This window comes from Podarcis bocagei (assembly GCF_964188305.1).
Source record: "Podarcis bocagei genome assembly, chromosome: 1".
NCBI classification, from domain to species: domain Eukaryota; kingdom Metazoa; phylum Chordata; class Lepidosauria; order Squamata; family Lacertidae; genus Podarcis; species Podarcis bocagei.
In genome coordinates, this window is record NC_138125.1 from 11408551 (window position 1) to 11695060 (window position 286510).

A 286510-nucleotide genomic window follows, 5' to 3' on the forward strand; every position below is an offset into this window, starting at 1 on the left:
CATTCAAGACTTAAGTAACACCCCACCCCCAAAAATTACCCGAAGCACAGCAAAGGGAAGTCTGAGGGGTTAAAGTCTAACTCTAGCTCATAATACAAAGTTTTAATATTTAACTATCGCTTAAGTAACTACAGGGCGATTGCGTTGATGAAAAATCCACCTGCAGTCGGGGAAAGTCTCAAATGAGCAGACTTGTTGGGGGGGAGGCTCTTCCTGGTGAGATTTTTATTGCACATTTACCCTGCCTCATTCGCTGGATTTTTCAGAGGCTCCTTAAATTAGGGGACGCGTGTGGCGCTGTGGATTAAACCACAGAGCCTAGGACCTGCCGATCAGAAGGTCGGCGGTTCAAATCCCCGTGATGGGGTGAGCTCCCATTGCTCAGTCCCTGCTCCTGCCAACCTAGCAGTTCGAAAGCACATCAAAGTGCAAGTAGATAAATAGGTACCGCTCCGGTGGGAAGGTAAACGGCGTTTCCGTGCGCTGCTCTGGTTCACCAAAAGCGGCTTAGTCATGCTCGCCACATGACCCGGAAGCTGTACGCCGGCTCCCTTGGCCAATAAAGCGAGTTGAGCACTGCAACCCCAGAGTTGGCCATGACTGGACCTAAAGGTCAGGAGTCCCTTTACCTTTTTATTCTTAAATTGCTTGTGTTCTGAAAGCAAGCTGCCATTCTTTAACCAGAAGCTGTCTGCTAAGTCACAAACTGAAAAGGCAGTTTCCCCGAAAAGTCCAGGTAAGATATAAAGCACAGCTCAGGGTGTGATGGGGGAGGGGCATCCCTTTGCCCCACCCTGACTAGAAAGCCAGCCCCGAATTTACTTTACCTCTGCTACCTACGGTTGGCCACTCATTATTCCTGTTTCGTTCTAAGACCATCTTCCTCACAGGCCCCGTTTCCTCTGAAAACTTCTGATTACTCAAATATTGTGACTCCCCTTCAGATGAAGGAGGCTGGACGCCAGCTCCTTGCCCAATCGTGGTTAATTAGCTGGCAAAATGCTGCAGAAGCATCGAGACAGCTCTGCAAGTACCCTAAGCATTATTGCTATGGCTGCGGTGTGAAATGTCAATTTGTAAACTCATTTGTTCCTTCTGAATCATTCCTCGCCCTGGAGAGGAGTCAAGATAACCTCAAACGAGGGGCGTATTGAGGCCATCTCTGGGATTGTTCCGAATCTTCTCCAGCTAAAATGCTTTCGATATTAATAGATCTCTTTCTTCTCTCAACCCCAGGTTCTCATCAGTAAAATAATTACACTTAACAGCCACATGCGGTTGTTGTCGAGATAATTTAAGGCAAAAGGGTGTGGGCAGCAAGGAAGAGATGGGCAGGAAAGGAGTTGCGGTAAAGTACTTCATTGGCATCAATTGCTAATAACGCCACTTAGTATTTATACAGAACTTTTCCAAAGCTCTCAAACACTTTGTTATCTTGACAACCTTCACAACATCCCCATGAGGTAGGCCAGCTATTATCGTCGTGCAAACGGCTATTCTGAATAATGCTTTTTGTAGGGTAGGATAGGGAACCACTGGGTTACAGTGCCAGATTAGGAGACTCCGCCAAATCCCCAATTTAGCCACAAAGCTGACTAGGTGACTGTTAAGTTGTGGGTGAACATATCAGACGACACAGCGATTCTTCAAACAGCTCTTGTTTATTCACAGACCCAGAACAGAACTGAAGAGTTCAGCCAGCCTGCTTATATAGAGCTCCACTACAATGCAACAGTAACAACTTTCTGTAACTATCCAATCACTAAACGTCACTTTCAGTTCCTTATTTGCCTATGGGGACCTGAGTGAAAACTATCTACAGTATCCCCCTGCTGGCTCAGGGTGAGAACTTCAGTACATAACAGTGACTCTGGCCCAGTAACTGCCTCTTAGGCTAACCTCCCTCACAGGGTTGTGGTGGGAGTTAAAACAGGGAGAGGGAGAACCACATACGCCACGTTGAGCTCCTTGAAGAAGGAATAACACATGCAATAATAAATGAAATATTGGAATACATGTCCCCCCAGATACTGATCTTTGACATCTCCTATATATATTTATAGCAGGCATCACCCAGGCAAAATTAAGCAGATTTATCTGAAGGCAGCCCTGTATTGGCATTTCTTTATTTTTTTTAATCCTGACTGTGTATAAACCGTTGCAAATTATTTTTTTTAAGAATGGAACCAGTTGTTTTATGCCTCTCTGGTGCTGCTATTTTAATGATGCAATTCATGTCTTTGTCTTTAACCTCACTATCTTTACTGTATTTTTGTGTCCTGAATCTGGAGGGAGCTGAAAGGCAAGTGTATTGATATTATTTTATTTTATACGCTTCCTTTCAAAAATATATTATCTTCCCATCACGGTTTACAACATATAAAAACAATTTAAAACCGCATAAAGCACCAAGCAGTACACTAATAATGACAGCAGCAGTGATAAAACACCTTATTACTTCCAATTCATTTTCATCGGCTGGCCCAATAAAAATGGAAAATAGAAGCCCCTGGCTTTCGCAAACCTTCAATAAATGCAACTGCGAATAAGAATGTGTTTTAGAGTCTGCTGAAATGGTAGCAAGGAGACAGCTGGTCATAGGAGCAAATGAAGCTGAAAGCTGCTCTTCAGCGCTTCAGGCCCTCCTATTGAGCCATTGCAGTGACACAGAATGTTCACAAACATTCCAATTTCTGAAAGAGGATTGGTAAAACACTGGACTGAAGGTGAGATAATATGAGAGAAACGGAAAGGACAGGCTAATCCTAAGGTTGAGTTTCTGTGACAAAGCCGGATTTCAAAAGATTCAAACTTTCTCAGTTTTTGCATTTATCTAGTGGCAAAAAGTTTCTCTTTTTTTAATAAATTTTTTATTGGTTTTTCACAGTTTTTATAAACACAAACATTGCACACTACAAAACAAACAAACAAACAAACAAACACATAAACAAACATGTATGTCAGAGCTGCCCTAGGTCCCAGCTCACAAAGGACCAACGCCAGTTCGTTGTTATGTACAAAAGTCTTTATTGAAGTTCAGTTCCACTTTCACAGCCGCAGCGTGCAGCTCTACGTCTGAAACTCTAGACCGCTGAAGCTCCGTCTGAATCTCCTCCCCCCAGACACCAGTTTAAGACTCTAGCCTTGCTCCACCTCTTCCTTTGCTCTTTCCTCCTCTGGGTCCTCCTGTCAGCTGGGGTCTCGCCCTTCCTAGACTCTTCTGACGCTGAGTCCCCTGAGTCTTCCCCGTGCCTCCGGCGGGCTTTAGGACCTGGTTCCCAATCCGGGTTTTCTGCTGTCCCACGCGCCTGTACATTCGAACTTGGCGCGCGCGCCCAGCCGGCAACCTTCCTCCTGACCGTTACACTGCTCCTGTCACTGCTTTCCCCTTCGGGGAGGCTAGCTGGACCTGACCTCCCCTCCGTTCCCCCACTCTCCGATAGAGGCGTGGTCAGCCCTGACTCATCTTCTCTCCCTGCTGGCGAAGACGCTGGCCCTGACACATGGGACTCTTCCCCCCCACTACGCTCTGGTGGGGAAGCTGGTCCTGATTTCCAGCTGCTGCTTTGGGAGTCCCCGCTGGCCCCTTGTTTCTGGTGTGTCCCCCCTGGGACCCCCCTTGCCCTGACCATCGGCGCCTCCTTCTGGGAATCTTCTGATTCGCTGGAGAAGCTCATGGAATCTCTCGGGTCACTGCCATACTCCCCTACGCTGCCCTCTGATTCTTCCCCTTCGCTCTCCATTTCCTCTCTCCCCTGTGCCTCTGTTCCTGAGCCCCTGACAATGTATAATTTCAAATCCTTATTTCTTAAACCTTACTTCAGCGACTTCCCCATACCTCCCCTTTCTGTATCCCAATTCCCAAATTTATTTCAACAAATCCTACCCCCTAGTTTTATCGAATTTTCCCTTAGTCTTTTCTTTTACTTAACCTTTTACAGCTGTAATCCCCTTATGTCTAAAACTTCAACATTTTAGCATTCATTAATTTTACAATGTTTCTTAAGATAACTTTTAAATTTCTTCCAATCTTCATCCGCCGTCTCTTTCCCCTGGTCACGGATTCTGCCGGTCATTTCAGCCAGTCCCATGTAGTCTATCACCTTCATCTGCCATTCTTCCAGAGTGGGTAGATCTTGTGTCTTCCAATACTTTGCAATGAGTATTCTTGCTGCTGTTGTAGCGTACATAAAAAAAGTTCTGTCTTTCTTTGGCACCAATTGGCCGACAATGCCCAAGAGAAAGGCCTCTGGTTTCTTAGGGAAAGTACATTTAAGTACCTTTTTCATTTCATTATATATCATTTCCCAGAAAGCCTTAATCTTCGGGCACGTCCACCAAAGGTGGTAGAAAGTACCTTCAGTTTCTTTACATTTCCAGCACTTATTATCAGGCAAATGATAGATTTTTGCTAGCTTGACTGGGGTCATGTACCACTTATAGATCATTTTCATAATATTTTCCTTTAGGGCATTACACGCCGTAAATTTCAAACCAGTGGTCCACAACTGTTCCCCGTCAGCAAACATGATGTTATGACCAGTGTCCTGTGCCCACTTAATCATAGCTGATTTTACTGTTTCATCTTGTGTATTCCATTTCAACAGCAAATTATACATTCTTGACAAATTCTTAGCATTGGGTTCTAACAGTTCTGTTTCTAGTTTTGATTTCTCCAACTGGAAGCCAATTTTCCTGTCCTGTTTATACACTTCCATTATTTGATAGTAATGGAGCCAGTCTCACACTTTCTCTTTCAATTTCTCAAAACTCTGTAGTTTCAGTTTATCTCCTTCCTGTTCCAAAATTTCCCAATATTTTGGCCATTTGGCCTCCATATTGAGCTTTTTCACGGCTTTTGCCTCCATTGGCGACAACCACCTTGGGGTTTTGTTTTCCAACAAATCCTTATATCTAATCCAAACATTATATAATGCTTTCCTGACAATATGATTTTTAAAAGCTTTGTGTGCTTTAACCTTATCATACCATAGATATGCATGCCATCCAAATACATTATTAAAACCTTACAAGTCCAAGATATCTGTGTTCTCGAGGAGCAGCCACTCTTTCATCCAGCAAAAAGCTGCTGATTCATAGTACAATTTTAAGTCCGGCAGGGCAAATCCCCCTCTTTCCTTTGCATCCGTTAAAATCTTAAATTTTATTCTGGGTTTTTTGCCCTGCCAGACAAATTTCGATATGTCCTTCTGCCACCTCTTGAAACAGTCCATCTTGTCAAGAATTTGCAATGCTTGAAACAAGTTTCACTCCTTATGTTTCTCCCTGCCAGCTAACTCTTCAAACAGGAGACCTGCCTGAAATTTAAAAAGAGAGGTTGCAGCCACAGTTAGAGGGCTGACTTTCTGATTTGTACCTGGCCAAGGTTTTAAAGAAAGATTGATGGCCAAACTACAGTTACGTTAAACACACTGTTTGTTTGCTTGTAAATTTTATTTATGATTTTCAGGTTTTATACATTTCGATAATTTTACAGTTCAAAACTTGACTTCCTTCCCCCTTTCTGCAGTTCCTTAAATTTATTTCCAATATATTCTGCATAGCCAAATTAACTTAATTTGTTCATTTATTCATCTACTTTAAATATAGATTCTTATGAAACTGCAGGTTATTACAATAATCCTGCCAATGTTCTTATCGGTTTACAATTTATCTGTAAATATTCAACAAACCATTTCCATTATTTTATAAAAAGTTGTTAGCTTGATTTCTTATTTTTCCGGTAAGTTTTGCCATTTCTACATATTCCGTAAGTTTTTGTATCCATTCTTCCTTTGCTGGTACTTCTGCTTCTTTCCATTTTGGGACAAGTAACACTCTTGCCGCTGTAGTAGCATACATGAATAAGTTTCTGTACAGTTTAGGTAGTTCTGTCCCTATAATTCCCAAAAGAAAAGCTTCTGGGTTTTTTTGTGTTTTTTTTGTTTTTACAAAAAGGTACAGTCATACCTCAGGTTACAGAGGCTTCAGGGTGCGCGTTTTCAGGTTGCGCACTGCACTGAACCCAGAAACACTAAATCACGCTTTGGACATGCGCAGAAGCGCCAAATGGTGTCACATGCGTGCAGACATGGCGCTGTGGGTTGCGAACATGCCTCCCGCACGGATCACGTTCGCGACCTGATTGTCCACTGTAATGTGCTTACTCCAAGTGCAGTTTGCCCCACAGATGCCAGGGCAACTAATTCTTTTCTGGGGCCACCGTTGCACCCCACAGGTCTTATCATCTGGGCAGCCCAGGAGCTCCAGACACACTGCCCTGGTTTGTGTCCTGGAGAGGTCACTTCCATGCACTTTTACTTCACCCCTGGAGGCACACTCCATTGTCTCTAGGACGGATGCCAACATACTATTTGAAGAGACACAGTTTTCCCACAGCTAAACTAGCTTGTGGATTGTGGGGTGGGGGAGATGGGAGCCTAAATAAAAATGCCTTAATTGTCCCAGTGCTCAGACGACAGCCTGAGTTTTGAAGGGGAGCCCCTGGAACGTCCCCATAGGAACAAAGCAGGATTTACTCCCCAGCACAGTAAACGCGCACAGAATCGGGGCTGGGTGAGCCTTCAGCACTGATGGGGCCCGACACATAGCTGTCAACCGTCCCTTATTTGGCGGGAAACTCCCTTATCCCAGTGCCGTGTCCCGCTGTTGTCCCTTATTGATGATGTCCCTTAAATTTCCCGGGTTTCATGCTCGCCCGGCTCAGGAGGGAAGCAGCGGCTCGGGGTCCTCCGCCGCGAGAGAGCGCGTGCGCACGAGCTGCCGTGTCTCCGTCTCTCCCTTTTCCCCCTCAGGGGCGGGTCATGAGGAGACGGGTGGCAGCGGCTGAGGAGGCGGCCTGAGGGAGGAGGAAGAGGAGGGGATGGGGAGGGGCGCAGAAGCTTGGCGCTTCAGCGGCCACCGCGGCACCGCAACCGCCTCATGCTGGGTTCGTGGGCGGCGTGGGCGAGAGTCTCTCTCCCACCCTCCCTCCCTCTCTCTCGGGTGGGGGAGGGCCGATGGAACTCCTTGCACCAGGACAACAGCAGCCCCGACGAGCTGCTTAGCATAATAATAATAATAATAATAATTTATTATTTATACCCCGCCCATCTGGCTGGGCCTCCCCAGCCACTCTGGGCGGCTTCCATAAAAACCAAAAATACAATAAAATATCACACGTTAAAAACTTCCCTGAACAGGGCTGCCTTAAGATGTCTCCTGAATGTCAGGTAGTTGTTTATCGCTTTGACATCTGCTGGAAGGGCGTTCCACAGGGCGGGCGCCACTACCGAGAAGGCCCTCTGCCTGGTTCCCTGTAGCTTTGCTTCTCGCAATGAGGGAACCGCCAGAAGGCCCTCGGCGCTGGACCTCAGCGTCCGGGCAGAATGATGGGGGTGGAGACGCTCCTTCAGGTATACTGGACCGAGGCCGTTTAGGGCTTTAAAGGTCAGCACCAACACTTTGAATTGTGCTCGGAAACGTACTGGGAGCCAATGCAGGTCTTTCAAGACCGGTGTTATATGGTCTCGGCGGCCGCTCCCAGTCACCAGTCTAGCTGCCGCATTCTGGATTAGTTGTAGTTTCCGAGTCACCTTCAAAGGTAGCCCCACGTAGAGTGCATTGCAGTAGTCCAAGCGGGAGATAACCAGAGCATGCACCACTCTGGCGAGACAGTCCGCACGCAGATAGGGTCTCAGCCTACGTACCAGATGGAGCTGGTAAACAGCTGCCCTGGACACAGATTTGACCTGTGCCTCCATGGACACCTGTGAGTCCAAAATGACTCCCAGGCTGCGCACCTGGTCCTTCAGGGGCACAGTTACCCCATTCAGGACCAGGGAATCCTCCACACCTGCCCGCCTCCTGTCCCCCAAAAACAGTACTTCTGTCTTGTCAGGATTCAACCTCAATCTGTTAGCCGCCATCCATCCTCCAACCGCGTCCAGACACTCACACAGGACCTTCACCGCCTTCACTGGTTCTGATTTAAAAGAGAGGTAGAGCATACCCTCCAACTAGAGCAGCATCTTAATGGAATGATTTCCCCCTCTGCATCCCTTTCATAACTCTATTTTTATAAATTATTTGTCCATCCATAGTTCAAATTTTTACTACAGTGGTACCTCGGGTTAAGTACTTAATTCGTTCTGGAGGTCCGTACTTAACCTGAAACTGTTCTTAACCTGAAGCACCACTTTAGTTAATGGGGCCTCCTGCTGCCACTGCACTGCCGGAGCACGATTTCTGCTCTCATCCTGAAGCAAAGTTCTTAACTTGAAGCACTACTTCTGGGTTAGCAGAGTCTGTAACCTGAAGCATATGTAACCTGAAGCGTATGTAACCCGAGGTACCACTGTACAAGTTTTCTGTCAATCCTACCAATGTATGTAACTCTTGACAATAGCTTTCCCCATTCTTTTTTAAAGAGGTCCTCTTCCTGGTTTCTAATTCTGCCTGTAAGCTTTGCCATCTCCACGTCGTTCATCAGTTTTGTCTGCCACTCTTCTTTGGTCGGAGTTGTAGACCCTTAGGATCATCTAGTCCAACCCCCTGCAAAACACAGTCAGTCGCAGCCAAAGCAACATGGCTCCATCAGTGGCGGATTTCTGCATAAGCTAAGCCAAAAGCCCTTACTTTGGCTGCTGATCCCTTATTTTCGAATCTGTAAATTGACAACTATGGTCCGACACAACCACCCTTCTTTCCACCCCGTGACCTCTCTTCCACCAGATCGAGAGGCAGCGAGGGATCCCCACCGGCCCCAGCTACTCAGGAGGAGGCGCAGGGAGGCGGTTGCCCTCGCTCGGGGGAACCGACGCACCTTGGATCGCGCACAAAGGGGCGGATCGGGGGCCTCGAGGGGGCGGGCGCGCCGGAGGAAGAGGCGGCCAGTCGTGTTGGAGATCCGCTGGCTCCCTCCTCCTGCTGCCTCCGCCCCTGGCGAGGAGGGGAGGGCGCGGGCGGGGATCGGCCGGGGTCGACCGGCCTGGGCTTGCGGGGGAAAGAGGAAAAAGTTTCGCGGCCACGTGCGTGTCCCGTGCGGAGGGGCGGGGCCGGCGGGCCGGGCCTCTTTTGACCCCTCGGCAGGCACCATCGGGGCTTCACTGAGCGCAGGAGCTGCATTCGCCCGAGGTGTCGCCATGCCTCCCGCCGAGATCATCAGCGGCAAGGCCGTTTCTGAGTAGGTCGCCGCCGCCGCCCCCTCGGGGCTTTGGGGAGGGCCGGGCTTTGCGCGCGGGGAGGCGGGAAGGAAGGAGACGCGTGTATGCATCGCTCTCGGGGCCTGCAAGGGCGCACCTGGACTCGGGTCCCGGCCGCCGGGGCTGTAAGTGGGGGGAGGTGTTTTGCGCCCCACTTCTCCAAGAGGGCCAGACACCCCCCCCCCTAGGATGAAGGATACCGGGTTTGCTGCGCGCCCCAGCGCGCGTCCGGACAGGAGTCGCCCGCCTGGAGTTCTGCGGGACTTGCGCGCCACTTGGCGTAGATTTCACCAGGTTGGTAGAGTGGGAAGGGACCTCGGGGATCAGCTGCGCTTTTTCCCAGCGGGGGACTCGAACCCACGACCGTGAGGTTAAGAGTCTCGTGCTTGGAGGGAGGGAGCCCTCCCACGCAGACTCCCCCAAAGCCACGTGCCGTTTCCCTTCGCTTCCATCCAACTTATTCGTTGTTGCATGAAGTTGCCGTTCGTTTTAACTTTAAATAAAAATCGCCCGCCTTCCTCCCATCGCCTGGAGGCCAAATGTGTGTCCTGTGCCCGGTTTCCAGGTGGTCTCCCATCCAGGCACGGGCCAGACTCGGCGCTGCTGAGCCTCTGCAAGCTGGTGGCGTCATGGGACTGTAAATCGAACATGAGACCGGCCTTTTCCTCCAGGGCAGGGCTAGCCTCCCGTGGCTCTCTCCAGCTGCTGTTGGGCTGGCAACTCAGATCAGCTCCAGCCAGCATGGCGAGTCATCAGGGATAGATCAGTCGCTAAAGCATAGAACCAAAGAATTGTCGAGTTGGAAGGGACCCTGAGGGTCATCCAGTCCAACCCCCTGCAACGCAGGAATATGCAGCTGCCCCATGCAGGAATCGAACCTGCAACCTTGGCATTATCAGCACCATGCTCTAACCAACTGAGCTATGAGGCTCTTTTATTTCAGGGTCATTGGTTCAAGCAAGAAATTTCTGCATTGCAGGGGGTTAGACTAGATGACCGTCATCCCTTCCAACCCTACAATTCTATGATTTTTACCCCTGCACCCTGAGGGTTGCATTCCATTCTGGGCAACGTTTTATTTTTTACTATTATCATTATATATTTATTTACTTGCAAGGAAAGTGGCTTCCGGACAAAAATAAGAACCGCTAAAAACTTATGGGCAGGGACAACAATCAGAATTTAAACTATATGCATAGATAAAATACCTTAAAAGCATACGGGTAACTGCACGGCACCAACCCTTTCTTTAAAAGCAGTCTGTTCCCAGCAGCCCGTTGGAACGTGAAGGTGGGAGGGCAGCAAGGGGGGAGCGAGTCAGGCTTCTTGGGGGAGGGAGTCTGGGAGCTGCCACCACCGAGAAGGCCCTGTCCTGCGTCCCCCACCAAAAATGCCTGTGAGGGTGGTGGAACCGAGAGAATATATCAAAGCCATGGATGCCTAGATATAGATTGGTACCCGGTGGAGCTGTCGTAGAAAGGGAGCCATTATGCTCCCTGGAGCCTTTGGGGAGCTATGCCTCAGTGCTGTGCAAGGAGGAAGGCAAAAGTGGCCAGAGCAGCGAATGCGAATGCTGCCTTTCTACAGCAGGAGAGCTTCTCAGCATGTGTTCCTTCACCCTGTCTCTGTTCTCCATCTACACAAAAAAGAAGTACAGCGGACGCTTGGGTTGCGAACGTGATCCATGCGGGAGGCACGTTCGCAACCCGCAGTGCCACGTCTGTGGGTTGCGATTCGGTGTTTCTGCGCATGCACAAAACACGATTTAGCATGCGCGAGCGCTCAAACTCAGAAGTAACCCATTCCGGTACTTCCGGGTTTGGCACGGTACACAACCCAAAAACGCGCAACCTGTGTCTGTAACCCGAGGTATGACTGTATTATCAGACTTGGAGAGGACACATTGCAGCCTGGCAGAAATACTGGGACAGGACCAGGGCGGAGGGCTGTGGCCTGCAGAGATTTCCAAGGGACTTGTCTACTGTCTCCCTTTATTGCTCTGCTGGCTTAATATTAACCCAGCAGCTGGTCCGTGACTAATTAACATTTGATTCCTTGATCCTGAAATCATACGTGTCTTAAACTATGTCCTCTTTTGAAACCTTTGCTTTTAAAGCTCACTTTTTTCCAGGGGCCTGGCTGAAGAAGCTGCTTTTAGTTTTATTCCTCTGTCATTGTACCTGCATGCTGCACAAAACAAAACAAAAAACCTCACCTGTTAGATTTCTGCCTGCGCCCAGGAGGCTTGTTAGACCTCTTTGCAGCATGAGGAGCAGAAGCTGCCTCCCTTGTTCCGTCCGTGTGAGGTTTTCTGCTTCTGCAAAAGACTGCTCCCTTCCTCTCCTCTCCCCAAGCTGCCCCAGAGGGTTGGGGAAAGTCTTGAAATCTTTGTGCTGTTGAAATGATGGGGTCAGTGTTATATTGGATTCCACCATGAGTGTTGCCATAGTCCTGCAGCCTCTTTTCTGAAGCTCATCACTACCCTTGCGTGCTGCAGTGCATTGGAGCTGAAAATTATGCAAACCATGGGATGCTGTCTTCTGTCCAAGCCAGCAGGACCAATGGTCAGGGGTGATGGGAACTGTATTCCAGCAACATCTGCAAGGCCGCAGGTTCCCAGTCCCCTATATATATATATATATATATATATATATATATATATATATATTGGTTTCGTAGATTTTCACGGGTACAGGAATGCAGGTTTTGGTGTCTTCGGGTATCTTCCCGTGTAAGAGTTGGGGTGTCTAGGCGACGTTTCGACGAGGTCTCACTCGTCATCTTCAGGCTGGTGCTTTCGGCTTCTTGTTACTAGAACAGAGCAGGATCTCAGTGTTTGAGTTCCTATAAATACTGTTGAGGGGGTGTGGTGTATAGCCTCCAACGTTCTGGGCAGAGAGGAAGTTCCCAGGTTATTGTGCCTTTTCTTCTAGTGTGCCGCGGAACAGTGGTTAGGAAACACTGGGTTAAAAGAACGTTTTTGCCTGGTGCCTAAAGGTGTATAATGAAGGTGCCAGGTGAATGTCCTTTGGGAGAGTCCAACACTGTCATCCAGGAATCTCAACTAGATCATCCATGGCAGATGGCCACCCAACCTCTGCTTAGAAACCCCCAAGGAAGGAGAGCACAACCTCCCAAGGGAGGTTTTGCAGGCAAAGGACAAAGTATGATCTTAAGAGACAACTCCAGATCTGAACAAGCCCTGGGGAAAGTCTCTGCTGATGAAGAAGGGCTGTAGCTCTTTTGTGGAACATCTACCTTGCATGCAGGGACACGGGTGGCGCTGTGGGTTAAACCACAGAGCCTAGGACTTGCCCATCAGAAGGTCAGCGGTTCGAATCCCCGCGACGGGGTGAGCTCCCATTGCTCGGTCCCAGCTCCTGCCAACCTAGTAGTTCAAAAGCACGTCAAAGTGCAAGTAGATAAATAGGTACTGCTCTGGCGGGAAGGTAGATGGCGTTTCCGTGCGCTGCTCTGGTTTGCCAGAAGCGGCTTAGTCATGCTGGCCACATGACCCAGAAGCTGTACGCTGGCTTCCTCGGCCAATAGAGTGAGATGAGCGCCGCAACCCCAGAGTCGGTCACGACTGGACTTAATTGTCAGGGGTACCTTTACCTTTACCTTGCATGCAGAAGTGCTCAGTTTCAATCCCTGGTATCTCCAGGTTTAGCTGGGAGAGAACCCTGTCTGAAATCCCAAGGAGACTACTGCGCTAGCTGGACCAATGGTCTCACTTGGTATAATGATAATCAGTGGCGTAGCCCCCTAACCCCCAGATGTTGCGCCCGGTACGGCCGGCCCCCCTGCAACCCCCACGCTACGCCACTGATGATAATATAATAAATTTTTATTTATACCCCGCCCTCTCCGGCCAGAGCCAGGCTCAGGGCTGCTAACACCAGTAAAATTACAATAAAAACATAAGGTGGGGGGACACCAATTTTAGAATACAGGTTAAAATACAATTTAAAATGCAGCCTCATTTTAATAGTAGCCCATAGATCAAAACCATAAGGGGAGGGAAATATAAGGGTCAGACTGAGTCCAAACCAAAGGCCAGGCAGAACAGCTCCGTCTTGCAGGTCCCACAGAAAGATGTCAAGTCCCCCAGGGCCCTAGTCTCTTGTGACAGAACGTTCCACCAAGTCGGGGCCAGTACTGAAAAGGCCCTGGCCCTAGTTAAGAGAGCATCCTTTGTCAGTGGTCCCTGGTGGTGGCAATCTTTTAGGTGGTGCTGGCAGCTGGCTCTAGCCACCCTTTTAATTTCCCACAATGCCCCAGATCGGGGTTATTATGGGATACTGCCATTGTTGGGATACTGCCAGGGAGACAAAGTCCATCATGGCCCCAAGCCGGCTGCCAGACGATCCATCGATCTCCCGTAGATACAGTATCAGCAATTAGCGACATGAGTTTCTAGAAAATATCTTGCCACATTCCAGAGCTCATGCACACTCTATCAGCAGATAATGCACAGCCAAAGTCGCACTCAGGAGAGCATTATTTACAAGTTTTATTCAGCGTTGATCAGAACAAAGAAAAACATGACTGCCTGCATCAGTGTCTCCAGACACAGAGAGAAAACGAAAGCAATAGAAAACATAAACATCCTGTGAACAGGAAATGCGCAGACTCTGACTCACAAAGCCTGCTCCCTTTTAAGGTGGAACGGAAATATCCTAACAATTTAAAGGGTGGCAAGATCCACCCATCTGGTGCTTTTTAGAGTGCTGGACTAGCAAAGAAATTAAGGGTGGGGATTGGGTGTGAATCTGCGGTGGTTCTCCTAATCTGCCCAGCGATGCCAAATGTTGGTGCCAGGTCTGCGTAGCACACTGGTTTCCTCCAGGCAGAAGTAATAATTTGCTTAGGTGTGAGTATTAACTTCTTTGCAGCCCGAACCAGATTTTTATCCAAAAGAAGAAGAAGAAAGCAAGTATCAAACACATGCCTAGAATCTAGGCCTCCCCCCCACATCCCTGGAAATTGCTGGTGGACTTATGATCCATTCTCATAATTCTGGGTTCTGCGGATTTTCCCTTGTGCATTTTTACAAGTGCATTGTCAAAACCTACATAATGAATAAACGGGTTATGTCAGCCTTTGCCAACCTTCTGCTCTCCAGATGTCAAAACTAGTTCCCAACATCTGGAGGGTGCCAGGATGGGCAAAGTAAGAAGCAGAAAGCTATAAAATCAAAGCAAAACACTTTTAAACAGAGGTCAGTAGTTGAAGATCTGCATACTTTGTCAAATATTACGAATATCAACAGGCTGAAAATGGGACTTAAGCTCTTTAATTAAAACCTTTTTTTATTTACAAAACCAGTTTCTCTTACCTGCAGCTGCACCCTGTGCTCAGTAGATGGCATTGCAATGCGAGTATTATTATTTCTGCAAACCGGCGTGGTGCAGTGCGCCTCAAGAGTGACTGTAATAGCAACCGGCGGATCCTTTTGATTTTGTTTTCACTGGGGTTGTTATTTTTAAATCTTATTATTTTTCAATGCACAATGAATGTGCCTGACTTAATCTTTTTAGCTTGTGTCTGAACAGCTAGCTGTTGGAGACCAGCTATATCATGAACAAGAAACAGCTACTTATCCATGAGATCCTACGTATAGCACAGATGAGAATGAATTGTGGTTTCTTTGTGTTGGCGTAGCTCATTGTGTTTGCTTTTCTGTTCCTAAATCGGGTGGCGTGAGAGCCAGCATGGTGTATTTTGAGAGCCAGCGTGGTATTTCGGTTAGGGTGTCTGACTAGGAACCTGGGAGAGACCAGGGTTCGAGTCCCCCACTTGGCCATGAACATAGCTGTCAACTTACAGATTTGAAAATAAGGGACCAGCAGCCAAAATAAGGGACCTGCAGCCTCACCTGTTCCAGGCACTCCTGTCTTCCACTGCCTCTTGCAGTCTGGTCAAACTCATGCTGGTAGCTTCGAGAACACTGTCCAACCAACTTTGTAACCAGAGGTTCAACTGCATAGAATCTGAATCACATGCACCACAAGGCCTATGCAGCCTCAACTTAAGATGGCTCCCCAGCCTGGCCTTGCACTGCAAAGTTTGCAGCAGCACGTGCAACAAAATGGCGTCCAGCATTCAAAAACCTCCTCAGCTTGCATTAACTAGCCACACACAAGGCATGCAAGCTCCACCCCCCCCCCAGTTGTTCTTAGACTTCTTATTGGGTGAGCAACACAGCCAAGCAACACAGTTGGAGCCTCCCTCCTCCCTGGCCGGCAGGGAGGGAGGGAGAGGAGCTGCTTCCTTTGAAATTTAAGGGACATTTAAGGGACATCCATCAATAAGGGACAGCGGTGGGACATGGCGCTGGAATAAGGGACTGTCCCTTCAAATAAGGGACACTTGACAGCTATGGCCATGGTCTGGTGCGTCTTATAGAGCGAAAAATATGATAATAATAATAATAATAAATTTATTTATTTATACCCTGTCCATCTGGCTGAGTTTCCCCAGCCACTCTGGGCGGCTTCCAATCAAGTGTTAAAAACAATACAGCATTAAATATTAAAAACTTCCCTAAACAGGGCTGCCTTCAGACATCTTTTAAAAAGAAGATAGCTGCTTATTTGCTTCACATCTGAAGGGAGGGCGTTCCACAGGGCGGGTGCCACTACCGAGAAGGCCCCCTGCCTGGTTCCCTGTAACCTGACTTCTCGCAATGAGGGAACCGCCAGAAGGCTCTCAGCGCTGGACCTCAGTGTCTCGGCAGAGCGATGGGGGTGGAGACGCTCCTTCAGGTATACAGGACCGAGGCCATTTAGGGCTTTAAAGGTCAGCACCAACACTTTGAATTGTGCTCGGAAATGTACTGGGAGCCAATGCAGAGTAACAAATGGCGTGTTTACACAGATGTTTCCTGTGAAAATGCATGGATTTCCTTGCTGCCTCTTGAAAACTGCTTTACAGTGGTACCTCGGGTTAAGAACTTACGTAATTGGTTCTGGAGGTCCGTTCTTAACCTGAAACTGTTCTTAACCTGAGGTACCACTTTAGCTAATGGGGCCTCCTGCTGCCGCCATGCCGCCAGAGCACGATTTCTATTCTCATCCTGAAGCAAAGTTCTTAACCCGAGGTACTATTTCTGGGTTAGCGGAGTCTGTAACCTGAAGTGCCTGTAACCCGAGGTACCACTGACTCTGTGATTGGACCTTGGCGTCTTGGAATCCATAGCTCAGTGACAGAGTGTCTGCTTTGCACGCAGAAGGTTGCGGGTTCTAGTCCCCAGCATCTCTCCAGAGAGCTGCTGCCAGTCAGTGTGGACAGTACAGTGGTACCTCGGGTTACAGACGCTTCAGGTTACAGACTCCGCTAACCCAGAAACATTACCTCAGGTTAAGAACTTGCTTCAGGTTGAGAACAGAAATCGGGCAGCGGCAGCAGGAGGCCCCATTAGCTAAAGTGGTGCTTCAGGTTAAGAACAGTTTCAGGTTAAGAACAGACCTCCAGAACGAATTAAGTTCTTAACCCGAGGTACCACTGTACTGAGCTAGGTGGACCAAAGGTCTGATTCGGTATAAGGCAGCTCCCTGGGTTCTTACAGTTTTGCTTTGTCACAATTTCTCTCCCCACCTTCATACATTATGGCAGCCTTCCCCAACCTGGTGCCTCCCAGGACTACACTTCCCATCATCCTGACCATTGGCCAGGCTGGCTGGGGCTGATGGGAGTTGTAGTCCAAGTAGGGGAAGTTTCCTCTCTGGGCAGAGGTAGCAAAGTAGTAGTCAGGGGTTCCCCATTTCCCACTTCCGCGATGAATAACGTGGGAACATAGGTTCCAAGATTAAGTCTTCCAGAAAGTTCCAAGTTGGTTTGAACCCTGGCACATCTGTTTGGAACTCTCCTCCTCCTAGTTTTTCCTGCTGCTGGATTTGTGACTTTCTTTTCTCACTCCGATCTCTTCCTTTCCTAGGCAAGTGAGGCAGAGGCTCAAGAGCCAAGTGGCAGAAATGAAGGAGAGAGTCCCAGGCTTCAGACCAGGCCTTGCAATTCTACAGGTTAGTGGCTATATCTACAATTTTGAGATTTGTTTTCATCTAAAGCAGATGCTCACGGGGTCAGACGTTACAGCATCCTTCACCCACTTGGATGTCCTCCAGATATTTTGGACAGAATTTCACGCAAAAACAGTTTTTCTGCACAGTGGTCCCGCGGGTTACAGACGCTTCAGGTTACAGACTCGGCTAACCCAGAAATAGTACCTCGGGTTAAGAACTTTGCTTCAGGATGAGAACAGAAATTGCACGGCTGTGGCAGCGGGAGGCCCCATTAGCTAAAGTGGTACCTCAGGTTAAGAACAGTTTCAGGATAAGAGCGGATCTCCAGAATGAATTAAGTTCTTAACCCGAGGTACCACTGTATTATATATGTATCAAAATCTGAAACTTTGGCATTGGCCTGTCTGGAACGGTGTGGTCTGTGGCCACTTTGTGTCTTGAATTACCGCTTATTATCTGCGAAGCAGTTTTTGGGAGGAGGAAATTAAAATTTATAGGGGATGAGGAAAGGCTTAACCCTTTCCCCCATTTGCTACTGCCCATTCCCCCAGTTGGAATTTCAGTGACCGAAGCGGAACGTAAGGAAGCAGACGGTTCTTGCGTAATATGGGATTTGGTATGGAGGCCTAATGTTGGAGGGCAGGGTTGCTAATTTTGTGTGAGGTTCCCACCTCCGTACCATTACATGCCTTAAAGGAGGGTCCTATTATCCTCTGGGCGAGCTTGGGGGGCAAGGAGACACCCTGTCGGTGGTTGCACAAGTGGGGGGGACGAGAAACTTTTCTTTCATTGACTTCCTTGAGCTAAGTTATCTTAGGAACCGAACCAAAAATAAGTGAAACCAATAAATTGCCTTCTGTTTGTGATTTTTTTTCTCTCTTCCTCCTTCTAAAGGTTGGTGATCGGGATGATTCAAATCTCTACATTAGCATGAAACTCAAGGCTGCTGCTGAGGTAATATTACCCACACACCCAAATAGCGTAGGGTTCTCTGGAGTGTTTCATTCCCCCTTTTCACTTTAGTGTTGTTGATAATAATAATAATTTATTATTTATACCCCGCCCATCTGGCTGAGTTTCCCCAGCCACTCTGGGCGGCTCCCAATCAAGTGTTAAAACAGTACAGCGTTAAATAATAAAAACTTCCCTGAACAGGGCTGCCTTCAGATGTCTTTTAAAGATAGGATAGCTGTTTATTTCCTTCACATTTGAGAAAGGCTTTGAGGCACAGTGGGTATAGCCTGGCAGACCACGTCAGAGCCCAGGAAACAGTGACTCGGGGAGAGCACCTGGGTGTTGCTTCAGCGCCATGCGTAGCCGTGGTAGTTCTGCACTCCTCTCGCCATTCCTGGCTGTGGCAGCGGCGCATGGAAAGGATGCAGCGTTCTAGGAGGAACGTTGTGATGGGCAACAGGAGGGCCAGTCTGCAAGGGGGGAGTGAGTTCGAAACATCGGAAGCTGCCATGTGCTGAGCCAGACCATTGCTCCATCCAGTTTAGTATTATCCTCACGGACTGACAGCAACGGCAGACGCTCTTGTCACTGAGCTACATCCCTTCCCAGAACATTATGGTCTGCCACCGATCTGTGGTCGTTGCCCTGGTGCCTAGCTGCTCCAAATAAGCGCCTCCACGGAAAGTCACAGAGAGAAAGAAAGAAAGACAAAATGTTCTGAATATTATTTCTGTTTGTATCCCAAGACCAGGGAGAAGAGGGCAAGGTGGAGACATGCTGTTGCCGCCGCATGCTGCCTTGTTGATGGTGGACAGCTAAACCACCTTCACATCACAGCGTGAGAAGACGGCGCTTGTCTCCTGGTTGCCTTGGCAACGTGTTTTCCTGCCCAGTGGGCAAACACTTTCCCTCTCAGGAAAAGTTGCCCAGAGCAAGGTCCCTTTCTCTACATCTGGTGGGGGAGAAGAAGGGAGCCAAAGGTTTCGGCTCAGTTCTGCCATCTCTTTCCTGAGCCGTCCAGAATGAGAAAATTACTTGGCTGCTGTTCATCTAATCACATCACAATTCATAGAGTCTAATGATTTCTATTTTGTTCTCTCTCTTATTTTCCAGATCGGGATCAATGCCAACCACATCAAGCTGCCAAGCACTGCAACAGAAGCTGAGGTAACCCCGTTCTGCTTTACGAATCTCTCTGTGGTTTCACAGGGAGATCCTGTTGCATTTGCCGGATCATGGTTTCTTCTGAAAGTGCCTCATCGATTCCTAAATCTGCTTCCTGAGATCTTTTTCATTTGGAGGTCCCTGGGATTGAACCTGTGACCTTACTGTCACCTGCTATTGTGCTATGAAACTGCATGTTGGGAGGTTCAGGAGAAAACGATTCTATGAGATACAAAATTAAAGTGTTGGAATGAACCATCTTGTTGTCTAGATAGCTAATCTTGTTGTCTAGATAGCTAATGAGAGCCAGTGTGGTGTAGTGGTTAAGAGCGGTAGTCTCGTAATCTGGGGAACCGGGTTCGCGTCTCCGCTCCTCCACATGCAGCTGCTGGGTGACCTTGGGCTAGTCACACTTCTGTGAAGTCTCTCAGCCCCACTCACCTCACAGAGTGTTTGTTGTGGGGGAGGAAGGGAAAGGAGAATGTTAGCCGCTTTGAGACTCCTGAAGGGGAGTGAAAGGCGGGATATCAAATCCAAACTCTTCTTCTTCTAATTTCCTCCTTTCATACAGAGGAGTTATTTATAAACTTCCTCAGGGATGGAAGTGAGAGCGACCCTCAGACATCAGTGGATAATTCAAATATTTTAACGGACATAAGTGTGTTCATCCTCCTGGGACCCCTCCCAAAGCGCCCCCAACTATACACATGTACCACATGTAGAAAAAAAAACAGAGAGAAGGTTCAAAACAGTGAGGACTAGCATGATGGGTTAGCATGCTCAGTAGGCACAGAATGCTGGCAGATGTGGGGAGCAGTGGAGGATAGAAGGAAGGGAGATAGAATGGCAGACTGGAACCCTGAACAGGAGAATGCTATGCTGCAACATTTTGTTGCAGAACCTCACCTGTTTCTTTCTAATTCTCTCTCTCTCTCTCCTCCCCCCCCCCCCGGTCCTGTTCCTGCTTTTAAACGAACAGGTGTTGAGATGTATTCACAATCTGAACGACGACCCTGCTGTTCATGGGTTTATAGTACAATTGCCTTTGGATACCAACAAGCCCATCAACACGGAGAAAGTCACCAATTCTGTGGCACCTGAAAAGGATGTGGATGGGTAAGTTTGTGGAAGGGTCAAAGGTCTGCGGTAGAGCAGGTTCAATCCCTTGCAATTTCCAAGTAGAGATAGGAATGTCCTCTGTCTGGAATCCCAGAGAGCTGCCTGGAGATGAGACTGAAGTGAGAAGGTTTACTTTCTTCTTTGGCGATCACTCGTAACCGAGTAAGATTGTCCTCCATAAGCACAGATTTAAAAGTGAGTCTGTAAGTGACTGTGGAGGCAAATTCTGGTTCCGCACGTCTTTCCACAGTGGGGACATAGGTTTCCAGGAGGGAATTAATCACAGTGAGGGTTTGCCAAGCGTGCCTTCCTCTTACCACGTTTCTCCCTTTCATCCTGAGTTCGAGCATCTTCAAAGCCCATGACACCTTTGGGAAAGGCAGTTCTCCAATTGGAGCGCCCGCAGGCAAGTGTTTCCCAGTTCTCGGTGTTTATACTGCAGTGGTACCTCGGGTTACAGACGCTTCAGTTTACAGACTCCGCTAACCCAAAAATAGTACCTCAGGTTAAGAACTTTGCTTCAGGGCGAGAACAGAAATTGTGCGGCGGCGGCAGTAGGAGGCCCCATTAGCTAAAGTGGTACCTCAGGTTAAGAACAGTTTCAGATTAAGAACAGACCTCCGGCACAAATTAAGTTCTTAACCCGAGGTACCACTGTCCTTTTTTCCCCTTCAGATTTGCCTTGAGAGAGTCTTTGAACCTCTTTTGTTGACCACCAGCATTACACTTTCCATTTTTATGTTCGGAATAGAGTAGTTGCTTTGGAAGACGTTAAACAGGTATCTGTGCAACATGCCCAGTCCAACAAAGTTGGTGTTGAAGAATCAGTGCTTTGACACTGGTGATCTTTGCTTCTGAAGTGAGATCTTTGCTACTGGTGATGTTTGCTACTGAAGTGAGAAGGTTTCAGCCTTTATCATCACATGCATACCATATATGGCAAAGGGATTTCAGTCCAGAACCAGATGCTTGTACCTTTTGAAACAGATAACATTTGCATCTCGCCCCACCCCCTTTATTTATTTCGAGAGGAGGTTGCGCTTCAGTCTGCCCCAGACTTAGAACGAGGGAATAGAATTCCAGCCAGCTTTTTCCTTCCTCAGAGACCACTGACCACTGCTGCTTTGTTCTTGCCTTTTCAGCTTGAGCAGTATTAATGCAGGGAAGCTCTCGCGTGGCGACCTCGGAGACTGTTTCATCCCCTGCACGCCGAAAGGATGCATGGAGCTCATCAGGCAGACAGGTGAGCAAGGAAAAGCCACGTGGCCTCTTGCCTTGGTAAAGATGCTACTGTGAAAGAGGTCCAGGAAGAATTAAGGTCCTGGTGTGTTTTGCTGTGCTAGGGACAAAATATTAAGAAAAAGGGCTAAAATGTACAAGACAAGAACTAATGAGTGCTGGAAATCATCAGGAGAGGAAAGGTATCTTCTACCACATGTGGTGGACTTGCAAAGGTGTAAAGGCTTTCTGGGAAATGGTATATAATTAGTTAAAGAAAATGTTTAAAAAGACTTTTGTTAAAAAACCAGAAGCCTTTTTACTGGTTATAGTGGGTGAAGAGATTCTGAGGGAAGATGTATGCAACAACTGCGGTAAGAATTATTTTAGCCCCAAAATGGAAATAACAAGAAGTACCAGCGAAAGAAGAGTGGCAGATGAAGATGATGGACTTTGCAGAACCGGCGAAGCTGATAGGAAAAATCCAAAACCAGCGCAATCATGTATTCCAAAGGGATTGGAGTAAATTTATATGATATCTGAAAGATTATTGTAAGCAATTACCGTCACTAGCAGGGCTGTTTGAAGACTTGTAATGAGAGATTTTCCGTCTTTCTATATTTATGTAAATTTTGAGCCATTCTGTAATGAGCGTAATTAGAATTGGAAAACGAATAAATTGCAATGATATAAAGGTTGATTTTGAAAGCCATGAGGCGGGAGTGAAGGAAGTCAATAGGCTGTACAGAGCCAGGGTGGTATTGTGGATAATGATGATGTGAATGTATAATATTAAATGGAAAATAAATAAAAATTATATATAAAAAAAAGATTAGGAGAAAGATGCCACCGTGCCTGTGGGGAAGCAAAGTGGCTCAGCGGTGTAGCTTCTGCTTTTTTCACGCAGTGGAATCCCACAAGCCCTAGAGGCTGAAATACGTCATTACCACGGCTCGGAATTCAGGCAGAACTAAATCGTGAGTTCTGTGTTTCAGGTGTTCAGGTGGCTGGGAAAAGAGCCGTGGTGATTGGTCGCAGCAAGATAGTTGGTGCTCCAATGCACGACCTCCTGCTCTGGAACCACGCGACTGTGACGACATGCCACTCCAAGACTGCGTCCCTGGCTGAGGAGGTAAGGCTGGGAGGCCGGCGGGGTATAAATAAATTATTATTATTATTATTATTATTATTATTATTATTATTATTATTATTATTATTATTATTATTATTAATAATAATATGGTGCTTGGAAGTATAAAGTTGCCTGTGTTGATTGCATTAGTCATTGTATCACCACCCTGTTCATTGTTTCCTTGAAGTCAGCAGAGAGGATGCAAGGGACAAAGACAGGATTAGTTGGCTCTGCCCATCGTTGGCTCTGGCTCCACCTACTGTTGGCCTCCTGCATTACACCCTACTTCTTCCTCTTCCTGTTCTTGTTCTTGTAAATTTATTTATAGCTCACTCTCCCCCCTGATGGGAACAGCTAAAATGGGGGGGGATAGTAAACAGTATTCACACACACACACATGTATGTATACACAAATACACCCCCCCACACACATACATAAAAATATGTAACAACTATACAGATAATTACAATAAAAATAGTGCAGCGCCAGTCTGACTTCTCAAGTGGAGGGGAGTTCCAGGGTCTGGGAGCAGCCACCAAGAAGGCCCTCTCCTACGTCCCCATCAAGCATGGGGTCAAGAGGGGGAAGGGCCTTGCAGTCCTAATGGACTCTAACCACCACTGGGTTCTTCTCCTCTCTTCTCCCTGCCTTTAAATATTTATTTTAAAATAGAGTATTTGCTTTAAAGGGGTGGGGTAGGAGAGAGACTGAGCAAAAGGGAAGGGTAGTGGAGCATGCCTGGTGAACTCTGGGTTGATGCAAGCTCTGTTTGCAGGTCAGCAAAGCGGATATCCTGGTGGTTGCTGCTGGCAAGGCAGAGATGGTGAAAGGAGATTGGATCAAACCTGGCGCGGTCGTGATTGACTGTGGAATCAACCACATACCAGGTAATTTTTTTGAAAAAGCGTTGCACTGTTCGAAATATGAGCAAGCCAGGGCTGAACTAATATTACCCTTGCTGGTACCTTTCCCGGGAAAATCAGAGGCTCACTATGTCAGGTTCCTATTGGAAGACCGGACAAACAGTAGAACATTAGCAGTGGCAAAGTTTTTAATCAGTGATTGTAAGAACCAATGATCCCTATCTTTAAGTCTGAACAAAATGCTTGTTTAACCTGGAGGTAGGCTGTCTGAATTGTGCAATGCTTTGTAACGATTTGTTGGGTCTCTGGACTGTAATAAAGATTGATTGGCAGTATAAAAACCTTCCATATTGATACTCATAAAACTGCGCTACAGGAAAAAAACAAAAAAGCGGCTTCTGGAAAACAAAAACATAAGAAGAGCCTGCAGGATCAGGCCAATGTCCCGTCTAGTCTTACAGTGGCCAGCCAGATGTCTGTGGGAAACCAGCAAGAGCGCTCTCCCCTCCTGTGGTTTCCAGCAACTGGTATCATAGAGCTGGAAGAGACCCTGAGGATCATCCAGTCCAAGCCCCCCGCATTGCAGGAATATGCATCTGTTCCTTACAGGGATCGAACCTGCAACCCTGGCATTATCCGCACCGCACTCTTACCAACTGAGCTATCCGCTACGGCCTCAAACTGTGGAGCCAGCACACAGTAGCTGTTGAGAGCCTTCTCCTCCGTGGAATTTGTCTAATCCTCCTTTAAAGAAATGCAATTTGGTGGTTATCGCTGCCTCTTACAGGAGCAAATTCCATATTTTTAAGTGCTATCATGATAGCCTCTTACTCACCTTTTCTCTTAAAAGTCCCGAATGTTGTGACCTTCCCTCACAGCCCCTTGATCCGAAACAAAATAAAATAAAATCCTTCCAGTAGCACCTTAGAGACCAACTAAGTTTGTTACTGGTATGAGCTTTCGTGTGCATGCACACTTCTTCCGGTACACTGAAACAGAAGTCACCAGACCCTTATATATAATGAGAGGGTGGGGAGGGGTATTACTCAGAAGGGTGGTGGGAATGGGTGATTGGCTGATAGGTGTGGTAAACCTGATGACTTAACAACTGCAATTGGTCTTACAGGAAAAAGCAAGGGGTGAGATGGCTAAAAATAGCTTTATCATGTATAATGAGATAAGAATCTAACGTCTCTATTCAGACCAGGTTTCTCCATGGTTTTAAGTTTGGTAGTAAGTTGCAATTCAGCAACTTCTGTTTCCAGTCTATTTCTGAAATTATTTTGTAATAAGACAGCTACTTTGAGATGTTGTATAGAATGTCCTGGGAGATTGAAGTGTTCTCCTACTGGTTTCTCTGTCTTGCGGTTCCTGATATCAGATTAATGTCGCATTTATCCTTTGGCGTAGGGTTTGGCCTGTTTGTCCAATATAGAGAGCTGAAGGGCACTGAAAGCTCATACCAATAACAAACATCTCTAAGGTGCTACTGGAAGGAATTTTTTTATTTTGTTTCAACCATGGCAGACCAACATGGCTACATACCTGTAACTATCCCCTTGATTGTTTTGGTTGCCCTTTCCTGGACGTTTTTCCAACTCTGCAATACCCTTTCTGAGGTGAGGCAGCCAGAACTGCACATGGTATTCCAAAGGCAGCTGTGTAATGGCATCAGGAGTTTTATTTTCCTTTCCTGGACTTCCGGGTTGGCGCCATCGCCGAATGGCGGACTCCCTCCGAGCTCCGGAGGGAGTCTGCTCGGCAGGGGCTGGGTCCTACCGCGCCGGCGACGCGGGGACCCTCAAAAACCACGGGCACGGAGCCCGTGGACATGGGGTCCCGGCTGGCACCGCTAGCGCCCTCCCGACTCGTGAAAGAGCCTTTTTAAAGGCTTCGGATCGGGTGCCGGGGAGTGGCGTGGTGCTTTGGGTCTATCGCTTCCCCTGCCGAGCGCAGCCGCATGCCATTCGACGGAGAGCGCTGGCTTCTTCCATTTGAAATTCGGACTATCAACAACAACCCGTGAGTAATTGGGAAACCGGGCACAAAAGGAGAAAAAAAGAAATTTTTTTTCGGATTTGGCACGAGTGGGGGCGATCTTAAAAGGAAGTCAATCCCCCCCTGACTGTAAACATTCTAAAACAAGGACTGGGTAACCAAGATCGATTCAGAAGTTTATCGCTGATAAAAATCATTAATTCCACGATGCGAAATTACAAGAATTGTGCTGGAGGAGAAGAGTGGAGGGTGAGAGGGAAAAGGCAACCCCCCCCCCCGGGAACCGGGGCGATTCGCAAAGCCTGGCGAAGAGAGACGGAGACTTTGACAGCTGTCAAAGTAGCTGTCAAAGCTTGAGAATATAAAAAGGACTTTGTTACAAGTATTTTGTTGGCTAACTCTGTTACAAATTGACATGATTTGGACATAAATTGTCGGGAAGAAAAGAAACAACAACTTGACTTTTGGATTAGAGGATACAAAGTTACTGCAATCCCCCTAGAGGGGTTTCGGGACATTACAAGTGGTCGTATGTGGAAAATTACTCTGGGCTGAGCACAGGACTTATTCTCTGGGAAAGCGGCAAAACGGAAACAGTATTTTGTCTACAGAGGTGTTTACACTAAAAGGAGACAATAGAATTTTCTATTGAAGAAAGGAAGGGACTGGACGTAAGTTTTTGTTCCTGAATAACAAACCTCTGTAGAGATACCAGAATTCGGAAAAAGAACGTTTTAGCAGCTGAACAAGATAAGAAACCTGAGAAAGTAAGGAATAAAAAGATCAAAGGACTAATTACGACACGGAAAGAACAATGGGAGGAGCAACAAAGTCTAAGGAAACTAAAGGCCTCTATTTGACTGGATTTTTGAAGTTAAACATCATTAAAATAAACAAATTAAAAGAAAACCGGCAAGGCGAAACGGGGGGAAATCTGGCTATGGACTTGAGATCTCCAGGCTGATAACATATAGACTGATGGACATGGGGAATTCAAACCGGGGAAGGGAGGGGGAGTTTTGGAATCCAAAGGCTATGTAACCAACTTTTTGATTTCTTATATCTTTTGTCTTCTATTTTTTCATATAACTTTGGTATTTTAATTTAACATGTTTTTAAAAAAAGGGGGAGCTCGTGGAAGGAAATTGGGACAGATCTTGGGGGAAAAATCTTTTTATTCTTTCTTTTAAAGATGAGGAGTGATGGTAAGATTGTATAAACTTTGGCTAATGGGTTAAACATATTGGTTTTAAATTGGGAATGAGAGCTTGTGGAACCAACTTAAGGAAAGGGGAATACAGTCGGGAGGGGAAGGAGGGAGTCCCAGAAAGAAGGTTATGAAAGTAAGGATTTAAGCTTCTCTCTCTTTTTCTTTCTTTTTCTATCTTTTCTATTTTTCTTACTCTGTTATTATTGGAAATTTTAATAAATATGATTTTAAAAAAAGGAGTTTTATTTTCCTTTCCTAATGCTCCCTAGCATGGATTTCACCAGTTTTCACAGCTCAGAAAGCTGAGAAGAAGTGACCGCTAAGTCTAGGAAGTCTTCAAGGTCAGCGCAGCTTGGGGGGCAAGAGACTTCCTCTGTTGGGGAGGAAGGGGAAGGGAGCTGGGCAGGATCCTGGCAACCAGAAATTGGGAGATGGCATTCAAAGCCCGAAATCTTGCACCCTCCCCCATCCCTTCCATAACAAAGCAGTTTCCATACTCCATTGGGTTGACAAGCGACTTCAGCAAGCTGTGATTGTCACCATGTTAAATAAAATTATGGAGTCATAGGAGTGCTTTTTTTTTTAAAAAAGAAAAAAACCCACTTTCCATTAGATAATTGCAATAAATCACTTATAAAAACAGGCTTCATGGAAGCACAGTTAAGTGGGAGGATAGCAACAGCCTGACAGGTGTGACTAATCCTCTTATTTAAGAACCTGAGAGTTAGATTCTTAAGCGCAAGGTGCGGGCTGGGGAGAGAAATGCAGCAAAGAAGTGTTTCTAAAGAAGCAATCTATGCCAGCCAGACTCTGGTTCATTAACTGAGTTCTTAGAGCTGTCAACGAAGAGCAGGGCAGAAAAATCTTGGTCTCTGGGTCCAAGCAGGGATAAGTGAGAGGTGTACGTCCTCCGCTTTGCATCACTTCGCAGGCCAGGTATCTAGAGAAAGGGCTGCCCCCTTGCAAACTGGTCAGTGTACCTTCCAAACAAGGTGGGGGGAGATTTTTCCAGCATGGCCACCCCATGAGCAAGCTTCTTGTGCATGTGGGCGAGGGTGGAGGAAAAACTGGGATGGAGCAATGGATATGGCTCTCACTTGGAGCATTCCCTCCGTGCAAAATCCAGGGGTGCACATGCTCCTTTCTCCACACCCCCCCCAAACTACCAAGGCAAACCGTCGCAGTCCAGGGACCTATCCCAGCGACACAAAGGCACTTGAGTGAAAGGTGGGTACAGGGGGCTGTGCTGTGGGGCAGGCGGGGAAGTTCAGAAGCTGCCTTTCCACCAGGCCAGACCACTGGCGCCTCTCGCTCAGTGACTGTGACCCTTCAGGGTCTCATGTAGGGAGATGCTCTGGGGCCCAAGTTTTATGAATTAACAGAGGAACCCGTGTTTCTCAAACTTGGGTCACCAGCTGTTGTTGGACTACAGTTCCCAGCATCCCTGAAAAAGAAGAAGAAGAAGAATTTGGATTTGATATCCCGCTTTATCACTACCCTAAAGGTAAAGGGACCCCTGACCATTAGGTCCAGTGGCGGACGACTCTGGGGTTGCGGCACTCATCTCGCTTTATTGGCCGAGGGAGCCGGTGTACAGCTTCTGGGTCATGTGGCCAGCATGACAAAGCCGCTTCTGGCGAACCAGAGCAGCGCACGGAAATGCCATTTACCTTCCCGCCGGAGCGGTACCTATTTATCTACTTGCACTTCGAACTGCTAGGTTGGCAGGAGCTGGGACTGAGCAATGGGAGCTCACCCCGTCACAGGGATTCAAACCGCTGACCTTCTGATTGGCAAGTCCTAGGCTCTGTGGTTTAACCCACAGCGCCACCCGCGTCCCTCACTACCCTAAGGAGTCTCAAAGAGGCCAACAATCTCCTTTCCCTTACTCCCCCACAAAAAACACAGTTAAAGCCATGGTTTTCCCAGTAGTGATGTATGGAAGTGAGAGCTGGACCATAAAGAAGGCTGATCGCCGAAGATGGATGCTTTTGAATTATGGTGCTGGAGGAGACTCTTGAGAGTCCCATGGATTGCAAGAAGATCAAACCTCTCCATTCTGAAGGAAATCAGCCCTGAGTGCTCACTGGAAGGACAGATCCTGAAGCTGAGGCTCCAATACTTTGGCCATCTCATGAGAAGAGAAGACTCCCTGGAAAAGCCCCTGATGTTGGGAAAGATTGAGGGCACAAGGAGAAGGGGACGACAGAGGACGAGATGGTTGGACAGTGTTCTCATAGCTACAAACATGAGTCTGACCAAACTGCGGGAGGCAGTGGAAGACAGAAATGCCTGGCGTGCTCTGGTCCATGGGGTCACGAAGAGTCGGACACGACTAAACGACAACAACACACACACACAGCGTATATTCAACACAAAAAACAGTGAGAATTTGTTGTTGACAAAGGACAGCTGGACATTTTAAGGGCCCCATTACCTTCAGTAGCTTAGGGCCTCATTAAACCTAAATCCGTCCCTGATTGCATGGGGTTGGACTAGATGACCCTCAGGTCCCTTCTGTATATGATACTGTATAGTCAACCTTTAATACAGGGCTGAGGAACCTCAAACCCTCTAGGCCTGGCCCCTGGGAGTCTCCCCAAGCCATGCCCCTCTTGAATGCAGGGGAAGAGGTTGAGAGGAGGTAAAGTGGACAAGCGCCGACTTCTGCATGTGGGATATAATTCTCAGAGACACTGAGAGCATTTGCAGGCCTGGGAGCTGTCGGATGGAGGCTCCGTCTCTGCCCTGGACATCAGTTTGACGGCGGCTGCTATGGAGACGCAGACAGCTGATCTGAAAGTTCAAAAGGGGAGACAATAATTTAATGATCTTGAGAATAATTGCCTTTGTTCTTCAGGTTAATATTGAGGTAGGGATATAAAACAGCCCAATTTCAGGATCAAAGTCATTTATTTTTTTTAAGGATATATTGAAATAGAATCTTATCGGATGAAATGGGCTACATGGAGCTGGTATCGAATTAGGCATGAAGCTTAAATTCTTTATTTTTGAAATGTGGGTATAATTACATAAAAGGATAATGTGCTCTAAAGATCCCTGCTGCATAAGCTGAAGTCTAGAGCAGCCGTTGCTAACCTGGCGGCTTACAGATGTTTAGGACAAAAAACTCCCATCGCAGCTAGCTGGGGCTGATGGGAATTTTAGGCTGAAACACCTTAGGGATGCCTGGCTGCCAGGGAAGGTTCTGGAAGGTGAGATGGTGTGAAAAGCGCTGACGATTCCACCGATCCCTTTCCCCAAGAAATGACTGCCAACATGGAGTGTGACAGATGTGTTTTGTTTTTTAACCTGATTTTTTTTGAAAGTTTTCAACGTACCATACACTAAAAACCAAACTAATCTAAATAAAAATAGAGAAGAAAACAAAACAAAAAAGACAGAGAGAAAATAGAGAAGGGCGGAAGAGGAAGAGCGAGAATAATAACATACAGAGCCCTCTATCGAGGTAGATCTTAACCCTTTTGCTGTTGTTTAGTCGTGTCCGACTCTTCGTGACCCCATGGACCAGAGCACGCCAGGCACTCCTGTCTTCCACTGCCTCCCTCAGTTTGGTCAAGCTCATGCTGGTAGCTTCGAGAACACTGTCCAACCATCTCATCCTCTGTCGTCCCCTTCTCCTTGTGCCCTCCATCTTTCCCAACATCAGGGTCTTTTCCGGGGGTCTTCTCTTCTCATGAAGTGGCCGTCCTACACAAAAGCAAGTGGACCCTCCCAGCTCTTACCTGGGGAGCTGCCCAGAGTGACTTGGGCAACCCGGTCAGATGGGTGGGGTACAAACATCATCATCATTGTCATCCTCCAGAACGAATTAAATACTTAAACTGAGGTACCACTGTATTCCAGATTCCAAACTTGTTATACGTTTCTCTTTAAAATTTGACTTTCTTGCCTTTCCCTCCATGAGTTCATAAACTCATCCCATTTACTTACTGCGTTTTAATAAACATTTCGCCTAAGACATGTTATTCTATTTCATATATTATCAATCTCCTACCGCTGCCCGTATTTCAAATCCTGCTTGCGATTTCATCTGATTATAACATTTTTTCAGATATCCCCAAAAGGGCTTCTGTGATTACCCTGTGGTGTTGGTTTCTTATTTTTGCTGTTAGTTCCGCCAGCTCTGCATAATTCATTAGCTTTGAAATCCATTCTTCATTGGTTGGTGTTTTCTTTCCAGATTTTCACGTGCAAGATAATGGCATTCATAAACAAGTTAATTTTTTATTCTTTCTGTTGTGTTGCCTCTTAGCTCACCTTGTACATGATCTTGTATCTAAATAGTGCTATAGAAAGCCATAGAATGTGTTATGCATTTATATGCCACTTTTCCTCCAAGGAGCTCGCAGCGGGGTACGTGGATTTCCCCATCTCCATTTTACAACACCCCTGTGAGAGGTTACTTCCGGCCCAAAGTCACCCAGTGAGCTCCATGGCTGAGTGGAGGATTTGAACCCAGGTCTCGCAGACCCTAATCCCAACACTCTTAACTGCTACTCTGCACTGGTTCTCTGAAAGAGTGCAGAGTAGCAGTTAGGATGTTGGACACTTCAATATCATTGAGCTGTGCCCTCTGTACTAGCTGGCCACAAGTGCTTGCAATTTGACTGAATGGGTTTTAAAAAGAAAAGAAAAGAAAGGAAAAGATTTGGCTAAGGCAGCTCTGGCTCCATGGCATTAATGCAAGATTATTCTTCATTCCCACCCCCTCGCCCTGCAAATCCCAAGCTATCTTGCTGCCTTGCAAAGTCTTAAGAAAAGCATCAGCCACTTATAAAAATGGTACACGCAGGAGTTTTTGAGCAAACCTTGCTCTTTGATATAAAAAAAAAATTCCTTTCTCCTGTTTGTATTTTTATATACACGTCCTCCTGAGTGGTTAACAAATTAAAATCTGCAAAACACAAATCTGGTCTGCGCAGAAACGATTGCTGCTGCTGCAGCTGCACTATGGGCAGAGCTGAACGGCGAACTAGCATAAAGACGCAAGGAGCAGCGTGAACACGGATAAAAACAGCACTAAAACCCAGGGAGTGGGGAAATCCTAAAGGGGAGTCTTTCTGGGTGAGCTGTGCAGTTCACCAGCTTAACAGCACAGCAATTATTAGTGAAACCTGAAAGAGGAGGAGAAACAGAGTGGTCTGGTGTGTTGCCTTAGCGCTGCCAAGAGATTATGCTTGTGTGTTTCTGCCATTGCAAAGATGTTCCCAGGCCTTTTTCCTGCTTATTCTTTGTATTGCTCTGATGCTCACCCTCCCCTTATCTCTCTCTCACACGCAAGACAGTACAAGGGCAAGTGGGAAAAGGGTCGTTGGCGATGTGGCCTACAGCGCAGCCAAGGAGAAGGCGGGTTACATCACCCCGGTCCCTGGAGGTGTCGGGCCAATGACGGTTGCCATGCTGATGCAGGTGTGTGCCCTTGGTTCGCGGAGAGAGCGCACTGCTTGTACCTGTGGGAGGCGCATGGGCTGCGTTGCTCTCCCACAACCCCACCCTCAAAACTCTTGCTTTCCCCCAGAACAGCTGCACATTATGTACGGGGGGGGGAATGGTTGTGGGTGCTCTAGGGTGTTCTCTCTGTGTGTGTGTGTGTGTGTGTGTGTGTTTTTGTCCCACCTTTTGGCGTGAGCATAAATTGCAGAGGTGAGGGTGCAGCTGCTACCTATGAATGCATGCTTGTAAATGTTAAATAATGGGATGATGATAATGATAATAATGATAATAATGATAATAATAATAATAATAATAATAATAATAATAATAATAATAATAATAATAATAATAATAATTTATTATTTATACCCCGCCCATCTGGCTGGGCTTCCCCAGCCACTCTGGGCGGCTTCCAAAAAATATTAAAATAATGTAATACATCAAACATTAAAAGCTTCCCTAAACAGGGCTGCCTTCATTCTATTTGACTTTAGGAGACATCAGAAGGCAGCTCTGTATAAGGAAGTTTTTAATGTTTGATGTTTTGTTGTGTTTGTCATATTTTGTTGGGAGCCGGCCAGAGTGGCTGGGGCAACCCAGTCAGATGGGCTGCGTGGTGTTGTTGTTGTTGTTGTTGTTGTTGTTGTTGTTGTTGTTGTTACTATTATTATTATTATTATTATTATTATTATTATTATTATTATTATTATTATTATTATTTGATGGGGCTGCATGTCTCCACTGTATGTCTGTGTTTTTCATCTGCCATTAGCCATGACGGCCCCCATATGTTAGTTGATTCTTAAAAAACTTGTTTGTGTTAGTTTTGTAACGTTGTAAGCTGCTTGTATGTCCATCTCTGTTGCATGAAGAGCTATATAAATTGCCGGAATAAATAGCAACCTCCAGTATTTCTGATTACTGTGCTTCTGAATCAGGGGCAGATTGGAGTCTATCATGTATTATTCTTGACCATTGGACATGCTGGCTACAGACGACAGGAGTCCAATAGCATCTGAAGGGCCACAGGCTCTCAAAATATAAACCACGGTGATGATTTAACCTTTGTATTCTGGCTTTCTGCTGATGTAATCAGAGTGTCTGACAGCAGAGATCAGAAACGATAATCCTAAAATGCAGCAACTAATGCTGTAAACAGTTAGGGTCCTTTGTTTTATATCCTGCTTTTTTTGGGGGGGGGGGGGAATGACCTAAAATTGGCTTCAAGGGCAACAGAAATAATAATCTGCCTTCCCCCAAAACCTACCCAAGCAACCAGGTTGTAATTAAGATGTTAGAATGAGGCAGGGGATGGAGGTGTTGAGGCCAGGCTTCCTAGAGAGTGCATTCCATAACAGCAGTGCTACAACCAAAAAGGCCCTGCAGCTTGTACCCACCTGCGTCCCAATGAGTGATGGAGGTTCTTGGTGCAGGACCTTAGCTCCTGGCTGAAGTCTTCATGAGGGATCTATGGAAAAGGGTAATCCTTCGGGCACCACCCAGGGGACCTAAATTCTGCACCAGAAATGCAGGAAATGCAAATTTGAAATGCAAATTTGCAGAATATGCATGATTTGAATCCCCGAGGAGTGGGATACTGAGAGCTCTGTACTTATCTTTGGACATAAATGCTCTGTGCCCTTCCTCTGGTTTCAGCAAGCATAAGAATAATAAATAAAAATAAATAATAAAATTTTATTTATACCCCACCCTTCCTGGTTCAGAAAACCGGGCTCAGGGCGGCTAACAACAAATTTAAAACACTTAATTAATGCAACAAAAAACAGCATAAAATACAGTATAAAACGTGAATAACAATAAATTCAGAATTCAAAAATCAATTTGGGGGGAAATCCATCCAATAAACATTAGATGATCACCAGGGCTAGCTGGCTAAATTAGTCCTATTTGGGCCAGCAAGGAGACCAGGGGAGAATTAGCTGTGGGATCCCAGAACGGGTAATCTTCGTAAAAGGGGGAGGGAAGGAAGGGGAATAAAAGATCAGGCTAAGTTCAAATTGAAAGCCAGGCAGAATAGCTCTGTCTTACAGGCCCTGCAGAAAGAAGTTAAATCCTGCAGGGCCCTGGTCTCATGGGACAGAGCATTCCACCACGTCGGAGCCATCACTGAGAAGGCCCTGGCCCTGGTGGAGGATAATCTGACTTCCTTAGGGCCCGGGACCTCTAAACTATGATTATGCATGGACCTTAAGAAGAGAGCCTGGCTGCAGAATCAGGCCACTGGTCCAACTGGTCCAGTATCCTGTTATCACAGTAGCCAGCCAGACTCCTATGGAAAGCCTGCAAGCGGGACTTGAGTGCAACTGCACTCTCCCTGACTCCCAGCAGGTAGTATTCAGAGGGAGAACACAGCAGTTGTGGCCAGTAGTCTTTCCAGGTGTCTGCTGGGCTCCTGTTCTGTCTTGCCTATGACATTATTGACTGACCTGCTGGAACGTTTTGTGTGATGGACCTTTCCTTGGTTCGCTTCTTTGTTTTTCAATACGAATTTAGAGCACTGTAGAAAGTGCGCAGCGCTTTCTGGAGAAATATCAGCCTGGCAAGTGGAATATTCAGTATAACCAGCTGATCCCTAGAACGCCTGTTCCAAGGTAAGGAACATCTTATGGCTGGAAGGCCATTGATAGAGATTATTTCATTCTGGTTTTTGCCTGAATTTATATGGGTGTGTGTGTGTTGGGGCATGGGATGGGGGTGTTGTTTTTATTAAGTCTTTGTAGAGGTCCAGCATGTTCTCTCCACTACTCACAGCAAAATGGGGTGATAGAAACTTGGAACTGATGGAATATATTTCTGTGGTCTGCAAATGGGTGATGCAATTGATTTTTGTTGAATTTGCAGGGAACAGCTTTTTTATAATAATAAAAAAATAATCTAGGTGGTTGTTGTTTTAAAACAAGGTCTACCTTCCCCCAATCTGGGGAAGATCATGTGGATCTTAATCTCAGGGTTGTGCATTTGAGCTCCACATTGAGCAGAGTAAAGGTAAAGGGACCCCTGGCCATTAGGTCCAGTCACGACCGACTCTGGGGTTGCGGCGCTCATCTCGCATTATTGGCCGAGGGAGCCGGCGTACAGCTTCTGGGTCATGTGGCCAGCATGACTAAGCCGCTTCTGGCAAAACCAGGGCAGCGCATGGAAATGCCGTTTACCTTCCCACCGGAGCGGTACCTATTTATCTACTTGCACTTTGGCATGCTTTCGAACTGCTAGGATGGCTAGGATGGCAGGGACCAAGCAATGGGAGCTCACCCCGACGCGGGGATTCAAACCACCGACCTTCTGATCGGCAAGTCCTAGGCTCTGTGGTTTAACCCACAGTGCCACCCACGTCCCTACATTGAGCAGGGAGAGCCTTGCAACTGCAGGGATGTGGTGGACCAGATGATCCTTGTATGATGCCTTCCAAGTCTGCAATTCTGTGGTTCTAGGAATATCTCCAGATGTTGTGGCTGGGACTGACAGGTGTTGTAGTTTTAAAACAGCTGGAGGGCACCCAAGATGAGAGCTCGCTCTGGTCCATCCTTCTGCTAATTTTCCAGCTTGCTAGGAGCCTTTATTTTAGGCGAGCACTCAGAAACATGACTCTCCCTCCATACACACACAACTGTAGTGGGGAGAGCCAGGGTGGTGTTGTGATTAAAGTAGTGGGCTACAGCCCGGGAGGCCTGGGTTCGAATCCTCACTCGGCCATGAACTTCACTGGGCCAGCGATCTATAACTCAGCATTAAAGCAGCTTCCTATAGTCCTGCGTATCATCTCTCCGTAGAACAACTCCTCACCGCCCTCTTGTTGACTTTCAGCGACATCGAAGTATCCCGGTCCTGCTTCCCCAAGCCCATCGGCCAGCTGGCCAAGGAGATCGGTCTGCTCTCAGATGAGGTGCAACTCTACGGCCAGAGCAAGGCCAAGATTTCGCTGTCGGCGCTGAAGCGCCTGAAGGACCAGCCCGACGGCAGATACGTTGTCGTAACGGGGTAGGTTTCATGGCTCCGTTTCCTCTACTCTGGTCGGCTCGTAGCCGTTTTCGGTTGGGGACATTGGGGAGCAGGGAGCAGCTTGCCAGGTGGGGTGGAACCAGCCAGTGGCGTAACGTGGGTTCCCAGTGCCCGGGGCTGCTTAGAGCTGGGTGGGTGGGAGAGAGGGATGGAAACAGACAGAGTATGCATGCACATTCAGCTGCCTAATGGTGTCCGCGTCACTCAGGAGTATTGCAACCACAGTGATAAGAAAATAAGAGTCGTTCGCTGGAAGTGCATGTCGGGATCTCCGCTCGGCCAAGCTGATAAAGCTCATCTTCCTTCAAGTCCTTCAGAATCGCCCCCGACGAATAATTAACGACCTGAGCCTTTGATGAGGCCTCAGGCACTTTCCCCCATTCAGCAGAGAATCCAAAACAGCACGCGGAAGTGATGAGATTTATGGCTACATGCTATGCTTTATTACTAAGCTACGCAGAGACCAAAGAAAAATACATCCTCTCTCTGTGAGAGCAGAGAGCAACTGAACAACAAAGAAACAAAGGAACAGGAAACCAGTAACATCACATCCGTCTCCCTTCTCCCGTGAGACTTCCAACAGCCTGGAATGTCTCTGGAATGTAAACAGAGCCTTGTGACTCTAAGCAGCTGCTCAGTGGCAAAACAGAACTAACAGTGCACAGCTGTGTTGAGGCAGCTCTGGGTGCTGAAATTGTGCACCCCAAACAATTTTGTGCCCAGGGCAGCTGCCCCCATGGCCCCTCCCATGCTATGCCACTGGGTGGAGCCGCTGCACTGACTTCCCAGGAGGCAGGTGGTGGTTGTTTGCTGGGAGGGGCAGAGGCGAGGCAGCACGAGATCGGCATCGTGGCCGTCCTGTGATTTGCTGGACCCCAAAGAACTTGTCTTGAGCTTTGAATACCAGCGCTAAGGGTGCATGCGGGAGATCACCTTGTTCATAGCCTGTCGGCTTTGCTCGAAGGAAATGGGTGCATTTTCCCAACGCCTTGGGGTTTGTTTGTTTTTGCATTTCAGTATAACGCCCACACCCCTGGGAGAAGGGAAAAGCACCACAACAGTTGGACTGGTGCAAGCGCTGGGAGCATACCTTGGTCGGAATGCCTTTGCCTGCGTTCGGCAGCCTTCGCAAGGACCCACGTTTGGAATTAAAGGTACGTAAAGGTGGGCCGTGGGCCTGATCCAGCAGCCTCTTCTTATGTCCAGGGTGCACCAGGAGATGTTGGGGGGCGGGGTAAAACCTGGAATCTTCTGCATTCAAGGCAGATGCACTGCTACAAGCTATACCCCTTCCCAGAACATTACAGTGGTACCTCTGGTCAAGTACTTAATTCGTTCCGGAGATCCGTTCTTAACCTGAAACTGTTCTTAACCTGAAGCACCACTTTAGCTAATGGGGCCTCCCGCTGCCACTGCGCCGCCGAAGGCTGATTTCTGTTCTTATCCTGAAGCAAAGTTCTTAACCTGAAGCACTATTTCTGGCTTAGCGGAGTCTGTAACCTGAAGCGTATGTAACCCGAGGTACCAATGTACTGAAAATATTGTTTCCGGTATCAGTAATTTGGACTTAAAAGTTATGAGATAACACAAGACAACTTACAGATAAGCACATGATCTACTTTCATCTCTGGTAATCGTATGCAGGAGGTTTTCGGGCAAGCCTTTTTCTTGACACCCATCACTGCTCAGAGAAGTTTGTCGGTTTTAGAAGCCTGTGCATCCTCTTCATAATCTAAAGATGCTCACACTTTTAAGAAATTTAAAGAATGTCTAGCTAAATATTGTAATATAAGATAAATAGAAAATTATTGGAATTAATAAATAGACTTAGGGATAGAGTAAGAATATGTGGTAGTAAATATTAAGCATTAGAATATTAATAAAAGAGAAGAGGTTAGTAAATGAAAGGAGTTAATATTATTAGAAATATGAATTTGGAGAACTGTTAAACAGGTGATATAATGAAATTCAGAGAGGGGATTTGAGGAAGTCAGTTATCAATGTAATGAAAATTAGGGATTTGAAGTAATAGTTCTTTTTTGTGTTTTTTTCTCTTTGTTGTGTGTTTTGTAATGTTTTCTTTTTCTTTCTGTGATAAATGTGAAAATCAATAAAATAATAAAATAAAGATGCTCATGCTTTTTGCAAGCACGGTCTGATGAATGGCATCCTTCCTTTTATACAGGTGGTGCGGCTGGCGGTGGATATTCTCAGGTTATTCCTATGGAGGAGGTAATTTGATTCCTTAATTTATGACAGCATTTGAGACAAAACGGCTGATGTGGGATTAGCTCAGTCGGTAGAGCACAAGACTCTTAATCTCAGGGCCGTGGGTTTGAGCCCCACATTGGGCGAAAGATTCCTGCAATTCAGGGGGTTGGAACTTTTTCTACGATACCCACTTCCCCGGACCTCTGGAAATTTTGCAGTGTGACATCAAGAGACGGCTCTTGTCTCTTACCTATCTCAAAGCAATTTTCTAACCTCGCCTACAGGAGCATTGCTATTAATATTTCCCTCTTCAGCTCATAGTCCTGTTTTTTGGGACTTGCTGGGCTTTAACAGAGGGTTTGAGGTTGTTGTTGAGGTCTCTCCACCCTGATCCAATTTGTCTCCCCGTTTTTGTCATGGAAATTCTACTCAATATTGATCCAGGGTAGATTCCATTGTATATTTAGCAGAGTAAAAAACTTAAACTTGTTGCAGGATTCCCCAAAAAATAGACCAGAGGCAATTAATATTTCATCCAGCAGAGCTTTACTGCCACTGAAGGCAAATGAGCATAATGGCCACCAATCCAATACAATTAGGATTGGCACTGTCCATAAGAAATCCAGTTGCAGCAGACTTAACTTAAACTTGCAATAACTTATAATAAGTCTAAATCTTTTGTTAATGAATCTTAACACTAAGCATACTATGTACAGTCATACTTCATGTTACATCCGCTTCATGTTATGTTATTTCAGGTTACGTCCTGCGGCAACCTGGAAGCACCGGAAAGGGTTACTTCCAGGTTTCGCCACTCGCGCATGCGCAGGCGTGCAAAATGACGTCATGTGCAGAAGCGGCGAATTGCAACCCGTGCGTGCGCAGACGCGCCGCTGCAGGTTGCGCTCTTTTCATGTTGTGTACGGGCCTCCGGAATGGATCCCGTTCACAACCAGAGGTACCACTGTTCAGAACACCACGCCAGAAGGAAAGAGAGATAGAAAGAGAAAGTGTGAAACCCAGGCTCCTTCTGGCCTATTTTTATAGTCAGCAATGACCTTGACTGAAAGAGATAACAGAACTAGTTTAAACTAGCTGCACTCAGCTTCTCTGAAGGAATAACCCAAACATCGTGAACCTTCTTTCACACAGAGAAGCTTCCAGAACCCTCTTGAATTAATTAGAATAGGAAAGATCTCAACACATCAGATCGGTGCTTTCTGCACTAAGAAATGCAAACTGACATTTTCCGTCCTCTCTAGTTCAATCTCCACCTCACTGGCGACATCCACGCCATTACTGCAGCCAATAACCTGGTCGCTGCCGCTATTGATGCCCGCATCTTCCACGAGGCCACGCAGTCTGATCAGGTAACATGGTGCAATTTATCTTTTCCCCTGTAGTGTGTGTGTGTGTGTGACTTGTTGAGTGCCCTAATTGAGTGCTAATGAAGTGCCTTTGCTCCTTAAGGCTCTCTATTCCCGATTGGTCCCTTCTGTTGACGGCGCCAGGAAGTTCTCCAACGTCCAGATCCAGAGATTGCGGGTGAGTTTGCAAAGCCTGTTCCGGTAACAAATTTCCAAGTTCCTTCCGTGTGGAAGTTTCATGGACTATATACTCAGGGATGTGACCATCTTGCATGTTCGCAAGCATAGAATTTGGTGCAAAGCCCAGAATCCTTTTATTTTATTAAAAAAACTTGTACTGAAAACAGCAAAGCATAAAAAACCCAGGCAAACAGGAAGCAAAAAAATGCAAGATCTGGTATCTGGCAAATGTATGCAAAGAGTAATGTGAGGACTTGCCTTAGACATTCAGAAAACAATTATAAAATCAAAAAGTCACACAAAGGACTAATCAAGAACACTTAATGAAGTCATATGTGCGCATCATTGTTGTCATGTAAGCCATCAGGAGCCAGCAGACAGTTGCAAAACCCAGAATCTTGGCCCTGTAATTTATGAGATTTCCACCCAGGCAAAGTGTGATATACTATGCCAGCCCTCACCAGTGCCCGCCAGCTGTTTTGGTGGATAGTCTGAAAGAGCTGGAGGGCACCAAGGTGGAGAAGGCTGATTTGTACAAGTCTCTCTATTTCTTCAGGAAAATCTGGCTCTACATTATATATCTTCTTTCAGATTAGGCTCCTGTTCAAGTTAGCTAGGCAGGAAACACACTTAGGACCCATATCTATAGCTGGCCCATTGAAGCTGAAATTCTGGCTTAAAAAAAATCTGTCACTTACATCATTCCTGGTTTGCACAGGATGCTAAGCCATGGCTTAGACAAACCATGGTTCAGAGTTATGTGCAAACCATGCTTTTTCACATTTCTTCTTGGCAGGTTTCAAGTTTCAGCCTAGGCTTTTAGACGCTGCTCTCCCTTTATTTATTTATTTTGCTTTAAGAACGATTCCCCCCCCCCCCTCCAAAATGAACTTGCTCATTTCCTGTAACTACCCACCATCTTATTTCTCTCCCCCTCCTTTCGTTCCTCCTCAGAGATTGCATATTGAGAAAACAGACCCAAGGGCTTTGACGGATGATGAAATAAACAAATTTGTGAGATTGGATATTGATCCAGACAGCATAACATGGCAAAGAGGTATTGGCGCAAAAATAACCCACAGTGGGCAAAGTAGAAAGATGTTTAGAAAGGTGGGGGAGTTTGAGCTTTTGTTTTTGTGTGTGTACAAAAAAAATGGTTTAAGGTTTAGACTTAGAAATTCCTGCTTATCTCCCTCCACTTCCTGTCCCCATCCCACAGTCTTCAATGTTAGCCAAAATCTGATTGCACACAGATTATACAGTGGTGCCCCGCAAGACGAATGCCTCGCAAGACGGAAAACTCGCTAGACGAAAGAGTTTTCCGTTTTGGAGGTGCTTCGCAAAACGAATTTCCTATGGGCTTGCTTCGCAAGACGACAATGTCTTGCGAGTTCCTGCTGGTTTTTTTCCCTTCTCCCCCCCCTTTTTCTAAGCCGCTGAGCCGCTTATCAGCTGATCCGATCAGCAGATAAGCCGCTAAAAGCCACTAATAGCGCTAATCCGCTAATCCTTCAATGGGCTTGCTTCGCAAGAGGAAAAAACCGCTAGACGAAGAGAATCACAGAACGGATTCTTTTCGTCTTGCAAGGCACCACTGTAGATAGTTTTGATCCTTCGCTTCCTGTGTGGCAGAACTGTCCATCCTCCAAGGAGACGGCCGTTGCTTCTCTGCATGAGTCATTGCTCTGGGCTTGCCGACTTCCAATCAGGAACACCCCCAGAATTGCTGGGCCTTTACAGAGTTATTGATAGGGCTGGCCCAAGATTTGAGGAGGGCCCTGTGCGACATCCCCTCTGCTGGGCTTATCTGGTAGCAGGAAGTGGCCGGCAGAGATGTTCCGGTCAGCATAGGGTTTCGGAGCTACCATTTAATTTGATTTTCTGTGCAGGCTAGCCGCACGGACGCTGCTGGGAAGCTCTTAAGATGTAGCTGCTCAGTACTGATTGGAACGCTTGGGGAAACTGTTGACCTCTAAAAGTTTTTGGGAGGGAGAGGGCTGTGCCCCTGTGTCTGTGTGTTGCTGCATGTCTTTGAGTGTGTGCACCTATGAGTAGGCATTCACCTTTCAGCAGCTTTTCTGAGCTAATGGGGTAGGCAGCCTAAGGCCCAGGGGCCAGATGTGGCCCAATCGCCTTCTCAATTCGGCCCGCGGGCGGTCCGGGAATCAGTGTGTTTTTACATGAGTAGAATGTGTCCTTTTATTTAAAATGCATCTCTGGGTTATTTGTGGGGCATAGGAATTCGTTCATTCCCCCCCCAAAAAAAAAATATAGTCTGGCCCCCCACATGGTCTGAGGGACGGTAGACCGGCCTACGGCTGAAAAAGGTTGCTGATCCTTGCTAGCCCCCCCAAAAAAAACCTGCCTAAAATGCCCATGTCACAGGGTCCTTTTTAACCTGCTTTCAGCCATCCATCCATTCATTCTCTCCTTCCTTCCCTCCCTCTCCTCGCTTTCCCTTGCTCAGTGATGGACACAAATGACAGGTTTCTGCGGAAGATCACTATTGGGCAGTCTCCAACCGAAAAGGGGTTCTCACGCACAGTAAGTGCCCTTTCTCCTCTCATTCCGAGATGCTTTCCTATTCCGGGGGGGGGGGGGGGCAGGATTGGCTAGTCTTTGAACAATAGCATCTTACCCTCCCTTAGCAACTGGGTTGACCTTCAGCTAAAAGGTGTTGGGGGTTTTTCTTTCCCCACTGAGTGTTTTTCTACAGGTGATGTGCATGAGAACATAAAAGGGGTGGGTGATAATATGTACCTGCTGCTAACTTTCTCTGAAGGGCTGGCTTTTCCACCCAAAGTGTTTTGGAGTACAGTGGTACCTTGGTAATCAAACAGAGTGGCTCCCGAACAAATCAGCTCCTGAACGCTGCAGACCCGGAAGTGAGTACAGTGGTACCTCTGGATGCGAATGGGATCCATTCTGGAGTCCCATTCGCATCCTGAGTAGAATGCAACCCGCACCTACGTGTCGCGATTCGCCCCTTCTGCACTTGTGGGTGACGTCATTTTGAGCATCTGCGCATGCATGAGTGGTGAAACCCAGAAGTAACATGTTACTTCCGGGTCGCCGCGGAGCGTAACCTGAAAATGCTCAACCGGAAGCATACTTAGCCCAAGGTATGACTGTATTCTGGTTTGCAAACATTTTTCAGAAGCTGAACGTCCAACGCAGCTTCCATGGCTTCTGATTGAGTGCAGGCAGCTCCTGCAGCCAATTGAAAGCCGCACCTTGGTTTTTGAACCATTTCAGGAGTCAAACGGACCCTAAAGATGGATTTCTTTCAGGCAAGCAAGAGGCGTTGTGGTAGTTCATGTTGGAAAATGCCCTGGGGTGCTGCTGCAGCCCCCGCACTCCGAGCGTCCTCAACGACGTATACCTGATGGCATATGCACACTAATCTTCTAGCATTGCACAGCAAGAAGTTTGAGACATCGTAGAGCTAATCTACGTATTTATTTACACACTATGTACAGACAAAGAATTATGGCATCCTCTCTCATCAGCTCAGAGAGAGAACAGGACGAAGTAAAAGCAAAAGTACAGTCCCAACAGTACCCACAACGGGAGAGAGAAAAGGCTGTCTTCCATTCCCACGGTCTTCCCAGACAGGCATGTGATTTACACCAATCACATCTGCAGCATTGAATGCATGAAATACCAACAGTTCGAGGATTCATTCCAGAAAGGCAAAAGCAACTCAAGGAAGGTGTAGCTTGCAGGATGTGGGTGACCTGGGAAGCGTCTTGGGGGCCAAGCAAAAAGGCCACATTGGCCCCTGAGTCTAATGCTTCTCTCGCCTGTTAACCACAAAAATCCACCTTGCTGTCCAGGCAAGCAAGAGAAACTCTTGCAGTTCAAGGACACATTCCAGCCAGGCAAAACCACTTGAGGAGGGCAACGAACAGGGTCAAGGAGATGTGGCAGAAGGAAAGTCCTGAGTGGGATGGAGAGGCTTGAGGTGCCACATCCGTCCCCTGGATCTGAAATCCCCTCGTCTTATCTCAACCTCTGCAGTTTGCAGGAGCCCTGCCCATCCACCAGCATGCATCCCCCAACCGCTTCCCTCCAAGGAAACAGGGCCCTTGCGAGGCAAGGAAGATTCCCCCACCCCACATTCCCACTATAGAGTTTGTATCTGGAGATGGTGGTTCTCCTTTAAAACAAAAAAAATGCCTCCTGGGTTGAAGGGAGACTGTTTTTGACCCTGTCCTTCCCTCCGGCAGGCTCAGTTCGACATCACGGTTGCCAGTGAAATCATGGCGGTCTTGGCTCTCACAGATGGCCTGGAGGACATGAGGCGACGCCTAGCCAAAATGGTGGTGGCTTCCAGCAAGAACGGCGTTCCAATTACCACAGAAGATCTGGTACGTAGACCGTAATCTTCCTCAGAAGACAAAACTTTGCCAAAACTGACCTTGATGGTGCAAGTTTCCCAGAAACCTCTGCCGGATTTAATTCTGGTTCAACTGTCTCTTGGATCTGGGTGTTGAGCTCATAAACCTAAGCTGGCCCCAGGATAATTTAGAATGATAGAATTGTGGAGTGGGAAGGGGCCCAAGGATCATCTTTTCCAGGCATAGACAACCTTGGCCTTCCAGATGTTTTGGGACTACAACTCCCATGATCCCTAGCTAACACGACCAGTAGTCAGGGATGATGGGAATTGTAGTCCCAAAACATCTGGAGGGCCGAGTTTGCCTATGCCTGATTCAGTCCAACCCCCTGCAGCGCAGGAACGAAGCAGAACCTGTGGAGCGTCTTCTTCTTTGCGAGCCCCTTGTGATTCAGGTAGTCTGAGGAGGCCCTGCTCCAGAATCCCATTGTGTGCCTAAGGTAAATTGTCCTGGACACCAGCTTTAATTTACATTTTAAAATTAAAAATAGGGAGAAGTAGAGGCCTCGCATGCACCAAGGCTGGTCTCTTCGGCACTCGAGCACTATGCTTAGGATCCCAGAGGTAGATCGTACATGTGTGAAATTGCCCTACCTGTAATTATGGAATGGTGAGCATGGCATCCTCAATTGTGTTCATTTAGCATCCTATTTCTGTCAAGGTAGAATACAGTGGTGCCTTGCAAGATGAAAAGAATCCGTTCTGTGATTCTCTTCATCTAGCGGTTTTTTCGTCTTGCGAAGCAAGCCCATTGACGGATTAGCGGATTAGCGCTATTAGTGGCTTTTAGTGGCTTATCTGCTGATCGGATCAGCTGATAAGCGGCTTAGCGGCTTAGAAAAAGGGGGGGAGGAAAAAAACCCAGCAGGAACTCGCAAGACATTGTTGTCTTGCGAAGCAAGCCCATAGGAAATTCGTTTTGCGAAGCACCTCCAAAACAGAAAACTCTTTCGTCTAGCGAGTTTTCCGTCTTGCGAGGCATTCGTCTTGCGGGGCACCACTGTAGTGGGCTCCCTTGCGGTTCTTGGAGCATCTTAAACCTGAAGAAATTGGTACGAACTGCCACCCAGGTAACGCTAAACACTTCTTTCTTTAGGGAGTTAGTGGTGCCCTGGCAGTTTTGATGAAAGATGCTATTGAGCCTAACCTCATGCAGACTCTGGAGGTAAGTGCATATCCTGTGCGAGCTTTGTGCTGTCAGTTGGAAATTGGAAAGCCTACCTGTCGTCCCCCCCCCCCAAATGTTGTGAGGCAGTGGTTCTCAAGAACATTTTGCACCTGACAACCAATCACCCCTTCACGCTTTGCCTTGTTTGTTTGCCGTGTTTCCAAAGTGGTTTGCGATTAAAAAAACATTAACAGAAACAAATGGGATAGCTCAGTCATGAGACCCTTAATCTATGAAATGGTAGAAAAATAATCTCAGGGTGGAATCAGCTGCCGATGGCACTAGATCCCTGGCCTGGATTTATCCTCTTCTGCCTGCCCCCGGGGGGGGGGGGGAATGGCTGGAGAAGGAGGGACAAAGGCTGCCTCAACAGATCTCCCAGGCCACTGGCGGTCCAGTCAGGAGTTGGTGGCTCTCTGCTGCTTGGCCTAGTCTCCCTAGCTTCTCCCTTACCTCAGAGCACACAGGTTGTAAATAGGGGTTGGTCTTCATGTTGCTTAAAATAGAAATTATATAGACCTGTCAAGGGCAACTGGCCATGACCAATAGAACCTCTCCATGCAGAGGCATGGAATACGAGTTACTGTGAGGAAAACAAGAGGAAGTGTTGTTTAACCGGAGGTGTGGTTGGAATCAGGATGCTAGCCTGGGATTCTTGCAAATTCTGCAGGCTCTTAATCCAGAGGCAAAGCTCTTGCTATTTAAAGTTAAGTACCGAAATATAACGCAGCAAGAATGGATGTGGTTTACAGACTTGTCGCATTCCCAGAAGGTGTGGGGGTGGCCAAGAAAGGACTCTGAGCTATGAGGGAAGCCAGTTCCTAACAGGCAAGATTGCATCTTCTTCCCCTACCTTCAGCTAGCAGAGGTGGAGGGAGGGGTTGCCGTCTGCATTCCTGAAGGAGCCAGAAAGGTTTAAACTTCCTGGATCCTGCCCATTCTGTGCAGGGAAGGATTTGGCTTGAGAAGTGAGAGTTCCCTCCTCTCCTGTAGAACTGTTTGGGTTTGACAGGCACAGAAAGAGAGAGCCCCATTTCATTTTGCTTTCAATTTGTATACCCTCTTTCTATATTACTATACACAAGACTGTTTGCAGCAACAAAATATACACACCTTATAATAATCTGATCCAGTGTAAAAAGGCATAATGAAGCATAACTTTAAAAATGAACGACTTATGTCATATAAAGTGATATTCACTGATGAATATCAGACTATAATAGAACACAACAAAATTAACTCTCAAATAATAATTAAATTCACTCTTAACAATTGCAATAAATATCACTCAACTTGGGGCGACACAGAAGGGACTCTGATGGGCTGATTTTTCCTGCTGATTTTTAGTTCTACCCAGTTTCCACTTTGTAGGGTTGCTTCACCAGAGACACTTGAAGTGCTGCAAGATTTTTAGAGCCCTAACACATGCTTACTCACAAGCAAGTGCCATTGAGATCCATGGAATTTGCTTCTGAGTAAGTGTGCGTAGGGCTTGCCGATCAGAAGGTCGGCGGTTTGAATCCCCGCGACGGGGTGAGCTCCCGTTGCTTGGTCCCTGCTCCTGCCAACCTAGCAGTTCAAAAGCACGTCAAAGTGCAAGTAGATAAATAGGTACCGCTCCAGTGGGAAGGTAAACTGCGTTTCCGTGCGCTGCTCTGGTTCGCCAGAAGCGGCTTAGTCTTGCTGGCCACATGACCCGGAAGCTGTACGCCAGCTCCCTCAATAAATAATGCGAGATGAGCGCCGCAACCCCAGAGTCGGCCACGACTGCACCTAATGGTCAGGGGTCCCGTTACCTTTTAAGTGTGTGTTGGGCTTGCAGCATTCCAGGTGGCAAAGCATCTTTTTCCCCTTTGCATTTCCTTCTTCCAGTTGCATTTCCCACTTCTCTTCTCAGGGCAACCCTGTGTTTGTCCACGCTGGTCCATTTGCCAACATTGCCCATGGCAACTCATCCGTCCTGGCAGACAAGATTGCCCTGAAGCTCGTCGGCAAGGAAGGGTTTGTGGGTGAGTCTCTGTGCGCCATTTACTTACAGAATTCACGGCTGCACGATGCAGTGGGTGGGGGAACCTGTGGCCTTCCATAGGTTTCTGGACTACAATTCCCATGATCCCTGTTGGCCTCTGTAGCTGGGGATGATGGGAGTTGGAGTCCAGCAACATCTGCAGGGCCATGGGTTCCCTATCGTTGCTGTTGCGCCGAAAAACATTTGTGAAATTGACCTAGTAGTTCAAGGAAGAATAGCTTTGTAAAGTTGTGTCCCCTTCCCCAAGTTTGTTTCCCATAATCATTTCAACGATTCCTCGGCTTGTTTACTTGGGTGTAAGTCGTATTGAACACAGTGGGCTTACTTCTGGATGGACATGCATAGAACTGCTATGGGTTTTTGCAAGGCAATTCTTGTTTTTAAAAAATAAAATAAAAAGGCAGAGAGAAATTCAAGCCTAAAACAAAAGTCTTGTGTTGTTCAGAAAGGCTTGCAAGGAACAGCACGCTGTGAGTTCATCTATTTAGCAAGCCTGCTTCAGTCACTGCCCTTTCTCTGGAGGTGTGTTTAACACTGCACCTCACGGATAAAATGAGATGCTTGAGGAACAAGCCGCCCACTCTGTAGAAGGGTGTATTTTTCTGCATATATTCAGCTGCTGTCCACTGAACTGGCAGCCCCCAGGGAATGGCAGTGGCTGTGTTTTCCACCGTATTCTCAAAGAGCACCTCAGAACAAGGCTTCATGGGGGAAACAAAATGGCTGCACCTCTGTTTCAAATCGCGCCAAAATAATTTTACCTCATCCCGGGATTATAGCCAGACAAAACAGCCAGTTTCAAAGTGGGTGAAGTGGCTGAGAAAATGGGCTTTGTCACTTTGGTTCACCCTTCCGGCTGCTATCATTTATTTATTTAGAATATTTACATGCAGGCTTTAAATCAGAAGTAACCGAGGCAGAGTGCAACATAATCTTCTTCTCTGACGATCACTTGTAGCTGAGTAAGATTGTCTTCCATTTGAGGACCTGGACATTCTCAGGGAAACCAAAATAATCTTGATTCCCAAAATGCAACACAATCACTTAAGACAATCCACTAAAACACATGAAACACCATGAAGGTATGAAAATCTGCATCTTCCAAATCTAAGGAACAGGTTTTATTTCTGGGAGGTTTTTTTTTTTTTTTTTACTTTTTTGCCAGTTATTTTTATTGATTTTCCATAATTTTTATCGAATTGTCACCAAATTAGTACAAATTTAAAAGCTGACTTCCAGCTCCACCCCCGACGTTCCTTCTTTTCCCCTCCCTCCATTGCTGCTCCAAATACATTTGCTTCCCCAACTTTCATTTCCATATTCAATAAAATCAAACATATTTATTTTTGCAATAATATGTCCTTTCACATCGGCTGTACAAGTACCAATTTCTGCTTAAGACTTTTGTATATATTATTGTAGCCTATCCATAAAATAATCAGGTAGATAAATCCTCCTTTATCTGTCTATGATAATCATGAATCAATAATGACATATCAGTACTGTCAGGGCCTGCTCTGTATCCAGGGGGAGACCATTCCACAAGGAATGACTTTTGTGGGAGCCCACCTGACTGCTTGGGGTCCCCATACCAGAGGACATTTTGCATAAACTCTTTGACACTGTTCCAGCTGGAGCAATGGCTTTGCATAGCTAGGAAAGAGGGAGGGCAATGAAGTGACTAGAGCAGGCATCCCCAAACTCAGCCCTTCAGCTGTTTGGGGACTACAATTCCCATCATCCCTGACCACTGGTCCTGTTTGCTAGGGATGATGGGAGTTGTAGTCCCAAAACAGCTGGAGGGCCGAGTTTGAGGATGCCTGGGCTAGAGGAATGAGGTCAGTGTGGTGCAATCAAACAGCAGAAGTGCCAGGTCAGGTCTGCTGATATGTTTGCACCATGCTGGCCACGTCGCTGCCTTGCCCCTCTCCCTCCAGGTGTGCTGCAGCAACTCGGGTGATGGGAGGCCAGGTAAGCTGAGCGCTAGGAGTCGAGAGACTCAGGGGCTTGCCGGATCTCTGCTAGGAATGCCTTACCCTTTTCAGTATCGTCACTGCTCTGCCTCTCCTAGTTTGCTGCTGCTGCTGCTTATTAATGCCATGCCTGGGGAGCTTCTGCTGGAGGTGTGTGAATAGAAAGGAAAGAGGAGTTATTAAAACCCTCTGGTTTTCATCCTTGGTGCGCATCTCTAGTTCAGTTGTGCTTCAGGCAGTTCCGTTTCCTCGTTTCGCTCTTGCCGTTTTGGAAAACTCTTGCATGTTTTCCAAAGCGTGAATTCCTCCGAGTTGAACACTAGAGTGGATAGGGACGTGGGTGGTGCTGTGGGTTAAACCACAGAGCCTAGGACTTGCTGATCAGAAGGTTGGCAGTTCAAATCCCCGCGACGGGGTGAGCTCCCGTTGCTCGGTCCCTGCTCCTGCCAACCTAGCAGTTCAAAAACACGTCAAAGTGCAAGTAGATAAATAGGTACCGCTCCGGCGGGAAGGTAAACGGCGTTTCTGTGCGCTGCTCTTGTTTGCCAGAAGCAGCTTAGTCATGCTGGCCACATGACCCGGAAGCTGTACGCCGGCTCCCTTGGCCAGTAAAGCGAGATGCGTGCCGCAACCCCAGAGTAGTCTGTGACTGGACCTAATGGTCAAGGGTCCCTTTACCTTTAAAACAAAAACAAAAAACACTAGAGTGGATGGCTTAAGGACGGAGATTAAAATGAAAATGATGCTAATGCTGCCAAGCAAATAGAAAGGAGATTGTACATAATATAACGCAGTGTTCTCCTTTTGTTCCGCCTGCAGTGACAGAAGCTGGCTTCGGAGCAGATATCGGCATGGAAAAGTTCTTTGACATCAAGTGCCGGTATTCTGGCCTGCAGCCCCATGTGGTCGTCTTGGTGGCTACTGTCCGAGCTCTGAAGATGCATGGTGGAGGACCTACAGTGAGTGGCGGCCTTGGCGATAGGGAAGCCCAGAGAACAATGCTTAGGTCATTTTAGTTTCCCCCATTCTGGTGCCCTCCAGGTATTCTGGACCACGTTGCCCATCAGCTCCAGCCAACACGGCCATTAATACCTGTGGATATTATTCACATGTATGTTTTGATTTCTGAAGAGTTAAAATTCAGGATAAATGAAGATACATACAGGGAGGTGATGGGACAGAAGGGACCTTTGGGAGAGACATACCAGAGTGCCTTTTCTCGGGGTGTGTGACTGACGAAGAGGGAAGCTCTCCCAGGTGAGAGCTGAGAGGTTTCACTTCTCTGTATGAGGGTCAAAAATTAAGATATAATGCTACGCAGAACTGGCTAAACTGACATACAAACTGCGAGATAAGGACAACTGTGACTTTAAAAAAGAATGGGAACTTTTCACACATTACTTAATGTGGGGGAAATAATGAATATGAGATGTTTTGATATTTTGTTATGTTGAAATTGTTAATATATATATATATATATTTTAAAAAAAGATATAATGGAGGGTTGTCTTTTCTCTTTTTTCTCCCTTCATTTTCTGTATTGTTGTTGCTGTCATTTTAATAAGTATTTATTTTATTTTATTTTTTACATAAAATGCAGTAAAAATCAAACTAAATAACAGAAATAATAAGAAACCAAGAAAGGACAAGAAAGGAGGGAAAAAAGGGGGGAGAAAGAAAAAGGAGGAAAAAATAATAACTCTAAGGGCCCTTTATCACATTTATATCATATGATAGAATAAAAACCCAACTAGTCTAAAATAGTAATAGATGGGCCCTTTAGCACTTTTGTTGTTGTTATTTTAGACTCGTTGGGTTTTTATTCTATCACGTGTTGAAAACTCTTAATAAGATTTATATTTTTTTAAAAAACTGGAGGGCACCAGATTGACTTATCCTTCCCCAAAGTGTGCAGTGATGTTGAGGAATCTGGCTCCACTTTCCAGCTGCCCTTATTGGGTAGCCAGTGCTCTCAATTCCTCTCCAATCTCCCTCGGTTTCTTTTTCTGATTCTGATCCTCTCCCTGCCCCTTACCATCCGTCATGAGGTTTATTCTCTTTCTTCATTGGAAAAGCAAAAAAACAAAACACATTTTGCTCTTTCCCCCTCTATACAGTCCTCTGCTTGCTACTTATTTAAAATTTCAAAACGACAGCTTCTGTCAGTATATAAGTGATGGTTAGCGTTATGAAGGCGTCGGGCTTTTAATTTGCATTGCTCCTTTCCCCTCGTGGCCCTTGCTGTTTAGATAAGCAAAGCCTCCTTGCAGAGACTTGTCTCTGATGAATTAGGTTTACATTGGCCGCGTTGGCGGAGCAGCCAGACTGCCATGTTTCAGAAACAAATCTCCATTTTGGGTAGGCAGCAATGCTCTGCTTTTCTGTTTCTTGCAGATTCCTCAGGCTTTGCGGCATAAGCAAGAGGCAGTTTCTCTAGCTGCCCCCCTTTTTTCTTTCTGTAGCCTAATCCCTGATAAGTATTCTGAATATTTTCCATATTTAGCTTCTCCTTACAGAGATGTCAAGCAGAATTACTGGCCTTCTGTGTCAAAGAGCGTTTGCTTTTTTGCCAGTCTTAGAAATACCTTACTTCCTTTTTTATCTTTTGAGTTCAAAGCGATCTTATTTTTTAACAGACTGTGTGTGTGTGTGTGTGTGTGTGTGTGTGTGTAGCTAAAGATGGAGTAAAAAGTGTGAGAGAGATTTGCACACACACAAACACACCGTGCCTCCTGGTGACTGGCAAACAACCTCCTCTTTGCTTAGCTTGGAACAGGAGCTAAGATGAGTTCTTCTCCAGAAAAGTATTAAGAGTCTGCAGGAGGAAGGGGGAAGGTCAAATTCATTCCCTCAGCATTGCCCACTGCTTCTTTGCTAATGAGATCTTTTGTGTGCCGCTGGCTATCGTCTTCACAGTCTGGTGTCTCTCCTCCTTTGGCCTCAGAGCCTTGTGTTGAGAGGTAATGATACGTCCCTGGAGGCAGCCATCTATTCTTGGCGAATTCATCAAAGGGAAACAATTGCTGCTTGGTTCATTATGTTAACGTGCAGGACTCCTAGACGTGAGCCAAAATTCACAACCTTTGCTATGTCCTTGTAGAAGAACTCCCCTTCTCTCTCGAAGTGGGGACCTTTCCTAAAAGTCTAATTTGTGCCCACTCCACCTCTGGTCCACTTCATCCTGCTTGTGAGGAATCTGAAGGAGCGTCTCCACCCCCATCGTTCTACCCGGACACTGAGGTCCAGTGCCGAGGGCCTTCTGGCGGTTCCCTCACTGCAAGAAGTCAAGTTACAGGGAACCAGGCAGAGGGCCTTCTCGGTAGTGGCACCCGCCCTGTGGAACGCCCTCCCATCAGATGTCAAAGAGAAGAACAACTACCAGACTTTTAGAAGACATCTGAAGGCAGCTCTGTTTAGGGAAGCTTTTAATGTTTAATAGGTTATTGTATTTTGGTGTTCTGTTGGAAGCCGCCCAGAGTGGCTGGGGAAACCCAGCCAGATGGACGGGGTATAAATAATAAATTTTTATTATTAACCACCTTCTAAGCACCTTCAGCAGGAAGCCCACTTCACAGTCCATTGTTACTGGTTCACAGCGAGTTGGGAGTTCCTACTCTCTCCCTATACAATTTATGACTGCATGCATTTTTTTCTTCTATTTTTTAAACTTCTCAACAGGGCTAAACAGGCTCTCAGGTTGGGAATGAAATTGGAGTTCATAGGGAATGCCACCTCCAATGCCTGTTTTTGCTCTTTGCAGGTCGCTGCCGGAGTTCCCTTGCCAAAGGAGTACACTGAAGAGGTAACAATAATCTGCCAACTCCATTTACTGTTCCCTGATCTAATAACAACTTTGCAAGACACAAGGCAGCCTCTGCGCCCTCAATACGTGCCCTTAAATGCAGTACATATACTTCCGCTCTGAAAAGTGCTGCTTCCCGTCTCCGCTCTGAGGAATAAAGATTGCTCATTTTGAGCCAAGATTCAGGGACCCAGTTCTTACATCATAATCCCAGGCCAGTAAACCATGGTTTGTTGGTCCCCAAATGATCTGTGTGGCCACACCTCCTTCCCTCATGTACCTGATGCCAGCACTTCTAGCCTAGGTTGTTGGAAACCACAGTTTTCTGTGATGTCCAAACAGAGAAACCATGGCTTTAAGCCCTGTTAAAGACCAGGATAAGGGACGCGGGTGGCGCTGTGGGTTAAACCACAGAGCCTAGGACTTGCCGCTCAGAAGGTCGGCGGTTTGAATCCCCGCGACGGGGTGAGCTCCCGTTGCTTGGTCCCTACTCCTGCCAACCTGGCAGTTTGAAAGCACGTCAAAGTGCAAGTAGATAAATAGGTACCGCTCTGGCGGGAAGGTAAACGGTGTTTCCGTGCGCTGCTCTGGTTCGCCAGAAGCGGCTTAGTCATGCTGGCCACATGACCTGGAAGCTGTACACCGGCTCCCTCAGCCAATAAAGTGAGATGAGCGCCGCAACCCCAGAGTCAGTCACGACTGGACCTAATGATCAGTGGTCCCTTTACCTTTAAAGACCAGGATATGGAATCAGTTTGTAAGCAGATATTAAGCCATACGTTTCTCTAAACCTCGGTTGGTTTGTCTAACTTTGCTTTCTTTGTATCTTGCCACGCGTCAGGAATGACGTGGCCAGGTTCAGACATAGCATCGAGCTATAAATGAAATGAACTGAGTGTCGTAATCCAACAAGAAACCATCAGGATTGTGGTTTGTTGGCAGTAAACAGTAATTCAGCCGCTTGGCAGGGTTCACATACAACACAAAGCTATAGTTTAATAAACCACGGCTTGGCGTTATGTGTGAACCAGGCCAGTGGCAGTCTGATATTGAATGTAAGCAAGAATATATGGTAAAGACTCAAGCTGCTTCAGGTGAGGAAATTAATCCTGAAAAGGGGGTGAGTCAAAGCTTCAGAGGAAATTTAAATTACTGAAGTATTAAGAGATCACTCTGTAGCTTGGCCAGAATCCCCACCCACTGCAGCTCAGGTTAGGAAGTTGAAAAGGAGAGTTTTTCTCTTAGACATTTTGTTTGCTGAGAAGGCAGAATGTAGGGTGCTCTCAGCACACAAAATACCTAAGAGAAAAACTCTCCTTTTCGACTTCCTAACCTGAGCTGCAGTGCTTCATTTTTATAATGACACTTTGGGCTTGCAGTGCTCACTGCTCGTTTAATCCACAGGTCTACTTAAAATTTTCCATGCCAATAGTTTTATCTCTCTATAACGTCTCTGTTGCTGCAGCTGTGCTTTTTTTTTAAAGTAAAGTGCCTGGGAGGTAGCTGAATTCAGGTCAGGAAAATGGTAGACTGGGGCTAAGGGTAGCTTCTGGCTGTTTGGTTGAGGATTATGCGTTTGTATTTTAGATAAGCCCAAGCCACTGGGTGCTTTACAATAAGGCAAGTAGATAAAAATCCACAAAGTCCCCAAGATAACAATCCGTTAAAAACTCCTAACAAATCACAGAAGAGCAATTACTAACAGAAGCAGCGGCAATCAGAGTTTGCTTCCAGACACCCTCCCAAAAATATGCATCTTGGCTAGCCGTCTAAAACAAAGCATTTACCTTTCTCACCAATATAAGCACCTGAGGCAGCTTACAGCAAATGATGTTGCAGTGCACAGTTTACCACGAGAGAAAAAGCAACGTTAGATAGAGCAGTTGATAAAGCAGCTTAAAATCCTTCACAATTGGACGTTAACTTTCTTAACTGGCCAAGAAGATGGACAGATTCATACAGACTCTCTCGGGAGGTTGTGGACTCTCCTTCCATCGAGGTTTTTCAGCGGAGGTTGGGTGGCCATCTCGCCATGGATGCTTTAGTTGAGATTTTTGCATTGCAGCGGGTTAGACTAGATGACCCTGGAGTCCCTTCCAGCTCTGCAATTCTACTGTTCTATTATTTAAGTGATCCTGAGAATATGCTTCCGAAAGAAGAGGCTAAAGATGCCGTAACAGCTGTATTGGGAGCTGGCAAGTTGCAAAAAGCTACCTAGCACTTGTTCATCCCCAAACAAACTCTCTCCTTTTTTCCCTCTTTCCTTTTCGTACAGAACCTGCCACTTTTGGAGAAAGGGTGCAGCAACTTGCGTAAGCAAATCCAAAACGCCAGGACCTTTGGCATCCCAGTCGTCGTAGCTGTCAATGCATTCAAGTAAGTAAGAGAGCTAAAAGTTCCTGCCTATCCATGCAGGAAAATAAAGCGGTAAAGGGGACTCGCACTACTTCAGACTGCTGTTTTGGAACTGCAATGAAATAGTAGCATATGATTGCAGGGTTGTTGTCACTTGGGGCTGCCGCTGGAGATGGTTCGGAAACTTCAGCTAGTGCTCAGCGTGGCAGGCAGGTGCTTAAAGAACGTAGGGAGGTGGGATCTCTTAACACCAGTTCTGTCCCACTGGCTGCCACTTGGTTTCCAAACTGAACTCAAAGTGCTGCTTTTGACGTTTAAAGCCCTGTATGGCTCAGGACGCCCCCATACCTAGAGGGTCCCCTTTTCCCATATGAACTTGTCTGGACAGTGCAATCAACATCTGAAACCCTTCTCAGTGTCTTATCTCTTGAGTATGGAGATTGGTGACTGGAGACAAGGTCTTTTCGATAATGGCCTGCCTCCCCGGCCCCATCTGTAAAATGGGGGGTAATCATGCTGTCTCACTGTACAGGCTTTTTGTAAGGATGACGACAAGATAATGCACATGATGTGCTTTGAATGCTGGAAAGCACCATTTATATGGATATTGTTGTTGTTGTTATTTAGTCGTTTATTCGTGTCCGACTCTTCGTGACCCCATGGATCAGAGCACACCAAGCACTTCTGTCTTCCACTGCCTCCCGCAGTTTAGTCAAACGCATGCTGGTAGCTTCGAGAACACTGTCCAACCATCTTGTCCTCTGTCGTCCCCTTCTCCTTGTGCCCTCCATCTTTCCCAACATCAGGGTCTTTTCCAGGGAGTCTTCTCTTCTCATGAGGTGGCCAAAGTATTGGAGCCTCAGCTTCAGGATCTGTCCTTCCAGTGAGCGCTCAGGGCTGATTTCATTCAGAATGGAGAGGTTTGATCTTCTTGCAGTCCGTGGGACTCTCAAGAGTCTCCTCCAGCACCATAATTCAAAAGCATAAATTCTTCGGTGATCAGCCTTCTTTATGGTCCAGCTCTCACTTCCATACATCACTACTGGGAAAACCATAGCTTTAACTATACGGACCTTTGTTGGCAACGTGCTTATTATTATTGTGATTATTAACACCTCCCCCAGTGCAACCAGAAGGCTGGTGGTTCGAACCCACCCAGGGACAGCGATGCACAGAATTCCTGCATTGCAGGGGGTTGGACTAGATGACCCTTGGGCCCTTTCCAACTCAACAATTCTTCGATATTAATTATTATTATTATTATTATTATTATTATTATTACTACTACTACTATTACTACTATTATTATACCAAGTAACATAGGAAAGCGTGCATTCAGATGAGGTGTTTCCCCTGATAAGGCCTTGGTCCTGATACATCCAAAGGCAGGCATGGCCAAACTTGGCCCTCCAGCTGTTTTGGGACTACAACTCCCATTATCCCTAGGTAACTGGTCCAGTGGTCAGGAATGATGGGAACTGTAGTTCCAAAACAGCTGGAGGGCCATGTTTGGCTGTGCCTGCCTTTAGGAAACCACCACGTATGGGTGGCCGCTTGAAAGGTGGCAAGCTGCCCACACAATATCTTGTTTGTGAGCCCAAATTAAAGCTCTCCTGCTCCTCCCTGGTCCCCGCCCCTCCTTCCATGCCATCCGTGAGTCATCCTGCATGTGTCTTTCTTAAATGTGATGTGCATCCACATGAGACGTTGCTCTGAAGTGCATTTGAGAAATGTTCTGTGGCAGCTCTCTGCTCTCGTCTCGTTTTCAACCTTGAATAAAAGAAAATGCCTTCGCTAATCAGGCAGTGATTTTTCATTCCTGCCAGCTGAATCGTGGGAGGTGGTGGTTGGGATGTCATGAAGATTAAGCACTTAATGGTTTTCAATGAGCATTAATAGTCAAAATTAAATCTCCCTATGCTTCTCCCTCTTTGGTTTACATCATCATTGGCTCAGTATAGTGATAGCATTTCTTAGGTAAAGCTCAAGATGCGGGTGGTGCTGTGGTCTAAACCACTGAGCCTCTTGGGCTTGCCAATTGGAAGGTCGGCGGTTCGAACCCCCACGATGGGGTGAGCTCCCATTGCTCTGTCCCAGCTCCTGCCAACCTAGCAGTTCAAAAGCACACCAGTGCAAGTAGATAAATAGGTACGGCTTCCGTCATGCTGTTCTGTTGTGCCAGAAGTGATTTAGTCATGCTAGCCACATGACCCAGAAAGCTTGTTGTTGTTTAGTCATTTAGTCGTGTCCAACTGTTTGTGACCCCATGGACCAGAGCACGCCAGGCACTCCTGTCTTCCACTGCCTCACGCAGTTTGGTCAAACTCATGTTGGTAGCTTCGAAAACACTGTCCAACCATCTCGTCCTCTGTCGTCCCCTTCCAAATGCCTGCTCCCTTGGCCTGAGATTTTTATCTATCCTGATACCAGATAAAAGTAAAGGGTGTACAGGAAGAGGCGCTGGATTTTCCTGCTGTTTGCTAAGGTGCATTGACCCAAGGAAAACCATCCGCTTGTTCCCCCCAGTGATAACTCTCCATCAATGGATATCTTTGCAGATCTGATACGGAGGCGGAGCTACAACTGGTCATCCGGTTGGCTAAGGAAGTGGGCGCTTTTGATGCTGTGAAATGCACCCACTGGGCTGATGCAGGGAGAGGAGCCGTGGCTCTGGCCGAAGCTGTACAGAGAGCATCGCTGGCCCCCAGCAACTTCAAGTTTTTGTACAATGTGGAGGTAAGGATTCTCACTGAACCCTGTGTGACTCCTCTTCCTCCTTTGCAATCTTCATTGAGTTATAATGCAGAAAAAGTTATTTTGAGGAAAGGAGTCTGCAGCTGGGCTAGCAACGATTCTGGTCCTTGGGTGAGAAACACAGGGATATAAGCAGCAGCTCCATCTCAGTGTCTCCTTCTCTGGCTGACAGCAGCTGTCCAGGGGGGTCTGACAAGGGCCTCTCCTAGCCTGAAGATCCCAGGGACTGAACCATGCACTTTCTTCATATAAATTTTAAACCTTCCACTAAACTCAGGAGCTGCACATATTGAGTTTGCAAAAAGAAGAAAACAACCCATGCAAACATATAGCTTATAAATTGCCACAATGAGAGTTGTTCCAGCGAAAATGAATCTTGTTATTTTTACAGGAGCTTTTCACGTTACAAATCTCGCTCCTCCGATTTCCAGTACAGCCGTACCTTGGTTTTCAATCAGCCTAATTCTCGAACGTTTCGGCTCCCAAACACCGCAAAACTGGAAGTGACTGTTCCGGTTTGCGAACTATTTTTGGAAGCCGAACGTCCGACGGGGCTTCCGCGGCTTCCGATTGGCTGCAGGAGCTTCCTGCAACCAAGCAGAAGCCGCGCTTTGGTTTTCAAACATTTTGAAAGTTGAACGGACTTCTGGAACGGATTCAATTCTGCTTCCAAGGTACGACTGTCTGTATCTGTTTCACATTATTCACTTCTTCAGTTATACATCTGCAAAAATATATGTACACAATAAGCTCCCATCAATTACCAGTTTTCTTCATTCATAAACCCAAAGACCCTAGCCTTTGTTGCTCACCTATTTTAATAGTTCCCCCCCCCTTAGAATTTTTCTTTAACTCTTTGGAGTAGGGAATCTTTGTCGCTTTGGCTGCTGCTGCACTAAAGTTCCCAAATATCTGGGTCATTGGCTGTGCTTGCGGAGCCTGATGGGAGCTTGCATTTCCACAGCATCTAGTTCCCCACACCTGCTCTGGGGGAAGATACCGATAAGCTTGTGGGAGACTTGGGAAAGACTGGCTGATTTGGGAGGGTGAATGGCTTAGGGCCTCAAAATTATCATAAATGCTCTTGCAGGCTCTCTTTCCACGACTAGCCAAGCCAGGTACCCAGCAATCCCCTCTGTCGCTCTCAGGCTAAATCTAATTCCTTGCCCTTGAGTCAGCGGCATAATCAAATTGCTTTCTAATGTCCCTGGGAAGACACAGAATTTTTTGTTCCGAATGCCCAGAATCTGATTGGCATTCTCAAAGCGATGGGGAAATAATGTGGTCGTGTTGTTGTTGGTTTTTTTTTAAAAAAGTGACTTAATGAATGATGGGTGGCTTAAAAGGAGAATGAAGTTTGCTGGGCCAAAGTGTTCTGTGTTCCCTTCCACTGTTTCCTCCCTCCGCCTTGCAATGAATTTTGGTTCCCTCTGTGAATCAAGAGGCTCCCCTCCCCTTCCGCACTCATACCTTGCAACTCTCCTGGTGTTTCAGCTGCACTTATGGGGCTTTTCTGAAGGCTTGACTGGTTAGGGGAGAGTAAAAATAAGAATGCACACACGCACCTATGTATTTTAACGTTCTATATCCTCTCCAGTCTTACGGATACAGGAATCTGGCCTCTACTGAATCAGGACATTTATTTTACTTATTTTTTAGAATTCCTACACCACCCTTGGTCAAAAAAGACCACAAGGCGGTTTACAACATAGATCATAATAAACGTGTGTGTGTGTATCCATCCAATAAAAAAAGAAAGAAACTGTCATATAAATACGATGCATCATAATAAGTAGCACATCGTCATAAGTGATACGCAGTGGTTCATAATATCTGATGAGCAATGCATGCTAAGCAGCAGTAACAGACACTGTCAACCTAGCAAATAAACATTTGGGGAACTTCGGGCATAGCCCCCTAGGCCTCTCCACACATGCACCCCCTCTCCTCAGGCCAATCACTCACACTCTGCTTTCTTGTCTGCCTGAGATGTCCCTTCGACTCTGCCTTCTCGGTAGTGGTGCCCGCCCTGTGGAACGCCCTCCCATCAGATGTCAAGGAAATAAGGAGCTATCCCATTTTTACAAGACATCTGAAGGCAGCCCTGTTTAGGGAAGTAATATTTAATGCTGTATTGTTTTTAACACTCGATTGAGAGCCGCCCAGAGTGGCTGGGGAAACTCAGCCAGATGGGCGAGGTATAAATAATAAATTTAAAATTGTTGTTGTTGTTTAGTCGTTTAGTCGTGTCCGACTCTTCGTGACCCCATGGACCAGAGCACGCCAGGCACTTCTGTCTTCCACTGCCTCCCGCAGTTTAGTCAAACGCATGCTGGTAGCTTTGAGAACACTATCCAACCATCTCGTCCTCCGTTGTCCCCTTCTCCTTGTGCCCTCCATCTTCCCCAACATCAGGGTCTTTTCCAGGGAGTCTTCTCTTCTCATGAGGTGGCCAAAATACTGGAGCCTCAGCTTCAGGATCTGTCCTTCCAGTGAGCACTCAGGGCTGATTTCCTTCAGAATTGAGAGGTTTGATCTTTTTGCAGCTCGTGGGACTCTCAAGAGTCTCCTCCAGCACCATAATTCAAAAGCATCAATTCTTCGGCGATCAGTCTTCTTTATGGTCCAGCTCTCACTTCCATACATCACTACTGGGAAAACCATAGCTTTAACTATACGGACCTTTGTTGGCAAGGTGATGTCTCTGCTTTTTAAGATGCTGTCTAGGTTTGTCATTGCTTTTCTCCCAAGAAGCAGGCGTCTTTTAATTTCGTGACTGCTGTCACCATCTGCAGTGATCATGGAGCCCAAGAAAGTAAAATCTCTCACTGCCTCCATTTAAATTTAAATTTAAAATACATATTATTAATCACGAAAGCCAAAGGTGGGAATATTTTTCGTTGCCTTTTGGGATCACATTCCTGTGGTGGGCAGGGCTAGAAGTGGGTGGAGCAAAGAATGTAAACTATTTACCTTTGCACAGTAAGCTGGTTTCCGCACACCCCTCTCCATCCCGATGGGCAAGAGAAATGAATTATCGAAGTTAAAGGGCACAGTCCAGCCAGGCAGAAGCACCCGAGGAGGGTGCAAGGCAAGACCATTGAGAGGTGTGATCTAAGGAGAGGGGTGTGGCTTGGGGAGAGTACAAAGGGCCAAACAGAGAGGTCTGGGGGGCCACATCTGTGCCTGGACCTGAGGTTCATCACCATCACTCAGGGTAAGCCTTCCATTTTCTGGTGCAGCCCCTCGTCAGTAAGTTTTCTGCTTGGGAAAATGATGCGTTCTTGTTGCTTTCAGATTACCATGATTGGCTACGTTCCTTATTGATTTGGCATCCCATGGCGGTAGGGAAGGAATTGGACTGACTCTCTCTCCCCACTCCCTTTCCTGTCTTTCTAGCTTCCGATTCTAGACAAGATAAGAATTATTGCACAGACGATCTACGGGGCAAAGGACATTGAACTGCTGCCAGAAGCAGAGCAGAAGATTCTTTTGTACACCAAGCAGGTATGCTAGCAAAACATCCTTGCAAGATTGGGCTCTTACGTTTGGATTTTTTTGTGGGCACGTTCTGATTTTTCCTGTGCACGTAGCCTGAGTTGGTCAACAGCTACCAAGACTGCCTTAATTAATTTCTTAGGAAAGAAGCCTAGAAAATGCTTCTTCAGAAAAAACAGGCTTCATTTTGGCATGTTACCTATTCTTGCTTTCTCTCTCTCTCTCTCTCTCTCTCTCTCTCTCTCTCTCTCTCTCTCTGATACGATGCTGATAATTAGGGCTTATTCTTTTTATGAGCTTGTAAACTTAATTTGTATCTTCTCCTATTTCAGTGGGATGTCATTCGGCTTTTCTTGACACCAAATTCAGACTGCCTTAGTTAAGGATGTTAACATTTTGTAGCTTGTATGTGCATTTGTAAATTCTGGGGAAAAAAGGTTTTCCCTGCAAAAGCATTCCTTGTTAAAATTCCATAGGCCAATGATATGCAAAGTTGTTTGCACTTTATCGTGTGCGTGTCCATTTAAAAAACATATTTGGAGTTTTTGCTTACTGCTGCTTACTCACCGCTCCTTAATAAACTAAAGTTACGGCACTCGCAGCTCCAGTTAAGTATCTCAGTTGAAACTTTGCTTCCAAATCACTGGGATGAAATTGTTGTGTTGTTGTTTTAGAAAGCCCAAGGTCCATATTGGCTCCTGGCAAAAGCACTTGCAATTAGCAGATTATCTTCATAGAACTGCAAATGGCAGCATTAGGGGGTCTTTTACTTTCCCTTTGGGGTAGCAGTGCTACTCCGTTGCAGCAGAAATTATACATGAAGGGCTTAGGATTGCAGCCAGATTTAACAGTGCAATCCTATAACACAGGCATAGGCAAACTCGGCCCTCCAGATGTTTTTGGGACTACAATTCCCATCATCCCTGACCACTGGTCCTGTTAGCTAGGGATCATGGGAGTTGTAGTCCCAAAACATCTGGAGGGCTGAGTTTGCCTATGCCTGCTATAACACATCTGCTCAAAAGTAAGTCTCCATTGAGTTAGTGGGGAATACTCCCAGTTCAGTAGGTTTACAGCAGGCATAGGCAAACTCGGCCTTCCAGATGTTTTAAATCAAGGCATGACAGAGTTGAGTGCACTTTAATTGGAGCAATTTCATAATGTTTTACTGGCAGCCTGTTCAAAAGTTGTCTTGCTCTTCCTTGTGGTCTCCTCAATCCATCATCCAGGGTTTTGGGAACCTGCCTATCTGCATGGCGAAAACCCACCTGTCGCTGTCTCACGACCCAGAACAGAAAGGGGTGCCCTCTGGTTTCATCCTGCCCATCAGAGACATCCGAGCCAGCGTGGGTGCAGGATTCTTGTATCCGTTAGTAGGAACGGTAAGTGCTACACGCTGAAAGCTTTGTTGTGTGGATTAAGTCGGAACGGGTAGCAAACATGCAGAGCTGCCTTCGACCTTTTGTCTATGTAGCCCAGCGCAGCCTTGACCAACCCTGGGTTCGCAAAGGCCGTTGGACTACAAATCCCATCATCCCCGGCCAGCATGGCCAGAGATGATGGAGGTTGTGGTCTAGCAGCATCCGGGGACCCAAAGTTGAGGAAAGCTGGACTGGCGAAATGCTGTTTCCAGATGAAAAAGAGGGCTGGAAGGACTGTAAATCTCTGCAGTTTGTATGCATCTCATTCTCTTGATGTTAGGCCATAAAGCGCCCCTTCTCATTTAAAAAGCCCTAAACAGCCTCAGGCCTGTATACCCCAAGGAGTGTCTCCACCCCCATCATTCTCCCCAGACACTGAGGTCTAGCTCCAAAGGCCTTCTGGCAGTTCCCTCACAGCAAGGTGAGGTTACAGGGAACCAGGCAAAAGGGCCTTCTCGGTAGTGGCGCCCACCCTGTGGAAGGCTGTCCCATCAGATGTCAATGAGATAAGTAGCTATCTGACTTTTAGAAGACATCTGAAGGCCACTCTGTATGTTTCATATTTTATTGTTTTTATATGTGTTGGACGCTGGGGTACAAACAAACAAACACCTGTTTTGTGTTGTGCAAGCTTACAAAGCAATTTTACTTTCAATGCTTTGTACATTAAGTCACTTTAGTTTTTTGTTTTTTTAAATCAATAAATCTCCAGCACGCTGCATTAAACCTGCAGCCCAGTTACACACTTTCCTTATCCAGATTGACCTTCAATTATTTTATGGTGAATATTGCTGATTTTGGGTGAATATTTCTGATTTGTGACCAGGAGAGAGTTGAGAGAAGGAGCTCTCTTCTAAGATATGCTTGTTAGCCCAAGAAAAAAAAATGTTCTCTGGTATAAATAGCAAAGCACATGTTGCAGAAATGTTCGGAAGACTAAAACATTTTGTCTTGTTTTGGCATCTCCAAATTTGGACGGCTTGGCTTTTAATTGAAATCCCCCAAGCATCTTACGCAAGTCTGCCTGTAGCACTAGATTCTTGCTGTTGTTTTTCCAGGCTCTCACAAAACCATATGATATTAAAAAAAAAAGACTCTCAGGAGCTGGCAGCTTAAGGTAACGCTGCTTATGTTCAGGTGGAAGAGCCATAACTCATTGGCAGAAAGAGCCAGCCTTGAGGTCCTGGGTTCAGTTCTCAGGTTCCGTAGCAGGGCTTGCACAAATCCCTGTGCCTTTGGAGCCCCATTGTCAGAGTATGCAGGGACACTACAGGTGACTGAACGTTCTTGGCCTAAGGGACACATCATCCCTGCAGTTCCTCTGGGAGGGGCAGGAACGCTGAACACGAGCGCTTGCCGATACCTGTTTTTCAGCATTGTAATATATCACCAGCTAAACATAGCAATATGGGTTAAGAACTTAATTCGTTCTGGAGGTCTGTTCTTAACCTGAAACGAATAACAACAACAGCAACAATAATAATAATTTATTATTTATACCCCGCCCATCTGGCCGGGCCTCCCCAGCTACTCTGGGCGGCTTCCAACACAATATTAAAACACAGTAATGCATCAAACATTAAAAGCTTCCCTAAACAGGGCTGCCTTCAGATGTCTTCTAAAAGTTTGGTAGTTATTTTTCTCTTTAACATCTGGTGGGAGGGCATTCCACAGGGCGGGTGCCACTACCGAGAAGGCCCTCTGCCTGGTTCCCTGTAACCTGGCTTCTCACAGCGAGGGAACCACCAGAAGGCCCTCGGCACTGGACCTCAGTGTCCGGGCAGAACGATGTTCCTTCAGGTATACTGGGCCGAGGCCGTTCTTAACCTGAGGTACCACTTTAGCTAATGGGGCCTTGCACCACCGCTGCGCGATTTCTGTTCTCATCCTGAAGCAAAGTTCTTAACCCAAGGTAGTATTTCTGGGTTAGCGGAGTCTGTAACCTCAAGCATTTGTAACCCGAGGTACCACTGTATACTGATATATCACAATGTCTGAAATAAGGATGGAGCTATGTAGAGGCATTAGCTGGCTTCATGGTTTTTCCTGCATCACGATTTTTGCCAGCGCCTGCACTTGTGATTTGCTGGAGGCACTGGAGAGCTGAGCAGGCAGAGAGAAGCCTTGGCTGGCTTCGCGGTTTTTCCCACATTGTGATTTTTGCAAAGTACACACACACACACACACACACACACACACACACACACACACCATGATTCACAATATATTGCCAGGTCAAAAATTATGAAACTGATATCACAATAAGGACTTCAAACCAGTTTTGGACAATATATCACCCAGCCCTACTGTAGGCGGGATTACCCCTGGCAAGATGTTATGGACTGGCTGGTTGCAGAGGAATGGTGGGAGGAACCAGCCGGGGAACCCCCAAAGAAAAAGGCTCAGAGCCTGGGAATTGGTGGTGGGACAACGATGAGTAGTCAGAGGGAGAAGAGGGAGCAGATTGGGAGGAGGAGGAGGTGTTGGAAGCTGAAGAGGTAACAGGGCTTAGTGAGCAGGAAGAGTCTGGGGCAGAGAGCAGTGCAGACTCTGAGGCTGAAGCAGAGGCTGGAGGGGAGGGGGACCAAAAGGCAGAGTGAAGACAGGCTGCTGAAGAATCCAGGGAGTCCCCACTTCCTGCTGCAACCAGCTCTGCTCTCTCCTGGGTCTCCAAGAACGCACAGAGCAATGAAAAGAGTGGGGCAGAGATGAATTGCGTGCAGCCGCAGTTTGAGACTGTGTGGGGAGACGAGGAGCCTTAGGGGTGGGAAGATGGGGGCATCCAGTCCTTGCAACTGCCTCATCGGGGCAAGACCTCCTGGAAAGCGTTGCTGAAACCACTAGGCCCAAGCTGCAGTTTGTTTCCCTCAGTAACTATTTACTTGAGTGCTTTATTGTTTTTGCTGACAACCTACGCCTGACACAAGCCACTCAAAAACCAAAGACTTATTCTGGCAGTCTTGGGAGCACCGGTTGATGTCGGCCGGAGGGGAGGGGGTGCGCGCAGGGGGTTGAATTGGGTCTTTGACTCCACCGACGTTCTCTTTCAAACTGCATCCCAGAATAAGCACACGTCAGCCAACGAGGCCATTAGCATAATCTTTATGCTTAACATTATTAAAACCCACTCGCTCAGCGCAGTGTCGTTGCTCCCGTTAACATCACTTCAAAACACTAAGATTATAAGGAGCCCTGCGGGTCGGAGCTGGTTTTGTAGCTGGGCTGGTGGAGGAAGCCTTGTATTATGGTCTGTATGGCACAAGCCTGCAGTCCCCTCCCTCCCTGACTGTTTGTAACCTCCCCAGAGAGTGCCAAACACTCGTCTCTTTCTCACTTTTGTGGAAACATTCATAGCCCTGCCAGCTGTGGGAGTGGAAACGAGAGAATGGCTGTATTATGCTCCCATGTACTTCAGATCAGAGGTGCGCAGCGAAGGCAGCGTTTGTTCCTTCTACCTTGTTACAACCGCCCACTCGCCCTGCAAAGCTCAGGAACAGAATAAGCACCAGAGGCCTATCGAGCGCAGGATCCTGCGGCCAGCCCAAAGTCCTTGAGATGCCCCACAAGGAGAACAGAACCGCCCTAGGCCTCTCCTGTTGCAGCAGCTGGAATTCAGAAGCATCAGTGCCTCTAATCCCGCAGGGAGCAGTCATCATCCTGACTAGTAGCTACAGATATAGTCTTCTCCTCCATGAATTTATCTCAATTCCCTTCTAAAACCTTCTGAGCACCACATCTTGTTGTAGTAAGGAACAAGTGGACTGGGAAGATTGTGGCTGGAAGGCTATTGGTATAGATTATTTTGCTCTGGTTGAATTTATTTGGGGGTGTGGGGGATAGGAGGGTGTTTTTTTTAAAGAAGTATTTTCAGAGTTGCATCATGTTCTCTCCATCTCCCACAGCAGAATGGGATGGTAAAAACTTGAGCTGATGGAACATATTGCTGTGGTCTGTAAATGGGCGGTGCAATTGATTCTGTCTGTCCCCAATCTAGAGAAGATAAGGAGACTGTTAATCTTAGGGTTGTGGGTTTGAGCCTCATGATGGGCAGCGAGATTCCTCCATTGCGGGGGTTGGACTAAATGACACTCGTGGTCCCTTCCAACTCTACAACTCTATGATTCTAGTGAGCTCTGTAGTTCAACAATGTGAGGAAGTCTTTTTCTCTTTTCTGTCCTGAATTTGCCGTCACCATATGGCTTCGTTGAATGACCCTGGCCTCTAGAATTATGAAAGAGTGGGGGGAAATACATATTTCATCCACTTTTTCTACACCGTACATTACGTTATGTGCCTCTGTTGTGTGTCCTGACTTTCTTTTTTCTAAACTATAAAGTCCTAAATCTTGTAGTTTTTCCTCGTAATGGATTGCTGCAGTCTCCTGGTCATTTGGTTTCCCTTTTCCAGCTCTACAATACTCTTTTTAGAGGCGCAGCAGCTAGTACTGTAAACAATATTCCCTTTTTTGTAATTTTTTTATTTATATTTTTCCATTACAATTTTTTAACATTTCATTGAATAGAACTATATATTCATAATCTTTAACTTCCCTCCCCGCCCCTTCCATTGTTCTCTTTATTTACCCAGCACAACTGCATATTCTAATGACCCCATATGTTCACATTCTCTCCCTTGTAAACAGTATTCCTCATACTGTCCTGGTCTGAGACATCACTCACTATTATATATTTTTGTTGTTGCTATGGAAGGGGCAACGCAGGCCTCTTGAGCAATAGAAATGCAAAAGTGACTCGATTTATGAACACCTTTGAGAGCCAGTATGGTGTAGTGGTTAAGAGCGGTAGTCTCGTAATCTGGGGAACCTGGTTCGCTTCCCCGCTCCTCCACATGCAGCTGTTGGGTGATCTTGGGCTAGTCACACTTCTCTAAAGTCTCTCAGCCCCACTCACCTCACAGAGTGTTTGTTGTGGAGGAGGAAGGGAAAGGAGAATGTTGGCCGCTTTGAGACTCCTGAAGGAGAGTGAAAGGCGGGATATCAAATCCAAACTCCTCCTCCTCCTCTTCTTCTTCTTCTTCTTCTTCTTCTTCTTCCTCTTCCTCTTCCTCTTCTTCTTTCCCCTCCCTGTGCCCATTAAAATATTTGTGCTGTAAGAAGAGCAAGGCTGTGGGAAAGGGTGGACACTGGCTTTGAATGGACGGGTCTGAAAGTAGCAGGTGCAAATGTAAAGGACGGCTTAAATCTCCATCTTTTCTGTCTGATTGTCAGCCCGTGGGTGTTTCTGATGGGCTTGTACCAATGTGAATAAACATCATCTCTCCCTGCTTTTTTTTTTTAAGTTCTGTTATGTAAAGTTCTTTTAAGAGAAGGGAGAAAGATCTGGACACATACTATGTAGAGAGAGAGAGAGCATATGGTAGAAATTTTGTGCAAGAAAAGTCATTTTTCCAGGCTGCCCAAATCTTGTAATTCAATCCTAGGCATGTTGTTTTCAGAATTAAGTCCCAGTGTATTCAGTGGAGCTTTCTTCTGGGAAAGTGTGTTTTGAATTGCAGGCAAAGGTCGTCCCACCCACAGTGAACCGAGTTCTGCAAGCTGCTTGCTGTATAAGGCAAGGGCATCTTGAAGGTGAAGCAGGGAAAAAAAATCCTGCTTCTCTTGCTCAAGATTAAGCAACTCTTCCCGGCATGTTCTGATCGAACGGCGCTAGAGAGTTATAAATCCAAAAAAAGGGGGGGATAGGAAGCCTCTTGCACAGAGAATTTGCTTCTTCCTTGTTGCCGTACCTGCTTATTTTCTTGAGCAAATGGTTAAGCCAGGCATTAAATGGCTTGGCTGGTCCGCAAGCCCTGCTACGGCCAACTCCTTTGAGCAGATTTACAGCCCTTTGTATGCTGGTCGCTGCTTATGTCTGCAGCTGCGTGAACGTCCCTAACCTCTATTAACCTGCCATGTCTGCTGCCTGCAGATGTACCCATTCAGCACTGACGCCGAAATCCCAGCCGCAAAGGCAAATGTTAAGACCTTGTAAATGGAGTTGTAGACAAGGCTCACTTATTCCGGGTGGGAAGAGCAAGTAGCTCGAAAGCTCGTGCCGTAATAAATATATTAGTTTCTAAGGCCCCATCTGATCTCCTGGTTGAATCCATACATTCCCCCAACCCTCCTCTTTGCAATCAAAGGAGGTTAACAAGACTAGCAAAAAGAAAAAGAAAAAAACATACACTATTTAGAATTCATTCCCGTAATGTTCTGGGGAGCCAGATGGGAGCCATTTTCAGAGTGTAATAGGTTTGCTTTGTGGGTTGTTGGGGTTTGGTCTGGTTTTTAATCAGAAATGCTGCTTGCTAGAAATCTTCCCGTCTTTTCTTGTTTTTTAAGCACACGGGTTAATCTTTTAAAAATGTCTCTCGCGGGCCCAGCTCACCTGCAGAAAGAATACCACTGATTAAGGGTTATGATCCCTTGTGTGTGAAGCGAGCCTTCTAAAGAGCTGCATAAAAATTTACCATTGCTTCAGAAGTAATCTTAGCGGGGGGGGGGGTGGAAATACGTCAGCCAATTTGTGTAGCTCTGTCTTGCTTTAAGACTCTGCCGCCTGCATGGCCCACCAGCCAGGATTAAGATATTAGAAGCGGGAGCTCATGTCTCAGCTAAACTTGGAGCTTTCTTTTGCAGTGCTGAGCAGGAAATTCTCCATCCACCTAATTGAGCTCTCTGCAAAATGGGAGAAAGAGTGGTGGAAATCTTTTTCTCTCTTTCTGAAAGAAAGGAAGAAAGAAAAACGAATCGGAAACGTGATTAAGGTTCATCACCTAATGCCTGGTGTGGGAAAAGTGAGTGGAGATGCTTTTCATTCTCCCGTCTCGAACCTACAAGGTCATTCCATGAAACTGCATGGTGGGCGATCAAAGCAGAAAACAGCGTCTTCCTCACACAGTAAAATTGTAGAGCTGGAAGGAACCCCGGCGGTCCTGTGTGAGTGTCTGGAGGCAGTTGGAGGATGGATGGTGGCTAACAGATTGAGGTTGAATCCTGACAAAACAGAAGTACTGTTTTGGGGGGACAGGAGGCGGGCGGGTGTGGAGGACTCCCTGGTCCTGAATGGGGTAACTGTGCCCCTGAAGGACCAAGTGCGCAGCCTGGAAGTCATTTTGGACTCACAGCTGTCCATGGAGGCGCAGGTCAATTCTGTGTCCAGGGCAGCTGTCGACCAGCTCCATCTGGTACGCAGGATGAGACCCTACCTGCCCACGGACTGTCTCGCCAGAGTGGTGCATGCTCTAGTTATCTCCCACTTGGACCACTGCAACGTACTCTACATGGGGCTACCTTTGAAGGTGACCCAGAAACTACAACTAATCCCGAATGCGGCAGCTAGACTGGGGACTGGGAGCGGCCACCAGGACCACATAACACCAGTCCTGAGAGATCTGCATTGGCTCCCAGTACGTTTCCGAGCACAATTCGAAGTGTTGGTGCTGACCTTTAAAGCCCTAAATAGCCTCAGCCCAGTATACCTGAAGGAGCGTCTCCACCCCCATCATTCAGCCCGGACACTGAGATCCAGCGCCGAGGGCCTTCTGGCGGTTCCCTCACTGTGAGAAGTGAGGTTACCAGGAATCAGGCAGAGGGCCTTCTCGGTAGTGGCACCTGCCCTGTGGAACGCCCTCCCACCAGATGTCAAAGAGAAGAAGAACTACCAGACTTTTAGACGACAACTGAAGGCAGCCCTGTTTAGGGAAGCTTTTAATGTTTGGTGCATTACTGTATTTTAATATTGTGTTGAAAGCTGCCCAGAGTGGCTAGGGAAGCCCAGCCAGATGGGCAGGGTATAAATAATGAATCATCATCATCTAGTCCAACCCCCTGCAATGCAGGAATCCTGCCCACAGCCATCCCTGGGTCAGTGTATAGTTTAACTATGGAATTCGCTTCTACAAGATGTAGGTATGTAACATAAGCAGGTTGTCTGGTGGGAGGGAAATGCCATGCTAGCTTAACCCGGCAGGTGTGTTGCTGCTGCTTTCACTGGTAGGGAGAGGTGGGAGAGCTATGAGAGAGGGAGGTTGATGCAGTGCAGGCGATCAGCTACACCCGTATGCCCATTCCATGCTGACTGCCTCTTCCTTCAGATAAGCAACAGTGACGCCCCTGCCAGGAAACGAGCTTTGTGGTTCCGCCCCACGGCATGAGCTGTTTCTAAGCGTGCAAAGTTCTAATCGTGGTTACTAGTCCTCATAACCTGTTTGGGGGCTTAGATGATCTGTGAGAAGTGAGATTGCAGGGAACCAGGCAGAGGGCCTTCTCAGCAGTGGCACCCCCCCTGTGGAACACCCTCCCATCAGATGTCAAGGAAATACAGTGGTGCCCCGCAAGACGAATGCCTCGCAAGACAGAAAACCCGCTAGACGAAAGGGTTTTCCGTTTTTGAGCTGCTTCGCAAGACGATTTTCCCTATGGGCTTGCTTTGCAAGACGAAAACGTCTTCAAGTGTTCCGATTTTTTTCCGCTCCCCCCCTTTTTCTAAGCCGCTAATAGCCTTTTAGCCGCTAAGCCTTTAATAGCCGCTAAGCCGCTAATAGGGTCGCTTCGCAAGACGAAAAAACCGCTAGATGAAGAGACTCGCGGAACGGATTATTTTCGTCTTGCGAGGCACCACTGTAAACAACTAACGGACTTTTAGAAGTCATCTGAAGGCAGCCCTTTAATGCCAGGACCTGCCCATAGTGGCTGTGGCAACCCAGTCAGATGGGTAGCATAACACTACTACTACTACTACTACTACTAAGAAGAAGAGGAAGAAGAAGAAGAAGAAGAAGAAGAAGAAGAAGAAGAAGAAGAAGAAGAAGAAGAAGAAGAAGAAGAAGAAGAAGAAGAAGAAGAAGAAGAATAGATTCAGGTAGGTAGCCGTGTTGGTCTGACACAGTCAACATAAAAAAATAAAAATAAATTGTCCAGTACCACCTTAGAGACCGACTAAGTTTCTTCTGGGTATAAGCTTTTGTGCGCATGCACACTTCTTCAGATACACAATAATAACAATAGTTATTAATCAGGGTTCAGATTTGAACATTAGCAACCCACAAAGACCCACAGGCTCAAGATTGTCGCTGAAACGAATCCACACGTTTACTGGTGCTTCATTCAAAGCGTACTGTTGCCTTCTCATGAACTTTGAAGCCAAACTCGAAGCAATGAGCTTTCCTCTCGTACTTTCCCAAAGAGCCCCACCCAGAACAGCAGGGGCCTGTTTGCAGCAACCAAGAGAGCAGCTGGCGTTTTGGATGGGGGGCTTTTTGTCTGGAATGCCAAAGAACTAGCAGGCAGATGGAATTAACTTTCTTAATTCCTCCCATACCTCCTTTCTGGTAGAGGCTTGAGTTAAGTTGTGGGTTAACAGACGACACAGCGATTCTTCAAACAGCTCTTGTTTATTCATAGGCCAGAACAGAACTGAACTGAAGGGTTCAGCCAGCCTGCTTATATAGAGCTCCACTAGAACACAACAGTAACCATTTTCTGTAACTATCCAATCACTGAACGTCACTTTCAATCTCTTATTTGCATATGTGGACCTGAGTGAAACCTATCTACAGTATCCTTCTGGCCCAGGGTGAGAACTTCAGTACATAACAGCTTTGCTGGAAAGAAGATCCCAGCTTTGCTCCCCTGTCCCTTTCTCCTTGTGAAGCCACAGGGCAAATGTCAGCTGTACCAGTGGCAGTCCTGCCTGGGAAGAGAGGTGCCAAGTTTTTCAGTTGTCTAGCCAGCAGGAAGAGGGTTGAAACGCCTTTGTCTTGGTGGTCTGCTTCCTGCTAGTAATAGGACTTTGGCTTCAAGCTGGTCCACTGACATGACCCAGATCCAGCCAGGAAGCTCTTAATGTTCTTTGCTCCTGTTTCCAGCTCCATTTTTTATATTTGTTCAGTTCGTTTCAGTTGATTTTCCCCCTTTTAATTCCTTCCAGATGAGCACAATGCCAGGACTTCCAACTAGGCCTTGTTTCTATGACATTGACCTGGATCCAGCGACTGGAGAAGTGACCGGCCTGTTCTAAAATGAACTGACAATCCAAAGTGAGTACTTCATTGCTTGCTATCCTGCAGGACTCCCCGCTTGCAACTGCTGGCTTTTTCCTAGCTCTGCAATCACGTCTGGTCCCACCATTCACTCTTCCCTGAAATAACGTGGAAGCCTTTTTTCCATCATGCAATCCCTATTCTGCAATCCCAGGAACATGCATGTGAAAGAACTACATAGTTGTTTGACCTACATAGCTCTAGAGAGCTGCAGTTGGCCATCTATTTTCTGCATTTTTCATCATGGCTTGCGGTGCTAAGGACTAGTAACATGATTTCTTTTCTTTTTGTAGGTATCCAAGCAATGCCAGTTTAGCGAAACCTGAAGAAGGTACCTCAAGGGGACACTAGGATGTCTTCGGAAACAAATTAACCTGCTGCATTTTTTAAAAAATAATAATCTGCAATACTGTATTTTTAATTAGGTTGTCTACTTTTTAGTTACTACAGGTGAAAGTCTGCATCATGTTAAAAGCAAAGAGTGATCACCAGAATTAGTCATATTCAGGAGTAGATCTATGGACTTAAATCCATTGATTTCAGAGGGCCTACTCTGGCTAATGTTGGATATCACCCAGAAACCTTTTAAAATGGGTTCAAAACGTGGTTTTAAACAGTCAGTGAAAAGCAACATGCGGTTTTAACCAGGGTAGCAAACTTATTAAAGATGTTTTAATTGATTAATCACATGAGTTTCGATCTATGCAGTATGCATATGGGGAAACAGAATATTTCTAAGCAAAAGATAGTATTTTCTTTGTTGGTAGATTGTATGTGTCGTCTTTGGCAATATCAAAGAAGCGTTCTTTTGGAAAGAGATGCTAGAGAAGGCTTCTTTTAGAATGGTGTTTGCCTTCTGCACTTTTTATATTCACAATACTTTGTTAAAAAATCTGCCTAGCTAATTGGAGGAGATCCTTTTTTGGGTTGGTTTTAAAAAAAATGTGATCATGTAATCCTAACTGATTAATCAGTTCAAACACTGCAGCCCTAGCATCCTCTATTAGTGCCTAATGTACAAAAGTGTGTTTTTAACGTCTTAAATCTTTGGTGTGATTATGAATGCTAGTACATTCCCATGGAATGGGGCAGGCAACTCTGCACATATCCCCAAGCTGCAAGGCAATGCACTGTTCAATGGCAGAAGCATGCAGACAGTAACCCAGGTTCAATCCCTTCAGTTAAAAAGATCTCTGGAGGCACGCCTGAGAAACTCCTGTGCCTGAGACCTTGAGTTCTTGCTTCTCATCGTAGGCCGGGGTCATCCAGTCCGGTGCCTTCCAAATGAAGGATGAACTACTACTCCCATAAACCCTGGCCATAGGTCATTGCCGGTTGGGATTCATGAGCATTGGAGGCCAGCAAAAATCTGGAGGGCGCTGCATTCCCTAAGTTGTTAGTAGACAGTGCCTGCTAATCACGATGGTTGTATACAACCTCCAGGATCAGAGACAGCTGCTGGAAAACAACAACTGGGGAGTGCCATCATCCACGTGTCCTTCTGGAGGACTTCCCACTAAGGCTTCTGGTTGGCCACTGTGGCCAAACAAACCAGCATTCTGACGGTGCAAAGGGTGCTTTGCATGGTCTGTTGTTGTTCAGTCGTTTAGTTGTGTCCGACTCTTCATGACCCCGTGGACCAGAGCATGCCAGGCACTCCTGTCTTCCACTGCCTCCCGCAGTCTGGTCAAACTCATGCTGGTAGCTTCGAGAACACTGTCCAACCATCTCGTCCTCTTCTCCTTGTGCCCTCCATCTTTCCCAACATCAGGGTCTTTTCCAGGGAGTCTTCTCTTCTCATGAAGTGGCCAAAGTATTGGAGCCTCAGCTTCAGGATCTGTCCTTCCAGTGAGCGCTCAGGGCTGATTTCCTTCAGAATGGATAGGTTTGATCTTCTTGCAGTCCATGGGACTCTCAAGAGTCTCCTCCACCATAATTCCAAAGCATCAATTCTTCAGCAATCAACCTTCTTCATGGTCCAGCTCTCACTTCCGTACATCACTACTGGGAAAACCATAGCTTTAACTATACGGACCTTTGTCAGCAAGGTGATGTCTCTGCTTTGCATGCTCACATCAGTTTAAATGGCCTTCACCTCCTGTTCGGCAGCAGTCAACTCCCCTAATGCAGGCCTGCAAATATATGATCAGCCAGTCTGAATGTGCGGATGGGGGCACATCAGTTAGCTTGATCAACCTCCCTTTTTATTTAGTAGTCCTTGGGAGGCAGCAAAAAAAATGAAATAGAGGACAATTGACGAGCAGGTTGGTGGCATTGTGTTTGGCTCAGCGGGCGACAAGTGGTCTATTCTGAGATGTGTAGCTAGTTTAAATGATACAGGGAAGTGGGTGGATGATTGTGTTCCCTCTAGCGACAGCTCCCCACGCAGTGGAGCAGAACTGCCCATCACTTGAGCAATGCTTCCTTGAGTAGCTGCTTGGTTTACTTGCTTGCGCACACACCTGTCTTGAGTCTATGTTTGCTTTTGTGCACCCATGAACAGAGCCTGTCTTCCTCATAGCAACTGGAGAAAGGAAAACTTCAAAGCCAAACTCTGTTTAACTTCTTCCGTTTTTGCACTGCTTGGGAATTCATTTAACAAGCATCTTAGTTTTCCCGTCAGGGATTGGGACTCGGCACATATCCAGTGCAGGCTGCAACCAAATAGGTCATCTTGTCGCTTGGATGCCAGCCAGCCATTGTAGCAAATTGCCCAGATCTCTTGGGATCCCTATGTTGCCCTCACTGGGATTTGGTTCTAAGTATACTTTTCCCTGTGGGTGCTTGATGTCTGCACGCTGCACCTTTTAAAGTCCTGCTGTATTTTCATTTTGCATTGCTTCAAAAGCTCTGCTTGCTGTAGGGGTTGTTCCGTTCCTGGTTTCATTCCAGATCTGGAGTTTATTTACGCCTACCCTAATGATTGTCAGACAACAAGGAGGGATGGGAACGATGTGGACTTGTACGGTCAACCTTGATGGCTTTTTGGGTGATTGCAGAGGCATCTGCTGCTGCAAGACACCTTGTTTGCACAGGATGTTCCCTTACACTGGGAATGTACAAAATACCTGAATACCTCTCCTTTGAGTCCTTTTCTGACTCTCAGTTGTGCAACTCTGACAAAAGAACTTAGAGATGATGGATGGGAGACTTTCCTTGCTCCGTCCCTCTCTCTTATTTCATAAAAGGGCAAAGTCCTTGGTTTTGCATGCAGGAAAATGTCCCAGGTTCAATGCACAGGTAGGGCTGGGGGGGGGAACCCCTTTTCGGAAACCCTTAAGAGCCACTGCCAATCAACGTAGACAAAGCTGAGCCAGATGGACCGGGTCTGTATTAGGCAACTTCCTATGTTCCTGTGGGTTTTTTAAAACGTATTTTTAAATTAATTTTGAATATATGAACATACAATCAGCTTCAGTTCCCCAACCCAGTAACAACCCCAGCTACGTACAGTTGCATTAGTGACAATAAAGTAAAACATGGGCTCGATGGCTGCCGATTTATAAAGTGCTATTTCACAGGCTCCCATGTGTCTTGGGTGGTTCATATGCTTGTTCTTTCTTTGGTGCAAATGAAATAATTCCTGCGGTTTTTATGATGGGTTTACTCCTGTTTGAAGTCCAGATCCTGACCTCCAAGAGAGACCCAAATTGGCCAGTTCTCTTTCCATCTCCGTCAGCATCGCTTAAGAGAAATTTGCGTGCAGTCCTGATTTTTCTTTTTTCCAGAATCCAAAGGCTTTGCCTTCAGTGCTCCTTGGTGGGCACCTCTTTCTATTGGTGGGGAGACTGGATCTCCCACATAAGACCTCAAGGATGGGACGTTTCCTCTTGCTTTGACTTTTTAATAGGTCCCTGGTGTTCACTGCCAAACCTTTATTTCTTTTGTGCAACATTCATGTTTCTGTTCAAGTGATCAAACAAGATGCAAAAGCTGTTTCAAATAAGGTTTGTCTCTCTCACACACACACAGAGGAACATCCTTTTTCCTCTCCCCCAAAAGATATATTACTTCCTAATGTGAAAATGCAATTGTTGCCAGACTTGTAATTAACACAAATAAACTGCTACATCTTTGAAAAGCTCTCAGGTACTTGATGAATGTGCTGTGATTAATGTAGAGGAACTTGTTTTTATTATGAGTTCCAGAACTGTTTTGGGCAGGAGCCCTGGTTACTGGAAATGGATTATAAATGCTGCAATATTTGCATCTGCAATGCACCAACATGGATGGGGTTAAACCAGGGTCCTGTGTCTCTGGAAAGGGGAAGGGGAAATGTTCACATATGGAAGGAAATTCTAAGGCCAGACATATAGTCAAATGGTTTTTGATGTATATCTGAGCTGTTTTCATTACCTCTGTGCCATCACCCTTCGTTCAAAGAGATCAAGGGCATACTACTTCTCATTGAAACTCTTCTTAAAGCCTTCAGTTTAACTTAACCCTTATACTCTTTACCTCCTCAACCCCTACTGGAAAAAAACCTGAGTTCATTTTAGATTATTCTGTAGTTTAGTGGTGGTGCATATGCTTTACAGGTAAAAGATCTCTAAACCACTGAGCCTCTTGGGCTTGCCAATCAGAAGGACCCAGAAGCTGTACGCCGGCTCCCTTGGCCAGTAAAGCGAGATGAGCGCCGCAACCCAGAGTCGGTCATGACTGGACCTAATGGTCAGGGGTCCCTTTACTTATTGGGAAGAAGGAAATTCATGCAACAATTAGTTTATTGTCTTACCTGTAAAGAGCTTTGAAGCTTAAGATGTTTCATGTTCCCTTTAAACACCCCCCCCCCCATTTTTAAGCATTGTGTTCAAGCAATGACAGCTGATAGGGTTCTCCAAGGCAAAAGGAACCAACTGTTTTGGTGTCCTCCTAAGATAGTTATTCTGCATGCAGTGTGCTGTACCCTGAGAGACTGGCAACTGGTGTGCTATGAGGAATAAATCACAAAAGACTCCAGCGCCCGGCCACCAAGGAGGCTGTTGCACGCCGTTGTGATTTATTGCTGTCCCTCTGCCTGCTCCCAGTCATTCTTTACTCACAGCGAAGCCATAAGCTCATCTATCTTCTACAGCTCTGTGCTGGAAATTATCTGAACGGGCGCTCTCTGGGCGCCGAGATTGCAGCAGAAGTCCCTCTTGTCCAGCATGTTGTCTCTGCATAAATCACTATTAGAGCACCGCCTTCCAAAGAGCGTTGCATACCCAGAACAAAAGGGTCGTTAGCAGAGGGGCTGTAGAGGTTGTGCTATGCAAGATCAGGCAGCAGGTGCTGGGAAAGACCCCACAGAGCTGCGGCCAGCCAGAATAGATTGTACTGGGCTAGATCAATAGTTTGAACTGGTAGAAGGCCACTTCTTCTGTTTTCATGTCCCTATGTGGGAAGGTAGTTCTTCTTGCACAACCCGGCAGGTGTTTTTTGGGGAGGATCATAGAGTTGGAAGAGACCCTGAGGTTCATCTAGTCCAGCCTCCTGCAGTGCAGGGATATGCAGCTGTCCTATATGGGGATTGAAACTGCAACCTTGGCATTATTAGCAACACGCTCTAACCAACTGAGCTGTAAGGTGAAGAGTGCCTCTCAATTTCTTCTTCTTCTTCTTCTTCTTCTTCTTCTTCTTCTTCTTCTTCTTCTTCTTCGAAAAAGGGTGTACTACCCATTTGGGGTGTTATGTACTGAGCTGAATCCTAAAACAACAGGATCCAGAATGCAGCAGTCTGATTGGTCCGCAGGAGCCACCCAATCCAGTTCCAGGTGGAAATGAATCAGTGACCTGATTGGCCTGCAGGAGCAGCCAATTAGACTTCTGGAGGAGGTGAATCCGCAACCTGATTGGCCTACAGGAGCAGCCCAGAATTAGCCAATCACACGGGGCCCATTGTGTAAATAATGCATATATAGCTAGACGTTTTGGGGAAAGATTCATTCATTGCTACTATGAGCTGAATAAAGAGCATGATATTCACACTCAACTCCGAGTATATTTCAGGGGGAAAGTGTCCTAAGTTTTAGAGGATGCAACAGGTAGAAAAATAAGTGGTCCGCCATGACCGGTAGGAAATCTCAAGTGGTCCATGTGGGAGAAAGAGTATGGGAACCAGTAATCTAGGGTGCATTCACAATTAAACATTTCCACCCCTCCAGTTACTTAACCAAGGCTCTCTGCCATTCTGTGGGTCTGTACTGAGAATTGCTAAAGTGGAATCTCCATTCAGCCACAAACTTGGAATTGAAGAATAATGGCAGAGAGATTACTCTACCAACGGCACACATACAAATTTGTGTTAAGCCGTGGGTCTCGAGTTTCGAGAAGGGTCCCTTGGCAAGACACAAGACACCTTGGAGAAAGGGAGTGCAAATTTCCAGGAAGGAAGAGCTTCCAGAGGGAGGCAATTTCGAGACAAACTCTCTTTGCGGCATCATTTAACTCTGCAATCAGACAAAATGCTCCGTTAGCCAAACTAGCTGCAGATGAGCAGATAGGGAGATAGGACTCATCTCTCGGGCCAGCTCATCCATTGCAAAGGATTTAACTCTTATTAGGACATTAATCCATATTATCTTTACAAGGCCAAGCAAAATATTACAAGATGCTGTGCAAGCTTTCAAGTTCTCCATAACTCTTATTCGGGTTTGCTGGTAAACAAGTGGAGAGGAGGGTAAGGAACTTGCTATTGCTAAGTTCTGGAGATCTGTAAGCACAGATTTATTAGCAGTTGGGTTTACATTGCTTGGGAACCAAATTCTTATGGAAAAATCGACTGGCAAAGATACATTGACAAAGCAGCAATGAAAATTCAGGTAGGTTTTCTGCAGCTTGCTCCAGTTTTACATCATACACACATAAGAAAGCAACATCAGCAGGGACCACCTGCTTCTTCTGAGGAAATGGAAATACACTTTTTCTGAAAGAGGGAAATTGTATTATACCGACTAATTTGTTTGACAAGATGCTGCACTCTTTGAGGGGCATTCTGTTTATTATATCTCTCTGTGTATAATTTATTAATTTATTATAATTATTATTTATTCAATATATATACCGCCCTTTTTCAGAAGATCCCAGGGCAGTGTACAACATTAAAAACACGTTACAGAACATCAGTGGTAAAATAATAATAAAGACAGACAACCTATCATACATATTAAAAGTAAGGCGAATAGCAGAGATTTACAATTAAGGAACGATAAATGTATTTACCAGGTATGGTTGCAACTCAGGTTGCTAAGAATGTCGTCTGCCCATTTCCCTGCAAAACGTTGATCATTTTTCCTGCAGAGGCAGTTATCTTTCTACAAGGGCTGACATGGATGCCAAAATCCAGCATCATCTGAGCTCTGGGAGCGCAGCGTTCTCCTGATGGAAGTGCAGAATGTTTGAGGACCGGGACATTCACAGGGAAACCAAAATGCTTGTTTACAAAGCTATTGTCCTACCAATCTTACTGTACGCTTGTGAAACATGGACCACTTATAAACGCCATCTCCAACTCCTCAAAAGATTCCATTAATGGTGTTTCTGAAAAATTTTACACATCACTTGGGAAGACAGGTGAACAAATGCACTGGAAGAAGTGAAGATCACCAGTGTCAAAGCAATGATTCTTCAACATCAACTTTGTTGGACGGGTCATGTTGTTCAGATGCCTGATTATCATCTTCCAAAGCAACTACTCTATTCCAAACTTAAGAATGGAAAACGAAATGCCAGCGGACAACAAAATAGGTTTAAAGATACTCTCAAGGCAAATCTTTAAAAATGCAGTATAAGCATGGATAATTGGGAAACACTGGCCTCCCACTGGAGAATAGCCTCTCCCAAAGGTGTCGTGGACTTTGAAGACGCTCAAACTCCGGACAAAAGGAGAAACGCGATGAGAGGAAGGCACACTTGGCAAACCCTCACCGTGATCAACTCCCGCCCAGAAACCTATGTCCCCACTGTGGAAGAGTATGTGGATCCAGAATTGGCCTCCACAGTCGCTTACAGACACACTGTTAAGACCATATCACAATCTTACTCGGTTATGAGTGATCGCCAAAGAAGAAGTTAATGAATTCTTTCTCCAGGCCAAAACAGAGCCTCCTCGTCAGGTGCAGGCTACCAGCAGAAAAGCTAGATTATAAGGGTTTTGTGTTATGGAGAATCAAGGCAATCTTAGCAAAAAGAAAGTGGGGGTTAATTTAAGGTGGTGTGCTAAACAGAAAAACTAACGGAATCTGTTAGCAGTGCTTCTTCAGAGAAAGGGATCCCATAGGCTTCTGGAATATGCTGGACTACAACTCCCATCGTGCATGGCTATTGGCCACACTGGCTGGGGATGATGGGAGTTGGGAGTCCAACAGCCGTTGGCGGAATGCCATAGGCTTCCCCTCCCTGCCTCATAGAATGAAGTCCCATCTCCAGATACCCCATGTTATGTACTGAAGTCTCACCCTGGGCCAGCAGGGGGATACTGTAGATAGTTATGCAAATGAAGGATCGAAAGTGACATTCAGTGATTGGATAGTTTGTATGCAAATGAAGGATCGAAAGTGACGTTCAGTGATTGGATAGTTTTAGAAAGTTGCAACAGTTACATTGTTCTGGAGCTCTATATAAGCAGGCTGACTGAGCTCCTCAGTTCAGTTCTGTTCCAGCTTACAAATAAAGAGCTGCTTTGGAAGAATCGCTGTGTCGTCTGATATGTTTGCCCACAACTTAACACCCCACATTTCCTGCATTGCAGGGGTTGGAATAGATGACTCTTGGGGTCCCTTCCACCTCTACAAGTCTGTGATTCTACAAAATATTCTCTTCCTTCAGGCTAGGATCGCACTGCTGAATGGCTGACTTTGGCATTCAGCTTGATAAAGCTGGTGTTTTCATTAAAGGGTTTAATCTGGAATGCATCCCCAATGTTTGCATGAGTCGCAATGGTGGGGGAACCCATAGCATATCAACCAGTCTGAAGACATTAGTATTGCAATCACCGGCTGCATCTGTGCAGGCCTGGCCTCTTGTACTCGTTTCCCATGTGCGGGAAGACAGCCAAGACAAATTGGATTCCTTTGATAACGTTCAGACTGGACCAGCTGCTACTGCATGAGCATAAAGGCCTCAGCCAAGATGGCGGCGTTCTATCTCCCGTGTGAGAGGAAGGAAGACTCTGAATGCCAGTTGGTGGTGCTTCGATTTATTACATTTATATGCCGCTTTCCATTCATTTTGGGTCTCAAAGTGGCTTACAAGCAATAAATAACAATAACATGCTGGCTAGAACATAACAGAACGTCACAAATACAGAATAAACTAAATCATCAGTAAAACAATTGCAATCTATAAAGCACAAAGCAACAACTTAAACAATAAGCCATATTATATTATTAACAAATCAATTCAGCATTTATAATCTATAACACAGGGGTCAGCAAACTTTTTAAGCAGGGGGCCAGTCCACGGTCCCTCAGACCTTGTCGGGGGCCGGACTATATTGGAGTGGGTGGGCGGGAATTAACGAATTCCTATGCCCCACAAATAACCCAGAGATGCATTTTAAATAAAAGGACACATTCTACTCATGTAAAAACACGCTGATTCTCAGACTGTCCACGGGCCGGATTTAGAAGGCAATTGGGCTGGATCCGGCCCCCAGGCCTTAGTTTGCCTATCCATGCTATAAAACAATATTAACCTTTAGCCAGATCCAGCAGGGCTTCTTATGTTGTTGACAATGGAGTGTGCCTCGGGGGGTGAAGTCAAACTGCTGCGTTAGGAGACCAGTTTGGGGCACAAGCCTGGGCAGTGTATATTTAGGGAGTCCTGGGCTGCCCAAAGGACAAGACCTGCCTCTCAGCGCTCGTGGTGTGGTCCAAAGGAAAGCAGAGCAGTACATGTGAAAAGGATCTAGGAGTCTTGGTTGACCACAAACTTGACATGAGCCAACAGTGTGACGCAGCAGCTAAAAAAGCCAATGCAATTCTGGGCTGCATCAATAGGAGTACAGCATCTAGATCAAGGGAAGTAATAGTGTCACTGTATTCTGCTCTGGTCAGACCTCACCTGGAGTACTGTGTCCAGTTCTGGGCACCACAATTCAAGAAGGGCACTCACAAACTGGAACGTGTCCAGAGGAGGGCAACCAAAATGGTCAAAGGCCTGGAAATGATGCCTTATGAGGAACGGCTAAGGGAGCTGGGCATGTTTAGCCTGGAGAAGAGGAGGTTAAGGGGTGATATGATAGCCATGTTCAAATATATAAAAGGATGTCACATAGAGGAGGGAGAAAGGTTGTTTTCTGCTGCTCCAGAGAAGCGGACACGGAGCAATGGATCCAAACTACAAGAAAGAAGATTCCACCTAAACATTAGGAAGAACTTCTTGACAGTAAGAGCTGTTCGACAGTGGAATTTGCTGCCAAGGAGTGTGGTGGAGTCTCCTACTTTGGAGGTCTTTAAGCAGAGGCTTGACAACCACATGTCAGGAGTGCTCTGATGGTGTTTCCTGCTTGGCAGGGGATTGGACTCGATGGCCCTTGTGGTCTCTTCCAACTCTATGATTCTATGAGAGCAGTATGTTTGGCACCAGCTTGGCTGTAGCAGTTGCAGGAAGGAAACACACGAGGCACCATCCATCCATCTTAGGGACTCCATTCTGGATTTGTGGAGGGTTTAATCCTTAGCCTTTTCGTCTCTCCAATATGTCCCCCAAGGCAGCGGAGGTTTAGGATCAGAGTCTTCCTTCTCCTAGATGGGCTACCTTCCCAGGCTGACGAGCCCCATGTGCCTCTTGTTCATAAACACGCCATCAGAATCCCCAAACGCTTGTGTAAGTCGCATCTCCCATTAGCCCTGGTCACCGGGGTTTCCTGGTTGGAGCAGATGGGAGCTGGAGTCCCACAACATCTGCAAGGCCACAGGCTCTGCATCCTTGACCTCATGGATGTTCTAAACCAGCCTCCTCCAGTCTGATGATGTCCAGATGTTGAGGACTACAAACCCCATCAGCCCCGGCCAGCATGCCCAGTAGACAAGGATTCTGGTGGCTGTCAGGAGTCTGCAAAATCAAGAGGGCACCACTGCAGGTGTGGAAAAACGCCTGGAGGTGAAGAATAACAGGACAGGTACCCAGACTTGTCTCAAACAGATAGTGGGCAGTCATGGGATAGAGCACTGGCTGCCAATTAGTTTCCGGGCCCAGTTCAAAGCACTGGTTTTGACCTATAAAGACTTACACAGCTCAGGAGCTCAATACCTTAAGGAACGTCTGTCTCCATTTGAACCAACCCGAACACTGAGTTTGTAATCTCTATATCCCCACCTCCTTGAGAGGTCTGGAGGGTGGCAGCATGAGACGGGGCCTTTTCTGCAGTGGCTCCCCAACTATGGAACATTCTCCCCAGAAAGGTGAAAATACCCAGGTTTTTGGTTACTGAATAATCTATGGCCTGCTAAACGTGCGAGAGACTCTTATTATTATGATTATTATGCTGTGTGTTATGTTTTCATTATTATGCTGAGTAAATTGTGTTCTTAATGTTGTACACCGCCCTGGGACCTTTGGATAAAGGGAGGTATATAAATTGAATGAATATTGTAGTAACCTGGCTGCAGTATAAAGGCTGGTTCACACATTCGTGTTTGCCAGTTGATGAAAAGAAGGTAACTTGTAGATGTGAATGGGGCAATTATTGCTCTGACACAAGGGAGGCAGTGCTCATACCCTGAACCATCACAAACACCCCCATGTTTGAGGGAAGGGGAAGGCGCTAGCTCTGCGTGGAGAAGGTGTCAGGTTCGATCCTCGGAAGAAATAGTTTTGCTTTTTTTTTTTTACAAAGGATCCGGTATGAGACGACGGGAAAGGCCCTCCGCCCAGACCCTAGAGAGCCATATGGGGGCTCGCGCGTGCGAACGTGTGAACCTGCGCCCTTGCTGCACTATGCGTAAGAGAAGCGCGCGTTTGCAGGACATGCGTTGTGGGAAACGTTTCCATCTTTCCACGCAGCAGCGACACCTGCATGTTTCCAGGGCACGTAGGTCTGGTTCGTCACCTATACGCTAGTTTCTTGGCGGGGGAGCCGACCCGGCGTCTGTTAATCCGAATTAAGGACCGGGGGTGGGCGGCACTTTTCCTCCTGCATTTGCCGCGACCCGATCCTGGGCGGGGAGCTTCGCCGTGGCGCGCCGAGGGGGCGCCCGAAGGACGGCTCCCCGCCTCCTCTCCCCTCCCCGCGGCCGTCCAGTGGGCGGATCTCGGCGGCGCCGCGGCAGGAGAGGAGTGCGAGCGGCGGGCAGGCAGGCGGGCAGGACGGCAGCGCGGGCGAGGCGCGGCGGCCGGAGCGCCAGGTGAGCCTGGCGGGGCAAGCGATCGCCCCGGGGAAGCGGTTGCCCATTGCCAAGGCGGGAGAGGGATGCAGATCCGGAGCGGGCGGCCAGGCAGGCGAGCACCGAGGCAGCAAGCGCGGAATCCAGCGGGCAGCAGCTGCAGCAAATGCCCGGGGGTGCATCGCGCACGGCGGCCCGGGAGTGCCAAGCGCCCGGGAGGAAGAGGGGCGGGACGGGCGAGCAGCCGCAGGCAGCCCCCACCGGTGCAACGAGGGGGAGCGCGCGGCGTGCAGAGCCGCGGAGGCGTGCAGCAGCAGCAGCGTGCGCGCTAGGGGCTTGGCGGTGGGGATGTGCGTGCCGGGCGCCTTGCAAGCGCGAGGCTTTTGCAGCTGCACAAGGGCAGCGCGCCCGCTTGCTCTGCAAAGAGAGGCGCCCCTCGAAGCTGCAAGGCGCGCCCGCTCCCTGGCTTCGCAGCCGGGATGAGGATCGCCTGAGCGCCAGCAACAACGAGGTGCAGGTAGTTGCAGGTTCCCCTTAAATGATAGTCAGTATTGGGGGTGGGGGGAGTGTTTAAAAAAGAGAGAGCGGTGCATAGCCCAGGGCTGGACCTCCGCGTAAGCCGCTTGTTAGAGATCTCGACGATTAAGCGGCATACAAATTTTGCAAAAGAGAGATGTGCAAATCTTCACGCGGCCAACCTGAGCATGGTCCCTTGGGGCAAAGGGTTCCTTCTCAGCCTCAGTGACTTGTCTGTAGAATGGGTGCCTCGGGGATCTCTTGCGCGGTGGTTTGGAAAGGTCTTGCTGGTTCCCGGAGTCGGTGCTGGCAGCTTCAATCCTTTGTCTGAAGAACAGGTGGAATTGTAGAATGGCACACTTTCTGTGAATCGAGAGTCAGCAGTTCTGACTGCAGGTATCCGGGGCTACCTTTACGATGTATCTTTAAAATAAAATTAAAAAATCCCGCTTAATGGATTCCTGCAAAAATGCTGGGTTTGCAGTACAGAAACTACCTTGTCGGGGCTTGTCGCTCTTGTGAGCGGCGTCAGATTTTTGCAAATCAAATTTGCATGCTTTTATTATATAAATTAGAAATGCACAAGGCAGCTTGTGTTTTGCAGGGTTTGGCTAATTGATTTAAAAGGTTATCTGGCTTAACAGGGTGTCAATTATATATTATACATACATATATATATATATATATAATACACCCATATTGTGGTGCTTGGCAGGTAGCTGCTTAGAATGCCCCCCCCCCCGTTTTTCTTGAATAGAGGAAAGAATGTTTTCAGTGGAACTTGATGTGACAGGTGGAAATCATTTTTTATCCTGATCTTTAACACCTGTTTCCACCCTATTCCTGTGACTGTAATTTGCTTTAACTGTTTTCAATACCCCTTTCTAAAAAAACACCTTCCAAACTATTGTTCATTCATTTGCAAATAAATACCAATGTAATCAGATAACCAGGTAGTAGGATCGGCTTCTTTCACCCTGGGGTTGTGCTTGCAGAAATATATACGATAATGGCTGTCACTGCAACTCCCCCTTTCCCTCAGTGCAAGGACTGCTAAAAATGTTCTTTGCGCTATATGGCTTCATTCTGTGCTCTGGCTTTCTTCTCTGCCGCTGGCTGCTTTTTTTTGCAGCTGGCTCCGTGTACCGAGTTCCGATCAAGACATACAAAGAACTTCTCCAGTGGTCGTGTAGAATGGGTGGAGGTACTTAACATTGTTGTTGTTTAGTCGTGTCCGACTCTTTGTGACCCCATGGACCAGAGCATGCCAGGCACTCCTGTCTTCCACTTGGTCAGACTCATGCTGGTAGCTTCGAGAACACTGTCCAAACATCTTGTCCTTCATCGTCCCCTTCACCTTGTACCCTCCATCTTTCCCAACATCAGGGTCTTTTCCAGGGAGTCTTCTCTTCTCATGAGGTGGCCAAAGTACTGGAGCCTCAGCTTCACGATCTGTCCTTCCAGTGAGCACTCAGGGCTGATTTCCTTCAGAATGGATAGGTTTGATCTTCTTGCAGTCCATGGGACTCTCAAGAGTCTCCTCCAGCACCAGAACTCAAAAGCATCAATTCTTCGGCGATCAGCCTTCTTGATGGTCCAGCTCTCACTTCCATACATCACTACTGGGAGAACCATAGCTTTAACTATACGGACCTTTGTTGGCAAGGTGATGTCTCTGCTTTTTAACATTGGGCACCTTTAATGATGCAGTGTCAGACTAGGACCTGGGAGACCAGGGTTCAAATCCTTCATTCAGCCACGAATCTCACCTTTTTGGTTCACACACGCATTTACATTGCTAGATTTCTCTGCGCTTGGTGGCTGTGTGAACTGGCTCTCATTGCGAGTGACGGGGACGTACTGCATCAGAATGGTGTACAAGTTTCGCCAGTGGTCTTCGGGTTTGTCCCATTTCACATGCTGATCACCAGTGGAAGCTGTCGTCAATGGCTGCTAATACGTAGGCATGGACCTTGCATCTTTTTCTCGCGCTCTCTTTTCTTTGCAAACTTTCTCGTGTTTCTGATCTTAACAAGTCCGAGTTCGACGGCGTCGAGAGCTGCTATCACAGCTCGGCCGGCTTGCTCTAGAACACAGGTTCCTTCTTCTGGGAACAGTCTTGAACTTTGCCATTCTAACAGAGTTGCTGCTTGCTCAAATACTATCTTCCCATGTGGCACCATTAAAATAGAGCGGGTGGAATTCAGCGCTGCGTTGTTGCACTGGTTCCGGCTTTTACAAGCATTCCACCTTGCCAGTGCTGTCCTGGGCATTCTCCCCCCACCAAAAGAGTGAATTTCACAGGGGGGAGCCTGGTTTTGAGAGCAGAAGTCTTTCCACAGAGCACCTGCCAATGGAGGTGAATCCCACCAAGTATACGTACCGTATTTTTCGCTCTATAAGACGCACATTTCCCCTCCTAAAAAGTAAGGGGAAATGCGTGTGCGTCTTATGGAGTGAATGCAGGCGGGAGGCTCTGCTCAGCGCTCCCTTTAAAGAGCCGCGTGGAGCGTGTGTGGGGCTCTTCGGGCCTTTTCCCAGAGGAGGGCGAAGGGCCCCCAAGAGCCACACACACACTCCACGAGCTCTTTACAGGGAGCGCGGCTCTTGGGGGAGCCTTAGCCATGCACATCCTCTCCCGGGCAGGGGATGAAGGCTCCCCTTGCCTGGTAGAGGCTGCGCGCAGCTATCCCATAAGCCAGGACAGCCAGCGGGATCGCTGCGCAGCGATCCCGCTGGCTGTCCTGGCTTCTGGGATTCAGAATATTTTTTTTCTTGTTTTCCTCTTCCAAGAACTAGGTGCATCTTATGGTCTGGTGCGTCTTATAGAGCGAAAAATACGGTGATTGGTTTCATATGGTGCCTCTTTAGAGCTAGACGTGGTTGTTAGAATACAGTGGTACCTCGGGTTAAGTACTTAATTCGTTCCGGAGGTCTGTACTTAACCTGAAACTGTTCTTAACCTGAAGCACCACTTTAGCTAATGGGGCCTCCTGCTGCTGCCACGCCGCTGGAGCACGATTTCTGTTCTCATCCTGAAGCAAAGTTCTTAACCTGAAGCACTACTTCTGGGTTAGTGGAGTCTGTAACCTGAAGCGTATGTAACCTGAAGTGTATGTAACCCGAGGTACCACTGTACCAGACTCGGTCTGTAGAGCGAGGGAGGAGGAGGAGGAGAGAGGCAGGTTCAAATCCCCATTAAGCCAGGACTGGGTGACCTTGAGCCAGTCACCAGCCTACCTCCAAGGTTTGTTGTAAAGGTACGTTGGGGGATGTGGGTGGCGCTGTGGTCTAAACCACTGAGCCTCTTGGGCTTGCTGATCAGAAGGTCGGCGGTTTGAGTCCCCGTGATGGAGTGAGCTCCGGTTGCTTTGTCCCAGCTCCTGCCAACCTAGCAGTTCGAAAGCACATCAGTGCAAGTAGATAAATAGGTACTGCTCTGGCGGGAAGGTAAACAGCATTTCCATGCACTCTGACTTCCATCGCAGTGTTTGGTTTCGCCAGAAGCAGTTTAATCATGCTGGCCACAAGAATTGGAAAGCTGTCTGTGGACAAATGCCGGCTCCCTCGGCCTGAAAAGCGTGATGAGTGCTGCAACCCCAGAGTCGCCTTTGACTGGACTTAGCCGTCCAGGGGTTCTTTACCTTTTACCTAAGCAGAGGGTGGAAATACAGGTAGTAATAATATTTAGGTTTATACAGCACAACAAGCTTCAGGTCATTGGTGGCTCGCCACAAACTAGTCCAGGGCTGAAATCTTTTTCAGGCACAAACTACACATATATAATTGATTGCATGGACTTTCCAAACGGACTTGGGTTTTTACAGAAAGGAAGTCATAGACCATAGGCGCCGACTCCATGGGGCCTGAGGGGGCCCGAGCCCCCTCAAAAATTCGTTTGGGGGGGCTCTGCCCCCCCCCAATAATCTTGAGCGCCCCTCCAGCAGAGCGCCACCGCCGCCCCTCCCCCAGCCCAAAATGCACAAGGTCGGGCTGCATGCCTCCTGCCCTCCCTCCCGAGCAAAAGCTCCACCCAATTTCCTTCGGAGCTGATTACCGTATTTTGCGCCCCATAAGACGCTCCGGCCCATAAGACGCACCTAGTTTTTTGGGGGGGAAATAAAGGGAAAAAAATATTTCCCCCCCAGGCGCGGGGCTGGGGCAGCCCGAGCGTCCCCCGACCCCAGCCCCCAAACAGGCAGCTCTCTGCAAGCCGTGGGAGCCCAGCGGTGGTTCCCGCTGCTTGAGGAGAGATCCGCGAAGCCTGCGCGTGCTGGGATCAGCGCGCGCAGGCTTCGGGATGCCTGCAACTCTCCCCAAGCAGTGGGAACGTTCCCGCTGCTTGGGGAGAGATCCGCGAAGCCTGCGCGTGCTGGGATCAGCGCTTGCAGGCTTCGGGATGCCTGCAACTCTCCCCAAGCAGTGGGAACGTTCCCGCTGCTTGGGGAGAGATCTGCGAAGCCTGCACGTGCTGGGATCAGCGCGCGCAGGCTTCGGGATGCCAGCAACTCTCCCCAAGCAGTGGGAACGTTCCCGCTGCTTGGGGAGAGATCCGCGAAGCCTGCACGTGCTGGGATCAGCGCTTGCAGGCTTCGGGATGCCGGCAACTCTCCCCAAGCAGTGGGAACGTTCCCGCTGCTTGAGGAGAGGTCCGCGAAGCCTGGAGAGCGAGAGGGGTCGGTGCGCACCTACCGCTCTCGCTCTCCAGGCTTCAGCGAAAGCCTGCATTCGCCCCATAAGACGCACCCACATTTCCCCTTCATTTTTGGAGGGGGAAAAGTGCGTCTTATAGGGCGAAAAATACGGTAATAGGCGCAGCACGCTCTCCCCTATTCGCTCACAAGGAGGCGGCGCCACTTTATCTGCATATTCATGAGCTTATTTATTATTCATGAGCTTTCGCGGGCTCCCCCAATGTTTTTTATAAGTCGGCGCCCCTGTCATAGACAGATGAACTTCTGTCGCAGCAAATCTTCATAGAATCATAGTGCCATAGAGCTGGAAGCAGGGTGGATAAAAATCAAGGCTTTTTGTTTGTTTTTAAACCAAACTAATGGATTTTTTTATTTAAATCAGATTTTTTTTTATTTAAATCAGATTTTTAAAATTTAAATCAGATTTTTAAAATAAAGTGCTTTGGGAGGAAATATCTTTCTAAAGATTTTCTGTTTAAGTTACATTATAGTGCAAAAGCTATTCATCAGGAAATAAGGATTTGTTTTAAGTTTTTCATGTGTGCTAAAACTCAGACTAAGTTGTTTAAAAAAAATGTTCAGCCACATCAGTTAACAAGCATGGATACATATGCTATAATGTTATTGTTTTAGTTAAATAAATTGTTATGAAGGAAATGATTATTTTTCTCATTCCAACAAAGTACAGCAGAACAGTTGTCAAAATACAAACAGTTCACTTATTAAACCTCACCATAATTTCATCATTATCGGTCTATGTATTTCTAAGAGTATCACCAAATCAGTAATTTTTGATAGAACTGTAAAAACAACTCTGAAAATTTATTATTCCAAAAATGAAACCTTCAGCTGGTTGTAAATATTAAGGTGATACCAGCAAGAATGAGTCTTTCTGTAAAAAATAAATTAAAAAAATTAAATCAAGTCTTACTGACTAGTGACTTAAATCATTAGCCAGTAAGACTTGATTTAAATCTTCTTCTTTTTTTAACAGAAAGACTCGTTCTTTCTGGTATCACCTTAATAGTTGGTGAAACATTTGGTTAAACACTTAAGATGTGGTTAAACATTTCAAATTCACCCTGGTTGGAAGGGACCCGTAGCGATCATCTAGTCCAGCCCCCTGCAATGCAGGAATCTCAGCTAAAGCATCCAGGACAGAAAACCATCCAACCTCTGCTCAAAAACCTCCAAGGATGGACAGCTCTTAAAGTTGAAGCTCCTCTAAGTCACCGCTAGCGAATGTGCGCAGCTATCATTGGAGTCCACTGGCGCGATCTTGCGTTGACCTGAAGGCAGGAGGAGTGTTTAGATGGGGCATCTTGTTTTACTGCAGCCACCCACAACGTGGATATTGTTGTCCTCCAGACTCGCATCAGGCCTTGCCAATGGGCAAGGATGATGGGAGTTGTAGTCCCAACAGAGTGTCAGATATCGCCAGACCTTGATCCCATCTGCCACAGCCCTCTCTGCTCCCTGAGAGAGGTCTGAGGGGCAGGATCCTTCCCAAAACAGCTCTCATGTTGTTGTTGTTTAGTTGTTTAGTGGTGTCCGACTCTTCATGACCCCATGGACCAGAGCACGCCAGGCACTCCTGTCTTCCACGGCCTCCTGCAGTTTGGTCAAACTCATGCTGGTAGCTTTGAGAACACTGTCCCACCATCTCGTCCTCTGTCGTCCCCTTCTCCTTGTGCCCTCCATCTTTCCCAACATCAGGGTCTTTTCCAGGGAGTCTTCTCTTCTCATGAGGTGGCCAAAGTACTGGAGTCTCAGCTTCAGGATCTGTCCTTCCAGTGAGCTGATTTCCTTCAGAATGGATAGGTTTGATCTTCTTGCAGTCCATGGGACTCTCAAGAGTCTCCTCCAGCACCAGAATTCAAAAGCATCAATTCTTTGGCGATCAGCCTTCTTTATGGTCCAGCTCTCACTTCCATACATCACTACTGGGAAAACGATAGCTTTAACTATACGGACCTTTGTTGGCAAGGTGATGTCTCTGCTTTTTAAGATGCTGTCTAGGTTTGTCACTGCTTTTCTCCCAAGAAGCAGGCGTCTTTTAATTTCGTGGCTGCTGTCACCTTCTGTAGTGATCATGGAGCCCAAGAAAGTAAAATCTCTCACTGCCTCCATTTTTTCCCCTTCTATTTGCCAGGAGGTGATGGGACCAGTGGCCATGATCTTCGTTTTTTGATGTTGAGCTTCAACAGCTCCCATAGAGCCCTTCAACTAGAGGCGTCAGGTGTGGAAGCTGAGGTACTCTACATGCCAAGCATGTGTTCTGCCAGTGGGCCAGGGGTCCTCTGGCTGTTAGACAGCTGTTAAAACAGCTGCTCTAAACCAGCGTTTGAGGTGGGTGTACCAAAGGCTTAGCTCCCTTTATTCCTGCCTTCCAGGGGGTTGGACTAGATGGCGGCTTGAGATTACTTCCAACTCTACAGTTTTGTTATTTAAAAAGCCCCCCCCCCCCCAATAATATTTATTAAATTTCATACAAAGACATAACTTAAACATAACAGAAAAAGAAAAAACAATAATAAAAGGAAAGAAAAAAGATAATAGAGAAAATTAAATATTACAAACCTCCCATATACCACCACATACATAAATACAATAAGACTTAAAAATTAATTAGTTAAACTCCAACTTCATAAACATATTACTTGACTTCCTCTAATCTCTTCCAACTGAATTTCCTTGTAATTGAATGTAGCAGTTTCCAATATCATTATTCCATATAACAATATTCCGGTTATAATCAAATTTCCTAACTTTTCTTATCCTTCTGTTTCTTATTTATTTAATCCTAATTTAACCCTAGGCCTAATTAGTTCTTTCAAGTAATTACAAATCTTTAATATTACAATATTTATTCAAATAGTCTTTAAATTTCTTCCAGTCTTCTTGATATTCTTCTTCTTTCTGGTCGCGGATTCTCCCGGTGAGATCAGCCAGCTCCATAAAGTCCATCATCTTCATCTGCCATTCTTCTACTGTTGGTAATTCTTGTGTTTTCCATTTTTTGGCTATTAAAATCCGTGCAGCAGTTGTGGCATACAAAAATACTTTTACATCTCTTTTGGGCAATTCAGAGCCTATTATTCCAAGGAGAAAGGCCTCTGGTTTCTTCATAAATGTATATTTCATCATTTTTTAAAATTAATTATAATCTTTCCCAGAAGTCTTTTACCTTTTTTTTTTAAAGAGTGACTTTTCCTCTTGCAATGTGCTTGCAATTTTTAAAAATAATAATAATAAATGAAGGTGGGCATCCAGGAATTGTTATTATTTGATTCCACCCACCGCTGAACCCAATGGTGCTTCCATTTCATGTATACATGCAGAACCCGGGAATCTAACCCTCCGCACAAGTGGGGAGACGCCTGTACTGTTGCTATCACGAATTATTTGTAAGGGCACAGTGATCTCAACGAAATGCTCTTAGAGTAATCGGATGTTTGGGATGAGATTGAGGCTTTGCTGCGAATCTTGGTTCTCAGCGGAAAACTCTCTCCCTCCTTCCTCCCACCCACTTTTAGAGGTATTGCAATGGCATTTGCGATTGAAGGGCTTCGCCCGTAGGTAGCGCCCGCGAAATGCTGAAGACATGTGCTTGGCAATTTATGCTGCAGTTGCTATGGAAAGGGAAGGCAAGACTATAAATAAGCTTCCCTCGTGCAGCGCAGAAGCAGAAAGCCGTGGGTGCTAGCAAGAAAGCGCCTTTATGACGTTTGTGTCGCAAACGGGGCTTGGGTTCCCACGAAGTAGACTACCCTTCCTGTCCACGGCACCAGGGCATATATTTTTTTTGCAGAACCTGAGCTTTCTTCAGGAGTTTGTTGATGGTGGGGATGACTCGTCCTCTCTGCTGCAGAGGGCCTTCTCGGTAGTGGCGCCCGCCTTGTGAAAGGCCCTTCTGTCAAATATAAAACAGATAACCGACTACAGTGGACCCACCGGATACAAATTAAATTTGTTCCAGGGGTCCGTCCACATCCCGAAAAGTCCATAGGCAGAAGCACCGCTTCTGTGCGGTGTATACACTTCCAGGTTTGCAGCATTTGTAACCCGAAAGTTATGTATCCAGAGCAGTCCATAACTTGAGGGTCTACTGTATGTGACTTTTAGAAGACATCTGAAGGCAGCCTTGTATAGGAGTTTTTAAGGTTTGATGCTTTATTATGTTTTTATATCTGTTGGAAGCTGGAGTCGGGGTTTGAAGCAATTCTTCACAAGATAGGTCATCTAGGCTGGTGTTTAACTGATCATCAAAATGGCAACTGGACATTCCATTTTGGCCACTGTAACTTTGGTTTAATGCCTTTGGATGCCTTGCTTATACAGTTGTACCTTGGTTTTCGAACAGCTTAGTTCTCAAACGTTTTGGCTCCCAGGCGTCGCAAACCCGGAAGTAACTATTCTGGTTTGCGAACTATTTTTGGAAACCAAACATCCGACGGGGCTTCTGCAGCTTCTGAATCGCTGCAGAAGCTTCCTGCCGCCAATCAAAAGCCACACTTTGGTTTCCGAACGTATTAGAAGTCGAATGACCTTCCGCAACGGTTTCCATTCGACTTCCAAGGTACAACTGTATATCTGAGTTTCTAACACTGCTCTCCTCCACTGTATTTTCTGTTTACGGCTATATGCAATAGAGATGTAAACTTGGGGCCCCTACAGTCAAACCCAATACCTGCCTTCAGAGGTGGTTAAAAATAAAAATAAAATAAAATAAAGCACTTCTCCCTGCAAAGCAGTCTGATTTTTTTGGAGCATTAATTTGTGTGGCACCCTGAGTACAGTGCAATATTACTTTCCCCTATTTCTCTCTCTCCCCCCCCCCCCCCTTTGCAGGTGCCCACAAAGCAATCCCATCAATGAGGAAAGTCGTTGCGTTTTATAACCCGAGGGATGCTAATTGGAAAATGGACCAAAAGGCAATCAGAAGCAGACTTGGAAGGACACGGGGATGCCTCTCCCTGAACCAGTTTATGAAGATGGCCTTCTTTGTAGTCGCTTGCATGCAAAACCCCTGATTGGGAAAAGGCACGTATATCTGCAAGTGGATGTTGTCTCCCGGGGCTGTCGTTAATGGAGCAGGGGCAGTCTCTGTGATTATCCAAAATCTATTTTAAACTATTAAAGCGCCACGCTTCTGATGAAAGAGTATCGCCCATCGCACCAAGAGATGATTAAAATTGATGCTCAAAGGCGTCAGGCAGAGAATTCTTCAGTAAGAGACACGGAGGGGGGTCAAAACACCCTGCTGTCAAAAAAAGAAAAACCTCACTCTTTTAAAAAACAAAAACACTAAGCGAAAGAGAAACCTGCCTTCAGGTTTCCATCAAAAGATGTTTTTGTAAAAAATAGAATAAAATAGATAGGTCATCTTGAGGTCGTGAGGAGACATCTTAAGGGATGGTTTGTTGAGTTTGATAACAGCATATTAGCAGTTGTCTCCTCTCTGCAGGGAATTGTGGTTCTAAGGATTTTGTCAGTACACTTCCCAAACTACAATTCCAACTGCTATAAAACTGATACGTTTGTGGCGTGGATCTGCCATAAGGATGTCTTCCCTCTGAAACGATAGCTAAGGGACAGGGATTTAAGAATGGAGGATGCAACGAAAGAAATTCAGACAGAGAGTATGCAAGAACCGGAAGCCTCAAATGCGGAAAAGCCTTTCCTTCCACACGAGAGCCCGGCCCAAAAGGCCTCCGCGATTTGCTTTAAGAAAAGGAAGAAGTCCTACGCAACAGAGAAAGACGAGGATCGTGAATCTGTAACCCGAAAGGCTACAAACCAGCTCTCCAGCTCTGGGCAAAGTCAAATGGAGGCTTCAGATCCACCGTGGACGTCAGGAGGGGCTTGGTTGTCCTTCAAGCGGCTTGTGACACTGAGGAGGAGGTCCAAATCTGCTTTGAAGAAACAAGCGCAGTCTGGTTCCCGCGTGCAGCTGGAGACGAACGTGGAAAATTCTGGCGCAAAGGAGCGCACCAGCTCCAACCATAAAATTCCCTGCCTAAGGTTCTGTAGAAGCAAGAAGTCCTGCCAGGCTGAAATAACAGAGGAGGGGGATCACGGCGAGAAAGCCAGCGAAGGGGCGAGCATTGTGGATAACGAAAGGAACAGTGAACCGGAGTCCGTGTCTGGTCCTCTGAACGCTGACCAATCCCCCAGGGATGCCTTTGAAAACAAGGGCGACCGGGGGGTTGTAAACAACTCTGAAGAGGTGGCTCCAGCCAGGAGAGAGGACGCTTTTTCAGAGATGAGTCCCGGTCCCGACCAATACACAGACTTGACGGCTCAGTCAGAAATTATCCACTCCGAAACAGTCCTGGAAACAGAACAGGAGAAGCAACTCTTCCAGCTGCATCACGGAAGCCTTTATGGGGAACCTGAAGAAGGGAGAAATGAGAGGTTTGATTTTGAGGGAGAGGTGGGCTCCCTGCTTGCCCAGGACCTGCCAGAAAGCCAACCCAACGTCTTGGAAGGAGAAGACTCCAAGAACTCGCCTGCCAAAGAGGCTGAGTTGGAACAATCTGGGGAGGATGTTGTGCCGGAGATGGATGGTGCCAAGGAAGGCGATTCGGTTGAAGTGTTGCTGCATTGCAGTCTGCCTGTGTCCGAAGACGAGGCTTCACAGGAGCCAAATTGTCCCGTCCAGGAAGCAGAATCCGACGAAAACAAGCTTGCGATGCCTGGGGCCGGCATTGTGATCATGATCACAGAAGCGGAGGCCTTCCAGGAGGAAGAGGAACCCAGCTATAGCTGCGAAACGTTTTCCTTTCCGCAAGCCAGCAAGCAGAAAGCAAAGAAGAAGACCAGCAAAGGCCCCGATTCCAGGTCAGGGAGAGAAGGCAAGACGTGTTCGCAGGCCCAGCCGCCTTTGGGTGCCAATGACAAGGAGCCCTGGGCTTCAGAACAATACGAGGTGCTTCTGATTGAAACAGCTGCCTCACTTGTGAAGGCGGCCATCCAGTCGTCCATCGAGCAGCTTGTGAATGAGATGGCTCTGGAGCAAAATAAACAAAACAGTTTTCTATGATAAGGTCACCGGAGCTCCCTGTTGGTCTTTGGCCAGGCCCTGCCGTCAGACTTCCACAAGTACTGTAGCGGATAATGAGCACCGAGGAAAAGGTGCAAGGGACCTGCTGTTTAAGTGGCTTGGCTGAATTTTCTGCATCAGGTGCCAAAACTACCTGTCCTAGCCTTACAGGTTAATCCAGTATTAATGCCATAGGAAGGGGGAAGGAAGTCCTACAAAATTTGAACTCAACATGAAAGACATCGGATGAAACCCCGAGTTAAATTGCAGTACTCGCTGCGATTAGCTTAATTTTGCATGTCGGCGAGAGGAATGTATCATGTATGCAAAAAAAGGATTTTTGGAAGGGTGGGGCCTTTGCTGCATGGTGACGTGTTAATGGCTTGTTCTGCGTAGTAGAGCTAGGAGAGCAAGAAGCCACTTCTTCTTTCCAATGTCCATTTATTTCCCTTACTTAGAACCAAGTTGTTCGATTCCCATTATTGCCAAATGCTTGAAGAAGCCCTACGTTAATCAAATTTAACACCCGCTAAATTGCTTTTGGTTAAGTTGCTGTTAGAGGCGAGTTGTTGAGCCGGGATCAATTTACAGAACAGTGAATGAAGGATGCATACGCTGAAATTGGCAAGCGAGCCGTTTATATCGGAGGTCTTGCAGAGGCCTTAAGAGCCATATTAGCAAAACTTCAGTGTTCATTTAGAAAAGTGTTAACTTTCTAGAGCCTTTCCGGCACTGTTTTTGCTCAAAATAAATGTTTCGTTTTCAGAGACTTGGAGCTCACTTGATCTTCCAAAGGGAAACCAAAAAGCAGCAAATCTCACTGAGTACAGATTAAAACTATCGTCAAATATCAGGTGGTGTAAGGGATCGGAAATAAGACTCCTAATGCCGTTACACAAATCTGTGACGCGGTCAGTTCTTGGAATGCAATATGCAATTCTGGTTGCCGTACCTGAACCAAGGATATTGTAGAGCTGCAGGAGAGGGAAACCAAAATGATAATGGAATAATGGAGGTGCAGTACATTTCCTAGGCAGAAAGGCTGCAAACTTGAGCCTTAAAAATATATATATCTAAAGAGGCTTTTTTAAAATTCAAGGAGTAATTAAACTGTTCCTCCTAAGCCTTGGTTTCTAGACCCTTGATCATTTCGGTCACCCTCCTCTGCACATTTTCCAGCTCGTCAATATCCTTCTTAAACTGTGGCACGCAGAACTAAACACTACTGGAACGATAAAAAGATTGGCTGGAGTGTTTCTCAGGAGATCCAGCAAACTAGGGCACTGCTTTGGCGCTTAATGGTTTTCAGATGCAAGGGCTCCATCTACTCCTTAGTTTTCCTTAGGTCCACATAGGTTACTCTTGCACAAGTGCAAGAATGAATCATGCCTACCCATTTATTTCAGGAAAGAGTATATCCCTCAAGCCATTTGAAGTTCAGGAAGCCTGTGGAAAGTCCCCAGAAGAGTGGTTTTTTTTCTGGGAGGTCACCAGAGATCAAGGATGGAGAACGTTTTCAAGCTGAGGGCCACGTCTCCACATAGGAAGGGGCCACATGTGGAGGTGGGCGGGGCCAGAGACAAAAGTGGGTGGAGGAATAACGTGACACTTAACCTTTGCTGGCTGCATTCCAACCATGCAAATAATCGAGAGGTTCCTACACCTGCAGATATAGGCGACCAATAGGCATTGTTCCAGTTAAACACTTGGGGGAATGCAAAAGGTTCTGGTAGGGGTTGTTACCTGGGGATAGGTCAGGACCTAAGGGAGGGTCCTGAGGGCCAAAGAGTGGCCTAGGGGGCCACATTTAGCTGCGACATGTTCCTGGGGCTGAAATCAAGATAAGAGTCATTCATTCAGGATTGCTGGAGTTGTCATATAGCAGTACCTGCACATAACATTTGCGGTAAGTAATAAAGGCTCTGGGATTGTTTTCTGGAGCTGTCTGTTAAATATGATGTCAATCCGGGTGAACTTGGGAGTTTGCAGCTGCTCAGACCTACACAGTGTCGGTCCATAGGCATTGCACCATCTCCAGATGCTAACCAAACCTCCTGCAGACATAGTAGTGGGCAATGCAAGGAGTGACCCTGAGCCTTCTTGGTGTCGATTCTAGTCACCCCCTTCCCAAAATTGGGAGAAAAATGAAAACAGCTGCAGAGAATTGGGCAGTTCATAAAATTCACTGAAAAATTGTATTTAAAACACACAATTCTTGATTGGCACATAATTACAGTGGTACCTCGGGTTAAGTACTTAATTTGTTCCGGAGGTCCGTACTTAACCTGAAACTGTTCTTAACCTGAAGCACCACTTCAGCTAATGGGGCCTCCTGCTGCTGCTGCTGCTCCGCCGGAGCACGATTTCTATTCTCATCCTGAAGCAAAGTTCTTAACCTGAAGCACTATTTCTGGGTTAGCGGAGTCTGTAACCCGAAGCGTATGTAACCCAAGGTACCACTGTATAGGCAAAAAGGATAGTTGTGCAAAGGAAGACCTGGGGCTGATCTCATTTTGTCAGCACCCAAACAGTATTACTGTTTAATTCAGGTCCAGTGTACAGGTTTATAAAAATCACATGGTACAGCCCTATTAAGCTGGGACTGTACCACTTCAGAATGGAGGTTAATTTTTGGTTGGGGTATTACGTACTTGATTGCTCCAGTTTCAGATTGCTCCGGTTTCAGGTTGATTTATTTCACATACCACATGCATCGCCCCTCCTTTTTTTCCTTACAGATTTTGTCACGTATAAAAGTAAGCATGCAAGTGAGAAGGCAGCAGCTTAAAGGTGTGTGTGCATGCGAAGTAATACAAAAGGAGCTAAACAATGAAACTGAAGCTATTCCTTGCCTCTCCACTTTCATTGTGATTACACAAAAGAGAACTGCAGAAAAAAATGAGGCGGCTCTGAAAGATGCCTCGAGAAAGATGGAAATCAGACAGAAGGCAACATTTGCTCTCAAGCTGCTTGAAACCAATATAGACACCTTGGCCCCGATCCTTAGCAGGTGATACTATTGTTGCCTAGGGATCTGTACAGCTAGGCTGCATCAAAGCAAACCTTCCTTTCGGTTATACGTATGCAGGAGAATCGGCTAATCTAAAACAATCCATTTGGGTTTTGTGTGTGTTCCCTCCTGGGTCAATGGCTTCTCGTTTCATTCAATTTGCTTTGGTTTTGATTACTTTCGAACACTCCCTTGCTATTTTTGGGCAGTGCTATTTTCCGTTTTGAGTTTCACAATACACCTCTTCAGGTGCTCTCTTTTTTCAGTCACAAGGTAAAGGGACCCCTGACCATTAGGTCCAGTTGTGACCGACTCTGGGGTTGCGACGCTCATCTCGCTTTACTGGCCGAGGGAGCCGGCGTACAGCTTCCGGGTCATGTGGCCAGCATGACTAAGCCGCTTCTGGCAAACCAGAGCAGAGCACAGAAACGCCGTTTACCTTCCCGTCAGAGCAGTACCTATTTATCTACTTGCGCTTTGACATGCTTTCGAACTGCTAGGTTGGCAGGAGCAGGGACCGAGCAACGGGAACTCACCCTGTCACGGAGATTCGAACCACCAACCTGATCGGCAAGTCCTAGGCTCTGTGGTTTAACCCACAGCACCACCCGCGTCCCTTTCAGTCACAAACGTCCCTACAAATAAATTGCGGGGAGCGCGACGTAAATAGAGAACTAGTGAATTTGCAGCAAGATTTTCTAATCAGCAAGGGGAAAGGTCCATTCTTTTTGCTTTCCAGTTACACCCTGATCTGGAATAAATCAGATGTGGATTTGCACTTGCATATGTGGGGCATCTTTGTTTTGAAATATTTTTATTCTGCCATCCAGTGGGAAAGGGTTGCGTCAGGTCGATAATCTGGGGCTCTGGAGATAATGCATGTTCTTTAGAGGGCAACGTGTATTACTTGCTTCAGAATGGTGAGCTAGCCCTGTTGTGTTGGGCGACCCATCTCTTCATTCTTCTGAGTGGAGCCATGGACCTCTCTGCCCTAAAAGCACCACCGCCTAAAGGGGACAGCACTAAAGGAAGAAGGGCTGAGGTGGGGAAAGGAAAACAAGACACACGTTTTGGGAGGCGGGGGTTTATCAAAAAGAATCCAGCAGGAAAAGAGCGCTCAGAACTCAAGACTGCATTTCCTTGCCATCACAGTCCAAAAGAAAAGCTTTTAAGTATTTCCCACCTTCAGTAAAAACACATCTTTCTAAAAAAAAAAATTCTCTTTCCCGCCTCCTCTTCATGCTCTTCTGACATGTGTTTCAAAATTCCCTCATAAATCTGAGTGACTCACCTTGTGTGTCAGAGAACTGTTGCAGAAGAACAGTGGGAGGCGTGGAGCGGGTGTGTATGTGTGGAATAACAAAAGGCCTTTTAGTGGAGTTTACAACTGGCAAGCTCACATTTTAATGTGAGAAAAGAACATTGTTTGCGCATTGCTGCCACCTGCTGGCTGATCAAGTTCTGACACGTAATAAATATGACGAGAAGACAAAAGCTAGAGGTGAGGACTTTTTGCTTGCATTCACATAGAAATCTGGGCCAAATCCAGAACTATGCCTCTTCCTACCACACCTTCTGCTTTGCTACATATGCCAGGCCTTTGGTCCGATACAGCCAAACGCTTTCTAGTGTGGTTTTATGGTGAAAATCTCCTGGAAGCTGCTTTGAGACCAAATAACCTACAATAAGGACCAGGAGCCATCTCCACTGCTCTGGGCAAACCAACCGCATGATCAGAGTTTTTCTACAGGAAAATAGAAAGCACGAGCCGATGGAAGATTCAGAAGATTTTGGTTTTATTGTAAAAATAAAAACAGAGCGAATAACTTAAAGGGGCTTGGAGTCTTTGGGAGCAAACAGTTAGAGAGAATCTACAGGTTGTGCTGTAACAGGGAAGAAATCTATCTTGAGCAACGTTAAATCCAAAGAAATGGGTCAGCAACTAATATGAAATAGTGCGATGAGAAAAAAACTCACACAGGACTATCTAAAGCTAGCAAGGGCAGAGCTTTTTATTGCACCAATCTGCTGGTAAGGTTCCATGCCCCTTTCTGGCTAAACTGGAAAACTTGTAGGGCCGGGATAGAAACAAGGAATCCTAAGAGTTGGAAGGGACCACCAGGGTCATCTAGTCCAGCCCCCCAAATGCTCAGGGTTGTGGGTTCGAGCCCCACATTGGGTAAAAGATTTCTGAATAGCCTCAGTGTTCCTAAGGCATCTGCTTAGAGCTACGTGATTTCCAAGTGTTTCCCAGACTTCCAAAAACTGACAGACTTGCGCCTTTTTCTCCTGAATTGGAGGAACACACCACTTACATGTGAAAAGATTTTTCCAAGCAGTGTTGGAGAACCTCAGGCCTAGAGGGACAAATGCAGGATTCTGCACCTTTCTGAGTGTATAGAAACATGGATTTGGAGTGGGTGGGCTGTAGACTAATTTTAACCCCGATCTTGCTCATCACTTCCTTTGCTGTCTCCAAAAGGTTCCCTAGAGAGACCAATTCTATGTGTTTCCGCAAGAGTCACTGATTTGAGACAAGCCTCGTGGACAGCAACTCGTCCAGAGAGGCGACGAGAGGCTTCCTCTGAGGCTGGGCAGTTTTGTAACCATCTCTGCATCGCAGGTTGAGCTACCCAATCACACCTGGAGAGCAGGTGCCACAAAATCAGCCTCCCGGGTGGAAGCTCTTTGGGAGGGTGTGAGGCCAGAACGGGGAAGCCTGCAGAGATGCAGCAGAAACTCAATCCAGGTGCAGCCCTCAAAAGTGGCTTCAGGGCACAACTACTCCTGGTCACTTTATGTTACTCTTTCTATCCACTGGCGATACCCCTATATAACAAACTACAGAATATTCCATCTGCAAGAATGCTGGGGCTAGCACAAAATGTGTTGTTATGTGAACACATGAAACTGCCTTAGAGGGAATGAGATCTCTGGCCCTGCTAGCTGTTTTCCTCAGTCTCTGAAAGGGATACTTCCTGGGTCTGAAATCTAGTCCAGAGCATGCGGGATCCACTGGAGGGACATTGACAGAGAACCACTGTCAAAGGGGCTCATCACAGAGTGGGGTTCCCCAAACTTGGGCCTCCAGCTGTTTTGGGACTACAATTCCCAACATCCCTGACCTGCTCGCTAGGGATGATGTGAGTTGTAGTCCAAAAACTGCTGGAGACCCAAATTTGGGGAAACCCTGTCACAGAGCCTCTTTGAAGTCCATCTGCAGGCGTGGTTTGCATTCAAACCACTCTTGCAAATGGGCAAAGCGGGGCTTGTTGACGGCAGCAATCAACTCTGACAGTAAGTCTCGCTTGCAAAAGAAAACACTTGTGAGCGCACTATAAGCATGTCTGATTGTTCTTTTGAAGCTGCATTCTTATCTGTACCTACCTCTGACATCTCATAAGATTTCAGGTGTGGGAGTGCACACAATTTAGTTTGCGTTTTGTGGCAATGCACAGCCATGTCACCTGCCCCTTAACACATGGTCTCCCCAGTGCATACGTTACTGGAGCAGTGTGAGAAACAGCCGCGCAACCGAGTCCATGAGACAACCCAGAACAAGGCTTTCAGTCTGCAGATTCCTATTTTGCAAGAAGACGGAAAACACCTTCAGCGACAATGAGAGAGACATTGAAATGAGCGCAGGAATTCACAGGCAAAAAAACACATACAGGAAAAAGGGAAGGAGCTATTCAACCAGTATGGTGTCAATACTCTCTTGGGAGAGGTCAGGATCCGGCGCGTTATGCGAATCCACGTGAGCTTGCGAGAGGGCGGTGCTCTTCACCGGAGTCCAGCTGCTCCCGAGCAGCTGAAATTTAGGGGCTGCCGAGTCTCCCAGCCTCTGGCACCGGCCCAGTTTGAAGTGTTTCCCTTTGTGGGTGTACATGTGTTCAAGCAGCTGGCTCTTGCGAAGGAACTTGTGGCCGCAAACCGCGCAGCTGATCTTCCTCTTCCGCGAGAAGGAAAAGTTGCAGTTCAGTTCCACCGGCTCAGAATCCTTGGAAACGAGAGACAGCTGGCCGATGGGCAGAGGCTCCAAGCTGCCGTGGCCCGGATGCTCCAGGTGGCGCTCGTCCTCTTTGCGGAGGAAGGAGCCCAGCCGGTGGCTTTCCGCGGCCTCGTGGTTTTCGTGCAGGGGCTGCAGCTGGCCAAGGTCACTGCTTTCCAGGATCGAGGCCGGAACCCCAAACGGCAGCGACCCCGAGACGTGCGTGAAGAGGTGCTCGCGCAGATTGCTCCGGGATTCGAAGTGCTCCCCGCAGTACTGGCATAAATGGACCTTGAGGTTCGTCCTAGAGAAGGCCGGGCCGCTGACATCCGGGGACGACGAGGTGTGGCTCTGAGACACCACTTGTTCCGGGTCGCTCTTCTCCTGTTTTATAGTCACGGGAGCATTTGCAAGCTCCTCTGTCGGCTTCACAGCCGGAGGGAGCGAAGGACGAGAAAGCTGCTGGTCCAAAGAGCCGTCGTCGAGCCCAATCGCCAACGAGAGCTGCAGCTGGGGGTGATCGCTCTGGCCGGCGGTTCTGCTCCCGAGGCTCGTCAAACTTTCCTTCGCCTGGAGGCCTCCCTTGACGGATTTGTGCGTGGTGGAGATCTGGATGCCGTACAAGTTCGAAGACTGCACAGACTCTGGCGACAGCATCTGATTCATTTCCACCGCCATGCGGGAAAGGTAGTCGGCGTGCAGGAAATGGATGCCTTCCTCCAGCCGGGTCTGGTTGACGATCTGTTTGGGTCCTTTGCCAGTGTACATTATATGCAGCAAGTAGCTGAATATGTCGGGTTGGATATCTGTTGGCTGGATCTTTATGCAGTCGCTGCTTGAAACAAAAGAGGAACGTTAGGGAAGCGGATTGCAGAGCAGCCGTTAAGAGTGAAGACAAACATAACAACGAAGAATCCAGAAGAACTTTAAAGACCAACATATTCACTGTGACATAAGCTTTTGTAGGTTTTAGTCAACAGCAAGTATGAAGGGCTATCCTAAGTTGGCGTTTTTATATACACATGGGTGCAAAGCAAAATATGTGTGAGCAATTAGGGGAATGAAATTTAAAATGTACAAGCTGTCAATTATACTAAAGCTGAGAATGCACAAACAATAAGTACAGTGACCATTCATGAGGCAGCGCTGTTGATAATGCAAATGTTCAGGCAATCGTAAGCTAATACCAGACTCCTCCTACCCTTGAGGAATAGCCAGAGGTCATAACATTTTGAATAAACCGACAGCATGCAGAATTTTATGGAAGGGGAATTATACTGTGGTTTCTCCTAAGAAGAAGTTATTCTTCATTTATTTATGTTATTCATTTGTTTCTTGGCTTTACAACTAAAAAATAGCCCACAATTGATTGCTTTTAGAACAGTAACAAACTGAATATACTGTAAATTTTGAGAGGTGACATTTTTGGATGCGGTCTAACACATTTCTCTCTTCTTCTTCCCTTTCATATTTGAGGCAATGTCTGTTCCAATTTCTTAATCTGCATTTTACTTCCTTTTCTAATGAATTAAAAATTTAAAAATACGGGTGCACCTTCTGGTCTCTAGGATCAAGTTATTTTCTGAATATCTTCAGCAAACTTAGCGATGGATGCAGACACACATCTGGTTGGCCCCAATGAAAACAGGATGCTGGCCACGGGCCCGATTCAGTAGGTTCTTCATATGAGACACTAACTGGCTTTTTAATCATGCTATTTATGACTGACAACGGCCTTGGGCTAGGCTGCAAAGACTTGGATTTGGATTGGGCAGTGTTTAAAAGGGGGGAAACTCAATTTGTTTTCAAGACAATGGATGAATGTAGAGCTGGATAAGCATAAATGTGGCATACTGAACTAAAACAATTTTTTTAAAAAAGATAAATAACCTGTCCATCTTAAATGTTTCCTTTTATCTGAGCTCCTGACAAATGTAAGGGTCTGCACTTCAGCAGGAAGAACCAGATGCACAAATATAGGATGGGGAAACCGGGTTTACTAGAAGTACCTGGGAAACGGATCTAGAGGTCTTGATGGACCACAAGCTTCACACGAGTCAACAGTGTGATGCAGCAGCAGCAAAAAAAAGCTAAAGTGATTCTAGGCTGCATCAGCAGAACTCTAGGGTCCAGATCAAGGCAGCCCTGTTCAGGGAAGTTTTTAACGTGTGATATTTTAGTGTATTTTTGGGTTCTATGGAAGCCGCCCAGAGTGGCTGGGGAAACCCAGCCAGATGGGCGGGGTACAAATAATAAATCATTATTATTATTTATTATTATTAATAGTACCACTCTATTCTGCCTTGGTCAGACCACATCTGGATTACTGTGTCCAGTTCTGAGGACCAGAATTTAAGGAAGATGTTGACATGCTGGAACATGTACAGAGGAGAGTGACCAAGATCATCAAGCGTCTGGAAACCAAGCCTTATGAGGAATTGGGTATGTTTAGCCTGCTAAATATTAGACTGAGAGGCGATAGGATCACTATCTTCAAATATCTGAAGGGCTGTCACATGGAGAAAGTTTGTTTTCTCCTGCTCCCGAGGGCAGGACCTAAACCAAAGGATTCAAGTTGCAAGGTACATTATACGAAAAGCTAAAAGGCTTGGGGTTTTCGCCACAGGCACTGATAGCCGCAGGTTATGAGAAAGCCAGAGCAACAATTCGCCAACGAATATGGGATGTAGAATTTCAGGGTCATGTGAGTGAGATGAATAAGCACCCAGCAATTGAAGACAATGGGAGAGGTTTTACCCCAGCTATATATCTGTCAAAACTACATATAACTAAATATAGAAGGTTGTTCACCCTCGGTAGATTCAACCTGCTGACTTATCGCAGGGCAGAGATGTGGGTAAACCGTATGCAGAGCAAGTTTGCCCCTGCGGCTTGACAGAGGTGGAAACCGTCTCCCATGTCTTGCTTCGATGCCATTTTTATGAGGATATACATTCGGTCTTTATTACCGTATTTTTCGCCCTATAGGACGCACTTTTCCCCCTCCAAAAATGAAGGGGAAATGTGTGTGCGTCCTATGGGGCGAATGCAGGCTTTCGCTGAAGCCTGGAGAGCGAGAGGGGTCGGTGCGCACCGACTCCTCTTGCTCTCCAGGCTTCAGGAAGCTATCCCCCCAGCCCGGCAAGCTCCCAGAGCAATGCCAAAGCTGCGTGCACCTTCGCCATCGCTCTGGCTCCCGTTCTGGGGGCTGGGGTCGGGGGAAGCTTGGGCTTCCCCCGCCCCAGCCCCGTGCCTGTGGGGGGGGAATAAAAATTGTTTCCTTTATCCCCCCCCCAAAAAAATCTAGGTGCGTCCTATGGGCCGGTGCGTCCTATAGGGCGAAAAATACGGTGCCCCCATTATACAGAAAATTCCAAGTGGGTTTGAATCTCAATGCTTAAAATCCCTGTTAGAGGACAAGAATCCAGAGATCACACTAAGGGTGGCCAAATTTTGTGTGGCTGCCATAAAACCCGGAGAACAAGCTGTGCTATTACAAAGACTAAGACCTCAGATAAGGGATGCGGGTGGCGCTGTGGGTTCAACCACAGAGCCTAGGAGTTGCCGATCAGAAGGCCGGCAGATTGAATCCCCGTGATGGGGTGAGCTCCCATCACTCTGTCCCAGCTCCTGCCAACCTAGCAGTTCGAAAGCACATCAAAGTGCAAGCAGATAAATAGGTACCACTCTGGCGGGAAGGTAAATGGCATTTCCATGTGCTGCTCTGGTTCGCCAGAGGCGGCTTAGTCATGCTGGCCACATGACCCGGAAACTGTACGCCGGCTCCCTTGGCCAATAAAGCGAGATGAGCGCCGCAACCCCAGAGTCGGCCACAACTGGACCTAATGGTCAGAGGTCCCCTTTACCTTTAAGACCTCAGATGTGAACTCTAGATAATATTTTAGAGATTAAGACCTAAACCACATTTCTAATTGCTGCCATATTCATACTGTTTATTGTTATAATTGATTGTTAATCCAAACTTAATTCTATTGTGTTTTATGCTTGTTTAATATGGTATGTAAAACTGGTCTGGGACCGTATTAAATTTCCATCTATCTATCATGTTACAAGGAAGGAGACTGTGATTAAACATCAGGAAGAACTTTAAGAGCTATCTGGCAGTGGAACAGGCTTCCACAAGAGATGGCGGACTCTCCCTTCCTTGGAAGTTTTTAAGCAGAGGTTGGATGGCTGCCTGTCATGTATGATCTAGTTGAGATTGGACGTGGTGACCCTTAGGGTCCCTTCCAACTCTACAATTCTGATTCTGCCATTTTATCCTTCTCCTACTAGGGCTGGAGAGGCAGGTATAATATTTAAATCAGCTTCTTCGCTTCTTCCCTTTGCAATTCCCATGAACCACAACATTCCAGGTAGCAAAATGCTGCGAAGCCTTTTGTGTGTGAGGGAGATATTCTGGAAGTTCTGAGAGCCTCCCCTTCCCAGAAAACAAGTTTGTGATTGCATCCGTCATGCCCCAAAAGACACGCACTGCCTTACCTTGTCTGGTGGATGAATATCATCTTAAAATAGTTTGAGAAGGCAGCCAGGACAGCTCGGTGAGCTTTGAAGTAGACGTCTCCTATGGCCACAGTGCAGTCACAGAGAAAGCCAAATTCCCGCTGCATGTTCAGCTGCTGCAGGAGGATCAGGCTGTGGCTGGCAGTCTCCATAGTGTTTCTGCAGGACAAAACAAGAGCTCTTATGGGTGTTGAGGCTTCAGGCTTGCGAGATCTTAACTCTGTGTTGTTGTTTTTACTAAAATCCCAAGATCTACCAGCTGCAGTCAGGTGCAAAAGAACTGTATAGTTGGAAGGGACCACAAGCGTCAATTACGCCATCCCCCCTGCAATGCAGGAATGTTTTGCCCTAGATGGGACTTGAACCCACAACCTTGAGATTAAGGGTCTCATGCTCCGCTGACTGAGCTATCCTAGGCCAGGCAGTTAAAATTAAAGAGCAAGGTGCCTCTGAGCATGTTCTGAGCCTAGGAATTCGCTTCCAGTTCAAGAACTGAACTAAGATTGCAGTCCTTTCACACAAACTCTCTTCATTTCACCTGTCTAATTTAGGTGGAATAGTTGTTGCTATTGCAAGACAACTGAGGATCAGAAGCCCTTGCAGGTTTACTGCAAAACAGACATCTATCTGCAGATTTCCATCTACCTTCTGCCCACCCTGCCTGAGAAGGCATGCTCATTTCAGGGTAGCAGGAACTACAACTCCCATCAGTCCTGACCACTGAGCAAGCGCGGTCCGGAATACTTGCTATTTCTGCCTTCGTGTTGTTGTTTTTAATGCTAATAAGATTCAAACCACCAAAACCACAAAACACACTCAAACTTAAAAGAACAATATCTAAAATACGAGGCTTCAAAATGCCCAAGACATTAAACCAGCCTTTGCCAAACTTGTGCCTTCCAGATGTTTTGGACTACAACTCCCATCAGGCCCAGGCTGGCCAAAGGCTGAATTAGGCAGTTTCAACGGAGTTGGCTACAACCCTTAAAAGTGCTCGTCCCCTCTTCTCCAGTGAAAGCAGAGGGATAACAGGCGCACCAGAAGAATTGAGGACAGCATCCTGTTCTCACAGTGGCCAAACAAAGAGCAGGACCAGAGGACAAGAGCCCACTCTCCACTCGTGGGGTTCCCTGCAACTTGTTTTCAGGGCTGCTGAAATGCCTTACCGAAGGTGCAATCTTAAGAAAAGCAGAATCGCCCGGCTGCAACCTGCTAGCAACGGGGCACAACCTCGCACTCTCAGCGGCGAAGCATCCGCTTTGCAGCGCAGAAGATCCCGAGTTCAAGCAGGCTGGGAAACGGTACCCCTCGCGCCCCAGAGACCCTGGGAGCCGCTGCCAGCCAGTGCAGTCAAGACTGCGCTAGATGGACCTGCAAGGCAACCCCAAATACCTGCGCGCTTCTGGCTCGGGGTGCCGCTGGCCTGCGCGTCTCCGGCCCGACCGGGGGAGGGGGGGGGACCTTGGTCGCCGCGCATGCCCACAGCAAACCAAGGAAATGCAAACGTGCCACGCGCGCGCGCGCACACACACACACACACAGAAAGGCAGCGGGGCAGCGGGGTCGGTTTGCTTGCTTGCAAATAGCTCGCCGGCTCCTGTTGCAGACGCGGCGCGCGGCTGCAAAAGGCGAGGTGCGCAAGGAAGCTATCCCACCCCCGGCATCTATTCCTGGGTTCCCCCCACCCCTTCGACCGACCGTCCCCTCCTCCGGTGGAAGAGGGGCTGCTCCCCATTGCACAGCGCTCCCCGACGCCACCCCGCACCCACATCTCCGTCCCGTCGGCTCCTGGCCCCCTTACCCCACCAGGCAGCGGGCCTCTCGGCGCGTGGAAGCGGCGGCTGCGCAGCGACGGCAGGGAACAAGGGCGCGCCGGAGACGCGCACGCGTGCTCTCACGTTGCTTTTTTTGCGCCTCGGGGCCGAGGAAGGGAGAGCAGAGGGAGGGGAAAGGGGAGGAGAGGAGAGGAGAGGAAAGGAAAGAGAAGGGGGCTGGGAAAGGGGGCTGTGGCGCAAGGAGGCAGCTGCAAAGCCTCTGGACTGCCTGTCTCCCTCGCGCGCGAGAGCGCACCTTGGAGTCACTTCGACAGGGGGGTTTCCGTTTCATTTAATGCATTCCCTGCCTCTCGGCGACGGCTCTCGGGAAGGTTGGAAAGCCGGCCTGCTCCCATGTGGCAGTAAAAAAAGACACAACAGGGCAATGCTGTTGTATCCCCGGGACAGCTCAGTCAACAGAGCACGGAGACGCTTGATCTCAGGGTCGTGGGTTGGACTAGTCGACCCTTGGGGTCCCTTCCAACTCTCCTCTTCTATGGTTTCAGGCTCCAAGATCTGCAGCTGGTGGGATGAGAGGCCCCTGCATTTGGTCTCTGGTATGAGCGCACATCTGGGAGCTGCACTGAGGTTCTGTGTAAGGTGAACAGCCTGCCAGTCATTTGAAGCGCCTGGCAAGCTTTATTTTGAAACTGTTGGACACAGTTTATGGGGCGCTTCTGTTGTTTTTCCAGTTTGTATCTTTAACCTGGAGAGCAAAAAACACTCTGTTGTTGTTGTTGTTTAGTCGTGTCCGACTCTTTGTGACCCCACGGACCAGAGCACGCCAGGCACTCCTGTCTTCCACTGACTCCTGCAGTTTAGTCAAACTCTGATGCTGGTAGCTTTGAGAACACTGTCCAACCATCTTGTCCTCTGTGGTCCCCTTCTCCTTGTGCCCTCCATCTTTCCCAACATCAGGGTCTTTTCCAGGGAGTCTTCTCTTCTCATGAGGTGGCCAACGTCTTGGAGCCTCAGCTTCAGGATCTGTCCTTCCAGTGAGCACTCCGGGCTGATTTCCTTCAGAATGGAGAGGTTTGATCTTCTTGCAGTCCATGGGACTCTCAAGAGTCTCCTCCAACACCATAATTCAAATGCATAAATTTGGCGATCAGCCTTCTTGATGGTCCAGCTCTCACTTCCATACATCACTACTGGGAAAACCATAGCTTTAACTATACAGAGCTTTGTTGGCAAGGTGGTGTCTCTGCTTTTTAGCTGTGATCCATGAAGGGAAAAAACGCTCTATTGGCTTCCAAATCAGTGGAGGAAAGCCTGATGCAGGATAAACAAATAACAGCCTGCAGCGGGCAGGGAAAGCCTATGGCAATGCATAATTGTGGGAAAGGGGAATAAGAAGCCATAATCCTTGGAATGAAAATATGTAGCTCTTGCTTGATGTGGCAGCAATTGTCCTTGTGTCCTCCTGGCAACCTCCTAGATTGGTTTGGGTTTTTAAAGAACTCCTCAACTCGGGCTTATATTATACCCTGAAACATGAACTGGGCCTTCAGCAGAGCATCTGCAAACCTTGGTGTCTCCAGATATTCAGGACAATTAAATAAACCACATTTCTTCGTGCTCTTTATCTTCGGTTTGACCACGCAGAAAAATGTCTTGCAAAGTCTCTCTCTCTTTTTTTTTACGTTGTAGCTTCACTGAGTTTACACTTAAATGACTTAAGAAGAGGTGAAGTTGCATAGGATGGAGCTGTTACAGTTTAGAAATCTAATTATTCTACGCTGAAGAGAAGGACCCTTTTCCCTGCTTACACTTCTGCTGCAAGTATCTTAAGTAACGGTGAATTGTATAAATTCATTTGCAAGAGAATGTGGTTGGTCCCAGCCAGCTTAGACAGACATGTAGCAATTTCACATGTTTAGGGAAATTCTGTAAGAAGGGGTGGAGACGTCAAATTCTGATAAAGGGCATGTGGAGGAATGGCAGAGTCCAGAGAAGGCTTTATTGCTTGCTTTTAACAACTAGAAACTAGGCCCAAATCCATCCAGATTGGGGGGGGGGGGAGGAATGGGGCCGTGTTAAGCAACTAGTGCAGAGAAGTAAGGTTGGTTTGGTGCTGGGGTAGGAAAATTTTAAAACACACGCAAACCAAGCCACAAAGTGTCATGCACTTTTAGACTCCACCTGCATTGCAGGAAACATCTGGAGGGGAGGTGGGTTAAGGTATCCTTTTTTACTAGCTAAGTTCCAAAAGTGTTTGAGATGGTGTGGTATGCAGTCCTGGTGCTTTGCATGTGGGCTTGTGGGGGATGAAACTCTCCATTATCAGGCTTTGCAGGGATCAAAAGAGCTAAAAATGTGACCTTGATGCTGCAGAGATCCAATTGGTATCCTCCAGTTAATTGGGCATGAGTTATTGTTATTATTATTAATTATTTGTATACCAGCCTATACCCGCAGGTCTCAGGGTGGTTCACAAGATAAAATCACAAAATAAAAACATAAAGTACAGAATAAAAACAATCCAATAATCTCCCCTCCCACAACACATTTTAAAAAGGCATTGGGTGTCAATCAGCCAAAGGCCTGGTTTAAAGAGAAACAGTTTTGCCTGGCACCTAAAGGTGTATAAGCAAGGCACCAGGTGAGCCTCTTTGGAGAGAGCATGCCACAAACGGGGAGCCACTGCAGAAAAGGTCTGTTCTCATGTTGCCACCCCCTGGACCTCTTGTGGAGGAAGCCCATGAAGAAGGCTATCAGAAGGTGATCTCAGGGTCCAGGTAGGTTCATATGGAGAGAGGCGGTCCTTATAGTAGACAAGTGTTGGATGAACACAGGAGAAATGTACCGTAGGTTGTAAAGGTTGTTCTCTGAGGTTAAGGGGCAGTGGGGAGGACCTCCATGAATAATATTAATTAACATACTGCTTAATTGCCACTGTGGCTTTTATATAAGTATGAAACCGATTACAAAAATATACATAAGCACACTGAGCTTCTTGGGAGGGTGAGATAAAAAATATGTAACAAAACACTTTGCTTGGGTGGGCCCCAGATTCCCCGTTTCCCCACACCTAGGAGCACTTGGAAATTGCTGAAGGTGTCGGCAGACAACTTCCTATTTTGTCTGCTCGTTGTAGCAACTGTCATGCACTGAGACAGATGCTGCAGCTTTCCTACACGCGTAGAAGAGACTCAGAAGCAGGCATTGAGTCTTAGAGTTGGAAGGGACCCTGAGGGTCATCATAAGTCCTGAAATGCAGGAATATGCAGCTGTCCCGTACGGGGATCAAACCTGCAACCTCAGCGTTCTCAGCACCACGCTCTAACCAGCAGAGCTATCGTACACACAAGGTGGTGGTCTGCAGCCAGCAACATTTCTTCGATCAACCCATAAAAAGGCCGGAGCTACTGTTTTGATAGATTATAACAGGGGTAGGCAATCTAAGGTCCGGGAGCCGGATCAGGCCCAATTGCCTTCTCAGTCCGGCCAGGGAATCAGTGTGTTTTTACATGAGTAGCATGTGTCCTTTTATTTAAAATGCATCTCTGGGTTATTTGTGGGGCCTGCCTGGTGTTTTTACATGAGTAGAATGTGTGCTTTTATTTAAAATGCATCTCTGGGTTATTTGTGGGGCATAGGAATTCGTTCATATTTCCCCCCCAAAAATATAGTCCGGCCCACCACATGGTCTGAGGGACGGTGGACTGGCCCATGGCTAAAAAAGGTTGCTGACCCCTGGAGTATAACAAGAGGAAGCTCAGAAGTTGGATGTGCAAAAGGGAACTGCAATAATAAAGATTAAAATGTTATCACGCGAAGTGCTGTTGGTCAGGGTTTCAGACAGACAGTTCCCCTCCACAACATTTCCCTTTCCACAACCGTCAGCCAGCATTCCAAGATGAGCGCTCAGGTTTTGGTGGTCTCGGTCCCCCCCCCCAAAAAAAAATATTTCATGTACTTCTGGAAACCTTGGGTTCCCCCACCACACACATCTGGTGACACCTCCCCTTGTGGGTGGTGCTATTTTGGCTCCAAAGGGCTGCACATTCGGAGCATGACTTTGCTATTCGAATACGTCGTGCACAAAAATATCCATCTGAAAGCAGCATTGCTCTTCCTGGAAGGTCTGCAGGCATCATATTTCTCTCCTTGCACATTTTTACACCATTTTTTTTAATTAGTACATTTCCACATACCCCACCCACCCACCTTTCTTCCATTGTGGAACCCAAGGGAGCAGGCACACACTCAGGGGTCCCGGGTACAAAACCCTGGCATCTCCAGGGAGCCCTGGGAATGTTCCCTTGCCCGAAACCCTGGAGTGGTGCTACCAGTCACTTGGGCCACTGGTCTGACTTGGGATAAGGCAGCTTCCTACATTCCTAAGGCACAGAGAATAAGTCAGCATCAAGAGTTTTAGGGACGCGGGTGGCGCTGTGGGTTAAACCACAGAGCCTAGGACTTGCCGATCAGAAGGTCGGTGGTTTGAATCCCCGCGACGGGGTGAGCTCCCGTTGCTCGGTCCCTGCTCCTGCCCACCTAGCAGTTCAAAAGCATGTCAAAGTGCAAGTTGATAAATGGGTAACACTCCGGCGGGAAGGTAAACGGCGTTTCCGTGCGCTGCTCTGGTTCGCCAGAAGCGGCTTAGTCATGCTGGCCACATGACCCGGAAGCTGTACGCCGGCTCCCTCGGCCAATAAAGCGAGATGATGAGCGCCACAACCCCAGAGTCGGCCAGGACTGGACCTAATGGTCAGGGGTCCCTTTACCTTTACTAAGAGTTCACCATCTGTCGCTTCCACAATCTCTCACAATCCCCATAATAATATTATTTATGCATTTTCAAATTAAATTTATATACCAGTCTTCATCCAAAGAGCACCGGGTGTATGTGTGTTATGGTATACTGTTATACCGTCCGCCCAACTCCCATCCTCCCCCGTCAGGATGGCCAGGAATCAAGGATGATAGGAGTTGTAGTCCAGAAGCATCTCATTACACTAGACATCCTGTCTGAGGCACAAAAGCCAGGCAAAGGCAACCCAGAGATTACTTGTCAGGCTCTAAGCAGGCATTGGTGGTAGGGAGAAGTGGCTGGAGTGAGCGGCACTGCCTCTAAAATCCAAACAAGCCAAAATGGGCCAAAGTAAGTTGGTAATTCTTGTTACCTACACCCCACCCACAAAAAGCTCCCCAGTCAATTCAACCCCAGCTAGGGGCAGTGGAAAACCTACATTTGGGGGGGGGGGCTGAAGCTTGAACGGTTATGGGAGCCCTTTTGCAAGCAGCAACAAGGTATGGGTAACCACTGTTATCTTCTTTAAAGGGGTCTTTCCACAACAGATAACCACTTTCAAAAAAATAATTGCTACGTTTCAGATTTTGATTAAAATTGCTGTACAGTGGTACCTTGGGTTAAGTATTTAATTTGTTCCGGAGGTCTGTTCTTAACCTGAAACTGTTCTTAACCTGAAGCACCACTTTAGCTAATGGGGTCTCCTGCTGCTGCCGTGCCGCCGGAGCACGATTTCTGTTCTCATCCTGAAGCAAAGTTCTTAACCTGAAGTACTATTTCTGGGTTAGTGGAGTCTGTAACCTGAAGCGTATGTATCCTGAGGTACCACTGTACTAGATTATCTCACCCTTCAAGGTCAGTGATGCAAATTAAGAATTCCTATGCCTTACTGTTTTCGAGTTATGGGGAGGGGATAAAAATTAAGGAGCTGCATCATAGAATGATGAAATTGAGTCTACTAGAGCACCCCCCCTTTGGTGTGGACCAAAAATGGCTTCTGGGCCCCTCCAGGATTAGGAGCCCTGAAGTTTAAGGTGCATCATTCCTGCACCGCAGAGGGTTGGATTAAATAACCTTTGGGGTTCCTTCCAGCTCTACAATTCTACAATTCTAATAGCAGATCCACCCTGGCTGGGGGGCGGGGTGCCTTTGAAGGCCTGTCCCCCACCCCTTGCCCAGCCTGACATTGACACGCTGGTCTGGGGCACTCCGGCGGAGGACCCCCACCCCACCAAAGCCGGGGAATGAATGGGGCCGTGCAGGATAACGCGGAGAAGGAAGATGCGCCGGGAGGGGGGGCGACCGCTGCGCCCTGGCCGCACCCGCCGCCGCCAGCAGGGCCCGGCGCCGCTCGCTGGCCGCCAGCCGGGGGGAGGGGTCCGGCGGCTCCTTGCGGTCGCGGCGGAGCCGGAGCTGCTTCTGCTGCACCAGAGCAGGGGCGGCAGCAAGGGAAGCAGCAGCAGCAGCAGGCGCGGCCGGGGGCGGAAGTCCTTTGTTGCTGCAGCCGGAGGAGGCGGCCGCGGCGCCGGGAGAGCAGCTGGCCGCCCCTGCCTCGTCCTCCCGGATCACGCGCCCCGCATGCCTGCATCGGCCTCGGGTAAGTGGGGCGCGGGGCGCAACCACGGCGCCAAGACGCTGGCTTCCCCGGGTAGAGCTTGCGCAGGCCGCGGGAGGAGAGAGAGCCTCCCTGGGTGGCGCAGCGCCGGAGCGAAGGAGAGAGGCGCGCTGCAGCCGGGCCGAGGCCTCGGGCCTGGGGGAAGCCGAGCGCAGCGCGATCGCGGAAGGGCAGCGCCCGATCGCAGGCGGAGAAGCGTGCGCCCGCGGTTGGAGAGGCTGGTTCCGGCATCGTCTCTCTCTCTCCCTGCGCGCGCTCCGGAGAGGGAAAGGCGGCGCTAGCCGGCGCGCCCGGCCTTGGCTGCATCGGGGTTTCCCGGCCGAGGCCTCTGGAGCTGCTTCCCCGCCCTGCCCCGCTGGAGCCATGTGGCTTGCGCCCTGCGCCGCCATCGGCGCTCCCTTTGGGGGAGAGGGGAGGGCGGGAGGCGAGGCGGCAGGGCGCCCCTGGCGGCGCAGCTCCTTCTGCTGCGCGGCCGGCCGGCAAAACTTGAGCCCGGGGATCGGGAGCGGCGGGGGAGAGGTGCCGTGGATCCGGGAGATCCAACTGCTCTCTTAAAGCCGAGGTCCCACGGGCATTTCGTCCTGCGTTGGAATGGGCTGTCTAACTTTTCATACCAAGTGGGCCGCAAAAGTACTTGGACCCGAACTCCAGACCGGGTGGTGGGTGACGAAGCTAAAATTTGACACCACCCCCCCGCCCTCGTGCTGTTTTCCCAAAGAAGGAGGCATGGGGCTCTGGCAGGACCCTAGAGCCCTCCTACCTTCTTCCCCAAGCTGGGAAAATGCGAACTAGGCTATGGGAAGATGGGCACCTCCTTCCCAATGCCCAGATCTGGCTTACCTGGTTTGGGGAAATAAAAAAATTCCTTCCAGTAGCACCTTAAAGACCAACTAAGTTAGTTCTTGGTATGAGCTTTCGTGTGCATGCACACTTCTTCAGAAGGAATTTTTTTATTTTGACTATGGCAGACCAACACTATCTATCTACTACTGGTTTGGGGAAGGCAGTGCAAGGGCTGGGGCAAGGTGTCAGATGTTGCCAAAGGACTGCTGGACACCCCCTGATCTAGACTCTTTCCTGCTTTGGTGAATCTGCAATGCCTGTGGTTCACAAGTCACAGGTTTTTTTTCCTGCTCTTGGAATCATTGAATTATAGAGTGGATTGGAAGGGATCCTGAGGATCATCTAGGCCACCCCCCTGCAACGCAGGAATATGCCGCTGTCCCATGTGGGGATCGAACCTGCAACCTTGGCATTATCAGCAACACGCTCTAACCAAGCAAGCTAATCCAGGCTCTGAATATGGCCTACCTTAAAAACCGTGGCCCTTTAGGATACTCTGCTGTGAGTGCTCCTTGAGCTGCTTGCTCCAAACTGCACTGAGATTTGTGGTTGTAAATTTATAGGTATGTTTATGCTCTACCCCACTCTCTGTTTCTTCCAAATTTGCTTCACTCTCCAGTGAAACTGTCAAGCCCAGGGGGTGCTGAGGCTTATCAGTTGTCAAAGATAACTTAGGTTTGGTTTTTAAATGTTCCTATGGCAGCGGTGCAAGGTGGGAAGTTCAGAATTGTCTCCACCCCCATCGTTCTGCCCGGACATTGAGGTCCAGTGCCGAGGGCCTTCTGGCAGTTCCCTCGCTGCGAGAAGCCAAGTTACAGGGAACCAGGCAGAGGGCCTTCTCGGTGGTGGCACCCGCCCTGTGGAATGCCTTCCCACCAGATGTCAAAGAGAAAAATAACTACTAGAGTTTTAGATGACATCTGAATGCAGCCCTGTTTAGGGAAGCTTTTAATGTTTAATAGACTATTGTATTTTAATATTCTGTTGAAAGCCACCCAGATAATTATTATTATTATAATTATTATTATTTATTATTATTATTATTTATAAAACCTGTTCTCAAGTGTAGCCAACCTCTGAAAAAGGGGCACTCTGGAAAGGACACCCCTTCTTCCAGGCGTGCTCTTAGACCAAAGCCTCATACTTTACTGGTGGAACACATGCTATGTATGCAGAAGGTCTCCGGTTCAATCCAGTACTCAAAATTTGCCAGGCACGTTTTGCACCTGGCTGTTGGCCGCCTACGACCAACTGAAGATGCCCGGGTGCCAGGATGGCACCTGACGTCTCCAACATCTGGGGTTGCATCCCTGGGGATCCTTGGATCCCGATTTGCACACACTAATACCCATCCTGTGGAAGTCTATCTGCTAAATTTTATCTGCACAATCAGAAAGAATTTCAGGAACCTAAAAGTCATATTGAAAAATACGACTTTCAAGCTGTCTGCCCCAAAAATGGCAACTAGGCATTCCGTTTGGTGACTGTAACCCTGCTTTAAGGAGCACCTAGATTATATGTTTGAGTTTCTAACAAGGGATCAATTCTTCCCTAGCATCACCGGTTAAAAACAGCACTTGGCTATTTGGATGGATAGTCAAATGTGCCATAAGGTCATTTCCTGTGCCCATCCATGTCTTTTTCACAGACCCCTTGTTCAGAATAGTATTGCGCTGGCTTGGTCGCCTGTGGTGAGCAGGAATTTTCTGCAGGTAACCAGACAAGGAAGCTTTTTCATGGTCTTATTCTCAACAATGCAGGAGCAGAATCCGACATTGTGCGAAATCTTAGGGTCATAGGAAGCTTCCTCCTACAGAGCCAGACCATTGTTTCATCTAGCGTAGTATTGTCTACACTTAGTGGCAGCAACTATCTGGGGTTTGAAGTAGGAGTGCTCCTCTGCTCTGTCTGGAGATGCCTGAGATTGACCCAGGACACTTGCATGCTAAAAATGTACCACCGGACCAATAAATCCAATGTTACCAGACTCCATGCATCTGTGGTTAAAGTAATTATCTGGAACCGCCATCGGATGTGACGCTAACAAGAAAACTGCACCCCCTGCATTGTGGTAGATTTCCCCATGCATTATTTCCTGTCTCCTCCCTATTGGGAGAACTGATCCTTGGAATCTAAGGAAGCCTTGCACAGTTGGGCCAGACCTATAGCAAGACCAGCTGAGATGGCGCAAAATAAAGAGCCAGCTTTTGAGTTGTCCAGGGCTCTTGGTCAGGCTTGATGTTGGAACACATCCATGGTGTTGGGGGAGAAAAAAGCTGCCTTGATTCTTAAGCCACAAAAACCTGCATTTGGTCAGATTCCACTGCGCTCCATCTCAAGGGCAACGCAGGAGGAGAGATCGGTCTTGCAGTGCAATTCTTGCATGTCTGCTCACTACCCCTGAGTTCAGTGGCTCTTGCTCCCATGCCTAATAGGATTGCAGGCAGTGCAGACATGCACCAGCTTGCTCTGATAATTGGATCAGCTCTCCTGGGTGCTGCGTAGGTTTCAGGCTGCACTTAGCAACACGGGGACAAAGACAAGCCGCGGTGGTGTAGTGATTAGAATGTCAGGCAGGCGAGGACCTGGGAGACCGGGGTTCAAATCCACACTCAGACATGAAGCTCACGGGGCGACTTTGGCGCAGACACTGTCTCTCAGCCTAACCTACCTCGCAGGGTTGTTGTAGTGCCAGGGGATGGGGATGGAAAAGAACCAAGCAGGCCATCTTGAGCTCCTTGGAGGAAAAGTGGGGTATAGATGTAATTTGCACAGAAGCAGTGGCGTAGCGTGGGTTGTCAGCACCCGGGGCAAGGCAAGTAATTTGCGCCTCCTAACCCGTGGATTTGTGCCCCCTAACCCGTGGATTTGCGCCCCCTAACCCTAACCCCCAGATGGTGCGGCCGGCCCCCCTGCACCCCCCACGCTATGCCACTGCACAGAAGGAACTTTTGTAGCCAGTCCTCAATGTTTTAAAATGCCTTCAGCGAGGTGGGCATGAAACACGCTGGACTAGTAACTTGGGAAGATCAGTATCATCTACAGTGGCTGGCAAATAGCTCTCCAGGATTTCAAGCAAGATCTTTCTCCAGCCTTATCAGGAGACACCAGGGATTGAACCTCTGTCCCTGAGCTACGGGGAAGAAACCAGGGGGCTCCAGGAGTCTGCAGTTGAGGAGTGAGCCTTCGCAGGTTCCCCACCATGCCGCTCCTGCCAAAAAGCAAACCACTTTTTTTTTTGCTGCGAGAATGAAATGTTTTTTCCCCTCCTTAATCTTGTGGCTCAGAAGTTTGGGAATGGCATTCCTCTCAAAACAACCGAGCCCCGGTTACCCAGGCCTCCCCAGTTACAGAGAATCAGTATCTCTCTCTCTTTGCAGGATTACTCTTGGCTTAATTTGCTCAGAAACATTCTGTTAGTTGGCCTCCAACCAACTAATATTTGTTTTGTTTTATTTTTGTCCCTCTCGGGCAACGCAAGCCTGGGAAACCTCTCTCAGTGCTGTCTTAGTGCATTCAGCCAGCCGGAGCCATGACGCTTAGGGAATTGTGCAAATACCATGGTGGAATTTCTTCTTCTTCTTCTTCATTTCAAAGAAATGCTCTTCTTGCATTAGTGGGCGGAGAGGTGGGCGGATGAGAATGGAGAACAAGTTGCAGAAGCAGGAAACCGGCGTGTGCCTGCCCGGCTGATAGATAAATTGCGTGAAGACCGCTTTGCATCTCCCTGTTAAGTTTCTCAGAGGCGGAATCTGTTCCGCCCTGCATGCTTTCTCACCGCATTTTGTGTGTGTGCGTGCTTGCAGTCGTGCTTTCGTCCATTGCTGCTCCGTCGGACTGTTTGTTGCAAACCAATATAGCCGGTGATGTCATGAGCGGCATGTGAACCGGAGCTCTCGCTGCTTTGGCAACCGCTCCTGCAGAAGGCAAAACAGGAGGAGATGCCGCGAGTCTTCCTTGGCTTGGAGACATCGATCGCCTCTGCTGCGTTTCATGCGTTAAGGCCCCTCTCTCCGCCCCCTTTGCAGTTTATTTCAAGTTTATTTATTTTTTCAATGCTCTATAACAGAAGCCTCGCGCTCATCACGGTCGGGGAAGGAGCACCGCCGCAGCTACGCCTGGCTCACGGTTGTTAGGAGGATGTCGGAAGGATGTGGAAAGGATGGTGATAACAAAGTTTAGGAAGCGAGTTGGATGAAGTGAAGCTGAAGGAATTGGGCAGGTTTGGTGGCTCAGATCGGGAAAGGGCGCAGCGGCAGAGCATCCGTCAACTTTGCATGACGTAGATCCCAAATTCAGGACCGGGAGAGAGACTCCTGCTTGAAGAGCTGATGCTGGTCAGTGTATACACAATGCTCTAGACCAGCCTGTCGCAACCTGTGGGTCCCCAGATGTTGTTGAACTACAACTCCCATCACCCCTAGCTAGCAAGGCCAGAGCTCAGGGATGATGGTAGTCCAACAACATCTGGGGACCCACAGGTTGAGAACTGCTGCCAAACCGATGGTCTGGCTTGGTATAATCTGGTTCCTTGCACCCCTTCGTGATTCCTCAAGCCGTGCCAGCACCTGTGGCAAGAGGCATGTTGTCCTGAGCCACCCACCCAGAGCTCCTCGTTTTCTCGTCTTCTGACACACTCCGGAGAGGCTGCCCTCTAGGAGGTTTGAGATGTTGTGTGGATGTAGATTGATGCATCCTGCGTTGAGGAGGGATGCTGAGCTGCCTGTAGCATTGTGGTCACTGGTAGGGCACGACGCAGGCGTTTTGATCTTCCCGTGGGTCTTGTTTGTCTGTAAGGATGTAAAAGCAACTGTGGGGTGGGAGGGGAGGAAGAGTTGGGTTGGCATGGGGCAGCAGCCCTTTCCTCCCGCCTTGCATTCCTGATCGAAATGCCTTGCCCCCGGACATCCAGCTTGCAAATACAGGAACCTGCGTTTTTCTTTTTCTTCACACCTTTGGAGGAATGCTTTAGACCAGGGGTCAGCAAACTTTCAGCCAGGGGCCGGTCCACTGTCCCTCAGACCTTGTCGGGGGCCGGACTATATTTTTTTGGGGGAGGGGGATGAACGAATTCCTATACCCCACAAATAACCCAGAGATGCGTTTTAAATAAAAGCACACATTCTACTCATGTAAAAACACGCTGATTCCCGGACCGTCCGCGGGCTGGATTTAGAAGGCGATTGGGCTGGATCTGGACTTTGGGCCTTAGTTTGCCTACCCATGCTTTAGACGAGGAAAGCAGTGTGGAAGGAAAGAGTTAAATGTGCACAGGCTCCCTCTTGCTACTGCCTTGATTGGGATCAGTGCCTCCCTATTCCTGGCAGCTGCTTTTGAACTTTCTGGAAATCTGACCAGGGATCTTCCGTGTCTCCTGTGGCCCTAAAAGCCTGAGCTGCAAATCAGGACGTCTGTGATTAGAGACTGGCCCCAGCCACAAACTCATTATATGTGGCTTTTTGCCTGTTAGCCTCAGTCCGTTACACTCACCCACCTCTTAGCCCCCCTTCATAGATCCCTCAATGTGTTTTAAAGATTACAAGACAGGAACACTTATTGGGTGTTTTGCACACTGTATAAATGCTATGCACTACTCAGGAGGTTGTGGACTCTCCTTCGTTGGAGGTGTTTAAGCAGATATTTGGGATGTTTAAATTGAAATGCTTGCATTGCAGGGGATTGGACTAGATGACCCTCGGGGTCCTTTCCAACTCTACAGTTCTGTGATTCTATGATCCCTAGACATAACAGGAGATTTTGTGTGGGAATGGATGAGCAACGTGCAGCTAAAGTGCCTCGTTGGTTGCACCCCACAGAGACCTGGGTTCATTTTCCCATTGAGCTATGAAGCTTCCTGGTTGCCCTTGGGCCATTATTGTATCTTAATAATTATTCTTCATTCATTGATATAGGAATACCCTTTTAAAATATGTCTAGAGGAGGTTGACCGACACTACCATAGGAACAGCTAGAAACCGTTTTCAAAGCAGTACGAAATCAACTGGAAAAGGTACAAAATGAACACCTAAGGCAGATACTTTTCTCATTCATCTGGGAAAGCTTGTTGAAACAACAACAAAAATGTCTTCGGTTGTTTTTGGAAAATACAGATAGTGGGAATCTGTTTTATCTCAATAGGAATGCTGTTCAGCGACAGCCTTACTGAAGGCTCTGCTGCAGGTTCCCATTCAGTCTTCTTTAGCCTAACCTTCCTTACGGGGTTGTTGTGATAATACACTATCCTGCAAGTGTGTGTGTAAATAAACTGTAAAAGTGATGGCAGTGTTTCTCTTGCACATCTCATAGAAGCATATGCCTTATGAACAATTGCAGCTTAGGATTTTCCGACGTATTAGAAGCCATTGGTATCTCACTAGAAAGGCGTACCTGAAGTCATAAGTCTTTGACTGCAGTTAACTCAGGCTAGAGATAAAAGAAGGCAGGGGAAAGATAAGTATGCAGTTTGGAAGAGAGCTTGTTTTGGCTGCAGGAAACCCTGGTCATATCCCCACTCAGCCATGAAGCTCCACTGAGCGGTTTCCCTGTTCGTCTGTCTTCCTGTCCTTCTCCCTCCCTCTGTTTCCTGCCTGCCTTCTTGTGAGAATGAAATGAGGCAACCACCATGAAAAGCCACTCTGAACTCTTTGGAGGAAGATTGGGATACGGATGTTTGCAAAAAAGGAAACACTGTTTGCTGCCGCCCCCTAGAACAGCGGTCTGCAACCCGCGGCTCCGGAGCCGCATGTGGCTCTTTTATACCTTTGCCGCGGCTCCGGGGCGGATACTAGCGAGGGGAGGAGGCGCATTGTGCGCCCCGACACTCCCCACTGTGGCGGGTGCTGTACTGGCTGTGACATCGCATGGGGGCGGTGCGTGCGTTAGTCACGCACCGTCCCGATGTCACCTTCCCGCCCACTGTCAGATCAGAGGGCAGCGGCGCGCATGCTTTAAATGTCGCAATGGTTTTGCGGCTCCCAGGTTTTTTTTCTTCGGAAACGGGTCCAAGTGGCTCTTTTTGTCTTAAAGGTTGCAGACCCCTGCCCTAGAAGCAAGTTTGCTTAAAAAGATTGCCATCGTGTTGCATTCATTGCTCTAAAGGATGGTGGCAATTTGCTCCATATGTTGGGCTGCTGTTGACGTATGTGAACTGGCACTTGGTTTCCTGAGGCTAGAGAACCATCTCCCTGCCGCCCAAGAGGAAAGCTTTTGCAAACTGGATGGATGTGGAGTATGCATTTGCTTCTGTTGAAACTGCTGTCTTCTACAAAGTCAGGCCACAGGTCTGTTGGGCTCACTTTTGTCTACACTGGCTGGCAGCAGCAGCTGTCCAGGGTTTCTGATGGAGTAGCTCTCCCAATCCTACCTGGAGATGCTGGGGATTGAACCTGGAACCTTCTGCATGCCAAGCAGATGAAGACCTGCTTGTCACATAGAGCCCCTACCTAGAAGCATCCATATGGACTCTCTCCTTGGAGCTTTCAAAGCAGAGGTTGGATGGGCATCTGTCATGGATGCTTTAGTTGAGATTCCTGCACTGCAGGTCGTTGGACTATCAGGTGCACAACCTGTGGCCCTCCAGATGTTCTTGGACTACACCTCCCATCACCCCCAATCACTGGCTGTGCTGTCTGGGGCTGATGGATGTTGTAGTCCAGAAACATCTGGAGGGCCTCTGGACTAGATGATTCTCTGGGACCCTTCCAACTCTACAATTCTGTGATTCTATAATTCCTGCTCCTTTCTTTTAATTCTTCTTGCTAGTGTTGGTATATTGATGATTGCTATGCTTTTGACTCTATAGGCGTTCCCTTTGTAAATCGCCTATTTCTGCATTTTGTGGCAAATAATAACAATAATAATGATATTAATATGCAGACTTGTAACCTCTGTGGATCCATTTGCAAGGCCCTTCTTAGCAGTCCTGTTTTGCAACAGCGACGTCTCTCTCATTATTAGGAATCCAGCATATTTGCCGTAGCTCTGTCCCACTTTTGGCAGCAAGCCTGCCTACTTTTGGAGACTATGGAGAGATCGCATTGTGGTACCGTGGAGCTCCAGCCTCTCAGTAACAAACTCCTTGCATGCTTGTTTGGCAGAGCTTGGGTTGGGGGAATGTGAAAACTGGCAAATGGTTTTCTTTAGCAAAAAGGGCTAAGGACCACAACGCAGAAGTAAAATTGCCCCTTCTCCTAATCATGATTAGGAACACCCCACCAGGATCATATTCTCTTTCCCTGCCCCTCCAGCAAATTTGCTCTTCTTTGCATGACATGACATGTGCATTCATCTTATTTCTAACCAAGTTCTATTCATGGCTACAAACCTGCGAGTTTTGCTTACCATGGTTAGCTCTGCAAGGGGAAGGTGAGGAGGACGCACATAAAAGGGGGAAAGCAGAGCATGATCCTGTGAACGTGAAGAGGGAGAAGCAAGCTGCTAGGGCACTTGGGATCGCCTTGCTATGCTTGGGGAGTTCCTTAAAGAAATCGGTATTTTTCCATGAGCCCTTAGAAAGCAGGTCTTTGCTGTTTGCAGCCCATGATGGTTTCAGCAAACTCTTTCTAATATGTCCTAAGATGAGCATTAGGTTTTAAAATAGTTCCTGCATGATCGATCAAACAGGCACAGAGAATGGGAAAATCCTAAATGAGGCATGGATTCGTTTTCACCACAGTCCCAAACAAGGACAAAATATGTTGGTGGTTGTTGACATCCATACGTCTTGGAAGATAGTAGAGCAGTGATGGCCAAACTTGGCCCGCCAGCTGTTTTGGGACTACAGCTCCCACCATCCCTAGCTAACAGGACCAGTGGTCAGGGATAATGGGAATTGTAGTCCCAAAATAGCTGGAGGGCCAAGTTTGACCATCACTGTAGTAGAGGAATGTGCCTTTGGGGTAATGGTCACCCATGCTAGATGCACCCTAAACTAGGGTTTTATTTAGACAGTAGCATCTGTTGCTTCTGGTTCAGTTCCATAATGGACAATGGACAAATGAATGTGCAGTAAGTTGCTATGGGAAGAGGCAATCCCCCCCCCCCTTTACACACACAGACACACAGACTCTGGGTGATTTGGATGGACAGGCACTAGCTCAGTTTACATCATTCTCTGCCTCTACAGTACTATAATGTTCTTGGACCCCCCCCCCCAAGTATGGGAGTGGTTGAATGACCCCATAGCATTTTGCAGCAAAGCCAAATCACATTTCCAAGTGTCTGCTGTTAACAGAAGCTGAAACATATTGTGTGCATTGCAAAAGCAGCACATGGGGCCTTTCTGCAATGTGCAGAGCTGAATTAACCATCGTCCTAAATATCATACGGTGCAGTTTGGAGATTCCACCATGGAGAATTGAGCCCCCCCCATCCTTTTAAAGCCCTCACAGCTGAAAACTCAGTACTTTTGTGTCACATGACAGGGGAGTGGCAATGATATGAGGTCATTAAAACCAAAATGCAGCCCGCTTAGCAAGAAAAACAGGATGGCTACAAATCTCTGCAATGTGCTTTTTGAGTAGGTGCACACACCTGCCCTGGGCTGCATTGGGGCAAGCGTTTCACCACAACTTTACTGCTCAGGAAGTGCCCCCTGTTTCTTTAGTCTAGAGGCCCATCAGCTCCTGTGACTGGTGACCAGGATGAGGCCTTGGGATTGGACCAGCCAGACAAATACTAGAAACTGGGTCTTTTTGACTTGCATAATTAGCACAGCATAATACCTTGCCTGCTTCACTCCAGTTCCCACTGCAGCACATAATACCCTTTTTATGTAATTCTGAACACAATTCTTTGGAAGTAAGAGCCTGGCAAGATGTTATTCCTAGGCTCCTGCAGCATGGTACTTTTAGACACCACATTGCCCCTGGACCTTCTGCTTTGTGCTCTATCCCTCCTGATTTGATTTGACTTTAATTACATATCAGTGGTGGCTGGGAGGATGGATGGATTTTACTTAGATGACTGAAATTAATCAGAAAAAAGGCTGATTTAAATCACTCAGCTGTTTTGCCGCAGTGTCCATGATGTTTTCTAAGGTTTCAAAATCATCCCCCAGGTCCAAAAAAGCTGGGGACCTGTGCATTTCCCATACACGTAGACCACAAATCTTGCCTTTTAAGACTACTGAAGACTCCCAGGAACCAGCTAGAGAAAACTTGAGGGAGGGGGGCAAACATGCAAGAAAGCAGGAGCTGCTTGCCACTTTTTTTTCCTTCTCTTTATCTCTTACTATCTTTCAGGGGCTAATTTTCCCTGGAACATACCCCTCCCAACTCATTGGAAAGGTTAGTTGCTGAGCTGTGCCAAAGAAGCATCTGCTTCCCTGTGAGGCCTTGTGAGATCTGAGCGCACGCTCCTGCTTCTCTGTACAGCAGCTTGAAATCCTGCGCCGCCAGCCTTCAGGGGGAAATCTCAACAAGCGGAGCTCCACTAGGCATGGTTACTTTTCACACGGCATGTGCGATGTGTCACCAGACTCTTAAGTCACGTTGATTTCAATGAAGCTTTTTCTCCCACCTAGGAATTCTAGGATCACAGCCTACCCTCTCCAGCCCCTGCAAGTATTTTTTATTTATTTAATCTTCTTTTATATCCCACCTTTCTGTCATGGAACCCAAGTTGGCACACATGTGGGCCCCGCGTAGGCACAGATGCAGGCCTGCTTGGCTCCAGCACTGTGCCTTCAGACTTTTATTACCCTGGGTAGGGGCAGGGAAGCCAGTGAGTAACCCCAGCACACACACACACACAGACACACAACATAGATTCCCTGAGGTCTCCTGTGCCTCTTATTTGGCTCCAGAAGCATATCAAAATGCATTCATCCTTGGCTAGTATGGTAATCAGTTAGGGCAAAGATAACTAGCATGGTGCCCTCAAATATGTTGCTGGACTACAACTCCCATCATCCCAGGCCATTTGCCATGCTGGCTGGGGCTGATGGGAGATGGAGTCCAACAGAAGCATTAGAAGGGTACCATGATGTTGGCCATCCCTTGGTTAGGATCATGAGGTAGTGGGGCTCTTCTTGTTTCAGTTGTCAAAACCTAGCTGATAGCTGTATATATGTTTTTTCTCTCCTCCTCCTCCTCCCTTTTCCTCTTGTTTGCACAGGGCCGTGATTCCCGTGCAAGATGGCAAGGACCAGCCACAGCAGCTATGTCCTCCAGCAGCTCAACAACCAAAGAGAGTGGGGTTTTCTCTGCGACTGCTGCATTGCGATTGATGACATCTACTTCCAGGCGCACAAAGCTGTCCTTGCCGCCTGCAGCTCTTATTTCAGGATGTTTTTCATGAGCCAGCAGCACAGCACGGCGCAACTGAACCTCAGCAACATGAAGATCACGGCCGAGTGCTTTGATCTCATTTTGCAGTTCATGTATCTGGGGAAAATCGCGACGGCCCCCAACAACTTTGAGCAGTTCAAGGTGGCCATGAACTCGCTGCAGCTGTACAACGTGCCGGAATGTCTGGAAGACATACAGGACACAAACTCCTCGGGTTTGCGGTGCTCCTCTTCCGCTTCCAGCACCCAAAATAGCAAAATGGTCTTTGGCGTGCGGATGTACGAAGAGACACTGGCCCGAAGCGGGAGTGAAGCGAACAGGTGCGGTGCTGAGCCTCCAAGTTCGACGGTGAGCACATCCCAGGGCAGGGAGGTCAGCGACGAAGCTCTGCGGCTGAGCAGCTTATCCGAGCAGCCGTTGGAGAGCTGCAAAGGGAGCGTTGTGCGCAAGGCCTCTGGCGCCAAAGACCGAGTGTCCATATCGCGCCGCTTTGGGAGGAGCTTCACCTGCGACGGCTGCGGCTTCAGTTTCAGCTGCGAGCGGCTGCTGGACGAGCACATCATGTCCTGCACGAACAGGCACTCCTATCAGAACGCCAGGTATTACGGGGCCGATAAGAAAGAGAGCGGTGAGAGAGACTCCGCCCTTAAAACCCCATCTCCCCAGCTGGACGAATTCAAAGCAGAGGCAAGCCAAGCGACGGATGGGTCATCCTCTCCAGCGTCGAATGTAACTAGCGGGAAAGGCACTAGCGTTTCGTTGGAGGCGCTGGGCAAACAGCGGAGTCGAGCCATGGAGAGGAAAAGGATCATTGTCAAGGTGGAGCCAGAGGACCACCCCATCGACGACCTGAAAGAGTTTAACATTATTAAGGTGACCGACGGCAACGATTCCACAGACAACGATGAGCTGGATGATGATGACCCAGTTTACAGGTACTACATTGAGGAAGAGGTCAGTGAAAACAGGCGTGTTAGGAAAGCTTTCTTAAAACCCCACATGCCTATTGATGAGGAGGCCAGGAAATATTTTAGAAGCGCCAGGGTCCTTAACAGTAAAGTCAGTGCCGTCGAGGAGGGCCCAGAAAACGCGTCCTGTGAACTGTGCGGGCAGACAATCACTGAAGAAGACCTCTCTTCTCATTACTTGTCCAAGCACATAGAAAACATATGTGCGTGTGGGAAATGTGGCCAGATATTGGTGAAAGGGCGCCAGTTGCAGGATCATGCGCAGTCCTGCGGGGAGCCCCAAGACTTGACCACCAATGGCTTAAGGAACATGGAGGAGAAAATTGACTTGGAAGAAAGCCCCGAGGAGCAATCTGAAATCCAGGAGATGATGTACGTGGAGATGCTGGACGAGTTCGGAGACGGCCATTTCCAGATGAACAGTCTTCCGAAGAAACAGCTCTACAGGGATTCAGCTTGCCCTTTCCGGTGCCCTAACTGCGGCTTGCGTTTTGAGACAGAGAATTTGGTGGTTGAGCACATGTCCAGCTGCCTGGATCAAGATCTGTTCAAGAATGCCATGATGGAAGAGAATGAAAGAGACCATCGACGCAAGCATTTCTGCAATCTTTGCGGGAAGGGCTTTTATCAGCGTTGCCACTTACGGGAACACTACACGGTGCACACCAAGGAAAAACAGTTTGCTTGTCAGACATGCGGCAAGCAGTTCCTAAGAGAGCGCCAGTTGCGCCTTCACAACGACATGCACAAGGGCATGGCCAGGTATGTCTGCTCCATTTGTGACCAAGGAAACTTCCGGAAGCATGATCATGTCCGGCACATGATATCCCACTTGTCAGCTGGAGAGACAATATGCCAGGTCTGCTTTCAGATTTTCCCAAATAATGAACAACTCGAGCAGCACATGGATGTTCACCTCTATACATGTGGTGTATGTGGCGCCAAATTTAATCTGAGGAAAGATATGAGATCTCACTATAATGCCAAACATTTGAAAAGAACATGAATGCATAATAACGCTTATTGGCAAGAACTAAAACAAAAGCAAGTGGAACACCAAAGCATAGCAAACAATCATACATTTTAAAAAAAATTAAATGGCCTGTTTGGAAATGTTCTGGTTTTCTTTGTTTGTTTGTTTGTTTAAAAGAACCTTTAAATCATGCGCTTCTTCATTTAGGCTGCAATCCTATGCTCACTTACCTGGAAGTAAGCCCCAGTGAACTTAATGGGACTTTCTTCTAAGTAAGTAGTTATGGAATTGCACTGTTAGGGTATTAAAGTTCATAAAAAGCACCAAATGTTTAATTATTGCATTTTTACTCTTGCCTCATGTTAAGTTCTGTTTCTGTGTTTTTCCCCTGCTTTCTTAAGTAGATGAATCAAATAATTATTTTTAAACTCTAGACTTCAAAAGCACACTGTAGTATCACCTAAATCACTGGCTTCTATTAAACAGCTTCTCAGTTCCATCAATGTAAGCTGTCTCCTTTTCTATTTCCATGTGCATAGAATCGAAGAATTGTACAGCTGGAAGGGACCCTGAGAATTATCTAGTCCAACCCCCTGCAATGCACAAATATGCAGCTGTCCCATATGGAGAGTAAACTTTCATGTGAAAATCAAGACTGCATAATGTTTAATATGTACAGGGATTGGGAAGAAATATCCACTGGCCACACCCCAACACATAGCGTAAGCATGCTTAAGCCTGTTGAAATCAATGGGCTGTGTTGGACTTTACCTATTGAGTGGTAGTCAGCTAAGTTTTACTCAAGAGTAGACCCAGTGAAATTAATTAATGTTACTAAGTTAGGAATATTAATTCCAGTGAGTACACTCAGTAAAACCCATTGGATTTATAACTTAATGTATATACTGGCTATCACAGACATCTTGTTTGAGTATTTAAATCTCATGATCCAGAGCACTTTGGGTGACTTTAGTTCATTCTGCAATGCTATCTTGGGGTGAAATGAGAGAACTGCACAGCCACAGGAATTCTCTGCTGTGCAGACGTGCTGCAACAGAAAAATCAGGATGTTGCAGCATAAGCACATTGTAAAACATCCAGGATATACGCCCTAGAAGCCGCCCAGAGTGACTGGGGAGACCTAGCCAGATGGGCGGGGTATAAATACTACTACTACTACTACTACTACTACTACTACTACTACTACTGTACTGTATTAACCAAAGCCTCAATTAATGGCTACCACAGTACCAATTCTTCATTAAAAATAACAGGAAAAAACTGGTGATGAAGTGTGGGAGGAATGAGCAGCCCAATAAGGAGGATACCTCAAGATGCTTATCCCAGATGTATGGTGCAATGTCTACTTAATGAGGGCCAAAATTATCTGTGTGAAAAGTGGAAAATGTAACTACCGTACACAACACCACCCTCAGTGCAAAGACTGCAGATCTGAACAGAGGCAGAGCTCTAGTTAGTGGGACAAGTTCTCTTTGTCTCCCAAGTTGCAAAACAGACTACAAGCAGTCTTTGATTTTCACATGCTACAGAAGCTTGTGTTGTTTCCAACCATTCACCATTTAGAATGGTTTCAGTTGATGTATGAGCTCTGCCTGGTGACTAATCTAAAACATGCATGCTTCTGTTGGAGCAGAAATAAATGCTGGGTGGTTTGAAGATTGCAAACTCAGATCCTGTGGCAGGTTGCACCTTCATTTAAGACAGGAACTGCAGGGCAAGGGGCCAAGTACCGCCCTGCAAGCCTCTCTAATTTGGCCCTTGCCCACACCCTTCTCCCATGGCCAAGTCCCGCACCTGTTTTGCACCCTCATTGACTCCCCCCCCCCCCCGACATGTATGCTTGAACTCTCATAATACCTCTTGCTTGAATGGATGGAAGATACAGAATGACCCCTTATTTAAAACTGCACTTCTCAACAATAATAATGGTACAAATGACACTGGTTTAATCCTCAATTTACTACTTTCACATGATATAGGAAGGTGTGAGCCTCTCTCCTCTCTGCAGCAAATCCTTCATGCCCCCTAGTGGATAACTAGTCGCCCATTGCTTTTTAAGGGACAAGAGCTGCACTAACTGGGTGTCGTGTACACTATGTTCAGGGACAGTTAATTAGCAGTGTGCTGTCTCCTTATAGACACAATACAGTCTCCAAATCACTCCCTCTCTCACCTTGAACTAGGAGGAAGCCAGGGAGCTGCATGAAACCCACGTTAATAAACCTGTCCAGTTGCCAACACCTTTGTGGGATTTGAAGTCTGCAGTTGGTGGTCATGCCTATGGTGCTGTGTCCATGATGTTGCCTGACTGGTGCAGGGCAGACAATGCACCTGCTGTTCTGCCATATGAAGACATTGGCCAGCCAAGTTAAGTGAGCGAGTGAACTGGGCGTCTGAGATGGGTTCCATAAGGCTCAACAGTATTTGCTGACACTTGTGGGTCGGGTCAGCAAGTCAAACTGGGCCCATTGCGGATTTCAGAGGCTTCTTGCTTACTGTTGCAAACACTGGGAGCTCTTGAGAGAATGTAAGGTAAAGGTAAAGGGACCGCTGACCATTAGGTCCAGTTGTGGCTGACTCTGGGGTTGCAGCGCTCTTCTCGCTTTATTGGCTGAGGGAGCAGGCATACAGCTTCCGGGTCATGTGGCCAGCATGACTAAGCCGCTTCTGGCGACCCAGAGCAGCGCACGGAAACGCCGTTTTACCTTTCCGCCGGAGCAGTACCTATTGATCTACTTGCACTTTGACATGCTTTCAAACTGCTAGGTTGGCAGGAGTAGGGATCAAGCAACAGGAGCTCACCCTGTCGCGGGGATTCAAACCGCCGACCTTCTGATCGGCAAGTCCTAGGCTCTGTGGTTTTAACCCACAGCACCACCCGCGTCCCCTGAGAGAATGTAACAGGCCACAATATGTGCTCTATGCTGCAATTTGTTCCAGTCTTATACCTAGCAGGGGTTGGCAACTAGAGGTCCTCCTGAGTCAAACTGGCACCTGTCCCATTTAGCACCACAAGGTGTGTTGGAGGGTATTTTTAGCGAAGGGACTCTGTAGCAAACCATGGGTAGAGAAAGTGGGGAGTTTTGACTGTTGATATTTCAGTGTGTAGCTGTGCCTTTAACAGCAACTTGATTGCAGACATTAGAATGGGATAATGTCTATTCCTGTGATGTGATAAATTTTGCCTGTTCAGCCTGCTGTTAAAGGCGCAGCAGCAGCCTGGCTGTTCCCATGATAGCAGGCAACCGTATTGATCAGCTAATTCATACAGCTTTCATCAATGGACCATGCCCGTAAAAAACCAAGACCTGCTTTGGCCATATGGTATACAGTGGTACCTCGGGTTACATACGCTTCAGGTTACATACGCTTCAGGTTACATATGCTTCAGGTTACAGACTCCGCTAACCCAGAAATAGTACCTCGGGTTAAGAACTTTGCTTCAGGATGAGAACAGAAATTGCATGGCGGCAGCGCGGCAGCAGCAGCAGCAGCAGCGGGAAGCCCCATTAGCTAAAGTGGTGTTTCAGGTTAAGAACGGACCTCTGGAACGAATTAAGTACATAACCAGAGGTACCACTGTATCTCTTTACTCTTTGATGTGATCCATTTGAAATATGGATGTGCCTCTATAATGAGCATTTTCCATACTGGCTTGGCTGCTACCAAGGCCCTGCCATAAAACAGCTGCGTGTTGCAGGGCACTCTGGAGCATTTTCTAAGGTGCAAAAGAGTACATGGGAAGAGCTGGCTTGGCCTCTTGGGCCTCACAGTCCCCAAGGATGAGCTGAGAATGCACCCAGCGTTGTTCCCTTGCAACAAGATATTACTGCAGAGAAAATCAGTAGTGGTGGACAACTTTCTGGGAAGCTTGTGAGCTGTTACTGATTTTCTCTTTCAGAAATACCCACTAAGCTTGTAAAACTCCCAGAAAGACAAATTGATACGATTTACTATTCAAATAGGTACAGTGCTTCTGGTAATTTGTAGCGACTCATGGGCTGTGTGGTTGCCAACTTGTTTACAGAAGGCAGCTTTGTGCATTTAACAGCAGCATTGGAGGCAGAAATTCCACAACTGCATCTGTTGAAATTCTGCCTGCCAAAAGTAGCAATACTGTTGCTGTCTTGACCTAGGTTATGTAGTTTGTAAGCAGGCAGGTTCTGCCACTGTTGAGGAAGTGTGAGCCTTCCTGAAACAAGTGATTTATATACCGTACTTTTCGCCCTATATGATGCACTTTTTCCCCTCCAAAAATGAAGGGGAAATCTGGGTGCGTCCTATGGGGCGAATGCAGGCTTTCGCTGAAGCTTGGAGAGCGAGAGGGGTCGGTGCGCACCGACCCCTCTCGCTCTCCAGGCTTCAGGAAGACATCAGCAGCCTAGGCAGCCCTGCGGGAGTTCCCGCAGGGCTGTCTAGGCTGCGGATAGCAGCCTGCTTCCCGGAGCGCCGGACGCCCTGAAAGCAGAGCGCCCAGCGCTTCGAGAACACATCCGCAGCGTGGGGAGCCCTGCGGGAGGCCCCCACAGGGCTCCCCACGCTGCGGATAGCAGCCTGCTGCCCGGCAGGCGGGGCGCCCTGAAGCAGAGCGCCCCGCGCGCCGGGCAGACATCCGCAGCATGGGGAGCCCTGCAGGAGTTCCCTGCAGGGCTCCCCACGCTGCGGATAGCAGCCTGCTGCCCGGCGGGCGGGGCGCCCTGAAGCAGAGCGCCCCGCGCGCCGGACAGACATCCGTAGCGTGGGCAGCCCTGCAGGAGTTCCCCGCAGGGCTCCCCACGCTGCGGATAGCAGCCTGCTGCCCGGTGGGCGGGGCGCCCTGAAGCAGAGCGCCCCGCGCGCCGGACAGACATCCGCAGCGTGGGCAGCCCTGCAGGAGTTTCCCGCAGGGCTCCCCACGCTGCGGATAGCCTGCCACCCGGCAGACGGGGCGCCCTGAAGCAGAGCGCCCCTCGCACCGGGCAGACATGGGCCAGCCCCACAAGCTTGGGGGACAGCAGGGAGGCGCAGTGCCGTCATCCTGCTGTTCCTCCACCTGCTTCGGTTTCCCCGACCTGCTTTTTTTGGGGGGGAAATAAAGGGAAATTTTTTCCCCTTTATCCCCCCCCCAAAAAAACCTAGGTGCGTCCTATGGGACGACAAATACGGTATTTAGTTTTGGTTAGTGTTAAATCTGGGCTCGTTAAAGAAAAGTCAGTAATGCAGCACAAAAGTGAACCCGTGTTTATCAGTTCCTTGCCTTAATACTTATTCAAAAGTTCCTGATCTGACTTCCTGGCAAATAGTTGTCAGCTTATAACTTTAAATGCCCTCAAGACAACTTGGAAAATGAAGTGGCAGGGGCTGCTTCCCTCTGTTCCTCCCCCGGTCCTTTCACCCAACCAACCCTAGCCTCTAAAACAGGAGGTAAATGAGGCATCCTGCTCATCAGACCTTCCTTCATACCCAGAGTCTGTGAGTTCAAATCCTTGCTGTTGTCTTTAAATAGTCTTCTCTATTTTCAGAGGCAGTGTGGTGTAGTGGTTAGAGTGCTGAACCAGGACCTGGAAGACCAAGGTTCAAATCCCCACTAGGCCATGGAGCTCACTGGGTGACCTTGGGCCAACCATTACCTCTCATCTCAACCTACTTCACAGGGTGGTTGGGATTAAATGAGCAGGGGGAGAACCATATACACCACTTGGGAGCTCCTTAGAGGAAAATGGTGGGATATAGATAAAAAGAAAAGAAAAGAAAAGAAAAGAAAAGAAAAGAAAAGAAAAGAAAAGGGAGGAGCGTGAGAACCAGAAGAAAGACAGGTGACATCAGCTGCAACTACATTTATCAGTGTGCATTTAAAGGTAAATACGGGTTTCCCTCCCTGACTGTTAGGTCCTGTCGTGACCGATTCTGGGGTTGCGGCGCTCATCTCGCTTTACTGGCCGAGGGACCTGGTGTACAGCTTCTGGGTCATGTGGCTAGCATGACTAAGCCGTTTCTGACGAACCAGAGCAGCGGACAGTAACACCATTTACCTTCCCGCCGGAGTGGTACCTATTTATCTACTTGCACTTTGACGTGCTTTCAAACTGCTAGGTTGGCAGGAGCAGGGACCGAGCAACGGGAGCTCACCCTGTCGCGGGGATTCGAACCGCCAACCTTCTGATCAGCAAGTCCTAGGCTCTGTGGTTTAACCCACAGCGCCACCCGCGTCCCATATTGTCACAGTCAAACCTATGCAAAAAGAGTAATGCCCTAATTGTGACCCCCTCCCACACACCAAAGAGTGAGGCACAGAGACTCCATGTGCACACAAGAATGTCAGGGGCTGGATATGCACAGTTACTGGTGTCCTTGTGCCCCAGTACTCTTTCAGTGGCACTGTTTGCCGTTCCCACACTCAGTGGGGCTTGGACATATCTAGGATTGTGCTGTTACTTAGGGAAATATTGTCTAAATTAATTCAAAATATTTCTGGCTAAACGCTTTTGGAATTTTTCTCCAAAGGAAATCACAGCATTTGTAGAGTTGGAAGGGACCCCATGGGCCATCTAGTTCAGCCCCCAGCAATGCAGGAATCCTGCCCACAGCTATCCTTGGGTGGGCTCAAAGCACCAAGCTTCTGGTTAACAGCCAGACACACTCTGCCTCTGGGGAATGCTGGCTTAAAAGTGGTCTGCTACAAAATATATTGATTTGCCACCAATAAAAGTTGTTGAAATGAACTCTTGCCTGGCTTCTAATCTTGCAGAGACCTGCCACCAAGAACGCCAATTCTTTTTTTTTTTTTTTTTTAAAAACCTTTATTATATTCCAACAGTTAAAAGACATATATACATCATCCATAAAAACAAAAAACAAAAAACAAAAACAAATATTAGAGGAACTGAAAATATACAAAAACCAAATTTAAGTTCCTTACTGCTTAAACACTCAAACCTTGTACAAATCCGTTACATTATTTGACTTCCCACCACCGCGTCGAGAGCCATAACTTAACAATATATTCAGCAGTGTCTTCGTCTAATCACTGTTCCTACCTCGCGGTTTTTATATTATGTCAACTGTAATTTTTGCATTTCCTAAAGTCAATTCCATATATGAGAGAAATTTATTCCAATCTTTAGTAAATTTATTATTCCTCTGCTGCCTGATCTTCTGAGTCATCATTGCTATATCCATGTATTCAATTAATTTGTTCTGCCAGTCGCTGATCGTTGGGATATTAGATGTTCTCCAACTTTGTGCTAGCAATATCCTTGCGGATACTGCTGCATACTGGAAAAAAGTTTGGTCATCCTTTTTAATTTCTTCTCCCACCATTCCTAAAAGAAATGCCTCGGGCTTTTTAGGGAATGTATACTTTAAGATCTTTTTTAACTCATCATAGACCAACCCCCAAAACCTTTTTACTTCTTCACAGGACCACCACATATGAAAGAAGTCTCCCTCTTTCTTCTTACACTTCCAGCACGTCTTTTCCCCGGTTTTATACATTTTAACTAATTTTATTGGGGTGATGTACCACCTGTACATCATCTTTCCCATATTTTCTCGGAGTCTGACGCAAGCTGAAAATTTCATGTCTTTAGTCCATAGTTTTTTCCACCTTTCATATTCTAGGGGGTGTCCTAGATCTATAGCCCACTTAATCATGACGTCTTTGATTTCCTCATCCATTGTATCCCAATCTAGTAGCAGATTGTACATTTTAGTTAGGAGTTTTGACTTACCTTCTATTATTTCTAATTGGAATTTAGATTTGTTATTACTCATTCCGGCTTTTTTATGTTCCCTCCAGATAGCATTAATTTGGTGGTATTGTATCCAGCCCATTAGTTTATCTTTTAATTCTTCGTATGGTCTAATTTCCCATCCTTTATCTGATCTTCTTAGGAGGTCAGCATATGTCCATCTTTTGCCTTCCATGTTTTGTTTCTTAGTTACTAGAATATCAACGGGTGACAGCCACCAAGGGGTGTCTTTTTCTACTAATCTTTTGCACCTATTCCACACTTCCAACAACGATCCTCTTATAATGTGGTTGGAAAATCCTTTGTGTACTTTCCCCTTATCCTGCCACAGGTACGCATGCCACCCATGTCTAGCATTGAAACCCTCCAAGTCTAGTAGGTCGGTGTTGTCTAGAGCTATCCATTCCTTGATCCAACAGAGGCACGAGGCCTCGTAGTATAGTTGTAGGTTTGGGACTGCAAACCCTCCTCTTTCCCTTCTGTCGGTGAGCAACTTGTACTTAATTCTGGCCCTTTTACCCTGCCAGATAAATCTGGAAAGGGTCCTCTGCCAGTCTTTAAACATTGTCGTGCCCCTAACTACTGGGATATTTTGGAATAGGAATATCATTTTTGGAAGGATACTCATTTTGATGGCAGCCATTCTCCCCTCCCAAGAAAGTTGTAGTCTACTCCAGCTGTCCAGGTCTTTTTTACACTCTCTCCAGGTTTTGTTATAATTGTCTTCCACCAGATTTATATTTTTTGGGGTGATCCAGATACCCAAATATTTAACCTTTTTCGATGCCATTATCCCGGATTCCAACTCGATTTTGTTTTTTGATTGTTCGTCTACATTTTTTATCAACATCTTCGTTTTAGTTCTGTTCAATTTAAAGCCAGATAGTCTACCAAACGCTTCCATTAATTCAATCACTGTATTAATCCCTTTTTCGGGGTCTTCTGTTGAAACTACTATGTCGTCGGCATAAGCCTTAACTTTATACTCTTTTGTGCCTATTCTAATCCCTCTTATTTCCGATGTTTCTCTTATCCTGTTTAGCATAACTTCCAGGACCAGAATAAATAGCAGGGGTGATAAAGGGCACCCCTGTCTTGTACCTTTAGTAATACTGAATGAGTTTGTCAAGTTACCATTGATAATTAGTTTCGCTCTTTGATTTGAGTAGATTGACCTTATACCTTCTAGAAAAGGCCCTCTTATTCCTGCCTTCTCCATACACTTTATCAGGAAGTGCCAAGATACATTATCGAAAGCCTTCTCGGCGTCTATAAAGACTAAGGCCGCGGGGATATCAATTCTGAGGTCCAAATATTCAATTATATTAATGATGTGCCTTACATTATCCTTTATCTGCCTGCCGGGCAGAAATCCGGCTTGGTCTTTGTGAATCGCTCTGTTCAAATATTTCTTTAATCTGCTCGCCATTATTCCAGCAAAAATCTTATAATCCTCATTGAGCAGCGATATTGGTCTGTAATTCTTTATATCAAGCACATCTGAGTCTGTTTTTGGAATTACCGTGATATATGCCTCTCTCCATGAATCGGGTATTTCCCCCTCTTGTAGAATGTTATTAATTACGTTACACAAAACCGGGGCCAGGTATTCCTCTAGAGTTTTATAATATTTTTGAGACAGGCCATCCGGGCCTGGAGCCCTCCCCGGTTTCATTTTCTTAATCGTATTCCTGACCTCTTCCACCGTTATTGGTTTATTTAAGAGAGCCTTTTCTTCTTCTAGTAGTTGTTCCCCTCCACTCCTTTCCAGATACCTTCCTATCTCATTTATGTCCTCATCTTCCTTCTTTTTATACAGGGTTTCATAATACTGGAGGAACTTTTCTTTTATCTCACTAGGGTCTTCTATTACTTGGTCTTTCAATTTAATTTTATTGATCACTCTTTGTTTTTTCCTTTTCCTCAATTGCCACGCTAGTAGCTTACCTGTTTTATTTGCCGACTCGAAATATTTCTGTTTCATCATTTTTATTCCCCATTCTATTTCTTGATTTATCAATGTTGAGTATTGAGTTTGTAATAATTTTCCGAGTTGTTTGGTCTTTTCGTCTCCAGGGTTTTTTATTAATTTTCTCTCTATTTCTTTTAGTTGTTTAACTATTTCATCCTTTTTTACCTCTCTCAAGCTCTTTTTATATTTATTCTGTTGAATCAGGAAACCTCTAAGTACCGCTTTACTTGCGTCCCAGACCACATCAATTTTTGTTCCTTTATTCAGGTTTTGATCAAAATATTCTTTCAAGATGTTCTTTGCTTTGTCAATAGTATCATCCTGTTCCAGTAGGTAATCGTTCATTCTCCATCTATAAGGTCCTGATAACTTACACTTTATTTCCAGAAATATAGGGTTGTGGTCCGAGAGTGTTCTGGGGTCTATTTCACATTTCACCGATCTTGTCGAGAGCTCTCTGGAGACCCAGATCTGGTCTATCCTACCCCAGCTTTGATGAGCTCCAGAAAAGTGTGTAAACTGCTTTTCTGTGGGGTTTTTGAACCTCCAGATGTCAATTAAATCTAAATTTTCTTGGAGGTCATCAAAAGTTTTGGGGAGTTTCCCCTGGTTCTTTTTCCTCTTTTTTTCACTTCTATCTATCTCTGGTTCCGGGACTCCATTCAGATCACCTAGTACAATTAATTTATGGTTTTCCAATTCTAGTAGCATTTGTTCCAATTTTATAAAGAATTCAGTTTGGTTTGTATTAGGGGCATAGACTGATACTACGTTGATTCTTTCCCCTAGATGGGTAATTTGGACTCCCAGAATCCTCCCTTCTCCATCTTTGCAGATTAATTTGGGCTCCAATTTCTCGTTCACATAAGTTACCAAACCTCTCTTTTTATTGACCTCTGAATTTATGAATTCCACTCCTAACTTTTTGTTGACCAATATATGCTTATGTTTTTTAGCTACATGGGTCTCCTGGCAGCAAACCACATCACATTTTTTATTTCTCAAAACTTTCTCTATTTTATTTCTTTTTGGTTTTTCGTTTAGACCGTTAACATTCCATGTTAGAAAAGTTAAAGACATTGCTAAAATTAAGTATCGAATTTATTCCTGACTTTCAATTCCTAACTTCTTCCTCTTCCTCCGTATTTCCCTCGTCCACCTCGCCTTCCTCTTCCTCCCCCCCGTCTCCCTCTCCCTCCCCCTTTCGTAACCCCGTCCTTCCCTCCTCCTCGACTCTCCCATCTCCTGCGTCCTTTCTGTCTATTGTTCTATCCTCCTTTTTGCCCAGCTCCCTTTCGTATCTCCTCAGGAACTTTTCTATCTCTAATGGGTTGGTCAGTTTAAATCTCTTATCCTTGAAAAAGAAGGCAATTCCTTCGGGGAATTCCCATCTAAATTGAATGTTGTTCCTTCTCAGAATAGCTGTTATGTGTCTGTATCCCTCCCTTTTACGTAACAATCTAACTGGGATCTCTTTAAGTACAATTATTGATCTACCGCCTATTATTAATTTTTTATGATAGCTCGTTTTGAGTATCAAATTCCTCATTCCTATTGAATTGAACACTACTAAACAATCCCCAAGGGGTTTTTTAGACCTATTCTGGTACATTCTTATTCTAATTCTAAAGGCGTTATCTATCGTGTATGCGACCTCCTCCTCCTTTACCTCTAGCCACTTTGCTAGTTCCTTAGTTATTTTCTCCCTAACGTTCTCATTCGTCTCCTCTTCTATACCTCTAAATTTTAGGTGCATTTGTCTTTGTCGCATTTCCGTCATTGCGATACTGTCCCATATCTGTTCCTGTGTTTTGTTCAGTTCTTGCATCTCCTCCTTCATCTTTTCTGTCTCCCTTTTCTGTTCTCTCACATCTTTTTGAATTTTTTTGTTAGTTTCTTCGAATGTCTTGGTTTTGACCGTTAACTCTTGAACTTTATTTGAGAGCTCCCCTATTGCTCCCTCTATTCTCCTATCTATCCTCTCCTGTAATTCCTCTAGTTTGTTTTCTATATGGTTTTCATTCTGTTTAAGTTCCTCCTTGATTTTCAACCACAGAAAATCTAAATCTTTAATCTCTTCCTGTCTAGATACTTTCCTTTCACCTGGGGTTCCCCCTCCCCTTTTCCCATTCTTCCCCTGCATTTTAGTTTTAGTTGTCCGCTATAATCTTTTGGAGCTAATTCTCTCCCCTTAAGGGCTCACAATCTACTTACTCCCACTCTGTGGGTCCGTTCAGCCTTGCTTGGCAGTCTCACTATTTACGCCAAATACGTAGCCCTGGGATGCCACGCTCCCTTGGTCCTCTTCCCTTTCTTATCTGTCTAAGATATCATATATAATCGGCTTTACAGTTAAACCACAGGTGCTCTTACTTATTCTTGATTAAAGTGTCCTTAAAGGGGGGTCGCGGTAAGTATGCTGTTCCAAAGTCTTATCTAAATAAGAAGTATAGTTCAAGTCCACAGTTGGGGTGGCTGCCCTGGTTGGTGATTCAGGCTACATTAAAGGACTCTCTCCAACTCCCTCCAGCTACGTTGGAGTTTTCCAGTCTCTCCAGTCTCTCTCCGTGCAACAGGGGAGTCTCTGTCGTAACATTAATCCACAATCCTGTCCTTTTCACTCTCTGCAATTGGGAGCTTAATAGAGTATCCAATACTAAATAACAAAATAACCAAATATCATATCAATTGTCAATCTGCTTATTGACCTATTCAGGCGGTCAGTGTACTCTTGTTGTTAATATGGAGGGATGGAAGGGAGATGGGGAGCTTAGCAATATAAAAATTAACAGGTTGGGTAAAGAGAGGCAGAGCGGAAGGCGTGGCTCTAGCTATTTAAGTTGTAAAGAGAGAAAGAAAAATAAAAAAACATGAAAAGCAGAAAACCCAGAGGGCAGGTGATATGGGGGGGGGGTGGAGAGAGGGGGGGTATTCAGTACAGAATAAACAATACACAGTCCTCGGTATAAACCGCCTAGGCCACTCAGAAATAAAGTTCACCGCATATGGGGCTCATAGGTCCTTAATGTGGAGGTAGACCTTTATCTGTTCTCAAAGATAAGTGTCCACAAAGGCAACCGTAGTAATTACTTATCTGTGCCTCCTCTGTATTCGCCTTTTCTCCTTATCTTCCCAAAATGTTCCCCCAGCGGCGTTTTTTACTGCATATGTTTGGTAGAAAGCTGCTGGAGACCCACGAAAGCAAGTAGTGGTCTAAGGCAGCAAACGAAGCAGGCGTCCAAACTTATGTCCTCACCAGAGTCCAAACAGGTAAATATCCAACTCAAACAACTCAGGCAAACAGTTTCCAACCATTCTAAACCATTCTAAATATTGTAATAATTTTTAGTCCCGCCTATATGTAGAAAGAATTCACTTTGTTTGTCCGAAAATATCTCTCTTTGTTTTGTGCATATACAGCTCGGCTGTTATGAGTTTCCTTCCTTTCTGACTGCCGACGATTTCAGAGTCTGCGTCATTTTCGCCCCCGTCGGGTGGGGACCAAACGTAAAAAGTCTGTTACAACCCGGACTCACCCATCTGTACTTCTTGTCTTATTGGCGTTATTTTAAGACCATCCACGATGGGGGGTTCCGTTTTAAGCTTGTAGAGGTCCGCCGCTTTTCTCGGCGGGAGCTCGGGGCATCGTAACTCGGAGACGGAGTTCTCCCTAATTGCGCTCGCGGCCCCTCCCTGTGTTTCCTCGCCGTGTGGGAGACCACAGAAATGGAGCGCCGCTCCCGCGCTGCCGGGAAACCTTCCCCCAGGGGTACCCCCCCTGGGCTTCCGCTTTTCTGGGGGGCGCAGTGCCCTTGCGACACCCCCGAATCCCCGAGTTATTCGGAGAGCTTTTCGCGCAGCTCTCCGCGCTCCCTCTCCGTCCGCGACCGGAACCGGAAGTCAACTGCTCCAAGAACGCCAATTCATTGTCTTCACTCCCGCAATGCTCCTATGGTTACTTTCTTCCTATCATGAGCATGACTAAGCCCACAACTCCCGGACCCATTTCCCACTTTTCTTTAGCCTTATTCCATTATCCCTAAAACCTAACTCATTACCTGTCTCCTGATCTCCTACCCTAATACTCCATAATCTCGGGGGGGGGGGGATATTCCAAAGAGACCAAGTCATACTAGTAATGAAACGGAGGCACTTTCACGTGAAAAAACTATGAAGAAGCAGCGGTTATAAGAATGTGTAAATGAATACTGCTCAGCCTACCATTTTACATGTCAGTAGAAGGGAAAGGAGTCACCGAGGGAAATTTCTGTTGCTGAAAGAGGAAAGATTTAAAAGAGTCTGCAACATCGCATGCTTTCTGGATGCCTTTTAAGCTGGACCCCTGCCCACCCCCCACAGAAGTGACCAAATTTCCTTTCTGGTTTCTCACTAAGGAGTGTCATGGAATTCTTGCATCACAACCAAAAAAGGTCAAGTTCCTCTCTAGCTCTTTGTTTGCTTAAAGATGGTATTTGACATTCAGCTGAATTTATAAGAATTACAAACAGTGGCTTGCAGGCTAGAAAAACGAGCCCCACGCTATAAACCAGGAACTTTAAAGCACAGTACTGCTTGTCTCCTTTATCTTCTTTGGTTGTCACTTTTCACTTTGGGTTGCTGCCCAATTTCTTTCTAAAGCAGGCAAAGGAAAACTCGGCCCTCCAGATGTTTTGAGACTACAATTCCCATCATCCCCCAACCACTGGTCTTGTTAGCTAGGGATGATGGGAGTTGTAGTCTCAAAACATCTGGAGGGCCGAGTTTGCCTATGCCTGTTCTAAAGTCTATCTCACTATTACCCCTTTCCACTAACTGCTGCACACGTTCCTGTCCTCCCCTCCAAATGCTGGCATTTCAGATCCACCATCATTATTTTTACATCCTGCTCCACCGCTTTCTCCATATTAACCACCCGTTGTCCTGTCCTGTTCAGCCTGTATTTCAACAGCAGCCATCAAGATGCCTTTGCAAAGGTTTACAAACAAGGCATGAAGGCAACTGTTGTCCCCTAGTGTTTATTCCCGGGAAGCACCTGTGAGCACAGATATTTCAGCTACCTATCAGAGCCATACTGCAGTCGCTAGCTAAACTGCTCACTGACCCTTGTCCAAATCTGTACCTTTTCCTTCCATTGTATTTATTTTCCTTTATCAACCCTCTTTCACTTTCGGGTACTTGCTGCCTCTGCCTTCATCTGTATTGCTCTTTGGGGTTGGGAGTCCTGATCTAGCTTTCAAAGAAAGCCCTTGGAAAACCATAATTCCTTTACGCACAGGGCCAACTATGTGGTCGCTTGCGGAAAATGCTTGGCTGCAAATGTCCTCACCCCTTCACGCATCTCAGGACTGAATAATGGCATGGTAACAGATGTCAGTATTAAAAGCTTGCTTTTGCTTGCCTTGAAGCAGCAGTGTATTTATCCTGGTTAGGCTATATTCTGGTCTTTACTAAGCATGTATTCCAATTTGCTTACAGGGTGGTTATATACAATGAACATTCACCTTCATTCATCCTGATTTGCTTTTGGGGTGCTTAGGTGTCTGCCTGTCAATCATTTGTTCACCCCTCACTTTTCAGTGTTTTCCCATCACTTCTGTAACTGCAAAGTCTTTTAAATAATCATAATCATAATTTGTTGCACTAGGATGACAAAACACTTTCATTCTGCACAATTGAAATAGATTCAGCTTATTGCATGTTATTGAATCCCTCCCTGGGGGAGAGAAGAATAAACTAAAATCTCTCTGTTTGCTTTCTCTGTACTTTGCCTAGTGTGGGAAAACATACTTTATTATTTTTTGCTTGTTGCTTCTTCATTTTGGAAATTGAGAGGGGAAAAGAGATACCTCAGTTCAAGTGAATTATGGCACAGCCTTCCCCAACCTGCTGCCCTCTGTTTCGGACTACAATCCTCACCAAGTCAGCATGAGGGCACCAGGTTGACAAAAGGTATGTTATATTAGTCTCTCAAAAAAGGCTCCATTTTGAAAGTGCCAGTTAGTTATGACGTTTAAATGTGAGGTGAGGACAAATGCACTCTGGACGTGCTCAGAGACAGTCTTTTCTCCTGCTACAACTACAGCATTGGAAGGTGAGCCTGAACACGATGTTGGGGACTCAGGGTGACCTTATTTTTTTTCCTTTAAAGCAGCAACCCTTCCCTCAAATACTGCTTTTATTTCAGTTATTTTATCTCCCTCAGTCAACTGCCCCTTTCTCGTCATCCTGCTGCGTCATCGCTACCCCCACCCCCCGCCCCGCGCGCTCTTCGAATGTTCCCGACGCCGTTAGAAGCAAGTAGAAGGCGCTCGAGCTTCAAAGTTAAGATGACGGAACTTTTTTTCCTGGTCGCGAGGCGCTGAGGGGCGCGCCCGAGCTATTTTGCATAACGGCCGCCCAGAAGGCGTCTCCAAGAGCCAACCCGTTCGTCCCTCCGAGCCCCTATTGGTTGCCGGTGACATCAATCCTCTCCGTCTGATCTCGAGCCCTGTGGAAGCTTCTGGTTGGGACGAGCAGAGGCGGGAAGGAGGCATAGCGGAGCGATTGGTCAGAGGTCCGCGGTGTGCGTCACGATTGGCCGAGCGCATTCTGGCAGGTTCCAGAAGCGGGAGCGCCGCGGGTATAAAAACTGAGGCGAAGGCGACGGCAACGGCAGATCGCGCTTCAGAGACGAAGCGAGAGCGTTCGTTGTGAGAGAAGCGGCGGGCGAGATAAAGCTAAAACCACTACCGTGAGGGACTTTCCAGTCGGCGGAGCTTTCGAGAGGTACCTGACCGCGTTCCTGCAACCATGTCGGGCAAAGCGCCTGCCATAGGCATCGACTTGGGCACCACGTACTCCTGCGTGGGGGTCTTCCAGCATGGGAAGGTGGAGATCATCGCCAACGACCAGGGCAACCGCACCACGCCCAGCTATGTGGCCTTCACGGACACCGAGCGCCTCATTGGGGATGCAGCCAAGAACCAGGTGGCCATGAACCCCAACAACACCATCTTTGACGCCAAGCGCCTCATCGGCCGCAAATTCGACGACCCCACCGTGCAGTCCGACATGAAGCACTGGCCTTTCCGTGTGGTGAGCGAGGCAGGGAAGCCAAAGGTGCAGGTGGAGTACAAGGGGGAGTTAAAGACCTTCTTCCCTGAGGAGATCTCTTCTATGGTGCTGACCAAGATGAAGGAGATAGCTGAGGCTTACCTGGGGCGCAAGGTCCAGAGCGCTGTCATCACGGTGCCTGCCTACTTCAACGACTCGCAGCGCCAAGCCACCAAGGACGCTGGCACCATCACGGGGCTCAATGTGCTGCGTATCATCAATGAGCCCACAGCAGCCGCTATTGCCTATGGCTTGGATAAGAAAGGCAGTGGCGCCGGCGAGAAGAACGTGCTGATCTTTGACCTGGGAGGTGGCACTTTTGACGTCTCCATCCTGACCATCGAAGACGGCATCTTTGAGGTGAAGTCTACCGCAGGCGATACTCACCTGGGCGGGGAGGACTTTGACAACCGCATGGTGAGCCACTTTGTGGAGGAGTTCAAGCGCAAGCACAAGCGGGACATCGCTGGCAACAAGCGGGCAGTCCGGCGGCTGCGCACAGCCTGCGAGAGAGCCAAGCGCACCCTCAGCTCCTCCACCCAGGCTTCGATTGAGATTGACTCGTTGTTTGATGGGATTGACTTCTACACGTCCATCACCCGTGCCCGCTTTGAGGAGCTCAATGCCGATCTTTTCCGTGGCACCCTTGAGCCTGTGGAGAAGGCCCTGCGTGATGCCAAGCTCGACAAAGGGCAAATCAATGAGATTGTGCTCGTTGGTGGCTCCACCCGCATCCCCAAGATCCAGAAGCTGCTGCAGGACTTCTTTAATGGCAAAGAACTCAACAAAAGCATCAATCCTGATGAAGCTGTGGCCTATGGCGCTGCTGTGCAGGCTGCTATCCTGATGGGGGACAAGTCCGAGAATGTGCAGGACCTTCTGCTTCTTGATGTGGCACCGCTGTCGCTGGGTATCGAGACAGCTGGTGGTGTGATGACCGCCTTGATCAAACGCAACACAACTATTCCCACCAAGCAGACCCAGACCTTCACCACCTATTCAGACAACCAAAGCAGTGTGCTGGTGCAGGTGTATGAGGGCGAGCGGGCCATGACCAAGGACAATAATCTACTGGGCAAGTTTGACCTGACAGGTATCCCGCCAGCCCCCCGCGGTGTTCCTCAAATTGAGGTCACATTTGACATTGACGCAAACGGCATCCTCAATGTCACAGCGGTGGACAAGAGCACCGGCAAAGAGAACAAGATCACAATTACTAATGACAAGGGCCGCCTCAGCAAAGACGACATTGACCGTATGGTCCAGGAAGCAGAGCGTTACAAGGCAGAGGATGAGTCCAACCGGGAACGGGTGGTTTCCAAGAATGCCCTAGAGTCCTATGCGTACAACATCAAGCAGACGGTGGAAGATGACAAGCTGAAAGGCAAGATTAGTGAGCAGGACAAGCAGAGGGTGCTTGAGAAGTGTCAGGAAGTGATCAGCTGGCTCGACCGCAACCAGATGGCTGAGAAGGAAGAATTTGAGCACAAGCAGAAGGAGCTGGAGAAGCTTTGCAACCCCATCATTGCTAAACTGTACCAGGGTGCTGGAGGAGCTGCGGGGGCTCCAGGCGGTGGGCCCACCATTGAAGAGGTAGACTAAACTACCATAGACTGGACTATAAGAGCAATTGCCATCTTCTGCTCTTCCCTTTTTCTTCAGTCAGTGCCATTGCTGGAGGGATTTTCCTGTGGGTGTGTATGGGAGGAGGTTGTTAACTTGCTCTCTGCCAGGGGAAGAAAAGCCAGCTTAAAAGTTTGTTGCAGATAATGTTTGTCTTTGTATTCAGATATCCATGCTAGTCTGTAGATTTCTGTTTCTTTATGTTCACTGTTTTTTAAAGTATCCACTTGAGCATTACAATTGAGGGAGAAACATTTCAAGAGAGCATGGAAAATGTTAAAACATATCCCAAAGAAAGGTTTTACCTTTTTTTGTAACTATTTGGTCTGGTTATTTTAAAATTTTGGTAATAAAAAGTTACTTGAAGCTTAACAACACCCTCCTTTTTCATTTTAAAAGTAAATGGTTTATGGGATAGAAGCGGTAGCAACTGTGGGTTTAACTTAAGTGCTCTGGTGGGGAAAATAGTTAAGCACTTGCACTCCTGAAATGATTGTTGGGTTACAGGCAGAATATTTTATTGGTGGTCTGGCTTAGTCTGTTACTACTTGGTACAACTTTGCCACTTTCCTTGATTTAAAAAAAACCCCAGACAGAAATGCAGTAGGTAAACCTTTCTATCACTGTATATATGTACTGGGACACGATTTGCAAGTCACTTCTCATTAATGCAGTTGTTAAAGGTACAGGAGCAGTTAGAAAAAGTGGCACCCAGTTAAATGCAGTTAAGTCTTGCTTTGATTATCTTTAAAACTAAAAATTATCACGGGGTTAAAGATTTTTGCACAATTGCCATCTGGTCTAATGTCATAAAACATAGATCCTTTCAACAGCTTAAGTGTTTTACTTCTGGCAGAGTCCAAAGCTAATTGGTTTCATACATCAGGGAAACTAAAGAGCCTTATTAAAAAGAATACTTAATAGAGGAGCTTTCCTTTATAATTAGCTTTACTATGTAATCAAACCAGCTCAGGAGCTGACAACAGCATAAAAACAGTTTGCTAACAGGGTGGAGCCAGATGCAAATGCTTTCATAAACTGGTTTTGGTATCTTATCTCTCTGAAGGGATGAAACAAATGGGGTCAGAACAGCAAAAAGAAAACCAAGCTGGGTAATATTAATCGTAAGAACTATTTTGGGGAGATCCTAGTTTCTCATGAAGTAATAACTTCCCAACTGCTGGTGGTGACCCTTGTATAATATTTAACGTTAACAGCTTGTAATACTGCTTAGCTAGTGGAGCAGAAGAACTCTGTTGTGAGCTGATCTTGTCCACATATGGTGAAATCAAGGGCTGTAGCAAATTCGGGTTTAACTGATGTTATGGTAAAATTGACAAGGTCCTGCTGGGATGGTTTAACAGGAAGATTCTTGAATGAAAGACTAGGTGGCTGAATGTGGTTTCTATATCTGGAATGAAAAAAAGGCCACTTCTCTAATAATAATAATAATAGTAATTAATAAAAAAATTATTTATACCCCTCCCTCCCCAGCCAGGACCGGGCTCAGGGCAGCTAACAACCAATAATAAAAACAAGTTGATTAAAATACAATTTTAAAAAGATTAAAATACAACATTAAAACATTAGGATGCAGCCTCTTCACAGGAGGAGAAAGGAAAAAGAAAGAGGGGGAGGGAATCAAACCGATTCTAAGCCAAAGGCCAGATGGAACAACTCTGTCTTGTAGGCCCTGTGGAAAGAAATCAGATCCCGTAAGACCCTGGTCTCATGAGACAAGAGTGTTCCACCAGGCCGGAGCCAGTGTTGAGAAGGCCCTGGCTCTGATTGAGGCTAATCTAACTTCCTTAGGGCCCGGGACCTCTAGGGTGTTGCTATTTATGGACCTTAAGGTCCTCCGTGGGGCATACCAGGAGAGGTGGTCCCGTAGGTACAAGGGTCCTAGGCTGTGAAGGGCTTTAAAGGTCAAAACCAGCACCTTAAATCTGACCCTGTACTCCACCGGGAGCCAGTGCAGCTGGAAAAGCACTGGGTGAATATGCTCCCATGGCAGAGACCGTGTAAGGAGCCTCGCTGCAGCATTCTGCACCCGCTGGAGTTTCTGGGACAGCTTCAAGGACAGCCCTGCATAGAGCGAATTACAGTAGTCAAGCCTGGAGGTGACCATCGCATGGATCACTGTGGCCAGGTCGGGGCGGGAAAGGTAAGGCACCAACTGCTTGATGCGGCGAAGGTGGAAAAATGTCGCCTTGGCTGTTGCTGTAACCTGCGTCTCCATGGAAAGGGAGGCGTCAAGGATTACACCCAAACTCTTAATGGAAGGCAATTGGCACTAAAATAATACTGGATAATAATACAGTTCAATCCAAGGATTCCCCAAACAGTCTGGACCCAGGAGCCTTGGTGAGTGACCTAGAAATGGAACCGAGTACAGTGTGGGTGGGTATGTGGGGAGGAAATATTTCTAACAACTAATCACAGCACGGCTAAAACTTAAATCCAGGTTACTACCTACATAGGTATTTTTCATTGTCCTATTGCATAGGTATTTCTACAGCCTAGTTACTGTTAGTGAAGTCTGTCTGAAGTGGAGAACATTTTCTAGCATATGCGAAGTCCTTAGTTTTGTTTTTCCTTTTCCTTATAGGGTTACCAGATAAAATAATGGGTGGGAGGATTCCCATACTTTTTAATTTAGGTATAGATGAGATTTTGGCAGGGGTGCCTTTTTCATGCTTTGCATGGCAAGTAGCACACCTACCAATGTTGCTTTTTCAATGTTTGATTTCCTTGAAAGAACCCACATAGATATCTGAGGGCCACAGAGGGGTCCAGCTGGGTCCATCTTAAGGCTGCATATACTGTATGTTCTGAGCAGTCTCTGCCAACCAGGAGCCCTCCAGATGTTGAGGACCACAGCTCACATCAGCCCCAGCTAGGATGGCTATATGATGCTTGGCTGATTGGGGCAGAGCTGCTCATTAGCCTTCATGCCACCTGTGTCATCATACAGCCATGTTGGCTGGGACTGATGGAAGGTGTAGTCCCAAACATCTGGAGGGCTCCTGGTAGCCTGATTTTGAGGATGCTTCTGGTAAATCTAGGTGCCCCCCTACTGAGAGATTCTGGAACACAATAGATTCTCACATGCTACTATGAACTGATCAATTAAGTTCACTGGAGGATAATTGCCTTTACTTGCTCCCCTGCCCAGCCTCCTTTTTTCCTGTCGTTCCAGATTAAACTAGTGTAAGAAGCCATCTTTCTTTATTAACAGCCTACATGAAGCAGAAAGGAACGGCATTCACATTCAAAGCACAAATCCTTCCGCAAAGAACCCTGGGAAATGTAGTGTACCCCCACAGCTACAATTCCCAGCACCTTAACCAACTACAGTTCCCAGCATTCTTGGGAGTGGGGAGCCATGAGCTATAGTGTGTACACAGTTGCAGTTTCTTATTGCTAAGCTAGACCTGAAAGGCTTCAGCAATATGACTGTTCTCTGTGTTCTGATCAGTATCGGAAGAATCTCAAGGACCTCCATACAAGGCTACAGAGTTGAACATATATTGCAAGTAGTCTGTGTTTATTTTTATACCCTGATTTCAACTAAGATTGGCTCCCAACGTGTCTTAGAATTAAAATCTCCAGAAAGTTACAATAAAATTAGGGGCATGTTGGTAAGGAGAGGCAGCCTCTTCTGGCATTTGGTGAAACTTTTCAGATTCTAGGCTTTACAGAGGGCTAGACCAAACCTTGCCATGTGGACTTCAGTGGGATTGACTCCCTTAGTCAGGCTCTTGCAGCTTCTGAAGGTGGTAAAAGAGATTTCATACCCTCGCTGGAAGAGAAATGCTTGACACACCCATTGGGATGAGAACAGACAGGCTTGATGTTGCTTGCTCTTTTCAAGCGTTATCGTGGAAGGAGTTTCTGTTTACATGACAGTAAAGGCATCAAGAAAACCTATGAAAGTGGGGTGGAGGTGGAGGAGAAAGAATGGAAATCGGATTTTGGTTACCAGAAATTGGAACTGAAGTCAGCAGAGACCTTTTAGGAGAGCGAGGAACATTAATCCAGCCGTACTAAAATATCTTTACTGCCTCCACTTCTTCTGGGCTCAATTCAAAGCTCTACTTTTGTCCTTGAAAGCCTTAAATTGATGTGGCTATGCTGTGGCCCTCCCAGATATTGAACTACAACTCCCATCATGCCCAGCCAGCATGACCAGTGGTCTGGTTTAATGGCAGTTGTGGTTGAAGAAGAATAAGAAATAAAATAACTTTGTGTCCCCTTTTCCAGCTTGTGAAAAAACACAACCTGAAGTAGCCATGTTTCACTTTGTTAGTGGTGCAGGAAATCTAGGTATGTAGACAGGGCCCTAGCTCAGTGGTTAAGAGTATCTTCCTTGCATGCTGTGAAGGTTCAGGGTTCAATCCTTGGCATCTCCAATTAAGGCTGGGAGAGACTCCTTGCCTGAAAGCCGAGACAGCCGCTGCCAGTCACCATAGACCACACTAAGGTAGATGGGCACCATATAAAGCAGATTCCTATGTTCTTAGAATGAGTAATAGAATTTTAGAGTTGGAAGGGACCCCAAGGGTCATCTAGTCCAACCCCCTGCAATGCAGGAATCTCAGCTAAAGCTAGAGATGACCATAACAGATGACCATTCAACCTCTGTTTAAAATCCTCCAAGGAAGGAGAGTCCACCACCTCTCGTGGGAGTCCGTTCCACTGCCAAACGGCTCTTACTGTCAGACAGTTTTTCCAAATGTTTAGTCGGAATCTCATTTCTTTCAACTTGAAGCCATTGGTTCGAGTCCTACCCTCCTGAGCAGGAGAAGACAAGCATTCTCCCTCGTCCACGTGACAGCCCTTGAGATATTTGAAGATGGATATCCTATCTCCTCTCAGTCTCCTCTTTTCCAGGGTAAACCTACCCAGCTTCTTCAACTGTTCCTCATAATCAAAATAAAAAAATTCCTTCCAGTAGCACCTTAAAGACCAACTAAGTTAGTTCTTGGTATGAGCTTTCGTGTACATGCACACTTCTTCAGATGCACACGAAAGCTCATACCAAGAACTAACTTAGTTGGTCTTTAAGGTGCTACTGGAAGGAATTTTTTTATTTTGACTATGGCAGACCAACACGGCTACCTATCTGTAACTGTTCCTCATAAGGCTTAGTTTCCAGACCCTTGATCATATTGGTTGCCCTCCTCTGCACATGTTCCAGCTTGTCAACATCCTTCTTAAATTGTGGTGCCCAGAATTGGACACAGTATTCCAGGTGTGGTCTGACTAAGGCAGAATGGAGTGGTACTATTACTTCCCTTGTTCTGGACACTTGACTTCTGTTGATGCAGCCTAGAATAGAATTCGCTTTTTTTGCTGCTGCATCATACTGTGGACTCATGTTAAGCTTGTGGTACACCAAGACCCATCCTATATTTGTGCATCTTGTTCTTCCTGCGTAAGTGCAGAACCTTACATTTGTCCTTATTGAAATTCATTTTGTTAGGTTGTGCCCAGTTCTCCAATCTGTTAAGTTCATTTTGAATTATGATTCTGTCTTCTGCAACACTAGGTGCCCCTCCCAGTCTGGTGTCATCTGCAAATTCAATGAGCATCCCCTCAATTCCTTCATCCAAGTCATTTATAAAGACACTGAACAACAATGGGCCCAGGGCAATTCTCCTCTTAAATCTCATTTAAACTCAAAGTTCGTTTTGAGCAAGCAATGATACAGTTTGCTGCCCTCAACTCCAACAGAAGCTGGCACTTGGGTCATATTGACGCTATATGTATAAAGCACATGCTTCTTCCTAAAGAATCTTGGGAGCTATAGTTTACCCAGAGCTCAAACTACAGCGCCCAGTATTCCTTGGGGTGGAAACCATGTTTTAAATGGGCTTTAAATAGATCTTCCACTGTGGGGGTGTGTGGGACTGGTTGCATGGAGCACAGAGCTCCGCCAGCTCCAAGTCCCTTAGCAGCTGTCACCTGAGATCTCTGCCGGAAGGTAGGGCCAGCTCTGCAAATACCCAATTTGACTAAAGCAACCGCCAGGCAGCATTTAAACAAATTCTTGTGTCGTTTGGCTTAGTGCACAGTTCCTTTTCCTGACATGCTTGTTCTGTGCCATAATGTAGTCTGGATTTTGTAGGTCAACCCTATAGTAAAGCAAGCAAGTGGACCACCCTGGTCAGAACTGTCATATGGCGAACTTCTCCCAAATCTAGATTTTTAAAAAATGCTTCAGTCTTTTAAATCGATAGGCACAACTTCTACAGGAGTTGAATTTGCAAGATCTGAACGCAACCCCGAGGGCGATGGGAGTGTTTGGGCGTGGTTGCCATCCTACAGGTGATGCTCTGCGTTTAGCCCAGCAGACAGCTGCAATGGAGGGGAACGTGGGCACAATGCATCCCAGATGGTATTTCCTCTCTCTTTGATGTGCCTTATGAAATAAAAACTTGAAAGTTGGCTAGAAAACGCTCTGGAATTAAAGAGGGCAATCTACTAGGGACATCTTCTGAAGCAATTGTTCCGGGCCTTTGAGCAATTCTCATGAATGTTTCCACGGAGCTTATGCTGGAGACTGTCCTGGTGAAATTGTGCCCTTGAGTCAGAAATAAATGAATTGCTTTACCTTCATGGCTACCTTTGACAGTCTGCAAAGAAGATTTCTGGGAGCAAAGTGGCACACAGGGAAAGGAGAAGGAGTGACTGTTTAGTTGGAGAGGAAGATTCTCCCCAAAACAGACAGAATATTATTGGGGAGCTGCTCATTCTCTACCCTGATAAAACAGGCATTATCAGATTTGAAGGAAACTTTCCAGCCAGGTGAAAACACTCAGGGAGATCTGGGGAGGGAACATGGCCTGCGAAAAGTCCCACAGGTTACGTTGAAAGGCCTGAAGGGCAACATTCTGTCGGGGGACCACATGCTCTCTATCCCTGGTTTATAGCTATATAAAAGCAGACCTGTAAATAAGTCCACAAAAGTTACAATCCCTGTGCATCCTCTGCGGACAGCAAGGAGGCACAGACTGCTAGCCTCTTAGCAGACTAATAAAAAGGAAAAAAAAGGAAAGGAAGTTCTGTGTGCAATGCAAACTGTTGGAGAAGCAATAGAACAATCTGCTCCTCCGTCAAAAGCCTGCAGCGTTTCTGTGATGGTTGTGGAGAAAGAGACTTTCCTTTATTGGTGGCTATCACCAAGTTGGTCTAGGAAGGTTGGAGTCATCCATTCCTCTGCCTCCAGCCTGCTTATTTGCTGCAGAGTATACCCGGGTGCCTATGGTTGTTAAATACGAAGCTGATATAAAAGCAACAGCAATATATATAATAATAAAATAATTTATTATTTATACCCCACCCATCTGGCTGGGCTTCCCCAGCCACTCTGGGTGGCTTCCAACAAAAGATTAAAATACAGTAATGCATCAAACATTAAAAGCTTCCCTAAACAGGGCTGCCTTCAGATGTCTTCTAAAAGTCTGGTAGTTGTTATTCTCTTTGACATCTGGTGGGAAGGCATTCCACAGGGTGGGCGCCACTACCGAGAAGGCCCTCTGCCTGGTTCCCTGGAACTTGGCTTCTCACAGTGAGGGAACCTCCAGAAGGCCCTCAGCGCTGGACCTCAGTGTCCGGGCTGAGTGGTGGTGGAGACGCTCTTTCAGGTATACTGGGCCGAGGCCGTTTAGGGCTTTAAAGGTCAGCACCAACACTTTGAATTGTGCTTGGAAATGTCCTGGGAGCCAGTGTAGGTCTTTCAAGACCAGTGTTATGGGGAAGGGACATAACTCAGTGGCAGAGCATCTGTTTTGCATGCAGAAAGACCTGGGTTTAATCCTGGCATCTCCAAGTAGGGCTGGAAATAACAGAATCATAGAACTGTATAATTGGAAGGTACCATGAAGGTCATCTAGTCCAACCTTCTGCAATGCATGTTCCCTGTCTGAAACCCTGGAGAACTGCTGGTTGTAGACTATTATTGAACCAGATGTCCCAATGGTCTGACTCAGCACAAGGCAGCTTCCTATTATCCTATCATAAAGGTAGGCAAGAAGAGCGCCATAGATTTTTTTTGAAAGTCTGACTTCTTTTGTCTTTGGCTGTGTACACAGTCTTATTTGCTCTGCATCCCATGTCCCCCCCCCCTTTCTGGTTTGTGAAGCTGTATACACATAGCATTGGCCACAATCTCCATCTACCCTGCAGTTTCTTGAAGAATCTGTATTTTGATGCATTTCCCTCAAAACCAGCTTCGATCCGATTTGAAAACTTAAGCTACATGAAAGCATCCATGCCACCTCTCCGCCTACTGGCGCAGACCAATGTTGGGCAACTTGGAAACATGTGCAGCTTGACTGATATGCACAGTGATGAGCATGCCATTTGAAATGCAGCAAAATAATAATAATAATATAATAATAATAATAATAATAATAATACTTCCAGCAAAGCACCTCGCTGCATTTAAGCCAGTAATATACACACAGCCTTTGTCTTCAAATACAATGGGTGTGGATCCTGTGATTAGCATTTTCCACAAGAACCTGGGAGTACTGGAATCGAACGCCAGCTAAACTGTATTGTCTCTCTGTGCTCTTGAGCAATTTGCTTTCTCTCGGCCATTTGGCTTTTCATCTGCCAAATGGGCCTTTTTAATAATGCACAGGGACATTAAAGCAGATGAATCAGGATGCCTGTGACCCAAAACGCTATATGAATGATGAGTGGAGATGATTCTGCAAAATGCTGGAGCAGAAAGCCAAATTGTGTATACGGTGCTAAGAAATCTGTCTGCCCTTAATGTTGTTTTCTCCTTGTGGCGTGTTCACAATCAAAGGTTAGCAGCTAGAACAACCGCAGCATGCATTCCCAGCAGCATCAAAATAGTTGGCACCACCTTAAATTAACAAATAAAAATAAAAAGAGGAGCAGAGAGGGGTAGGGAGCCTTTTATTACTGTGAGCAGCTGGCTATTCAGGTTTTTAAAAGTTACATTCCCTTCCCATAAGTGGCACTCCATGCTAATTGAAACTTTCTCTTACTGAAGGCTTTAATGTAGAGCCAGTGTTGCTGCTGGCCATGAACTTCAGCCAGAATAGCTCTGTGCAGCCCTAGCTGTGGCTTTGGCATGGCGGAGGGTAGCCGCCTTCAACACATGAAGCAGTACAATTATGGACCAACTTGTGTGTTCAGTAGCAAACACAGATCTGGAAACTCTGGCCACTCCTCGGCTTCAAAATAACCATGGGGTGGGTGGGTGATTATTTTTGAAGAGGAGAAGCAGCATGTGTGGAAGGGGCTTATGCCTTACCCCTCCCCATCACTTTTCCACGGGAACTTATGCAGTATAGTACATGCATTGAGGAAACCCAGTTTAGGAAAGTTAACAGCAGAGTTTTTTTGGGGGAGGCAGGGGATCAGGTTAGGGAGAAGGGTTAAGCACATACCCTCCTCTCCCCACATTGTAATGGAGAAGAAACAGTTGGGCCTGTAACCTCAGGTTACAGACGCTTTGGGTTGTGCAATTTCGGGTTGCGCACCACACCGAACCTGGAAGTACTGGGACAGGTTACTTGCGGGTTTCGGCGCTTTGCACATGCACAGAAGCGCTGAATTGCAACCCACGAGTGCGCAGACGTGGCGCTGCGGGTTGCGAACGTGCTTTCCACATGGATCACATTTGCAAACCGAGCGTCCACGGTAATTTCATTATTTGTCACTCCGGGTGGCTTCCAGAACATATAGAACTATAATAAAACGTCAAACTATAAAAGCTTTCCTATACAGGGCTGTCTTTGGATGTCTGCTCTCCTTGACATCTGATGGGAGGCCATTCCACACAAGAGGGTGCAACTGCTGAGAAGGCTCTGCTGCTTGGTTCCCTGTAACCTCACTTCTCTCAGGCAGAGAACCACCAGGAGGCCCTCAGAGTTGGACTTCAGTGTTCGGGCTGAATGACGGGGATGGAGACGCTCTTTCAGGTATACAGGGCCGGTGGCCATTTAGAGCTTTAAAGGTCAGTACCAACATTTTGAATTGTGCTCAGAAGCGTCCAAAATGGGTGGGGAATCTGTGGCCCTCGGATGTTCCTAGCCTCCAGTTCCCATCGCTCCTGACCGCTGACCATGCTGGCAGGCCGGAGATTCCCCACCACTGATCTAAGAGCAAAGAGAAGATGTTTCTTACTTCGGAGGTGGTGTGTGTGCCCTTACGCAAATTAGCTGGTTAAAACTCATACAGTGGATTGGCTTTCTTTAATCAGGCGACTGGCGTAATAATTTGTCACTGAAGGCACCTGGGCGTGCAGAAACCAGCTTCCTTTTCAAAGGTAAAACTCACACTCGTTGCTCCACCCTAAATTGGCAAGCAATCCGTACAATGTTGCCCAGAAAGTTCGTTTCCCTTCTCTACTATGCGGATGTGGTGAATCATGTGTGATACTGTACAATGTATGAGAAGAAAAGAGCATTGCACGGGGGCCAAAAAGTAACTGGCATCCCCAGGATTAGCTTCATTAACAAGGATTCTTGAGCCATTTAATCCTGTTTTTCCCCCCTTCCAATCATTCTACCTGCCAAGCCTTTCTCTGTTCTTCCTGCCAAAAAAATGCTACCCCTAACACACACACACACCTCGACACCAACAACACCTGATGGCAGAGGATGAGCTGGGTCAAATGGAAAAGTACAGAAGAGCAGATCAGGGTGAGTTTAATGTTCTTGGTTTCTGTCCCCGAGGCAAGGAACTGCTTATTGAGAACAGGAAGGGAACATTTGGCAGGTAAGCGGCCAATACAGAAATAAACAGAACGGCAGCTGCTGTGCAGGGAACGAATTCAGCGCTGCATAGTCAAGTGCAAAGGTAGTTGTGCCGTAATAATTCCCTAGGAAACCAGAGCTGACATCCACAGACTTTTCGAGGGCCAAGACCTGAAGGCATTTCCATTTTATTTCGGTCTTCCTCCGTGGAATGCAAGGAATTCCCCAGACACAATGCTTTTGCGGGGAGAGTTTAAGGCTTATTAGTTTAAATAAAAGCTATGATATACAGGATTATGTAACGCATGTTTATTTAACACAAACCTTTCAGGTCTGTAACTAAGAAACACTGTTCTTTTTTCTGAGGTATATGGACACTGCATATTTGAGTCCAAAAACCTAGGATGCAAATCATTACAAGTAAAGCCATCAGCCACATATCCTCTGATGTTTCTCCAATGAAAATAGGAACGTCCTATTCAACACCACCACCAACACAACGATAATGATTTAACTCTTAATACCCTGCCCACCTGACTGGGTTGCCCCAGCCACTTTGGGTGGATTCCAGCACGTATAAAATCATAATAAAACATTAAACATTTAAAAACTTCCCTATACAGGGCTGCCTTCAGATGTCTTCTAAAGGCTGTATAGTTGCTTATCTCCTTAACTTGGGGGTCACATAACTCCATACCCTCCAACATTTCTCCAATGAAAATAGGGACGTCCTAAGGAAAAGCGGGACATTGCGAGATCAAATGAGGAACTGGGATGGCTTCTGTAAATCCAGGATTGTGCCTGGAAAATAGGGACATTTGGAAGATCTGCACCCAATTAAAAAAATATTATTTAATTGAGCATGAGCGTTTAAGTCAGCTAACTGATGCAGCTGCATAAATTTGCATATGAAAGGGGGGAAGTAGGGATGCATTGTTTTGTATTTAAATGATGTGTCCCAGTAGATCTTGCCTGAAAAGAGGCATTCCTCTTCTGAGGTAACACTTGCAACCTGCAGTTATTATCAGGAAGGAAATTAAATCTGTTGATTTAATTGAGGGCACCTTTTTAGTTCATCGATACAGTATGTTTTAAAAGTGGTTCATCTAACTCGTTCTTCAGTTGCTGAGTTGGGAGTCAGACCGACTGCTGGGTTCAGAGACTGATCTAAGGTGATTTGCAACAGCAGAATTAGCACCATACATACATATGGTAAAAAATAATGATTAAGAAACAAGTCTCCAAATGCATGTTTGGGTTAAACAGTGGGGGCCTGGTTCTGAAAAGGTTGGAGACTTTTGATAACTGAATAGCCAGACTTAATAAGCACATGCTGATGACAGAAGCATTTATCTTCACTGTGCCTCTTTCTTTTTACCCTGTTTTTGATACTGCTTTTGAAGCGCTGCCTCGACGCAACTCCAAAACCTCGTTTGTTTCCAAATCTGCTTCTCTTCTTGTTCTTGATAAATATGCGGCATTGCTGCCAAGGCTCCAGAATATCCTTGGCAGCCCACAATAGCAACTGCAAACACAACATACAGTGTGCTGTTGTTTAAAAAAGGTCACAGGGCGCAGGCAGAGAAGTAAGCCGAGCTCAGAGCCGGCGTTGCGCGGGGACCTGAGCGACCATCAGCAAGCTCTTTCAGCAGGGGCACACGATTTAATGAAAGGAATTGGGGAGGATTTAGGTGCGCGAATGGGTGGAAACGTAAGGTGACACCCTCTTCTTGGGCATGAGTCAAAGTCATTCTGATGCCATGTTTGCAGTCCGCTCTACTCTCCCAGTGCAAGCCTCTCTGTGTGTGCATCAATGCATAACAGCCAAAACCTCTGTGCAGGTAGCTTACCGTATTTTTCGGACTATTGGACGCACCGGTCCATAGGACGCACCTAGATTTGGGGGGGGAAATAAAGGGGGAAAAATTTATCCCCCCCCGCCAGGCGCGGGGCTGGGGCGGGGAAGCCCGAGCTTCCCCCTCCCCCAGAACGGGACTCAGAGCCATGCCGAAGCTGCGCGCAGCTTTGGCATCGCTCTGGGAGCTTGCGGGGCTGGGGGAGGAGGAAGCCTTCCGCCAGCCTCCAAACCAAGTCGGGGGACAGCGGGAATGGCGCGCTGCGCCTCTCCCGCTGTCCCCCGAGTTTGCGGGGCTGGCGACGGGGAGGAGCAGGCTTCTCCCCCCGCCAGCCTTCTAACCAAGTTGGGGGACAGCGGGAAGGGCGCGCTGCGCCTCTCCCGCTGTCCCCCGAGCTTGTGGGGCTGGCGGTGGGGCTCTCCTGAAGCCTGGAGGTTGTGGGGCTGGTGGGGGGGAGAAGCAGGCTTGCTTCTCCCACCCCCAGCCTCCAGATCAGGTCGTGGAATAGCGGGATGGCGGAGCGCTGCCATCCCGCTATTCCCCGACCTGATCTGGAGGTTGTGGGGATGGTGGGGGGGGGGGAGAAGCAGGCTTGCTTCTCCCACCCCCAGCCTCCAGATCAGGTCGGGGAATAGCGGGATGGCGGCGCTTCGCCATCCCCCTATCCCCCGAGCTTGTGGGGCTGGGGGGGGGGAGAAGCAGGCTTGCTTCTCCCCCCGCCAGCCTCCAGATCAGGTCGGGGAATAGCGGGGTGGCGGCTCTGCACCTCCCCGCTGTCCCCAGCTTTTGGGTGCAGGCTGCTGCCCGCAAGCCTTGCGAGCCCGCGGGACATCCCGCCGGGCTTGCAAGACTTGGGATAGCTTCCTGAAGCCTGGAGAGCGAGAGGGGTCGGTGCGCACGGACCCCTCTCGCTCTCCAGGCTTCAGCAAAAGCCTGCATTCGCACCATAGGACGCACACACATTTCCCCTTCATTTTTGGAGGGGAAAAAGTGCGTCCTATAGTGCGAAAAATACGGTAATACATTTAAAGTTAAATACATATTAAACACGAACTAAATCCGATTTTGTAAAACTGCTGCCAGGTTGGCACTACCTGCGGCAAGGCCCTTTTGGTAGTGGCTCATGTGTGGAAAACTCCCCCAGCCTAGGAGCATTATTAACATTCAGGGACTTAAAAAAAAAAAAAAACCAACTACCACATTCCAGTTCACCCAGGCATTTGACGGCTGAAAAGATCATTGATCCTGGCAACCTTGAAATCATGGTGTGGATATATGATTGTTTTTAGATGCTCAGTGTTAAAACATTTTTTAAAAATTATTTTTCAGTGGTGCTGCTTTGCTGCTTGACACCCTCGGCTCCTTTGGGGAGGAAGGGTGGTACTGAAATTTAACGCGTAAAATAAAACAGATAGATAAATATCACACACATATATATGTGTGTGAGAGAAAAATGAGCGCAGGCAGTTCACTCAGAAAGCAAGCAATCCTGCTCAGAAGTAGCACCTATTTCTGAAACCAGTCAGTGTGTCGGACGGGCTGTTTTAAAGGAAAGCCGCCTGCGACACGAAACGCGGGCGTCCTGTTCACACGTATCTGGGAAGGGGGTTCACAATTGGGATAATTTCTGAGGACGCCCCTTGGTTAGAAAAAGAGAGCCAAAAGCCACCACACAGACAGACTGAAAAAAAAGGGAAGGCCTGCCGCGTTGCATGATGGGACTTGTAGTCTCCAGGCGGGAGAGCCGACCCTTCTATTCAAGATGGAAAGAGAGACAGAGAGCTGTTGCCAGGATACTCTTTCAGTAAACAAAGTGTCGCCATGTCTCAGCTACAGTTCCTGGAGCTGCCCAAGGGACATATAGTGACTGTAAGTAAGTCTGCATTCCTGGATGTGTCTAGTGACTGTGGAACTTCTTGGGGATGGGGTTTGCAGATATTCCTTTTTTTCTTTTTTTTAAAAAGCCCAAGGTTGGATATGACCAGGTTGGGTCTTGCACCCAGTGCCGGATTTACGTATAAGCTAAACAAGCTATAGCTTAGGGCCCCGCTCTCTTGGGGGCCCCCCAAAAAAATTAAAGGGAAAAAAAACCTGGATGTACATTTCCAAAAATATAAGATAAAAAACAAATACAATAAAACATACAGCAACACTGTTTTTGCATTATTAAGTTTGTTATAAATAAATAAAAAATCATTTTAAGTTAGAGCTTAATAATTATTTCACTATTAATATACTTCTTCTTAATTGTATTTCACCATTAATATACTTCTTCTTAATTGTATTTCAACTCAACAATTACTTTGATAAAATACATACTTTGTTATGTGCAAATGGCTTTAGATACCTATCAGGTCCATAAATTACCATATAGCATATATTCAACACAAAAAACAGCGACAATTTGTTGACAACGGACAGCTGGACATATAAAGGGCCCCATTACCTTCAGCAGCTGAGGGCCTCCCCAAACCTAAATCCGGCCCTGCTTGCACCTTTCATAGCTGGGTCGCCATGCAACCTTCACCTGTCAAAATCCCCTCTTCAAACCCAAATGTTAGAGGCACCCACTCTTGCATCCACAATTCAGGAGCTTCGTTTATTTACTTATTGCATTTCTACCCCACCTTTCTTCCAAAAGCCCCCAAAAGGGCCTACATTGGGGACCCCACCCTCCGCCCCTCCGCCCTGTGAGGTAGGTCAGGCTGAGAGACCATGATGAGCTCCAAGATCACCCAGTGAACTTCATGGCTGAGTGGGGAATTGAACCCTGGTCTCCCAGGTCCCAGGCAGACACTTTAACCACTGCACTATGTTGGCTGTCTAACCTTTTATGAATTAAATCTTACTTGAGGAATACAACTGGCTTGCATTATTATTATTATTATTATTATTATTATTATTATTATTATTATTATTTGTGTATCCCACCCAACTGACTGGGTTGTCCCAACCACTCTAGGCAGCTTCCAACATAATAATAAAACATTTAATAATAAAACATTAAAAACTTCCCGAAGGGCTGCCTTCAGATGTCTCCTAAAAGCTGTATAATTATTTATCTCATTGACATCTGATGAGAGGGCACCCTACAGGTCGGACAACACTATATGTGCTCATATATATTTATTCCGCCTTCCATCCCTATCCATAGTGTTTCTGATGGTCACAAACTTGAAACGACCAGTCAACATCGGTTGTTGCTGTTTTTAAATAGGCAGTTGGAAATATTCAGTCAATGTCTTGATTATTATGATTAGGATTATTAGATGGACCACTGGCCTTTATATACACCGGTGGCCAATATCGTGGAAGCCTTTAGGAAAAGTTGTCTTTCTAAGGCTTGGTGGCTCACGACATCAGTCATTTTTTTAGAATAATACTATGAAATAATATCCCTGGAGGTTGCTTGATAATGTCCCAGTGGTTGTTCCAGCCCTGTTTTTGAATGTACAGTGGTGCCTCGCAAGACGAAAAGAATCCATTCTGTGATTCTCTTCGTCTAGCGGTTTTTTCATCTTGCGAAGCAAGCCCATTGACGGATTAGAGGATTAGCACTATTAGCGGGTTTTAGCGGGTTTTAGCGGCTTATCTGCTGATCAGAGCAGCTGATAAGCGGCTTAGCGGCTTAGAAAAAGGGGGGGGGGAGGAAAAAAAACCAGCAGGAACTCGCAAGACATTGTCGTCTTGCGAAGCAAGCCAATAGGAAATTCGTTTTGCGAAGCACCTCCAAAACGGAAAACTCTTTCGTCTAGCGAGTTTTCCGTCTTGCGAGGCATTCGTCTTGCGGGGCACCACTGTACATTGAATCACCATTCTTCAGAAGCACATGGCATTGGGCTTATCGGTCAGGCTTATGAGCTCGCTGGATTTTTGGAGCTGAAAATCGAACATGAAAATGATGAAATGGTTTAAATTAATGCCTCGAAACTTTTGTATTCCGAAACGCTTGCAGTTCACGAAAGTTAACCCTGGCTTGTGGTACTGGAAAGATGACAGCCGAAGTCTTGAATTTGCATGGTAAGGATTCAGTGTCCCTTTCTGTCTGACTTGGTTGCGTTTCTGTTTGTGGTTATCGTGATTTCGTATCACTTGCCAGTGAGCTATTTTATGAAGTGCCTGGCCTTGCAGCAAGATTTCCCCCCCCTCCATGCACAGTCCATTAAAATCAATAAAGCCAATGGAATCTACAACATTTCCAACAATCGCAGATCATAATCAGCAGGATGAAACCAATACATTTTAGTAAACAGAATCCTTGTTTTCCAAAAGCATGGAGGAACTGAAATGTTTTTTCTTTGCGTCTGAAAGGAGGCAAATGTCAGGCCTGATAGAACCCTTGGCAGGGATGGGAGGAAAGAAGAGGTATTCCACAGTAAACAAAGTGACAATTGAAAAGAGCCTCAGTTTGCAGGATGCTGCTCTTTCCAACTGTGAAAGCGTCTAGTAGTATGCCTCATCTCTCCCTAAGTGCAATTGGTCCAAACATACCCATTCCTTCAATCTCTGCAAGAATAAAAAATGAAAACATCTCTGTAATTTTGAAGCAGAAGATACCCCACGCTGATTGGTTGAGCATGCTGTGATGTCATAAAGAACCACCTGTCCAATCCCTGAAGCTGTTTCCCCCTCGCCTTCAGTATTCTTTTTTTGGGGGGGGATTATTAAGGATGGAGGAGGAACAGATCAACTCAGAAATGTTGTGGATGCTGGGGCTTTGGAAAATTAAAAAAAACACCAAGTATCTCAGCTGAATTATAGCGGGCAGGGGCAAGATTGCATCCTAAAGTGGCACTGGACTTGCTGCCATTCCTCTCTGCTGGGCTCACTCTGTGATTGAGAGATGCAGGGTGAGCTCTCTTTCCTGTGTACTTGTATGAATTGCCACTGCCATTACCGAAAACTCCCCTCTGTTTGGTACTGCAGTGCTCAGCCTAAGGAGGAAGATAAGGAAGTGGAGAAGAAGTCAAAGAAAGGGAAAACCATCCACTTCCAAGAGACGGCCACAAAAACGCCAGACAGGTGACCCAGTTTAAAAATCAGCAGAGCTTGAAATGCCCAGACTATAGTCTGTGGTCTTGGCAAGGGTGTAAGAAGTCCTGGATTCAAATCCCACGCAAATCCTGTATTTGGAGAAGGGAAGGGGAAGAGACTGGACATACCTTTGGGGATGGAACATAGCTCAGTGCAGAAGGCCCTAGTTTTGATCCCCAGCAAAGACCAAGGCCTGAGATCCTGGAGAGCTGCTGCCTGCCAGGGTAGGCAGTATTGGGCTAGATGGAGAAATGGTCTGAGCCTGACCTGGATGGTAAGGGAATCCCACTGATGTCACCAATTTATTTAATTTTTTAAAATAAAATTATTGGTTTTAAAAAGTTCTCCTTTGTGACTCTTGAGACAGGAGTTCCAATTCATTCTAGGTAGAGTGAGGTGGCCTGCCTCAAGTGCACCATCAAAGGGAAGCAAATGGTCAATTATTTGGTCTATTATTATATTGTTGCCATTGCCACAGGGGTTGCCGTTTGGATTTTGTGCCCTAATGTCACGGGCCACCTCTGCCTGCTTAGCAGCAAACGTGTTTGGGCAAGCTGCTTGTTTGCAGTCACTTCCCTGCAGTGGCGTAGCGTGGGTTGTCAGCACCCGGGGCAAGGCAAGTAATTTGCGCCCCCTAATCCATGGATTTGTGCCCCCTAACCCGTGGATTTGCACACCCTAACCCTAACCCCCAGATGTTGCGCCCGGTGCGGCCGGCCCCCCTGCACCCCCCACGCTACGCCACTGCTTCCCTGTCTGTAAAATGGGAACAATAGCAACACAACATCGCAGGCCTGCTTTTTTGCTGATGTGTACACCATACATACATCTGATGTATCTACCCTCCCCCCTTCTTCCCCTTCATCCCATAATGCCTTAACTACAATTGATCATTTGAGGATCCACACCCTCAAATATGAGAAAGAATGGGTCCACAGGCCATCTGCATCGGTAGGATGGGAAGACGGCTGCACAAACTGGGCCATTTTCATCACTGCGTCTTGCAAAGAGTTTCCCCTCCAGGTCACATCCACACCATACATTCAAAGCCCTCTGATGCTACTTCAATCAGTCCTGGTTTCCCCCAAAGAATTCTGGGAACTGTAGTTGCTAGGAATCTCCTCTTGGAACTACAGTTCCCAACACCCTCAAACTACAGTTCCCAGGATTCTTGGGGGAGGGAGCTATGGCTGTTAAAGTGGTATGACAGTGCTTTAAATGCGTGTTGTGGATGTCCTAAGTGCCGCCCCTTTGTGGATATTAAAGGCTCGAGAGACCAGTTAGGAAGCTTCATGTGCCCATGGAAAGCTGAATTCTGGCTTTGTTTTCAACGTAATCAAGGTTACCTGGAAAGAGAACATCCCAGAGTTTAGCTCCAGAGTTGCCTTGGCATGTGTCCAATTAAATGAAATGCAAGTCCGTCCTACCCACCCTCCATTTTATCTGCAGACCGGATCCTGTTTTTTTCCGAGATATCTTTGCCGTACGGAGAAGTATCCAAGAAGATAAGATGCCCCGGCCGTTGAAGCGATTGCAAAAGGAACTGATTTCTCTAGAAGACGTTAAGTGTAAGTGTGGGTGCTGAATTGCCAAGTTAGTTGCAGCTTATTGATCTTCTCCGGCATCCTTGAGATTGTTCCAAGGGTTGCTGATTTCAGTGTTATCCCGAGTCAACAGCACTTGTTTACTTGGCTAAATGGCTTGTGTCCAGCATACCTAAGAATCATAAAAATCAAATAAATAGCTTCTTTGTCCCAGCTGTGGGAGCCAAGAGCACCGTCCACCTTAACAGTCTTGCACAGAATCAGCAGCGGCAGTCCTATGCGCTACAGACCAAACAGGGAGTGGGTGTTTTGCAGAAAGGCTCCAGCCATGGAAATAACTTGAGTCATGCAAGATTTCCAGTCCATATGGAGCAGGGGAAGGCAGAAAGACAGCCTCCTTTTCTATATCGCATCATGGTGCCAGTCTCTTCTTTCATAATGGCATCTTCATAGCATTGGTTACAACATTTTGCTATCTCAGATTGCACAAATAGGCTTCATTATGGTTTTTGCCCAACACACGTTAGGTGTGGCTGAGGGTTTGACAAATGTTTCTTAATGGAGTGGTGAGTGGCAGTGTTTCACTTGGTCATCTGGAAATCTCTCTGTTTCTCTGTCTCTCCTGCCATTGGGATGTGATGTGAATCGGAGCGTATGGGAAGGGCAGAGAAGGTGCAGTAAGCCTGAATCTCAGGAAACTCAGACAAAGAGCACTGAATTTTGCCAGATTGGAAACAATGGGGGACTGAGCTGGAGGGGACATTTATTAACTAGGGTTACCATACGTCTGGGGTGGAAATCGCGAAAATGCCCAGGAAAATCCGAACATATGGCAATCTATTTCGGCAGTGTCGTTTCTGGCGAATAAAGCTCAACAACTCTGCCCCAAAAATGCTCAACAACTCTTCTGTCCAGATTTTCACTGTTTGAAACATGGTGGCAACCCTAATTAAAACATGCATGTCCCACCTTGCTTCCAGAAGCTCAAGGTAGCGTAGCACAACGACAGCCTTGCAGGGTAGGTGAGGCTGAGAGAGAGATTGACTGGTTACCCAGTGTCTTTCATGGCTGAACAATTTGGTTCTGGGTCTCTCGGCTTTTACTCTTGACCCTTCAAACACTACACTACTCTGGCTTCGCCTGAAGGCATACGTAGCTGCTTTTGTATATTTGCGAACAAAGCAAGTATTACAAAGGCACTATTTCAGCGCACTTTTGTTTGACTAAAGCTGGTCAATGCTTGGGAAAGTGCAGAGCAGGTAAGCAGTGCACCTAAAGTCATTCTCTTTTTTTTTTTTTTAATAAATTTTTATTGGTTTTACAACATTTTTAAGAAAAACAAACAAACACAAAAAATGACAAACATACAAAATAGTTTCAAAGATATTTTCATAAACCTCTTTTCTTGGACTTCCCCATACCCCCCCTCTCTGCATCCCAATGTCCATATTTGAACTAGCAACTCCCAATTGTTACTTTCTAATCTCTGTCATCTTAGTCCTCTTTTATTGTCTAACCTTGTATCCCTGTACCCTATTGCTTCTGGCAACCACAACATTTTAACATTCATTCAGTTTATAGTAGTCCTTAAGATAGCTTTTAAATTTTTTCCATTCTTCTTCCACCGTCTCTTTGCGTTGGTCACGGATTCTGCCTGTCATCTCAGCCAATGTCATATAGTCCATCACTTTCATCTGCCATTCTTCCAGAGTAGGTAAATCTTGTGTCTTCCAATACTTTGCGATGAGTATTCTTGCTGCTGTTGTGGCATACATAAAGAAATTTCTATCTTTCTTTGTCACCAATTGGCCGACAATGCCCAAGAGAAAGGCCTCTGGTTTTTTAGGAAATGTACATTTAAGTACCTTTTTCATTTCATTATAGATCATTTCCCAGAAGGCCTTTATCTTCGGGCATGTCCACCAAAGGTGATAGAAAGTACCTTCAGTCTCTTTACACTTCCAACATTTATTATCGGGCAAATGGTAGATTTTTGCCAGTTTGACTGGGGTCATGTACCACCTGTAAACCATTTTCATAATGTTTTCCTTTAAGGCATTACATGCCGTAAATTTGATACCGGTGTTCCATAACCATTCCCAGTCATCTGACATAATGTTGTGTCCAACATCCTGCGCCCACTTAATCATAGCAGATTTAACTGTTTCATCCTGTGTGTTCCATTTCAGCAGCAAGTTATACATTCTAGATAAATTCTTAGTATTGGGTTCTAGCAATTCGGTCTCTAGTTTTGATTTCTCCACCTGGAAACCGATTTTCCTATCCTGTTTAAAAAATTCCATTATTTGGCAATATTGAAACCAATTTTCTACTTTGTGCTTCAATTTCTCCTGACTTTGTAGTTTAAACTTGTCTCCATCCTGTTCTAAGATTTCCCAATACTTCGGCCATCCGACCTCCATATTGAGTTTCTTCACTGCTTTAGCCTCCACTGGTGACACCCATCTAGGGGTTTTATTTTCCAATAGGTCTTTGTATCTTATCCAAACATTAAATAATGCTTTTCTAACAATGTGATTTTTAAAAGTACTGTTAACTTTGTCATACCAAAGATATGCATGCCAACCAAAAGCATTATTGAAACCTTCCAGATCCAAGATGTCCGTGTTCTCGAGGAGCATCCATTCTTTCAGCCAGCAAAAAGCTGCTGCCTCATAGTACAATTTTAGGTCCGGCAGGGCAAAACCCCCTCTTTCTTTAGCGTCAGTCAGTATTTTGAATTTAATTCGGGGCTTTTTGCCCTGCCAGACAAATTTCGAAATGTCTTTGTGCCACCTCTTAAAACATTCCATCTTGTCAAGAATCTGCAAGGTCTGAAACAAAAATAACATTCTAGGCAATACATTCATTTTAATTACTGCAATTCGGCCTAACATTGACAGTTTCAGATTTGACCATATTTCTAAATCTTTTTTAATGTCTGACCAACATTTTTCATAATTGTCCTTATACAAATTGACATTCTTAGGTGTTAAATAAACCCCTAGGTATTTGACCTTCTTGACCACTGTCAAACCTGTTTCCTCCTGAAATTTCTCCTTTTCCATATCTGTTAGGTTTTTCCCTAAAACTTTAGTTTTTTGCTTATTCAACTTAAATCCAGCTACCTGGCCAAATTGTTGTATTATTTCTAAGACCCTTTTCGTACTAGTGTTTGGCTCTTGCAAAGTCAATACTAGGTCATCTGCATACGCTCTTAACTTATAATGTTTAGCTCCGACCTGCACACCTTTGACCTGCTGGTCATTTCTTATCATATTCAGCAACACCTCCAGAACCGAAATGAAAAGTAATGGGGAAATTGGGCACCCCTGTCGTGTTCCTTTTTCTATCTTAAGTTCCTCAGTCACAACATTATTTACAATCAGTTTAGCTTTTTGTTCAGAATATATTGCAGCCATACCATTCTCAAAACCCTGGCCTACCCCCATCCCATGAAGATTCTTCCTCATAAAACTCCAAGAGATGTTATCAAAGGCTTTCTCCGCATCCACAAAGATCAATACTGCTTTAGTGTTTATATTCACCTCCAGCTTTTCCAAGATGTCTATTACATTCCTTACATTGTCTGCTAGGTGTCTTTTAGGGAGAAAGCCTGCTTGGTCTTTATGAATCTTCTCCATCAAAACTCTTTTAAATCTTTTTGCCAAAATGTCTGCAAAAATTTTGTAATCCACATTAAGGAGTGATATTGGGCGGTAGTTCTTGAGTTGGGTCTTTTCAGTCTCTGACTTTGGTATGAGTGAAATATATGCCTCTTTCCACGATTCAGGTGCCCTTTTTCCCTCAAGAATCTCATTACAAACTTCTCTTAGTGGTTGAATCAGCCATTCCTTCAGCGATTTGTAGTATCTAGAAGTCAGTCCATCTGGTCCTGGAGATTTGCCCAGTTGCATATTCTGAATGGCAGCCTCTATCTCTTGTTCTGAGATTCTCTGGTTCAAGTCCATCCTACTTTGCTGAGAGATGTTTTGTAATCCATATCTTCCAAGGAATTTGTCTATATCTTCTTCATTTTGCGGGCCTTGGGTGTAAAGTTTTTTGAAATAACTTAAAAAGCAATTTCTAATTTCATTGGGTTTAGATATGTTCTTTCCATCCACCTCTAGGCTTGTAACTGTATTTAGTTTCTGCCTTTTCTTCAATTGCCATGCCAAAAGTTTACCACATTTATTTGCTGATTCAAAAGTCTTTTGCTTCATTTGCTTTATCTTCCATTCAATCTCTTGGTTCATCAATTCCATATATTGAGTTTGATATAACTTGATCTCTCTTAAAATGTCCTGAGACTTTGGTTTTGTTCTTAATTTCCTCTCTCCTTCCTTTATCATTTCCAAGATCTTCTCTTTTTTCTCATTTTGTTTTTTCCTCTTTATTGAATTTTGTTGAATCAAAAATCCTCTCATAACCGCTTTACTTGCGTCCCAGATCACTCTTTTCTCCACGTCGGTCCTCAAATTTATTTCAAAATAGTCTTTTAGGGTCTTTTGGGCCTTCGTGAGAATCTCCTTATCTCGAAAGAGGGTGTCATTCATTCTCCATCTAAATTGACCAGTTATTGTGAGTTTCATCTCCATCTTCACGGCGTTATGGTCGGAGCAAGTTTTTGGGCAGATTTCCACTTTCTTAATCTTTGGAGCCAGTCCACTAGTAACCCAGATTTGGTCAATTCTGGTCCAGGTCATCATTGCTTGGGAGAAAAAGGTTCCCTCTCTCTCCAGAGGGTTCCTTGTTCTCCAAATGTCTATCAAGTCCATGTTTTCTGTCATTTCGAAAAAAGTCTTAGGGAGTCTCCCTTCTTTAGTGACTGTTAGTCTTTGTGCCTTGTCCATATTAGTGGAGACCACGCCATTCATGTCTCCCATGATTATCATATTGTAATCCAGATAGTCCGTCAAAGTTTCATGAAGTCTCTTAAAGAAGTCAGATTTGCCTTCATTTGGTGCATAAATTCCTACAACTAAAAATTTTTCTCCTTGTACTTGTATCTCCACAGCCAGATATCTCCCTTGTTCATCTTTGAATATCATTTTTGGAGTCCATTTCTCCTTCACATATATTACCACTCCTCTCTTCTTAACTTTGTCTGATGAAATAAATTCTTGTCCTAGCCTTTTATTTGTGAGTAATCTCCTGTGGGCTCTGGTTATGTGAGTTTCTTGTAAACATATCAAGTCCAGTTGTTCTCTGTTCAAAATATGAAATACTTGTCTTCTCTTCAAAGGCCCATTCAGTCCATTACAATTCCAACTAAGGAATTGCAAAGCCATCTTGTTATTTTCTTAAGGCTCCTCCAACAGCTCCAAGTTGTTGCTCTTCTTCTGATGGTGGTGGTTTTTGTCCAAACGAGAGATTCAGGATATCCAGTGCTCTCCTCTGTTCTGCAAGTACGTCCACAGTCCCCTTCTGTAGGTCCTCCTGGTGTCTTGCCAAAAATTTGTCTTTATCTTGAATTGTCTTTATTTTCACTTTCTTTGCCTTATAGTCGAATGACAGTCCTTGTGGGAACTCCCACCTGAAGCGGATAGAATTTTTCTTTAACAAAAGAACCAAATCCTTGTAGAAGTTTCTTAAATCCAAAATGTATTTTGGTATGTCTTTAAAGATCTGTACAGCTGAATTTCCAATTTGCAAGGCCTTTTCAAAGTGTAGTCCTAAAATTTTATCTCTTTCCTCCTTAGATCTGAGTGTGATCAGACAATCTCTCGGTGTCTTTCTATCTTGCTTTTTACCCAGTCTAAAGGCAGTTGTAATTTTGAATTCGTCTTCCTCAAGGTCCCAGCAATCCGCAAACTCCCGTGTCAAATATTCCACAAGGTTGTCTCTTTCATTCTCCGGAATCAGTCTTAATTTTAAGTTTCTCTCTTTCCTCTGTAACTCCCACAAGGCCAAAGTTGCATCATGCTCATAGACCTTCTTGGCAAGTGGCTCTAATTTCTCCTGCGTCTCTCCAGCAGTGGCTTTGGCCTCTTCGGCAATTTGACGCGTGGTGGCGTTTTCCTCGACCAGTTTGTTTATAGATTCTGTATTCTGGTTTAATCTTGTTGATATTTCTGTTAATTTTTGTGTGTTCTCTGAAGTCTGTTTTGTCAGAGACTCCAGAGTCTGGTTTATCTTAAGCAGAGCTTCTGTCACAGCTTCCATAGAAACGGCTGCTCCTTTGTCTTGTCCTGTTGTTCCAGCTAATCCGGCTGTTGCGCCTGAGATTGAGCCTCTTTTCTTTGCTTGTTGCAGCTGCAACTGTTGTTGTTGTTGTTGTTGCTTGGTCTTAGCTCTTGTAGCTATCTCTTCTTGTGGTCCACTCATGTCAAGGTCAATTCCCACGGGATTTATTCTCCCTTGGAAAATTCCACTGTCTTAGGCCGTGCCGGACTTTACTTTATCCTCTAGAGGGAGCAAATCAAAATGGCCATAGAAGGAAGTTTCCAAATACAAGAACAAGAACAAAGGAGACAGTCCAAGATGTAGAAAAAAAAGGAGATTAACCCAGTCAAAGTCAATATTGCTAAAGTCTTATAACTTCCAATTGCCACAGTTACCCAGTATACTGTTTATACTGTTTCTTCTTATAATGTACAAAAGTCAGGCACTGTGGAAACTTTGTATCAAGGTGTCACTTCACAGGGAAAAGTCAGCTCAGTGTACTGAAAAGGCAGACCGTTTCAAGCTTTCAAATAGATGAGATAGCAGAGGTTTTTTCCTCCAAATAAATCATGCAGTTATTAGTCGAATTCACCTCCCCTCTGCCCTGCTTGCTAGAGGGGAGATCAAGGGTCTAAATGTCCGGTTTATATGATCAAAGAGCAGGTCTAAACGGATGCAAGTTTAGAGTTCCGTTGCTTTCACTTTCATGCAGTCGGGGGGAGGCAGACTTCCTTTGTTTAAATCTCCCCGTTTTTAGCCCAATTTCTGAAATTTAAAGGGTCCCGATTGTTTTCCAGCTCTTACTCACGGGAATTCAGTCCAGATTTTCTTTTCAGGAAGGAATCGGCGCTCTCCGCTTATGGCGACGCGGCTTCACTTCGCAGGCTGGGTAGCGACTCTCAGCACCGCGCTCTCTCCCGATGTCGATCCGTAGCCTTTAAAAAGGCTCTTTCACGGTACCGGGGGGCGCGAAGGTGCCCACCGAGTCTCCTTGTTCTCAGGCTTCAGCGCCTGGGATTTTAGGGGTCCCCCGCTCGCCGTAGCGGGTAAGACCCGAACTTGCGAAGCAGTCCTTCTCCGGAGCTCGGAGGTAGGACCGCCATTAAGCGCTGGCACCGACCGGAAGTCCCCGCGCCTAAAGTCATTCTCATGTGCTGCAGGTATACGCCTGCCCAGAGCAGACTATTCAGAATGCAGGGAGAGGGGGATGGAAGTGGGCATGTATTTTCCCTCTCATCAGAAACTCCCTGCCTATCCTCCTCTCTGTTGTGTGGCCTTTCAGCTTCCTATGCCTGGCATGTAACCCCCCTTACGTTTCTTTATAAATAAGGTGTGGCATAAATCGCTAAATCAGTTGTAACAGTAATTTCTAAGCACATTGTTTTCCTCTAGCATTTTAATGGTATGGCCCTAGGAGGACTGCCTTGCATTTTTCCTTTGAAAAGTTGAGTCAGCTTCGAAAAACGTTGCAAGACCTTACATTTGGACTGGGATTCTGGAAATCTTTCTGGACAGGAAAGGCTGTCCACGCATAGATCAATCCACCTTAGACAAGTTGTCAAAATGTGCTGGAAGAAGCCGTGTTCTTACGGAGATGGAAAACCCTGTGTCTGGGTAATAGAACTTCAGGGCAAACTGCAGGTGGGAGCAAACATGATTTAATGTTTCTCCATACAAAAAAGAAGAAAAAAACCCTCCACACTCCATGTAGAAAAATAGATGATGAGGAGAAGGCTAGACTAGTACTCTGTGTGTGTGTTTTTAAGCACATTTCCCCTTCAAAGGATTATAGGCACTGTTGATACATTTCCCAGCAACCCTTAACACACTACTGTGCCCAGAATTATTTGAAGGTTGTGTCTGTGTGCTTTGGATGTGCTTCAAAGGCATGATGTGCCTACAGCCATTAAGAACCAAAATAGATGTAATTTGTATTTTTACAAACATGTGCATTAAGTGCAAAAAAAAGCCCTAGTATTAATTTGGCCCCTTTCCCTGACTTGGTAGATTTCTATATTCAGGGACTGCTTTTGTACAGAGGAGCTTTCAGTCAAGTGAGTCTCACCTGCAGTCTAAAGGTGAACCACCCAGACGCATTTTTACCGCCTCCATGAAAACTAGACCTGGGCGACTTGCTTATTCCTCTTGGGTCATGCCTGATGCAGCTTTGATAAACTCCAAGCCTGCCACAATAGTGACGTGCATCCATCATCCCACACATCTCCTGGTGCATAGCTCAGTGGCAGAGTTTTCCAGGTACAATCCCTGGGATCACTGACAGAGCCCTACACCCAAACCGCACCCACTTCTGCGCTCCCTGGAAGGAGGCATGCTTAAGGTGAAACAAAGCAGAGCAAATAAAACCAACCCAAATTTAATGGGCTGTTTTCCTTACTCCCGTCTCAAGTTACACCAATCCCTTATAGGGCAGTCCTAAACATGTCTACTTGGAGATAAGTGAATTCCATGTGATTTGTTCTTAGTAAGCGTGTTTTAGGATTCCATGTGATTTGTTTAGGGAAGTTTTTAATATTTAATGCTGTACTGTTTTTAACACTCGATTGGGAGCTGCCCAGAGTGGCTGGGGAAACTCAGCCAGATGGGCGGGGTATAAATAATAAATTATTATTATTATTCCCCAACCCCTTGCATAGCTCCCCTTAGAGCACTTCCTTAGGGATCCTGCTATCTTCCATTCTGCTGACATGGCCAAGCCAGAGCCCTAACGATCGAAACAAATCAGAACTGGAAGCGAGTTCAGCGAATGTGATTTTCCATAAGTTCGACAAGGACCGGAGAGACTTGGGTTCAAATCCTCCCTAGCGTAAAGCTCACTGGGTGATTTGGGGACAGTACTTAATTTCTTCACAGCTTAGTTAACAGGGCTAGAGGGGGGAATAAAATGGGTGGACCACCCTGAGCTCTGTGGAGGAATTTTAGTCTAAAAATATAGGCAAACAGAACTCAATTTATGTAAAAACCTTCTCTGAGATAGTTTGCAGACACTTTGCAGGGATGGACGAGAAGGCAGTGCTACAGATTTTTACAATTTTCATTTTGAATGTTTTCAGACGCTGCCCTGTTTCTGGCCCACGAAGACGATTCCTTTCGCATGCATTCTTTCTCTTTAGTTATGAGGTATGCCATTTGGTATTTGCATTTCACAGTGGGATGCTTTCACTTCATTTTTTTAAAAAAAGAAAAATATACCGTATTTTTCGCCCTATAGGACGCACCGGCCCATAGGACGCACCTAGATTTTTTTGGGGGGGGAATTAAGGGAAAAAAATTTATTTCCCCCTCCCCCAGGCGTGGGGCCCCCAGAACAGAACCCAGAGGATGCCAAAGCTGCGTGCAGCTTTGGCATGGCTCTGGGAGCTTGTGGGGCTGGAGGAGGCGGAAGTCCTCCGCCAGCCTTCTAACCAAGTCGGGGGACAGCGGGAAAGGCGCGCTGCGCCTCCCGCTGTCCCCCAGTTTGCGGGGCTGGCGACGGGGAGGAGCAGGCTTCTCCCCCCGCCAGCCTTCCAACCAAGTCGGGGGACAGCGGGAAAGGCGCGCTGCGCCTCCCCGCTGTCCCCCGAGCTTGTGGGTCTGGCGGTGGGGCTCTCCTGAAGCCTGGAGAGCGAGAGGGGTCGGTGCGCACCGACCCCTCTCGCTCTGCAGGCTTCAGCGAAAGCCTGCATTCGCCCCATAGGACGCACACACATTTCCCCTTCATTTTTGGAGGGGAAAAAGTGCGTCCTATAGGGCGAAAAATACGGTATTTTACGGCACCTTGTAAAAACCAAGTCAGATGTTAGCGGAGAGGTTGCCAAATCCTGTGTCATCAAGACCTGAATTCTGAAAGATATATTTGGCATATATACAGTTCCGTGAGAGGGGAAATGTCAGAAATCACAACCATCACATCCTCAGACAAGTACCCTTGTGGCTGCTTCTCGCTACACTTCCATTTGAAGTATGAAATGGGCCAGTTGCAGAAAACTTAGTCAATCATATGAGCAGACCTGGGGCAAGGGATTGCACTTCACCTGCAACAGGAGATTAATAAGGGATCTGGGTTAATATATGTGCTGCTTTTAGCATGGCAAAGCAGGGCTGGGGAACATCAGGCCTGGGGGCTAAATGTGGCCCTCCACGGCTTTCTGTGCAGCCCTTGGAACACTTGCCAGGCTACTTCTCAGTTGGTTAGAGTATGGTGCTGATAATGTCAAGGTTGCAGGTTCAATCTGCATATGGGGCAGCTTCATATTCCTGCACTGCAGGGGGTTGGCCTAGATGACCCTCAGGGACCCTTCCAGCTGTACAGTTCTAAGGTTTTATGATTCTCCTCTCCCCAGACCACACCTTTGACTAGCTTAATGTTTTTGCCTGCTTGGAATTGTTTGCATCCCACTCACCCCCACCTTCCTCCAAGGACCTCAGACCACATGCATTATTCCCACCTCTTATTATTCCCACCTCTTCACAAAAACCCTGCGAGGTAGGGTAGGCTAGGCTAAGAGAGAATAGCCATCCCAAGATCACGCAGTAAGCTTTGTGGGTTAAGAGAGAGCCAGTGTGGTGTAGTGGTTAAGAGCAGTGGACTCGTAATCAGGTGAACCGGGTTCGCATCTCCGCTCCTCCACATGCAGCTGCTGGGTGACCTTGGGCCAGTCACACTTCTCTGAAGTCTCTCAGCCCCACTCACCTCACAGAGTGTTTGTTGTGGGGGAGGAAGGGAAAGGAGAATGTTAGCTGCTTTGAGACTCCTGAAGGGGAGTGAAAGGCGGGGTATCAAATCCAAACTCTTCTTCTTCTTCTTAAGTGGGAATGACGATGATTGGGAGGGCCAATTAATTATCCCTTATTCTAAAATCCCATTATGGTTAAGTGACCCTCTGGGTCTTCACACATAATAGGCTGCTGGGATAGCTCATTTGGTAGAGCAGGAGACCTTTAATCTCAGGGTCAAGGGTTCGAGCCCCACGTTGGGCATGAACGTTGGGTATCATGAAGGGTAAAGGTAAAGGGACCCCTGACCATTAGGTCCAGTCGTGGCCGACTCTGGGGTTGCGGCGCTCATCTCGCTTTATTGGCCGAGGGAGCTGGCGTACAGCTTCCGGGTCATGTGGCCAGCATGACCAAGCCACTTCTGGCGAACCAGAGTAGCGCACGGAAACGCCGTTTACCTTCCCGCCAGAGCGGTACCTATTTATCTACTTGCACTTTGACATGCTTTCGAACTGCTAGGTTGGCAGGAGCAGGGACCGAGCAACGGGAAGCTCACCCCGTTGCGGGGATTCGAACCTCCAACCTTCTGATCAGCAAGTCCTAGGCTCTGTGGTTTAACCCACAGCGCCACCCGTGTCCCTATCGTGAAGGGTACCCAGGTGCCATTGCCCAGTGGGCTGCATTCAGCAAAAGAAAACTGCTCCCTTCTGAAGAAGTTTACATGGGCGACGTGGTGTTTTGCTCTGTTCTTAAATTCTGCTCTAGGTGCCAGCAGCTAGATGATTTTCTCATGGCTCTGCTGTACTATCTGAATTTTTATCTGGAAAAATTAGCCTTGGAGATGAAACCCAAATCTTTCATGGGGTGAGTAAAATTGCTTGGATGTGTGTCTTAAGCGGAGTCCCGTCTTGTTTAGAAAGGGCTATTGCTCTATACATTCAGTGTGGGTGTGCTTTGCTTCAAGACCCGATTTGTGCTGGTTAGAAAGATCACAAGCCACGAGGCCTCAAGCCGAAGACCTTGGAGAGTTGCCAGTGCTCAGGTGACTAATGGATGAATAGTCTGAAGTTGGGAGTCCAAGACCATTTCCTGTGATTCTGCAGGACACTTGTCACGTCCCAGGAGCTATTTGAGCCCAGTGTTCTTCAGTCTCCTCTGACTGGTTCCATCCTTCTTTCCTCGTTCATTTCTGACTTTCTTCCTCCACAAGGAGACTTGAGTCAGTGCATCTCAGCATTTTCAGGTCAGCCCCACCTCTCCTGTTCTCCTTCATGGCTGCGTTTGAGGTCAGTTCTGCATCGCTGGTTGTGGCCTAAGACCAGCCGAAGCTGAGGTGGTGGGTGTTGCACGAACCATTGAAAAGTGGACAGAACTGAGAGCCAGTGTGGTGTAGTGGTTAAGAGTGGTAGACTCGTTATCTGGTGAACTGGGTTCGCGTCTCCGCTCCTCCACATGCAGCTGCTGGGTGACCTTGGGCCAGTCACACTTCTCTGAAGTCTCTCAGCCTCACTCACCTCACAGAGTGTTTGTTGTGGAGGAGGAAGGGAAAGGAGAATGTTAGCCGCTTTGAGACTCCTTCGGGTAGTGATAAAGCAAAATATCAAATGCAAACTCTTCTTCTTAAAGAAAAAAAGAAGAAAAAAAGTGGACAGAACTCTCCCTTCTTTCTCCACAAATGCACCCAAACTTACTTTCACTAGTGTCTTGGCCTGGGTATCTCTGCTCTGTTGCCCCTTGCGTGTTGGCAAGGAGCACCAACCCTCTTGCTTACCTGGGGGTTTCAGGTGAGTCCACATCAGCCGAAAGCTATTTCCTGCATTGAACGCAGCCATAATGCTGTCGTCCCCACTGTCCCCCCTTGTAACAGACTTTTAGGTTGCCTTTCAAAATATAAATACCTTGCAAAGACAGCTTACAGAGTACAGGTCAAACAAATGAGTCAAACCAACTTTTGTTTGAATTGGCAGCTGCCTTATGCCCCAACACCTACCTGTTTTGTTTTGTGTTAACCCAGGTAAGATCTTAAACTAGATCAATTAGATTAGATCACCACCAACGCTTCCTTAGGTGTTGGGACATGGTTCTATGAATGTGGTTCAACAACATCTGGATGGCCACAGAGGATCCCCAGCCTTGAGGGAGGCCAATAAGGTGTGGCCATCCAAGATGTTGTTGGATCACATTCATAGAATCATAGAATCATAGAGTTGGAAGAGACCACAAGGGCCATCAAGTCCAACCCCCTGCCAAGCAGGAAACACCACCAGAGCACTCCTGACATATGGTTGTCAAGCCTCTGCTTAAAGACCTCCAAAGTAGGAGACTCCACCACACTCCTTGGCAGCAAATTCCACTGTCGAACAGCTCTTACTGTCAGGAAGTTCTTCCTAATGTTTAGGTGGAATCTTCTTTCTTGTAGTTTGGATCCATTGCTCCGTGTCCGCTTCTCTGGAGCAGCAGAAAACAACCTTTCTCCCTCCTCTATGTGACATCCTTTTATATATTTGAACATGGCTATCATATCACCCCTTAACCTCCTCTTCTCCAGGCTAAACATGCCCAGCTCCCTTAGCCGTTCCTCATAAGGCATCGTTTCCAGGCCTTTGACCATTTTGGTTGCCCTCCTCTGGACACGTTCCACTTTGTCAGTGTCCTTCTTGAACTGTGGTGCCCAGAACTGGACACAGTACTCCAGGTGAGGTCTGACCAGAGCAGAATACAGTGGCACTATTACTTCCCTTGATCTAGATGCCATACTCCTATTGATGCAGCCCAGAATTGCATTGGCTTTTTTAGCTGCCGCGTCACACTGTTGGCTCATGTCAAGTTTGTGGTCAACCAAGACTCCTAGATCCTTTTCTCATGTACTGCTCTCAAGCCAGGTGTCCCCCATCTTGTATTTGTGCCTCTCATTTTTTTTGCCCAAGTGCAATACTTTACATTTCTCCCTGTTAAAATTCATCTTGTTTGTTTTGGCCCAGTTCTCTAACTGATTCCATTCATAGAATCATGGGCTCTAACTGATTCCATTCATAGAATCATGAATTGGAAGGGACCTCAAGGGTCATCTAGCCCAGCCCCCTGCCATGCAGGAATCTCGGCTAAATCATCCATGACAGGTGGTCATCCAACCTCTGCTTTAAAACCTCAAATGAAGAAGAGCCCACAACCTCCTGAGATAGACCGTCCCACTGGCATCAGAAAGTTCTTCCTGATGTTTAGTCGGAATCTCCTTCCTTGTAACTTGAAGCCACTGATTCAAGTCCTACCACCAGAGCAGGAGAAAACAAAGCTTGCTCCATGATTCCCATCATCCCTGGCTATTGGGTCTGCTGGCCGAGTCTGATGGGTATTGGAGGCCAACAACCTCTGGAGGAACACAGGCTAGCCACACCTGACCTACCTGGAGACATTCTAGCACACAACATATTGGTCCTTCCTGCTCCTTATTTGCAATTGCCCTACTGTTCTTTTGTATCACCTAATCTACTAATGATAGTCCAGGTATAGTGGATCTTGCTTGCCTGACCAGAGTCTTGCTAGGCAATCCCAGGGCGTGCCACTCCAGCCCTATGATTTAATGTTCTAATCTTTCTGTTGCTTTCTTTTATTTGGGTCAGAATTCCCTGGTGCAGACATAGTGTTCTTGATCGTCTAACCATGAGTGGGAGAGTGCTCTGTGCAATGCTTTTTTTAATGACTTGCTTCTTTGTTAAACAGGAAGCCCAGTGCCCTGGAAAGGAAAGAGATAAGGGAGAACCAAATCAAGCTAGCAGTGACCAAAAAGCACCTGGCCGAGCTGTACTGCATCCTCATCCTCGGGCTGGGAATGTCTGATCAGCATCACATGGCTTGCGGGAAGTAAGGAAATGGCTGCGCCCAGGAAATGCTTTTCTGTAACGCCACCTGCTCTTCGCAGCAGATGTCTAGGGAATAAAACAGAAGAAGTAGGAACTTGGGATTCTGAGTGGGTTGTCAAAACCCAATGCCCTTTGAGAGTCCTTTATGGAAACTGAAGGGGGACGTGCCGCCTGATTCTTAGCGTTTTCACCAGGAAGCAAATCCCAGAGAGTTCAGTGGGGAAGGGTTGTAGCTCATCTGGAGAGCACCTGCTTTGCATGCAAAATGTCACCGGTTCAATTCCTGGCATGGGAAGGGCTCTTGTGAAATCCTGGAGAATAGCTGCCAATTAAAGTAGGACAGCTCCTGCCAAACTAGCAGTTCGAAAGCACATCAAAGTGCAATTAGATAAATAGGTATCGCTCCAGCGGGAAGGTAAACAGTGTTTCCGTGTGCTGCTCTGGTTTTTGCCAGAAGTGGCTTAGTCATGCTGGCCACAAGACCTAGAAGCTGTCTGTGGACAAACACCAGCTCCCTTGGCCTATACAGCAAGATGAGTGCTGCAACCCCAGAGTCGTCCGCGACTGGACTTAACTGTCAGGGGTACCTTTACCTTTACCTTAAAGTAGGACATGCTGATAGCTCAGTCGTGGGTAGAGTTGTGGGTTCAGGTTGGGCAGAGGTTTTCTGCATTGCAGGGGATTGGACAAGGTGACCCTCATGGTCCCTTCCTACAATTCTACGATTCTGTAGTGTGGATGAGCCAGTGGTCTAACTCAGTTGAAGGCTTGGCTTGTTTTCAAGTAAGGTTGCATAACTTCCAGGTAAACCTGCACTCAGGAAATCTGTGCAAGGGTACAGTCTTAAGCAAAAAATTATTGGTGCCGTAAGGTCCCAATGAACTTAGTGGGACAAATTCCAAAATAACATCAGTTAGGATCACAGGCTAAAATTCTCATCATTTTTCCTTAGAAGTCACTAAAATCAGCAGTCATAGCCTCTGGGTGAATGTGTTCAGGATCTGGTAGCAGGCAAATAGCTGTTGCAACTAAACAAAACTCATTACAATATTTGCTATCAGATTTCTGTGATTAGGGCTACCACTGTCGGCGGCCTTATCACAATGCCTTGCCAGAGAGTTTTGGGCTTGGCAATGGTGTGTTGGTAGACTGCACAAATCTGGCAATTTGCATCTCTGGTAAGTAATTTTTAGGCACTCTTACTCTTCTGAATAGCTAGGAAATACTTGGAAGGGGGGGGCATGCCTTTATTCCCACGCTCCTAGCAAAGGATGATCCCTAGCTGCCGCTGGCATTTGAGTAATTTTGGAGAGAGATACCTGAGTCTTAGCATTTACCTTATTTTTCACCCTATAGGACACACTTTTTCCCCTCCAAAAATTAAGGGGAAATGTGTGTGCGTCCTATGGAGCGAATGCAGGCTCCTTGGGTTCAGGGTAAGCTCGGGGGGCAGTGGGAAGGCGGTGTGCCGCCTTTGCGCTGCTCCCCGACCTGGTCTTTGAGGCTTTTCCTCGAGGAGGGAGAAGGGACTGACTGGCCGTGTCAGTCCCTTCTCCCACCTCGTAGAAAAGCCAGCAGAAGTCGTGCGCTCCTTAAAGAGTGCACGGCTCCTGTGGGCTTTTGCAGGAGGTGGGGGAATTCCCCCACCTCCCGCAAAAGCACACAAAAGCCACACACTCTATAAAGGGTGCGCGGCTTCTGCTGGCTTTTCTATGAGGTGGGGGAATTCCCCCACCTCGTAGAAAAGCCTGCAGGAGCTGCACACCCTTTAAAGAGCGCGCCGCTCTTGGGGGCTTTTCCCCGAGGAGGGACAAGGGACTGACTGGCTGTGTCAGTCCCTTCTCCCTACTGGTCGAAAAGCCCCCAGGAGCCACGGGGGAATTCCCCCACCTCCCGCAAAAGCAGGGAGAAGGTCTGGGAGAAGTGCACAGGCTGCGCACAGCCTGTCTGCTGCTCCCAGAGCTGTGGGGGGGGGGGAATCATATTTTTTTCCTTGATTTCCCCCTCTGAAAACTAGGTGCGCCCTATGGTCAAGTGCACCCTATGGAGCGAAAAATACGGTAGGTTGCTGGCTATTTCACCTGGAGATCTGATGTGCGAGCAGCGGACTTTCCTCCATCTCTGCTCAATGCGTACGTTTGTAAAGAAGGGCAAATATTACATGACAGAAGTTCTGGCAACTGCTTCCAAAGGAAATGAAACTTGAGCAAGCTCTGTGCCTCTGGAACATCTCAACACGCAAAGAAGTGGGACGAATGTCACAGTATGAAGAAGGTCACGGGGAGGGGCGAGTACTGTTTTAAAATTTATTTTAAATCCTTGGGCCAAATCCCTTGCGGTGACCGCCACCTTACAAAGCCCATGAAAACACAGCAGCCCCTATTTCCCAGCACTGCTTCCACTCCCATTAAGGTTGCCATCTCCGGGAAGAAAAACCAGCGTGGCCTGCTCTTGCGAGTTTAGCAGATATTTTCTACGCAGAACTCAGCAAACAAGGCTTTTCATGCTATGGAGACAAAGACAATCTCCTTCTGCTTGCTACAGATTCAGTGTCTGTTAAAAGCACCGCAACAGAATTTTGTTCAGAAGGCAATAAGACAGCTCCCAAACCAAAGCTTGCCAGTCTTACCAGTTGCTCTAGAGCAGGGGCATTCAGGCTTCAGGCTTGCTGGATCCATTTTGTAGGTTTTGTTTGCAAGAACCTGAAGTTATACCAACAAGGACCAGGTGCAAAGGGCATGTGTTGACATCTGTCTTTCTCAAGAGACAATGGAGTGTCGGGAGGTGGAGTCAAACCACTTTGTTAGCAGCACCAAGTAACCTCCCCAGGGCACAAGCCTGGCCATGTGTCTGGAGGTCCTGGGCTGCCCAGATGACAAGACACCACCCCTTCTCAGACTCGTTGATGTGGTCCAAAGGAAAGCAGAGCAAGACGTTTGGCACCAGCTTGGCTGCAGGAGTCGCTGGAAGGCGCCATCCAATCGCCTTAGGCACTTCACTCTGGATTTGTGTAGGGTTTACTCCTGAAGACGTCCCACAAGGCAGCGGAGGTTCAGGACCAGAGTTTTCCTTCTCATAGATGGCTTACAGTTAAAATTAAGGAACAGGGTGCCTCTGAGCCAAGGGATTTGACCTGAGCTCATAGTTCTTTCCCCCAAAACCTGTTCCTGCTTAGCTTTGTTCATTTCTGCAGCCTGATTTAGGGTTTTAAGAGTTTTAAACAACTGGGAGTCTTGCAGCAAGCTACCCACCTATTTGCCTTCTGCTCAGGCCTGCTCTAGAGAGTTCCCCTTCTTATGTTCTCTAGCCAATCTCTTCAGCTGGCCTCTGTTGCAGCTTGATCCGTAGGCGTTACCAGGTGGTCCTCTTGTGTTGTGAGAAACTTAATATGCTGGTTTCTGCTGCTAAAGGTGCAGGTGCAAGTCAGGCTGATCCCTCACTGCCCCCAGGCAGCTAATAACACTAATGGCGGTGGAAAGAGGACTGGAGAGAAGGGCTGGTACTGGGGAGAAGAGATGGCATACTTGAGCCTTGCCCGCTTTGAATCACTCACTCTCACTGGCTTTCTTCCAGTATGTGGCTTCGAAGGGCAGGAAAAAGCCCCAAACTCTTATACAGTGGTACTTCGGATTAAGAACTTAATTTGTTCCAGAGGTCTGTTCTTAACCTGAAGCATGCTTTTGCTAATGGGGCCTCCTGCTGCGCGATTTCTGTTCTTATCCTGGAGCAAAGTTCTTAATCTGGAGCAACCACTTCCTGGTTAGCAGAGTCTGTAACATGAAGCGTCTGTAACTCGAGGTACCACTGTTGTTGTTGTTGTTTAGTCGTTTAGTCATGTCCGACTCTTCGTGACCCCATGGACCAGAGCACACCAGGCACTCCTGTCTTCCACTGCCTCCCACAGTTTGGTCAAACTCATGCTGGTAGCTTCGAGAACACTGTCCAACCATCTTGTTCTCTGTCGTCCCCTTCTCCTTGTGCCCTCCATCTTTCCCAACATCAGGGTCTTTTCCAGGGAGTCTTCTCTTCTCATGAGGTGGCCAAAGTATTGGAGCCTCAGCTTCAGGATCTGTCCTTCCAGTGAGCACTCAGGGCTGATTTCCTTCAGAATGGAGAGGTTTGATCTTCTTGCAGTCCATGGGACTCTCAAGAGTCTCCTCCAGCACCATAATTCAAAAGCATCCATTCTTTGGCGATCAGCCTTCTTTATGGTCCAGCTCTCACTTCCATACATCACTACTTGGAAAACCATAGCTTTAACTATATGCAAAGCACAGGTCAACCTTGGCAGGTCATTTCTTTGACTCACGTTTTTTGAGTCGAGTTTATTTCTCCTGCACCAGCTCGGGCATCCTTTCTTTAAGCTTTGTGATGGTGCAGAGCAAAAGAAACAAACAGCGGCAGCTTTATTTCAGATTGGTTACACTCCCCAAAGCTTGCATGGCTGTTTTGTTGTTGGCAGGAAGCTCTTGCTCGGCGTTCAGAACCAAAGCCGCGTTTATTCAGCGCGGAAGTCCCCGTGGGGATTTGCCTTCCTGTTTAGCTGGACATGACCTGCTGGCCTGTGCTTTTTCAGAAAGCCCACGAGACTGCCGGAACGGAGAGAGGAGAGTTGTCTCGGCAGCTTTAGGAGAGCACCCTTAAAGACGCGCAGACTCCCAGCTGGAAAGCGAAGGCTGCCGGGGAGCACATTGCCAAGGAATGAGCTTTTACTGATATGATTCCAGGGTGAAGCAACAAGACTCAGCCAAATTAACTTGCAGGAAGAATTCCAGCGAGGCCTTAGCTGGGGCTAGCAGACTTGGCAGGAACACAGAGTCCCCGAGCACCATGTTTTACAATCTCTTCTGAATCAGTGTGTTCCTGTGGAATCAAGAGTTTTGCTCCCACCCCTGTCCCTGTCCTATGGTTAGGATTTGAGTGAGGCTTGGGCACTTGAACCTTGGAGGGCCTCATAGGGTAGAGCAGGCAGAGGCACATCTGCTGAGGTGCGTGGAGCAAGAAAATGCCCCAGAGCTCACTGAGGCATCTGGCTTGCAGCTGCTTTGGTCCATGAAAGGTTTGGGAAGGTTACAGACAACCTGGGCTGCCTCAGAGCCAGCTGTGCACAGAGTGAAAACCAAGCAGACAGCACTGGCTTCCAGGTTGTAGGAAGCTGCCTCAAAGGAGATCCATTTGACCATCCTGCCCACCTGCTACCTACTCTGACTGGCAGTGGCTCTCTGAGATCTCAAGCCTTTCCACCTCACCTGCTACGATTAGACCCCTTTCAACTTGATATACCTGGCACTGAACCTGGGACCTTCTTCATTCAGAACACCTGCTGCACCCTTGTGCTACGATCCCAGCAGCTGCTCAACCCTGCCAACCTCAGGCACCCCCCCCCCATGATTTTTAAGGGTGCCTGCAATCCCTAAAAGCAGCTTGGCACCTTGGTATTATTTGTGTTCCTTCTCCCTGGGCCGCCTAGCCTGCCAAAGGACTCCCCTTGTGTGGGGAACAGGATACTCAACACCTCCACATTTCTTTCTTTCTTTCTTTCTTTCTTTCTTTCTTTCTTTCTTTCTTTCTTTCTTTCTTTCTTTCTTTCCTTCCTTCCTTGTGTTGAAGTGCCAAACCCAAAACAAGGGACACGCCCTGACTTTGAGCTTTGTTCTCCTGCATGTGCATGCACTTTGCATCTTCAGGAAACTGTGTAAAAAAGAATTTATTTCAAAATAGTACAACGGGTGTAGTCAGAAGGTTCTTTTTTATTGTAAATAAAATCATCTTCTATCTCTTTTTCTATTTCTTTTCTTTCTTCTTCTATATTCTTTTGTATAGTTATAATTTGTAATGTCTGAAATGTAATGTTTTATATTGTATGTATTTTAAGTTCTCTGTATAATAAAGGTTGAAATTCAAACAAACAAACAAAAACAGAAGGCATCATGTCCCGGGTTCAGTTCGTTGCATCTGCAGCCAATTGATATGAGGCAGCTGGGCTGCCAACACACCTGAGACACAGGAGAGCCGCTGCCTTCTGCTTCTGCAGCAGCAAAATCTGTGTGATCTTGGGCGGTTCCTTGCCACCCGCAGGTGCTGTACAGGTGCAGGTTCAGCAGCGTCCTGTCAGCCATCCTCGTCGCTTGCGGCACAGGGAGTTATTTTCCCTCTTCTTGTCGATTCGGCAGGGTGAGCCGCACCAACTCCGTGGTTAATTGTAGGCTGAGTACAGTCGGTGGCCCAGCCCAAAAATGCTGTGCATGCAAGAGTCAGCATGACAAAATTGTTCAGTGACCCAACCAGAAAGCCTGGCTCTGAATTCCAAGTATTGCAAACACACACACACACACACACCACCCCCTCCCGATTCAGCTGCAGGGATAGAGTGAAACTAAATACAGGGTGCCACCTTTGCATTCTGTACCTTAGATGCTTGCATGTTGGGCAGAAATTCAGAGCTGGAACTCCCCCATTGCTGCATTTTTTCATGTCAGGAAAAGCCCAATGACTTGGGATTTTTCAGCATCTTGAACAGTGCCCAGAAAACAACTAGCAGCCAGGAGGCTGAGAAAGGCTGCTTACCTGGTGGTTAATTTTTAAGGAATATTAGTAGACAGCAGCAGGACCATATTAGGAAGATCCTTATCTGCCCCTGGTCAAAAGAGCCTTGAATTCCACTGTCAAGAAAAGAAAGGAAGGAAGGAAGGAAGGAAGGAAGGAAGGAAGGAAGGAAGGAAGGAAGGAAGGAAGAGAGATGCCCAACTGTTTCACAAACCTTCTGCAGGCAACCTGAAGGGAGCTTTGGAAACTCTGGCCCAGAGAACTTCAGCACGCATCTGAAAATGTGAAATATCAGGAACCGTATTCCTGGGGAAGGTCCGTAGCTGCTGACTGTATTCCTAGAGCCAGTCCTGAGGGTGGCAACACGAGAAAGGGGCCTTTTCTGCCCTGGTTCCCCATTTGGGGACTGCTCCACCCAGGAAAGCTTGCAAAACCTTTCCTCTATAACCAGGCCTTTGGCTAATTAAACAATCTGTGGTCTTTTAAAGGGGGGTATTGTTTTGCTTTGTTATTATGTTACATATTTTTGTGTTTTTATATTGTGAACCACCTTGTGATCATACGATGAAGGGCAGTATATAAAATTTAACAAAATAAATAAATAAATTTAGAGCGGCCTATCCTGGCTGGGGCTGATGGGAGTTTTAGTCCAGAGTTGAGGGCCCCCAGGTTAGGAAGGTTAAGCCTAAAGCAGGGGTGCCCAAACTTTTTTCAAAGAGGGCCAGATTTGATGAAGTGAACATGTGTGAGGACCGACCAAACTTGTTGAGCTTTTTTTAAAGGATTTTACCTCAGGAGATACACTGCCACAACAGGGGCCAGATTAAACCGACCGGCGGGCCAGATTAGCCCCCCCAAAACGGACTAAGTCACCAGCCCTTTGGGGCCTAAGAGCGATATATATAATCTTCAGAGACATCTCTTGTCATAAAATGGCAACACCGTCCCCCAAAACAACATTTCACAGAAGCCCAACTTTCTCTCTGAGGCTAAAAGGGCCCAGAGAGAGAAATTCAGCTTCAGCCCTAGAGAGGAAAATGCACACAAAGAAACCCTACTCTTTTCTGGAGGGTCTCATCCTGCCCCCCACCCACTTGTGTGATTCCCAATCTTTGTGTGTGCAGAGCCAAAGTGTGAAAATCTTGGAACAAGGCAGAGGTGAAGTTGCAGAGGAGCCCTTAGATGGTATTTGCAGAGGACCTTGCCATTTTTTAAACGGGTTTTGTAGATTTCCTTCCCCTTTTACTTTGTTAGTGCTTCACACAATGAGGAAGAAAGCAGGCATATCTGGCTCAGGGACAGGGTTAGGTAATATTTATTGCTGCCAGTTTCCTCTGGGGCAAATTTACATAAGGGGAGGGGAAGGATCTGCATTTTGTTCTCGCACATGCGTATATTAAATACACATGTTTAGTCAAATTTAGAGATCTTCCATAAGCCAGGAGGACGCTCTTGGTTTGAGACTGGGAGAGCGGCTAAAATAGGCAAATGATTTAGGAATGCCAACTTGACGGAGCTAAAAAAACCCCCCAAAACCTGGCCAGCTTCACTGCCGTTAACACCAGTTTGATTTATAGCTGAAGCTTTCCATGGAATGGGACTAAAGCACACTTGCCTCCTAGTGCAATGTGTTCTATATGGGGCTTTCCTGGAGCTCTGACTGGTGCAAAATGCTACAACTAGACTTGATGGAATTGGATGACCACAGCCATGTAACATCATTGCTTAAAAGCTTGCACATATGATACCATGCCTGGTTCAAGGTTCATGCATTAATTTAAAGGTAAAGGTAAAGGGACCCCTGACCATTAGGTCCAGTCGTGACCGACTCTGGGGTTGCAGTGCTCATCACGCTTTATTGGCCAAGGGAGCCGGTGTGCAGCTTCCGGGTCATGTGGCCAGCATGACTAAGCCGCCTCTGGTGAACCAGGGCAGTGCACGGAAACACCGTTTACCTTCCCGCTGGAGCGGCACCTATTGATCTACTTGCACTTTGACGTGCTTTCAAACTGCTAGGTTGGCAGGAGCAGGGACCGAGCAACGGGAGCTCACCCCGTCGCGGGGATTCGAACCACCAACCTTCTGATTGGCAAGCCCTAGGCTCTGTGGTTTAACCCACAGCGCCACCTGCATCCCTGCATTAATTTACAAAGCCCTTAAAAAATTGGGTCCAGAATATCATAAGGATTGGTGAATCCCTTACATCCCAGCCTGATCACTGAGATCTTAAGGAAGTCTCTTGAGCCCCATGGCTCAGCTTGCATGGCTTGTAACTGCTAGAAACCATGTCGCCTGGGTTGGGGGCTGAAGCCTGAAATTCCCTCCCAACTGAGATTAGACAAGGACCCTCCATGTTGAATAATTCTTGGATGCCAAGATCCAGGTTTGGGGCAAATACTTAGTATGCCTTCTACGTTGCTTCCAAATTCCCTCACTACCCCCCAGCATAGGAAAAGACCACATGTTCAGCAAAGTAAAAACTGGTTTACTTACATACTGTCTTAAGGTTGGATTCATGTGCTTCAGACCGTGAAACAAAGACAGTAACAAAGTGGTAAGGGTTCCCAGATTATCGGTATAGGAACTCAAGAATGGCTGGTGAGAGCCATGCGGCTAAGTTGGAGCAGCAAGCTCAAACTTCTTCTCATGCTGAGCTTCTCAGGTAGAGTGGGGAGGGATGGGGACAATAGGCTTGATTACCTATTTCCTCCCATGGTAAAGGAAATAAGCCTGGCAGGACAGCTTACTCTATTGTATTAACCCCTTCATGCATTAATTAGAGTTAAGCATGTCAGTTATATGAGAATAGTTGTCCCACAACTTTCTTATTTCAACCAGCATTTTAAGGTAGTGTTCTGATTTTATGTTGATTTTTAATTGTTCTTATTCTCTGTATGGTTAGATTTTTTTTATTTTCTCCAAACCATTTTATTTACCCTACTTAGAAATTCTGACTATTAAGTATTATTTAAATATCTGAAATAAAGCAAACAAACCCACTTCCCCAAAAGATTGTTGTTGTTTTTTTGTTGTTTTTTTGCAAAAGAGAAGTGGGGGGAAATGCACTGGGAATCATGAGATAACGCTTGCTTTGATGCAACATTGTCTAACCTCCCTGCAAACAAATCAGGATGAAACTGCATTTGTGGGCCCCCTGTCATTTTGGCAAGAGGAAACTGCCGACTGGGAGCCCTCACTTCCAAAAGCCATGATCTTGGTAGTTTCATTGGGGCATGGGAATGAATTTTACCTGCCAGCATTTGGTCTTGATTCTGTTTCTTGGTCATGCTAGAAAGTGACAGAATGTTGAGGAAACTCCCTTTCATTTAGGAAGGTGTTTATGGAGTACTTTCTCTGTTGCTGTCTGTGGATTTATTCTTCTCTTCCACATTTTAGGAGGAAAATATCAACAACACAGAAAGACAGGGATTTCTTTGAGGTAAGAGCGGTCGCCTGGAGGAACAGAGCAGCTAAGGGTTGTCTCATCTTTCAGATAAGCTGCAACAATAGAGTAGATCACCTCCATTTTTATTTTTGCATTTAGTGCTTGTACAACTTCTCCTCCTACGTGGCTTTTGTGACGTTCAGACAGAAGAACCTCAAGGAAATCCAGCAGGAAGTTGGCCGGCTGCTCCGCTCAAACATATTCAATCCTGCTCTGAGGGAGACAGCTAAACCCAAGGAGTTGAAAACAGACGTGACCAAGGAGGTGAAGAAGGTCACTTTCCGCTATCGCAAGTATGGCCTCATTTTCTCTCTTCTCCCCTCCCCTCCGTTATTGGATACATTGCAGATTTTTATATCGGGGGTGGGAAACATTTTTTTTAGCCCAAAGTCCTGCCAAGGCCATATGCCAGAAGTGGCTGGAGCCTGCAGTAGGTTACATTCCAACCATAAAAAAGTCAGAATTTTCTGCACATATCGCCTCCATCCAGGTGAACAAGAGGCATTATTGTAGTTGTAGGGCACATTCCAGCCTGAGGATCATAGAATTGTAGAGTTGGAAGGGACCGAAAGGGTCATCTAGTCCAACCCTCTGCAAAGCAGGGGAATATCAGCCAAAGCATCCATGGCAGGTGACTGTCCAACTTCTGCTTATACACCTTCAAGCAAGGAGGGTCCACAACTTCCTGAAAGAGACTGTTCCACTGTCGCACAGTGGGAGCCAGTGTGGTGTAGTGGTTAAGAGCGGTGGACTTGTAATCTGGGGAACCGGGTTCAATTCCCCGCTCCTCCACATGCAGCGGCTGGGAGACCTTGGGCTAGTCACACTTCTCTGAAGTCTCTCAGCCTCACTCACCTCACAGAGTGTTTGTTGTGGGGGAGGAAGGGAAAGGAGATTGTTGGCCGCTTTGAGACTCCTTCGGGTAGTGATAAAGCAGGATATCAAATCCAAACTCTTCTTCTTCCCATCGGAAAGTTCTTCCTGGTGTTTAGTCGGAATCTCCTTTCTTGTAACTTGAATCCATTGGGTCAAGTCCTACACTTCAGAGCAGGTGAAAACAAGCTTGCTCCATCTTCTATGACAGCCTTTGAGATATTTGAAGATGGCTATTGTATCTCATGTATTCACATACCGTATTTTTTGCTCTATAAGACTCACTTTTTCCCTCCTAAAAAGTAAGGGGAAATGTGTGTGCGTCTTATGGAGAGAATGCAGGCTGTGCAGCTATCCCAGAAGCCAGAACAGCAAGAGGGATTGCTGCTTTCACTGCGCAGCGATCCCTCTTGCTGTTCTGGCTTCTGAGATTCAGAATATTTTTTTTCCTGTTTTCCTCCTCCAAAAACTAGGTGTGTCTTGTGGTCTGGTGCGTCCTATAGAGCGAAAAATACGTACTTTCCTGTTGGTCATTCATTCATCCCATGTTTTTCAATGCATTTCCTTGTCACTTTCCTAATTACAAAAAAAATATCCATATTTTTTAGTATATTTGTTTCCCTGAGGCAAAAGAGCACTTTAATCCATTTTACCGTAATTCTGCAAATCTAAATTTCCAGTATGTGATTGAATTCTGCACCCCCAAAGCCTGCAAAATGCTGTCAGTCGGGAGGTACCCTGTATGACTTCACCCTTACTTGAACACCTTCCCCTTATTCATTATTATTATTATTATTATTTAAACTATTTCTTAAAGGAGCACCGAAGTAAGGCAGCCAGCCATCCGAAGTGTCATGGACCAGCGATCGCCGGTGCTGAGCACCTTGCTGCCAATGCCTAAAGACAGCGCTCAGTACCTTTTCCAGGACCATTACCTCCATGCTGGCAGAAGTCAGCCAGCCTACGTTCCTGAAGAGCTGCCACCCTTTTCCTCTGTCGTGCCAGAACCCAAGTAAGGAATGCAGGGCTTTTCTACGCAATACGTGACCACAAATTCTAACAGGGAGCAGTGGCCTGTCTCACAAGTACAGTGGTGCCCCGCAAGACGAATGCCTCGCAAGACGGAAAACTCGCTAGACGAAAGAGTTTTCCGTTTTGGAGGTGCTTCGCAAAACAAATTTCCTATGGGCTTGCTTCGCAAGACGAAAATGTCTTGCGAGTTCCTGCGGGTTTTTCCCCCCTCCCCCCTTTTCCTAAGCCGCTAAGCCGCTTATCAGCTGATCCGATAAACTGATAAGCTGCTAAAAGCCGCTAATAGTGCTAATCCGTCAATGGGCTTGCTTCACAAGACGAAAAAACCGCTAGACGAAGAGAATCACAGAACGGATTCTTTTCGTCTTGCGAGGCACCACTGTATATCTGAGTTACTCATAGTTTCGAGCCTATTTGAATGTGCTCTAAATGTATTGGGTGCATCTGCCTTGTTTGTGCATGTGATGGCCATGGGGAAAGCAAACGGACATTGAAGACCCTGCTAGAGCAAAAGAGAGGAAAGCTAGCAGAATAGGATCCAAGGAATGCTTAACCATTGAGTTTTGATGAGAACGGCTTGACCTCACCCCAAAAGGCGCACTCCTCCATGGTCTCCCGAGACAGACAGATGCCAACAAATTCAGGCCAATGGACTACGTTGGTTTTGGTGACATGCATCCTGTCTGTCTGTTTGTTCCACCTGGCAACAATTCTGTCTGCTTTACCCCAAAAGCCGAAAACCGGGAGAAGGGGACTCCAGCTACCAGATTCTCCCATCTTTATCTCTTTGTTTCTTATCCTGCCCGTTCTCCAAGGAGCACAAGGCAGCCTACCTGGTTCTCCAGACACCCATTTTATTCTCAGAAATCGTACCGTATCGTAAAACCTTTATTGGCATCACATACAACATCCAAAACAAATCAGTACAGAATTACCACTTCCCCAGTGGCACAAAACATTTGCTAAAAGAAAGGAGGCAGAGCAGTCTATCGTCACATCTCTTGGTCTCCAGGGAGATCAGAGGTCTGCAGTGTATTTCGACGAGAAAAAACCAAATAGAGATATTTAGCCACTAACTTGGTGAGCTCCTGATCATTCCCCAGTAATAGAAAATGTATGACCTCTGACTCTGATTTCCATTTGGGGATACAGAGTTGATATAAAAATTGCTGGCAGAGATCAGCATATAGTTTACAATTTAAAACAGTATGTGTAAGGGTTTCTACCAGGTGGCCTTCACATGGGCAAGTTCTTTCTCCTTCCACCCTGCCTGAGAACCTTCCCCAAAGGAGGTCTGACGGATTTGAATTAAACCTGGCCAGCGAAAATGCCCTTCTTTCTTGAGGGTTAAGCAGAAATTCAAGGTAATTATGGTTAGAAACTTCTCAGAAATCACCTGTGAGGGAGACCCGAGGGCCAAACTAGACATTAGCTGTATCCTTAAGTGCAGTGTTTTAATTATTATTTTAAATGCATACTGTTTTGAAAAACAAACTTGCATTTCAGGGCACAGATAAGGAGCTCAGGTATTGCCTAGTTTGGCCTTGTGAGGTGATGATTGCTACAAGGTCACACGGTGAGCTTCATAGCCAAGATGGGCATTTGGACCTTGGTCTCCCCAGTCCCTATATAGCACCCCAACCACTTTGCCATCGTGTTAAGTGGTGGAGTATAACCCCTACGCTGTAGCTCAGCCAGTGCAGTTCCCTTAGCCCAGGTGTAACAGGTGGGCATCCACTCAACAACCTGGCTGCTCTCTTCTTCTCTGGCAGGATCGGCATCATTGGATGCCCACGCCACAGATTTATCCCTCATACGCTTCAGCCTATCGGGACGCAGGATGCTGAGAACGAGGATGACGAAAGCATAAGATCGGAGATAAGCATCTCTCCTGCTCTTTCCCAGGAGCTGAATGTCTCACCGAAGGTCCCTCAAGGCAGCGCTAGCCTCCAGTCTGTGGCGGGTTCAAGGGCTACCACTGAAGCAGATTACGTTGAGAATCACTAGCAGCGTACGCTAGCCATTAGGGCTAATTTTTCTTCGTTTAATTAAACTCTTTTGAAACGTTTGCCGTTTGAATTGTATCCCTTGTGTACTCCAGCCTGCAGGGAGAGTATAGGAAAGCCAGGCTACACTTTCCACTTTGCCAAGCTCCCAGGACAATACAGTATTCGGTGCATTAAAAAAAAAAAAGACCATTAAAGCAAGTTAAAACTGTCTGCGTTAAAACCAGAATAAAGAGTTTTTTTTGAAACTAGACATAGTACGCTTTCAGGTATTAAACCTCTCCAAAGGCCTGGTGGAACAGGTAGGTTTCCTAAAATGGGAATCCGTAAAGGTGGAGAAAGCTTTTTCCCGCATCCTCACTGCAGAGCCCTCCCTAAGGCTTTGGTGCATCAACTGGAAGTTCCTGCTGCACAGGCCTAGCGCACTGTGCTTGCTCACATCCTCTGCTGGTGGCCTGTTGTGGGTGGCGATTTGGCAGTCTCGGACATTATCTTCAGTACCTGCTCCATCCCTATGGAATGTTTATTAGTGAGCCCTATTAGTTGTTGTTGTTTTTTTAAATGCATTGCATTCTGATCTTTAATTTGCTATTTTAAAATTTCCCTTACCCACACACCATCCTACTGCATTCCTAAAACAATCTAGGACTACTGGGAGCAATCTGGGATTCTCAAGGTCAGGGGTGGACATTTAACTTGACTAGCTTCCTGAAACTGATCCAGGAGTCCAGGCAGAACGGGACAGATGTTAACATCTGCAACTGGCAAGCAACACGAAGGCTTTAAATTGGCCAGGGCCTTGTAAATACTAGGAGCCAGGCATTCTGCCTTTGCAAGGTCAACCGAACAGGACCTACTGTTCTTTAGGCTACAGCTTCCCACTGCTTCCAGTGTCTCTATACCCTCCATGGATTGATTTGGATACAGCCACCCACAGACAAGAGTGGGAGTGCTTGCATTGCATTGCATTGGAAGTGCTTGCCTTCAAGCCAGTTTGGTCCCCATAAAGTCAGGGCTGGGTGCAACATATCTTGCTGAGAAACAAGTCTGTTCCATCAAAGGAACATTCAGAGATCTCTTAGCATGGGTTAGAAAGCAGGAAAAGAGTCTCTTTCTGGGCCAGTTCATACATGCCCTTGCATCACTGAACGACAAGGTACTTCTGATGAACTTCCCTCTTCTGCAGACCTATTAAAGGTGCAAGAGCCCCAGCTGACCACCCTATATTTGTGCCCTGCAGCAGAGAAGGGGAGGGATTGACCTTTGGTTCTAATTTCCAGATTGGCAGATGGGTGCTCCTCCTGTGCACAATTTTTTTTTGCATGTCCATGCGACATTCTGGCTTCAAAACCCCAGCCCGTATTCCCCCCACCCCCAATCATTGGATCCAGATTTACCTTTTGGGCAGGAATGTGATCAATGTCCCATTTGTGATATGTTTACCATATTAAGCCCATCCTTGGAAGCACCCCAAGATTCGTATCACTAGGAATGTGTGCTTTAAATTGAGCGTTGTTGGAAATAATGCACGTGCACATGTGCAAGGACCCATAGCGAGAATGTGGACACCTTGTTTTTTTTAAAAGAACAACAACAAAGAAACCCTAGGACCTGCCAGTTTGCTCTAAACTAAATAACCAACATTTGGATGCACAACAGCACACAATGGAAAGGCTGGGTGGGGCTGGAATAATGAGCCACACTTTTTATTATTCCCAGATGCAACATGTCATTAGCAAGAGTGGATATTTCTCCCTGACTCCCGGGCAAAACAGCAGGGGGGACTGGCATATAATAAGCCCGTACAAAGAGAGCTTTCCTCCTGACTCACTTTCTCCTCTTAGAAAGATGATTCACCCTCATATGGAACCAGACCTCAGCAAGTTGCGTGCCTCCACAAGTACGACACGCCTGCCTTGGGAGCTAAAACTACACATCTATGGAGATAGTATAAAAGAACCTCTTTTGTCATTCAGCAAAGCTTCAGCTCAGCTGGGGAATCTCGATAAACAGCACGCCAATCCTTCCTTCTCCACGAGGGATTTGGCGCTGCCTCTCCAGCACTGCCCATGGCCTGGGCTGGCACAAATGTGGGGTGGTTGTAGGGAAAGGCACATAAGTCATTCCGCACCAGGAAGGCTGGTTAAAGTTGCCAGCTTCCTGTTAGCTGCAAGGGCGAAGGACGTGTTTGGCAAAACACTTCACTGCTGTGTTTTGGGAGTTTGCTGTGAAAGTTGCACGTGAGCATATTCTGTTCTGATTTGTCCACCCCCCCCCCCCGATTTCAACAAGACTCTGCCAGTCTTTCCCAACCTGGTTCTCTCCAGATGTTTCAGACTGAAAGATACGACTTCAAGCTCCATCTATTTCAGCCTCCTATTCCCACAACGGTCAACAAGATGCTAGGAGCCACTGAGAGCCTTGGATTTATCCACTCTTTTAAATTTTTTTAATTTTTTTATTAGTTTTTTAGCGTATCATTTTCAACAATTATTAAACATACTTTTATATCTTATACAATTTTTTTACTTCCATCAATCACATCTGAAAATTTTCCAATCTTTTCACTTAATATACATTTCTTACTTTCACTATTACATTTAAATCTCATAACTAATATCTCTCTTCTTTGCAATATTTCATATGTTTCTCCTTACAAAACTTCTTGTAGTCCTACTAGCATAATTTGTTGATTACAATTGCTCTTAAAATAGTTCATATCTTTCTTCCAATCTTCTGTAAATATCTGGTCCCGCAGGTTTAATCCTTCCTGTCATTTTATCCAATTCTGCGTAGTCCGTTAATTTTGTCTGCCATTCTTCTTTCGTCGGTATTTTTTCTTGCTTCCATTTCTGGGCCAACAATACTCTTGCCGCTGTTGTTGCATATGAGAACAATTTACCATGCTGTCTATTAATATCCTCATTTATAATACCAAGTAAAAATGCTTCTGGTTTCTTTAAAAATGTATATTATAACATCTTTTTCATCTCATTATATATCATTTCCCAGAAGTTCTTTACTTTCTTACATTCCCACCACATATGATAAAATGTTCCTTCTTTTTCTTTTCTTTTCTTTTTTTAAAAGTTTTTTATTAAGTTTTAGCAATGTAAAGTATAAAAGAAAAAATACAGGGACAAAGACAAGAAAAATATAAAGACACTAAATACATACTACAAAATACAACAATACAAACATTAAGCACAAAAATACATACATTAAAAACTAATAATAAAAAGAAAAAGCACATATAGGAAAAACACAAAAATTCCCTCTTTCTTAGTTTTATATCTTAAATTCACATATTTTCCTGACTTCCTCACGTCCCCCGTTCTTGTATCCCTTTTAAAAGTTGGTTCAGCAAATTCATAGCCCATTAATTTATCTGTTGTTGGTTTAATCTTAAATTTTACCTTATTGCTAGAACCCCAGAATTTCATTTCAATGTCATCAACATTCAGAAATTCTACAATATTTCTGCAAATAAGTTTTAAATTTTCCCCAATCTTCTTCCACTGAGTCTTCTCCCTGGTCTCGGATTCTGCCAGTCATTTCCGCCATCTCCATATAGTCTATTAGAAAATGTTCCTTCTTTTTCTTCACATTTCCAACGTTTATTATTTATCTTATACATTTTTGGCTCATTTCCCAGGTGTAATATACCATCTTTACATCATTAATTTATCCACTCTTTTAAAGCCATCCAACTTGGTAGTCCTGTGGAAGTGAGTTCCATAGTTTAACAATCTGCTGTGTGAAGAAGTACTTTCCCCGCTGTCCTGACTCTGCCTCGTTTGTTAGGTCCTTGCTTGTTTGCTTTGGTGTTTCCCCATTAAACAACACTACCTGTTACGTCCTGTTCTTCTTTCTTTTCAAGGTCTTGGCAGGTGAGGTTTTGCAGGCAAAAGTTGAGAAGTGACATGCAGACACAGGTGTTGGTGGAACCCAGAGTGCAATGCAGGTCTGCAATACCTTCTGCTGCTGTCCTCTTCAGCAGACGGCACAGCAATAAGAAAAGGTATTGTTCTGTAATTACAATACAGAGCTTAGAACGAGAAAAGAATAATGTTCTCATATGAGAATAGGAGTATAGCATCTAGATCAAGGGAAGTAATAGTGCCACTGTATTCTGCTCTGGTCAGACCACACCTGGAGTACTGTGTCCAGTTCTGGGCACCACAGTACAAGAAGGACACTGACAAACTGGAACGTGTCCAGAGGAGGGCAACCAAAATGGTCAAAGGGCTGGAAACGATGCCTTATGAGGAACGGCTAAGGGAGCTGGGCATGTTTAGCCTGGAGAAGAGAAGGTTAAGGGGTGATATGATAGCCATGTTCAAATATATAAAAGGATGTCACATAGAGGAGGGAGAAAGGTTGTTTTCTGCTGCTCCAGAGAAGCGGACACGGAGCAATGGATCCAAACTACAAGAAAGAAGAATCCACCTAAACATTAGGAAGAACTTCCTGACAGTGAGAGCTGTTTGACAGTGGAATTTGCTGCCAAGGAGTGTGGTGGAGTCTCCTACTTTGGAGGTCTTTAAGCAGAGGCTTGACAACCACATGTCAGGAGTGCTCTGATGGTGTTTCCTGCTTGGCAGGGGGTTGGACTCGATGGCCCTTGTGGTCTCTTCCAACTCTATGATTCTATGAGAAGAGTCCTTTGAAAGAGAGAAAAGCACACTCTCCTCATTTTTAGATGACACATGAATGTGTTGTAACAGGCACTGTTTCAGAAGAGGCATCAATACTTCTAGATACCAGTTGCTGGAAAACACAGGAGAAGAAAGCTCTTGGGCTCAGGTTCTGCTTATAGGCTTCTCATGGACACACACAGCTCAGTTGGCAGAGCATGAGACTCTTAATATCAGAGTTGTGGGTTTGAGCCCCACGTGGAGCAAAATATTCTTGCATTGCAGGGGGTTGGACTAGATGACCCTCGTGGTCCCTTCCAACTCTATGATTCTGTGATCAGCCACTGTGAGGACAGGGTGCTGGAATAGATGGGCCATTGGCGTGATCCAGCAGTCTCTTCTAAGGTTCTTGCTTGCAATTTTTAAAGTATATATTAAAAACAATTTTTATAAGTGAACCATCTTCTGTGCAATCAACTGAAGGTATCAATGTGTTTTAACCGATTAATCAAACTGATTAAACATGATATGCTACTATGAAAACTGCCATTTTGATGATGTTATCCAGGCATAGGCAAACTCAGCCCTCCAGATGTTTTTGGCCTACAACTCCCATCATCCCTAGCTAACAGGACCAGTGGTCAGGGATGATGGGAGTTGTAGTCCCAAAACATCTGGAGGGCCGAGTTTGCCTATGCCTGATGTTATCCTTCCATGCAGCTGCTCAACCTTCTCAATCTTCACAACCTTTTAGCTCCCCCCCCCATATTGCAGGGGGTTGGACTAGATGTCTCTTCCAACTCTACAATTCTATGATTCTATAAGAATTGCTGCTAAATAAACTTTATGCAGTAGTCGTCGTAACAGCAACAACAGAAGAAATAGTAGTAGTAGCAGCAGCAGCAGCAGTAATACACTGGGCAACAATTTTTTACTTTTTGAATATTGTCTAGATTTCTACAACTGCATTAGGGTATTTTTGCACTGCTGAATCAAGAAATGGCATCCGTTTCTCTCCATCAGGTCAGGTTTTTGTGCTATGTTGATTTGAAAAAAATCAGATCTTGTGACAAAATCGATTACATTTTTGTGGCATTATCAGCTGATTTTTGTCAACACATATCATCCTAAATATGTTTTTAAGAGAAAAAAATGTTTTCCCAACAACATATATTGATTACCTGATAGAAACATTGATTACTGAATGGTGGGCATTGATAAAGGTAAGTACACGTAAATTGCATGTTGCTTCACCATTTTTCAAACTTCAGGGCTTGAACTTCCGTTTCTTGGAACTCCTGGAATGCTCAGTGGCAGGGAGGTCTCTCTTCAGAGTCCAACAGTAGTCAGCCATCATGACTGCATCCCAGCGACCCTGATACCTGGTCTCCATCTCTTTCATGTCCTGATGGAATCTCTCCCTTTGCTCGTCACTCATTGAACCCAGGTTCTCAGGAAACCGGTCCATATGTGAAAATAGGTAGTGCATCTTGACGCTCATGTTGCAGCCCAGGTTTCTGAAAGCAGTCAGCATGTTGTTGACAAGTTCTGCGTAGTTTCTGGCCTTATTGTTGCCAAGAAAGTTCTTCACTACCAGAACAAATGCCTTCCACGCTTCCGTTCAACTTAATCACCCATAATCACCCAGAACTATTGGACCTGAATACTTCTTGTCATTAAAATAATCATTTCCAATCAAAACAATTATTCGACATGGCATTTTACCCCCACCAACTTCTTCTAAAATGCTCCACACAAGCGTACATGTGAACAAAAACGTAAAAAAAGACATGTGGCCATAGCTCAAAACTTGACCCGATTGAGCAAAACCAATGTGATTTTTGGATTCAGCTCATCAGATTCGTCCTAAATCATCTGAAAAAAACACAGACAACAAATTTGTTGTTGACCAGTGAGATGCTGAAGTAACTGGCAGGCAGGGGCTGATGGGAACTTTAGTCCAAAATGTTTGAAGCGCACCAGGTTGTCAAAGGTTGTTGTATAGGAATGAATCTTGCGGCAGCAATACTGTTCACACTTGCTGGCATCTGGGATTAAACCCTATCAGACGAAGGATTACTTCTGAATTTGAATTCACAGGACTGCAGCCCTGATAAAGAAAACAATTTTAGAAATTATCCTTCCCTTTTGCGCTATTGCACACAATGTAAGCCTAGAAAAACAGCTTTGTGAAGCTTTGCTACATTTCTGCAATCCGGACCAAGCCAAGGATGCCAGACATTGTCATTTATCTTCGGATGAGAGCTGGAATCCTAAACATACAAGGAGGCCCCTCTGATTCATCAAAAACATACCAGACATTCCCTGCCCCAGTATTTCCCAGATTTCTGATTGTGGAGTTTCTTTTCTTCTAAAAACCAACAGCCATACTAAAGCCCTATTTGGGTATTTAACTCTTGCAGGTTGAGGTGTGTTTGGGTGGATAAACTGTGGATGAGAGGAAGGTTCTTAACCTTCTGATGTGTGCATCCAATTTGCAAGTTAAAAATGGATTGCCACCCATCCCTCTCTCAATCTGTTTAAACAGATAGGTTTGCTGCCCTCAAATCTAGTCTCTTCATACCAGGTCAGACTGACTAATAAGAGCTGTTCGACAGTGGAATTTGCTGCCAAGGAGTGTGGTGGAGTCTCCTTCTTTGGAGGTCTTTAAGCAGAGGCTTGACAACCATATGTCAGAATAAAAAAAATTCCTTCCAGTAGCACCTTAAAGACCAACTAAGTTAGTTCTTGGTATGAGCTTTCGTGTGCATGCACACTTCTTCAGATACCATATGTCAGGAGTGCTCTGATGGTGTTTCCTGCTTGGCAGGGGGTTGGACTTGATGGCCCTTGTGGTCTCTTCCAACTCTATGATTCTATGATTACCTGTCCTTCTTGACTAGCATTGCTTACTCTGACTGACAGCAGCTCTTCAGGGTCAAGTGGAGTCCCGTCCCCGCCACCTAACCTTCCACCCGATTCTCTTTGAACTCAAAATGCAAAGGAACAATTGAATGTGGGGCCTCCTGCATGCGCAGCAAATTTGCAATCAAGAACCACCCACCCTCAGAGAAGGTCAGCATGAGTGAGTTCTGGGCCTGCCACCTAACTGGAAGGAGAAATGCTCAGAGCAGGGACACAACAGGCAGCCTCTTCAGAATGGTGCTATACTTGGGCTAGAGCAGGGGTGTCCAAACTTTTTTCAGAGAGGGCCAGATTTGATGAAGTGAACATGCATGAGAGCCGACCAAAGTTGTTGAGCCGACCAAAGTTGTTGGATTTTAACCCTGGGGGAAAACTGAAATGGACTTTGGACATGCCTGAGCTAGAGCATGGGTTGGCAAACTAAGGCCTGGGGGCAGATCCGGTCCAATCGCCTTCTAATCTGGTCTGCGGACGGTCCGGGAATCAGTGGAGGCGCAGGTTGCAGACACAGCAAAGGTGGCATTTTTCCATCTCTGCCATATTAAGCAGTTGGTCCCTTGCCTTTCTCGCCCTGATCTGGCCACAGTGATCCATGCGACGGTCACCTCCAGGCTTGATTATTGTAACTCACACTACAAGGGGCTGCCCTTGAAGCTGACCCAGAAACTCCAGCGGGTGCAGAATGCCACAGTGAGGCTCCTTGCGGGGTCCTTGCCGCGGGATCACATTCACCCAGTGCTTTACCAACTGCACTGGCTCCCAGTGGAGTACAGGGTCAGGTTTAAGGTGCTGGTTTTGACATTTAAAGCCCTACGCGGCCTAGGACCCACACACCTACGGGACCGCCTCTCCTGGTATGCCCCACGGAGGACCTTAAGGTCCACAAATGACAACATTTTGGAGGTCCCAAGTCACAAGGTGGTTAGATTGGTCTCAACTAGGGCCAGGGCCTTTTCAGTACTGGCCCCAACTTGGTGGAACGCTCTGTCACAAGAGACTAGGGCCCTGCGGGACTTGACATCTTTCCACAGGGCCTGCAAGACAGAGCTGTTCCGCCTGACCTTTGGTTTGGACTCAGTCTGACCCTTATGTTTCCCTCCCCTTATGGTTTTGATCTATGGACTACTTTTAAAATGAGGCTGCATTTTAAATTGCATTTTAACCTGTATTTTAAATTGTCCCCCCCCCCCAATTTTTTTTTGTAATTTTACTGGTGTTAGCTGCCCTGAGCCTGGCTCCGTCTGGGGAGGGCAGGGTATAAATATATTGTTGTTGTTGTTGTTGTTGTTGTTGTTGTTGTTGTTGTTGTTGTTGTTGTTGTTACATGAGTAGAATGTGTGCTTTTATTTAAAATCCATCTCTGGGTTATTTGTGGGGCATAGGAATTCGTTCAATTCCACCCCCCAAAATATAGTCCTGTTCCCCACATGGTCTGAGGGACAGTGGACCGGCCCCCTGCTGAAAAAGTTTGCTGACCCCTGAGCTACAGACTGGACAGAATAGCCCACTTCCAGAAGATTCTGAGAGGATGGAGGTAAACAGGAGACTGGCAAATCATAGAGAGACAGAATAGTCCAACTACCTCCGTGAGGAAGTTCTCTGGGCTCCCAGGAACATTTAATTATATAAAGGTTATTAAATTATTTAGGGAACATGAGAAGAGCAGAAATAGGGTTTTGGCTCCCTCTGCTGACTGCTTTATACCATTGTTAGGCTGAAAGCAGGAATATTAACTGATGTTTCATCAAAGGGAATTTACCGTACTTAAGGCAGAAATGTTCTCTGGACAGTGAAGACTGTATCTCCAGATTCCCCCCCCCCCCACTATAATACCCAGAAAAATTGAGAATTTCGCCAAAGTTAGCTAAAAAGCACGCTGGGCCCCTCCAGATGTCCTGTTTATTCTGCATTCATTCCAATTTGCTTGCACAAAACCTACGTAGTTTATCTCTGTTCTTTATTTGTTTATTTATGGGGTGGTTACATGATAATGAGCATTCATCCTGATTTGCTTTTGGGGTGTTAACATGTCTTCCCATTAATTGTTAATTCATCCCATGATTTTCAATCTATTTTCCTGTCACTTTCCTAACTGCAAAAAAATCAGTGTTTTTTATTATCATAAAAAAGTGGAATAGTTGCACAAGGACAACAAAGTACTTTAATTCTTTAGAAGCAAAGGTGGGATATAAATTCAATAAACACAATCAAATAAATTACCTAAATTCGCTTTAATTGCACAAATCTAAAGTTCCAGTATGAACTTGAAACTCTCCTGGAACCTAGGGGTAGTCTGGAGGCAACTCAGACTTGACATCTTTCTGCAGGACCTGCAAGGTGGAGCTGTTCTGCCAGGTCTTTGGCCAGGGTGCAGTCTGACCTATTTTCCTTTGTATTAGAACAAGCATGAAGGAGGCCTCCCAGCCTGTTCACAGGTCCTTATATGACCAGTGAAAACAGTTGGTCCTGGCAAGTTTTAACCGCTCTCAATCTTAACCTGATAACTGCCATTTGTCCAGATTTTAATTTGTCTGAATTAATGCCTGTTTTTATGTATACTGTGTTATTTATATGATGTTAGCTGCTCTGAGCCTGGCTCCGGCTGGGGAGGGCAGGGTACAAATAACATTTATTATTATTATTACTACTACTACTACTACTACTACTACTACTACTATTAACCCTACTTGCAGGAAATGTGATACAGATTATCTGATTGGCTGTCTGTGGGTTGTTCCTCCCCCATTCACGTTTTATATTTACAAATAACATAAATATTAGAAAATTACCCTAAGTTTCTATGCACTCATCCATAGAAAACTAAGGCTTTTAGTGCTACTTCTGGAGACTTCATAGCATGGTGGAAAGTGGGGAATAAATTTTATTATCCTCTTTTAGAGTTAATAAAATTTAAGGGGCTTCTAGGTTAGCCATAGCTCCTGAAGATGAAAGCAGAAAACAAGAAAGTGTGGGAGAAAAAGTACTTTATGCAAACAGGTTAATAACTAGTGAGTTGGGGGGGGGGGTCAGCGTTGGTTTCGTGCCATCTGTTTTCACAATGCCACCTTATCCTGATCTCAGTTAACTATTTTGTCAAGCAGTGACCATCATGGAAATTGGATTATAGTTAGAGAGAGACTTGCTATTCCAGTTATGTTACATGTATTATTATTATTTTTTAAAGCTGCTATACGGATCTCCCAGTCAGGACTGTGGTGAAAGTGGGGGGATCAAATCATTTTACTGCCCTTGCCCCGCCAAGCTATTTGTCCAAAAAGGATGCTGTTGTAGGTGCAAATAGCACCTATGGGTGGGATTTCCATCATGAAATGGGGCAGAAGGAAATAATAATTTTTACACTGCTTCACGTATTTAAGTTGCATCGTGTATTGGGGCAGGGTTTTTGAACTAGATGTCCCCCATCCTTTTCAATTCCAAGATTTTGTGATTTAATATTTGGTATAATTTAGCCTGTCTTCCCAGGTTAAATTATACTGTCTTAGGAAGACAGGCGAATTAATATCAGTGTACTGGAAGAAGCAAAGATCACCAGTGTTGAAACAATGATTCTTCAACATCAACTTCGTTGGACTGGTCATGTTGTGCGGATGCCTGATGATCGTCTTCCAAAGCAACTACTCTATTCCAAACTTAAAAATGGAAAGTGTAATGCTGGTGGTCAACAAAAGAGATTTAAAGACTGTCTCAAGGCAAATCTAAAAAAATGTAGTATAAACACCAACAACTGGGAAACACTGGCCTGCGATGCTCCAGTTGGAGAACAGCCTTTACCAAAGATGTCATGGGCTTTGAAGACACTCGAACTTGGGATGCAAGGGAGAAACACACTAAGAGGAAGGCACACTTGGCAAATCCACACTGTGATCAACTCCTGCCCGGAAACCAATGTCCCCACTATGGAAGGATGTGTGGATCCAGAATTGGCCTCCACAGTCACTTACGGACTCATTGTTAAAACCATGTTTATGGAAGACAATCTTACTCGGCTACAAGTGATCACCAAAGAAGAAGAAGATAATTTAGCCTTAAATGTGAATGAACATTTTCTTCAATGTTTTGTATTCTTAAGCACTCTTCCAGAACACGTGTGTGTGTGTGTGTGTGTGTGTGTGTGTTGGGGGGGTTAATTAAAGAGTGTTTGAGGAGTGATGGGCAATTTGCACTTAGGAAAATGCTAGACCAAGTGACCCAAGTGAACAATAATTAGCTGAGAGTACTTTAGGACTGATTTGTCGTGATGGAATTTCCAGTATGAACCTTGAGGCATTTCAGCGAAGTGCCGAGCCATCTGCTTCATGTAAAACGAGATTGATCCTACAAGATGGTTTTTCTTCTCTCCGTAGCTTGATCTATTGCTTATTTGCTTAGTTAGAAGGTTTATACATTGCAACTCATGGCAGGAACACAGTCCAGGACCCCTTAGTCCTTTGCCTGATGGATGAGGCAGGAGTTTGGTTCCCTTCAGCTCTCCAGTCTAAGAACAGGCAGAAGAAGTGGAATGTTCTTTTTTGGCAAGGTTGGGGTGGGGGGAGCAGCTGCTCCTTACCTGGTGGATGGGACCAGGCTTATCTTCCCTTTGCCATGATGCTCTTCCTGGAAAAGAGGGGATACAGCTTCTAAGTGGCCTTGCATCTGCTGGCAAAACACTCCCATTTCACATGCTGCTATTTGTACTTAGGTACACATAACGGGGATGCGGGTGGCGCTGTGGGTTAAACCACAGAACCTAGGACTTGCCGATCAGAAGTTCGAATCCCGACGGGGTGAGCTCCCGTTGCTTGGTCTCTGCTCCTGCCAACCTAGCAGTTTGAAAGCACGTCAAAGTGCAAGTAGATAAATAGGTACCGCTCTGGCGGGAAGGTAAATGGCGTTTCCGTGCGTTGCTCTGGTTCGCCAGAAGCGGCTTAGTCATGCTGGCCACATGACCCGGAAGCTGTACGCTGGCTCCCTCGGCCAATAAAGCGAGATGAGCGCCGCAACCCCCGAGTCATCCACAACTGGACCTAATGGTCAGGGGTCCCTTTACCTTTACCTTACACATAACTAGGAAGAAAACCATTGCGAATGAGCCATGTTTCTTAATCTTCTTTCTCTCTTTGCAGAGACTTTGTTTATTCAGTGGTGACGGAAATATACTCTCCATGCTCAGGGGCTCTTTATTTTTCAGATATCCTGGGAGTGTTCCATGCAGTGAATGAAATCAGCAACCCAAATGAAGGCCTGTCTTTCTAGTGCAACACTCCCCACAAATTCATTTTCCACAGCAGCAATCCAGACTCCTCTCTGGGAAGGTCACTGATTGGGGGTGAAATCCTAGCTCAAGAAGGAGGTAAGCCCCACACTTTAACAATTAGGAATAATAATAATAATTTATTATTTGCACCCTGCCCATCTGGCTGGGTTTCCCCAGCCACTCAGATTTGACATACATATGGCCACAACAATTCTGAGGAATATACACATTTACTATCAGCCCCCCACAATTCATCAAGCCATGGGAGTGGGAAAGAGGACTTTCTTTGTCAGTTCCGCTGAAAGACCAGCAGCGTTTGGCTCATTCCACCTGCTCAGTACACAGTGGCGTAGCGTGGGTTGTCAGCACCCGGGGCAAGGCAAGTAATTTGCGCCCCCTAACCCGTGGATTTGCGCCCCCTAACCCTAACCCCCAGATGTTGCGCCCGGTGCGGCCGGCCCCCCTGCACCCCCCACGCTACGCCACTGTCAGTACAAGAACTCAGTAATGAAGAAATAGGTTTGCTTTTCCACCTTCTCCCTCCCACTCCTTTTTTGCTTTAGCGCTGTGTCTTCCCCATTGCAAGCCTGAGGTGATTTCTTTGCTGATATCTGCAAGCTGCAATGTGACAACACCAGCACCACAACTTCTGTGTTTGTGTGGCCTAGGAGCAGGATAAAATCAAAACAAAACACTTTTTGACTTAAAAGTTAATTGGGTTGGCCCCACCTCTGCTTGTTTTCTGCGAACGCGGGGCAAGCTAAAACAACCCATACCGAGTCCCTCCAGAAAACGACAAGCCACCAGCTAGACCTGCTTAGCTAGAACCCAAAATCCAAGCGGCAAACAAACCCTCCCTTCGGCATCCCGGCCCTTACCCCGGGGAAGCGAACCAGCGGCCCTCAGACAGCTCCTGGACTCCATCTCCCATCAGCCCCTGCTACCAGGTCGCGCTGGCGAGGGCTGACGGGAGTTGTAGTCCACGAGCAGCCTGAGGGGCCCACAGGCTTCCCGCTGCCCTGCCTGAGGCGAGAGGGCCCGCGAAGCCCCGCGGGAGCGCCTAGGCCGCGGGGCGTCGGGCGGGCTGGAGCCGAACGCGCCCCCTCGGCCCGCCAGCGCTCGGCTCGCCCGTTCCCGGCGAGGGGAGGCGACTAGGCCTCGCCGGCCTCGCGAGAAGGGGCGGCGTTTGCGGGCCGAGGTGGAGCCGGCGAGGGGAGCCGGCCGAGGCCCGTGAAGGGAGAGCGCGCGTGTGGCGGCGAGAGAGAGCAGGCGGGCGGGCGGAGGGGGTGGCCGGCCCGGCCCGCGAGGCGGCGGCGTTTTTCCTTGGGCCTGAGGGGAGCCTGCCTCCCTGCTGCCTCTCGCGCCCGAAGATGCCGGGCGGCGGCGGCGGGCGGGTGTGCGCCGCGTGCGGCAGCTCGGAGATCGAGGTGGACTCGGCCCGCGGAGACGCGGTTTGCACGGGCTGCGGCTCCGTCCTCGAGGACAACATCATCGTCTCCGAGGTGCAGTTCGTGGAGAACAGCGGAGGAGGGTCGTCGGCCGTCGGGCAGTTCGTCTCCCTCGACGGTGGGTGACGGGGGAATAAAAGGAAGGGATGCAGAAGGGGAAGCCGGCAGGGGGCAAGGAGGGCTGGCAGGGCATGTGGGGCAGGGGTATGTGAGAGCTGGGCTGGGGCATACCCTTCTGTGAAAATACGGACGGACGTCCTCTTCTATATGAAGAAATCATTATTATTAATATTATCATTATCACCACCACCATCATTACTATTCCATATGAAGAATAATTGTTGCTATTTCAGGATTTATACCCCACACCTCTGACCCTGTTGCCCCAGCCACTCTGGGCAGCTTAGAACATACATAAAAATGGAAGAAAACTTTAAAAAAACTTCCCTATACAGGGCTGCCTTTAGATTGCTCTAGGGTCTCATAACGCCATACCCTCCAACATTTATCCAATGAAAATAGGGATGTCCTATTAAATTATTATTATTATTGTATTTTATTTTACACACACCCTGTCCATCTGACTGGGTTGCTCCAGCCACTATGGGCAACTTTCGACATATATAAAAACATAACAAAACATTGTTCCACCAGGCCTTTTGTTAGGGCGCAGCCTGACCCCCTCCTCTGGCAATCTGCACAAAATTTTGCTTGATGGTTGCCATTAATTTGATTTTAATTTGATCTAATTAATTTTATAATGAATGTTTTAGAATGTTGGACTATTTTGATTGTTGTTAGCCGCCCTGAGCCCAGCTTCGGCTGGGGAGGGCGGGATATAAATAAAAGTTGTTGTTATTATTATTATTATTATTATTGAACTTCCCTATGCAGGTCTGCCTTCAGATGTCTTCTAAAGGTTGAATATTCGCTTATCCCCTTGGTTCAGGGGTTACAGAACTCCGTACCCGCCAACATTTCTCCAGTGAAAATAGGGATGTCCTATTAAATAATAATACTAGTAATAATAATAATAATAATATTTATACAGTCATACCTTGGGTTGAAGTAGCTTTGGGATAAGTATTTTCGGGTTGCGTGCTGCGGTGATGTCACGTGCATGCATGGAAGCTGCGAATCGCGACCTGTGCAGACGTGGATTGCGTTCGCTTCTGGATGCGAACAGGGCTCTGGAACGGATCCCGTTCGCATCCAGAGGTACCACTGTATACCCTGTCCATCTGACTGGGTTGCTCCAGCCACTCTGGGTGGCTTCCAATATATCAAAACATTGAACACTAAAGAGCTTCCCTATGCAAGGCTTCCTTAAGATGTCTTCTATAGGTTGTATAGTTACTTATCCCCTTGGCTTGGGGCAGGGTTTGCATAACTCCATACCCTCCAACATTTCTCCGATGTAAATATGGACGTCCTAAGGAAAAGCAGGACATTCCGGGATCCCATCAGAAACCGGGGTGGCTTCTGTAAATCTGGGACTGTCCCTGGAAAATAAAGACACTTGGAGGGTCTGCTGGGGTTTAGTGTCCAAGGTGTGTGTGAGAGAGAAATGGGTGGTATTATTTATTATTTTTGTTTATTATTTATTAAATTTGCATACCACCCTACATTCGAAGATCACAGGGCTGTTTACAACATAGAAATGCAAAATGAGAACACAGAAGATTTATTTATTTATTTAACTTTACGTATTTGCTGGATTTGTTACCACCATTTATCCGTAGATCTTAGAGCACTTAACACAGGGGTAGGCAACCTAAGGCCCGGGGGCCGGATGCGGCCCAATCGCCTTCTCAATCCGGCATGCGGGTGGTCCGGGAATCAGCATGTTTTTACATGAGTAGAATGTGTCCTTTTATTTAAAATGCACCTCTGGGTTATTTGTGGGGCGTAGGAATTTGTTCATTCTCCCCCCCCCCAAAAAAAAATATAGTCCGGACCACCACATGGTCTGAGGGACGGTGGACCGGCCCATGGCTGAAAAAGGTTGCTGACCCCTGAATTAACAACATAAAAACACTAAATACATGATAAAAACAAGAACATCAGAGCGGTGTTCAAAATTAACCAGGTGCTAGGTGCATTTTGCACCTGGCTTTCGACCACTTGCGATCAAGTGAAAATGCCTGGATGCCAGAGTGCCGTCTCACATTTCCAGCGCCTGGGGAATCATTGGATCTGAACTGTTTTCACACACTAATACTCCATCCTGTAGAATTCTATCAGTTATATTTTATCTGCACAACCATAAAGAATTTGTGGAACCAAAATGCTTTTTATGTGTAGCCTGAACAGGAGCACTCACCATTAAGAAAAAGAGGTCAGAATAGGCCAATATATTTGGACTGTCCCTGGATCAAGTGACTTCTCTTCTTTAAGTTCTCAGATATTTTAAACTAGCTCAAGGTTGTCATCTGAACTAGCCAGATGTTTAACTGAGAATCAATCGTAGTCAGTTCATCATTTGAAAAATAAGACATTCTGTTTTGGTGACTCTAACCTTGGTTTAAGGAACCATTTGGTGCTTACCTTAAATACCTGAGTTTCTAACACTGCATCAGAGGTTTTTCAGATTTGTGTAAACGTAGGACTCCGCCTTCAGGCCACTGGCTCATCCATCCCAGTATTGTTAACACTGGCTGGCAGCATCTCTCCTGGATTTTAGACAGGGGTGTCTACCAGCTCTACCTGGAGATGCCACTGCGGATTCTGCCTGTGCCCTCCTCAAAGTAATAAAGAGATGCATGCATTATTTCTTGGATGTGACAGGAATTTGGTAAAATGTGGGATGCTTTTAATGGCATACAAAAGAGGCTAAATGTCAGTTGTTGCCAGATTCTTTGGAAGCATACCAGTCGTTCACACAGCTGATCACAGGTCATTTATTACTATTTAATTTATACACTGCTTTTTTATGCAGTTCTTTGTGTGGGGGGCAGTTAAAGCAGGATTTTTTTTTGGGGGGGGTACTCTTTGAAAACAAGTTTTATATGACTGGGCGAAACTTCATTAAAAACCTCCAACACATTTTGCTGTTATACCCTAAGGCTGCATGTGTGTGATTATGTTTCCTCATTCTTGCAAGACAGTCCTGCGAGGTAGGCTAGGAGGCTGAGAGGGCATTACAGGGTCACTATTACCTGTTAAGAGTTATGGCCATGTAGGGATTTGAACCTGTCTCCCTGGATGTTAGTTTGCCCGTTAACCACCAGGGCATGCTTGTTTGCAAATAAAGGATTCTCTTTGAATCACTTCTTTCCTAAATGCTCCCCCTGGCCTAAAAAAGTATTTTTAAATGTTTATATTGTGTGTGTGTGTGTGTGTGTGAGAGAGAGAGAGAGAGAGAGAGAATATCCCATTAACAGCACAGCAGTGGTTTGTGAAATCTCATTTACCTTTTGTCCCTCTGTAAAGGTAAAGATAAAGGGACCCCTGACCATTAGGTCCAGTCGTGGCTGACTCTGGGGGTGCGGCGCCCCTCTCTCCTTTATTGGCCGAGGGAGCCGGCGTACAGCTTCCAGGTCATGTGGCCAGCATGACTAAGCCGCTTCTGGCAAACCAGAGCAGCACACAGAAACGCCGTTTACCTTCCTGCTGGAGCGGTACCTATTTATCTACTTGCACTTTGACGTGCTTTCAAACTGCTAGGTTGGCAGGAGCAGGGACCAAGCAACAGGAGCTCACCCCGTCGTGGGGATTCGAACCGCCAACCTTCTGATCAGCAAGTCCTAGGCTCTGTGGTTTAACCCACAGCGCCACCCATGTCCTTCTGTACCCTTCCTTAAAAACCAGACGCACAGTGATGGGTTAAAGTTATGACTTCAAGGCAATTCAGGCAGATATGTTCCTTTTAAACCACACCTTTAACAATTGATGGGGTTTTAGAGTGGGTGGGACGTTTTACTGTCTTTCCTCCCCAAATGTTTATATTTTTTTAAAATTGTTTTTGACGTCACTTTTCATTGCCGTGGCAAAAAAAAAGACTAATAAATCTGATTAATACTAATACTAATAATGAGAAGGATTGGAAGCTTAATATGCAAAGTTCCAGAAAAGGGCAACCAAAATGATCAAGGGCATGGAGCGAACTCCCCTTTAACATGCAGGGTCTGGGACTTTTTAGCTTAGCCTTAGAGAAGGCGAGTAGCAGGTGACATGATGATTTTTATAGAATTATGTGTGGTATGGAGAAAGCAGTTAGAAGAAAGTTATTTCTCCTTTTCTTATAACATTAGAAGTCATGGACATCCAATGAAGCTGATTTTGGAAGATTCAGGACAGATACAGTGGTGCCCCGCAAGACGAATGCCTCGCAAGACGGAAAACCCGCTAGACGAAAGGGTTTTCCATTTTTGAGCTGCTTCGCAAGACGATTTTCCCTATGGGCTTGCTTTGCAAGACAAAAACGTCTTGCGAGTGTTCCGATTGTTTTCGCTTTCCCCCCCTTTTTCTAAGCCGCTAATAGCCTTTTAGCCGCTAATCCGCTAAGCCTTTAATAGCCGCTAAGCCTTTAATAGCCGCTAAACCGCTAATAGCGCTAATCCGCTAAGCCGCTAATAGGGTTGCTTCGCAAGACGAAAAAACCTCTAGACGAAGAGACTCGCGGAACGGATTATTTTCGTTTGAATGAGCTGAGGCTGGCAGGGAAGGGCCGTAGCTCAGAGGTAGCACATGTTCTGTGCATGCAGGAGGTCTCAGGTTCATTTCCCAGCATTTGCTGGCAGGGTGGGGAATAGGAAATTGTTGTCTGAAATCCTGTGAGTTGCTGCCAGTCAGTGTTGACAATAATGGCTAGATGAACTTGCGGTCTCCCTTAGTATAAGGTAAAGGTAAAGGGACCCCTGACCATCAGGTCCAGTCATGGCTGACTCTGGGGTTGCGGCGCTCATCTCACTTTATTGGCCGAGGGAGCCGGCGTACAGCTTCCGGGTCATGTGGCCAGGATGACTAAGCCGCTTCTGGCGAAGCAGAGCAGTGCACGGAAACGCCGTTTACCTTCCCGCCAGAGCGATACCTATTTATCTACTTGCACTGGTGTGCTTTTGAACTGCTAGGTTGGCAGGAGCAGGGACCGAGCAACGGGTTTTCACCCCGTCGCGGGGATTCAAACTGCCAACCTTCTGATCGGCAAGTGCTAGGCTTTGGGGGGCAGGTACTTTTGAGGACATAAAAGACTTAGTTTTAAGAGGTCTGGGTGACTTTTGTGGGGGCTACCTCATAGTTTCTGAATTGCCCTGGATTTGCGTATCATTTTGAGGTGATAGAGATCAAGAGAGGGGACCTTCAGTGAATAGTGTGTGCACAGAGGAAGTGAAAAGGTGTAACCAATGATGGCTTAGATATGACTGAGTTGGGGAATGGCAGGAATAGGAGTGGATGTGATTTTTGGTGGGCTGAAGGCTGGGAAGTTGTGAGATCAGATTGAGTAGAATTTGGGGGGAAATTCTGGTAAAGGTAGATACCCCCCCAAAAAACCTATACATATCCATCCATATAGTTCTTACAGTTCAATTCACTACATTTACTTACCTGACTTTCTTTCCTGCTATGTCTTCAATGCTCAAATCTGTTAGGTTTTTCTATCTATTTGGTCATGTTTTGTATTCAGAAGTACAGTGGTACCTCGGGTTACATACGCTTCAAGTTACATACGCTTCAGGTTACATACGCTTCAGGTTACAGACTCCGCTAACCCAGAAATAGTGCTTCAGGTTAAGAACTTTGCTTCAGGATGAGAACAGAAATCGTACTCCAGCAGCGTGGCAGCAGCCGGAGGCCCCATTAGCTAAAGTGGTGCTTCAGGTTAAGAACAGTTTCAGGTTAAGTACGGGTCTCCGGAACGAATTAAGTACTTAACCTGAGGTACCACTGTATTTGTTTCTTCCTGTTCTTTCTTCATCAACCTCTCTTATTACAGAATCTGTTTTACCACTGAGTTTGGCAAGTGTCTAGAAAGGATGGTGAAAGCTGCAGAGGGAGGAAATTTAAGCATGTATGTGTACCTAACCTACTATGGCATCTGAAAATCAAGAAATGTGCAGTAAGAAGTTGGTGTGACACCCACTTCTGCCCAGAAATTGAAGAAAATTTTGAAAGTCAGTGGGCAGTTTTAGCTGTAATAATCATCACAGGCTTATATTTATGCCAGGAACTTTAACAAATTTCACCTTTTTTTCCATTCCCGATGAGTTGAGCAGGAAACAGGTCACTTTCTATTCACAAGATGGGATTAACAAGTGGGCACATTAAGAGTGGTGTCTTGGTTCTCAAACTTAATCCATTCCGGGAGTCCGTTCGACTTCTGAAAACCTTTGAAAACCAAGGCGTGGCTTCTTATTGGCTGCAGGAGCTTCCTGCACTCAATCGGAAGCTGCGTTGGATGTTCCGCTTCCGAAAAACGTTCACAAACCGGAACATTTACTTCTGGGTTTGCAGCATTTGGGAGCCGATTTGTTCGGGAGCCAAGCAGTTCAAATACCAAGGTACCACTGTATAAAATATTACACTCCATAGCCCCTGAAACTTTCACTGTACTATCATCTTTTAGACACTGTCCAATGCCCATTTTGTAGCCCACCTACAAAACCCCAAGTTTGGCCTATTGATAAATTGAAGTTAGGCAACTTAAAACAAGCACGTACCCCCAAGCACTGATAACTTTTATTTCTTAACAGTGGTGCCAAAACTACTCAAGATGTTAGCACTCTTCTACCATCTGTTTCAGTAATATTTTACAGAACTTGAAAGAGACATTGCCATGTTTAGACGCCAGAAGCATCCTTCCATAAATTATGATGCTGTTTGTTTTCAGTGGGAGATAGAATGCAGAATTTACTTTATACGTTGGTTGTCAATGTGGCCATTCCACCGGCTCATTAGGTAACCTTATAAAAGAGCTGGGACCTGAAATTGTTTGTTTTTCTCCTCTCTTCTCTTGCCAATCCTTTTGTAGCGGTCTTGGATTGATAATGGCTTATACAAATTATAAACTGCCTTGAGTGGTTTGGCAGAAAAGTGGTATACAAATGCAATAAGTGAAATAAATAGAATCGTATTACCCCACGCCCCTAGCCACTCTCCATATCTCTCTGCAAACTTCCACACATCTTTTCAGATGAGTGTATTTCTTAAATAAACAGAATAGCCCCAGCCTTCTGTTGAGTGGCTAATTCTCTGATAAAGGGTTTCAAGTGTCAGATAAGCTTGACTGATGGTGGTTGTTGTTTCTGCTATCCTAAAGCCCATTCATACTGAATTCAAATGCAGAGTTTACTGCAGACATTGTTTCTCTGAGGTTCCTTATAGATTGCCTTCCGAAAGGAAGGCAGGAGGGATGGTCATGCAGAAGACGCCCTCATTTGTGGGTTATTTTAGTAGAGTAGGACTTGTACACAGACTGCCAGAAGGCAGGAGGGATGGTCATGCAGAAGACGCCCTCATTTGTGGGTTACAGTGGTGCCTCGCAAGACGACATTAATTCGTTCCGCTAGTTTTTTCGTCTAGCGAATTTTTCGTCTTGCGAAGCACGGTGTCGGAAAAGTTTTGGAAAAGCTTCAAAAATCACCAAAAACCTCAAAAAAGGCTACCACACCGCGTTCTATGAGTTGCTCCTCGAAGTCAAGTCGCAACTGTATTAATGGTGTTAAGAAAAAGGAAACAAACTTGCAAAAAACGCAAGACGTTTACGTCTTGCGAAGCAAGCCCATAGGGAAATTCGTCTTGCGAAGCAGCTCAAAAACCGCAAAACCCTTTCGTCTAGCGAGTTTTTCGTCTTGCGAGGCATTCGTCTTGCGGGGCACCACTGTATTTTAGTAGAGTAGGACTTGTACACAGACTGCCACTGTTTATGCTTACACATCTTGCCATTAGAGCAGGGGCAGGGAACTTGTGGCACCTCCAGAAAGTGCTGGCCTGCAGCTTCCATCTTCTTGGCTGTTCTGGCTGGGGTTGATGGAAGTTGGAGTCCAAGAACTTATGGAAGGCACTCTGGTTCCCCACAGTTGAATTAGAAAAATAGCAGCTTTCCAAACTACAGGTGGTCTTAGGACAGGAAGATTTTAATTAGCATGGGCGCATTTCCTGCCTATAGACCTATTATAAACTTTATCTTTCTTTATTAATTGTTACCTGCCTGTCGTCATATTATAGACTTTCTTGAGCGCTTCAGGAGTCATGTGGACAAAACGGATTGTTGGAATCATGTAGGAAAGATGCCACCCCTTATCATGGAAACAGATAACTGTTGCAGGGAAGCTGCACAGCATATGAGTGACTTTCTCATTGCATCTTTCATGGCTTCCTCCAGGTGTCAGTCTTGTATCATGCATCAGGGCTAAATCTCTTTCTGGCACCCTCTTCCTGTATATGCTGCTTTCATGACAGCAACAAAGGCTTGCTTGAGATGCTGCAGAGGATAGTTTGGCAGTTATGAAAATGCTGAATTGTGCACTTTGTGACTGCATTGATTTCCCCCCTTGCTTTTTATAGAGCTGTATTTCATCCAGAGAAGAACCTCAGAATCTGACTCCCACTGGGGTGATACCTGGGAACAGAAGAGGGGTGGGGGAGATGTGGAGAGAATGGGCTTGACAGAACTTGTCTCTGCTGGAGAGTGTTCAGATCTGTTTACTTTCCTGTAAAATTGCTTGACAGCTGAATGGTAGAAGCTGAGAGTAGCCATCTTTTAGCAGTAGCTTTTGACTGAAAACCTCAGACTGAAAAAATTAAGAATCTTTGCCTTTGTTGCTATCAATTGCAGATACTATGGAACTGAAGCATCTAGCTTTTGTATCTTAAGTCTCCCAGTGTAGCCAATGTAATCCATGGTTATCTCACAGTTGGTTTGACACTTTCTGCATAAGTGGCAGGCTGCATTATAAGTGTGTAAAGTACCAGATAGTACGGGTTTCCTTCTTTGTTTTAGTATGTGCCATTTTTCTCTTTATAAGAGTGCAGTGGTGAAAATATTACTTAAACCCCCACACATTCTCTTACGGTAGAAAAATTAATATTCCTACCATAATTACTTCCACATCATCAGCTTCCTTGGCTCAATAGTTCTGATAAATAAACCACTTTTTAGCACAAATTGTTCTGTTGTCAACTGGGAGAAGTCTGAAACTTAGCATGCAAATGATTTCCAAAGAAATATGCTGAAAGAGGTCTGGATTGACCCCTTTCATAAATGGCATAGAAACCCGAAATGTGTTTTTCATTTTAATTTTTTCCTTCTGACTGGACACATCACCATGGAATGGGTTCTGATGGCTCCTGGAATAATTTATTTGTTAGAAAAAAACTTTCAGTCTTGCACCCATGCTCTTTTAGTCTTGCACATCATGCAGTGTCATAGCTGGGCCACTACTCTGAGCTGGGGGAAGGCACCTGTATCTCAAGTGGCAGCAGTGGATCCAGGAGAGCCCTCAGACTTTGAATGTGCTTCTTCAGAGGGCGTGTGACCCTGTCTAAAGCAGACTGCACACAACACAGCTGAACAGAAGGACCGCTCACTAACAGCAACTCAGTCTTTGTCTGGATGAAGTTTCAGTGCATTAGCTCTCATCCAGTCCATTATTGCAACCAGGCATTGATTCAGCACATCCACTGCCTCACCTGCAGAAGATAAAAAGGAGAAATAGAGCTGTATATTGCCAGTATACTGATAATAGCGTACTCCAAAGCTCTGTATGAATCCCATTCAGTAGTTTGTTAAACAGCACGGGGACAGAACTGAGGTATCATATTCTGGCTTGTTCTTAAGTTGGTAATCATAGTTTGAAGGTAACAGGGAACATGTTCTTAGAGGCTTCCTGATGTGTTTGCTTGCTACCTTTTGGAAGTTTGCTAAACCCCAAAGTACTACAGTAGTTAACATGCAGCCTGACTTTGAAAACCCAATAAGAATCTTTGGAAATGTTTGCATGTACCCCCACACTGTTTTTCTCCCTACATAAAAAGGTAAGGTGTCGTCACACTCTGCAGCTTGCATGGCTGCCAATAGGTAGCTATGCCAGATGCAGCATGAGGAATAGCTGGCTGGCCCATGTAAGCTGTTTAACAGAGGGTGAGTAGCCCCTTCACCGTTATTTAGCAAACTGCAGTGTGAAGTTCCTCTTCCTCCCTTTCAAACGGTTATGGGGTGAGAGAGGAGGGGCTTGGGGTGAGGTATGGGGGAAGGTGTAAAGAGAGTCTGGTTGGTCAGCTGTGTGGTAAGGGCAGAGAGATGGGTGGATGGAGTGGGTGAGCAGAGCAAGCAGCGATGGCAGCCCCTAGTAATATATATTGCACAACCTTTGCTCTGAGAGCCTGTTGCACTCTGTGATAGAAGCAGATGAAACTGCAGAAAGGAGAGCTCTTGAGTTCCCTTATGAGTGTTCTTGGATCCTTAATCAGCATAAGAGGAGCCTCTGTGTCTAGGACCACTGAAGTTTGTTAGATGAAACACTTACTAAAAGGGAGCCATCACAAGATTTATTGTAATACCTCCATTAATCTGTAGTATTTGACAAGTTTTTTTCTTTTTTGTTCCTTGCAGCGGCAGGAAAAACACAAACAGTTGGAGGATTTCACGTCAACTTGGGAAAGGAATCGCGGGCGCAGACTCTCCAAAATGGTAACTTGTTATAACTTATTTAAAAACTAAAACTAAGGGGAAGGCTGCTCTGCTAAATAGTTCTATCCTAAAACTATCATGGGTTTGTCAGCTACTGATTGTGGGTGGCGTTTCAGAAAGGAGCAGCCATTTTTGATGGACAACTATTCTAACACCTTCTTGTGTGATGTGTTCTGTTGGAAGAGGGGGTTTACGTCAGGAAAATGGCACAAGTCTGACTGATTGGATGGTGGCACTTCAGCCAAGCCTTCTTGTACCCATTTTTTCCAGGGCAGTCTCTGAGCCCCACAGGTTTTCTAGCACTCAGTAACCTTGCAATAGAGGGAGCTTGTTTCCCAGGGCATTGTCTGAGAGCACATGATGCAGTTACTTTCCTGATGCCAAATGGGTGTGGATCTGTTCAGTTTCTGGATGGGAGACCACTTGGGAAACTTGTGTATTCTGCCTTGAGTGCTTTAATGGAAGAAAGGCAGGATATAAATAAATATAAATCAATCAATCAATCAATCAATCAATCATTAGTGTGTAAAAGGTTGTTTTCAAGTTCAGGCTCCACAATATCTTTGTACTGAAATCTGGCAGATTCGTAATCCCCCATTCCCATTATTTATGATGATTCCAGACTCAAAATGGAATAGATGTATGCATTTCCTTACAATCTGTTCTGCACTCGCCTCCCGCAAAAGACAAACTATGTGCTTTGGGAAACAACACCTCCTGCCCAAACAATCTTTAACACTGTTGTGAAATAAAATTACGAAAAGGGTGGGTCTAATGTAGGAACGTTACTCAGGCTAAGTAAGCCTTGGTTTGATCAACGCTCTTCGATAGAAGAAAGGCAGGACATATATTTAATAATAAATAAACCCTGGCTATTTCAACCCAACAAATGCTACTTATGTGCAACATCTGTTTATGGAGGCAGGCTTGTGCATTAGTGCCAAGAGCCAGATTAGACTCAGGGCCAGATTCAGACTTGGAGGGAGTGCTCTCCTGTTCAGTCCCTTTGCGTTGGAGAAGCTGGAGCTTGGACTGCAGGAACTAAAAGTTACTGCTCTGTTGACAAAGCAGGGGCAGAAAGCCAACCTCCCATATTTACATCAGATGTAGCTTTCATACTGTACACCGATCACATGGGCTGCTCTCTCTCTCTGTGCACATACTGCTTGGTATACCATGCCCATTGTGATGCATACTTTATTTTTAAAATCCTATAGTGCAATTACTGTATATTTTAAAGCAAATTTTATAGCATAAAATATATACTACGTTTAAAATCACAATGGGCTGTTCTTCTCATTTCCTCTGTATTTTGAGCTTTCTTTAGGCAGTTTGACACTGCCGTTATTTTCAACGTCATACCCTTAATCGCTTGTAGACTAATCTTGGGTGTTGTCTGTTTTCTAATGTAAGAATTGGCTGATTTTTTTCTCATGAGTTCTTGCCAGCATGTCCTGTAAGGGTGCATGTAAACTGATTTTTCTCCCCAAAAGTTTAGTTTCATACAGTTCTGGTAGTTTCAGTAAGTCCCTTAAAATTGATAATTAACCATGCTGAGCAATGGTCACCACAACTAGCCCAAAGATGTTCATGCATGTATTTTTTAAATGCCTCCAAATAAAATATTAGCTGTGTTGTTTAGGGCTGATGGGAGTTGTAGTCCAGAAAATCTGAAGGGCACTGGGTTGGCAAACACTTTCCTAGAGAGCCCCCTTGCTGCTGATTCCACGGCCAGATAATTTAAACCAGTGGCAGGGAATTTGTGGTTTTCCAGATGTTGTTGGACTACCATTTCCAAAATCCCTGAGCATTCACCATTCACTAGGGACTGATGGGAGTTGGAGTGCAACAGCATCTGGTGGGCCACAGGGTCGCCATCGCTGATCTAAAAATTACTCCAGCCATGTTGCAGCGGCTCACAGAGAAGCAGCTTTTACTTAGCTAGGATTAGCATTTAAACAATTTCTTTGTTTTAAGAGTGTCTCTCATATCCCCAGCAATGACTCCTAGAAGGAGTCCTTGAACGATGTATTCCACTTCTCTCCCTATCTCTCCATTCTGTCTTCTTTTGGTGACAGGGGCTGTCTACTCCATGGCACTATTAAACTGGAGTGCTTGGATTTAAGCTGGTTGAGTCCCACCAAAGTAAAACGGACACATGTCCCAGATACAGTGCTTGAAAGTAAAATGCTTTGCTAAACGGTTGTATAAAGAAGCAGACTGCTTGCAGAATTGTCTTCTTTTGTGGCTTAATCTGGGGCTGCCTTACTGACAGTGCATGGTGGGTATTCTCTTTCACTCGGTAGAAAGGAATGCAGACTTTAATCTGTGTAACAAGCCCTCCTCTGGCTTGCTGCCACTCTGTCTCTGAGAAACTCCTTTCCAGCGTGTGCAGCACTGTGCTGGCAGATTCCCCAGGTGCTGAAAGAACAGTCTGTATTAATGTACACAGCACCGGGGTGGATGAGGACATTCTTCCGACTTCGATGTGAAAAGCAGTTGGCTGGCCATTGTGCATAATCCCACCCCCTTCCTTTTTGGGCCAGGAGCAAATGAAACTGTGGGAATGATGTTGTAATTTTTGTTTTCACTGGCATTTGTTGACAAGTGTTTTGTCAGTTTGAAGTTCATGGAGCTTTGCCTGTTGACTTGAATATGTGTGTGTGTGTGTGTGTGTGTGTGTGTGTGTGTATGTATGTATGTATGTATGCGTGTATATATGTGTGTGTGTGTGTGTATGTATATGTGTATGTATATATATATATATATATATATATGACCAAACTGCGGGAGGCAGTGGAAGACAGGAGTGCCTGCCGTGCTCTGGTCCATGGGGTCACGAAGAGTTGGACACGACTAAACGACTAAACAACAACAACATATATATATATAATATATATATATATATATATTTAAAGTAAAGCACTGCTGAAGAGTTGGTTCGAGAGGAAGTATGTCTGCCAGTGGAACCTGCTTTTTATTTTCAATCATTTGTCTTGTTAAATACAGTTTCCCTGGAAGGTTATGAGGAGTTATTCAGTCAGAAGATTAGTGATAGTGGACAGACCCTCTTGCAAGGAACTAACATTTGTGATATTCATCTGTAATTCCTAATAGCAGGCATTCTGGGGCACCCTCTCAGTTGACGGGGGGGGGCAGAAGTTATGGGCAATGGACCTGGTCAGTGCCCTCCATCAACTGAATATGCACCCCTGAGGGGGAGCGGGAACCACACAAGTGTGCAAGCAGCAACCTTAAGAGTTGTTAATGGGCTGCTTGAGACTTTTGGAATGGCTGCCTGAGAAAGGTGGTTAAGGTCAGAAAAGTGGCTGGGCATGAGAGTTGTGCCTCAGCATCCTTTGCGACATAAAAAAAAAATTACAGGTCATGCACTCCTTCCTTGGAACCCTTGGCTCCCCCCAGCAGCAAATACCGTATTTTTTGCTCTATAACACGCACCAGACCATAACACGCATGTAGGTTTTAGAGGAGGAAAACAAGAAAAAAAATATTCTAAACGAAATAGTGGATATATGATTTTTGTGGTTCATGCTGTGGCCACAGACATGTGATCTGACAGTGAGTTTGGAGTAGCCCAATGCAAAAATCCTGAGGATCCATGTGGATCCATGCTTTGTAACCACGGAGGAGGGAAGGAAGGGGAACCATGGATCCTCTGCTCACAACTGCAGCAGACCCCCCCCCCCGCCACCCGCAGGCATTCGCTCCATAACATGCACAGACATTTCCCCTTACTTTCTAGGAGGAAAAAAGTGAGTGTTATGGTGCAAAAAATACGGTATATAGTTTAATGGAGTGTTCATATGTAACTTATTCTGAACATATAAGGGTAAAAATAAGAAGTCAGTATAGGTGACTGTGACTAAGACTGATAACTGCTACGGTTGTGAACTGACAAGTATGGCATGACTGCCAGTTGGCTGAGGCATTCCAAATTTTGTCTGTTCACTTAAGACAGGTGTTGGGAAGCTTTGGTCTTCTAGAAGTTGCTGAACTACTGCTCACATCGTCTGTTGCCATTGGTCATGCTTGCTGGTACTGATAGAAGCTGTTGTTCAGCAACATCTGGAGGGCCATAGGTTCCCCAGCCCCGACTTAAGGAAAACCTGAGCGCCAAGTTGCAGTGCTGAAATTTAGACTAGGTCATTTGTCCTTCCCATACTGTTTATTGACTTTAAGTCTGCTAGCAATCACGTGCACACTTTCCTGGAAGTATGCTGAATAGAATTAGATTTGCTTCTGAATGCAGTGGGACTCGCTTCTTGAGTGCACATCTTTTGGATTGCTTCAGCCCCCATAATAAAATATTTCAGGGGGCTGAGCCCCCCCAAAATTGATGAGCACATTCCCATTCATATGGTGTGTGTGCACTGTGTCATGTGATCAGTTATGCAGGGCTGGGTTCACCTGGCCCCCCACAATATTTTATTCAAGTTGGCACCCCTGCTTTATGGGTATACTTAGAATTGTCACCTTAGAGAGGCAAGATGAAAATACTGATTTAGCAAACCTCTGTTGCGCCCTGGCAATTTGCCAATTACCTGGAACAGAGCTAGTTGAGAAATCGGGTACGTTAGTCTAGAGAGGGAAACGGCCAGAAACTTTCTTTGATGGTCATGAATTCGTGTTCATGGAAATGAATGTCAAGTTTCTGAATTGTAACTTGGGAAGGTAGTACGTTCTTACAATCTAGTATCCGTCAGGCGCTCCATCACAGGTCCACTCCTTTAGAGAGCTAGCCTCAAGGACAGGCATACAGACAGGCTTCGGATGGTGCAGATCAATGTAACTAGTTTTATTCAAAGGACTTCTTGGAAAATGTAGATGAGGCAAGTATTTTATTTCTTACAGACTTGAAAGTCCCGTGATACAGCAAAGTGACTGAAATCAGCCTGCAAATTGCATATTAAAATTCCACATCTCAGTTTGTAATTCCCACTATCTCGAATTCCGCCACCAGTATTTTCACAACCACCAAGAAAATAGTGTTTGTGAGAGCTACAAGATGACCTCTCTTAGCTAACTGTGTCTCCAGTTTAGAACAAAACTTTGACATGTTTGTGCTAGGGCAGGGGTCGGCAAGGTTTACCTCGCTTGGGCTGGTTCACTCCAGCGGAGACCCCTCCCTGGGCCGGATTGCATGAGCGTGTGAATGCGTGTGCCCATACTTTTCGGCATCTATTTCTGCGCAGATGCGATTTTCAGCACCGCGGAAGCGAGTCCCCGTGCCACGCTGGGCCGGTTTATCACAGTGCGCAGGGACTTACTGAGTGGGCGGCTCATGTGCCAGTTAGACGACCCCCGTGGGCTGCTTGTGGCCCATGGGCCTTAGGTTTCCTACCCCTGTGCTAGGGCCAAGGCTAGACTTGGGACAGACAAGTTGAAGAGGGTCATACAGGACTTTAATTTAAAATACAGTAGATTATAGGGAAAAGGGGTATATGGGATAGTTTCTCTGGAGAAGGGTAGTACCTCTGGTGAGGGATATATCGTGCTCCTTGTGCCCTGGGGTAGTCACTTCAGTGCTTCTAATACAGCGGTTTGGCTTTATCCTCAGAGGCGCACCCCATTGTCTCTTAAGACAGATAGATGCCGACTGCCAACAAATATGGAATAGGGATATTAATCCAGATCCACACCCCTATACTTTTTATATTCATTATATGTGATGGAATGACCTGTGGTTAACAGATGCTTACTTGCTTCATTTATTTGTTTAAGGACCTGGGTGTCCTGATAAGTAAGTATTGGAATAACTTAATTCAGTTAGGTACCTCTCCCCCCCAGCTGGCTTTAGTTCATCCTCACATTGTCATGTCATTCAAGGTGAAACAGATTTGGGGGAAAGGGAATTAAGATTTAATCCAAATCTCATATGTAGCGGTCAATAATTTACCACTTAATTTAGCAGTTAACCCACCGTAAATTCCATCCCTCCCTCTCTCTTCCACCCACTTCATGGTGCTGGAATATATCATCAAACTTCCCAGCTTGTTTCTCCCTTGGGAAATGCTAATGATTTTTACCCTGTTTTTATCTTCCAGCCAGGTTATATTTCCTGACTTGCTCTTCATCAGACACAAACATTGAAATTCTTTTATTCACATCCTTCATCCTGGAATTTCCTCCGCTTCATTTTGGGCAATCTTTGCCTCTTGATTTCAATCTTCTCAAATCAGATCAAAGAACAGGTCTGATGATTTATTGGATTTACATATGGCCTTCGTACCAACGCACCCAAGGGAAGTTTACAATTTAAAGACTAAAACAAATGCATTATATAAAACGAAGATTGACACAGTCCTCTCATTCCAACTGACTGGTAACCCAGTCAGATGAGCGTAATGATAATATCAATAACAATAATAATAAACATAATGATGATGATGACAATAATAATAATAATAATAATAATAATAATAATAATAATCTGATAATATGTTTGCTCCCTGGCCTGGGCTCCAGCCTACAAGCTTATTGCATGTTCCTGATCTCTTGACCACAGTTAGTATTCATGGAACATTACATTTGTACCAGGCCACTTAATGATGATACAGCAGAGAGAAATGAGTCATGTAACCAAAACAGTATGGAAAGTTTGTGCATACGAAGTGGAAAAAAAATATATTTTTCTTTTTCTTAATGCAAGTACTTTTTAAACGAATTGGCAGAAGCATTTTTACTACATTTCCCCCTGGAGTTGAATACTATGCAAAAATAAGAAAGCTATTCATTTGGTGAAATTGTTGTTTTGCTGCTGCTAATAGTTCTCTAATGGCATTTAGAACTTGGTAATTTATTTGCAGACCTGAGTTCATAATGCTTCAAAACCATTGAACTGGTATTTCTTGATTAAGAAATACATCAGGAAGGTTAGATTGCTTAAAGCAAAATTGGAGAATTGCAAAATTGAAGCTGCAGACCATTTTGTATTTTTAAGAGCAAGGAAGGTTGGGGGCAAGGTGTGGGGAGAGAGGTGGCATAACTATAGGTATGGATTTGGAATGACAGAATCAGACAGACAGAGGAAATGCATTCTTAGGGAGTCAGCAAAGTTGTCAAGAATATATGAACTGGTATTAATGGTATTAATCCATCTATCCTAATTTGTTGGAGGCAAAACATGGGCTGTGTAGTAATTTCTTGAGGATAACCTATTTCAGAAAACGGAAGAAGCAATGAGGAATATGACGGGTCTTGAATTGTTTCTGTCAAATACAGAAGGACTGGTGGGAAATGTGAAAGTTGCTGACATCTTGAGTGGCAGTAATCCTAAGCGAGGGAGAGATAGTAGCAAAGTTGACAGTGAGAATATTCGTGCAGAAAACGAGTTAAAAATATAAAAATACAGTTATTTAGATATGCATGCCCCATTGAAGCCGACGATTCTGAAATACGTTAGTGATCTCAGAACCATTCATTCACAGCTGTGTTTGGGAGCCCATGAAGAACTGACCTTCTTACCAGTAAAGCGATCCTTTTGGCTCTTCCCAATCTGATTTTTCACCATCCTGAATAATTTGCTGCTATCTGCAAACTTTGCCACCAGGACTGTAGTACCTCAAGGACTTCTTCTCCCCATATGAACCAACCAGAACCCTGCAATAATCATTTGAGGTCCTTTTTCACGTGCCTCCTTTATAAGATTTCTGGCGGCTGGCAACCCAAGAACGGGCCTTTTCTGCAGTGGGTTCCCTCTCCCTAGGGTGAATTGTCTGGTGCCTTCATTACATATCTTTATGTTTCTCTGTAACCGGGCCTTTGGCTGATTGAACGTTCTGTGGCCTTTTAAATGTGTTTGTGGGAGGAGGGGTTATTAGTTTGTTTTTGCTTTGTTATGTATTTTGTGTTCTTATTTTGTATTTTTATGTTGTAAACTGCCCTGTGATCTTTGGATGAAGGGCAGTATACAAACAAAACAAAAGCTTTAGAAGTAGGAGATATCCTGTGGACTTTTGTGGGTGGTACTGGGAGAACCTGTTAATAATTTTAATGCTTATTTTGATCTCATTTTGCAATATTTGCTTACTGTGGATCTAAAGGGTGGGGGTCTGTTGGCCAGAGTGAGGAACCCCATTGTCATGTCCCCACTTTTATTTGTTCTTCTATGAAAATCAAAGCGTGGCTGATGTTGGTGCCGTCATCAGTGCAGTCCCGGTGTTCCATTTCATATCCTACACACACAGTGATTATACACAGTGCTCTTTTCCTTGTATTATGCATGAAGTCAAAGCTAAGAGTCATAAAGCAATTTCTGTAAGCCCATTAAAGTGAGAGCTTTTTTCCCTGTAGAGAATTAGATGTGCAGCCTGTGTGTTGGCAAATTTAGTGGCAAATGGGGTTTGGTTGAAACTGTATTTAAAAACACAGTTAACAGCATTAAAACTCCTAGAGGGAGCTGTGTGTTGCACGTGACCATACATTTCCAGCATGAGTAAAACGTTAACTCCATGTGTGAATGCACACATGTCTGTGCCCATTGTTGGGAGCTTGTCAGCTGAGCTAACAAAATACCTTAAGCCAACTCAAATTTTCAAGAAATTATTGCCTTGTATGGCTTTTATGCTGAATAATACAGTGGCGATCTACATAAATAAATAGCTGGGGGACCCAGTATGTTTCAAGATGTATCTATATCTTTACTCTTCATCAGGGTAAAACGAAAGCAACGACACACAGTACATCAAGCTGATGTCCACTTAAAGAAATCTTAACTGATGAATTAGCCAAATTCCTCTGATTAATCAGTTAAGGGAATAATCCTATACACAAGAAGCTCTCATAAAGCAACCCAGTGTAGATTAAGCCAGCGTAAAGTACACCAGATCCAAGCTTGTTTCACAAGTGGCAGAGGGAAAACAAGCCTTTAAAATAGGGTTGGCGTTACACCAGTGTGTTTCCACAGCTAAAGTTACACCAGGTTGCCAGGCACATGACCAAGCCGAACAGGCTTGGGTTCCCACTGATGGGGAGTTTTGCCAGCATAGCCTGGCTGCATTAGAAACCTCCTGGCTCAGCCAGCGATCCACTAGATCAGTGGTTCCCAATTGGCTAATTACTGAGGACCCCCTATTTCTCAAAAGCCAAGCCACGAACCCCCTACTTTTGAAAAATTTGATAACTCTATGCACTAGCGTAGCTAGGGGCACCCCGGGCAGCACTTACATTGGGGACGGCACGCCGGGGCCCAAGGTGACGTGCTAGTCCAGGTGCCCCAGAGCTTGGCGTGCTGCTTCCAAAAGCAGTGCAGCCCAGGGCTGGGCTCTTAGCGCGCTGAGCTGCTGCATCCTCCCCTGGCCCCACGAGTGGTGCTGGCCCCATGAGTCCGCGTGCCACCTCGCCACAGGTACCCTCCAGCAGAAGGGCACCTGCGAGTTACTGCAAGTGCCTGCAGGATGCCAGAGCTGCCATACTGTGTCACTCACTCTAGCTGGAGGGTGCCCCGCAGGAATACGGCAGCTCTGGCCCCAGCCCTGTGCTGCTTTTGCAGGCTGCGCTAGGGCGGTGCATGAGCACTGTGTCCCACTCCATGGCCCTCCAGGTAGAGGGTGCTGGGAGGGACACAGTTCTGGCAGTGTGCCCTGCCTCAGCTTCCCCCACCCCCATAGGCGCCCCGCCCTATCCCAGGCGCCCCAGCGGCTTGCTGCGCTGCTGACTCTATGGTAGTTACTTCTGCAAAGCAATTTTTTGAACAAAATGTGGGGTAGCTCCTAATAAGCAAAGGTTTTTAGGTATACTAAAAAACAGACTAGGACTGGCTGAGCGATACCTCGTGATAGATCAGCAGCTAAACATCGTGATATTCCGATATATCACGATGTCTGAAATTTGAGATCAGGCATGGAGATGAGGGAAGGAGCAGCCTTGGAGATCTGGTGGGTGGGGGCAGGAGAGGAAGTGGAATCACCTCCATCGCATGGTTTGAGGGGATGGGGGTGCATCAAGCTGCCATCAGCGAGGCAGCCAGTGAAGATGCACACCCACTATGGCAGCTGCTACTTTCCTGCTGACTGAGAAAAGCTGCTGTGCCTCAGTGCCAGAGGAAGGTAGTGCCACAGTGCCTTGAATTGAGGGCAATCAGCTGCCCTGTTCTCCGTCTGTGTGAGGGCAAGGCAGTGCCTTACAATCGGCTACCCTGGTCTCCCTCTGTGTAAGGGAAGGCAGCTCAGATCAGCAGTGTTATTGGCTGAGATCATCTTGAGATATCAGCGGTGCCTTGAAATCGGCTGCCCTGCTCTCACATCCGTGAGGAGCAATATATTGTTGCATATTGCCAAGTCAAAATCATTATCGAGGTGTGATTTCAAAACTGATTTTGGCCAATGTATTGAAAAACCACACAGTGCTCAAATAGACCATAAAATTGCGATATTACCATGCAAAAATGACAAAAATTAGGGGGGGAGGCAAGGGATGGGGCCGTGGACCCCCTTGGTGCGTTCTGGACCCCGAATTGGAAACCTACACCGGATCCTAACCCTGCTGAACCTGGTGGGTCTTGTTATAGGATCACTCCTTTAATCAGCATAACTGCGAATATGAATAAAACAGTGTTTCTGAAGGCACTCTCTTTGATTTTAGGTAATGCACCCACCAGCATTTTCAGACAAGGGCTCTATGTCTTGGCTTTTGAAAAACAAGGGGCCCCGCAGTACTTAGTTAATTGGGGACCACTGCATTATTGGGGGATTATTGGATTGTCTTTGTTTTTATTATGTATTTTGTGTGTTTTTCTATTGTAATTTTATGTTTGAACCACCCTGAGATCTACGGGTATAGGGCGCTATACAGATCTAATAAGTACAGTGGTACCTTGGGTTACATACGCTTCAGGTTACAGACGCTTCAGGTTACAGACTCCACTAACCCAGAAACATTACCTTGGGTTAAGAACTTTGCTTCAGGGTGAGAACAGAAATCGTGCGGCGGCGGCGCAGCAACAGCGGGAGGCCCCATTGGCTAAAGTGGTGCTTCAGGTTAAGAACAGTTTCAGGTTAAGAACGGACCTCCGGAACAAATTAAGTACGTAACCAGAGGTACCACTGTAAATAGTAAACAGCCACAAGAGCTGCTATCTAAGAAGAGGCATTCCCTCTTGAGTCAGAGAGGAGGAATGTCTCCTCTAAGATGGTGTCTGCCACCTGCAGTTTTTTTTAATGGTTCCATGGACTTCTAATTGACCAAAAGGCATTTAAGCGGTGAATCAGCTGTACATTGTGGGCCTAATTATGTCTTGTGTTTTGTCTCTTGGTAGGATTCCTGATGTAGAGCACTGGTTTTCCAGCTATTAATTCAGTGTAATTTTGAAGCCTTTTTGCACATTGTTGCTATGTTTTATGCTTTATTTTGTGTGCAACCCTCTTGGTGGATTATATTCATATAAAAGCGGTGCCTCTTTACAAGTACTGTAAATTGATATTCCTTGAGTGAAGGACACTCATCTATTCAAGCTTAATTTGATTCCTTTAGATTTGTAAGATTATGGGTGGGTAGCAAATTCTCTCTCTTGCTCACATGCGCACCATACACAGTTCAGCTCTAATCACTGCTGCCAGGCAGCTGAAGACTCTGAAGAAAGATAGAGACTGCCTGGGAACATTGCTTAGTTGGTTGGTTATGTCCATTTTATTTTATTGCAAGGCTCAGAGTTTATGCTAATATATATATTTTAATCAAACCTGTCCAGTTACTGTAGGCTAAGTGCCCCCAGTGGTGTCTCCTGCACTTTAAACAAATTTGATAAGGGGGATTGTTGGCCTATGATACTTACAACTATATAGAAGGATCTGGCAACTTCTGTTTCAGTGTATCTGAAGAAGTGTGCATGCACACGAAAGCTCATACCAAGAACTAACTTAGTTGGTCTTTAAGGTGCTACTGGAAGGAATTTTTTTATTTTGACTATGGCAGACCAACATGGCTACCTACCTGTAACTGGAACCATGGAAGGCACCACATTGAGCCGCATGAAATGGAAGTCCATCAACCTCACCAAGAAACTTGCACAGGTACAGACTGATATCTTCTTTCTTACTAAATGCAAGAACCTGGACATTATACCCAAGGGTCTTAGAATTAAGAACCCTCTACAATCCACGTATCCCACTGAATATGCAAGAAAACTATGCAACACTTTCTCTAAGAAGCTGATCTGCCAATCTCCCATTCCCACCACCCTTCTGAGTAATACCCCTCCCCACCTTCTCACTATATAGAAGGATCTGGCAACTTCAAGAACTAACTTAGTTGGTCTTTAAGGTGCTACTGGAAGGAATTTTTTTATTTTGACTATGGCAGACCAACACGGCTACCTACCTGTAACAACAAAGGACTTATTAATGGGAAGGCTATTGCCGTATATTGAGTCAGATCATTGGTAAGTCTAGCTCAGTATTGTCTTCACAGACATGCAGTGGCTCCCCAGGACAAAGCTAAATGATAAAGCAGCCACCAGGTGACCTTTCCTGGGGTGGCAGATTCTGAAGACCTGCCTGCCCTGCTCTTGCTTCTGAACCTTTCTCCAGCTTCACTGCTTGGATAACTCTGAGGTTTCCCCTGAGTTTGGAAATTTCATATTGGTTGGAACCTTCCTCTAAATACAAAGTGAAGTTGAGTTTCTGAGGATGTCAGATTAGGCACCAGGTATACTGCATGTGTTTTGAATTATGGTGCTGAGGAGACTCTTGAGAGTCCCATGGACTGCAAGAAGATCAAACCTATCCATTCTGAAGGAAATCAGCCCTGAGTGCTCACTGGAAGGACAGATCCTGAAGCTGAGACTCCAATACTTTGGCCACCTCATGAGAAGAGAAGACTCCCTGGAAAAGACCCTGATGTTGGGAAAGAGGGAGGGCACAAGGAGAAGGGGACAACAGAGATGGTTGGACAGTGTTCTCGAAGCTACCAGCATGAGTTTGACCAAACTGTGGGAGGCAGTGGAAGACAGGGGTGCCTGGCATGCTCTGGTCCATGGGGTCACGAAAAGTCGGACACGACTAAACAACAACAATACCGTATGTGTAGTAAATATGAGGACCAGCAGTGAATTTTTGCTTCTTTCTGTGTTGTACTAAGACACTCCTAAAATGAGCTCTTTGGTCGTACAGAGGAAGCTGCCTTTGTTCATTGATGCATCTATCTCACTATTGTCTATTTTACATGATTTGGCAGTAGCTTGCCAGGATTTCAGACAGGACTCTTTCCCAGCCTTACATGGGATCTCTTGCAAGTAAAACACATGCTTTGAACACACCTTTAGCCCTTATTTAAGTTGGGACAAGCTTACTTTTATTCCATTCTGTTAGAGGAGTGTTGTAATTCCTACAAGAGAGGCTGTATCATGGAGCAGGATATAGTGACTGTACTCAGTAGCTCCTGTTCTTTGGTGCGTAGGGGAAGACCTGAGATGTACAATAGTTTGCTGGTGATTCAGAGACATGGTGCCCATGGAGGGCTGATTCCACTGCCAAAATAGCCGCAGCACGCACCTTGCATTAGTGACCACTTGTTTGTGATTCCCTGTGCACTAGTCTGTAGGCCAGAGCAGGGAAGGGGAAGGAGGAGATAATATCTGATCCACCTCCATTAACCCTTCTCAGCTTGCTTTGTAGACATGGCAGGTGTTTTTGCCAGTGGTTTCTGCAGTGTGTTTCCACAGTGTGCCATTTTCTCACCCAGGTCTGTTGAGCCATAGCATTTTTTCTCACGCTGGATGCACTTTTCTCTCTTCATTATGTTGGGAGTCTACAAAGCAAAACATTTATTTTGGCACCACATCCCTGGAAGGAGCTTCTCTTGAAGTTCTGGGCTGGAATTGACTCGGCGTTCTAACGGTGCCTGTGCATATGTGAGAAACGGAGGGGGAGGAACGCAGCCGCGGCACTTGCAACCCTTCCCTTTTGAAGGGGAAGGAAGCTATTTTGTGTTCTGTTCTTTGGCTTGAGTTCACGCGAGTGGGAGGATTTGTAGAAATGTTCTGTTTATTAGCTGTTTGCAGCAGATGAGTAAGTGCAGTTTTTGTTTGAAATTGCTGCAGCCTTATGCAATTTTTCTCCTTCAGCATTTGTGCTGTGAAAATTACAGGAGGGGGAAAAATATATCCCAGTCTCAGATTGTTTCCGATTCCAGATACACAGAACTGTCTCCACTCGTTTGTGCTGCTTCTGAATGCCAGTTGCTAGGAATCCCAGGTGAGGAGAGGAGTGCTGTTGCACTTGTGTCCTCCTTCTAGGCTTCCGATGGGCCTCGTGAGAAGAGGATGCTGGGCTTGAAGGGCCATTGGCCATCAGGCTGTTCTTATGTTACATTAAGTTTATATGCTGTTTAATAAAAGCAACCCACTGAGCCTGTATTTTCTTGTTCCTTTAAAGCCACACACACAAAGGGACCTGCAAATTACGGGCTTGGGAGCATCATGCTAGTTTCTACTAGGTAGCTGGAAAGTCCAGGTCCACCGTGATAGCACAATAACATTTTATTAATTTATCAATACAGACAGGGATATTGACTTTTTGCCCCTCAGTACCTCTGCCGCCACTTTGCTACTCCTTTGCGCTGTATCATTATGTGAAGCTGATGGCTCACAGAATCGTAGAGTTGGAAGGGACCCCAAGGGTCATTTAGTCCAACTCTGTCTCCAGGCAAACCCACGGATGAGTCAGGGGGAGTCTGACAGTTATCCCAATCCTTCCCCACTGTGCCCACAAGCAGTGACTAGGTATGCCTGCTTGTGGTAGTCGGGATGCAGTGACGGCCAGCCTTCCCCACATACTCACTTAACTAGCAGTAGCGTTGTAACGGGCTATCCTGGAAGGGGAACATCCTTTCTCATCAGTGGGCTTACCTGTCTGTGCTGTTGTAATGGATTTGTCCAAGCATCAGTAGAGGGGGAAGTGGCTGTGGGGTGGGGTGTTGCAGGGTAAAAAAGCAGGCAAGGGGAGGGTTGAGCTCTGTTTTCTCTTCTGAATCTGCTTTGCCTAAAAGCAGCATCCATTAGGAGTTTTATTATATGTGTTTGCAAGTAGCATGTAGTTCATCTTTTAAGAGCGAATGGTTTCAGTCATTGCAATCCTTGTTCTTGAAGCTGGAAGCTGACTTGGAACAGTTTGAGGGTTATTCAGGAGGTCCTTTTGTTCTGAGGTGCATGATCTTCTTTTGCAGCTTAACACATTTTTTATTATTAAGAATTTTTATTTTCTTTGAAAATTTCCAGTCTTGGGAATCTTTTGTGCTAGAACAAAGGGAAGAAAAAGGCATGATGGGGGCTGCCTTTTAAAGGGAAATTAACCAGTGCAGAATACAACAAAGCTGTGGGCTAATTATAGTCAAATCAGTAGATTTTTTTGTTTTTTGTTTTTCTAAGAAGCTGCACTGCACTCGTGAGGCTTATGAATCTTTTCCACAAACCAAAATAAGCGAGGAGCAGGGAAAGGCTATATAGCTAAATCATTCAGATTCTTATTAACACAAAATGCACTGTGTGTAGTTGGTGATTGTTGCATGAAAACAACAGGAATTTAAGGAAACGCAAGCTCTGGGCATTGCGGTTTATCATAAGCATTTAGCATCTCCTTTGCCCGGTTTGCACAACATTATGCCAAGGTACAACTCATTGAGACCATGTCGTGTGAATGTACGGCAGAGATGCTCACAACTGCCCTGATCATCCCCAGTCCTTTTTACTGCTGTGCTAAGGAAAGGGCTTTGTGCTTAAATTGTCTCCTATTAGCCATGAGCTGTAGCCCCTGTTGATGATCAGTTAGGAGACAGCTTACCCATGAGTCCTGGTTTGGACAACTTGTGAAGCCAAACCTTGGCCTTACAGGGAGGGTGCCAATGCCAATTGCAACTGCATGGAGATTTTTGGGCACCAGGTTGGTGACTACAGTTTAAATGCCTCTGCCTTAGTCCATAGTTAATCCCATTTCCATTTCCATTTCCACTGTGTGTGTTTCTCCTTCTTGAATATTGGGACAAGTGAATTGCTGGAAGAGCAAACTATGCCCTTTTAAAATGTGGAGGTTTTTTTTGGGGGGTGTTATTGGGTTGGTGTTGTTATTTTGATTATGGATTTTGTGGTTTTATATTTTGATCTTATTCTGTAAACTGCCCTGAGACCTGCGGGTATAGGGTGGTATATAAAATCAATAACCTACAACAACTACAGTCAAGCAATGTAGTTGAGATCATAGAGTTGTAGAATTGTAGTACAGTGGTACCTTGGGTTACATACGCTTCAGGTTACAGACTCCGCTAACCCAGAAATATTACCTTGGGTTAAGAACTTTGCTTCAGGATGAGAACAGAAATCGTGCTCTGGCGGCAGCAGGAGGTCCCATTAGCTAAAGTGGTGCTTCAGGTTAAGAACAGTTTCAGGTTAAGAACGGACCTCCGGAACGAATTAAGTACTTAACCCGAGGTACCACTGTATTAGAAGGGACCCTGAGGGTCATCTAATCTAACCCCTGGCGAATAGATATTCCATTGTGGTGACTGTAATCTAGATTTAAGCTTATATATCTGAGTTTCTAATACTGGAAGGTCGGTAATACTTTTGGAAATGAGAAAGCTAATTGACTAATTGAGTCACCATGGAATCTCTTTTTAGAGCAAATTTTGTTTTAATCATATGTAATGCAGACAATGTTTTCAAGAAGTTTTAGCTTCTGCAGTCTTCAGTAGAACATAAGAAGAGCCCTGCTGGATCAGGCCAAAGGCCCATCTGGTCCAGATGCTTATGCAACGGCACTCTGCCCACTTGTGATTTACCAGCAACTGGTGTTGAGAATCATACCGCCTCTGTCTGTGGAGGCAGGACTATTGTTTTTAATAGCTTTCTTTTTTATCTTGTATTTCTATTTGTGTATTTTCCAATGATATAAATAAGTGCTTTTCTAAGAGCACTGCCAAGCTCTGGTTTAAGTCAGAGTCATTGAAATAAACCTCTGGGAAATTTGGGGAGACCAAAGGCTGAGATTCTGATGGAAAGGCCGGCAAATGGTCTGTAAAATGATCTTAGGCCCAGAGCAGTCATAATGCTCCTGATTTCCTAACTATGGTTAAAAGACTGCGATTGTCCAGAGCAATTCCCCACTCCTTTTACTTTTATTCTTTGCTTTGTTAACTTCGCTCTTGCGTTGATATGAGCACTGATGAAAACTGTAGTTAACACAAAAGACAGTTCCCTCAAAGATCAAGGACTGAAACTGCAGTTTAGGGATGGGGAACTGTGACTGTCCATATGTTGTTCCTATTTCCACCATCAAGGTCAGTGGTCAGGGAAGTTGGGAACTATAGTACAGTAACACCTGGAGGGCCACAGGTCTGCAATAACTGCTGCAGTTAAAAACGTGAAGGGCGTAATTGATGTGGAGGTGAGGTGAAGTTGTGTGCTCCCGGTTTGCAAACCATGATTCTCAGTGGGCCTGATTTACTCTTTGATATGATAAGCCATTTTAGGCGAAGACTGCATGATTCTTAAAGAGATGGCTTTGGTTCCTTGGTTCCTTCATGTGCCACCGTGCCCATCTTGCAAAGCCATTCAAAAAACTTAAATTAATCTTAAAATTAGTGGGAACGAGGATAATGTGAAGCCCCAGTAGTCTGTTTTCGCTTGTGGCAAGATAGAGCACTCAGATTATGAGATTATTAGATAATCTGGTGCTGTTCATTTGGGGAATGCACCCTACAGTTTAGGAAACCACAAGCTAAGTGGTTCTGTAAAAACTAAGCTAAGTAGATCTGTAAAAACTTTGGGGACAACAGTACTTAATTAAAACAACAACAACATATATATTCATGCATTCATATATAGTAGTATTTCAAATGCCATCATCCATGCTTCCCATTATAAACCTCTTTCTCTCATCCATTCCTGAACCAGGGTATCTATATAGTGGAGACAAACTGTCTACAGCTGTATATGATGATAGTGTTGTTGCACTTAACCTTTAGCAAGATTTACCTAGCGAGAGACTTGACTATTGTGAATAAACACTGCTCTTTGCAGATGTTTCTACTTCAGTAGTAGTGGATAAATGATCTTTGAAGGCATAGAATGTTGCTCACTAATAGGACTTTGTAGAAGGTATGTCCTATGGGGCACCATTTTCAGATTTAGATATATGTTGAATAAGTGTCTGCTCTGAAGTGTGACTCCAAACAGGACCAATTAGAATGCTCCTCCAAGCAAGGCTCTAGATCAGAAGATGACTGAAGCAAAAGACAGTGGCTTGGGGGCTGTGAAACTAATTCAGTGCCCTGATGAATAACTTATGCCTTGAAGGAAGGATCAGACAAGGGAGCAATGCCTATCTTGATGCATAAGATGGATGTACTGTTGGCATGGTGTTTCAGAAGTTGGCATAATTCTAGTATATCCTAGTAGAAGAATCCTCACAAATATGTAAAGAAACCAAAGCAAACCTGATACGGTAAAATATATTGTATGTCTTTTTGGAGATATGTTGGAATTCTGAGACTTTTAATCGCATACCGCCACCTTGCAGTGTTTCCTGCTGCAACTTTTATTTATTTAAGACATTTTTAATACTGTTTAATTATTCACATTTCTAAGTGGTATGCATAAACACAGTTTACAGAAAGGGGGACAGTAAAACCATGAAAATTGACTATAAGACGCCTTCTGGAACAAGAAATTCTTTTGTCACGTGCCTGAAGTTCAGCAAGGAGGGTGTCTGTCTAATCTCTGTTAGAATGGAATTCCACAGGCTTGGGTCCACTACACTGAATGCAGGGTTTCTAGTAGTTATGGGTTGTGCATCTGATCCAACGGACCTGTGTATTTTTCTGCTGGGACAGAGCTCTTATTCCAGCCAATCCATATGTATTTTGGTTGCAGCAAGTGGAGGGACAACGGGGCTCACTCTCATACTTGTCTTCCATCCTAGATTGGCATGCCAAACATTTTTAAATTACAATGTTTTGCGCGTTGCCTTAGATATACCTGTGGAAGACGATTGATCACCACCATCATTATTAATAACAATCTTATTAACTGTGAGCGTTATCTTCTATGGTTGAATTGCTTCCTGAACTGTGGATGGTCCCCTTTCTTTTGTTCACGGCAGTTCCCCAACCCCCAAATTACATCTAGCCTTGGTTTGCAGTCAAAGTACCGTATTTTTCGCTCTATAACACGCATCTGACCATAACACGCATGTAGTTTTTAGAGGAGGAAAACGAGGAAAAAATATTCTAAATGAAACAGTGGATGTATGATTTTTATGGTTCATGCTGTGGCCACAGACATGTGATCTGACAGTGAGTTTGGGGTAGCCCAATGCAAAAATCCTGAGGATCCATGTGGATCCGTGCTTTGTAACCACGTTTTAAGTGGGGAGGGAAGGAAAAGAACTCAAGGGACAAGGAGCTTTTCCGCGGGGAGGAGGGAGGGAAAGAGCACTGTTGCTTTAAAGGTATACTTAAGGTATTTGCCCTGTGCCTCGGTTTTTTTTTCCATTTAACAGTTTGCAGCCTTTTCCTTCCGCTCCTTGTTTTGAGGCAGAATAGATTTGAGCAAGTGAGGAGGACTTGGATTGCAGGGGATTTGCCATTAGCTGTGTAAAAGCGCTTCTCCTTGCAGCCTGAACGATAAGCAGCCACCTGCAGCAATAGAATGGAGCACAAAAAAGCGGTAGGGGCACTAGGACCCAGACATTGCTCAAATCTATCCTGCCTGAAAACAAGCTGCTCCATCCCAGCCGATCAGCTGAGACGCGGGGGATTTGCGAAGTTTTCCCCTCTCCCTCATGCCCTCCCCAGCCCCTTTTTTTACTTCCTGGTTTTCACTGCGTGGCTCAGAGCTCGAGGTTGGTTTTATTTTGCTGCTGGTTGCTTAAATTTTATCTTTCCTGCCGTCTCTCTGCAGCCTCATTGCTCTGTTTAGAGAGCGCGCAGACCTTTGCTAGCGTCTCTCCCTCCTCCCGTGTAAGCGGCTGCTGCCGGCTTTGCTGCTATGGCTCTCCTTCCCTCCCTCCTTCCTGGCTCCAGGTCGCTTTAAAGAAAGCAAAGTGAGAGCCTCGTAGAGCGTGTAAGTGGCTCCAGCTTTGCCTGACTGACGGCAGCCATGGCTCTGATCCATGCATTCGCTCCTTAACACGCACAGGCACTTTCCCTTTCTTTCTCGGAGCAAAAAAGTGCGTGTTTTGGAGCGAAATTTACGGTATGTGGTTTCCACTGATATTATTCCTCCTCCCCTGCCCCACTGATAGATAGCCTGAACTTCAGAGACACTTGGAAGGCAGTGAGAAAGAAACCACATTTTATCTGAGTGTCTCTGTAGTACACTGTCAGGTCAGGGATGGACCCCTGCCCTTCTCCTGAGCCTGAAGGGAACTTGTCCCTGATGTTGTAATGAGCTTCAGAGGCGTGTGGAATCAGTGAGATTTCTCATTTTATCTGACTGTCCCAGGCCCATCTCAGAAGCTTCCCTTCGACTTTTCCTCTTCCCTCAGGAAGGTTGTGGGTTGCAGTGCATCCTCTCAGGAAACTCTCCAAGGTAGGTTATAATAGGTACTAGAAGTTAGCAACTGGTCCAGGGTTACCCAGTGAGGTTTATAACAGAGTTCGGATTTGAATGGATGCCTCCCTGGTCAAAGTTTATTACTCTCCCCACTTACTCTCAGTGAACAGCTGGACATGCTGTGTACCCCAGTGCTTGATGTTTGGAAGTTACTGAGGTGCAATATATAAAGCGCTTTTCATGGCCCCCGAGGACAGGATTTTCTCAAAAGTCTGTATTGGCTTTTCTAGGCTTACTGACTCTCACCTTAATTGGGCTGTTTCTCTCCCCTGGTCTCCAGTCAGGGGGGGAAAATACACTTGATCTTTTGCTGTCAGTGCTGTCACTCCTTAAAGCTGTAATTCCCCGTTATGATTGCTGCTTAGTTTCCACACCCTTCAATGCATAGTGGTTGACAGATTGAAGCTCTCTGGGCCTGCAGGGAATACAGCTTTATTAACCACTTGAGAGAGAGCTCATTGGAGTGAAGAGGATGATCCGGAGGCTCTAATCTAGGCGTCCTGTTGATGAAGCCTTGCAGTCTTGCTGAATTGTCTGTTGTGCTGATGTATTGAGGTGTCATCACACCGTCACAGTGCAAACGTAGTTGCGTGTTTCAGATTCCTACGAAACACTGAACTTGAAGCACTGCTGGTCTTAACTCGGCACTCGGTAGCTAATAGCATGTTTCTATTAATTCATTTCACAGCTTCTCATTATATGAGGCAGGCCTGTACTGGTCCTTCAGCAAGTTAAAATTATCTCCCCTTTTGATTATTAATGCAAGTGTTCTTTCGTGGTGGTGAAGGTGAAATCAGGGTTTGGGATTCTACAGATGGCCAGGCCACCTGGATCTTCTCTTAGGCCCTGTTTAGTTGGTGTGCCATGAGCCAGGATTGCAAAACTATTTCAGTTTTCTGGAAACTGGTTCCACATTTTTATCACCTGCCCTGCTTGGACAGCAGCTAAAAAAGACAAGCTAAAACGAGGAACGCGTAAAGGAGTCCAAACACTGCCAAAACAAATGTAAATGGAGACAGTTGTAAGTGAAAGTTGAATAAGGAACATCGTACTGAATCACTAAAACAATAAACAATTACTTCTAATACACCAAAAGCAGAAAATAGGGAGCAAATTGGGACATTAGATGAAAAAGATGTGAAAAGATGACATACCGTATTTTTCCGTGTATAAGATGTAGGTATCCCTCCTAAAAAATAATGTCCAAAATTTGGGGGCATCTTAAACATGGGGGCCATCTCCCCCCACTTTCTTAAATTGGAGTCCCCAAAAATAGGGGGCATCTTATACATAGGGGCATCTTATAGACGGAAAAATACGGTAATTCGTATAAACAAAATCACTTTGCCGTCATTGGGAAATGGTTACTGGTGACATAATGTGCTTGAACTTTCAATGTATGCCATGCTATATTTTACTCACTTGCTCACCCGCCCACCCACTCACCCGCCCACCCGTACCCCTAGTCCAAAGGGCTGCCACACAGTTTACAGTCTACAAAATTAAAATTGCACTGTTTTGCTTGTAGACCCAGACAGAAGAAAGCAGTGTTTCATTATACTCCAGTGCTAAATTGCGGTATTTCTTATTCCCCTGAGCATAGGAAAAAAGAAGGGTTTACTAAGCATTACAAAACTGGTATTGAGAAAGTGCTTCTGTTTAGGAATTAGCACGCAGCCTGGTGGGCATAATGTAGTAATCATAGTATGTATTTCTGCTGTTGGTGCATGTAGTGTATGCACACTGGGAAGCTCCAGCTCATTGCAGCTGCCTGGCATATCTGTATGTAGCAAAATACATGGAATCATAGAACTGCACATGTATGTGATTATTATTTACATGCTGGTTGCATGCCAGTTCCAGCTTTGTATTGCTTTTCATCTCGCAATTTCATAACGTTTGAAGCAGCCACAAGAGAATCAGCTGAACTGTGCCCTGCAGGAGCAACTTCTTTTGGTGTATGTGTGTGTGGGGTTAAGATCAGAGTACGGATTATGTTTGTTAAAGAGGCTTAGGAATTAAAAATAATGGTGGGTGCACTATGCTCCTTTGTAGGGAAATTAAAAACATAGTTGCTGATTAACCTGCACATCCCATTTTAATTATAGCCAGGCACAGCCTGTTCAGGATAGTTAATTTATGTGGGTTAGAGACCAGTGCAGCGCTGGCACATCTGCAAGCAATTTAATTTAATTTAATTAGCAAAATGGTGCTAGATTGGGCATTTGGCAATTGGGGTTTGGGATTGGCAGCACTATGGGCATTGCTCATGTCGGAAGACGGCACTAACAAAGTCTAGTTTCTCGCAGTTCAAAAATGATGCACGTACAGACAAGCATACAGAGAGAGACACCAGGTGGTTCTGTGAAAGCTTGGTTGGCTTTAATCAAAACGATTCATTGTGGAAAAAGTCCCATGAATAATTCCCCATGTTTCTGGCACCAGCTTTGATCTGATTCGGAGTACACAAGGCACTTTTTAGATTACATATTAAAATTATATATGTGAGCTTTGTCGGCAACAGTTTTATCAGCTTGGATTGGAAAAGCCAGATCTTGAGCACCCTGTGTTGACCAAATAATATTTAGTACAGTTCAGGAATCGAGATATGTCTTCCTCCACATTTCTAGTCAGTCTCATCAAATGCAATTTGTAATTCCCAGGGCAAAGTTCACTTCCCCTGTTTATAACTGGTATAACACAGGCCAGGATTGGGTTTCTTCAAACAAATTTGATAGGCAATGCAGACGACAGAGAAAGCCTAGTGAATGTATTATGGGAGATGTTGAATTTATAGATTAATGTATCCAGGGAAGGGATGCAGCATACTGGTAGATCTTACTTTTAGATTTAAAAGGTTCCAGCTTCAATCCCTGGCATCTTCTGGTAGGGCTGGAAAGGATTTGTGACTGAAATCCTGGAGAGATCCTGCGAGACAGGCCAGGCATAGGGAACATGTTCCTGGATTTCAACACCCATAAGCCCAGCCAACATGGGCAATGGTCAGGGATGATGGGAGTTGGAGTCCTATAATATTTGGAGTGCCTCTGTTTCCCAACCCCAGTATAGTCCCTGGTATAAAGGATCAGTGGTGTAAAGCAGATTTCTGAGCCCTTATGAGCACAGCTTTTAGATCATATAAAATATTACTGGTTGTGGTGGAAGATTTGTTATCTTGGCCCCTTGGACATAGGACCCATATGGAAGGTTGCGTTATGAACCGACCCTATAAGAGCTTATCTGTCATATGCTGGCTACTCTCTCCTTAGCCTGGTGTTATAGGTGCTTCGATAGGCAGTCCGGAAGAAGAAGCACAAAGTAATGCACATGGACACAGTGTTTTCATTTCCCCGACAAGTCTGGCGTTGTCATCATGTGCTTAGTTTAAACTGTTGAACAAGCCACATGGCAAACTTCTCTCCCTGCATGGAAATGTTATTTGTTTCTAATATCCCCATGAAACTTTAATGTTCTGCATGTTTCCTGTAACAACACATGGCAGAAACATTTTTCTTACATATTGAACCTATGCTCTACTCATTGGCCGGTCAATAAATACCGTACTTACTTTACCCTGTTCTTCTATAACTGCTCTCCTTCAATTTGGGCTTGTGCTCTTGCCACAGTTTCCTGCAGCTGAAGTGTTTATTAGCATGATGTGCCTGTGCTATGCTTTCCACAACTGTATCACCAGCTGTGTCATATCCTCTTATGAGTCATCTAAAGGGCTTCAAACAAAGCAATAAGGTGCATCCGTCTTCTTGAAGCCACAACTTAATCTTTGTAATCTGGCAGCTGAGCTCTCCTCAAATGTGATTTGCAGGAAGTACTTCCACAGCAGTGGCAAACTTAGAGGGCACATCTCTTTCTATGGCCAGATTTCCTCAGTTGTGGTTTTGCCTTGTTTGCGGTCAGGGGACCTGCATGAGCAAGAATGTGCTTTGCCAGGTTTTTGGTGAACTGAAAACTTTTACTTTTCTTTCAAACTACGTAATGTGGAATGTCTTCTGTCTGCAATTTTGAGACATGCACCCTTACGCTGAGGGGCATTGTTCACTCTCTTCTTAACAAACCTTTGGCTTATCTGTTTGAAGCAATGGGTGGTGGTGGAATCACACAACCTGGTTTTGCTTTTTTGGGAGCAGTGGGGAAATAGACAATTGGGGGGGGACTGAAATGCAGGCTTATTTATCATCCAACCTAAACTTATTTGATTTCTCTAACAGCTTAAAATCTATCATTTATAGTAGCACATATTTGGCACATATATGAATTTTATGCTATGCACATCTACTCAGAAGTAAAATTCATTCTTGTTAGTGTAGCTTAACCTTGGGCAAGTGCCTAGGACTGCAGCATCAAAAAATGAATATTGTACTTTAGTTTTATACAAGCAAAATTGTGAATATACCCACTGTTGGAAAGAAAGAAAGAATGTGCTACAAATCGTTGTACCCTATGCTATCTAAGTGGATATATATTAGTTTGTGGGTTTCTTTGTGATCTGCGGGCAGCACTGCAGAAATTCATAATTGATTCGGGTGTTGTATATATTTAACACTGTACATAGTTTTAAGTAAAAATCTTTATACTACCCATATTGAGTGAACACAACCCCTTCTTGGGTGCATATTATATAGTATCTGAGAAAGAGAGAGGACTTAGCGGCTTTAAAAGTTTTAACTTCTTATTTTATAACAAAACAACCCCCTACCCAAAAGTATAGAGCAACCAAGTTGACTTCAATTCATAGTGTAAGTATGCTTTGCAAATGGTGTATTATTATTATTATTATTATTATTATTATTATTATTATTATTATTATGTTTTCTCTTGAAAGGAAAACGGCAGATCCATCATTTGGGGAACCAGCTGCAACTGAATCAGCATTGCCTTGATACAGCCTTCAATTTTTTCAAGATGGCCGTGAGCAAGCACTTAACCCGAGGGAGGAAGATGACCCATGTGATCGCTGCTTGCCTCTACCTGGTGTGCAGAACAGAAGGCACTCCACGTATCCTTTCACTGCTGCTTGAATATTTTGGGGGGCATTCCTTGGGCTGTTTGAGTGCTTAACTCTTCTGTGCTAATTCAAATATAAGTCCATTTTTGTACACTTTAGTCTTGTCACTCATCGAAGAAAACGCCAGGAAAACATTTTGTCTTGAATTAAAGTCAATGGTGAAATTGGTAGGGATTGTCCGATTTAATCTATAGTTGAATAGGGTGCCCTAGCCTGTAGGGGAGGGGCATGAACGGACTACCCCCCCCCCTTCATATTAGATCAGGCCACAATATGATTATTCCACGTTTCAGGTCAGCTCACTGATTCTATGCATCGAGTGGGTATTTTTTTAATAAACAATTAAATGTGCCTATTTACTAGCTGTGTATGCCCTAAATCTCTTGATGCATGTGCTTTTTAAGGGTGATTGTCTCATGTCAAAATATAACTACAACAAATTATATTTGCAACAATACAGTGTACAGGTAACTTTCATCTTAAGCGAGGGTTTGATTTGGGAGGTTCACTCGTAAATGCAAAATTGCATATAGCCAGGAACCTCAAGAACTGCCATCCCCACTTGCAAGATGGAGGACAGTGTTCCAGAGCCCTCGCCCCTTCTTCCCAAAGCCTGGTAAGCAAGGAGAACCCACTGGATGTGGGCGGGTGAGGGGTGGGCAGTAAATAAATGGAGAGCACCTACCCATGCAAAACTGTGATCATGTAAATAAAAGCATCGTAAGATGCATTTCATTTTGATTAAAGCCAAAAAAGCGTTCCTTTGAATCTTCCCACTCTGCTGAGCAGGCAAACTGTCTTTCACATTTTGTACCCATTTCCACCTTAACTTCATGATCCTGGTGTTCTTTTCTGGTGTACCATTTTCTTGGGAATGTTTAATTTTTTTCACATTAGTGATGTTTGTTATTTTCGGCTTCCTGCTTGCGGAACAAACAAACAAACAAACAAACAAACAAACAAACAAACAAACAAACAAACAGTGATCTGGGGTTCATACCACATGACAAGCGCAATGTGCAAACAAACCCAGTATATTGGATTCCTTCTGCTCCTTCGAATTTCAGGTCCGCATTGATAGAAGGAAATGCTTCCTCAGGCGGGCCAGGAATGAGCATGTGCCTCCTTCAACAGAGCTATGCTACTTCTGTCCTTCGTTAGCCTGTTAGAATATTATGCAGTTTCCCTTATTATCTAGGTAATATGTTGCGTAAACCTTAGACTTTAAGACTTAGCTCAAGGGTGGTGAACCCTTTCAGCCCTTCTTGGACCACGTTTGACAGGTGGGACATCACAATGGTGTCATGACTTGGCTTACCCATGGCACTTTGAAAAGTATGTGAAATCAGGTGTGGGGCAGGCTGGGCTGAAACAGCCTCGTGGGCCAAATGGAGAGACTTGTCAGGTCTAAGGAAGCCCACAGGTCAGAGGTTCCTTGCCTTAGAGGGGGTAGCAGAGCGCAGTATTTGGGATAAGAATGAAAAAGAAAAAAAAATACCGAAAACCCAACATGAATCACAATATTTAAAGTAAACAGAAGATTAGATGAAAATGCATAGGACAGTTCTGGCAGCAAGTTGAGTGCTGAAGTAAGAGTTGAAGAAGGTTTCTTTAACCACAGTAGAGCAAAAAAAGGCAAGCTCCTGGCTGCAGAAATAGAAATACCCAACGTTCAGTATAAAGCTGCTTTCTTTTTAATGGTTTGCAGCAGAGCAACTATATAATATAATGAGAAACATGTTTACATTTTCAAAGGGCAAAAAAGGTTGAAGAGTATGTTAAATTAACATTTTCAGCATGTTCAAAGTTTAGCTCTCAAGAAAACGTTTAGAAAATGGAAAGAAATAGACAAAAAGCTCAACATAAGAAATAGATTATAAAGTGTAGGGAGGCATCCAATGAAGTAGTTCCCTTAGTGCAAGGATTTCCAATTGTGCAACAGAACTTCATCACCTTCTCCCTGTGTGCCCCCCACCCTCCCCAAATTTGCTCTTGAAGGTTGGTGGAAACCCCAGAACAGATTTATGGGCATATGGAGGAAACAGAGAGAGGGTAAGTTCTGTTCTACAGCCACAAGTCTTCGCACTAACAAAAATACTTCATTGCATACCACCCATCGTTTCATGATACTGGGTGTTGTTAGTATTTATTAAATTTGTATACTGCCCTTCACCCAAACACCACAGGGTGGTTTACAACAGTAAAATAAAACGAGAACACAAAATCCATAATAAAACAAAAGCAAACCAATAACCCCCCCCCCCAAAAAAAACGTATTTAAAAGGACGTAGAATGTTCAGTCAGCTAAAGGCCTGGTGATAGAGGAACATTTTTGCCTGGCTCCTAAAGATATGCAATGAAGGTGCCAGGTGAGCCTCCCTGGAGGAAGAGTATTTCACAAACGAGGAGCCATGGGGGGGGGAGAGGCCCCTTCTTGAGTTTAAATTTAGAAAAATGAAATGCCATTGTAAATAGTATTTGCAAATTGACTAGCATCTTCTGGTTCATGGTCTTTCTAAAGGAGCATTTAGGGCTAAACCAGAAGCCACCCCCTAATAAGGGAGATTTTTTTTGGTACAAAAGTTGTAGCAATCTGCTTTCAAGCGTGGGGGGGGGGGCTGGGTCTTTTGAAAAGAGGATTGCATTTTGCCAGTAATTTCAACATGATATGCAAATAACCTGGATATTCGCTACCAGGGTTATTTTGCAAGTTTGTGGGGAATAGGGGCCAGTTAAAAAGAATATGATGGGGCGATGTTTGCCCTTTTTATTCTGTCATCAGCATAAATTGCTTCGGCTTTCCCCTTGTGGTTACCTTGACATTCGGCCCCCAGGACAACGTAGTATGTGTAAGAGACCATCTGGCACAGTGATCTATGTGGGTCTGTTACATAAGCTCAAGCAGTAACTAGAGTGGATAACTAATTTTGCGTATGTTGTCAGCCTGGGTATATTGGAGTGTTTTCACTTTGGTGGAGTTTCACTTAAATTATGTGCCTGCCTTTTGCTGGATAGTTAGGCCCCTTCATTCCTACGAACAAGAACATGAGGTTATAACTGAAAGCAGTCCTCAAGAAGTGTTGTACTCCCCCCTCCCCTTTGTAATACTAAGTACACAGTCAAAATTCCCTGCTGCCTGGGCAGCCAGTTGCATGGAAGCAGATCTGCATAGCTCTGCATTGACTATATATAGCTCAGTGCTTTGCATGCAGAAGGTCCCAGGTTCAGCACCACGCCAGATAAAAGCATCAGGTTGCAGTGAGTGAAATATTCTGCTAGAAATTCTGGAGAGCTGCTGCTGGTCAAGAGTAGACAATGCTGAGCTAAAAAGGTAAAGGACTCCTGACCGATAAGTCCGGTTGCGGACGACTCTGGGGTTGCAGCGCTCATCTTGCTTTACAGGCCGAGGGAGCCAGCGTTTGCAGTCAGTTTTTCTAGGTCATGTGACCAGCATGACTAAGCCGCTTCTGGCGACACCAGAGCAGCGCACGGAAACGCTATTTGCCTTCCTGCTGGAGCGGTACCTCTTTATCTGCTTGCAGTTTTTTGGCGTGCTTTTGAACTGCTAGGTTGGCAGGAGCTGGGACTGAGCAACGGGAGCTCACCCCGTCGTGGGGATTTGAACCGCTGACCTTCTGATCGGCAAACCCAAGAGGCTTGGTAGTTTAGACCACAGTGCCACCTGTGTCCCTTAATACTGAGCTAGATGGGTGAATAATTTGACCTGGCTTAAGGTTCCTATGAAGCCTCCTCCACTATCATATGCTTGTAGTGTTTGGTAACACACCTATCCATTATGTTTAATGAGATGCACATATGTGCATCAGGTGGCCCTGCTTTCAGGCTTTTAGCAGTGCCTAGACCTGGAGGGGTAGTGAACTCTATGGGGGATCACCACTCATGCACACAACTCCATGTGGGTATAGGTGAATTGTGAGATTTGGTCCTGCTAAGGGCAGGAAAGCTGTAGGTGCCTTGTCTGTCTTTTGAGTTTCAAGCCCCTTACAGGTCTGAATCTTAGAAGGAGAATCTTTGAATCTTGGTGAGCTGCAAACTCTCGTTCTCTCACTGTATTGCATCTTGCTGTGGGATTGAATTTAATGAACTAGAAGTTCTTCAAATAAATGAATGCATAATAATACTGACCTGCCTTGCAAGCTTTTAAGGATTACAAAATGTAGATGTCGATGAATCTCTTTGGATATGTTTAAGTGCTAAATTGTCTTTGATCAAAAGCATGAGTTTGATCAAACTGCGGGAGGCAGTGGAGGACAGAAGTGCCTGGCGTGCTCTGGTCCATGGGGTCACGAAGAGTCGGACACGACTAAACGACTAAACAACAACAACAAGTGCTAAGTATTCGTATATGATGATAGTGCAAAAAACCTGCACCAAGAGAAGCAGAATTCAATTACGGAAACTAAGCAACCCTCCTGCTCAATTTAGGAAATCTAGAATTGATCATCCCAAAGACATGACTGCCTAACCTTTGCTTGAAGACCTCTGGCAAATGAGAGACCTCTAGCAAATGCAAAAATTTGCAGGATGCTGAATAATATGCCCATACCAAATTATCTGCTACTTTTGCACTGGTGTGCTCTCAACCCTACATATAAATTGAGAGAGTCCTTCCAGTAGGGCAAAATGGAAGGCTATAGAATGACTTTTAACAGTAGACTTCTGTACTGCTCTTTAGATTAGCCATAGTTGAGCTGGAATTTGTCACAACATGCAATGCACATTGTGTTTGTGTGTGTGCATAGATGAAGAATATAATTTTGCCAGATAATACATCTCAAGAAATCAGCTCTTATTTAGTGTGGTGTTTACTGATAACTTCTTTCTCATGTGAACATGCATAGCTGCCTTTTCTGGGATCAGCCTGTCGGCCTCTCTGGCTCAGGGCTCTGTACTCTTGCAGCAGTTCTTTGTGGTCTAGGCAGAGGGTCTTTCTTAGTCCTGCTGCCTTTGGTAGATGGCAGGGATTAAACTGGGGGATTTCTGCATGCACAGCATGTACTGAACTACTCAGCTGCGAAATGCCCCCCCCCATCTTGTTTTGTTTTTCTAATGGAAGGGTGACTCTCTGACTTCTTCCTGACCCCGAGCATTGCCCTTCTGCATCATTTGGGTGAATTACATGCAGGAACGTGTGCTGTAATCTTGGCAAGAAAGTGTTTTGATATTGCCGTTGTAAACTCTAGCGGAGCAACCCAAGAAAGTACTTGGGAGAGGCTGCACTTTTTAAAACTTCCAAACTACAGGCTGGAACAACTGGTTGTTCTTGCTATTTAGACCAAATTCTGAGTAGGATGTTTTGAAATGTGTGGTAGTGTTGTGTAAGCGTTGCTTTCTTTAAAAAAAAAAATCAAAAAAATCCTGCCCTTCCTCCAAGAAGTTTGGGATTATGTGCAAGGCTCTCCTCCATTTTATCTTTATACAACAGTAAGGTGGGTGTGATGAGCTGCCAGGGCTTGCCGGTCCTTTGCTAGTGCTCGGCCTTCTAAGTAGGCCTGATCTGCACCAACAGGCACCAGCCAGGCAATGACCCCTGAGGAGACCACATTGGGACTTTGCCTGGAGACTCTCCACCTTTGGGAGAAGAAGGGTGGGACACTCTCCCCCAGCTGCTTGATGGCAGAGAAGGAGCCCAGTTGTTGCTTTTTAGGGAAGAAGGAAGGGAGGGGAAGCCTAGTAGAGACACAGGAAACAGTTTGGGCAAACTGGATGCCTAAATAAGGTGCCTCTGCAGAAATTGGGGAAAGGTGGTCCTTGCTTCTGGTTGGAGATCTTCACCAGGCTGTTCCCCTAAGCCCTGTTGTACATGGTGCGAGAGAGTATACCAGTGGCCTATGTTGATATAGCACCTGGGGAGGCATAGGAGCCCTGGATTTTAGCCTGCCAAGGGCTCTGAGGCAGAAAACCCCTGTCCTCTTTGGGGAAAGAGCCTCCCCTGGAACACGGAGGCAGCCCTGGGAGGAACTTACTGTCTCTGGGGTTTGGTTTGGCCTGGGGAAAGGAGAAATGGACATCTTGAGAAAAGCACAGCACTGAAACAGTCCTGAGAAGAACAGGACTTGGTGCTGGGAGGACTGCAGGCCTTCGAGGAAAGCAGATATTATGAAGCAACACTTTGGGCAGAAAACCCGATATGCAGTTGACCAAGCACGAGCTGGTGGTGCCTTTGCTTGATGGCCTACGCAAGGCATGGAACATGCCCCCTTTGACGTCCTCCTTCCCCAGGGCTCCTTCCCCAGGTGCAGTGGGCTAGACTGAAAGTTAGGACAAGGGCTGACTTCGATGTGAGAGATCCAGGGTCAGGATCTCTGACAGTTTAATCAATACTAATAGAAGCTTTGGGGTGGGAACAACAACATCATCATCATCATCATCTGAGGGACCATTGTGGCTCAAATATGACACTAGTACTATTGGGGGAAAAGAAGCCTCAGTTGTTTTGATTTTGAATTATAAGCATTTTGAAAATTTACTAGATTGCCAAGTGTAGTTAAGGATAATTAAGGATGTTCACCTATGGAGTTGCTATTTCTGCCAATTTGAGCATTTTATTATGTTCACAATAACAGTACTGAATAAAGCACCTAAAACCAATTAAGAGTGCTTGCAAAACCTGAAAAGTAAACAGGCACTGCCTGCAGGCTTGCAATCCAATCAGAGAAGAGTCCTGCAAAGAGGAAAGCGAATGAAGGTAAATAAGAGGGGAGGGGAAGTTGGCAAACTCTTCTCACAACTAGAAGATTGGACTGAGTTGTTTTCACTAGGATTTAGCCAACAGATGGCTCACCGTGTGAACTTTTGGTAGACAGGAATAACTGCAGCTGGTGATGGAAAATATGAAGGATGGACCCCCTGTACTCTCGACAAATGGGCTTTAATTTTCCTTTCCACATATGCTGCCGTGTGTATCGTTTTGGAGAGCGAGCAAGCCAGATAAGAATGTTCCCGTGTCACTGAGTAAAAAGAGGGTGTTCCTAGTGGGAACAGGATACAGGTGCACAATGTGTGCTTGGTGTTTACAAGTTAACCCTCTTCCTCACACCAGAAGAACAAAGCTGGACAGAATGCTAAATTGTACTTATACAAAAACAATCACATGCAGACTGTAATCCTACTTAAATTTGTAATGTCTGAAACAACACCTGACATATTTTTATATTACATTTTTTATCCCTCCTTCCAAGAAGAGCATAGATTTATCCCCCCTTCCATTTTTGCATTAAAAAAAGTAAACCCAATTTAGAGTGGGTACAAGTATGCAGTGCTTGGGGCTGAAGTTGCTCTAAGTCAGCTTGCTGAGCAAGGTGGTGTTTCTAGGGGGGTCTACAAATATAAAAACTTGCTTTACTCCCAAGTCCTCTAACCACACCTGCGGCTTGGGAAGAGGCAGGCTCGTATCTCACTGTGGTCGGATTATCACATTGCACAAGCTTCTCCTTACTTATTTTATTTATTTATAGGCTGCCTTTTGATAAAATGCACATACCCAAATATGTAAAAAAAAGCATCCAAAAGCAAGAGAGCCAACAGCAAAAATGGTAAAACGCAGCATGTTTTTTAACCCCCCCCCCCGAAGAAGAATCAGAATATCCCAGAGGGTTGCGCAGGGCACCACTGAAAGTTCTCTAAACTTCAGTGCAATTGAGATAAGGCCCAGCCTCTCTCAAGTATTCCGGAACAGGGATGACAGGAATTCAAGTTTATAGGATCTGCCTCATTTTCTGATTAATTCTATGGTCTATCAACCAGCGTCAGGTGCAAAAGAAAGGGCAGGAGCACAGACATAAGCTAATAATTAAGGAACAGGCTGCCTCTACATGTGTTCAGCCCAGGAATTGTAATCGGCATGAAAACCAAGCTCACAGTCGTTTCACACAAAAGCCCACTTCTGGTTTTCCTTCCAGCTTCGTTTTAGCGGCCTAATTTAATGATGGAAGCCTTTTAGTAGTTGCTCTTGGCAGCCAGTTGAGAGTAGTTTAGAAACTCTTGCTGATCCATGACAAATTAGTCAGATATCTACCAGCAGACGCTGATCTAAATTGTGCCCGTGCTTTTTCTGGAGCATATAGTAAGCTTGAAAGAGAGGCAGGAATTTCTTTCACTTGCACTGGGTTAAATCTAAGAAATACCTGAGGGTTTTCTGCTGCTGTTTCTTACTTTCTCCACACACCAGTGCAGTTTCGAGGTTGGGGGCTCCAGGCCAGGGCATGATCTGTGCTTTCTCCTTACGAGAAAGTTTTTGGATATTTGCTTTTGACGAGCTGGTGAGTGGATTTGTGGATTTCTGTGCTTTTCTCTCTGACCTTCAGTGCTTCCACCCAGAGACTTGCCATTCATTCACTTTAGTGAAGGAGATTGAGCTCTGAATGCATAAGGTTTTCTGTATGGTGTTGTCTTTCCCTGCAGACATGCAGAGCCAACTTATGCACATGTCTGCAGGCATTGCCCTATTCATTACCAAGTGGCATTATCTCATTTGAGGCAGTTGAGAGATGCACCCTGATGTGATGATCGTGTAGTGGCATGTTTGGAAAAGCTGTGCAGACATATATTTTTTATTCCACTAGTACCACATCTGATGCTGACTGCTTAATATGATTGTATTTATTTTATACACTGGCTGTATTTTAGTAGTGCTTGCAACACCTGAGATTGAAGGCGGGGGTGTCTTTTTAAATGCATTAAAAATACCCTCCATTTATAAGATAAGTAGGAACAGTAAGAACATCTAAAAATGTTTAAAAACAGTCACATACCCTCACAGTCAATAATGTCAAGACTACTGGGAGCAGTATCTTTCAGCCATTGTAAGCTTTTAACTTTCTCCTAAAAGTAATGAGAAAGGCAGGCTCACATCAGCAGGAAAAATAAAAAAATTCCTTCCAGTAGCACCTTAAAGTATCTGAAGAAGTGTGCATGCACACGAAAGCTCATACCAAGAACTAACTTCGTTGGTCTTTAAGGTGCTACTGGAAGGAATTTTTTTATTTTGACTATGGCAGACCAACACGGCTACCTATCTGTAATCAGCAGGAAAGGCATTTCACAAATGGGGAGCCATCACTAATAAGGCCCTTGGGCAGAACTTTTCCTGTAGTTGCATCATTTTACTGGGATTCACCCCTCACTGCTGATATTTAGGTGTCTCCTTAAAACACATTTATGTAGGCCTTTGGCAGCATGTGATTTATCTGTCTGATTTCAGTGGCATTTATTTTGTTTTGTATTGCATACTATGTTTTAAATCTTGTATACCACTTTGAGGCTGGATAAAAATGTCTTAATAAATAACCCTAAGGGTAAGCTGAGCTGAGAGATAGTGACAGACCTGAGTTGAGCGTCATCGTAGCTAAATGTGGGGATTTTAACTCTTCTCCCCAGCACTACTCCACCAAATGGGAAGGCAGAGAATTTGCTTCTGAATGGAGGGACATAGTAAGCACAGAGCCCTGTCTTTCCTTGTAGCTGCATTTCGGATGCAAGCTGCATCCGAATAGATTGCGATCTTTGTGCCGTGGCGTGCTATGTGAAATTGCACTGCCAGATTGCAGTCAAACCCACAACAGAGTAGTATGCGAAGAGGACTTGATTACCTCTTTCCCAGCATATTGCTGGCAGTGGTTATTTTGCCAGAGGCAAATGATATGTACAATCAGTGCATATTTTTCTTGCGAAGAGCTCTAGTAACTGAGATAAGTTTACGAGATATCCTTAGAAAACACACACAACAAACCCTGATAATGAAAAGAGCACTTTCTGGGTTGTAAATGAGACTCGCAATAAGTGTTTGCCATCTACAGAGGATTAAGGGGCATAAAAGTTTGATGACGCTTCCGAGTAAAGATTCTCTGTCTTTGTTGAGAGTCTTCTTTTTAGTGGGAGGTTATGTGCTTGTAATTTAGAAACCTTGATAATTGCATTTTCCCCCACCTCCTTTGGAAGCGAACCTGCTTGTGCCACTTGCCACTGACATCATAAAGCTTTGAACTTTTAAATTTAATTGGTAAATAAGTGTCAGATATTGATTAAATAGGCTGGTTTGACTCTTCACAGATAATGGGTCTCAAAACAAAATAATAGATGCTTTCATGTTTCCCTGAGAAGGGTATGTGTGTCTGTGAGCGAGTGGTTCCCTAAATTGCTGCTTAAAGATCATTCAAGTCTGGTTATTACAGACCTTGTAGCAAAACAAGAGTTCAGTTCATGGACAGACCAAATTAACGTCTATATCTTAAGCAAGCTTTTTGGAATGCAAAGGAGTTCTGTCTTTGTAAAATACGTGATAGGCTATTGATATTTTGGGCTGCTACAGTGAACTCTAGTTTACTTGACATTTTATATTATATAGTGTTTTAAGGGGTCACAGCACTTCATATACCATATTTCAATAATAGCAGGTCACGCCAAAGACTGATAAATCTTCACTGGTGGAATCCAGTTGCGCTTTTGCGCCTGTGAATGTGTTCCCTAAGGGGAAAAGGAGGAAAGTGGTTTTTGCTAATTTCCCATTCAGCCCTTTGAGCTGCCATTCACCTGTTGTGCAAAGTCCTCTGGTGTCTTTGTTGGATCAAAAGCCAGCCAAGAAAAAGGGTGGGGTGCAGTCCCCCGTGGCTGATGTTTGCTTATTATTAGATAACTAAGACAGACAATTAGCCATTTAGATCAACAGAGCCAGACTGATACCCAGAGAGAACTTGCTGCAAGACAGACCCAAAAAAGAAAATAACAGAACACCTCTAGTCATCACATACAGCTCCCAAGTTAAAACAGTTCAACGCATCATCAGAGATCTACAACCTCTCCTGGACAATGACAGTTCTCTTTCTCAAGCTCTGGGAGGAAGACCTTTCATTGCCTACAGACAGCCACCCAATCTTAAACAACTCCTAACCCACAATAATACTACAACCAGACTTAACACGGACACTGGCACCAGAGCCTGCAATAAACCCAGATGCCAACTTTGCTGCCACATACACCTGGACAACACCATTACTGGCCCCAACAACATCACACATAACATCTCGGGACTATTTAATTGCTCATCGTCTAACATTGTGTATGCCATCAAATGCCAACAGTGTCCTTCAGCTCTCTATATTGGACAAACAGGCCAAACCTTACGCCAAAGAATAAACGGACATAAATCTGACATCAAGAATCACAAAACAGAGAAACCAGTAGGAGAACACTTCAATCTCCCAGGACATTCTATACAAGATCTCAAAGTAGCTGTTTTACTACAAAGGAATTTCAGAAATAGACTGGAAAGAGAAGCTGCTGAATTACAACTCATTACCAAACTTAAAACAATGGAGAGACCTGGTCTGAACAGAGACATTGGATTCTTATCTCATTATACATGACTAAGCCATCTCTCACCTCCTCACCCCTTGCCTTTTCCTGTAAGACCTATTACAGTCATTAAGAGTCGTCAACAGGCTCATCTCAGCTATCTGCCTATCTCCGATTCCCACCACCCTTCTGAGTAATACCCCTCCCCACCTTCTCAATATATAGAAGGATCTGGCAACTTCTGTTTCAGTGTATCTGAAGAAGTGTGCATGCACACGAAAGCTTATACCAAGAACTAACTTAGTTGGTCTTTAAGGTGCTACAGGAAGGAATTTTTTTTATTTGGACTATGGCAGACCAACACGGCTACCCATCTGTAATTAGCCATTTAGTTGCTCATGCCAGCAGTCTCTTAATTCTGCCATCAATTGGCACCAGGATTTTTCATGCACACTGCAGCATGTGAAGATGGTGCAGAAATGTGCCATATGAAAGGCTGGTGAGGAATTGTCTTCCAAAACTTTCTTAACCAAGTTCTTTTGTAGCAGTTAACGTACTAAATCTGTCCCCTGCTTCCTTGTCACAGCTGAAGATTTCATCATTCTACTGTTAGCATTCCCTGAAGGCTTCGCTGTTCTTGAGCAATGCAACGGCAGCAAGCTAATGTACATTTTATAGCAAAACCCATGTGATTTCATTGTTTTGATTAGGCAATACACTGTCAGGTACGGATATAAAAGATTATGACGCTTGATCGCCTTCTAAATCTTGATAACTGTAGGAAAGACTGATGTTTTGTGGTTACTCTGAATTAGGGCTAAGTATAAATTTCCTTGGAAGAAAATGAGCACTGGCAGGTAAGTCCTGCTTCTTGTGTTCATCCTTGATTCATGCATTACTTCTGCTACTGTGTGATTTTGGAGCCTGAAGTGTAGTAGTGGGCAGAAGATAATGCTCTCTGGGGCTTCGCTCTGCTACTCAGTCTTAGACTGATTCTGCACTTCCTTATTCTACCCTCTGCTTGAAGAAGACTCCAAGGCCTGAGTGCCACATATCCAGGTTGCTTCAGGGGTTTGTTTTTGGCCTTCTGGCCTGTTCCAAAGCCCTGAACCATAACACATAGCAAGATGATATTCTGGCTTAGTCATGTGAGACCAGAGTGGCCTTGCTGGCTGAGGCTGAAGGGAGTGATAGATACCATTGTATTTGCTGTGATCTGTGGGTGCTGGGCTGCTAGCCCTCAAAGAATAGATAACCTTTGGTCCTCAGGAAGTTGGTGGACTTCAGTTCCCAACAGCCTCAGTCAGAATTGCATATTAGTTCATCTGCTCCCTGCAACTTCCTCCCAGAAAGTCCAAGCTTGTTTAGGATTTTCTGCCAGCAAATAACTTCACTCTACCAAAAAGCACAAAGGATTGTCTAAAGCAGGGGTCAGCAACCTAAGGCCCACAAGCGGGCCACGGGGGTCATTTAACCGGCCCACGAGCTGCCCCCCAACCGAGCTGCCTGCTCGGCGAGTCCCCGCATGCTACGCTAAACTGACGCAGTGCGGTGCGGGGACTCGCTTCTGCGGCGCCGGAAATCGCATCATGGGTGCACGCGATCCGGCCCACGGAGGGATCTCCGCTGAAGTGAACCGGCCCAGGCAAGGTAAACCTTGCCGACCCCTGATCTAAAGGTAGGAGTGGGGGCAATTCATGGGTGCAAACAAAAATATATCGAACGTTAAAAAAAATCCACAGTGTGTGTGTTTTGTGTCACACTCCTTGTACAAATAAAATACTCGCGTCTCCAGTAAAACAAACAATTTAATACAAACAATTTAAAACATCTATGTATTGCGTGATCTACGCATGCCAATGTCCTTCTGTGTTCATTGGCACTGGCAGCAAAATGTGCATAGGTTTGAAGCCTAATATTCCTTATGTAAATTGCTTCACAGGGAGAATGTTTATGTCTGGATTATAAAACACAAAAACATTCATGCTTTTGCCTCACAGCTATTTGAAGAACCTTCACTTGGTAGCGGAGAGGAGAAGAAGAAGCGTATTGCTCAGAGCATATAATTATTACCTTATGAGGTTTGGGGAGATTACAATAAGATAATGTATGTGAAGTACTTTGAACATTGGGAAGCGCCTTATAAAGGATAGTAGTAACAAGCATCCTGTGCATTAATATCAAATTTGTTATCAGAGCGCCAGTCTTAATGCAGCCAAAATGGCTTCACTCAGATCCAAGCAGTGGTATCAGTAGGTGATCTATCAGAGAGCTCTTTGGGTTCCTAATGTCCAGCTGTTCTTATTTAGTCAGCTTCCAGGTAAAACCTGATTTTGCAAGTTTGCATCCTTGCTTTTCCAACTGAGAATCTTTTTGCTTTCTTTTCCTTGTTCTTTAATAAGAGGATTTCCACCCCCCACCCCCCAGTGCAGGGAATTTTGATATGCAGATTTGTACAGTCTTCTGCAACACAGATACAGGCAGCCTCTCTGAGTCCTCATGGTGCAATCACAATGAACAGCTCTGTATTTGTGCTACAGCATTTTTTGCATGTTTCGCACATAAGCAACCAATCTCTCTGTGGCCAACTAATCTAAAGTTGATTCTGAGTGTTGTAACATTTGCCACATTTGTTATCTGATTATTTTTATTCTTTACTTGTGCCATGCACTTGGGTGTTGATAGACTAGAAGTGTCAGTTAACGAGCCTAATTAAATAATTGCATAGTTTTTTGTATTAATTTTATTAGCTTTATGTTAATTAATGAGGGAGAAGTTCTATTTCTGCTAGGCAGGTTATTCAGCTGTAACGCTGAGTGGAGTTTTTTGAGTGTTGGTTAGAGAACAATGATAAACAAGGAGACCTCATGATTTTTTAAAACTGCGAGGTGCAGACTTCCAGAAAGTAATTGCCTCCAATCACTTGTCTTTACATTGTAGTTGAGTTGAGTTGAGTTGAGTTGAAAATCTATAAAACATTGGGCGGGGTTATAATTCACAGCAGAAGACATGCTTTGCATGCAGAATCAGAGTTGGAGGGAACCTTGGAGTTCATGTAATCCAACCCCCTGCTCAGTGCAAGAATCTGAAGTTCAGGATGCAGTTACAGCATCCCTCAAGGATGACCGTTCAGTCTCTGCTTAAATACCTCTAGCAAAGGCAAGCCCACCACAGTCTGTTCCACTCTTGAACTGTTCGACAGTGAGCTGTTCGACAGTGGAATTTGCTGCCAAGGAGTGTGGTGGAGTCTCCTACTTTGGAGGTCTTTAAGCAGAGGCTTGACAACCATATGTCAGGAGTGCTCTGATGGTGTTTCCTGCTTGGCAGGGGGTTAGACTCGATGGCCCTTGTGGTCTCTTCCAACTCTATGATTCTATGAACAGCTCTTGTTATTTCTCCTAATATTGACCTGATATCTACTTCTGTGCAGCTTCCATCCTTTGATTCTAGTTTGGCCCAAATTGGCAACAGAGACAAAATCAGCTCCAGCTTCTTCGTGGCACGCCTTCAAATTTTCAGAGACATCTCCCCTTCACCTCTTTCTATTCTGTCTAAGGCTAAACAATACTAGCTCTGGCAACCGTTCCTCAGAGGACTTAATTTTCAGACTCCTTGTTGTCCTGGCAGCTCTTCTCTGAGCATGGTCCAGCTAGTAAGTGACTGTCACCACACCCATTATTCTGCTCTTGTCCCAGGCTCTTTCCAGGCCCAAACTCCAAACATCTCCCTCGGCCTCTCCCACCCCGCACCCCCAAATATTTTTATCCTGCATTCCTTTGCTTGGCTGCAAACTGTGGTCTGCTGATGCAACCAGACACAATGGCATGAGGTAATCTGGAGGACTTTCCCCCTGCTTTTGTAGCCAGTTAGACATTTGCAGCTCGATTTGAACTCGGCTGTGTTTAGCGGGTGCCTTGTCCTTTATATAGTTCCTTTTGTGATGGGTATTATATGTCTTGTCTATAAATAGCTCCACCAAATGGCTTCACCAAAAGGGATAATCTTGCAAACAAAGGGGGCTTGACCTCATATGGGGGTCTTAGTCTTTGCACGGATTATATTGAACTGGCTCATACTAAGGGGGACAAATGTTGGTCTGTGTGCTGCATTCCAGCCTCACTAAAGACCCCAGATACTACGTGCTCCATCTTCCTGACCTTTTCTCTCCCAGCATGTTGCTGGGGATGAAGTCACTATTTCTGTGATTCACAGTCTCCCAAACCGTTTGTATTTTAAAAGAGAGAGAGAGATTAAAAACAAAGGGGTGTTTTTACAACTGCTTCCTATTGATAATTGCTCTCACAGCAGGCATAGAACATGCCACCCCTTGGAAAGCAAATGACACATTTCCTCTTTGCACTGGGAGCCTGGCATCTAAACATTATCTGACGTTGCTGCAAGGGAGGCCTCAAATTTGCGCCCTGAACTTTTCTTAATCTTTAATGGATATCTGAACCATCACACAATGCTGCTCTGTGTGTATATGTAATGAATTTCTAGTGTTGTTGTCTTCCATTCAGGCATCAGTGTGCTAAGCTATTTCTGGCTCATCAGATTCTTTTCTTCAAGGTTTGTGTGTGCATTGTGTTTACAGTGAAAGTGTACGAACGTGATCCAACACACTCACTATATTGTTGTTGGGTTCGATCCAGATTTGTCTTTGGCAACGCTTTGGATGCTCTTGCAGGCGGAATAGAGAAGAGGTGATTTTTGGCCAGTCCTCCTCCTCCCTCTGCCCTCAGAAATGATCTCCTGTTAGTGGAGCAGCAGCCTCTGGTAGATGCGAGTTATCATTTGCAAAAGGAAGCAGCATAGAATAATAGAATTGTGGTGTTGGAAGGGAATCCAAGAGTCACCTAGTCTAGTCCCCTGCAGTGCAGAAATCTCAGCTGAAGCATCCATGACAGATACCCCCCCCCCCAAGCCTCTGCTTAAAAACCTCCAAGGAAGGAGAGCCCATAGAACTCTACAGTTCTATGATTCTGTGTTCTTCTGTGAGGCTTCTATACTGCTGGGACTGTGGAAATAGTGTGCTTTCTCTTCTCTTGATGAATTATTTTTAATGAGGGCCAAGCCACTTGTCAGTGAACTTAATCCAGAGCGTTTGGAAAGACTCCCATTTGCTTATGGAAGGGACTAACCTGGTGGAGGCGTCAGCCTGAGGTGGTGGCAAGGAAGCAATTTTTTTGGGGGGGGGGGCTGTTCTCCATTTCCTTGCAGCCCCTCACATTTCCTACGTTGTTCTGCGGTGTCCCTGAACCTTCTGGGCAGCTTTGCAGGGGGCTGCCGAAATTGCATGCCCCCCTTCCTTCACTGGGAGCAGCCTGAGCGGAGTTGCACATGGAGGGGCTCTGGATCTAAGTCAGTGGTTCACCTTTCCCAGCGTGAATGTCAGCCCTTCATTTATAACCACGATAGCTCAGTTGGTTATAGCTTGGTGCTGATAACGCCAAGGTTGCAGGTTTGATCCCTCTATGGGACAGCTGCCTATTCCTGCATCACAGGGGGTTGGATTGGATCAGGGGCCGGCAAACTAAGGCCCGGATGCGGCCCACCAGGCTCGTTCATCTGGCCTGCAGACCCTGCTGCCCGCTCGGTCAGTCCCTGCGCTAAATCGGTGCGGCGCGGAGGCCTTGCCACATGGGGACTGACTTCTGCAATGCTGACGCAGCTTCAGATTGGCTGCAGGAAGGTCCTGCAGCCAATCCGAAGCAGCGAATGCCTCTGGGTGACGTCCCTTCCTTCCCGCTGAGGCAGCTGCGTATGGCCAAGAGCCAAGCGGGAGGAAGTGGCGGTGGCGGAGAGGCTGCCTCTGCCGCCCAGGCCAGTGGGCTGGGCTCTGCGCCCCGTGAACCCCTGGCCAAGGCAGAGGATGAAGACAATGCTGCCAAAGACAAAGTGGCGTTGGCAGCTGCAGCGTGAGTGGCATCAGCGTCGGTGGGGTTTTTTCTTTCGGGAGAGGGGGTCCTTTGGGGAGGGGGTACTTTCACGAGAGGGTGGGTCCAGCCCCCCACAAGGTCTGAGGGACAGTGGACCAGCCCCCTCCTGCAAAAGTTTGCTGACCCCTGGATTGGATGATCCTCAGGGTGCCTTCCAACTCTGCAGTTCTGTGATTCTATGAATTTCGGAAGCAAGCAAGCCTGGCGTATTCTGAGATCAGACCTACTCTCTGACCTTTGAGCGATTGAGAATCCTGCTGAAAGCCCCACTTCCGCCTCTGCATAGCTCTCTCCGTGGGTTTTCATTGTGACGCCAGATGCATGAGGTATCTTTAGGAACTTTGGGAATATATTGTTATATGTATTCTTTTTAAGCTGCAAATGGGGTAGCTGGAAGCAGAGCCGAGGCAGGCGAGATGATTTATTTCAGTGTATTTTGAAGACAGTAATAAAGCCTCGCCCTCTTGTTCCACTGGTAAAGCAATTGTCAAAGGGTGTGTCTGTGTGAAGGGTTTGTCAGAGGCTGGATGTGCTTGCACAGCCCATCTGAATTTGTGCGCGTCTTGCAACAAAGGATCTTTTGTCTCTCTCACTAGGCTCTTATACAAATTCTATGGCACTGAAAAAGGCAGGTTGGATATAGGATATGGAAGTAGACAGAAGAACTTGGATCTGCCATCTTAAGGGTGGTTTTTTTTACAAGCTGTTGTGGCAGAAGTAAGGTCTTATGAAGGAGGGGGCATCCTTAAGCCCCAGAATAGGATTCCAGCACCTGCTGACTCCTGAAATTCAGTGTAATGCAACACACACACAGACACACAGACACACAAATATATTCATGGAGATGTTTTGTATCTACTTTGAGCGGAGGCTTCTTGTTGAAGAGAAGTGGTTAAGGGATTGAGGTCGTGGATGTGGCTTCCCCCAAAGAATCCTGAGAACTGTAGTTTGTTAAGGGTGCTGGGGATTGTAGTATTGTAAGGGGTGAGTTATGGTTCCCAGGATTCTCTGGGAGAAAACCTTTCTGAATCAGAAAGTCCCTGCTTTCTCTAGGTGGTATTAGGGGAAGCTGCTCTCTCTCTCTCTCTCTCTCTCTCTCTCTCTCTCTCTCTCTCTCTCTCTTTCTGCCTCAGTCGCTCAATCTGAAGTATGGGAGTAAACAATGCTGACCTTCTGAATTTCTGTAAGCTTTACAGTATAAGGATTGCAACTGGGTTATGTATATGAAGCACTGTGACCCCTTGAAAGCTCTGTACAAAAGTTATGTTTAATTACTTCATTGACAGTTTAGTGGAAGCAAAAGGGTTTTCCCCCGCACACATTTCATATACAGGTAACTTCCTATTTATTGGGGGGGGGGTTATGTTTCGAGGCACCGTGTGTTTGAGTGAAGTAAGGTATATTTGAAACGCCATTGAAAAAGCCTGCAAACACCCTGTTCCTGCCCTGCCCTGCCCTGTTACCACCCCCTTTTGTGATGTTTTTGGCTCATTTCCGAGCTAGATGTGATGCCCATATGCATTCAAATGAGGAGTTGTCTGTACACATCAGTTGACCTACAAAGTTCTTCTTCATAGAACAATGGGCAGCGACAGGAAATGTGTGCAGAGGAGGGTAACCAAGATGATCAGGGGTCTGGAAACTAAGCCTTATGAGGAGCGTTTGAAGGAGCTGGGTATGTTTAGCCTGGAAAAGAGGAGACTGAGAAGAGATCTGATAGCCATCTTCAAATATTTTAAGGGCCGTCACATGGAGGAGAGAGCAGGCTTGTTTTCTCCTGCTCTGGAGAGTAGGCTTCAAGCTGCATGAAAGGAGATTCTGACTAACATTTGGGAAAACTTTCTGACAGTAAGAGCCATTTGGCAGTGGAACAGACTCCCTCGAGAGGTGGTGGACTCCCCTTCTTTGCAGACTTTTAAGCAGAGGTTGGATGGCCATCTGTCATGGATACTTTAGCTGAGATTCCTGCATTGCAGGGAGTTGGACTAGATGGCCCTTGCGTCCCTTCCAACTCTGATTCTAGGACACCCAAGAGCACTGGACGCAAACTAGTTTACAGTTACAGTCGTACCTCGAGTTGAATGCGCTTTGGGTTGGGCGTGTTCGGTTGCGCTCCGTGCCAACCTGCAAGTAACGGAGCGCATTACTTCTGGGTTTCGCCACTCGCGCATACGCTCAAAATGACGTCATGTGCATGCGCGGTAGCGGCGAAACGCGACCCGTGCATGCGCAGACGCGCTGTCACGTCTTGCGTTCCATTCGGGATGCGAACGGGGCTCCGGAACGGATCCCGTTCGCATCCCGAGGTACCACTGTACATGCCAAAGGAGTAAACAAAACCCCTCCTGCCCCCTTTATGGCATTCAAGGTACAGAAACCTCTTTCTTAGCCTAGACTATTCCTCCCCCAATCCAGAACCCCATTTGCTGGGAGAAGCTGGGATAGGAAGGGGTAAGGGTAAATGCATCTATCCAGAGCTGATTCCAGTTCATGGATTGGGTGGGTATACAGTCATACCTCATGTTACGTTTGCTGCAGGTTGAACGTATTCAGGTTGTGTCCCGTGGCAACCTGGAAGTACCAGAAAGGGTTACTTCTGGGTTTTGCTGCTCGCGCATGCACAAACATACAAAATGATGTCATGCGCAGAAGCGGCGAATCGCAACACGCGCAGACGCAAGTTGCGTTCTGCACATATTGCGAACAGGCCTCCGGAACAGATTCCATTCACAACCAGAGGTACCACTGTACTTTCAAATGTGTTGGGCAATTTTCTGCAAAACCCATCCCCCTTTGAATGAAACAAGCGGTTTTCTTTCATTTTTCCAGAGAGCAAGGCAACTCATGACTGCAGAGGAAGTGCCAGCAGGTTGGCACAAAGCCTTGTAATGTTTGTGGGGACATTTCTGTAACCAATGGCAGTTTTCCTGCAGGTTTCTTACTGGTTTTGGACCCCCATAAGTGTTTTCTGGCTCTGAGTGTTTGGATATTGTCAAGGACACTTCTTCAGACACCAGCATTCTACCCTACCATGCATTGGAAATCTCATTGTAATAGGAATTATAATACCCCCAAACCCGCTAGTGTGATTTCCCTCCCCTACATTGGATAAAGGTTCCGATTGTGCCAAGTGAATACCCCTCCCCTACCTTGCTGATAAGGTGTAGCTGTGGAATGTGCAGTATAACTTTGAAGCACTTCGTGTTTGTTTTTTTGTTCCTATCCTTAAAAAAAACAAAAACCACAGTATTTAAACTGAAATGTGCTAAGATCTTCTCTAGTGTTTATTAAGTTGAAAGAAAGATTGTAATTATGGAAAAGCCAACGTTGACTAACTCATCAAAGCGCTGAAGTTTTCTAATGCTTGCACAAGCTAAGAAAACATTCCATAATCTAAAAAATTTGAATGAATGAATCATCTAATATATGTTGTATTATTGCACAATGTTCTGTTGGCGTAACTCATAGTCACTCAAAAAGCTGCTCCAGTCTTTGTGAAGATCTCTGAAAACCGTGCAGCTGCAAAGTCTCGCTATCAGGAAACTGAGTACATAAAAACAGTTGTCCTTCCCATAGGTGACCAATAGGCAACTGGGTTTTTGTGGCACCCCTAGATGGGACTAAGAGGGCCCATGGCCAAGTTATAGCATGGGGTTAGACCTGTGTCCCTGTCTCCACTGTGGTTGAACAGAGGCAAGACTGTTTCAAGGTACATGGGGTTAGACATGTGCTATGGTGCCACCCTAGACTCAGACCATCTCATCCTTGGGATTTGAGTTGTTATGCTAACCAGAAAGATTGACTGTGTAATGGGTATGAGTTACTCGTGTGTAAACTGCCGCCTCTCTAGGCTTAATTGCCTTGGTTAGACCGTTCTGACTGCACAGCCCATCTCCGCGTGGCTGTCTCAGTCGCTGGCAGAATCTGTCTGTGGGCGTTTCTTAAACCTTTTCCAGCATAGAAGCTGTCTGACTCCCAGTCGCCTCCTCCTCTCACTGCGCGGGAGTCTTCTGCGCAGGGAGGGCGTGGGTAGTGGAGGACCTGTGCTCTCCTCACTGATCTCCAGAGAAGAATCCCGGAGCTCTCCCTCCGCTTCCCCCATTTGCCCCCCTTTATCCCTGGTGTTGCGCTGATTTCCTTCCTCCTCTACCGAGCTGCTTCTCCCCCTGGTGCTGGGTCCTTCGCCCGCAGAATCTGGGAGCCTCCCCTTCACCTCTCGCTCTGATGTCAGTTCCCTGACAGACTGTCACGGCACTGACCAAAACCCCATCCTATTCAGTGCTACGGCTCATGCGTTGCTCTAAGAAGGTCAGACCGTGAATCTCAGCCATCTTGCATGACAGGGCTAGCAAAGCCTTTTTTTTAGAAAGCCATTGTAGTGCAGTGGTTAGGATGCTGGGAGGCCCAGGTTCAAATTCTCTCTTGCCTGTGAAGCTTGGAGCTGGTATCCTTCAACAGGGGCCAGAATCCCAGACCCAAGCAGAACCCACTGATGATGCCCCTTCCTGAGACCCCTCTAGGTTTTTTCCTGACCTGGCACTCCAAGCAGGTGGTTGGATCTAGCCACCCTTCTCATTTTTCACAATGCCCCCAGCCTATTGCCCATTCTGGAGCAATGTGGGGAATTAAAGGTTGTTGGGGGGGGGAAGGTAGACCCCCCCCAGCAGTTCTGCTTGGAGCACTGTCACTGCAACCAGGGGAGCCAGAGCCCACTGGCAGAGAAAGAGCACAATTTGCCCAGGGCCCCCTCACACCTGGAGCTGGCCCTGATGAAGTTCACAGGGTGCCCTTGGGCCAGTATCTCTCTCTCTCGCTCTCTTTTTCCTGAACCTACTCCACAGATTGTTTTGAAGATAAGGGGGGGGGGGAGAGAACCACGTATACTTCCTAGAGCACCTGCATTTTCAGAATGAAAATGTAATAAACAATAAAAACATTTTTAGATTACAGTCATACCTCATGTTACGTCCGCTTCATGGTACGTTCCTTCAGGTTACGTCCTGCGGTGACTTGGAAGTACTGGAAAGGGTTACTTCCGTGTTTCGCCGCTCGCGCATGCGCAGAAGCGCAAAATGACATCACACGCATGCGCAGAAGCGGCCAATTGCAACCCGCGTTTGTACAGACGCACCGCTGCAGGTTGCACTCTTTTCATGTTGCGAATGGGCCTCCTGAACGGATCCCGTTCGCAACCAGAGGTACCACTGTATATATTTTCCTCGTGGACAGGGACTTCTCTGTTTTTGTGACGAAACTGTGCAAAGTGTCGCATGCACAGTTAATAAGTGTCACGTCGAGCCGTTTAAAAATCACACAATACCTGGCAAGTTGTTCTCAGAGATCTCCCTGGCAAAAACACTTGTGCCAGACAGCAAGATCGGCAGGAGATTTTGAAATGAAACCGAGATGTTACTGAAAGGAAATGTAAACCCAGAGGGAGAATGATAGCAGAAAGATGGATGGGATCCAAAGAAAGGTAACTCTTCTTTTGCAATCCCTTTGAGAAGAACCTGGCCAGTGTGCTTTGTGTTCCATGTGACTTAGACACACCTGGCTTTTAGCTGTTGATTGTTGCTGGTAGAGGTGCCTGTGGTCCATTGCATCAATGCAGTCTCTTGGTTAAACATTCCCCCCTATTGGTTGTTCCAGCAGGAGGGTGCTATTGCTACTTGGCTGATGTGAGAAAAGGAAGGAAGCATGTTCAAAGTTTTAATGTGTTAGCCATGTCTGCCAAACCTACTGATAGCTGAGCCATGTTTTTCTTCTTTCGGAATTATAAAATTGGAGGTGTTCAATCATTCTCCCAGGTCAAATGATTTGCTTTTAAAATGTGTTCACAGTAATAATTTCCCTGTCCTCAGAGGAGCACCCCTGCTGTGTCTCTGCTTGATTTGGGCATTCACTCATTGGTGAGAGGGGACTTGCAGCTGAACAGAGGAGAGGCAGCACTGAGGAAACAGCTCATAAATGAGACTATGGAATTCACTGCCACAAGATGGCTTAAAAATGGGGTTGGACAAAGTCACAGAAGGTGAGGCTGTCAGTGGCTGGCTACTAGACGTGCATCATTCCTCTTGAGTACCACTTGCTGGGGACAACTGCTCTTGTTCCCTATTTGTGGGATTTCCGCATCATCTGATCTGCCACTGCGGAAAACAGGATGCTGGCAAGGTGGGCCTTCCTTCTGATCCAGCAGGGCTTTCCTTACATTCTTACACTCTGAAAACCAACCTCCGAAAAGTGCCGCCACCTGATACTCAAATATGGTGTGCCCAATACTTTTGAGCCCTTTCTCTGCCTTTGGGAGCAAATGTTTTGTTCCACTTGCCTTGGTGGTTTGTTAAAACGTAATGACGTTGATGACGTTGCACAATGTGTCGGTTTTATCAGATGTTATTAGAAAAGGAGGAGTGTGTAGTTCTAAAATTCTGGGATGGGGAGCAGAGCAGGCCTGACTCTCTTTTACGATAACCACATGGTGCATTTAGAAAGTCTGGGGAGCATGATTTGGTTAGAATTGGGGGAAGCGAATGGTGGGATCTGTGGCATTCATAAAGCAACCTTTCCCCTATAATTTGATCCACCTCCTGTCTCTGTTAGCATTTAGTTCCATCCTGAAATTAGTGTTCTGTACTCACTAGAATATTGGCTTAAATGCCAGGCAACGTTTTTCTTAAGAAAACAGCAGCGAAAGATGCAGACCCTTACTAAACGCTTATGAATGAGTGCATTGTGTGTGTGTTTGGAAAACCCCTAACCACCTTGCTTAACGAATCAGGATAAGGAGATGACACGCCCTATTCATGTGCATTTGGAGCAAAGTGCTTTTGTTTCTTTTCCCAGCTGCCAATCAAACAGCAGCTCCTCACGCCTGAGTATGTGCTTAAGTTCCTTAACCTCCACCACAGACATGCTGCTTGACCTCAGCGATCTCCTTCAGGTATTGTACCGCATCTGCTTTTCTCCAAATGTTCTGCTCAAACATTAATCCTTGCAAGTGAAGAGCTACTAACGTGGGTGCTTATTCAGGAAGCCTTAATTATCTCTTTTTTTGGCTTAGCAGTGCTGGACAGGAAAATCACAGGGGTTGGAAATCAGGGATAATTGTTCTATGCAATTAGAGATCAAGTGTTTGGTGCCTCTCGCTCCCTTCAACAAATAACAAATCAACAGTTAGCATCATTGTGATGCTAATGAACTTGCTGCTGAGGCAGTGGCCCAAGGTCAGATTTTATATACCTGCCTCCACCCCAACTTGGTGCCTTCCAGATGTTTTGGACTACAACTCCCATCATCTCTAGCTAGCAAGACCAGTGGTCAGGGATAATGGGAATTGTAGTCCAAAAACAGCTGGAGACCAAGTTTAGGAAGCACTGCTTTTGAGCAGTGTTTCTCAATCGCAGGCTGTATGGCCCCCTGGAGACCCCATAGAAAATTCCAAAGGGGCCACAGGTGAAAATCACGTAAATGGAGGGTTCACGGCATGAGACTAGGGTGCCACAGAGGGAAGTGAGAAGTGAAGAAAACAGAAGTGAAAAGAAATCAGAGAAGAAAAAAGAAAACAGAGAAGTGGAAGAGAATAGAAAACAAGAGTAGAGTCAACCGAGAAGTGACCATGCTTCCCAGTGGATTTGTAAAAATTATAAATAAGACATGTTCTATTTACAAGCCAGACATTTAAATAGCTACCTTTAGCCACAGGAAGGAAACAAGGTTGGAAGGGGACCATGGTTAGAAAAAGGTTGAGAACCATTGCTCTAGAGTTTCAGACTGGTGAGGACTTTGCCAGCCCTACCTGGGACCATCTGCATGCAGAGTAGATTATCTACCACCGAGATTCGACCTTCCTTCTACTCCAGGACATTTGGGTGGCACAAGATTGGGGTTGCAGGGCTTGTCATTTTATGGGATGAAGCTTACTTTTTGCAAATTTCATCAGTTATGAGACTTAAAAAATGTTTTTGGGTGTGGGGAATGCAAATCCGCTGTTATTTTTGTGACTGGGCAGCATTCAGCTTGTTAAGTCTACCGATGAAGCGCATAAACTGCTTTTGGAAAACAAACCAATTTTTGTTTTAATCCTTCTGAAAATGTCAGGTGATGCTAAATAAATAAAAACGTAAATCAATAATATAACTGCAAGTACATGGCACACATTTTCTAATGGTTTCTATGCAGTTTTACAACTTTTTAGCACCCTTCGTCTTCGGAATTTGAAAGTTGGGAAATTCAGCATGTCCTGTTGAATTAGGCTTTTATGCACCATTCAAGCTAGCTTTTACTTGTTACGAAATTATAGAAAATGCGAAATAGAGGACCATGGGTCAAAAGGGGGGAGAAAATATTTTAGCAGGGTTGGTTTGAAAAGAGAATGATTGATACACATAGGTTTGTTGCATATTTTCTGAATAATTAGGGTGATGGTTGAATGAGCTTTAGCCTCTGGTAGTTGGTGTACTTGCATGATAACTATTTGGACTGAAAGTGCACACGGAGTTGTCTGTAGAAGTGCAGTAAGGATTGGTATTCTCAACGGTTATATATATATGTGTTGCATGTGTTTGATATGACCATCCCATATCAAAATATTCTATACACAACTCAGCTGGTAGAGGTTATTTTTGGCCTCTCCAGCTGTCTCTAGTAACTGGCATCCTCTCATCGACTGCATGGAGCTTCAAAGAACCTTTGGGAATTGCAGTAATTTAACAAATTTTTATTCTTAAAGGGGCCAGTGCTAAAAATAGACTCCATATAGCAGTATGTCAGAGGTGGTAGAGAGACATTGGGGTTTCATGGCTGCCAATGCTGGTTTTTATTATATGATAGATAGTTATAGAAGGCAACATTTAGCTCTTCTGGATTGTTGAATCTCTTTGACAGTTGGATTTATTTATTTTCCCACTATTTCCCACCCTTTTCAGGTTCACTTTTGACATCAGCCTAAAGCATGGTGTCTGCTTATTAAATACTGTATACATGTCCATTTTTCTCCTCTCTCTTGCCTACTCTTTCCCCTCCTACTCTTTTCTTTTCTTAAAAAAAACACCTGTCAAAATGCGCAACAACAGAAGAAAAAGGGGTGATCATGGAATCATAGGATTTTAGAGTCAGAAGGGATCCCGAGGGTCATCTAGTCTAACCCCGCCCAATGCAGGAATTTGAGCTAAAGCATCCATGGCAGATGACCGTCCAAACACCAAGGAAGGAGAGCCCACAACCTCTTGAGGGAGACCGTTCCCCTGTCAAATAGCTCTTACTGTCAGAAAGTTCTTCCTGACGTTTAGTCAGAATCTCCTTTCTTGTAACTTTAAGCCACTGGTTCAAGTCCTACCCCGCAGAGCAGGAAGAAACAAGCTTGTTCCCTCTTCCCCCATGATCATTCCCACAGCAGGGCATGTTGAATCTTTCAGCTTTCAAATTCCAAAAATGAGCGGTCCTAAAAAGTTGCAACGTGATTTTGGAATTCAAAAGAAATTTGGGTTAGATTAATATAACATAGATTTGCTTGGTAAGTAAAATGTGTGTAAATGTGCGTGGAAATAATTAAAAATGATTGTTAAGCACTTGCAGATATATTATTATTATTATTAATTATCATTTAGCATTACTTGACATTTTCAGAAGGCAAAATTAAAACTCTTTGGTTTTCTGAAAGCATTTTATGTGCTTCTTCATCAAAAGTAGACTTACCAAGATAATTGTTGTCCAGTTCCCCAAATAGTAGCAGATTAAAATTAGTCACATCCAAAAACATATTTTTAAGACACCTCATTAAGAAATTTGCAAAAATTAAGTTTCGCTGCCTAAAATGACATGCCCTATTTCCATGGGGCAATTGAAGGTAGATCACTCTGTGGGTGGAGGGGGAAATCCTGCTGGATCAGGCCCTTAAGTGCCTTGCCCTGTCTCTGTCCATGATGGTTATATGCTTAAATACAGACTAGGAGGAAGTGGGTGTGAGAGGCTCAGGCTAGTTACTAACCCACATTTTATGTAGCTTACTATAGCTAAGGGTAGTTGGGTTGACATGTCAACTACTAATTAGGATGATGTTGATGACTGCTTGATGACTTTGCTGTTTGGTTTATGACACTTGTAATAATTAGCTTGCACGTAACTCTTTAATGTCTTGTCTAAAGCTGATATTTGAAATGGTTCCTTAAATTCTTAGATTTAGGAATTTAAATTTAAAGCCTGGATTTGCCAGACTTTTGAGAATTCTGTGGCCAGAGAAAAATCTATTCACCATACAGCTTGCTGGATAGATTTTCTTCACAAACTGGTGGCAACTATAGTCAGGAAGAACTTCCCTCTCTGCTCACACCTGTGAGTTTCATGTCCGAATGGGATGACACTATCCTCGGATGAGGCACTTCTGGTGGCTCCCCATGCCCCAGAGGTTCTGTGAGGCTTCTCCAAAGGATTGATCCTTTAGTGTGGCAGGCCCTGCCCTGTGGAACTCCCTGCCGGTAGAAGTTCAGCAGGAACCATCCTTCTCTTCTTTCAGACATCTTTTGAAAACTAGATTGCAAAGGTCTGCCTGAAAAATGCATTTCCCCCCTCCTTTCAACCAATCAGTAATTCTTGGTGTTTTTAATGATGGCTTTATGGGCAATTTTTATTGATTTCATTTTTATATATTATATACAGCAGGTTATAAATACAGTGCATAAATAAATATAATGCATTCTGCTGGGTTTTATCGGGTTAATGGGGGAAGGTCACCTTAAACTCTTAATAGAAAGCCCCCTGGAGCAACACCATCCTAAACTGTGTGAAAATGTGTTGACTACTGAAGGAATTTTTATGTTCCTCAGGTTCGTCTTATACTCACTAAGACCAGGGCTTTTAGTGTGGTGAGACCTGCCCCTTTGGAATGCACCCAAAGTGAATATCAGGCAGGCGCATACAGTATTTGTATTTAGGCACATGCTTAAAATGCCTCACCTGAGCAGTGTTCCAGCTCTGTTGGTTTATTAAGGTGATCTACTGATTTGTGATGCATCTTGTTTTATAAATGTAATTTTCTGGTTGATGTTATGCTGCTGGCCATTTTGACATATTTTTCTTAATGTTGCCCAAATAGATTTTTTTTTTGCCCTTGCATGCTAGGTCCACCCTTGTCTGTTCTCCATTGACTTTCTTTGATGGCTGTATTGCTGCTTGCCTTTCTCCTGATCTGGAGGAAAAAAACTGGATGTTACATGGAGTTTTACAGGCTCAGGCTGGCAGAAATGATATAGTGAACACCCCCCCCCCCATGGAAGTCAGGAATTGAAGGGCAAAAAAAAGTTGCTTTGTGCAGAAACTCCACTCTAAATTGAGAGCTGAGATTTTAAAATGATAGAACTAGAGGAATTATCCAGTATTGAAGCTTTGTACTCTGAAAGTAGAGTTTTTTAACAGCTCTTTTTTCACTGGGATGATTTCTCCACAAAGGTAAACCCCAGTCATTGGAGACATTGTCTGGAGAACTGCTTGACTTGGTATAGTATGAGGCATTAATGCATAGCATGGTTAAAGAAATAATTCAAAAGAGTGAACTGATAGTCTCAGTAGATGTTGAAATTCCTCCTTTGGAAACAATCTTGATCTCTCTTGGCTGGCTGTCACCAGATAATAATTATTTCTTCCCTGAAATATTTCTTTTGTAATCTCCAGAGTGAAACGGTGGATCTTATTTTTACAGTAAGTTTTGAGCAGCTGGTAACCTGATATGGAGCCCGGTTGCTTGAGTGCCTTAGCTCTGCTCTGCCTGGAATTGCTTTTCTTGACCTTGCTGATGATGAAGCATTTGCAACTGGGTCCCCCTACTTACCTGTTGTCTTTCATAGACTAAGTGCTACTGTGATTGGCATCTCATCATTTGGGAATCAAATGAGCTTCGGATAAATGCAGCTTGATATTTGAAACTCCGGGTTGCACAGAAAGCTGGGAAAGGCTCAACCGGAGCTTGCTACCTAAAAGAATATTTGCAATTTCCCAGGCTCTTTTTGAAGTGTTCTAATTGTTTTTTTAAGCAATCCACATGACAACCCTGGTAGGTCTGTGTTAGTCCAAACAGGGGTCCTATTTGTTATCCTCATCTGCACCTCAGTGACTATCCTGTTTTGCTCTGGTGAGGATGATGATGATGAGAAACTCAGCCTTCCTCTCCAAGGAGAGTCAGTGGGGATTGTCCATTGTTCTGAGCTTTAGATCAGGCATAGGCAAACTCGGCCCTCCAGATGTTTTGGGACTACAATGCCCATCATCCCTGACCACTGGTCCTGTTGTTGGTAAACGCCCTGAGGTGCTCCTGCATCCCACACTCCAAGCGTCCTCTGGTACGCGCAGCTCTGGAAAAGGCATTTCCCTTCTTCTCCAGTGCACTCAGCGACATATACAAGATGGCATATGCACACTAATCTTCTAGCATTACACAGCAAGAAGCATGAGACATTGTAGAGCTAATCTACCTATTTATTTACACACTATGTACAGACAAGGGACGTGGGTGGTGCTGTGGGTTAAACCACAGAGCCTAGGACTTGCCGATCAGAAGGTCGGCGGTTTGAATCCCTGCAACGGGGTGAGCTCCCGTTGCTCGGTCCCCGCTCCTGCTAACCTAGCAGTTCAAAAGCACGTCAAAGTGCAAGAGGTTAAATACGTAGCGCTCCGGCGGGAAGGTAAACGGCGTTTCCGTGTGCTGCTCTGGTTCGCCAGAAGCAGCTTAGTCATGCTGGCCACATGACTCGGAAGCTGTACGCCGGCTCCTTGGCCAATAAAGCGAGATGAGCGCCGCAACCCCAGAGTCAGCCACGACTGGACCTAATGGTTAGGGGTCCCTTTACCTTTTATGTACAGACAAAGAATTATGGCGTCCTCTCTCATCAGTTCTGAGAGAGAATAGGACGAAGTAAAAGCAAAAGTACAGTCCAACAGTACCCGCAACGGAAGAGAGAAAAGGCTGTCTTCCGTTCCCATGGTCTTCCCAGACAGGCATGTGATTTACACCAATCACATCTGCAGCATCAGATGCATAAAATGCTAACACCTGTTAGCTAGGGATGATGGGAGTTGTAGTCCCAAAACATCCTATGCCTGCTTTAGATGCTCAGTGCGGTTATGGGAAAGGTCATCCCTGCAGTTGCATAGGAATACTCCCCACCTCCAGGAAGGTGGATTGCCCCTGCTCTTCCATGGAGGTGCAGTTGAGGTTGATTTTGGCTTGGTTACCAAAGCCAGTCAAAATTTGCGGATCCCCATTTCCAACATTGCAGATGGAGAGCCGAGGCCTAAGAGCAACGTGGCTTGCCGAAGTGAGATTGTGGAAAAGGCAGTGCCGGATGCTGCAGAGATCTGAGAATTGTAGGAAAGAGATGTATTTATCTTTGAAAAGGGAGTTTGAATCCACGTAATAAGCAAGAATTTTGAATGTGTGCAGATGATGACACTCCTCCTTCCACCGCCCCGCTGCTAAAAAAAAAGAAAGGAAAAAGACCCAGAGCAGAGGACGGATGCTTGTAAAATATTTACAGCAAAGCACCGTAAATTGACACAATGCAACAACGCAGCCCCATCATTGATTCACATTGAGTACCTTGTGGTTATCCCCTCTCTTATTGTTGGTATAAAGCTCCAGATTCAAGCTTATAAATACTTTATAATTCCAAAATGAAGTGTGAGCATGTGTGTGTTCTCCAGCTGAAGCATCAGTAACACTTGCTTATCAAGGGACTCTAAACCAATTTCTTCCTGCTGACTTTTTGTACTGGCATTAAACATGTATGAGATCTATGGAAAAACCCAGCGGAGCAATGGAATAGTGAGCAGTGCATGCAGGCTTCCTATCTCAATCGATGACAAAACCAAACTCTGGGAAATTGTACTTTGAGAGTTTAGATCAGAAATTCCCAAGGGTCTCTGATATCAAGTGTTTTGTTTTTCCTTTTTGCAAAGCTAAGCTGTCTGCCTTGCTCTTGGAGTACAAATGATAGAAGTAGGGTAGATTAGGGACAGAGACAGCTTTTCTTCGGGATTTGGGGGGGGGGTAAAATAAAGGAATCATTGTCTGTGGTGTCTGTGTGTGGAGGGGGAATTGCTCAGTAGTAGGACACCCTAGAAATTCCTGGTAAAAAGGATCAGGTAGGAGGCGATAGGAAAGACCTCCCTCTGCTGAAGACTGTTGAGGACCATTGCTAGTCAGAATTGTCAATGCTGGGCTGGTTTAAGGTCATTTTACTTTCTGCTGTTGTTTCTTTTTGGACAGAAATAATCAAAAGAGAGATCAGTACCACAATACTGACACTGTTAAACTGAAATCCACTATCTTCAGGTGTGGGGAACGTTTGACCCTCCAGATGTTGAACTACAACTCTCAACAGCCAATTGCCAATTGCAACTTCTGGAGGGCTAAAGGTTCTCCACACCTGCTCTATATTCTTCTGACTCCAGTTTTAGACAAAACAAGGTAAACTAATATGGGTAAAATCCAGTGTTGTCTGAGCAGAAGTCTTCACCCCAATGCTCTGGGGTTTGGGGTGCAGTGAATTGCAGTCATTTGAGTGGACGTCATGACACTCAGGAGCAGACATACCAGTTTGAGTGAATTTACACCAAACCATAGTAAAGTAATTGTAACCATGGCTTGGTATGCTATCTCAGTAAGCAAGCACTGGCTTGCTGATAACAAACTAGACTCTGAAGTCATGGATGGGATTTGAACACCATGGTTTACATGAAGTATGATTTGGTATGCTGTGTGACTTGACAAACCATAGTTATAGCTTTTACTCTGCCTCTGGGAAGCCCTTGCACCAATAGAAACTGGAGCAACTGAACAGGTAGAATACGCAATTATGGCTTACCCTAGTTTGGGAACCTCAGTCCATGATTTGATCAAAACTATGGTTAGTGCAAACCATGTTTTGGTGTGACCACCAGCTGGACCAAGCACTTTTTAAAAAACTTGGCAGGATAGAGGAGGAAAATGAAAAATAAATTGTAATGCTGCCTTTATCTTAGAATCATAGAATTGTAGAGTATAGTGTCCAAAATTATATTGTGGTCACACTCCGTAATAAGATGTCTAACTGGCAGAATGTTAACAGGTGGATCTTTCCCCATAATTTTATTTCCATACTACAAAAGGCTTACTCAGTTTAATTTATGCCAGTCACACAGCAGTTAAAGGCACAAGGCATCATTCACTTTGTCTCTGTACCTGTATTTCTTGCTTCAAGCTGCTCCTTTTGGAAGAGAGTAAATATTTTCTCAGAGAAGATACAGGAAATGCCTCACATTCCTTCTTTCTGGATGCTTAGCAAGAGTGATTAAGCGACTAAGCTTCCTTAGCAACAGAAGCGCTGACATATCTGCCAAATAAGCCTTAGAACATTGCCTCCATTAAAGAAAAGCTAAATCAGAGTCAGGGCTCCTGCTGGGGGGGGGGTACAGAGGGTGTATGTGAAGATAAACTAGATATGGTATCAAGTTCTACCCCAAATGAACTTAATTTGCCTTCAGGTGACCTGACAATTATGGGAACTACTTTCAGGTGTAGTTCATTTTTGAACTACTTCTGTGAACTTCATCCAGTTGAACTAGTTCAGTCCAAGTGCTAATCAAGATGCAATTTGACGATAATCCCACACTTTTTCAGGGGTGTGGGAAGGGAGAAAGATGCAAAATGATATCTGAAGTGAAGCTTCTTGAATATTTTAGGGTCTTTTTTTTGGGGGGGGGGAAACACTTCCAGATGCTGGTGCCCCTAAACATTGGTGGAAATTAAGCTTTGTGCCCTGACTAAGGCTACCAGATTTTTTTCAATAAATCCGGGGACACTTTTCAATTTTGTATGGGGACTGATTTGTAAATCCGGGGACTGTCCCCGGGAAACGGGGACATCTGGTAACCTTAGCCCTGACCCCACTTACTTGTTGTCCCTCTCTCCTTGCAATACATTTGGCATTGATTACAAGTTTCTCTTGCTCTGCTGGATTTAATCTGTAGCAGCACAGTGAATCCCCCCCCCTCGCTTTCCACTTAAAAATGGTAAGAGGCAGAGGACTAGTAGGCAGAAGTGTCTATTGATTATTCTGTACATGAGGAAGTATAAGAAGGCTTAGAGCTGCAGGTCATCCTATTAAGAGGGTGGAACTGTAACTTGAAGAAAGCACTTCACTTCTCTTAGCAGTTTCCCAAAAAAACTATAAAGCCATTTTCTTGATAGGACATCTATAGAACCTATTGCATAGTAAAAAACACATACTAAGTATAAAAAAACTATGAAATGAGAATGATTACTGTCAGTGAAATTTGGGGCTCCCCCCCCCACAAGCATAGGTAGCCATCCACAGATTATAAAAGCTTGAAGGAGCTTTGAGATCAGCTTGTTACACCCTGATCAGCATCTGGGTTTACTGAGTGCCACGTATGCACTACCCTCTGCTAGACATTTTCTGACACCCCTTTCTGTTTTCCCATTGACTTGGTTGAAGTCTTTTTCTTCCTCCTATACCCCAAATGTAGTATTTTTCAGAACAGCAATTTGAAATCATCTGTATCTATGTATTATAATGGATCTTCAGAAAGTGAAAAATGTTGACACCCTGGGCTCCATATACAGTTCATATACGAACACACACACACACACACACACACACACACAAACAAACAAACAAACAAACGAACGTGTGTGTGTGTCCGTGTATGAACTACGAAGGTTGTGATTCAAGCTAAAAAAATCTGAGAATTACCAAAGTGCTTAGCAACTGGGATCGCTCAGTCGGTAGAGCATGAGACTCTTAGGATCATAGAATCATAGAGTTGGAAGAGACCACAAGGGCCATCGAGTCCAACCCCCTGCCAAGCAGGAAACACCATCGGAGCACTCCTGACATATGGTTGTCAAGCCTCTGCTTAAAGACCTCCAAAGTAGCAGACTCCACCACACTCCTTGGCAGCAAATTCCACTGTCAAACAGCTCTTACTGTCAGGAAGTTCTTCCTAATGTTTAGGTGGAATCTTCTTTCTTGTAGTTTGGATCCATTGCTCCATGTCCGCTTCTCTGGAGCAGCAGAAAACAACCTTTCTCCCTCCTCTATGTGACATCCTTTTATATATTTGAACATGGCTATCATATCACCCCTTAACCTCCTCTTCTCCAGGCTAAACATGCCCAGCTCCCTTAGCCGTTCCTCATAAGGCATCGTTTCCAGGCCTTTGACCATTTTGGTTGCCCTCCTCTGGACACGTTCCAGTTTGTCAGTGTCCTTCTTGAACTGTGGTGCCCAGAACTGGACACAGTACTCCAGGTGAGGTCTGACCAGAGCAGAATACAGTGGCACTATTACTTCCCTTGATCTTAATCTAAGAGCCTTTGGTTTGAGTTGAGCCCCACGGTGTGCAGGGGGTTGGACTAGATGGCCCTTGTGGTCCCTTCCAACTCGCCCATTCCTTGAAATTGGTAGCCTATCAAAGGCCACACATGGCATGCGGTGAAGCTTCCAGTTCTATTTATTAGGTTGTATCCAATCGTAGTTTTGGCCTAGTGGAAAGTGCTTACGGTGGTTCAAGCCACAGAACCCACTTGCTGACAATGCTCAGCCTCTCCACTGTATCTCTCTCTGTGCTGTATCCCATGCTGTTCTTTGTGCCTGTTCTCTCTGTGCCACATCCCACGCTGGCTGGCCTTCAGACACATCTTTCTGGCAGGCACAAGAGTCTACAGAGTCTACAGTGGGTAGAGGGAATTGGTGAAAATTGAGTGGAAATGTTTCTGCTAGTGCAAAGTCACCACAGTATTATGACTCAGTGTGGATATTTTTGCCCGAAGACCAGGGCCAGATTTAGGTTTGATGAGGCCCTAAGCTACTGAAGGTAATGGGACCCTTTATATGTCCAGTTGTCCTTTGTCAACAACAAATTGTCACTGTTTCTAGTGTTGAGTATATGCTGTATGATAATTTGTGCACCTAATAGGTATCTAAAGCCATTTGCCACTGTTGCTGTATGTAGCTTTTATTTTATTTGTTTTTTATCTTATATTTTGGAAATGTACATCCAGGTTGTTTTTCCTTTAATTTTTTTTTGGGGGGGGGCGCCAAGAGAGTGGGACCCTAAGCTATAGCTTGTTTAGCTTATATGTAAATCCGGCACTGCCAATGAGACTGGTAAATAATAGCACCAGAGGTTTATACTTTTATATGTTTAAAACATGTGAACACTTGTTTAAAGCATATTCAGGACACAGTTTTATTTCTGTACAAGAACATTGTAACTTTTGCTGCTTAATAATCAAAGTACCCTTTCTCCCCTTCCTTACACAGGTGAATGTCTACGTCCTGGGAAAAACTTTTCTTCTGTTGGCCAGAGAGCTCTGCATAAATGCTCCAGCTATAGGTATTTTTTAATAAGAGTTGACTTTCGGTACGTGGGTATACTTGTGCCATGATTTCATGGCAGCTTCTCAAGCTAAAAAAACCAAAACATTTACATAATGCAATTTAACCTGTATGTAGAAGGCATTTTAATACTAAATCCAAGGAGTCCAGAGATGAAAGCTGCCAATTAAAAGCACAGAGGTAACTTTAGAACAGAAAAATCTTAAGTAGTTTATTATCAGCAGTGTGAGCAAGATAAGGCTCCCTCTTCCAATTACTTCTGTCTTTTATTTATTTATTTATTTATTTATTTATTTATTTATTTATTTATTTATTTATTTATTTTAAGTAAACGAACAGGCTCGGATTAAAAGCATGAAATTGTTGATTGAAATTCAGTAGAAATGGTGCAAATTATCTTAGCAAATATTTAACGTGGTCACCTTTAGTGTGGGAGACTTTGCAATTAGACATTGACGTATTGCAACCAGTACTTAACCCCTTCAGCCACTTGGGCTTCTTGGTAGTAGATCTGCTCAGAAACAACATCACACCCGTGTGTGTGTATGTATGTGGATCTCCTCTAAGAGGGATGTGTAGGTGAATAATCCATCTTCTTGGTTTGAAATAATAAAGAGATTAAAATACCTTTAAAAGTGCTCTTTTACTTCAGACAGAAGTCGGTCAATATTTGGCTGGCTTTGATGTAATCCACCTTAAAAGGTCAGTGCTTCATCAACAACCTCGAGAAATCAAAGCAGATTTGGGCAGTGGTTGTAACACTGGTGTTAAACATAGACGCTCTGGGGGTTGTTTCCAAGCACTATTAGTGCTATGGATGTATAAACCAGCAATTGGCATCACACTACCAGGCAGTATTAACTCCTGTAAGGATATGTATCAGCAATAGTAACAGCACTGCTGTGTGTGTAATGTTGTTAAACGTATACAAATTGTGGCAAGTCTGAAGCTTGCTGATTATTGTCTTCTACAAATAAATTTCTAGTATTTTGAGGAAGCAAGACATGCCAGGGAACCCCAAAATTTACTAAATGTCAAAAACCTTTTTTTTTTTTAAAAAAAAACCTGCATTTAATTTTTACAAGCAGGTTAGTCCACATTAATCAAGGCACTTGTGTAATTGTTGCCCAGAACCTGTCTGGTAATAACTCTGATATCTACTTTAATAATAATAATAATAATAATAATAATAATAATAATAATAATAATAATTTTTATAGTATTTTAGTGTGTCCGGAACACTTTACATATGCTACCCCAGCCATCTTAAAATAACACCATAGGTCAGTTTACACTCCATAATGGATGGCAAAGGTTTGAGAGTGGCTTGGCTAATGTCATAGAATCATAGAATGATAGAGTTGGAAGAGACCACAAGGGCCATCGAGTCCAACCCCCTGCCAAGCAGGAAACACCATCAGAGCACTCCTGACATATGGTTGTCAAGCCTCTGCTTAAAGACCTCCAAAGAAGGAGACTCCACCACACTCCTTGGCAGCAAATTCCACTGTCGGACAGCTCTTACTGTCAGGAAGTTCTTCCTAATGTTTAGGTGGAATCTTCTTTCTTGTAGTCATCTGGGCAGTTCATGGCAGAGGTGAGATTTTAAACGGGGGTGTCGTAGCATGTACTCTTATCCATAAAGCTGTGCCAGCTACTTCTGAAATCTTGTATGTATTGCATGCTGTCCTACATGATTACTAGAATATTTAAGCTTTTGGTTTCTCAGGATACCCAAGTTATTCAGGAAATTATGCAGAGACCAGCTAACATTACAGTTGTCAAATTAACTGAAATGGGACAATGGCAATACAAATATTTCTTTTAAAGCACACCAAACATCTTGCATTGTTGGATCTTACAAGGAATATTGCATCAGTGACATCAGTATATATTTGTGCTGAGTATTGTTTTGTAGGAGTTCGTTGGCATGATGCTGAAGTATTTCAAAAGCTGCTTGGCTTCTCAGTCATGGTGATTTTTGTAAAGATGCTGTCTATGCTCCAAAGAGCTACTTGGGGCATGGTATATGCCCAAATTTGACTGTGACTTTGTGAAGTTATACCTAGGTGCAAAAATGTGTCACAGTGGAGCTTATGACTCCATTGGATGCAAAGAATTGGCTGTAACTTTCTTTAGATCTTGGCTCGTTTGACTTTCTTTCTTCACTCTAAACTTCTATGTTACCTAATTAACTGAGTCTTGCTTCAGATGCGAATGTTTAACCCCCAC

At 45.8% G+C, this 286510-nt stretch overlaps 7 protein-coding genes and 1 long non-coding RNA gene across 19 annotated transcripts in view; 6 read left to right on the top strand and 2 right to left on the bottom strand.

Moving 5' to 3' along the window:
• Positions 1–9042: 9042 nt before the first annotated feature.
• MTHFD1 (methylenetetrahydrofolate dehydrogenase, cyclohydrolase and formyltetrahydrofolate synthetase 1) lies at positions 9043–77642 on the top strand. Its single transcript, XM_081191959.1, has 28 exons — positions 9043–9184; positions 17143–17227; positions 18122–18181; positions 19295–19348; positions 20325–20461; positions 21607–21707; positions 22678–22814; positions 23591–23702; positions 32192–32319; positions 34858–34955; positions 36169–36342; positions 37381–37517; positions 38549–38595; positions 39837–39944; positions 40045–40119; positions 41076–41178; positions 42589–42665; positions 44351–44491; positions 45617–45685; positions 47586–47697; positions 50510–50649; positions 53451–53492; positions 55768–55868; positions 58406–58583; positions 62001–62108; positions 63329–63481; positions 73450–73558; positions 73855–77642. The coding sequence occupies exons 1-27, from the start codon at positions 9144–9146 to the stop codon at positions 73537–73539; spliced, it is 2808 nt and encodes a 935-aa protein (XP_081048085.1). The 5' UTR covers positions 9043–9143; the 3' UTR covers positions 73540–73558; positions 73855–77642.
• A 7821-nt stretch (positions 77643–85463) lies between these two features.
• On the top strand, positions 85464–98890 carry AKAP5 (A-kinase anchoring protein 5). 5 transcript variants are annotated; one of them, XM_081193224.1, is made up of 2 exons: positions 85464–85484; positions 95928–98890. In XM_081193224.1, exon 2 carries the CDS (start codon positions 96685–96687, stop codon positions 98119–98121), a length of 1437 nt encoding a protein of 478 aa, XP_081049350.1. In that variant the 5' UTR covers positions 85464–85484; positions 95928–96684; the 3' UTR covers positions 98122–98890. The 5 variants fall into 5 exon arrangements, with proteins under 5 accessions (XP_081049350.1, XP_081049349.1, XP_081049346.1 ...); XM_081193223.1 differs by lacking the exon at positions 85464–85484 and adding an exon at positions 85553–85574; XM_081193220.1 differs by lacking the exon at positions 85464–85484 and adding an exon at positions 85595–85887.
• A 4046-nt stretch (positions 98891–102936) lies between these two features.
• Positions 102937–111907, bottom strand: ZBTB25 (zinc finger and BTB domain containing 25). 6 transcript variants are annotated; one of them, XM_081193427.1, is made up of 3 exons: positions 111717–111907; positions 109626–109805; positions 102937–105957 (listed from the first exon to the last, which is right to left on the bottom strand). In XM_081193427.1, exons 2-3 carry the CDS (start codon positions 109796–109798, stop codon positions 104820–104822), a joined length of 1311 nt encoding a protein of 436 aa, XP_081049553.1. In that variant the 5' UTR covers positions 109799–109805; positions 111717–111907; the 3' UTR covers positions 102937–104819. The 6 variants fall into 6 exon arrangements, with proteins under 6 accessions (XP_081049553.1, XP_081049554.1, XP_081049551.1 ...); XM_081193428.1 differs by lacking the exon at positions 111717–111907 and adding an exon at positions 111453–111701; XM_081193425.1 differs by lacking the exon at positions 111717–111907 and adding an exon at positions 111448–111701.
• Positions 111908–116557: 4650 nt separating this feature from the next.
• PPP1R36 (protein phosphatase 1 regulatory subunit 36) lies at positions 116558–198219 on the top strand (the record flags this gene model as incomplete). Its single annotated transcript, XM_081204346.1, has 12 exons — positions 116558–116567; positions 117494–117813; positions 166895–166959; positions 167866–167961; positions 169423–169541; positions 178754–178820; positions 181161–181259; positions 184116–184256; positions 194198–194240; positions 194346–194539; positions 195937–196131; positions 197924–198219. 12 exons carry the CDS (start codon positions 116558–116560, stop codon positions 198156–198158), a joined length of 1584 nt encoding a protein of 527 aa, XP_081060472.1. The 3' UTR covers positions 198159–198219.
• On the top strand, positions 122226–132402 carry ZBTB1 (zinc finger and BTB domain containing 1). 3 transcript variants are annotated; one of them, XM_081192366.1, is made up of 2 exons: positions 122226–122896; positions 129790–132402. In XM_081192366.1, exon 2 carries the CDS (start codon positions 129810–129812, stop codon positions 131934–131936), a length of 2127 nt encoding a protein of 708 aa, XP_081048492.1. In that variant the 5' UTR covers positions 122226–122896; positions 129790–129809; the 3' UTR covers positions 131937–132402. The 3 variants fall into 3 exon arrangements, with proteins under 3 accessions (XP_081048492.1, XP_081048494.1, XP_081048493.1); XM_081192368.1 differs by lacking the exon at positions 122226–122896 and adding an exon at positions 122921–123011; XM_081192367.1 differs by lacking the exon at positions 122226–122896 and adding an exon at positions 127840–128960.
• HSPA2 (heat shock protein family A (Hsp70) member 2) lies at positions 148188–150716 on the top strand. Its single transcript, XM_081175721.1, has one exon. The coding sequence runs from the start codon at positions 148416–148418 to the stop codon at positions 150318–150320; it is 1905 nt and encodes a 634-aa protein (XP_081031847.1). The 5' UTR covers positions 148188–148415; the 3' UTR covers positions 150321–150716.
• LOC308587610 lies at positions 160881–164764 on the bottom strand. Its single transcript, XR_014008488.1, has 2 exons — positions 163955–164764; positions 160881–162928 (listed from the first exon to the last, which is right to left on the bottom strand). It is a non-coding gene; the product is annotated as an uncharacterized lncRNA (long non-coding RNA).
• Positions 198220–212273: 14054 nt separating the features above from the next.
• Positions 212274–286510, top strand: part of BRF1 (BRF1 general transcription factor IIIB subunit) — a 200804-nt gene continuing 126567 nt past the window's right edge. The window contains exons 1-5 of the mRNA XM_081192565.1: positions 212274–212539; positions 222974–223051; positions 248455–248628; positions 272798–272829; positions 284204–284276. Of these exons, the coding sequence (XP_081048691.1) occupies positions 212344–212539; positions 222974–223051; positions 248455–248628; positions 272798–272829; positions 284204–284276 (553 nt within the window). The 5' untranslated portion in view covers positions 212274–212343. The remainder of the gene's footprint in view (positions 212540–222973; positions 223052–248454; positions 248629–272797; positions 272830–284203; positions 284277–286510) is intronic.

Excerpts from the sequence above, each read along its gene's own strand:
- MTHFD1 (XM_081191959.1), top strand. The coding sequence starts at position 9,144 with ATGCCTCCCGCCGAGATCATCAGCGGCAAGGCCGTTTCTGA. Across the intron at positions 20,462-21,606 it reads CCTGAAAAGGATGTGGATGG|CTTGAGCAGTATTAATGCAG; the intron begins GTAAGTTTGTGG and ends TTGCCTTTTCAG. Across the intron at positions 44,492-45,616 it reads CAATTACCACAGAAGATCTG|GGAGTTAGTGGTGCCCTGGC; the intron begins GTACGTAGACCG and ends TTCTTTCTTTAG.
- AKAP5 (XM_081193224.1), top strand. The coding sequence starts at position 96,685 with ATGGAGGATGCAACGAAAGAAATTCAGACAGAGAGTATGCAAGAACCG.
- ZBTB25 (XM_081193427.1), bottom strand. The coding sequence starts at position 109,798 with ATGGAGACTGCCAGCCACAGCCTGATCCTCCTGCAGCAGCTGAACATG. Across the intron at positions 105,958-109,625 it reads ATATTCATCCACCAGACAAG|CAGCGACTGCATAAAGATCC; the intron begins GTAAGGCAGTGC and ends TTTTGTTTCAAG.
- ZBTB1 (XM_081192366.1), top strand. The coding sequence starts at position 129,810 with ATGGCAAGGACCAGCCACAGCAGCTATGTCCTCCAGCAGCTCAACAAC.
- HSPA2 (XM_081175721.1), top strand. The coding sequence starts at position 148,416 with ATGTCGGGCAAAGCGCCTGCCATAGGCATCGACTTGGGCACCACGTAC.